This window comes from Artemia franciscana, chromosome 16 (genome assembly GCF_032884065.1).
Source record: "Artemia franciscana chromosome 16, ASM3288406v1, whole genome shotgun sequence".
Classification (NCBI taxonomy): Eukaryota; Metazoa; Arthropoda; class Branchiopoda; order Anostraca; family Artemiidae; genus Artemia; species Artemia franciscana.
This window is the reverse complement of record NC_088878.1, coordinates 32182324-32470681: the sequence shown is the minus strand read 5'-3', so window position 1 is coordinate 32470681 and position 288358 is coordinate 32182324. Positions and strand designations below refer to the sequence as shown.

At 34.4% G+C, this 288358-nt stretch overlaps 2 protein-coding genes and 1 long non-coding RNA gene across 4 annotated transcripts in view; 2 read left to right on the top strand and 1 right to left on the bottom strand.

The window, feature by feature from the left end:
• LOC136037349 (protein cab-1-like) overlaps positions 1–94355 on the top strand; it is a 159030-nt gene extending 64675 nt beyond the window's left edge. For both annotated transcript variants that reach the window (XM_065720026.1, XM_065720025.1), the window contains exons 6-9: positions 10552–10618; positions 67099–67320; positions 87317–87416; positions 93260–94355. In XM_065720026.1, the coding sequence (XP_065576098.1) occupies positions 10552–10618; positions 67099–67320; positions 87317–87416; positions 93260–93352 (482 nt within the window). In that variant the 3' untranslated portion in view covers positions 93353–94355. The remainder of the gene's footprint in view (positions 1–10551; positions 10619–67098; positions 67321–87316; positions 87417–93259) is intronic.
• On the bottom strand, positions 1851–57667 carry LOC136037350 (uncharacterized). The gene is made up of 3 exons (XR_010619919.1): positions 57588–57667; positions 45250–45321; positions 1851–2162 (listed from the first exon to the last, which is right to left on the bottom strand). It is a non-coding gene; the product is annotated as an uncharacterized LOC136037350 (long non-coding RNA).
• Positions 94356–158569: 64214 nt separating the features above from the next.
• Positions 158570–275418, top strand: LOC136037348 (tyrosine-protein kinase Drl-like). The gene is made up of 12 exons (XM_065720024.1): positions 158570–158708; positions 167384–167511; positions 176397–176512; positions 190457–190587; positions 198956–199139; positions 217140–217428; positions 225235–225400; positions 237746–237899; positions 242245–242439; positions 253318–253477; positions 270062–270198; positions 275078–275418. Exons 1-12 carry the CDS (start codon positions 158615–158617, stop codon positions 275193–275195), a joined length of 1872 nt encoding a protein of 623 aa, XP_065576096.1. The 5' UTR covers positions 158570–158614; the 3' UTR covers positions 275196–275418.
• Positions 275419–288358: the final 12940 nt, after the last annotated feature.

The following is a 288358-nucleotide window of genomic DNA, read 5'->3' as shown; positions in this document are numbered from 1 at the left end:
GGGGGGAAAGTGTTTTTTCCCTGGTAGATCGTAAAATCGTTTACCAGGCGTGAGGATCTAGCCACCACGAAATTCTTCAGCTCATGGGCATTAGACTTGTTAGGAATATGCTGTTTCAGATCACACTTTCCCGCAAACGGGATCACCTGATCATCAATCCTCAGGAACTGATCCATATTTGAAACTCCAGTTTCAAAACTGTGGGTGAACTGCTCCTAGTAGAATCCTGACTTTCCACAAGTGATCTGTTGTCTTTCTCTCCTGTTCGACATCGTCATAACCAAGAAAGTTTAAATTCCGTCGTATTTGAAAACATCTTCCTCGAGACATGTTTTGGCAGACAAGAGGTACTCTGAACTTCTGGCTCCAGTACATACGTATTCTTAGGAACTTCAGGCTGCTTATAATAATTTAAGGATAAAAAACAACACCTTCACTTCAGAAGACGATGCCAAAAGGGACTTACCCGGATTTTCTTTCAGAAAGTTGTAGTTCTTGGCAAATGTCATTTTGTGAAACAGACTATCCGGAAATTACCTCTGGACATATACAGTTTCAGTTTAGTCCTTGGAGAAAAGCATCAGTAGTCGTTGATAGATACTGAAAGGTGTCGTTAAGTGAGGACGATTCTGTCTATTTTCTAAGTGGACGACTTACTTTGCCAGACCTATTCTCTCCTGCACCACAACTCGGATTACCTGGTTCGTCTTGCATGCTGGAAGCTGAAGGATCTTCCTCTTCATCATCAAAAAGGATATCGAAGCTCCTGATACTCGAAGTTTCGAGAACTGACTCTTCTTCAGTATCTGATAGCTTCTCAGCCTCCGTAACAGTGAACGTTATACTCCAGGTAGGATCAGATCCATCGTCTTCACTGTCTTCTAGGTCACTAAGGTCACTGTCATTAAGTAATGGCAGCATTATCTTTAATCGAAATAGCAAAAACGGTGAATTTAGGCAATAGAAAACTGGATTCAGATTACTTATCAGGTAGAAAAGAAAGAACAATACGTGGATCAGGTAAGTTAAGTACTTCCACTCTGTCAACATACAAAAGCCACGAAGAATAGACCCCTCAAGGTGTTTTTTTTTTATTCAAACTACTTTTGCGCATGCGCCCATCCATGCTTTAAGTAAATGACCTGGAATTTGTGCTGTCTTCTAAGTCACTGAAGTCACTGTCATCAAGTAATGACAGTGCTCTTTAACCGAAACTGCAAAAAAGGTGAATTTAGATGACAGAAAACTGCATTCAGATTACTTATCAGCAAGAACAAGAAGAACAAGAAGCCTGGTTCAGCTAAGTTAAATACATCAACCCTGTCAACATAAAAAAGCCACCAAAAATAGATTTCCAAAGGTAGCGTTTTGATAGGAACTGATTTAATAAATGCGCCCACCTTGTCAACATACAGAAGTCACCAAAAATAGATCTCTAAAGGTGACAATTTAATTAGCACGCTTTTGCAAATGCACCCACCCATGCTTTGAGTAAAAACGTCATGCGGTTCTGTTGACTCTGATTGGCTGCTGTTAATAATTTACGTGAATGTTTTGGACGTTATCATGGTTGTCAGTAGGCTAAAAAGGAGTATTGAAATACTACGGCGATGCTTATGGGTTAAGGACCTTGCCTTGGTCTTCCAGCCCTTCAATTTGATCAGCAGGAACCTCAAACGTCTTCGAAACCGGTTGGACTACTGTGTTGAGACTAAACGTTCAGCCAATTGGAAAAGCAAAAACATCGATCGGTACATGGGAATGCATTAAACATTATCAATACACTTGGCTTAGAGCAGTAGCATAGTCTCAGTTTTATTTGCCAGATTTTTTGCAGCCCCTAAAAGCATACCAAAATTATTGTTCTAAATTTTATTACCTGAATCCAAACTAAAAAAGGAAGAAGAAAATTTCTTTCCGAACTAAAAAAAAACAAAATCACAGACGGCTCATGAAGTGTCTTCTTGTGAGCTGAGCTATCGCTGAGAAAAGACTTCACTTAGCTTGGAAGAAAAAAGTTATGAACCGAACGTCAAGCGGGTTGGACGACCAGTTCCAGAAGGTCATTGGCAGTGGTCTATCCTTGATCATAGTTGTCTACCATAAACTGTTGCTTCCGGAATCCATAGGAAAATAATAAGACCAAGAACTCAAGCCAGTGCCTAGAATTAAAACCAACAGTTACTTTTCAGTTTGGCTATTGAAGCTGCAACTAGATTGATTTAGCTTGACTAAACTTCTTGAATTTTCTTTAATTACCAACACTTTGTCATTTGTGATGCTATCAGGAATCCGACTCGTCTTTTTTTTATTATTTACAAGAAGTAATAGCGCTTAGAAATGTGCTTGTTGTCAGAAATGTCAACTCACGAAAATGTAAGGGGAGAAGACAAGGATTTTTTCTAATTTCATTTAAAGATACAAAGGAAAGTATTTTTTTTTAATCTAGGAGGGGTGCAGTTTTTCCTCATTTTTTAAATGTAAATACCAAAAAGGCAATGGTAAATTCTAGGAGGAGAGAATGCTATCCGTGACTCCTTAATTTGAATCCCTGCTTATTATATTTTATATTGTTTTTAATCCTGTCCCTTTGTGTTTCTGATAATCAGAGAACTAAAATCAAAATATACTAAGCATTTTTTTTTACCCAATTGGTTATATAAAGAAAGAAAGTTTATTTGAGCCCTACGGCCATACACAACATGATTTAATAATACAACACTGCACAGAACACACACTCAATATAAAACAATACTTGTTTTCATTCACTCGGGCTCGACTGAACCTCTCCCGCCTTTTCCACATATCTTGCCATTTTGCATATGGTTCCAGGCATCGAAGACCTCAGGATATCAGAAACAGCACCAACCGATGGTCCCCCGAAATTTCATCCCTAAGACTTTCAAGGTCCTGGCACTCCATGAGGAAATGGGCTAAATTATTATCCTCTTTTCCGCAATACCCACTCTTACCATTTGAACCCTTATTTTTTTTTTTTTAATTCTGTCCCCTATGTACTGGAAGGCAATTTCCCCTCAACTGGATCCATGATTTTAAATATCTAAAAGGTAGATTTACCTTAAAATAATATTCTTCCCCAAAAATTTCTTTTACTTTACTATATTCCTTCAGTGTTTCCGACGAACGTACTAAACAACCCCACTCTTGTATCTCTTGGTCTTTCAATCTCTGCATAATTTCTGGAAGGCATTGTGTGTTTCCAGGTCCGTTTCCTTCCATCCACAAATAAGAGAAGCCTAGTTTATCAAGGGATTTCTTGATTTGTTGAGTCCAAGTAGTTTTCCTATTAATTCGAAGCAAATCATTATAAGCTTGTTTAGCCAATCGGTCCTCAGGAAGTTGGGTTAATATCAGCCAAAACTTAAATACTTGATAAAGCCGGTGCAATTTCAGTGAGAAGATGCCGAAGTCTCCTTTGATTAGCTGGTTATGTGTTGTCTGGTGCAGCCCGAAGAGTCTTTTGTAGTATCTAAACTGGACTGATTCTAGCTTCTCCAGGCCCCATAGCTCAGCTCCGTAATGGATTGCCGGTTTAATTTTTGAATCAAATATTTGCTTAAACATTTTTAATGACTTCGACTTTTTCACTAGGTCATTACGTAATATTGCACCCACTGCTGCTTTCCCTCGCTTTGACATCTCACTCACATGTTCCTTCCAACTGCAGTTAGGTGTCAGGGTCAATCCCAGATATTTTGCCTTTTCCACTACCTTAATCTCTTGTCCTTTGAACCGAAATTTCTCATTCTCAACTAAATTCCTTCTTCCTTCTTTATTGAAGATCATTATCTCCATCTTCCCGAGGTTTAGACGTAGTTTCTTCGATTCAAGGTATTCTGCCATCAGGTCAATTAAAATTTGTAGTTCGCGAGCTGTTTTCGCTACTAATGCCATGTCGTCGGCGAATAGCAGAGCCGAAATCGTTCTGTTGCCGAGCTTAACGGTTGGGGCCCATCTTTTCTCCAAGAATTCTACAATATCGTTTACGAATATTCCGAATAGCCGAGGTGACAGGGCACTTCCTTGTTTAACACCTCTTGTCTGTTCAAATATCATTGAATCTCCTTTTCCAAACACTCTAACGACTGCTTTTGTACTTCCATACATATTAGCTACCAGCTGTGCAAAATGACCTGGTAGTCCAATTTTAATTAATTCCATTATCAGTAATTCCCTATCCACGCTATCGAAAGCTTTTTGGAGGTCTAAAAAAGCCACGTAAAATTTGTTTTTTCCTCTCCCATATTTTTCAGAAAGGGCATGCAGTACAAACATTCTGTCCGCTGTATTGTATCCGGCCCGGAAGCCTCTTTGCTCTTCTTTAATTTTTTTTTGTACACTTCAAGCCATTTTGATAGTCTCACATCAATAATTTTCTCAAATATTTTACTCATCGTTGGAATTAGGGATATGGGTCTATAGTTGGAGTGTTCCTCCGCATTTCCCTTTTTGAAAAGCGGCAAAATTACTGACGTCTTCCATGCTTCGGGCCATTTACATGTGCTAAGAATTGCATTGAAGATGAGGACCATTATGGGAACAAATGACAGTGCGAACTTCTTATAAACCATAATATGGATTCCATCCAGCCCCGGCGCTATGCCCCCTTTCTGATTCTTCAAAATGTTTTTTGTTTCCTCCTCCTTTGTTTCCTCCAGCAAACTGTAGTCATGCTCTTGGAGCGGGAAACAAGTTCCCTCCGTCGGGAGAGAATTTAGCACTCCAAGAGGTGCTGTATCGTTTCCTATTTCAAAATATGGTGGCCATGTTCTGGTTCTGGGCATTTTTGTTGGGTAGATTTTCTTTTCTCAGGGTTTTGAATTTTCCTCCAAAATACTTTCATATCATTCATTTTAAAACTATCCGATAATTGTTTTATATCCCTTATTTCTGCTTCTCTTTTTTTCTGTTTCAATAACTCTTTATAATCAGTTATAAACATTATAACTAATTATAAAAACCAATATTATATATTGGGCTTTAATCTACACTTTCAGAAGCAACGCTATAGCGTTGCCTATATAGTAAAGGCCATATGGCTCCAATGTTTTATTGTTTATTTATTTATCATTTTTTTCAAAGAGGCACTTCATATGGAAGGGGTCGTCGTATAAACTTCAGACAGGGGCTCATTCGATTGAAAATGGAAAATTCTAGTGCCCTTTCTAAGAGTCAAAAGAGATCAGAAGGCAACTAGCAACCCCCTCGCACTTTTTCCCCAAATACATCCGATAAAATTTTGCGATAGTCATTTTTTTAAAATAGTTCAAAGATCATATAACAAAACTCTGGGGTCGACAAAATCCCCCAGGACCCGGGGGAAAGCGTTATAAGTTATGCCCTGGTTCTTATATGGTTCATATATGGTTCTTATAGAAGAAATACTCGTATAAACTTCGGAGAGGACTCATTTGATTGGAAACTGAAATTTTTAGTTCGCTTTTTAAGAGTCAAAAGAGATCAGGGGACAACTAGCCTTCCTCCATGCCCCTTTTTCCCCAAGCCAATCTAATAAAATTTTGAGATAGCCATTTTGATAAAGATAGGTCAAACATCAAGTAACACCAGGGGTCCACAAAACCCACGAGGGCCCGGGGGCAGATGTTGTTTCTATACCCTGGGGAAATATATGGTTCTTATAGAAGGGATGCTCGTATAAACTTCAGAGAGGGCTCATTTGATTGAAAATTGAAAGCTCTAGTTCACTTTTTGAGAGTCAAAAGAAATAAGAGGGAAACTAGCCCTCCCTTGAGCCCTTTTCTCCCCGAACAAATCTGATACAAACTTTAATATAGACATTTTGTTGAAAATAATCCAAACATCAGATAATAAGAACTCTGGGGTCAACATAACCCCCAGGGTCCCGGGGCAGGAGTTATAAGCTATGCCCTGGGGGTATACGCTTCTTATAGAAGGGATGCCTGCATAAACATTAGAGTGGGGTCATCTGATTCGAAATTAAAAGTTCCAGTTCACTTTTAAAGAGACAAAAAGACCGAAGGGCAACTAGACCCCCCCACGCCCGTTTTTCCTGAAACCCATCCAATAAAAATTTTAAGATTGCCATTTTGTTAAAAATAGTTCAAAGTTCATATAATAAGAACTCCGGAGTCGACACAAACCCCCAGAGCCCAGGGCACCCCTCCACACACACACCATTTTTCTGCAAATGCATGTGATCAAATTTTTGAGATTGCCAGTTTATTTGAAATAGTTCAACGATCAGATAACAAAACTTCGGGGTCAACATAAACTCCCCACTTGAGCTCGAGGGAAGGGTTGTAACTTATTCCCTGGGGGCATATAAGGCTTTAATGGAAAAAGTAGTATAAACCTTGCAGGGGAATCAAATGATTAGACATTGAAAGTTCTAATTCCTTATCGTATTGCAAATTGCCGCCCCCCCGCCAACCCTTTTTCCCCAAATGCGTTTGATTGAATTCTGTATATAGCCATTTCTACAACATAGACTGAAAATCGTTTTTTATTTTCCAGGGTCATTTGATTATCCAGGGATGACATAGCCCACCAAAACCTGGGAGAAGTGTTGTAAGTTATGCCCCGGGACCATAATAGGTTTTTATGGAAGGGATGGTAGTATAAACATCAGAGGGGACTCAATTGATTGTAAATCAGAATTTCTAGTTCTTTTTTTAAGTGACAAAAGTGATCAATGGGCAACTAGACCAAACTCCACCATCCCAAAGTTAATCCGATCAAAATTTTGAGATAGCAATTTTTTTCAATATATTTCAAAGGAAAAATAAATATGTTTCCAGGTTTGAACTCCCCCCAGACCCTGTGAAAATTCCCTGAGCTATGGAACTTACTCATTGTTACTTTGATACTTTGCTTACCTTGATACTTTGTTTATTTAGATTCTGTCTTGTACTTGATAATTTGTTACTTGTACTTTTATAATTTGGTACTTAGATACTAGTTTCGATATTTTGATGAAAGTTTGATGTTGAAAAAAAAATTGGAATAAGGCGTTTTCCAAGAACTTGAAACCTTTTGCAATCACAACGAATAAAAATAAATTAATTTTTTTTTTTGGAAAAGAAGTTTTTCAAAGAAAAGTAAAGGCCATATTAAACTTAAGATCAGCAGATACAAATACCTGTTAAAATTCAAACTAAAAACGAGGAGAAATTATTATTAAAGAATAAATGCAACCCAAAACGAATAGAAAATGGATAAACAATCATAGCAAAAAACATACAACAAGTGTTAATATAAAAGAATAAATTACAAGAAATTACTATTAAAAAATAGATGAAACACAAGACGAACAGAAATCAAATAAACGATCATTGTAAACAAACATACGATAGGTACTAATATAAATAAATAAATAAATCTGAAAACGAGAGAAACTTAAATGAAACAAATCAAAATCACTTCAAACAAGAGTTTGGGTTATGCCTCCTTCTCTCACTGTAAAAGTCTAAAAGCTACTACGTCATTGGCGCTTTACTGAAAACTATATGTATCTTGAACAGTCTTGGGAAGTACAAATAAAATCAAAATGAATATTTGATTTATAATGATATCAATTGTTGAAATAATCAGTTCAAGATTTGATTTTGGTATAATTTTGTTTTCATTTTCAATGCTGTAATAACTGGAAACGAAAATATTTTATAATATAATTCGTTTTTAGTGAAGCGCAAATGACAATTTACACTTTTACAGCTATGGAACCGGGCAGTATCCATACTCTTGTTTATAGTGAAACTATATTATTTTGAACAGTCATGGAAAAAACTAATAAAATTAAACTGAATATTTGATATATGATAATATTAATTGCTGAAAGCTCATTACTTCAAAATTTAATTTTACTCTAATTTTTATGTTTATTTTCAATATTGTAATAAGCACAAAATAAAATATTTGTAATATAAATTGTTTTCAATAAAGCTCCAATGACGCAGTAGGTTTTAGACTTTTACAGTGAGAAAAGGAGGCAAACCCCAAACTCTTATTTGTAGTGATTTTTGTTCGTTTCAAGCTTGATTTGCATATTCAATTTAAGTTTCACTCGTTTTAAAATTTATGTATTCACTTATATTAGTACCTAATGTATGTTTCTTTGCTAAGATTGTTTATTTAATTTCTGTTTGTTTTGGGTTTCATCTATTCTTTAATAGTAATTTCTTGTAATTTATTCATTATATTAGTACTTATTATATATTTTTTTTACAATGATTGTTTATTTAATTTCTGTTCCTTTTGGGTTACATTTGTTCTTTCATAATAAGTTCTTGTCGTTTCCAGTTTGAGTTTTAACAGGTATTTGTATCTGCTGATCTTAAGCCTTTACTTTACTGATCTTACTTTACCGATCTTAAGATCTTAAGCCTTAATATGGCCTTTACTTTTCTTTGAAAAACTTCTTTTTTGGAAAGTTCTTTTTTAAAATAATCTTAAGAAATACCTAATACGAGCCTTAAATCAATCCATGTTTTAACAAATTTAAACAGTACATACTGTGATTAAAAATAGTTTAAAGAAATAATTTCAAACCTTATACCGAGGGAAAACTAAAAAATAACCCTCATGTGCCTCAAAATCCAAACATAGTAGATACTCTAGGTATCAAAAAATTGATACCTAGGTAAAAATTATAATTCTATACCCCAGTATTCTTCAAATACTGGATTTTAATCAAACCTCTAAGCAGGTTTTAAAACTATATTTGGCTACTCTCAATCTTTTGCGTATCATATAACTTTGAAGAATTAAAGGCATTTTTTTTTACTTTATCTGGATTTTGAATTTAGTTTAACGCAATGTCGTATTGCCAAATTCTTGCCATATAGGTTGTATTTTGTGATCCAAACGTCAGCAAACCGATAAACGGCCGAAATGAAATTTCGGGCGAAATCTTGGTCCACTATCGGCGATCGTCTTTATATTGACCACCCAATTCGTATTTTAAACTATAAAAATTGTTTATTTTTCATAGGGGTAATTCTTGTAAAGAATTGACAATTCCTTAAAAATTCTTTTTTTATCATTAATGAAAGGTTCGAGTAGCTAGTAATTTGGTGATTAAATTTAGTACTTTTTTCTTTATACTGAGATAGGCCATTTTGAGTATCCAAATAACGCCAATTAATACAATTGTCATGGCAAATCCAGTTATTACCTAATTATTATAGCCTCTGGGTTTTGTCATTGACGCATATTTTTCTTAAATAAATAAACAATGTACATTCCTAAAAAAAGGAGCATAAGAATTCTATTATCCGAATATTAATTTCACAATTAACATTTGTATGAAAAATATTTAATATTTCACCATGACTAGCAACAATAGAAAACTTTTTAATTAAAGTTCAACGGTATAGAGAAGCTCGAGTTGATAAATACTCAAGGTCTAACCATGATTTCTATGCCCCAGTATAGAATTCTGTACCCCAGTATTCTATACCCACTACCTCTGAAGCTGGTTATGATCTGATGGAAAGAATGAGCGAAATCACTTAATAACTTTGCCTATGAGCTTACTATGTATGTGGCACCTGCATTTTTTAAGGCTAGCCATTGGTATTTTAGAAAAATCTTTTTAAATAATTCGATTCCTAATCATCCGTTTGATAATGGTGTCAATAACAAGCTAGAATTCTGACGAATTATTTTCATGCTTATTTTTGTTTCTACCAATATTTCGAAATTTTACAGTAAGGCTCTAAGTTGATTTTCAGCATCGCATGTTGCATGTTTGAACTTGAAACAAGCTCGTGTCCAGGAAACTGTTCCAGCGAGGGTAAATTCTTCAAAGCACTGGAAACTGGATAAAACATTAAAATTAAAGAGGGCAGGTCTGGAAACCCCTTCCACTTACTAAATATGTCTCATTTTAAGCATCTAAAAAACAACTCATAATAACAATGTTGAACATTTCACAAAACGATCAATACTTGCTTGTTTAAAAGATCCATGCTCAAAAAGCGTGGACGGACTATAAGATATTGCAGTAAAAACAGTACCAGCACAACTATTTCATTTTTAGGGGAAAACCCCCAGCTTCTACACATGTGAGGTCTGCCACGAAAATATTAGCAGATAGAATTGATAGACCATGGCATTGCAAGAAGATAAGAAAAGCAAAACAGGGAATGTTTCAGCCAATTAAAAAACTGTAACTATGCAACAACCGACAGAATGCAAAGACTACTGTGCCTAAGCTACCTTGACATAATCTATAGGGTTACAACTGTAACTATTCAATTTACGAACATGTAAGGAAGGGGAGGGTGCGAAGTGTATTTTTAAAATTTAACGGAAGGTAATTTCATTATTTTTTTCAATCTTTTAAATGAAAATACGAAAAACACACATTTTTCAATGGAAATACCCACCAGGAAAAGTTAATTTTAAAGATAAGGCGAGGATCTAGGGGGCAAGTGTCCCAAAGAACTCCCCTCCAATTTCTTACCTTGGGCATAATGTTAGTTGTTTTACATGTAATGTAAGTAAGAAAGATCTTCGATGGATTTCTTATGTTGTTTATATTTTCAGTTCTGGTAGCTGGGTGTACTGCCGCGTTAGTTGCAGCACTGATTGCAGCAGGAATGTGTTGGGTTAGGTAAGTTCATAGCAATTGCATTTAGTTTTTATTGTAAATAATGGTCGAAATAGATAATTTGTACAGAACAAGTCGATTAGTTACTTGAGCAATAAATTCGTTGTTATCCGTGAAAACTGCTTGACTTACAGCTGCTACAAGGCGGTAGATGTCATACAGGCTGGTAAATTCGCTTCTTAAGATGGAAGGATTTTCTGCCAAGAAAGCTGCCTCGTATGTCTGTCAGGTAAGTTCATAGCAATTGCGTTTAGTTTTTATTGTAAATAATGGTCGAAATAGATAATTTGTACGGAACAAGTCGATTAGTTACTTGAACAATAAATTCGTTGTTATCCGTGAAAACTGCTTGACTTACAGCTGCTACAAGGCGGTAGATGTCATACAGGCTGGTAAATTCGCTTCTTAAGATGGAAGGATTTTCTGCCAAGAAAGCTGCCTCGTATATTGGTCAGGTAAGTTCATAGCAATTGCATTTAGTTTTTATTGTAAATAATGGTTGAAATAGATAATTTGTACGGAACAAGTCGATTAGTTACTTGAACAATAAATTCGTTGTTACCCGTGAAAACTGCTTGACTTACAGCTGCTATAAGGCGGTAGAGGTCATACAGGCTGGTAAATTCGCTTCTTAAGATGGAAGGTTTTTCTGCTAAGAAAGCTGCCTCGTATCTTCCAAAGTTAGCCAAGCTGAAAATATCTTTGAGGTTTTTTTTCCACCCAGCTTTACGTGCACTGATCGGGTGGGACCAACCTAGGTCAGGCGGATCGAAACCATATACAATTTCGGGTGCATGTGCTTGGTGATGTCTCGTAACTAGCAGAGGAGATTCCTACCTATCATGTGCTTTGTTCAGCGGTTTTGGCTGTAAATCACAATTTGAGTGGAAGTCAGAAAGAAATTTTTAGGGCAGTTAATTGTAAAAAGAAAGCTATAAAAGATTGACATCATCAAGAAATGGATATGACTATGACGCATGTCAAGTCATCTTTCTGAATTTGATTTAACTAAAAAAAACAACTTTTTCTCAAACGAAATTAAAGAGTAGCATTAAAACTTCAATCGAACAGAAATTGTCCCGTATATGATGGAAACTATTTGCTAAAGCTTAGCAATAAGCTTTTTGATTCTATATGCATGTAAAATAAAAATTAATTCTTTATTGTAATACTAGCTGTTGGGGTGGCGCTTCGCGCCACCCCAACACCTAGTTGGTGGGGCGCTTCGCGCCCCCCCAAGCCCTCCGCGCGCGTAAGTCGTTACGCGCCATATTAGTTACGCGCCATTGTAGTTGTGTCCCTGTGTCCCACCTGTGAATATAAATAGATTTATATATGTGTTTCGAACTACGTAAAACTTGCGAATATACAACATTCTTGGCTTTCCCATTGTCTATGCATATACAAAGCCTTATGTACTAATAATGACGTCATATGCAAACGCTCTTTTTACAAACAAACAAACATACATACACACAAACAAATTAACTGCGTAAAACTTGCGAATATACAACGTTCTTCGCTGTCCAATTGTCGCTGCATATAAATAGATTGTCAGGTTTACCGACCCTCGAACATGCAACGTACAATTGTCCATGGGAAAAACAATCAGTATTAAGATCTATACCACATTTTTCTAATGATTGACCTTGAGCTTTGTTAATGGTGATTGCAAGTGCTAATCGAATTGGGAATTGCAATCTTTTAAATTGAAAAGGCAGATCCGTTGGAATCATGGGAATGCGAGGAATAAGAACAGCCTCACCCTCAAAAGGCCCTGTCAAGATTGTGGTCTCTATTAGGTTTTCCATTGTTTTTTTTTTACGGCAAGTCGCGTGCCATTGCAAAGCTTTGGTGGGTTGATATTTCTTAAAAGTATTATTGGTACGCCTATTTTTAGTTGTAGCACGTGTGGTGGAAACCCTGAAAGATCCACGGAATTTAAAAATTCAGATGGATAATTAACCGTTTCATTTGGTTCAAAAACTGTGTCAACTGACTTGTAAAGGACTGCCTGGTCTCGAATCTTGGTCAAAACAATATTGTTGATTTCGTGGACGTCTATATTTTTGGGTGCAAGAATCGTTCTTTCACTTAGCCATTTATTATTTTTATAATTGTTTAGAATATTCGGAAATACTTTTTCAATCAATTCATTTTTGGACGTCACTAAATTGCAGAAATCAGCAGGTAGTTGTATACGTCCTGAAATTGAGTCTACTGGGAGCTTTTCGTTTCTAATTGCCAGCAATTGATCTGAAAATGTTTGACCAGAGTCATCGTTTTGCAGTCGGACACGCATATTTGTAGTTAATTTTAATGTTTTTACGTATGCCCATAAATTAGAATTTTTCAGGCAAGCATTCATTTCGTCTGCAGGAGTTGATCTAGGTATTATAGGTAATGTTTGCCTGAAATCTCCCGCAAGCAATATTAATGTGCTGCCGAAGGGTTTCGACTTCCCTCGCAAATCTTTCAAGCATTGATCCATAGCCTCGAGCGATTTTTTGTGTGCCATTGTGCACTCATCCCAAATAATAAGTTTGCATTGCTGCAATACTTTACCCATTCCAGATGATTTGGAAATATTGCACGTGGGAGTTTCTGTAGAATGCAAATTCAGAGGCAATTTCAAAGCGGAATGAGCAGTTCTTCCACCAGGCAGCAATGTTGCGGTTATTCCGGACGACGCAATTGCCAACGCTATATCATTTTTGATCGAATTGATGACAGAATCAGTTTTATCACAAACGTTTTACCAGTACCTCCTGGCGCATCCAAAAAGAAAATTTCTCCAACGTTGTTATCGACACAATGCATTATCGTATCATAAATGTCTTTTTGTTCCGACGTTAACTTGGAAATGTTATTTTGTACATAAGACAATAGATCACTCGTACTGTAACTTTGTTCACGATCCAATTCTACACATGTCGAAACAGCAGCGATACGGTTAGGTGAAGGCATTCCCAAATCCTGAAGAGGTTTGTTTGCCATACGTACGCACAAATCTTCTATAATAACTAAAGTGTAGTTATAAATTTCTGATGTAAAATCAAAAGTCATATCTGACGTCTCTAACTGTTTTCGATGGAGTATATCTTCGGACATTTTTGACTTATATTTTTCCCATAATTCTGTAGGAGCTGATGGAGAGCAAGTTGTTAAAATGATGCCAAACAATGCACGAATTTGACTTGGAGTTGACGTTTCGCACGCGTCATTGATGCAGTTATCCCAGTGTTGGTCATTCTCCAATAAATTCAGAGCTTGGCATGCACTACGGTAAGTGTCATGTATAGTACCGTTTACAGTTCTCAAATACTCAAAGGATGTCGGACCAGGTACATTCACCAAAAGCAGGCGTAGAAAGAAGCATTCATGTTGATTGGGGTGAACGGTGTAGAGTCTTCCTATCGTGGTATCTTTGAAGATGGTAGGTTGGCCGTCGACTGACTTACCCTGTTTTCGACGTTCAAATACTTTATTTTTAGTATTCCACGTGTAATACGAAGGCACTTCAGTATACAACAGTTTTTTTGCAAAAGAATCATTTTTGCAAAGCGAAAAGAAACCGGTTAACTTTGTATCCGGTGGATTCAGGGCTCTTTGTTGCACGTTGGTTTCCGAAAAATAAACACGTTGACCATTCTGTAAATGTACCGCTAAATGAACAACAGCTGGACTACGTTCATGTATCGGAAATGAAAGAATTCGCCAAACAGCTTCATTACTGCTTATGTATCTTCCAGCCTGATATTGTACGATTTCGTTGATATCTTTGATTTCTGGCTGCAAGCCAAAAGCTGCCATGTCACTGCCTTTGTTGACGTATTTACATATGTATTTGATTGCCTTTACGGAGTTACAGTATTCAACGTTTATGTGTGCATTAAATGTTTTTGATAATAATGGGGAATATGGAACAACCCACTGGTTATCTACTTCGATGGTGGTACCGTTACGCTTCTTTATTATTGCTGTTTTACCGCCATCTTCAGTAGATCTTCTTTTATATTGTGGGTAACCATCATTGCCAGTAATTGTGTTGGATACTAAAAGTCGAGGATATTGCTTTGTGCACCTTCCTTTGGCCATGCATGGTGAATCTTCGTTCAGTGAACCGCAAGGTCCATGTATCATATTTTTTACAATAATATCATGTAACCCCTTAACGACATTTTCATCAGGTATTTCAGCGGAAATCACATCATCAATTTCGTTCGAAGTAATTTCTTTATGTAGCCAGATTAGTATATGTGCGTGTGGCAAACCTCGGTTTTGCCATTCCACTGAGTACATCCAGAATCGCACTGACCCAAACACTTCAAGATTTACTATGTAGTTTATCAGTGATTTCAACTTTTGCCGGAAGACACGGGCCGTAATGTCATGTCTATGAACCGCCGATTGTCCTTGAAGTAAAAGCTGCAGTATCTCGTCCCAAGATTGATTACATGTAAATGTAATAAATAAATCTGGACGACCATAGAGACGAACATGCGCAATAGCATCTTGAGCATATTCATGCATATGACGGGGACTGCCAGCATATGACGAAGGTAAAATTGTTAATCTCACAACGTTTGTGGTATTACCGTCATTTATAACTGCATCTCGCAAATGAATGTATTGTTCAGAGCGGAGCTTGGTCTGATTCAGGCGGATATATAGCAAACGTTCTGATTCAATTTTAGCATAAATATCAACGACGAATTGGTGAAACAATTGACGGCATTTTAAAATATAATTTTCTTCATCCGAATCATTAGTCTATAGGAATAATAATGCATTGCACTGCATTTCTTATTCATTTCCTTGTTAGTGGCTGGATTCATCAATTTAATATTAAAGTGATAGCCGTCGGCTCCATCCCAAAAAATGATAGGATATTGTAGGGCATCGTAGCATCGATGAGTTTCAGCAATTCTTAACAACTGAGCGTTTCGCTTATGAAGAATGATATCTCGAGGTGGTAACTGATCACCGACCATAACGATTGCCACTTCGTCGATAGTTGGAGTATTGTTTCTACGCACATGTTGGCCAGGAGGCGTTTTGTCAGCGGAAATAACAATTTTATGCGTATCAGTAGGCATCAAATCGATGGCTGTTTTGAACAGACGCACTAAATTATTATTTTCGTGGAAAAGATGTTGCAATTGGGAAACGATTGTCCTTTCAACGTTGGGAGAAATTTCGAAACGTGCATTCAATTCAGAATTTCTATCACTGATGAAGTACAATTGTAAAAATTTATGATTCTCGCCTGAGAATGGTAGAAGGGACCCTGCTCTATGATAAATTTGCCCTTTTACTTTGAAAGTAGACATAAATTGATCTGGATTTTCGATTTGGGCTCCAAACAACGTCATTTGGAAACATGAGTTATATTTTCTGATTTGTGACAAAAAACGCTTAAATTCTGACATAGTTCCAGTAAGGAAAGTCTTCAATGGCTCCGGTGGTGCAGCCAATAGAGGAAGTTTAACTTTTCCTGAGGCGCAACACATTCCCATTGTTTCACCATTGAATTTCAAGGCCTTGCAATAGGGACAAATTTTAGACATAATCCCGATTTGAACACATCTACTCAAGCTATAATCATCGACTGGGCTGTACCTGAATGCCAGGCGATAACTTTCAGGTTGCTCTGATTCCTCGGCACGCTTTCTTTTCTTACTTTCTCTATCAGCAGCAAGCCTGATTTCTTGCTGTTCTTGTGATTCCTCGGCAAGCCTTCTTTTTTCACTTTCTCTTTTAGCAGCAAGTCTGGTTTCACGTTGCTCTGGTAGTTCCTCGGCATGCCTTCTTTTTTCACTTTCTCTTTTAGCAGCAAGTCTGGTTTCATGTTGCTCTGGTAGTTCCTCGGCACGCCTTCTTTTTTCACTTTCTCTTTTAGCAGCAAGTCTGGTTTCGCGTTGCTCTGGTAGTTCCTCGGCACGCTTTCTGTTCTTTCTTTCTCTATCAGCCTCAAGCCTGTTTCCTTGCTGTTCTTTTGATTCCTCGGCACGCTTTTTTTTCTTACTTTCTCTACCAGGCTCAAGCCTGTTTCCTTGCTGTTCTTTTGATTCCTCGGCACGCTTTCTTTTCTTACTTTCTCTATCAGCAGCAGGTTTTTTGGCATAGACTCTTTGAGCATCTTCCTCGGCTGTTGCCATTGTAAGTTCATCAGTCATTTTACAGTTAAACATTAATAGATTTCTACGTGAACGCTTGTCTTAAATATCTTTAATGACGTCACCGTCATAACAAAAATGACGACAACTAACTTCATGACGTCAGTCAACACACAAACATGACGTCACCCGACAGACAGACCCACACATCCACAGACAACTTATTTTTATATATATAGATTTTATTGTAAAGAATGTAAAACCTTCTGCTAAAGTTTGGCAATAAACCCTTTGGTTCTAGACTCATGTAAAACAAAAATTAAATCTTTATGGTGAAACTTTATGGCAAAGCATATAAAACTCTATGCTAAAGTTTAGCAATAAACCCTTTGGTTCTAGACGTATGTAAAACAAAAAATGAAAACTGTATGGTAAAACTTTATTGTGAAGTATGTAGAAATTTATGCTAAAGTTTAGCAATAAACCCTTTGGTTTTAGACTTATGTAAAACAAAAAATGAAAACAATATATTATATATATATATATATATTATATATATTAATATATATTAATCCTACTTTTATATAAAATGAATAGATTTTAAAAATACTGAATAGATAAAATGAATAGACATTTTTAGAACAAAAATATTTTTTGTTTTAAAGTACTTTAAAAAAAGTACTTTCATAAGTACTTTCTTATGTACTTCTTATGTACTTATGTACTTTCTTATGTACTTTCATAAGAAAGTACACATCAATTACTTTCTTATCTTTGACTCAACATTTTAGGAGACCTGATCATCAGAATTAATAATTGAAAAGTTGAAATCACCATCATCGAAACCCTATACAGAATAATTACATTCTCCTACTAGAAACCCCTCTTTTTTTATGGGAGGTACTAATGCGTCTCCCTTTTTCACTTTTTTTCCTTGTCACTAATGAGATGTTAAAAATCAAATATACAATTAAATAAAAATCTTAATGGCAAAGATTCGAGGCTGGTTTACCACGACTGAAACGCAATATCCGGACAACCAGACCATTTCGTCCCTCTCCTTACGTGCTTGAAATTTAAAAAAAAAGAAAAATAAAATTCGGAGTTCTATCGCAACTCAGTGCGCTCTTTTTAAATAAAAATTTGCAAAAATTATGTTGACATGATCAAGAACTTTGAATTGTAGCCTGCTAGCTCTATGAGTCAGCAGATAATTGATAAAACTTAATAAGGGGTCTTGGAGGGGGATTATAAGGGGGGGGGCGGCTGTTGTAATCATGAAAATTATGATGTTACCCTTTTCATGGTTTGCAGGCTTTCCACTGCAGCAATGGCACCTGGAGTGTACTTTCTGGATGCCAAGTGGCACTGTATGATTGTTTTAACAATAGGAGTTAATAAAAACTATGCAGATACAAAAATTAACTTTCCAACGAGCGCTTAAAAAGCTCTATAATTTTTCAGTTATTAGCGAAGGAGATCGGCGATTGGCAATTCAGTTATTACAGTCGCACTATTGGCGAGGAAAAGTCACTAGAATAAAAAAAGATGCATCAGTGTTCCCTATGCAAAAAAACAATACAGTTTTCCTTATTTTACTAAGTGGTGTGGGGGTGGAGGCTATAATTTTCCAGTGAAGATTTTTCACCATGGTAATTTCAATGGTGCACTTTACAACTTAATCTCATTTTGAGGGATTTTAGACCCTTTTTCGAAATCCCTATAAAATTGGTTTCGCAGAAAATTACCATTTCTGAATTAGTTGAAAATACGATTTTTTCAATAGGATTTTTTTTTTAAACCAATTTCAAACTTTTGATTACAAGGTGCTGACAATGGACAACTCTAGCTGCAACTATTATTGGAGTAGAAGATGGACATGAGCAGCTGTGCTGGTTTCAGTAGACTTGGTGCTACAGCAGGGTTGCCGCCTCTTGTGATTTAACACTCTTTCTAGTAATTTTGTACATTGATAACAAAAAATTCACTAGAATAATGAAAAAAATCACTAAATCAACGAGACAATTACAAAAATCTAGTGATTTTTTCACCGGATGGTGAACCTGTGCTGCAGTGAGTTTCTAGAAGTAGTGCTAGCATTTTTCTATGGAATATTTATTATCTATGGTATGGGAATGTTACAAATTTTGATCATGAAGTACAACCATGATTATGGACACTAATTCGTGGGCTATTATGGACACAATTTTTATTATGGACACATTATTATGGACACACAATTATGGACACAATTATGGACACAATTTGTATTATGGACACATTATTATGGACACACAATTATGGACACAATTTTTATTATGGACACACAATTAGTGACACAATTTTTATTATTGACACATTATTATGGACACACAATTATGGACACATTATTATGGACACAATTTTTACTGCTAAAAATTAATGAAAACACATTTCTTATTATTAAGATCGTAGTTGGACCCTATAATTAAACATTAAGCGTGTTCATCGGACATATAAATCTAATCAGTATGCTTTTCAAAAATATGGCATTTTTTCGTTAAAACTTCCTCATTTGTTTGATTTTTTGTAATTAAAATTTATGGTGCTGCTTTTTCTGATGTGCTAAAGGTACTAAAAGGTGCTATATTTGCTGAGCCTTTCAAACAGTTCGTGGTAACGAACTGTAAGTAAGGAATGACCCGGCTCACTACTAACCAAAACTATTAAAACCGGAATTTGGATACCAATAGATAATTCAAAAGAATCGGCTTATTATGGGGATTTCAAATATGTAAGTTTCATTAAGTTTAGTCTTACCAATTAAAGGGAAAGAACCTGAGAATATTTGCCTGATTTTAAAAAGGGGGAACAGCCCCTAAAAGTAATAGAATCTTAATGAAAATCATACCATCAGATTTGGTGTATCAGAGAACCCAACCACAGAGGTTTCAAGTACCCATCTGCGAAAACGTGGAATTTTGTATTTTTGCCAGAAGAGAGATCACGGATCTGTGATTTTTATTCCCCCCCCCCCCAGGGTGATCGTATCGACTCAGTGGTCCTAGAATATCGTGAGATGGCTCATTCAAATGGCAATTAAAAATTATAGTTCCCCTTTTTAAGTCAACAAAAAGATTAGAGGCAACCAGGCCCCTCCCGCGAACCTTTTTTTCCCAAAATCGTCCGATCAAAATCTTGAGACAGCCATTTTGTTCATCATAACTAAAAGACTCAAAAACTATGCCTTTGGATGTAACATGACCCCCCCCCCACAGCCCTAGGGGAAAGGTCTCTAACTCCTAAATTTTCCCATTGTTTACGCTTAGTATTTGTTATTGGGAAGTATTTAGGCTATATACTTCATATTAGGAGGACAGCTTTTCTGAATGAGGTTTTTCCACGGAGGAATACTCCATGGGGAGAGAAGTTTCCAGGGATGAACTTACCAGGGGAAACTAAGCACTGGAGGAATTTGCTAGAATTCCTAAACAAATTCTTTTTATACGTCTTACTCTCTCTTTCCGTCTCAATTTTACACGTGGAGTTGTTAAGGGGTAGTTCTCAGGGATAAATATTCACCGGGATTGAATTGTCTAAAGGATATTTTCGTGGCGAGGGGGATTTCTTCGTGAAGGTTGGTCTAGATTTCTGGGTACTATTGAAAAAATGATCAGAAATTTAATAAAAAAATAAATTTTTTCATCTGAAAGTAAGGAGCAACATTAAAACCTACAACAAACAGAAATTATTGCGTATATGAAGGGAATTGCCCCCTCCTCAACACCTCACTCTTTACATTAAAGTTTTAATTATGTCCTGATTCTTCAAGAACGACTCCTAAAACACAAGGATCGTTTGACTACAACAATAAGAAGTTTTTTAAAGTACTAAAAATCCAAGGTTTTGAGGAGGGAGCAATCCCCTTCATATACGTAATAATTTCTGTTCATTTTAAGTTTTAATGCAGCACCTTACTTTCAGTTGAAAAACTTGTTTTTATTTATTTAATGTTACAAAGAAAAGACTTGATACCTTGTAATATCCATAATTACTTCACCTAAGTCAATGTGACTATCTTGGCAAAGGCCAACTATTACCATGCAGAAGCAGACCAACAAGGTAATTTTAAAGGACTGCCAACATGAGAGTTAGTACAACAGCTGATATATCGGTTATCAACCCCTCCATGGGTATCAATCCAAGGAATAGGGAGGAGGCCCTCCCCTATATTTTATTTCGTCCTCTCCCTAGATTTTTCGAAAATATCTATTTTGGTATTTTACTGAATCATCATTTCTCTGGAATTTCACTGGGAAAAATGACCTACCACTATATTAAAAATACACTTCGCCCCTCACCCTACCGTTTCTAAATGGACACGCTATATCTCTCTCTGACTGAGCATACAGAAACTGTTCTTGTCTCCTCTTGTATTGAAATTTCACCCATATTGTGAATGCATCTTGTTAGAATTGAAGTTTAATTGACTAAGGTTGACTGTAGTTTAAACTAAAGAGTTTTTATTTTTCCGAAAAATATTTTACTATATTATTTCTACAAATATTCGTCAGCTCTTTAAAGTATCAAGATGCATGAGGCAAACACATCTGGGTACGCTTCTCTTCCACACCAATCCGTCGAAAGCTTCACTTCTTACTCCTTCTTATGAAGCTCCTATTTTTTAAAATCCTTTCTTATAATCTCCTCCTATACCGTTTGGGAAAAACCTCTTTTTTGTTCAGCCCCATATTGAGGGCCAAAAAGTGCAATTCTTCACAATATAATATCCTTCATCTGTAAAAAAGGGTCAAGCCATCTTAATTCTAAATTCGTTATAGCCCTAGGTAGTTGGATTGAACCTTACCTTAGACCTTAGATCCGCCTGTTCTGCCAGAAGCACCCAGGACATCCACGAGACTTCGCCGATTTTTTCTGAATTGGACAACTGCGTATTTGTCTTTCCAATCGGGTTGAAGAGAAGCCTGGATACTACGCAGATCAGACTGGAATGCTCGACGTAAAGTGTTCCGAGGTCTTCCCCGTCTTCAAATTTTGTTTGGGTGCCAATATTAAGTGGCTTTTGGGATCTGAGTGTCCTGCATTTGGAGAACATGGCCAAAGTATCTCCAACTCTGAGCTCAAACGACATCTGTCAGCAGAGGCTAGTTTGCAAGTTTCCAGACTTTTTCATTTGTGATTCTGTCTGACCCAAAAATATTTAAAACTATTCGAAGACAATTGTTCTCGAATGCAAGGACTCTCTTCTCCTATTTGGTTCAAATTTCAGGTTTTGGCTGCATAAAGTTGAACCCGGGATGACGTTGCTGCTGAACAGGCGTAACCTGAGGCGGGTCGAGTAATTTTTCGACTTCCATATGCGCTTGAGCCTATTGAAGGTGGCGTTCGACTGACCTATTCAGGTCGTTATTTCCTTAATGTTGATCCCGTATTCTCCATTATGCTTCCAAGGTACCTGAATTTCATGACCTGTTTACTCCCTCATTTTCTAGGCCAAGCTGGCTTGGATTTTCACTGACCCTGTTTAGAAGCTCTTGCAGACGTTGCTTGCACGGATGTAGCATTGTAATTTCATCAGCAAAGTCTAGGTCAACAACAGTCACTTTGGCAGAAAGTTTGATACCATCGGTCATGGAGCTGCCGAGAATAAAGTCGATGATTATCACGAAAAGTAACGGTGACAGTACACAGCCTTGTTTGACACCGGATAGAATTTGAAAGTATTGAGTTTGGCCTTCGGGTGTCTTGATGCAGCACTCACTGTCCTCGTAAAAAGCTATGATAATTGCGATTATTTTACTTGGGATCTCGTAATAAAGAAGAGTCGTAGAGTCGGGGGCCTTTTCAAAGTCTATAAAAATCATGTAAACCTTTGAGCGCCATTATCGACTTTCCTCAGTGAGGACTCGCAAAGTAAATATAAGATCGGCGCAAGAACGGTTCGGGCGGAAACTGCATTGTTCGTCCCTTAGGTGCTTCTCGAGCTCATTTTGGATCCCCTTCAGAATGAAATGACACAGTAGTTTACTGGGGACCGAAAGCAAGCTTATTCCTAGCCAGTTTCCTGGGACATTGAAATCACTCTTTTTGAATAAGTGTATTAGTATGTTGCACTTTCAATCAACTGGTAACTTTTCCTTTTCCCATATTGTAGCGAAGAAGGCGGTCCAGAATATTATTAGTGCTGCAACTGAGACCTTTTATCATATCGGCTGATATACGGTCTTCTCCTGAGGATTTACCATTCTTCAAAGAAGAATGGTAAAGCTCTTGGCAGTTGCTTGAATCTTTACAGCACTTGGGGGCTCCACTCTATTGTTTAGGGAGAAGGATGGCTTCGCTGGAATGTTGGGTGGCTCATCGGGTGGTGGCCTATTGAGGAGTCCTTCGAACTTGGATGCCCATAACTCATTCAGTGCTGCTGGTTAGGTTGACTGGGCTGTTGACGGTACACTTCTTTCCAACGATGTCACTTGTGAGTGTCTGATATAGGGCTGTAGAATCTTTTCTCTTGGCTGCTTCTTCAGCAAATCCAACCATATTGTATTTTTACAATTTTATTTCATCATATTTCAATATTTGATATGCGGCCATTCCTTCAAAAGAGTACCTAAGATTATCCTTCGGCGAGTCCTCTGGAAAACATTTAGCGCATTTTCCTCAACCTTTCAATGAGCTTGCGTCTCAGAGCCACAAAAGAGCATTGCAAAATAATCCAAAATACTAGTACTTTAGGAAGTTGAGTTACACATTTGATACAAAATAATAGTATACCATTGAATTTTAATCTTGATCTTCATACTGTCATCACTTTCAAATATATTTTTTTTTTATTCATCAAAAGTTGTTCTTCTCTGTTCATTGATTTAATATACATATTTAACGAATAAAAAAAGTAAAACAGATATAACACTAAAAAATGATAAGATCTTACCGCCACCATTAATTATGTTCCCCTTCTCCAATTTTGAAATGTTGCGCCAATACACAATACCTTCTTCCATGAGGAGCAGTTTGTGACTGAAATACTGTACCCTAAGATATCTAATTTGTTCTCCTTCCCAAAATATTTGTTTCAAAAATATTTTTTATTCCCACATGTAACAAGCATAATAGAGCCAGTGAGCCATTATTTATCATTCACCATAATCTCCTTGGCAAAAGAAGCATTTTTGTAATGATTTTCTTTTTCAAGCATTTCTTATCTATCAAGAAAGTTGATTAAGTTTAGTCTAAGGCAGTCGGGATAAACATACTAAAAGCTCAGCTGTGCCCTTAATTACTGTCCGAAAACTACAATAATGAAAAGTATGGGACCGTTTCTTTGGCATTCAGCCAAGTCATCTTCTCTAATTTACTTTTGGGAAGAAAAAGTTGGCTCTTAATTCTGTCTGATTTTGCTGTTCATCTATTTAGAGATACATCTAGAAGCTCTTCATTTGGTACTCACTTTATTGGGACCTTCTTCACCCCTTTCGTAGCATATTTGACGTGATTCAAATATGAACCCGCCCTTACAAGAAGCGTTTACTCGACCTCGCTTGCCTTTACATAATACCTTCTTCCATGAGGAGCAGTTTGTGACTGAAATACTGTACCCTAAGATATCTAATTTTGTTCTCCTGCCCAAGAGGCCCAGTTTTTGAAACACGTTGAACAACTCAAATTTAAATAGTATTTTTTTTCAACCCCTGTATGGTATTTACTTATTTACTTTAGTGCTTTAATCCTTTTGGGACGTGAAGGGGTCACTAATTTTGAAATATGTTCTACCAATACTCAGGACTTTTGCCCATGAGAGCCAGTTTATGACTGAAGTAGTGTACCTTAGTGCGGAGGGCCCTCCATACATTATTTCCTTGGTCGAGTTCCAAATATGATTTTTTTTTTTTTGCTGCTAAACAGATATTCCGAACTCATTCTTCATAGATGTCTGAACTGTTGATAACCGCTGAGCTTTAAATGTCCTAACCAACATCTCAACGTGGTAAGATGTCTTCTAGTTTTTTACATAATTAAATTAAAAAATGTTTTCTTGAACCGAAAATAAGGAGCAACATTAGAACTTCTAACGAACATAAAGTATTAAATATATGAGGGGGTTCAACCCCTTGTTATTATCTCACTCTTTAGGCTAAACTTCGAATTTTGTTCCAATTCTTTAAGAGTGAACCCTGAATCACAAATTCCGTTTAGTTAGAATAAATAGTTCTTTTGGAAGTACTGAAAATATTTTAGCGTAAAGAACGATGTATTGACTTGGGGTAAACCTCCTCATATGCGTTATAATTTATGTTCGTCAACAGCTATCGTCAATTTTCCCTCGTTAATACCTCGCTCTTTACGCTAAAGTTCGAATTTTGTTCCAATTCTTTAAGAATGACCCCTGACTCACAAAGGCCTTTTAATGAGAATAAATAGCTCTTTCGAAAGTACTAAAAATACTTTAGTGTAAAATCCACCCCCCCCTTAATAGAAAATTCTTTTCCCCCATGAAACATTCCTTCATGGAAAGATCCTCCCACGTAACACCCTTCCCCTGATCCCCCACACCAGAGAAAAATCCCTGTGAAAACGTCAGTATACTTCCCAATAACCATTACTATATGTAAACAATGGGTAAACTTCATAACTTGAAACCCTTCCCCAGGGGGCTGTGGAAGATTAAGTCGTCCTCAAAGACATAGTCGTTAGGTTTGTTGACTAAGATGAACAAAATGGTTTTCAAAAAAATTTGACCCACTGACTTTGGGAAAAATGAGCACGGGAGGGGGCCAAGCTGCCCTCCTTTTTTGGTCACTTAAATAGCCCTCTAGAACCTTTAGTTTACGTTTCAATTAGCCCTCTCATGATATTCTAAAACTGCTATGTTTACCCCTGGAAAAAAAAAAACATGCATCCGTGATCTTTCTTCTGGCAAAAAAATATAAAATTCCACATTTTTGCAGATATGAGTTTGAACTTCTAAAGTAGGGTTCTCTGATATGCTGAATCAGATGGTATGATTTTCATTAAGATTATATGACTTTTCGGGGGTGTTTCCCCTTTCTTTGAAAATAAGGCAAATTTTTTAAGGCACGTAGTTTTTGATGGCTAAGACTAAACTCGATAAATATTATATATTTAAAATTAGCGTAAAAATTTGATTCTTTTTATGTATATATTGGTATCAAAATTTAGTTTTTTTTTGATTTCGGTTACTGTTAAGCCGGGTTACTCCTTACTTACAGATCGTTACCACGAACTGTTTGATGATGTCAGGACATTTTAGATTTCAATGATGATGAACTTTCATTTTTAGCATTTGCAGACAATTCACTTCGACCTCCAAAAGAGTACGCCTGTTTTGACATTGAATTAAATAAAAAAAACTAGTTTTTTTAACTGAAAGTAAGGAGCGACATTAACCCTTAAAACGAACATAAATTACTCGATGTATGAAAGGGACTGTTCCCTTCTCAACGCCCCGCTCTTTACGCTAAAGTTTGACTCTTTCTCTCCATTATTCTTTATTAAATAGTAAAAAACTTTAGCATAAAGAGCGGGGCGTTGAGAAGGGCCTTTCATACACGGAGTAATATATGTTTGTTTTAAGTTTTAATATCGCTCCTTACTTTCAGTAAAAAAACTAGTTTTTTTTTATATAATTTTTGAATATTTTTGAATTAATGCATGTTTGATTTTGGCTCTCCACACATAAATTATTAAAATGAAGCTTGCTTATTAATTCTTTTTTTGGATAACTGGCTTTCTCTTAGTTTCGATCAGACGATTTTGAGAAAAAAGTGTTGGGTTACATTTTTTGGTTACTTGAAAAGGCAACTAGAACTTTTGATTTGTAACGAACGTTTTTTTTAGTAAAAAATATACGTAACTTAAGTTCATAAATTACGTAATGAACTTTTATATTCTTATATTTTTGTTATGTATATGATGGGATTTGTCCCCTTGTTAATACCTCACTCTTTACACTAAAGCTTAAATTTTGTCCCAACTCTTTAAGAATTACCCCGGAATTAGAAAGGCCGAAATTACTATTTGAAATTACTAAAAATATTTTAGCGTAAAGAGCGAAGTATTTAGGAGGAGATGAATCCCTCATATGTGTAATAATCTCTGTTCGCTTTAATTCGCTTTTAATTCGCTTTAAAAAAAGTTTCGAAAAAACTTTTTCATATTCATTTTTTCATTATTTTGTTATAATAATGCTAGAAAATCCTGCGCCCCCTTCATTGAATTTCTCTTCTCCCATGAATATTCCTCCAAGCAAAGATCCTTCCACATAGCCCCCTCCCCTCAACCCCTTCTCCCAAAACCAAAATAACCCCCCTGAAAAACGTCGGTACACTTCCCAATAACTATTGCTGTATGTAAACACTGGTCAAAGTTTGTAACTTGCAGCCCCTCGCCCGGGGACTGTGGGGGAGTAAGTCATTCCAAAGACATAGTTATTATGGTTGTCGACTATGGTGAACAAAATGGCTATCTCAAAATTTTGATCCGTTGACTTTGGGAAAAATGAGCGTGGGAGGGGGCCTAGGTGCCTTCTATTTTTTGGTCACTTAAAGGGCACCACAACTTCCGTTAGAATGAGCCCTCTTGCAACATTCTAGGACCACTCGGTCAATGCGATGACCCCTGGAAAAAAAAAAAAAAAAAAAAAAAAAAAAAAAAAAAAAAAAAAAAAAAAAAAAAAAAACATGCACCCGTGGTTTGTCTTCTGGCAAAAAATACAAAATTCCACATTTTTGTAGATAGGAGTTTGAAACCTACAGTAGGGTTCTCTGATACGCTGAATCTCATGGTGTCATTTTCGTTAAGATTCTACGACTTTTAGGGGGTGTTTCCCCCTATTTTCTTAAATAATGCAAATTTTCTTAGGCTCGTAACTTTTGATGGGTAAGACTAAACTTGATGAAACTTATATATTTAAAATCAGAAGAAAAATGCAATTCTTTTGATGTAGCTATTGATATCAAAATTCCATTTTTTAGAGTTTTGGTTACTATTGAGCCGGGTCGCTCCTTACTACAGTTCGTTACCAAGAACTGTTTGATTGATGCTGGCTTTTTGACCTTTTCCGTGTCCGTGTTTTTTCATTGGTGCCGTCTTTTCTGCAAACTCTTCCATGTAAAATCTTCTATGGATGGAACGATTCCAAAAAGTAACTTATTTGATTATTTTTGTTGTGCTATAAGTCAAATGAAGTCTGTTAAGTCTGTCTGTAAAAATCTTCCAGTTACACCCTATCAAATATATCAGACATATTCCGTGACTCTCTTTTTTAACATTGGTGTCGTCTTTTTGGTCAATTCTGTGTTACTCTTTTGATCACTGCCACCGTTTTAGGCCAATTCCGTGTCTCTCTTTTTGTCATTGGTGCCATCTTTTTGGCAAACTCTTCCATGTGCAATCTTCTATGGATGGAATAATTCCAAAATATATTTTATTGGAATTTTTTGGGTTGTGTCATGAAAGTCAAATGAAGCCTGTTTTCTCCGTCTACAAAAAACTTTTAGTTATACCCTATCAAACATATCAAACCAATTTCTTGACTCTCTTTTTGTCATTGATGCCGAATTTTTCGCAAACTCTTCCATGTGCAATCTTCTATGGATGATGCCGAATTTTTCGCAAACTCTTCCATGTGCAATCTTCTATGGATGATATCATTCGAAAAAGTACTTATTTTTATGCCATAAAAGCATTGAATAAAAAAAAGAAATAAGTTTTTTTTCAACTGCAAGAAAGGAGCGACATTATAGCTTAGAACGAACAGAAATTATTCCGTATATGAAAGGTGTTGTCCCCTCTCCAACACCCCGCTCTTTACGCTAAAGTTTGACTCTTTTCCACAGTTTTACTTTTTTAAACAATAAAAACTTCAGCGTAGAGCGAGGTGTTCGGGAGGGGACGACACCTTTCATATACGGAATATTTTCTGTTCGCTTTAAGTTTTAATGCCGCTCCTTGTAGTTAAAAAAGCTTGTTTTTCTTATTTAATTTCTGGACATTTTTGAATTAATACATGATTTGAATTTGGCTCACCGCACATGAATAGTTAAAATGAAATATGCATATTAATATTTTTGCTAAATGTCTTTCTTCTAGTTTTGATCGGATGATTTTCATTAAAAATCACCTTTTGTTTTTGTTTTTATTAATAATTAGTATACGTAACTTACAAATTAACTTACGTAACGAACTTCTATATTTGTATATTTTTATTGCGTATATGAGGGAGTTCACCCCCTCGTCAATACCTCACTCTTTACACTAAAGCTTGGATTTTGTCCCACATCTTTAAGAATGCCTCCTGAGTCACAAAGGCCGTAGAACAAATAATTGAAACTAATAAAAATACTTTAGCGGGAAGAGCGAGGCATTGTGGAGGAGACGAACCCCCTTATATACGTAATAATTTCTGTTCTTTTTAGGTTTTAATGCGACTCCTTACTTCCAGCTGAATTTTGTTTTCAAATTATGCTAGAAAATCCTGCGGCATCTTCATGGAAATTCTCTTCCCTAATGATAAATTCCTCCATGGAAAGATTATTCGGCTTTTTGACTATATTGAACAAAATGACTATCTAAAATTTGTATCCGGTGACTTTAGAAAAAAAATGAGCGTTGGAGGGGTTCTAGGCGCCATCCAATTTTTAGGTAAATTAAAAAGAGCACTAGAATTTTTAATTTTCATTAGAATAATCCCTCTCGCGACATTCTAGGACCACCGGGTCGACACGATCAACCCTGGGAAAAAAAAACAAAAAGAAACAAACACGCATCCTTGATCTGTCTCCTGGCAAAAAATTCAAAATTCCAGATTTTTGTAGAAAAAAAACTTGAAACTTCTATAGTGGGATTCTCCGATACGCTAAATCTGATGGTGTTATTTTCGTTACGATTCTCTTACTCTTAGGGCGTGTAACTCGCTATTTACTAAAATGAGGCAAATTTTCTCAGACTCGTAACTTTTGATGGATAAGACTAAACTTGATGGAACTTAAATATTTAAAATCAGCATGAAAATGCAATTCTTTTGATGTAACTATTGATATCAAAAATTCCATTTTTTAGAGTTTCGGTTACTATTGAGCCGGGTCGCTCCTTATTACAGTTCGTTACCACGAATTGTTTGAAAAAGAAGTCTGTGGAATTTGTCTTTAAAAAAAATCTTTCAGTTTTACCTTATCAACCAGATCCGAAAGTTTTTTAATAATCTTCAGCTTTTATGTATGCCTTCGTCCTTGGAGCTAAAAATTTATTGATATTTCTTTAGATATTTTTTACTGCGCAGGGTCGGCACTTACGCATAAATAAAGACTACATTATAGCTAGCTGTTCAGCCAGGAACACTACTTTTCTAAGAGAATTTGTGATGTTTAGGCGAGTTTTTTTTGCTTTAAACAAGCAGCTAAGACTTATCACACTATAGATATATGATCACACTATATGATCACAGCTACAGATAGCTTGTGTCGGCTAGAGAAGGTAATTCCAAAAAAAGATCCATAGATATTAAATAGTACACTGCATTTGGGTAATTTGTAAATACAGCTCTACTAACAAATGAAGACTTTTTTTCATCAAGACTGTCAATTTTTCTGCGAAAATACCGGCCACATCATCAACAGTTGCACTCATCTGACAAAAAATTATCAAACAAATAACTATAAAAATAACTTACAGTACAAAGTTATCTGATAAAAAAAAATAAATATGCAAAAAGTGCTTGAACATCGTCTCTCCAAAATCGTTTATTGAAGAGATAAAATTATCTTGTTCTCATAATTTCTGTAGTCACTACAAGTTACTGGTGATCATTACACTCAAAATTATACTCATAGATTTTTTAAAATGCATTGCAACCCTGCACTGTGAATATTATTTTTTATTCCTGCCACTCACCATTAGTTTGGATTGTCCTGATTACAAAGATGTAAATATTTTAAAATATAAATATCTTTAAATACATAGGCCAAAATGCCCCCTTCCTCGCACAGATGCATGGGTAAGATAGTACAAACTTTCATATGATAGTGATAAAAGCTTTGGCAAGTTTTTAATCTTTTCTAAGCTGTTGCCCAAATGTTTGCACTTTCTCCTGTTGTTAACTCGCTTAGAAACTTCTTTGTTTTCTATTTTGTTCTTGTTGCTATATCCCATTTATCCCATCTTTCACTTAATCAGGTTCTGCCCGTATCTTACTCTAAGATCCTTTTGAAGTGTTACTTTGCCATTAAATCGATTTGCCAAAAGAGTTTATTGCAAATTAACTGGAAAATGTACTTTTTGACAAACACTTTCCTACAAGGAAAATCGTTAAGAACAATGACAGTGAAAAATTTCTCAAATGCGTGTTCCTATTCTCATCGGCATCTGTTCTGTTTACACTGAATATCAATGTCAAGAAGAAGTTTGACAATAACAGTTGAAATTTAAGGTTTAAGTAATTTCGGTTGCTATTGAAGCATACGAACATCTTTTTGATATAAGAATCAGGTATTTTTGTAGACCCAACCGCCTTTCCATAACAATAAATAACAGTTCAAATAGAGATAAATTCTTATATTTGACGGTGAAAAGCAATTAAAGATTACTGGATATCCTGATGATGTATACATATTGATCCTCATCAGCAGATATACAGTGTATAGTGGCAGATATATACAGAGCATATCTGCTGATGACGGTCATTGTATAGTGATCGAAATATTCGGTCATTTTAATTTTTTTCGGTGTCTAATAAAAGGATTTATCCCTATTTGAACTGTTACTTTTTTTGTATAAGAAGTTTGGAAATTTAGACACGCATTTCCAAAAGAGGCTTCTGGCAAAAAATACGAAATTCCATTTTTGTATATAGGAGCTTGAAACTTCTACAAGAAGGTTTTCTGATACGCTGAATCTGATGGTGTGATTTTCGTTAAGATTGTACGACTTTTAGGGGGTGATTCCCCCTATTTTCTAAAATGAGGCAAATTTTCTCAGGCTCGTAACTTTTGATGGGTATAACTGATCTTGATGAAACTTGCATATTTAAAATCAGCATTAAAATGTAATTCTTTTGAAGTAACTATTGGTATCAAAATTCCAGTTTTTAGAGTTTCGTTTACTATTGAGCCGGGTAGCTCCTTACTACAGTTCATTACCACGAACTGTTTGAAAATATCAGGAAGCCCACTGGAGTTTACAAAAGAAAAACATATCATAATTTCAAAATCAATTGGGCATCTTTGGTCCAAATGAGGAAATAACATAAATGACAGCAAAGAAAGTCTATTAAAATGTCTTCTAATAAGGAATAAAGCAAATCAAGATAAAACAAAAATTACCAAAAATTTAGAAATAAACTGTAAATAATACACTGTTACGCATTCCCAAGAGGAAATTTAAGGAAGCCCACTGGAGTTTACAAAAGAAAAACATATCATAATTTCAAAATCAATAGGGCATCTTTGGTCCAAACGAGGAAAGTAACTTAAACGACCGCAAAGAAAGTCTATTACAATGTTTTGCATACATTCGCACACTGTTTCTCATACATAAGAAAAAATTTAGGAAGGCTACTGGAATTTAGAGAAGAAAATCATATAATAATTTTACAATCAACAAGCCATCTCCAGCACAAACGAGGGAAAAAAACAAACTTAAATAAGAGCTAAGAAAGCCTAATACAATCCCAACTTCTAGGGAATAAAGTAATCCAACATAAATAAAAAATTACTGAAAATTTAAAAATGAAAAGTAAGATTTAAATCGAGGTTTGAAAACTTCAACCAAGACGCAATAAAGTTTCTTTTACAATTGATAAATTACTTGAAGTAAAATGAAAGCCAGCGTACAATAAGCTTCATTTCTATCTGGTCTAGAAATTAAACCAAAAAAGTAAAACAAAACGACATTTGTATTTTTTCATGCTGGTTGGTTTTGCTTTAGATTTTTGTTTTTTGGCTACTGAAAAAGTGTAATTTCGGGCTTTATTTGTCCAAATATTTGTATATTTGAAGTGTTTTCATGCCCAAGTATTCTCATGAAGAGAATTTTGATGTTTATTATGAGTTAGGAGTTTTTTTGTCGTTAATATCAAATATGAACATACTTGACGAATCTCTTTATTCCTACATTTATTTTGAAAAATGGGAAAGTTCATTTATGCATATTTTTCAATATGTTATGCTCAATATGTTTTTCACAAGGAGGTTAATCATTAAATGGGGATTATTAAATTAAAATGGGTGTAATCCTAACCAAGCCACAAGAATGAGCTGAAACTCTTCAAATCTAAACATCACCATGAGCGGAGAATCGAACAGGAAGGACAGATGGTTGTTGCCTGTCCCCTGAAGACCAAAACACAATAGTGTAGAACAATTTTCAAGCTTTTCTTGAAAAACAAATACCCCCCCCCCTCTCCCCATTGAAAAATTTCGAAGGTCCCCCACTTCTGACTTCACCTTCTATAAATATACTACTACCACTACTAATAACTCACTGCAGCACCAAGCCGCCTGAGGCCAACACAGCTACGCAAGCTCCTCCTCCAACCTAATCTATTTAAAGCTTCCCTCTTTACACCCTTCCCAGGAAGTTCCCATTTCCTTTAAATTCTTATTTATGACATCCTCCCAACCCAGACAAGGAAGACCTGCTTTCCGTGTAGCCCCAGACGGTTGGCCAAAAAGGACAATCTTCGGTAATCTGTCATCCCTCATCCGTAGAACATGGCCTAGCCATCTCAACCTTTATTTCATTATAGCCCCAGAAACCGGGATTGAACCACACTTTTCGTACAACCTACTGTTTGAAATACGGTCAGTCAGCCGGGTACCCAGAACAATCCGTAGGCAATTTCTCTGGAAAACATCTAGTAAATTTTCATCTGCTTTTCGGAGTGTCCATGCTTCAGAGCCATATTTGACCACTATCATCACTGTAGCTTCCAATATTCTAATCTTGGTTTGTAGGCTTATCTTTCTATTCTTCCAAACTTTTTTAACTTTGAAAAAACACACTGAGCTTTAGCTATTCTACTTTTAACATCTTCACTGCTCCCACCATCTTTACTAATAATACTACCAAGGTAACTGAAGCTCCCAACCTGATCAATCTTTTCGTTACCTAAGGTCACCTGTTCATCTTCACTTATTCCTAGCCTTAGTGACTTAGTCTTCTTAACATTAATTTTCAAGCCTATTTTAGCACCCTGAACTCATAAAACCTCTAAAAATTCATTCATTTTGCTCACACTTTCATCTAATATGCTTAAATCATCAGCATAATCTAAGTCCAGGAGCGTTCTTCCTCCCCATTTGATTCCATGGTCTCCAATTGCCTTTCAAATGCTCCTTAAGACGAGGTCAATCAAAATGATCCATATCAAGGGGGATAGAACACAACCCTTCTTAACTCCTGATTTAATACAAAACCAGTTGCTAACCTCATTTCCTACCTTAACCGCAGCAGTATTATTCTCGTACATAGCGCAAATCACTTTAATGTATTTTTCTGGTATACCATATAACGATAAGACCTTTGTTAACGCTGTTCTATCAACAGAATCGAAAGCTTGCTCATAATCGATAAAACTAAGGACCAAAGGTGTTTGACAACGAAGGGACTTCTCAATTATTAACCTAAGAGTGAAAACATGGTCGACACATCCTCTACCTTTTCTAAAACCGCATTGTTCTTCCCTTAAAACTTTGTCTACAGCATGTCTCAGTCTAAAAAGTATCATATTACTCAGTAATTTGCTACCTACAGAGACCAGACTAATGCCTCGATAATTACGACATTCACTCTTGTCACCTTTCTTATACAGTGATTTAATTAAGGTTTTCCTAAAATCATTGGGTACTTCCCCTTTTTCAAAAATCATGTTCATAATCTTCAGTAGCTTATTCCTAACCTCAGAGCCACCATATTTAAGGAACGCATTAATCATACTATCAGCACCTGGGGCCTTTATATTTTTTAATCCTTCTAGTACTGTCGCTAATTCTTCCTCACTAAACAAATCTTCCTTCACATCCAAGGTATCATAAACTTTTTCATTTTCATCTATATCTTTTCCTGCAACTGTATCTCGGTTTAGCACATTCTCAGAATGTTCCACCCATCTTTCTTTAACTTTTTCCTTATCACTAATTGTGGCCCCATTTCTATCTTTAACTGGGACTAGTCTGGATCGGCTACTCCCTTTCAATTTATTAACATGCCAGTATAATATTTTACTATTATGCGGTCTAGCCGCATCTTCCAGATCATCAGCAATTTTATCCATCGCCTCCATTTCACATCTCCTTAGTTCATATTTTAATGCTTTCTCCACTTTCTTTACATTCCTTTTGTTTTCATACGACCTATCGCTCAGATAATTCTTATACAAGCCCCTTCTACTCTCTATTAAACCTAAAGCTTTTTCAGTAATATTCCTAGTTGCTGTCTTAGCACTCTTCCCTAGGACACCATCAGCAATTTCACAAATTGTTTTTCTGAAATTATTCCATCCATCTTCCACATTGTCAAATTTTAAACCCTCAAGTTTAGTACTCAACTGTTCCTGGAGTTTTTTTTTCACAAATTTTCATCCTGAAGTCTACCAACATCATAACTTTCCGGGAGGGAGTTACTCTTCCGAAATTTCAGCTTTAACTTTTAATCATCTTTTAACATCAATAACGGCACTCCTATATACCCTAGTATCTTGTATTGATCCTGCTAGTCTTCTGTTTACAATAACATAATCAATAAGGTTTGCTGTCTTACCATCACGTGAATACCATGTCAACTTATGGGCCATTTTTTGACCAAACACCGTATTGGTTATAACTAGATTGTTATACCTACAAAATTGCAAAAGTCTGTAGCCATTACTGTTTTCTTTTCCTGCACCAAATTTACCTAGGCTAGGATACCATCTATCCCTATTTCTACCAACCTGGACGTTAAAATCTCCTAATAAAAACACCATATTTCTACCTGGTACCCTGTCTATTTGCTCCTGTAACTGTAAGTAAAATTCATCTGAGTCACTAGTATCTCCATCAGTTGGTTCAATGGGGGCATATACTACTATAACTGATACCCTAAACTTTTTAGTCATAAAATGAGCAATTAGTATTCTATTATTAATACCTTCCCAGCCTAAACAAGACTTAGCAGCTTCCTTATTCATCATGAGCCCTACTCCCTGTCTATGTACCCCATCCTTCCTTCCTGAGTAAACAAATTCTATGTCACCTAATTTCATGCTTCCTACCCCTGGGATATGAGTTTCTGAAACTCCTAATAAATCCAATTCAAACCGTCTGAATTCGTCAGTCAAAATGTCGATGCGATAGTCATTTTTTAACGTCGTAACATTCCAAGTTCCAATTTTCATGTTCTTTAAATCTTTGAAATTATTTTGGCCTCAAGAAAAGCAGTGATCCCGGATACCAGTGCAGGATGGGGACCAACATATCTTCTCAAGTCTACACCGAAGCGGAGGCTTTGTGCAATCCTGGGCCCATCTTGGTCACAACATGGTTTTCAGCACTTGGCGATGCTCTTCTATCAACAAGAGTCAAAATCCTGCACAGACAGTCCCAAGCCTATTACCTCCGACTCATTATATATTCATGCCTACAAATATTATGCTACTACGGGGAGGCAGCCCATAGTAGATAAATTAGCTAGGAAGAGGTTTTTCAGCCCGAAAACGCCCATCAAAACAAACCAAGCCCAGAAAATTATCCAATAATCAGAATCCCGTACGAGTGCTGTGTTGTTTATAATGTGTTGTCTATAAATATAGTGATAGTTTTCTCTCTTATTTTGTGTAATGAAATACTGGCATGGATTTCCCTGAACTCTCTAAATAGTCATTTAGCTTAGAAAAGGGGGATTAAACACCTAGTACTCTTATGACGTATTTCTGGCTTTTATGACGTATTTATAATACTGTCTTTTATGATGGATTTGATGCTCCTCCACTAGTCTGACCTGAATATTGAAAACTTTTTATATCTTCAAATCGGAACCTAGAGGGATTTACCTTTTTTTGCATATTCCACAAGATACTGATATTAATCTTCCGAAGTCAATTTCCCTGTTTTCTTGACGGTTCTGTAACTATTCTTCTCTAGAGAACTGATTTTGTATACAGGGCTAATAAAGAGGATCCTTTGTCAAGTCATCGAAGGATATTAATTTTGCCCCGTTGTTGTTTTGTCATATTAACATATAAACTGGAAAGAAGAGGAATTTTCCTCTGTTCAAAATCAATCAAAGACAAAAAATCAAAGACTTCATTACGGAAGAGGAGCGAGAATTCTCCTAGCAAAGATGATAAAGAAAGGGCTAAAGTAGGTTCCCAGGAAGGAGGGGAAAGTCCAATTGAAAAGATTAACAAACAGCATTTATTTCTTGGAAAATGTTCTCTGATGAAATTTATTTCATGACGTTGCTATATCTCTGAGGGGTTCATCATCACTTATTCTTCTAAAATTTGTAATCTGGCTAAATGGGCTCTCGCGGACCTTGTTGTCCTTGTCACATTATACTTTATTTCAGCGGAGACAGAATAAGCCTGCCTTTTTACAAGTTAATTGGTTTTAATGCCCGCTATGTGAAATTTTAAGCCAAATAAAAGAGCTAAAATCTAAACTTCGTTTGACTGGTTATTCATTGGGAATTTTAACCTAGTAAGGACAAAAACCTTGGGAGACAAAGTCTCTTGCAAGTATTCAATGTTTATCTTTGTGGTTTTACTAACCTAACTGCTTTTACCGAATTTCTAAGATAATTGGTAGCCTAGACCGGAAGACTGCTAGACCTTACTAAACTTTTAATTGGGCTCTAGGTCCATTCCTGAAGGTTCTATTCATCTAGCTCAACAGACTTCCGACATCGTGAAAAGCCCCCTAAACTGAAGATGCACTAGAAATCAAAATGCAAGGTCTTATAGAAAAGGCTTTAATACCAAGCAGAGAAAGAATAAAAAACCCGTCATTGAATTTTGATCACATATACCTCTGTCAGTGCGATCAGCTATTATGGGGTGATTTGACTAATTACTTGGTTTGATGTTTGTTTTTATTTATAATCTTGAGAGTACGAATACTTGAATGCCAAATATGGAAATTATGTGTAATAATACAACAAAGTATCTTACAAGACCTGATTATTAGGCCCCAATTAATAAGTACTGATTCAGAGGAAAACGGGCGAAGTTCAGACTCAGTAGAACAGCAATCCAAGTCCTGAAACTACACATATAAGCTGTATTTAATATACAACATAGTAATATGTATTATTAATTAAGCTGTATTTAATATATAGCTGTAGTTTAATACACATTTCTAAAAAAATTGGTAGCCTAGACTGGAAGACTGCTTGACAGTGGATCTAAAAAATACCCTACTAAGCTTTTAATTGTGCTCTAGGTCCATGTCTGAAGGCTCTATTCATCTAGCTCAACAGACCTCTGACATCGCAAAAAGCCCCCTAAACTGAAGATGTACTAGAAATTGAAATGCAAGGTCTTATACAAAAGGCCTTAATGCCAAGCAGAGAAAGAATAAAAATCTATAATTTAGTTTTGATAGCATATACCTCCTACCTCCGTCACTGTGATCAGCTATTATGGGGTGATTTCACTAATTAATAGGTTCGATGTATTTATTTACAATCTTAAGAGTACGATTATTTGAATGCCAAAGATGAAAACTATGTGCAATAATACAACAAAATGTCTTACAAGACCTGATTATTAGACCCCAATTAATAAGTACTAAATCAGAGGAAAACAAGCCAAGTTCTGACTAAGTACGACAACAATCCAAGTCCTATACAGGGTGGGCCAAAAGTCGCTGAATCTTTTTATTTTTCAATATTTTTTTTTATTTCTTAATATCTTTTATTTTCTTAATATTTTAATTTTTTCAGATCCTGAAAATTAATTATGGAGAAATTCAGTACCGTACAACGCACGGTATAAAATGTGATACGGTATACGTACAGTATACTTACAACGTACATGTAACGTACGGTATACGTACGTGATTGGAGATCAATTTCCATCGCCTTGACTTTATGATACTAAAATTGCATGCATATAACTGTTAAAATAAAAAAGTTATTTAAAACTGAAGTGGATCAGTGACTTTTTGCCCACCATGTATAATCTGCATTTAAATTTTCCGGGGAGAGTGGGAGATGGCTTGGTTTTTCAGAAAAACTCAAATTTAGTTCAAATGCTTTACATTTTTTATATTTGTGTATCCTCTGGTTTATAAGAGCGGGGGGAGGGAATTTGTGTAACCCTCCATATGGACACTTTTAGGTTGGGAGGATGATTTTCTTATCCAAAGACCTTAAGCATATCCTCCAGTCAATGAGTCTGTCCGCCTTTCGATTGAAAGAAGTCTTAACAGAAGCATCAAATACCTGACATTTTGATGATGTTTGCATAAATGCTGTTTTAGGACTGAAAGGAAAGGGAGAGAGCTCTTTCCCATCCTTGGATCATTATCCAAAATCTTAAAAAAAAAGTTGATAAGAAAGTGACATAACCAAATTTGAGATTGATTGAAGACAAATGAACAGGGTTGCCACGCCTAGTGATTTATCAAGATTTTTAGTGATATTTTACATCGCCTGAAAAATCAGTACAAAAATCAGTATAAAATCACTTTACTAAATCAGCACAAAAATCACTAGATTATTGAATATAACCACTACATAAAAGGAAAATCATTAAAATCTAGTGTTATTTTTTACCGGGTGGTAGCTCTGCTAATGTGAATAAAAGGGTGCATTGAGACATAATTTTGCCAATTAGACCAAACAAGAGAGTGTCAAGCTTAATTGAGTCTCAAATTGACAACCAGCCGTTTTAAAATATTAAGATAAGCGTCTGTTTAATCGGATAAAAACACTTCCACGTGGCGGAACTCAACTTGAGGAGTTAATTAGAGCTATGAGTTCATAAGACTTTTACTCCTAGATGTAAAACTAACTCTTTTATTAAATTTATAAAATTACGGGCACTCTTATATATTCTATATATTTTATATATATATTCTTATATATATATATATTCTTATATATTATATATATGGTGTCTTTTAATTCGTGAGTTCACTGTTCTGTTTCTATCGCGGAGATATTACTGTGAATGTCCGAAATAAGGTTAATGTCGACATTCACCAGTGAATGTCCAAAGTCCTTTTTCTCTGCTTGGATTCAATTAGCTTTACGAATCAGCTCTCCAGTTTTATGAAAGCTTTGATAGTGAAAGTAGGTTATGTTAAATTAGGTTATAAATCTCAGAAATGGCTTAAAAACTTAACCTAACCCAACTTAAACCTGATCTAACATTTCACCATCAAAGCTTGCAACAAACCGAAAAAGTTGACTGGCAACGCTGTCTAAATACAAGGAGGAAAAAAGGTACTTCGGACATTCAACGTCGAATGTCGACATTCATCAATTTCGGACACTCACGGTAACAGAGAAACTCCTACACAACTGTGATATAGAGCACAGTGCCTTTCGAGTGAAATTTCCTTCTTGTTTTCCATCTTATTATTTACTCATTATAATTATTTTCTGATAAATATAAATTATAATTATCTCAAAATGACAATTGTTCCAGGATCTTGCTTTAGAGTTGGTAATTCGTGACTAGAAATAGGAATTCATTCCCTTTGTACCAAAGAATGCCGTTAGCGTTGGGTCAAATAAGTTCCTTTAGGAATTTCCATTTCTTTCAATCCCTGTCTGCTTTATATAGCTTTTTCTCTTGAGGAAAAACCTCGTTGATAGCTGAATCCAATTCAGTTGCTTTCATGTAAAGCTTCGGATAGGGTGTTCTATTTCTTCAGTGAAGTGATGACGGTTGACTTATTTAGTCGTGTTGAGAAGGACGTTGAAAGCAGTTGAATGTAACTTAATGTTTTATCTGAATAAGCGAGATACTTTCAAGTCTTTTGATCCTTTCAAATTAGTTTATGTATGTAAATCACGTTCACGATTAACTAGCAAAAATCGACAAGGGAGTTTACGTACAAAACCTAAGCGACACATAATGTTGCGCGTGAATGGAGCTTTTTGAGCAATTTTTTTTTTAGATGAAATTTAAGAAAACGATTCAAAATATTTTAAAAGCTTATTTATTTATTTCCAGTTTTATGACAATGGCACTTTCTATTTTAATATAATCAATAGAATTGTAGTCGATGTAGTCCGTCTTTTAAGCTTAAGATTAATTAATGAATTTTGAATGAAACAAATGTGACTAGTTGGAAACCGCATGAATTTTCCTTATCGATTGTCTTAAGCTCAAAATTTTATGATTTCAAGCAAATCCTTATCCATTGCAACGCTTCTATTATTTTAAAGAGCCTTACTTTAATAAACATTCAAAATTTTCTCTTTTTACACGTATTTAATGTATTTTAGAACCTTAGAAGTCTATGACCCAGGTAGCATTATTAATAAAACCCTAATTCCTTATCACTAAGGTTCACTTGCCTACTATTAGCCTACAAACATTTAATCATAAATGCAGCCAAGGGTGGGGAATTGGTAGGGTATATAACCTCAAAATTGGGCCAATCGACCCATTTTAAGAAAAGAAAATCCTAAAAGGTTATCAGTGTCTATATTCTGTATTCTCTAAATGAAAAAAGGAAAATTCTTGTTACAAGAAAAATTTCAAAAAATAAACGACCAATACTTAGAAGAATAGGAAAGTTCCTCAAATTCCGAATCTTTATGTCTTACAGACATAATTATATTCCCCAATCTTGGTAGATTAGATAATACGGTAAATGTACTATTCTCTAACTAACAGCGGAATCTGTGGACAAAGGGCATAAAAAAAAAGAATAGCTCTTACAGTCTTGTGAGAATCAGAGAAATTCTTTGTTTAATAAAAAACAATCATTAAAAAAATGTTTCGTTAGAAACATACTTTTGATAAAAAAAACACTAGACCTGAACACTAGAGCGTTCGTTCTTGAACTACTGGTTAAGAAGCCAAACTTGAATGTAAAGAGTAGTGGGTTAGGGAGGAGGCATCCCCCGCTATGAATAATATTGGGGTTCTTTTTAAGTTTTAATATCGCCTTTTAATTTCATTTGAGAAATCCTATGATTTTTTAGGGGCCATTCTTAAAGAATTGGGACACAATTTAAGCTTTAATGTAAAGAGAGAGGTATTAACGAGGGGACAAACCACCTCATATACATAATGAAAATATACAAATAGTAGCTGTTGGGGTGGCGCTTCGCGGGAAAAACAATCCGTATTCAGATCTATACCTCATTATTCTAATGATTGCCCTTGAGCTTTGTTGATGGTGATTGCTAATCAAACATTCCCTGTGTCCCCATCGTCATTTATTTATCCCCCCTGTGCCCCCCGGCGTCCCCGTTGTAGTTGTGTCCCTGTGTCCCATTCGTCATTTATATTCCCTGTGTCCCGGTCGTTATTTGTGTCCCGGTGTCCCAGTCTGTAATATCTCTTTGAGTGTCCCGGTCGTCATTTATATTCCCTGTGTCCCGGTCGTCATTTGTGTCCCAGTCTGTAATTTCGTAAGTCATATTCCCGGTGTCCCGGTCGTCATTTGTATCCCGGTGTCCCGGTCTGTATATACATTCGTTTTTGAATTGGTATATGATGAAATAATTTTTTTGTTTTTTTTTCCTCTTTTTCTGTTTAGTTTTTTTTGGTTTTTAGCTTTTTTTAGCTTTTTTAGTTTTTTTCTTCTTTTTAGTTTTTTTTTTGTATCAGTTTTTCTTTCTTCTTTTATATTAATGCTAAAGCCAAGGTTCGAACCTGGAACCTCTCGGACCTAGAACCTGGAACATAACGCTTTACCAACTCAGCTACTTCGGCTTGAATACATTCGTTTTTGAATTGGTATATGATGAAATAATTCAGACGTCATATGCGGACTGACAGACAGACACACAAACAAACAACTTATTTTTATATATATAGACAAATATAGAAGTTCGTTACGTAAGTTAATTCTTAAGTCGTGTATATTATTTACTAATAAAAACGTTGATTAAAAATTAAAAGTTCTAGTTGCCTTTTTAAGTAGCGTAAAAATTGGAGGGCAACAAGGCTTCCTCCCCCACTCCTGTTTTCTCAAAATCGTCTGATCAAAACTAAGAGAAAGCCATTTAGCCAACAAAAAGAATTAATATGCAAATTTCATTGTAATAATTTATGTCCAGAGAGCCAAAATCAAACATGCATTAATTCAAAAATGTTCAGAAATTAAATAAAAGAAACTATTTTTTTTAACTGAAAGTAAGGAGTGACATCAAAACTAAAAACGAACAGAAATTACTCCGTGTATGAAAGGGGCTGTTCCCTTCTCAACGCCTCGCTCTTTACGCTAAAGTTTTTTACTGTTTAATAAAGTAGAATTGAGAGAAAGAGTCCAACTTTAGCGTAAAGAGCGGGACGTTGAGAAGGGGGTGTATGGAAAACGTATGATCCCTGCATCTACGACAGATTTTTCTCTAGTATCCATAATTTTCAAGATTCTACCCTTTCCATACCACTTAGGGTGTTTGAGATGGCGCAAAAAAAGTACTTCGAGGAATTTTGACAAATATTAATTTTGGGCTTAAGTGTTAGGTACTTGGGAATAAATTCTATTGTTAGATGGTTCTATAATACATATTTTTTATCTTTCTCCGAGCTTACGGTAGACAGAGGAGAACTTATAAAAAATATTGAGATCGTATCACATATTCGTTCCACTTAGTGGCCCGTCCAGACACAAAATTTCGATTAAATTTGACAAACATTAGTTTCGGGATTGTGACTGGTAGTCTGGGCTTCTAAAATAAGATATTGTTGTTCAATATTTCCTCTCTGCTTGAATGTATCTGGCCATTAATATTTTTGTCTTAGTACACCTAATGACCTAAACGTTCTATCGGATTAAAGATACAAGCAATAAGACGAACTAGACGTATCAATCTGTGCCTTGACTATGCAACGATCAGTAAGTGTAAATTCGTTTGATTCAGGATTTGAAGAGCCACTTATTGTTCGTCATTTCTTTTCAAGGCCACAAGAGTATTACGGTGGTCTTAATAGAAGGCTTAATGGCTTTGAGTAAGTATATGTTCAATTATTTACTTTAATTGTATTGTATAGGATTAACGACACTTCTTGACTACTAAGGTCCCTGCGTCGGCCCTGCAGTGCATTGCTGCAGCATGATTCGATCTCTGGGTCCCGTATTACCAAGCTAAGGTCAAACCCACAGCGCCACTACAGGACTATTTACTTTAATATCCTTCTTCATTAGTAATTTTAATTTATCGTGCCTGGAGCATTACCTGCAGCTTAGTAAAGTGCAAGTCACAGTCTATAGTAAGAGTTAAAAATGCGCTTTGGAAAAAAGACTGTCCAGTGAGAAAATTTTTTATTCAAGGTCACCCAGGAATCATAACTGTTATATAGGTTTAGTCTAACAGTAAAAATTAATTGTCAGAACTAATTTTCAAGAAATTTGAGAAAGAGCGTGAAAATCCTCCAAAATGGCGGCAGATAGAAAAGGAAAAATGTATCATTGGTATTGGAATTGCCGTGGTCAACAACCCTAAACTGGGGGACTTCTGCCGCCCCCATCTTGAAAAACAAAGATAATTGCCTTTTTTTGGATGGGTAGGAGTGATGTATCTTTTCTGTTCGCGAGGGCTAGCAGGCGACCATACTTTATTGATATATTTTTTTTTTTTTTTGAAGGCCGTAGACAGAAATAACGACGAAGGCAATTATACCCTAAAAATAATAAAAGTAAAAAGTTGAGAGGTGTCTAGTGGCTCACTTAAAAGTGGTTGCTCATATCCAAGTACCTTTATAACTTATTCTACAAGATATTTTTTATTAATGCACACTATCCAAATCCAGTAAAATTACTAAAAGCTTTTCAAAATGTTTTCCTTTTGTAGCTTACGGTATTTTGGTATAAATTATGTAAGGTTTTCAGCGTACTGGGATCTGGTCCTAAGCCCAGGCTCTAACAGGAGCTGAATTTAGCTTCGGAAGCTGAATTCTAAAACACTGCACTTGTATGATATAGGCCTTACCCAATATTCTTCATCTAAGTAGAACCTAAGTAAAACCGTTTTTTGTTTGTTTTTTTATCTGTATTTTTTGTCTGTTGTTTTGTCTCATTTAGTTTCTTTCAGCTTAGCGCGAGACTAGACAAAAAGAAGGACAAAATAGATGGAAAATTTATAATTTCGTCTATAGATTTCGTCTATAGATTTCGTCTATAGAATTTCGTCTATAGAATTTCGTCTATAGGGGGGGGGGGGTAAAGTATTTGGACAGTGTGAAGCTAGTAAAGAAATATTACTACATAACATGCAAAATAGTTGCACCTATCACATTAGGCATGCAGACCCACCATAAATTACGACCCCTCCCCCACTAATATATAGGCTAAATTTGTTTTTCAAGAATTATAGTTTTATCATACTTACGCATATTTCATTAGGATTGAGCGTCAGAGAAACAGGTTCGGTACTTGTTTTTATAGCCACCACACACAAGTTCTGTCGAGAAATGAAGTTTGGTAAATGCTAATGAAATAAAGCAAAATATGATGAAAACATAACACTTTAACAGCAAAATTATGAAAACTACAACAAAGAATTATGGAAGGAAGAATTACGTATTAAATAAGTAACCTAAACTAACCCAACCCAACGTAACTAAAATACCAACTAAATATTAAATTAAAATATAGCTACAACGTAGTTTCCCACTGAACCAAAGCTAATATTGTCAGGTGTAAAGCTTATGAAAACTGGTTATTGTCTCATGTTCGCAATATAAGATTGAGATGGTCGCAATATAAGATACAAGATGGAGTGTGGTGGCTATAAGACAAAAGCAACACAGTTTCTGCTTATATGGAGAGTATTAGTTAGGGCGTATATCATACAAGTACCCAAGTCTTTTTCTGATCAATGATAAATTAATCATTTTTCTTGCCACAAAAATTACTCGTAAAAGTAGATAAAAATACGTAGTTGGTAGTTCTTTTAAGATAGGTAATTAAAGGAATCCCTTTTTCTAAAGAATTTCCCTTGGACATATTAGAGAATTTCCCTTGAATTAGAGAATTTCCCTTGCGATCAGACACACTAATCAAATTCACGAAAAGGCTAAGCTTTGTAACTTTTGCTTGATAAAATTTATCATCTTTTGTCAGAAATAGATAGATAAATGTACTTTTTCGAATCTTGGTTGCCCCATTAGGGGAAACCCTAGTGGGGGCAACCAACCTATTTTTCGAACCTATGCTTAGGGTCCCCATTAGGGGAAATAAAGAGCGAACCCTAAGCATAGTAACCAAGAATTTTTGAAAAATAAACTGTCAAGTGAAGAAGAATCACAAATTGAGTAAATTTTCGTTGCGAAATCAAAGTTGTGAGAACTTTCAAAAACACCATTTAACCCCCAAAAAATGATGTCAAGCCGAAAGAAACCGCACCATCCGTGTCACCATAGCCAAAACCACACTTAGGAGAATTAAAGAAAACACTTTCTTGCGTGGAGTGAACATAAAGAGCAACATTAGAAAATAAAAGAAACAATATTTAACTTGAATATGAGAGGTAATGTATCCCTCAGCCCTCACCTCTTTGCACATCAGTTGTATGGTGCTTTACTGAATACATGAGCTGATATACGAGCTGATTTCGTATTGTCGTTTTGCTTTGTCATTTTTACTTTACAAATTCCACCATTTTCTGTTCACACTTTCCTTCACTAACTTTGACTTTTTATTAACTTGCCTTTGACTAAAGTTTTGGCTTCACATGCATCATAGCGTATATCACATGCCATTTTTATGTGCACCAGAAACCTTAATTTAAGAATGATTAGTAGCACTGCTATGCCCAAAACGGGCACCGCAATGCTTATATGGCCTAATAGTCTAATTCTTATGTCTAATTCTTAGTACCCAAATTTAATGCGGTCAGGGTGGACCCTGTAAAAATACCCTCATCGTCGACTGCAAAGATTCTTACTGGGTAATCTTTCTGAGTTGCGCTTGTCTAGGTACTTATACCTTGATAAACCGCACTAAATTGCTCAGAATACTGAGCAAATTATGGTTTTTCTGGGTTGTGTTTGTTTTAGTGGACTTTTCAACACTGTTTTACCTCATGTTTAATTTTTTATAAGGATATATTTTATTATTACAAGAGATATTATAAAAGATAGTAACGATATTATAATTTATTGTAAGAAATCTAGGGGTAAATGGAGTTTAATTCCCCAATTTAATTATTAGACTCAAAATACCGTAAAAATTACTTTGATAGAATTGAGATAGTATAAGTCACTCGATGAAAGAATTTTTAGCTTTGTTTTATTGTTTTACTTTTGTTAAGCTCAAACAGGGCATAATGGGTATTCTACCCACAACGAAAAGGCATACAGAGATGGCTAAATGTAGCACTTTTTTTTCAAGGTGTTCTAAAATCTTTGGTTTAGTTCTATAGGAAAAAAATTACAGGCTGCCGAAAATGGTGACATTTGCAATCTAAGTGGGGTCAAATGAAAAACAGGGGAGTCTCTAACTTGGTGGGAAGATAGGATACGAAATTACCTAAGGAAATGGGAGCTTCGCTAGACAGAGTAAAAGTTGGAGCTTTAGGCTGAGAGGCCTGAGACAAGTAGCGAAGCAGAGCTTACGCAACTGTGTTTCCTCATGTATCTCAGTGCTGTCATGACATGTTAGCTGTTAATAAGTGTGATAGCATCGTCTATCATTTTCCTCTGTTTTCATTGATATCTGAAAGCAGTGTATAAGCGTCATCTATCTATCCAAATGGGTATATCACATTCTAAGTTTGGAGCTTCACTAGTTGGAGTAAAGGACGAGTCTTTGAAAGAGCTAAAGTAAAGGGCCGAATAGGATAATGTGCAGGTATGTTGCCCTTACTTAGCCTAGTGTGGTGATGTTTTGTTAGTAGTTACTAGATGGTGCAGCATCGCTTACCGTTTTTCTGTTTTGATTGATATGTGGAAATGTCATATCATCTTCATTTATCTGTTCCGGTGGATGTATGCTATTATAAGTCAGGGATGTTACTATACGAAGCAAAGGGCAAAGCTCTGGGTTGAAAAGGTCGAAGAGGGGGAAAAAGAGGAGCTTTTGCGTTTTGCTGTTCTTAAAAAACGGAAATAGCAGTAAAGAAGAGAGAAACTAAAATAATACAAGTCAGTGAAAAACGTACATTACAATGCTCATATTTCGATCAAGACCTCCGCTTGACGGTTCTCAGTACATAATTAAATAAAAAAAAACTAGTTTTCTCAACTGAAAGTAAGGAGCAACGTTAAAACTAAAACAAACAGAAATTATTTTGTATATGAGGGGATTTGCCACTTCGTCAATACCTCACTTTTTACGCTACAGTTCGAATTTTATTCCAATTCCTTAAGAATGACCCTTGAATCACAAAGGCCGTTTGATTAGAATAAATATCTTTTTTGAAAGTACTAAGAAAACATCACCGTAAAGAGCGTGGTATGAACGAGGGGGTTGAACTCCCTCATATACGTAATAATTTCTGTTCGTTTTAAGCTTTAATGCTGCTACATACTTTCATTCGAAAAAACTAATCGTTTTTGTTGATTTCTAATCGTTTTTTAAATAATGCTGGGAAATCTGGTGGAAAATTCTTTTTCCCCATAAAAAAGTTCCTCCATGGAAAGATCATCCTAAGTAGCCCTCTTTCCCCAACCCCCCATCACCAGAAGAAATCCCCCCCTTAACACATCTGTATACTTCCCAATACCAATACTATATGTAAGCAATGGGCAAAGTTAATAGCTTGCAGCCCTTCCCTGGGGACTTTAGGAGGTCAGATCGTCCTCAAAGACATAGCTATTAGATTATTTAACTATGCTGAACAAAATGGCAATATCAACATTTTGATCTGGCTTCGGGGAAAACATGAGCGTTGGAGGGGGCCTAGTTGCCCTCCAATTTTGTTGTTAGTTATAAAGGGCACTAAAACTTTAAATTTTATTTCGAATGAGCCCTCTCACAACATTCTAGGACCACTGGGTCGATACGATCACCCCTGAGGAAAAAAAGAACAACAAATAATCACGCATCCGTGATCTATATTCTGGCAAAAATACAAAACTCCACATTTCAAACAGTTCGTGGTAACGAACTGTAGTAAGGAGCGACCCGGCTCAATAGTAACCAAAACTCTAAAAAATTGAATTTTGATATCAATAGCTACATCAAAAGAATCGAATTTTAATGCTGATTTTAAATATATAAGTTTCATCAAGTTTAGTCTTACCCATCAAAAGTTACGAGCCTGAGAAAATTTGTCTTATTTAAGAAAATAGGGGGAAACACCCCCTAAAAGTTGTAGGATCTTAACGAAAATGACACCATCAGATTCAGCGTATCAGAGAACCCTACTTTAGAAGTTTTAAGCTCCTATCTACAAAAATGTGGAATTTTGTATTTTTTGCCAGAAGACAAATCACGGGTGCGTGTTTATTTGTTTTTTTTTTCCCAGGGGTCATCGTATCGACCAAGTGGTCCTAGAATGTCGCAAGAGGGCTCATTCTAACGGAAATAAAAAGTTCTAGTGCGCTTTTTAAGTGACCCCCCCCACGCTCATTTTTTTCCCAAAGTCAACGGATCAAAATTTTGAGATAGCCATTTTGTTCAACATAGTCGAAAACCATAATAACTATGTCTTTGGGGATGACTTACTCCCCCAAAATCCCTGGGGGAGGGGCTGCAAGTTACAAACTTTGACCAGTGTTTACATATAGTAATGGTTATTGGGAAGTGTACAGACGTTTTCAGGGGGATTTATTTTGTTTGGGGTTGGGGCTGAGGAGAGGGGGCTATGTTGGAGGATCTTTCCTTGGAGGAATCTGTCATGGGGAAGAAAAATTCAATGAAAAGGGCGCAGGATTCTCTAGCATTACTATAAGAAAACAATGAAAAATAAACATGAAAACGTTTTTTCAAATGAAAGGAAGAAGTAGCATTGAAACTTAAAACGAACAGAGATTATTACGCGTATGAGGGGTTCTAAAAATACTTCAGCATAAAGAGCGAGGTATTTAGGAGGAGATAAATACCTTGCTCTTTATGCTAAAGTATTTTTAGTAATTTCAACTATTTATTCTACGGCCTTTCTGATTCAGGGGTCATTCTTAAAGAATTGGGACACAACTTACGATTTAGTGTAAAGAGCGAGGTATTAACGAGGGTACAAACCCCCTCGTATACATAATAAAAATATAAGGTTATGAAAGTCAATTTTTTCGGTCACTTAAAAAGGGCACTAGAACTTTTCATTTCCGTTAGAATGAGCCCTTTTGCAACATTCTAGGACGACTGGGTCGATACGATCACCCCTGGGAAAAAAAAAAACAACAAAAAAACAAATAAACACGCATCCGTGATCTGCCTTCTGGCAAAAAATACAATATTCCACATTTTTGTAGATAGGAGCTTGAAACTTCTACACTAGGGTTCTCTGATACGCTGAATCTGATGGTGTGATTTTCGTTAAGATTCTATGACTTTTAGGGGTTCTGGTGTTTCCCCCTATTTTCTAAAATAACGCAAATTTTCTCAGGTTCGTAACTTTTGATGGGTAAGACTAAGCTTGATGAAACTTATATATTTAAAATCAGCATTAAAATGCGATTCTTTTGATGTAGGTATTGGTATCAAAATTCCATTTTTTAGAGTTTTGGTTACTATTGAGCCGGGTCGCTCCTTACTACAGTTCGTTACCACGAACTGTTTGAAAATATACGTAACTAAAGAATTAACGGACACCTAGGCCCCCTCCCACGCTACTTATTTTACCAAAGTCAACGGATCAAAATTCTGAGATAGCCAGTTTATTCAGCGTAGTCGAAAAACCTTATAACTATGTCTTTGGGGATGACTTACTCCCCCACAGTCCCCATGGGTGGGGCAACAAGTTACAAACTGTGACCAATGCTTACATATAGTAATGGTTATTGGGAAGTGTACAGGCGTTTTCAGGAGGATTTCTTTGGTTGGGGGAGGGGTTGAGAAGAGGGGGATATGCTGGGGGAAATTTCTATCGATAATTTGTCATGGGGGAAGAAAATCTCCATGAAGGGAGCGCAGGATTTACTAGCATTATTTAAAAAAAAACAATGAAAAAATAAATATGAAAAAGATCTATCAGCTGGAAGTAAGGAACAGCATTAAAACTTAAAACAAACAGAAATTATTACCCATTTGAGGGGCTCACCTCCTCCTAATACCTCGCTCTTTACGCTAAAGTATTTTTAGTAATTTCAACTATTTATTCTACGACTTTTGTGATTCTGGGGTCATTCTTAATGAATTGGGACAAAATTTAAGCTTTAGTTAAAGAGCGAGGATCTGACAAGGGGGCGAACCCCCTCATATATGTAATTAAAATATGAGAATACAAAAGTTCTTTACATAAGCTAATTTATAAGTTACGTAAATCTTTTACTAATAAAAATATTCGTAAAAAATTAAAAGTTCTAGTTGCCTTTTTAATTAACCAAAAAATCGGAGGGCAACTAGGCTTCCTCCCCCGCTCTTTTTTTCTCAAAATCATTCGATCAAAATTATGAGAAAGCCATTTAGCCAAAAAAAAAATGCAAATTTCGTTTTAATTATTCCTCTGCGGAGAGCCAAAATCAAAACATGCATTGATTCAAAAACGTTCAGAAATTAAATAAAAAAAAAACAAGTTTTTTTAACTGAAAGTAAGGAGCGACATTAAAACTTAGCTTTGCTTCCACTGATATCTTAGAACACTATATCAGTGCTAAATGATAATTTAACTAAATAATTAAATTTTAATTTAATTAAATTAATTAATAAATAAATTAATTAATTAATTAATTAAATTTTAATTAAATTAAATTTTAATTTAAAATAATTAAATGACAATTTAAATCTGGAACTCCATTAGTGGGAGTAGATAGTGAAGCTATGTGTCGAAAGGGATGAAGTAAAGGAAAAAGAGGAGCTTGTGCAGGTGTGTTGTCCTTTAATGGCTGAATGATGTGATGTGTTGTTAGTACCTAGTAGGTGTTTTAAAATCATTTATCTTTTTTCTATTTTCATTAATATCTGAAAACATAATACCCGATTTATTAATCTATTTAAATGGACCTAGCTCAATCCAAATCTGGAACTTTGCCAGAAGCAGCAAATGATGAAGCTTTGAGTTTAAAGGACTGAACTAAAAGGCAAAATAGGACTTTCTGGTGCAGTGTTGTCCGTACTTAGACTAGTACTGTGATGAGTTGTTAGTAGTAAGTAGGTGTTGCAACATCGTCTATATTTATTATGTTTTCATTACTCTCAGAAAACATAGCAATATAGCTAGTTATCTGTTCAATTCTATGCTATATATCTTGTTCTAAGTCTGGTTTCCAACCACACACAAAATCAACTATATTCTTATGTTATATAAAAACATTTACTTTACGGAGGATCCCATACTTAAGCGTTTTCTTTCTTAAATGATATCTGAAACAATATTATGTTGCTGTAGATCAGATTTTCAGTATTCTACAAATTGATGTAATGATTAAATATTTACAGATTCCGTCCCCTTTTTATCTTCAAATTTTCTTACTGTTCCCTTTTTCTCTCTACAAATGAGTGCAATCAGGCATATCTCAAATTTTACTACATATATATCTCATCCAAATTGTCACGATCCAACACCCTTCCCATGTTATATAACTAGTTTCTACTGTAGTTTCTCGCTTTGACAAATATTGAAAACGTTTTTTCTGTTTTATCCAAAATTAAAGAGACATGCTCTTTTTTGTCACTGAGACACTCCTATCTGTCAGGATACTGGACTTTTATTAAGATTCTCTAAATTATGAGATTAAGAGGGAAGCTATGAAGGGATTTGACCTTGTTTGCACTTTATAAAAAGTGATTTATATCTATTTTTAGTAACTCTGGGAGTTCCTTTGTCTTAATATTGATTCTTGTGATGCTACTCTAGAAAAAGGGTTCTCTAAAAGGTTTCTGGTGCTTTTTGGATCTCAAACAAAACGCTTCAAGGAATTTTGGCCTTGAATATTAAGTTTTTCTTGTTTTGTTTTAGATATACCTTTGATTAATTTTTAAGTGCGCTAACTGAATCAATTTCGATTCGTTTATTTCTTTATAATTAGGTTAAAAGGATTGAAAAATATTATTTGAAAGACGGAAAAGGAAAGAAAGGAATAAAAAAATAGTATCCTAGAAAAGGGTTTCACATAAGATTTACTGAAGGGACTTCCTTCTTGAAACTACTTGTCCAAAACGCATTTTCTACCCATACACCCAATTAGCATGTTGCACCGTCCACCCCTGAAAAATTCATCAGATACACCCTCCTAAGCCATTGGGCTTAAGCGCTTAAAAGAAGAAGCATTGAGCACCACACTAATCCTTAACTCAAAGCTCCTTCTTGCAAAATTAGGCTATTCAACAAAAACATTTCACAATCGAGTGTCAAAGCTTTTCAATGTTCTGGATTTTAGGGCAGACAATTATCAAACACCTTTGGTTCTGCTGCAAAGCGATATAATGATTATTAAGTGACTAACCCAGCAACCCAACTTTAGTCAAAGCTATTACCCATATGCTATGATATTTTTTTTTCAATAATTGTACATCAATTCCATTCAGTGATGCCTGTTTTATTTAAATACGAAATTTAACACTCATAATATTACCATTGTAGCGTTGTTTACATATTTCTTTAGATACTCATTAGCCAACAAAGATTGAACAAAGTTTCTTTCAAATATTACACCAACCAATAAAATTAAAAGAATTGAGATTAAAAGATTTGGTTGTTCCCCAGATACAACATCTTTTGAATTGCTTAAAGTGTCCTCAGTGAGGATGAAGCTACTCCTGTCCTAAATTAAAATGGGTCTCAAAACAAAGAATATCAGAAACATTTTATTCTACCACCAAAGGAAACAAATATTATGCCTTTGTCCTACTTACAATAAAAGTAACACATAAAGCTTACCCAATGATTTAACAAAAAGACAAATTTCCAAAAATAAATCCCGTAAACATGGCCAAAAATTTTCAAATATAATTCATAAAATAAAAAATAAAATTTATTCATTTCATAAAACACAAGCTCATTAGTTAATTTAATCGTTTTTTAAACTAATTTATTTAATTTACAATTCGTTAATTTGTATATTTTATTTATTTAATTTATTTATTATCAATTACAATAACAAAATCTATTAATTACCATTAATTACAAAAATAAGAATTATTAATTACTGATTAGCTCTTCTTCCCATGTACGCTAAAATTGAGTTACAAAAATAATATTAATTACTATACTTAAGTATGCTTTTCTACGGTCAAAAGTTTTAGTGATGAATAAGAAACAGTGAAAGTTACATATTTTCCACATATTGGTCTAGGAAAAGAATTAGAAAAACAGCAACTAAAATAAAGTAAAAAGACTAATAAAGGTGTTCAACTATTCCAAATTGGCTAACAAAACTACTTTTTATAAAAGGGGCGTATTAAGAAAAGGGGGAAATGCTTGGGGAGAATAGCAACATTAAAGTATCGATATTAAGGTAGAAAAAACAATAAAGAACAATACCTCTTCTTTTTTTATTTTAAATTTAATTTTCTACTCAAGATGGAAAATTTTCTATGAAAAAAAAAAAATTCTCATCATATGGATGAATTTTAACAAAGATTTAGAGCTTTTAAGGATAAAAATGTTTTTGGGCCCCAAAATCTACATTTAAGCTAAATTGGCCAGAAATTGTCATTGAAAAAGTGTGCATATCTGGATTCTTAAATAGTACTGTCTTCTCATTTCGAAACAGACGATAAAAATGGCACCGTTTTAGAGGACAATAAAGAGGGCAAAATAAATAGAATCTGAATAAACATCCTTGCTACCAACGACCTCACCTGCCATCATTATCTTGCTCTACCACCAAATTTTGCAAATACTACATTTACAATATTATACCGTTTTAGAGGGCAAAACAAATGGGCGTTGAATCAATATCAGCTACTTCTATCCTCATTACCATTGCCCTCACCTGCCAACATTATCTCGTTCCACCGCCAAATTTTGTTTAACATTAAATTTACAATATGGCACCGTTTTAGAGGGCACTAAAGAGGGCTAAACAAATGGGATCTGAATTAACATCGGCTACTTCGATCCTCACTACTATCGCCCTCACCTGCCATCATTGTCTTGTTCTACCGCCAAATTTTGCAAATATTACAGTTACAATATGACACTGTTTTAGAGGGCAGTAAATAGGGCAAAACAAATAGGTTCTGAATCAACATCGGCTACTTTGATCCTCACTACCATCGCCCTCACCTGCCATCATTACCTCTTTCTACCGCCAAATTTTGCAAATATTACATTTTCAAATTAAAGATTGTTCTATCTGAAAATGGTGATAAAAAAAATATTTTCTTAAATCAAAAAAATGCAAAGACCTGAAAAAGGACTAAGAGGATCAATTGGCTAAAAATTTTATGGATTGAGCCTTCTTAGGGTATTATTCATGCCCAGCTCAAAATTCAGTACTAATCGTAGACAGGGGCTGTCCAAAACTGTAGGAGGATGTTCTATTTGAATTATACGCGTTTTTTCTCTCTCAAACTCTGTAGGAGGGAGCAAGTATCTTTAATTTTTAAATAAAAAAAATATATATTATATTTTTTCAACCCTAGGAGGGCGGTACCCTGCTTCTCTTTTTCTGCCACCCCAATTTTAATAGTGCAGACCCTAGGTAAAATCTTATCGGTTTTTTTTTACTAAATGTTTTAATAGTTCTACAACTAGACTTGCCCTGAACAGACTAATGCAATGTTTTGAATTGGAGAATAAATTTAAGTCGTATTCTTACGAATGAAAATAAGAACATAACCAAACTTGTACCTCTGAACAGCAATGTAATGTTATCAAATATTCTCCAAAGCTATTTTCTTGAGAAGCCAGCTTACCATCGAAGAAGTTGGAATTATGGAAAAGCTCAGAATCTTATTATCTCGAATAAAATTTGCCTGGTCTGTAATAGCATTCTGGAAAATGTTTAGCTAGGAATTAAGAAGCCTAATCTGAATACTGAGTTTTATTTTAAAAATATGGTAAAAGAAGTGAGAATAATTGAGAGTGAATAGAAAACTAAGATGGCGACTACAATCAGAAACAATTTTGAATGTAATGCAATCTGATAGTAACACTTTATTGAGAAACAAAAAGTGCTTACGATCAAATGATTCATAGTGATTTTAGTTGATGGTCTGTATTCACGGCCACACTTAAGGGGCTTTGAGGTTTTTACACACTACCGCCTCCCCAATTAAAAGTAAAAAATAAATACAAGTATTTACTTACTGTCTAACACATTTGATTGTTAAGACAGCCTGAAAAAACTGAATCTTGACTCCCTCGCCCCAAAAAATTGTTTGAAAGTTAATTTTTCAACATACTTTTGATTTTGTTTCTTATATCTATTATTTTTATTTTAGAATTAGTTTCACTCTCATTGAATATTTCATGTATTAGTTAGAGCTCGTTGGAAGAGGAAAATTACTTGAGGATTTTTTTTTCAAGATATGTGTTTTTTTCGTTTTTTCTCCGTTTAATTTATACAGTGAGAAAATGATCCAAATAAGTAAGAATTTTGTTCAAAACATTAATGAATTAAGGAATGTAAAAAATATTTCAAAGAATAGTAAATAGCCTTTCTTTAAAAAATAGAAGAAAAAATAATTATAAACACTAAATATTTAGTATAAGTCAAATAAAATTAAAAGCCAACATTAGCTGGGAAGGCATTAAGGTTTTTTTTTTATTTACCTAAGTTTTTCTAAGGAGAAGATGACGTGACTAGAAATTTCAATATAAAATGTCCAGTGGCCGGACATTCAAAACTCCAGTCAAAAGGAATAAAGTAAACATATTTAGTTTCTACTAAAAACAGAAAAGAACATGAAAATAGAGCCTGAGAGCCATAAAATATTGAAGGAAACTTTAAATTTATTCTATCTTGTGAATTTCTAAATTAAGTACCGTTAAACAAATCAGGTCATTCAGTTCGCATGGCTTTGGAGGTGAGTTTTGGCAAACTGTTATAATTAGCATATTTTTTTAAGTGGATTGGTTGGTACAGTTACATTTTCTCTTGCTCCAAAAGTAGAGCTGGAATTTGCATTTCTAAATATAAATAGCGACGAAGACCCCACTGCCTTTCCATCACAAACACCAAAAACAAGAAGAGAAATAGGGAATTTCTCAAGACAGTGGGAAACAAATTAGAATGAATATTTCGGCCCTATGTCCAAGGGCCGTCCTCAGCAATACAAAAATATATAAGAAGAAACAACTTACAACAGAATAAAATCAATAAAACTAAAATGAAAAATTTTTCAAAACAGTCCCAGCATCCTTATCTCAGCGAATCAAACCACTCCCCCACAATCGTAATATCTCTCGTCGATCGTACCCTAAACATTTGTTCTGATTCCTACCTCACAGCTGAACTAGACTTTATCAGGGACATACTTTTTGGAAATGGGATCCTCTTTTGTTTATTAATAATACAAATAACCGTAGACTGAAAAGACACTTTCTAAAATCAACGATAATTTACCATGTGAGAATCCTGATAAGCCCTAAAACATAATTTACCTCCCATATATCCCAAAAATCACTAGAAATCTTAAAAAAGTTTGCACACAAAATAATCCGTATGTTGTATTTACCAATAGTTTGAAAATCATAAATCTCCTAAATTCTGGTAAAGATAAAACTCCAGTTACTCGCCAAAGAGGTGTCTATCAAGTACCATGCGACTGTGGCAAATTCTATGTAGGGAGAAGTCACCAGAATTTTCAGAAACGCCTACAACAGCATAAGGATGATATCACCAAAGCTCTGAATTCTAATATTACTTCTGTTTCTTTTGATTCTGCTCTAAGTAGCCATGTTTTTGAAAATCCTAGCCACAAAATACTTTTTGAAGAATCCGCCATTATTAGCAATGACCTAGGCATAAAGCAAGTAGTTTGAGAAGCAATTGAAATCAGACTTAAGATTAATAATAATTTTTCCTTAAATAGGGACTTGGGAGAATATTCACTAAATGCTCTATACACAAATTTAATTAAAAATGACCTTACGAAATATTATAAAAAACCAATAGATATTAACACAGAACCTGTCACAAGTAGACCTATGAGATCAGCAGCCATAAAAGCAAGGCTGGCACTAAAAACGTGTTTTTAAATCATTCTCTTTCATTTCAATGAATTGCCTCGTTTCATCACAATTTATTTATCAGTCCTGGTTGAACTACGCTGAGGTAAGGATGCTGGGACTGTTTTGGAAAATGTTTCATTTTAGTTTTATTGATTTTATCATTTAGTAAGTTGTTTCTTCTTATATATCTTGGTATTGCTGAGGACGGCCCTTGGACATTGGGCCGAAATATTCATTCTAATTTGTTTCCCACTGTCTTGAGAAATTCCCCATTGTTCTTCTTGTTTTTGGTGTTTGAATTTCCAAATTTCCGTCCCAATAATAAGTATATCTCTTTCAAAATTAAATATATTCTAAAAACTTTTCTAGATATCTTTTCTACACATCTCAATTAGATATCTGCATTAAGGCTGATTTTGACCAGCAGTTAAAACTGGTTGTCGGTTCCTGCTTTAGAGGATGTTAGAGAGTTAACGTAATTGGGAAGGTCCAATGACTTGGAACAATGCCCAGAAACAGAAATCATAAAATACGTCGCTTGTGCTGGTAATGCTTTTGATAAACTTAAAAGGGAATTGAATTGTACACTAAAATCACGAGTCCCTAGTCGTCAAATCTCAAATAGAAGTGTAATGCGTGTAAATACAGCAGAATAGAAAGTTTAAAAGAAGAAACTTAGACTTTGAGATTCACTGGTACAGTTGTATTTAGAAAAAACACTGTTTGATAAAATTGCGAGAACTACCAGGTGCAACCAAACAAAGTCATAACATATCTTAGCCAACGCAACAGCTTCAATTTCGTAAAGAGCCAGCTTCAATTTCGTAAAGAGCATTGCGTCTTCCATGCATTGCTTTTTCTTCACAGACTTCATCATACACGACGGGGGATTGTATAAGCTCAAGAATGGCTCGTTTAAATGTTTAATAAAGGCCCGAGTAGTACTTATATGGCCAAAACCAATTGTAGAGCTGCAACTACCCTTTATTTTCCAAGATGCCCTGTAGCTACTAGACATTAGGGAATAATTTCATGATTTCCGTGTTAATTAAAATAGTCAAATATATACAAAAATGTGTCTGTAGAAACAAAGTGATTTTGCAGCCTTAGAAGCAAGGATCCTAAATAATAAAAAGGGTCCAATTTAAATAAACACTGCATACACACATTTAAAACGTCGCATACACAACGGTGTGATGAAAACATACCGTTGAAAACATAACGTTATGAAAACATAACGTTATGAAAACATAACGGTGTGACGGTGCAAAACATGAAGGTTTTGCACCGTCCTGAAATCAGATTTATTCAAGAGCTTACATTTTTTTTTTAAATAGAGAGATCCCAGGTTGGACACTTGGGCCTATGGCAACTCCGATCCAAAATAATTATTTGTTTTTGATAATTATTAATGATTTGTTTCACATCACTTTACATGGTTCTTTGGTTTTCACTAAGTCATTATTTTAATAGTTCAGGTCACTAGTTACGTGTGTATCAGGCTGTTCTACAAGTATACCAAGTCCATCAAATTCCGTACAGAACATATTTTAAGCGCTGCAGTCGTGCGTATTTGGGTTTTTTATTAGAAATTGAATATTATGTGGATCGGGCAGTAAAGGCGTATCTTTTCTTTTACTTTATCAGTTGATGTAAGTTGTACCTTTTTACTTGTTCTGGTGGCTTTAGTCTCCATTTTTGCTTTTTAAGTCTCAAAGGCAAATCAGGCACATATGAAATTGCTTTTCAAATAAGAGTCATACTGTGTGAACAAAAGCCGTTTTAATTTGACCGACTTCACCTGAAAAAGACATAGTAAAGATTGTAAAGATTGTAAAATAGTAAAGATTAAATAAAAATAGTAAATAAAATAGTAAATTGTGGAATAGTAAAATAGTAAAATAGTAAATAGTAAATAGTAAATAAAATAGTAAATAAAATTAAATAAAATAGTAAAGATTGTAAAGATAGTAAAGATTGGGTGTAAGTAAGTCTTCAGCAGGGTTGAACAAAATTAAGATTTAGTCATTAATAAAACCTTGCGTAAGATAGTCATCATCTGAATAAAGTATCATTGTAATAAACGGAGACAATCTTACAAAGGATATGAAAGTCAGGGGAAAATATAAACGTGTCCTTATTATACAGTAAAGAGGAGACACTTCTCATTTCAATAACTCAAAACTCCCACGTTGATCGGGGCAGTAAATTGGGGTGAGGGAATACTTTCCCAACCCTAGAGTTTTATCCCTCTTTTCTTGTCAGAACTTTGAGTATTCCAAGCACTCCCTACATAAAAACTGTCATAATTACCTATCTCGCACTACAAAATTCTAAAGGAGCAAAATAAAAGAAAAGAAAAAAAAGAAAGATCAAATGAGGGAAAAAATCGCAAAGAAATAATATATTCACTCTAAAAGCCCATTCCATACGAAGCGGTTTGGAAACAAAGAAATATATAATGCATAGGAGATGCTTCCCATTTTAATAAATCAAAGTTATTTTGTATACGAAGGCCATTAATTGGAAGGAGGGGGCACTTCTTCTCCCTGGATTGTTTCTTCCACTAGATTGAAAAAATAGCTATTTTAGGTATTTTAATCATGAATTGCCCTTTTTGGGTATTCTCATTGAAAAATTGAAGAAAAACACAAATTAGCCCCCCCCCCTAGATTTTAGAAAATGAATTTTGTTCCCCCTCCCTATATTTTTGTGAATACCACTGTCGTTGATATCGATATAAACCTAATGTGACCACACTTCTTTTAGTTGTTTATTCATCAAGATCCATTCAGATTGAGCATAGTTTATTAAGATATTCCTTAATTACTGTAAAGTAATTTGTTACCCTAGATATTCGTCGCAACAACGGTTTAAATCGAATCATTGTTCTATCCAGCTACCTAATTATTAAGGAATATCCCATATGTCTTCATATAGGTTTTGGATGTCAAGAAAACTGGGCGATTACTGAAGCAGAAAGAAAGTCATTAGCGAGTTTGGAAAGGAACCTGGCTGAATAGTTGAATACTTAATAGCTTCGAGTTATTCAAGTGGGAAACGTCTTCTATGTATTAATATTTTTTTTTCCAACCACTTCGTATGGAATGCGCTTTTATTTAGTGAGCATATTATTTCTTAAAGATACGCCCAAAGGCGTCAAGATATGCCTTTACTGCCCGATCTACATAATAGTCAATTTCTAATAAAAACACAAATACGCACGACTGCAGCGCTTAAAATATGTTTTGTGCGTAACTTGATGAGCTTCGTGTACTTTTCGAATTTTCATATTGTATTACAGCCTAATACACACGTAACTAGTGACCTAAACTATCAAAATAATGACCTGGTGAAAATCAAACACCCGCGTAAAGTGATGAGAAACAAAGAATATCAAAATCTTCAGATAATCAAAAAACTTATTGTGTTTAATTGTTTCGGTATTGGAGTTGCCATGGGCCTAAGGGTCCAACCTGAGATCCCTCTCATAAAAACACCATAAATCAAGATCATAAATCACAAATCAAAAATATCATAAAAATGTCTTATCATAAAAAATATAGGTTCTTGAATAAATCAGATTTGAAGACGGTGTAAAATCTCCATGTTTCTACGCCATTGTGTATGCGACATTTTTACATGTGTGTATGCAGTTTTTACTTAAAATAGATCCTTTGTAATATTTGAGATCCTTGCATCTAGGGCTGCAAAATCATTTTGTTTCTACAGGCACATTTTTTTTGTATATATTTAACTATTTTAATTAATACGGATATAAAAAAAATCTTATCTAATGTCTAGTGGCTACTGGGCATTTCGGAAAATAAAGGGTAGTTTGCTGCTGTACAAGTGGTTTTGGCCCTTGAATTACCACTTGGGCCTTTAATAAACGTTTAAACGAGCCCTTCTTGAACTTGTAGGATCCCAAGCTGCGTATGATGAAGTTTGAGAAGAAAAAGCAATGTATGGAAGACGCAACACTTTACGAAGTTAAAGCTATTGCGTTGGCTAAGTTATACAGTGACTTTGCTTCGTTGCACCTAGCAGTTTTCGCAATTTTATCAGACAGTGGCTTTTCTAAATACGACTGCACCAGTGAATCTCAAAGTCTATGTGTCTTCTTTCAAACTTTCTATTCTGCTGCATTTTGCGCGCATTGCAATTTCATTTGAGAATCGATGATTGGGGATTGTTGATTTTACTGTACCATTCAATTTCCTTTTAAGTTTATCAAAAGCATTACCAGCACAAGGGACGCATTTTATTATTTCTATTTCTGGGCATTGTTCCAGTTCATTGGTGCTCTCCAATTACGTTAACTCTCTAACATCCTCTAGATCAGGAATCGGCAACCTTTTTTGACTGTGGGTGAAAATAAGCCATAATACAGATATCAGAGGGATGTTTGGGTGAGATAACGGTCTTTTAGTGAATGTCCTTTTATTAACTGCAACTATAATTATGTCACTAGGTAACAGATCATATCTGACCTGTTGGCCAGTATCTTTGGCCATATCTTCAACGCAGTGAACTATTCTAGCTGACAAAGCTGGCACAAGCAATGTTTTCATTGCTGATTTCACAATTCTTTTAGAATTAGTTTTTTCCTAAATTTCTTAAAAGCTCAGCATTGCAATCAGATTCATCATCATCTATCATATCACATCTTAAATTTATAAAGACAAGTGTCGCGCTCATTATTTTAAGCATTCGAGGTAATTATATATGTATATAAACTACATATCAATTTGTCACCTGCTTCCATATATCCAGACTTTTCTCTCAAACATTAATGCCTTATAATGTATTTTTTTATGAATGAATGAATGAATGAATGACTGTATTTAAAGCCATTTTTCAGGCCGTATACATACATATATAACAACAAACAAACTAAATTATGTAACAATCGACTTTCGAATAACATGACCCTTCCGGACAAAATTTGCCACTGCTACTATATTTATTTTCGACGTCGACTTCAAAGTTCCAAGAAGGGGCTCACGACCATCCACCCAAAGAAAGCTCCCTCTTAGCTCATTTAGCCCTCTGACACCTGAAAAGAAAATGGTCTAGCCCATCAAGATCACCGCAAATTGGGCAAGTATACCGCATTTCCGGGTGACACCTATTTTTCCAAAAACTGTGAAGAGGGAGACAGTTTGCTCGCACCTGCATCCAAGACCTCAGGGATTCTTTTGAAATCCCTAATTTAAAATATAACTCTTCACCATAATTTTCTTTCACCTTATAGTAAGAACTTAAATTATGTTATACTTACTTTCGAGGCTAAAGTGGGCTGGTTGAATCTAAATGGGCTACTCAGTGACCCATATGGGTCATGGGTTGTCCACCCCCACTCTAGGTCGTCAGAATTGACTTTCATTTTGCGTATTGGCGTTGCACTAAAATTGTCGTAGGCCTACATGACTTGATTTGTAATCCTTAGTGACAGTCTAATTCCCGCATATTTGACTGCATTTCAGGGCTCCGTTATTTGTGCTAAAATTCTTGATTTAGATTGGCAGTGAGCCCAATACCACCGAAAAAATCATTAAAAAGTCTCACTCTTATTCAACTGATGACTTCCTTTGAAATCATGCATCCAATAAGCATAGGCCATTAAAATTGCAAAAATGAAGAGGGAAAGGGAGTAACTCTGTTGAATTACAGAAAAGACCTGGGACTGTTCCTTCAGGGGTCTATAATCGATTCACATAATTTAAAGGCGTTTTTTTCAACGGATGACCTAAACAAACAGAATTGGAGATAACTCGTTTTCTTTTTCTTTTGCTTCTAAATCTTGTTGCTTGTGAACTGACGAGAGTAACGTTTGTTAAACATCAGTTTCATCTCGAGAAAGAAAAGGATATTTTATTTCATTCCAAGGAAGGTGGAATTTCAAGAAGGGCCTCTTGGAAGCATGCAACAGAGGAACCAATGTAAAAAATTATTTTCATGATAGATGCCAGCATAGATCGTCTAGACCCCTAAGATGACCTACTAAGCTTGCAGCTTAGCAGGTCATGAACTTATAAAAATTGGTCCTTAAGTGTCAAAAAATTCTGCTGCTACTGAGAGCTCCTTATAGCAGCAGGATCCCTAATGAATTGTCTTAATTAACAGTAATTAAGATCCTTCATTTTTAGCAGTAACGTAAATTAGACTAAAAACGCCAAAACAAAACACCGTTCTATTTTTCTTGTTCGTCTTAGTGTTGTTAGTCGGTTACGAAGTCAGAATCACTATTTGTTCAGAAGGTGTGACCTCTTCTAATCTTCCATACTAATAAAGAGTATAATAAATTCAATCTAGTCAGGCTTTCTTCAAATGGTCTTATATAATCAAATGACAAGACAAGGCTCAATTTGTTCTCAACGAGCTTTATAGCCTTATGACTTATTACAGCAGTTAAGACGGTATCTGAAGCCAACACTGCTGCACATGCTCAGTAAGTGTTCAGGAAAACATGAAAAACTAATAATTTTATGTTTAAACCTGTTATAATTCAGTATGGACTTTTAAAAAAATCTCAAAATGAAATTATAAAATATAACTTGTATATCATGGAATCTACTGGATGCGTATGACTTCTCCGTCTGTTTGATAATTTCCAAGTATTGTCACTTTTCATCCGGAAATTCTGCACATTGAACAAGAAAGAGACTTCCAAAGATAAACAGTCTTTGGTAAATGGTGCGAAAGACCTGAGAAGGAACATTAAAGAGAATAGATTTCCCCGAATTTCAATGGCTCGATAAATATGAAAAGGTAATTATCGATTGAAAATCCTCGAAGCAAAAGTTGAGTCAATAGGAATCCTGCCTTTACAAAGTTCAGATAATATCGGACGAATGACTATAAAAATTTATGGTAAACTCTGTGTCTAATTAAATTTTGTTATTAAATTTTGTGAAATATTTAATATAGAAATTTAATATGTAATATATTGAATTGGTGTCCACCGATTAAGTTAACGTAGGCTAACGAAAACGTTCCGAAGAAGCTAACACTTTTTGCATGCTAAAGTAAGTCCGAATCTGTTTTTAGTAGGAATAAATACATTAGTTTTTAGCATATTTATGATTGCATAGGACTGCCAAATACAATTGAAGACTTTACGCGTATTTAAAGTTTCATTTTAAGTTATCTGTTTACCATAAGTATCTCATGTTCATATATTTCTCTCTCTACTTTCCGAATTTTCTCTACCACTGGACTTCCAAATAGACTATATTATATACAAGGATTGTGGAGGGAAAGGGGTAGTTACCGAGTAAAATAAAAATTAAGGAATCATCATAATTCCTTCCTCAAAATACCCGACGCACAAACATACTTCAGTGTGCATAATTTTCTTACGTATCAAATTAATCAACTTAGTTAAATGATGCTTTAAATAAACGTCTGTATTAACAGTCTATTTTATCAGAACTACTTGAATCTTTAAGAACGAATGCGCCACCGCGTGGCATCACTGCCACTGAAACTGGAAAAATTCAAAATGCGATTTTTTGAAACCTTCGATTGGTCATTTTATAATTATGTAATCTATACAGTTAGGTCCTTGATCCAAAATAGGCCAAAAATGCCACTTCCCTATGCCAGAATCTGTTTGGCTATTTAAAAACAGGACTAAAAGTTTTTAGTTTCGATTTGAATAATCACCTCCCATCTTTTAGGACAATTGGTTTGATATGATCACCCCTGAAAAAAAAAAAAAACCAACAACAAGCGGATCTTCCTTCTCGAGAAAATACGGAAATTTCACGTTTTGGTGGACACGAGTTCAAAACGTACGCAATAGTGTTTTCTGATGCACTGAATCTGATGGACTGAATCTGAAGCTGATTTCTCCGGTTCCTTACTTTTGATGGTTAACTCTAAACTTTATAAATTTTATATATTTATAATTATCATAAAGAACGATGCTTTTAATCTATATATTGCTATCAAAACCCCATTTTCTAGCGTTCGGTTTCTATTAGCCGAGGTCTTCCTCACTTGTAGTTCGTTAACATAAACTGATTTGATTTAAATGGAAATGTTGCTCGTTTTTCTATTTGTACAGATTTTTATGTCCTCTTGTTTCCAAGAGTTGAATTTAAGGGATGGTAGTTCTTCTCGTATCTATGATAAGCCTGCGAGTATTATCAAAAATAAACCTATACCAAATTCTAGAAAAGTAATCGAGTCAAAGCAAAGAGGGGAATTGTACATTTAAACAAACCAAAACTATCCCTAGCATATGATGGTTATCACGTCCTCATCCCCTTGCTCTTTACGCTAAAGTTTATATTTGCTAAGAATATGCTTAAACAATCACTTAAACAAAGCGCAATTGGAATGGGAGGCGTAATTTTTAAATAATAAAGTTTTCAATTCAAATATTTTAAAAGGCAATGGCATTTTACATTCAGCAGTTTATCTTAATTTAGCTATATTTACAGACTCAATATGGGCATCAAAAGCAACTAAATTTTAGGCTACAAAATAGTGCAAAGAAATGGAGAAAGAACTGCCTGAAACGCGAAACACTTAAACCGGGTGGGACTTAAACAGGACTTAAACAGTTAAACGGACACTTATAGGGACGTCCTGTCCCTATGATTAAACAATTAAAAAGCCTGATTGTTGAAATCCTGTGTCCTTATTGTTATTGGTCTACCTTTGTTGCACTATCTAGCATGTTATTTTTACGATTTGCCAAAGACAAAGCTTATATAGGGAACAAATTTAGAGGAATGAAGAGAAAACTGCTTAAAATCCATGAAATCAACTCTTCATGTGCCAGACCCTTAAAAAGTCTAATTTTCAACTCCTTGTATTCATCTTGTAATTGATCCACTGAGAGTTACACTATCTAGTATGATGTTTTAGAAATCTTAGGATTCAGCAATAGCTCTTCCCCTAAAAAGTTCACATGACAAAGAAGACATAATGAAATTGGTACTTGACTCTGAACACGAATAGAAAGAGCTGTAAACTTACATTTCTATAAATTGTTTTTAGGCTGCAGCGCGGTGTGAAAGCTGCAGCAGATGTTGACTATCCAGCTGCATACAGAGGGAGCAGTACTAACTCTTCGGTCACTACTCCTGGAAGCCACGATAGATCCTTTGCAGAGTCTAGAGCTTCCACTAATTCTTCAAAATCAGGAGACAGAAAACTGGCACAAAGCGCTCATATGTTCCACTACCAGCATCAGAAACAGCAAGTACTTGCAATGGAAAGGTATCTTCTTTTATTTATTGTAGAATTTTTCAAAATCTGAATTTGACTGGTAATAATGTCAATTTTCTCAAAATTTCAATTTAATAACATTATCATACAAATACAGACAATAGCTATTAAAACTGGTGCCATAACTTTACACATTAGCCTACTACTATTACTGCTACCACTAATAAATCACTGCAGTAATGACCAACCTCAGGTCTACACAGCTCCGCGCGTTCCTCCTCCATCCCAAACTACCTTGAAGTTTCCCTCTTTACTTTCTCTCAAGAAGTTCCAATTTTCTTTAAACCCTTTCTTACGATCTATTCCTCCCCTTCATTCAGGGCTATTTATATGCACTAGACGGATGACCGAAAATGACGATCTTTGGCAATCTGTGATCCTTCATCCACAAAATATGTCTTAGCCACCTCAACCTTACTCTCATTATAGCCCAAGAAAGCTAGGCGTAACCCATTTTACTTTACAACTTATTGCCTGAAATTTGGTTACCCAAATCAGACGGGTACCCAAAACAATCCGTAGACAATTCATCTAGAAAACATCTAACAAGTCACCCCCCCCCCCCGTCTTCCGAAACACCCGCGTTTATGGACCACACTTCGTCACTGCAGCTGCCAATATTTTAATATTGGTTTACAAACTTGTCTTTCTATTCTTCCGAACAACATTCATCTGTGATTTAACACTCTGGTCATTAGATATTCTTCTTTTAACTTTTATGTATTTTGTATATTGAAGCATTTTAACTACCACAAAATTGAACCATCTAGCAGCGTTGACAAATATTATTATACTGTAACTTTTCATAAATTATATAAATTTTTGTAGTGTTTTGTAGCTTGCGATGCTGAAAATTTATTCAGGGGATTGAAACACTGTGTTAAAAAAAAATCAGTTAAATGAATAAGTGAGTTATTTCTGCATGTGTTTTTCATTTAGTGATTGCTTGCAACGTTGTAACAGTCAAAATCGCTGAAAGTTGCAGTAATAGTAAAAGAAAAAGCAAAACTGACAATCCGAGATGTTGTAGGCTACTGAAGCAAGACAAAAAGCAAAATAACAAATACATACAAATAAGCTTGACAAAAAAAGCAAAAATAAAAATAATTGACTGTTTTTATTTTTTTTTTTTTAATCTAGTTTTTTTCTAATTATTTTTGTTATTCTTGTGATTCCGTTGATAAAGGCTTTCAGATGTGAAATGAAATAACGAAAATACAAGATGCTTCAGGCTGCTGAAACAAGACAAAAAAATGCATACAAATATGGCAAAAAACACAAACGCTAGACAAAAACTGTGACAATAAAAACAATTTAGTTTTCAAACGTTTTTACTTATAGTTGTTTTACTTTTTTTTAATTTAGTTTTCAACAATTGATTGATAAAATCAATTGACAATAAAATTGATAAAATCAGTGACAATAAAAACAATTGATTGTTTTATTTTTGTTTAATCTAGTTTTCTTCTATTCGTTTTCTCCTTCTTGTGATTCTGTTGATAAAGGCTTTCAGCTGCGAAATGAAATAATGACAATACAAGATGCTTTAGGCTACTGAAACAAGACAAAAAAATGGATACAAATATGGCAAAAAAAACAAACACTAGACAAAAAAAGGTGACAATAAAAACAATTGATTGTTTTATTTTGTTTAATCTAGTTTTCTTCTAGTTTTTTATCCTTCTTGTGGTTCCGTTGGTAAAGGCTTTTAGGAGTGAAATGAAATAATGACAATACAAGATGCTTTAGGCTACTGAAACAAGACAAAAAAAAAATGCATACAAATATGGCAAAAAACACAAACACTAGACAAAAAAGCGACGATAAAAACAGTTGATTGTTTTTTGTTTTGTTTAATCGGGTTGTCTTATATTTTTGTTTCTCCTTCTTGTGATTCCGTTGATAAACGCTTCCAGATGCGAAACTGACATAATGAAGCACAACAAAAAGCAAAATAACAAATGCATACAAATGTGGTATTAAGCACAAACACTAGACAAAAAAGGCAACAATATAAACAATAGATTGTTTTTATATTTGTTTAGTCTAGTTTTCTAGTTTAGTCTAGTTTTTGTTTTTTTTTTCTTTTTCCCAGGGGTGATTGTATCGACCCAGTGGTCCTGTAATGTTGCAAGAGGGCTCATTCTAACGGTAATTAGAAGTTATATATAACTTCATAGTCGAAAAACCTAATAACTATGTCTTTGGGGAGGACTTACTCCCCCACAGTCCCCGTGGGAGGAGCTGCAAGTTACAAACTTTGACCAGTGTTTACATATAGTAATGGATATTGGGAAGTGTGCAGACGTTTTCAGGGGGATTTTTTTGGTTTGGGGGGGAGAGAAGTTGAAGGGGGGTTACGTTGGAGGCTCTTTCCATGGAGGAATTTGTCATGGCGCAAGAGAATTTCAATGAAGGGGGCGCAGGATTTTCTAGCTTTATTTAAAAAAACAATGAAAAATTAAATACGAAAAGTTTTTTCAACTGAAAGTAAGGAGCAGCATTAAAACTTAAAACGAACAGAAATTATTACGCATATGGGAGGTTCACCTCCTCGTAATACCTCGCTCTTTACGCTAAAGTATTTTTAGTAATTTCAACCATCTATTCTACGGCCTTTGTGATCCAGGGGTCATTCTTAATGAATTGGGACAAAATTTAAGCTTTATTGTAAAGAGCGAAGTATTGACGAAGAGGTGAACCCCATCATATGCGTAATAAAACATACGAATATAGAAGTTCGTTACGTAAGTTAATTCGTAAGTTACGTATATATTTTTTACTAATGAAATCGTTCGTAAAAAATTAAAAGCTCTAGTTGCCTTTTTAAGTAATCAAAAAATTGGACGGCAACTAGGCCCCCTCCCCCGCTCCTTTTTTCTCAAAATCTTCCGATTAAAACTATGTGAAAGCCATTTAGCCAAAAAGAATAATTTATATGCAAATTTTGTTTTAGTTATTTATGTGCGGAGAGCCAAAATCAAAACATGCATTAATTCAAAAACGTTCAGAAATTAAATAAAAAAACAAGTTTTTTTTTAACTGAAAGTAAAGAGCGAGATTAAAACTTAACACAAACAGAAATTACTCCGTATATGAAAGGGGCTTTTCCTCCTCAACGCCCTGCTCTTTACGCTAAAGTTTTTTACTGTTAGGTTTTTACTGTAAAGTTTTTGTGTGTAAAAAGTAGAGTTAAGAGAAAGAGTCAAACTTTAGCGTAAAGAGTGGGGCGTTCAGGTGAAAAGCCCCTTTCATATACGGAGTAATTTCTGTTCGTTTTAAGTTTCAATGTCGTTCCTTACTTTCAGTTAAAAAAATTGTTTTTTTTTTATTTAATAAGAATATGGAAAAATAGGGCTACTACCCTGGAAATCCGTAGATTTGCTCACAAAAAAGCTCAAGATTCCTAAAAAATCCAAGATCTTTAACACTAATAATTCAAATAGTCCAGACTTAGTCCAAATATATTTATCCTAATGAACAGGATCAGAGGGCAAATCCCAATTGAATATTTCCTGGCGTTTTGCAAAAAAAACCATATTTATATATGCTTATGGTTCAAAAGAACTTGAAGAGATCTATCTATTAGTTTGTTCAAAATGGGCTATATTTAGTTCTAACGGAGTTACAAATTATTAAGTCTCTTATTTTCTAAGTAACAAACAATTTTGACTATTTGAATTTTTGACTGAAAATTTAACTAAGAATCTGTCTTTGAAGTTTCAAATTTCTTAAGTTCTGATTTGTGAGACAGACTTTTTGATTGTGCGATTTCATCGTGGGATACAAATAAATTATTGCTATTATTGTTATTTTCCTAGTTTTCCCCTTTAAAATTAGAAGAATTTGACTTGGGCCCTTTTTGCAAAACGCCACGGTATTGATCTGAAAGATGAAGGACCGTATTGATCTGAAGGATATATATGTGATGTGATATGTATGGATATGTATGTTATGTGATAGGTATGGATATGTATGTATGTATGTATGTGGATATGTATGTAATGTGAAAAATGTGCATTGTTCCTAAGATCCCAGGCTCAGGACTAAAATCCTAAGGAAATCCTTCAGATTTTATCCTTTTATCCTTCAGAATGTACATTGATTGGATATTCTTTGGAACTTGGAATCTAATATATTTTATCTTAGCCATAGAAATTCTGAGAGTATTATCGATGAAAGAAAATGATTTCTCGAATAGCCTTTGAAGAATACTGAAAGAAAAGAGATAGCATTTAAGGAGGGGATTTTGTGTCCTGATTGAGGCCTTTGACTATTCCTTTAGTGAAACACGTGAAGCGTTATATCAGACTCTCAAGTTGGATGTTGTTAAGCAAAAAATTGTCAGCCCTTAAAATTAAAAATTATGGATAGAATAAAATCCTGGGTTAGAGAATGTTTTTTGGTTGTATTGGAAGTATTCATAGTCTTATGCCCTGACACGGAAAATTAACATTCGAAGAGGGATAAATCATCTTATTAGACAGTGATAATAACATTCACAAAATATTTTAGATATTACGATTACATATACAGTGACCGAGTATTGCTGTTAATGTGATACACGTGATCGAAATATCCAGTATATTTGTGAATATTATTATCACTGTGTCAAACAGTTCGTGGTAACGAACTGTAGTAAGGAGCGATCCGGCTCAATAGTAACCAAAACTCTAAAAAATTGAATTTTGATATAAAAAGGTACATCAAAAGAATCGCATTTTAATGCTGATTTTAAATATATAAGTTTCATCAAGTTTAGTCTTAGCCATCAAAAGTTACGAGCCTGAGAAAATTTGCCTTATTTAGGAAAATAGGGGGAAACACCCCCTAAAAGTAGTAGGATCTTAACGAAAATGACACCATCAGATTCAGCGTATCAGAGAACCCTACTGTAGAAGTTTCAAGCTCCTATCTACAAAAATGTGGAATTTTGCATTTTTTGCCAGAAGACAAATCACGGGTGCGTGTTTATTTGTTTGTTTTTTTGTTTGTTTTTTTTTTTCCCAGGGGTCATCGTATCGACCAAGTGGTCCTAGAATGTCGCAAGAGGGCTCATTCTAACGGAAATGAAAAGTTCTAGTGCCCTTTTTAAGTGACCAAAAAAACTGGAGGGCATCTAGGCCCCCTCCCACGCTCATTTTTTTTCCCAAAGTCAACGGATCAAAATGTTGAGATAGCCATTTTGTTTGGCATAGTCGAAAATCTGAATAACTATGTTTTTGGGGATGACTTACTCCCCCACAGTCCCTGGGGGAGGGGTTGCAAGTTACAAACTTCAACCAGTGTTTACATATAATAATGGTTATTGGGAAGTGTACAGACGTTTTCAGGGGGATTTTTTTGGTTTTGGGGGTAGGGTTGAGGGAGGGGGCTATGTGGGAGGATCTTTCCTTGGAGAAATATGCCATGGGGGAAAAAAATTCAATGAAAAGGGCGCAGGATTTTCTAGCATTACTATAAAAAAAAACAATGAAAAAATAAACATGAAAACGTTTTTTCAAATGAAAGTAAGGAATAGCATTGAAATTTAAAACAAACAGAGATTATTACACATATGAGGGGTTCTAAAAATACTTTAGCATAAAGAGCGAGGTATTTAGGAGGAGATACATACCTCGCTCTTTATGCTAAAATATTTTTAGTGATTTCAACAATTTATTCTACGGCCTATTTGATTCAAGGGTCATTTTTAAAGAATTGGAACAAAACTTACGATTTAGTGTAAAGAGCGAGGTATTAACGAGGGTACAAACCCCCTCGTACACATAATAAAAATATAAGAATATAAAAGTTTGTTACGTAAGTTAATTCTTAAGTTACGTATATTTTTTACTAATAAAAACGTTCGTTGAATATTAAAAGTTCTAGTAGCCTTTTTAAGTAACCGAAAAATTGGAGGGCAGCCAGGCCTCCTTCCCCACCCCTTATTTCTCAAAATCGTCTGATCAAAACTAAGAGAAAGCCATTTAGCCAAAAAAAAATTAATATACTAATTTCATTTCAATAATTTATGTGCGGAGAGCCAAAATCAAACATGCATTAATTCAAAAACGTTCAGAAATTAAATAAAAAAAACTAGTTTTTTTAACTGAAAGTAAGGAGCGACATTAAAACTTAAAACGAACAGAAATTACTCCGTATATGAAATGGGTTGTCCCCTCCGCAGTCCCACGCTCTTTACGCTAAAGTTTTTAGTTGTTTTAAAAAGTAGAATTGTGGCAAAGAGTCAAACTTTAGCGTAAAGAGCGTGGGACTGCGGAGGGGACAACCCATTTCATATACGGAGTAATTTCTGTTCGTTTTAAGTTTTAATGTCGCTCCTTACTTTCAGTTAGAAAAACTAGTTTTTTTTATTTAATAATAAAAGGATTTATCCCTATTCAAATAATATGAAAAAAACTTCGTTTTCTTAAAGAGTTAAAGAGGCTGCGTCCCAAAGTCAAACCTTAAAACGTACAGGAATTAGAAGAGGCAGTTGGGGGGCTGCCGCCCCCAAACCCCCAGCTTTTAAAGACTCTTTTGTACAGGTTTTTTGTTTTTTTGCCAACCCCCCGCTCTTGGCTTCGGAAAGGCCCTCTTTTAATTAACAAAAAATTGAAATGAATAAATAATGCAATAACTTCGAAAAATGTTAAACACAAGAGGACAGGAGAACCATTGCGCCGAAACTAGTAAATAGTAACAATGAAGTCCCCCCACAAAAAAAAACCTGTACAAAAGAGTCTTTAAAAGCTGGAGGTTTGGGGGCGGCAGCCCCCCAACTGCCTCTTCTAATTCCTGTACGTTTTAAGGTTTGACTTTGGGACGCAGCCTCTTTAACTCTTTAAGAAAACGAAGTTTTTTTCATATTATTTCTGTACGTTTTTCTACAATCCATGGTGGATGTAATTTAATAATTCCTGTACTCCTCGTACAGGAATTAGGAGAGGAACTTGGGTGGCTGCCGCCCCCCCCGCTTTTAAATCATTGTATAAAATAGAAAAAAATTAGGACTATGAGAAGACTATTAGGAGAGGCAAACCCCCCGCTTTTAAAGACTCTTTTGTACAGGTTTAATTTTTTTTCATATTAATTCTGTACGTTTTTCTACAATCCATGGTGGATGTAATTTAATAATTCCTCTACTCCTCGTACAGGAGTACTCCTCGTACAGGAATTAGGAGAGGAACCCCCCCCCCCCCCTCCCCCCCTGCTTTTAAATCATTGTATAAAATAGAAAAAAAAATAGATAGAATGACCGAAATGTTTCTTTTGCTCATAAGAAGCTAATATTCTGTTATCTCTCAAATGATAAGCTGTCCAGGTGTTATCAAAATTTTTTTGATGTTGTGAAAAAAAACCGCCCGTAAGGGACTTGAACCCTTGACCCGAGGATTAAAAGTCTCACGCTCTACTAACTGAGCTAATAACTTGCATGTTTGTAAATATAACTTCTCAATAACTTTTAAAAATTTCAAATTAACATGGGCTCTTATGGAGAGAAATCCGTTAATTAAATAGCTAATGCGTGGTTTCTGGAAAACAGGGAAGGAGTTATCGGATCGAGCTGAAATTTCGCGGATAAGCTCCTGGGCCGTAGGGGACCTTAACTTGTGAATTTCAGCCCGATCGGACAACGTTAAAAGAGGGGGGGGGGGGTTGGAGGGTCGAAACTTTCGGGGGGTTAAGATTTTCCTACGAAACTTTCCAGGAAAATTACTCGGAGAATTCCGCATCGAATGAGTCTTCGTACACCCAGATCCGATGTCGGATGTGACCTGTAGGCGTCTAGGAAAAAAAAGTAAATGAATTTTAAGTGGCTATGCGTGGTTTCTGGAAAACAGGGAAGGAGTTATCGGATCAAGCTGAAATTTCGCGGATAAGCTCCTGGGCCCTAGGGGACCTTAACTTGTGAATTTCAGCCCGATCGGACAACGTTAAAGGGGGGCTGGGGTTGACGGGTCGAAACTTTCGGCCAGATTTTCCCCATGAAGGAAAAGTTGGAGGGGGATGAAATTTTGCAGGTTTCTTAGTTGGAGCTCGGGCTACGAAATGCATCCCTCCCCATCCCTCTGCGACCACTGGAACCGAAGATCGCTTAACATTGTCGTGTGTCGCCTCTTTATAGAGGCACGAGTGTGTCTCCTTGACTTTTATTTAACGTCATGGAAAGACAGTGTTGTCTTCAAAATTACCTTCTCAATACGGAAATCGGTTATGGGTTGGGTCCTATATCATGAAGGGAAAGAAACCTACAAGAAGGTGAATTATTAGAGGTCTTTTGGGTATTAGGATGTCTGTTGTATACGTTTCTGAAATTGTATGCAAATATACATAATATGAATTCGAAGAACTTAATAGTTAAAGTTTGGTTTTTGATTTGCTATTTTTGACCTATTTTTGATTATAAGCCTTTTTTGTAAAACTAATCACTTTTACCCGAAAACACATCAGTACAAATATACTGATACAAAAAAATTCAAGTATGAAAGCATTCTGTACGAAATATAGGTCCAAAAGCTTGTGGGGGGGCTCATATGCACCTACCTGAACTCATAAACATTTGTATTAAGCTTACTCCTACAAGCCGAATTGACACTGCTTCACTTTTACGTTTTAGAGTGCTGAACTAAACCTTAATTTTAATCTTAAATTTTAAGTTTGTGCAAGGGGTCAGCTCCCGTGATTTTTGGAATAAAATACCATTAATACTTTTTTAGGGGTAATCGGGCCATAGAGGGCGGGTCAGGGGGCTGCTGTCATGATTTTTGGAACAAACGATCGTTAATAAGTTGTTTTTTTTTCGGAGGGAAGGGGTCGAGCCATGGAGGGAGTATCAGGGGTTAGGTCCCATGATTTATCATTTATAGGTTTTAAGAAGGGGGAGGAAGATCGGGCAATGGAAGTCCAAGGGTTAGCTCCCATAGGTTTTGGAATAACATATCGTTAATAATTTGTTTTTTTCGGGGGGTACCAGGCCATGGAGGGCCAGGGGTGAGTTCCCGTAATTTTTGGAATTAAATATCGTCAGTAATTTTTTATTTTTGGGGAGGGGTGGCTGGATTCGAGCCATGCAGGGAGGGCCAAGAGTAGGCTCCCTTTCGGAACAGAATATCGTTTATTAGTTGTTGTTGGAGGGGGTGGGTAAGACTTTGGAAGGTGACCAGGAGTTGGCTCCCCTGAATCTTGGAATAATGAATCATTAATAATTTTTTTTTGGGGGGGGGGAGATTGATAATCAATCTCCCAATCAAATCTCCCAAAAAAATAATCAATCTTCAATCGTTGATAATCAATTATTGATGTAGACAATTATCGTTGATAATTCCTTATGGGTAGAGGAGGATCAGGATATGGAGGGACAGGGGTCAGCTTCTATAAATTTTGGGATAAAATATCATTAATAAGATTTTTTGAGTAGGGGTGATGGTCCAGCTCATCTGATCTTAGGGATATTTTAAAAACGTACAAAAACCTTATATACCTCCAGGACATAACTTACAACACTTCTTCTGGGCTCTTGGGGGTGGTTTCAATCCCAGAGTTTTTGTTATTTGATTTCTCATCTTATTTTGACAAAATCGCTATCTAAAAAATTTGATGAGATGGATTTGGGGAAAAAAGGGTGGGGGAGGGCTAGTTGCCCTCCAGTGCTATTTGACTCTCAAAAAGGACAATAAAACTTTCACTTTGCAATCAACAGAGCCCCCTAGAAGTTTATTCGACCACCCCTTCCATAAAAACCTCATTTGCCGTCGTGGTATAATTTGAAACACTTGCGTCCGGGTTCTGGGGGATTGCGTAAACCCCTGAGTTTTAATTACATGGTCTGTTTGTTTTTTAACAAAATGACTATCTTAAAATTCTTATCAGATGCATTTTGAGAAAAAGGGCATAAGGAGGGACAGTGGAGCTAGTTGCCATCCAATTATTTTTGGCTGTTAAAAAGGGAACTAGAACTTTCAATTTTTAATCATTTGGATCCCCTCCGAAGCTTATACGACCACCTCTGCCATAAGAACCTTATATGCCTCCGATGCATAAGTACAACCCTTCCCCCAGGCTTTGGGGGTTGTGTTAACCCTGGAGTTTCTGCTATCTGATGTTTGAACTGTTTATAACAAATAACTATCTCAAATTTTTTATCAGACGTTTTGGGGGGAAAGGGCGTAGGGTAAGACTAGGTACTCTCCGATTTCTTTTGACTCTTTAATAGTGAACTAGAGCTTTCATTTTCCAGTCAAATGATTATCTTCTGATGTTGATATGAGGACCCCTTCCATATGAACCATATATGCCCCAAGGAATGACTTACACCACCCGCCTCTGGAGGGTTGTGTTGACCTCATAGTTTTTGGTGATCTTTGAACTAATTTTATCAAATTGGCTATCTCAAAAGTTTGATTACATGCATTTGGGAAAAAATGGGGCGGGGAGGGAGCTAGTTGCCTCTCGATAGCTTTTGACTCTTAACAAAGCACTAGAACTTTCAATTTTCAATAGAATGACCCGTCCGAAGTTTATACGGCCACCCCTCACATATGAAGTGCCTCTGGGAAAAAATAAAACATTGGAGCTTTATGGCCTTTACTTTAGGCAACACTATAGCGTTGCCTCTGACTAAGCGCGTTGATCAGAGTAGATGTTTGACAACTCTACAGATTTGAAAAGAAGTATTTAGAACAATTCTTTAGGATTTGGAATCTAATATGGTCTTTGAATTTCTACAACGATTACCAATGAAAGAAAAAAATATTTCCTATCCTGGTAGCAGCTGTTGACTGTTAATTTAGCAAAAGAAGCAAAGCGAAGGATTGATGTGCCGAGTTGGATGTTTTTAAGCAGTAAGATATGGACCTAGAAATATGGAAAGAATCAACACTTCATATAATCCAGGGCACAAAACCGTTTTTAGTTAGTTTTTCCAAGTGCATCACTACCAACAATCATCATCAATAAATAAATGAAACCTAAAAGAAACAGAAATTACAGTAAATAACCGAGTCAAGCTTAAAACATGCAGAAACTAAAATGAGTAGGGTTGACGTCTCCTGAAGGCCAGAATTAACTTTACACATTACTGCTGACGCGGTTTTTTTTACAGGCATCATACACACAGTATGGGTCAATTTAGATCACAATACTCCATCAACATGTCTCAAAGCGTGTCCTTAATATCCTTAGCCTTACTAGTATTGTTATTAGCAGTAGTTGCTTTAGAAGTAGTAGTACGCATTTATTACCTTTGGGTTACTTCAACATCCCCCTCAAAATGTACTGAAAGTTCCAAATTAATACTTTAAGCTGTTCCTCAGATATAGCTGTTACACCTTTTTAATAGCCTGCATCCACATGGCGCGTTTCAGTTCAGTTCACTATCCTCTTCAATATTCCTGAAACTTTCACTATAATACAATCAGTATCAGTAGTATAAGTAGTAGCCGTAGTAGTTATAGTTGTAGCAGTAGCAGTCATAGTAGTGGTAGCAGTTTTAGTAGTAGTTGTAATGGCAGTAGTAGCAAGGCAATTCCTAGAGTTGGTGGCACACGGAGTAAAACTAATTACGGTGCCCCTTCCTGACTCGAATATACATAAATAAGGCCCAGAAGACCAAGTGGCAACTCCCCCTAGCCAAGGTCCGCCCAAACTACTATCCCTCGGTCACCTTCTCCTTTGAACAGTCCTGAATAGTAGTAGTAGCGCGAGTAGCTGTAGTAGTACGCACATTTTTCATTTTACCCTTGATGTGTCCTGGAAATTTCAACTTGAAACCCAAGACCATTCCTTGGATAGTGCTGGGATTGGTCAATTGATAGTCCCTTTTATCCTTCCCTCGAAGTGCCAGCTTTATAACCTCAGTCATTCCTGAGTTTTTCAATTTTGACAACTTGTATGCACATAAGATGTTTTTATTTAGATCAGTATTCCCATCAATAAGAAGTGTGGGAGAAGGCCTAGTTACCATCCGATTTTTTGTTCACTTAAAATGGGTACTAGAGCTTTTAGTTTCCATTCAAATGGACCCTTTCCCGATATCCCGGAACCACTGGATCGGTACGATTAACCCTGAAAAAAAAAAATGAACACGCACACGTGATCCCTTTTCTGGTAAAAATAAAAATTCGACATTTTTGCAGATAGGAGCTCGATGGTCGAGGATTTACTAATATACTGAATCTTATTGTGTGGTTTTCATTATAATTTTGCAACTTTTAAGGGGTGTTTTCCCTTTTTTCAAAAATCAGGCAAATTTTTTAGGGCGCATAACCTTTGATAGGTAAAATAAAAGTTAATGAAATTTATATATTTGAAAACAACATAAAAATTTAATTCTTTGATATATCTATTGGTATAAAAATTTGCTTCTTACTTACAGTTTGCTACCAAGAACTGTTTGATTACTTTAAGCCAATATCGGGTGGCCAGCAGAACAGTTACTTAAGGGGAAATATATCTAGGTCTCCTTTGAGTATTACCGTTGGTGTTGTCACTTGGAGACCAAGTACTCTCTTAAAGTATTGAAGGTAGAGTATATCTAGTTGCTTGGCTTCCTCGAAACCCCATAGCTCAACTCGTGACGCATGATTGGTAAGATTTTAGTATTAAATAGGTGTTTGTTTATCTTAAGGCTCACCAGTGTTTAATTCCCATCAGTGTTTAGTTTTGGTAAAGGGAAACAATGCCCCTCGTCTTCTGGATGTTGCAGCCGAGATAGACCTTTTCAAGCTTCTGTTCGATTGCAAGTGAAAGCCCAAGTATTTTGCATTTCCTACCACCGGTAGCATTCCTCCTTTAGAGTAAAATTTCTTCCCCTCTTGACAGGGCTTTTGATGACGTCGGAATATTAACTATTCTGTTCTCTTTGCATTGACTTTTAATATTTTCGTCTCAAAATATTCTTCCACCAAATTTAACAATATATGTAAATCATATCATCATTTTGCGGCCAGTATAGCATCATCAGCAAACAATACAAGTGAAACTGATAGCGATCCAAGTTTCACTGATGGGGCCCACTTATTTTTTATAAATATCAGTAGATCCTTTATGACGATTACGAACAAATTAAGGGATAGGGTACTTCCCTGTTTTACACCTATTAAACAATGGATGTAAAGAATATGAAACAATGGACAAATTACATAACTTACAGCCCTTACTCCAAGAGCCGTTGGGGATTGACAATTCAAGAGTTATACTTACTGCACCTTTCAACTATATTGAACAAATTGACTGTCTCAAAATTTTTATTATTGGATGTTTTTGGGGAATTGATGAGCGTAGGAGAGGGCTATATATATTATATATATATATATACTAGCTGTTGGGGTGGCGCTTCGCGCCACCCCAACCCCTAGTTGGTGGGGGCGCTTCGCGCCCAACCCCCCAAGCCCCCCCGCGCGCGTAAGTCGTTACGCGCCATATTAGTTACGCGCCATTGTAGTTGTGTCCCTATGTCCCACCTGTGAATATAGATATATATATATATATATATATATATATATATATATATTATATATATATATATATATATATTATATATATATATATATATATATATATATATGTTTTTAACTACGTAAAACTTGCGAATATACAACATTCTTTGCTGTCCCATTGTCTGTGCATATAAATAGATTTTCAGGTTTACCGACTCTTGAACATGCAACATATAATGGTCCATGGGAAAACAATCCGTATTCAGATCTATACCTCATGATTCTAATGATTGCCCTTGAGCTTTGTTGATGGTGATTGCTAATCGACCATTCCCTGAGTCGCAATCGTCATTTATATATCCCCCTGTGCACCCCGGCGTCCCCTTTGTAGTTATGTCCCTGTGTCCCGGTCGTCATTTATATTCCCTGTGTCCCGGTCGTCATTTGCGTCCCGGTGTTCCAGTCTGTGATTTCTCTTTGAGTGTCCCGGGCATCATTTATATTCCTTGTGTCCCGGTGTCCCGGTCGTCATTTATATCCCCCTGTGCCCCCCGGCGTCCCCATTGTAGTTGTGTCCCTGTGTCCCGGTCGTCATTTATATTTTCTGTGTCCCGGTCGTCATTTGTATCCCGGTGTCCCGGTCTGTATATACATTCGTTTTTTAGTTTTGTTTTTCTCCTTTATTTTTTTCCTTTTTTCTTTTTTTTCTTTTTTAGTTTATTTAGATTTTTAGATTTTTTAGTTTTTTTATTAGTTTTTAGTTTTTTTGTAGTTTTTACCATTTTTTTAGTTTTTTTTAGTTTTTTTTTTTTACTTATGTCCTGGTCGTCATTTATACTCCCTGTGTCCCGGTCGTCATTTGTGTCTCGGTGCTTTGTTGATTGCTAATTTATATTATATTTATATTTATATTTTTTATATTTATTAATATTTTTTTAGTTTTCTTTTTCTCTTATTTTTCAGTTTTTTCCTTTTTTTTAGTTTTTTCTTTTTTAGTTTTTAGTTTTTTTTTGTTTTTACCTTTTTTTAGTTTTTTTAGTTTTTTTAGTTTTTTAGCTTTTTTAGTTTTTTTATTAGTTTTTAGTTTTTTTTTTTAGTTTTTGCCTTTTTTTAGTTTTTTCAGTTTTTTTTAGTTTTTAGTTTTTTACCTTTTTTTAGTTTTTTTTAGTTTTTTAGCTTTTTTAGTTTTTTTTCTTTTTAGTTTTTTTTGTAGTTTTTACCTTTTTTAGTTTTTTTTCTTCTTTTGTATTAGTGTGAAATAATTCAGACGTCATATGCGGACAAACACGACGTCACTCGACAGACAGACAGACAGACATAACCCACAAACAACTTATTTTTATATATATTTATTCATATTTTTTTAGTTTTCTTTTTCTCTTTTATTTTTCAGTTTTTTCCTTTTTTTTAGTTTTTTTCTTTTTTAGTTTTTAGTTTTTTTTAGTTTTTTACCTTTTTTTAGTTTTTTTTAGTTTTTTTAGTTTTTTAGCTTTTTTAGTTTTTTTATTAGTTTTTATTTTTTTTGTAGTTTTTGCCTTTTTTTATTTTTTTCAGTTTTTTTTAGTTATTAGATTTTTACCTTTTTTTAGTTTTTTTTAGTTTTTTAGCTTTTTTAGTTTTTTTTTTCTTTTTAGTTTTTTTGTAGTTTTTACCTTTTTTAGTTTTTTTCTTCTTTTGTATTAGTGTGAAATAATTCAGACGTCATATGCGGACAAACATGACGTCACCTGATCCACAGATCCACACACAGACAACTTATTTTTATATATATAGATATATATATATATATATATATATATATATATATATATATATATATATATATATATATAATATATATATATATATATATATATATATATATATATATATATATATATATATATATATATATATATATATATATATATATATATATATATATATATATATATATATATATATCATGAAAAGAGAAATCACCGATGCAACAGCACAAACACATAAAAAAAAAGAGATAGAAGGAGAAAAGGAAGACTGTTTTCCTAAATTAGTGATTAATATAGACCAGCACTTGAATGAGGCCTTAACCCTACTCATCCATACAATCACATAGGTCAAACAGCATAGCCAAACACAATCAACCATAAAGAATAATCCATGGACAGGCAGTCATGTCGTCAATAAGTATAAGTCGTCATTTACCAAACAATAGAAAAAATAATAAAGACAAATAATTCAGAGGCAACAGCCCAACACAAGGGCTCATCAGGAGAATACACTGGCCTATAGGGTTTCGCCACATATATATATATATATATATATATATATATATATATATATATATATATATATATATATATATATATATATATATATATATACATATATATATATATATATATATATATATATATATATATATATACATATATATATATATATATATATATATATATATATATATATATATATATATAAATATATTCTTGTAAATCAACAATCTTGCGTCATTTAGCGTAAATCGACAGACAGTCACGTAGGAGCTACGCTTGTTTCCTAGCAAACGGACTAAATTGGAAAAAAAATAGAATCTTAAATTCTTACCGCTGGAAAGTGTAAGGGAAAGGCAAATCTAAGGCAAAACTAGGTTTCAGACGGCAAAATAAGAGTGTAGAAGAGGCAGCTATCCTTGCCCCATTTAAGTTTACAGCCAAGCTTGCATTTAGTATGTTATTTACTATTTGTTCCCTATGTGTACTACCATTTAATTACTACTTTGAATTACATGTTATAAACAACAAAAGACAGATGAGTAAATTCAAAGTTCTAAAAATGCTGAAGCATCAAGATAAAAGCATCCATCCTTAGAGATAAACACATGAAAGTCATTCTACTGTCAGCACGTTTTCAATTTACTATTAATATTAGCATTTTTACGTATATAAACCGATGTTTTTTTGAAAAGTATGCATTTTTGTCTTAAATATGTACCTGACATGACAATTCTCTGAACTTGGATTGTGCCCAGAATAAATTAGATATAGTTAATTTTTGTTTATGCTGTCTTTTACGATGAGATTTATTAAACATTTCAAGTTTTTTTTCTTTTAGAAACTCTAGGATTCACCGGTTTATCTTAGGCAAAACAATAGTGCTGCCTAAGTAAAGGGTGAAGTGAGAACAATGGGTTTTTCATATATTTATTTTTTGACCAAGGCACTTAGTATAACTACTTAACATAGTCCATATGTCGGCATCGTCTTGGTGGTGTGTAGCCACCACATGCTACCCTCTTCTTTTATTGAAAGATGGAAATATTACTGCTTGTTAAAATCCCTTATACAACGTGATTTGTTTGAAGGCCTCAAATTGAAGCACGTGGACCTTCGCTCCCTCAGGTGTATTCCTCCATTCCTCCAAAAATTTATTTTCAACAATTTGTCACCTTTCTGTTCAACTAAATAGTCTCCGCACAGTAAAATGCTTTCGCTGTCCATAGAGCCTTACGGGGGAGTCTACGTTGAAGCGTTTTTGCTGTAAATTTATTTGTTGAATAAATTGATTAATTGATTGATCTAACATTAAAGGCCGAGACAGGTTAGCTATTTACATGAGTTTTAAGAGGAATTTGAATTACTTCTCAGCTATGTGTGATCAAGCAAATGTGATTCATTTCAAAGGTATGATCTCTTCCAGGGAGCAGCTTAAGAACACTAGCTTTGCATAAGCTTTCTAGAAAATTACTTTAAGCTTTCTGGTTTGGTGAAAACATGATCAAATTGGTTTCATTGCTATGATCACATATTTGGTGCGATTAGCCAAAAAGTGATCATAACACTGCTGACAGAACAATTCATTTTTTGGAGCACTGTATAAAAGTATAGTATCAACATAATAGCTTTCTGTATCAGGAAAACTTTTATTAATTTCTGTGGGAAATTAAACTTTTAATTATAATTCTCTTGGACGTGCTAAACTCAGTGAAAGAAATTTATTAAGCCAATCATTTATCTTCATCAATTCTATAACCTTTTAAATCTTGTTAAACTGCTTAATTAGGTTCCATGTTCATTAGATTTACAGCTTGAATTCAATGAGTGAAATGAGATATCTTAATCTACTTCCATAATGTGTATCCTTCTTCCTCTGGGTAGGTAAAGACCTTATACCTAGAAAACTTTTATTCCTACAGAGTAGTATTGTGGTTTAACAATGAGGTTTATCCTCAAGATGGACAAAACCGTATGTTTATATTGGGGCTGCAACAAAGTGCTTCAATACTGAAACCCTTGCTAAAGGTGCCTATGCTTAAAGTTGTGTTTCTATTATACTCGAGCATAGTAAAAGTAAGTAAGTAAGTAAGACGGCACTAGACCCTTAAGGTCAAAACCGGCGGTGCTGATCTTCGTTTCATGGCCCTTCAGCCAGGAAGTGCAATCTGGAAGTGCAGTCTGGGGCCAAGCATCCTATGTTTTCACACACCCTTCCTGTTTACCTTCCCCAGATTTCTCCAGGTACCCATTTAGAGCTGGGTTGACTCTGGCTGAGCTTACAGAGTCACACCACTGACTCCCGTCCTAAACTAAATAACTGGTCATAACTGGGATTAAACCCGTGCCCCTTGGACACAGAATTCCCACGCCAGAGCGCCAACCTTTCTTTCATATGAATAAAAACTGTACCCATTAAACAATATTCCCAAGTGGCCCAAAAGAATGTAAGATAACGGTTGGGAGTCCAGCCGACTCTAATACCCCATCATAAAAAATCCCCTACAAACTTTCTGCTATTATTTTTCATCGTGGATATCTCCGTTAACACGGGTATAAACACGGTATAAACACCCTAAGCACGGGAAACATCTTACGCTACAACCAAAACAAGAGAATAAAATATTTTGTTAGGAAGGAACAAATATTATTCAAAAATAAGCTATTTTTCTTGCAATTTGATATAAAAAACTTATTTTGGTTATCGTTATTATCCTCCATGGTTTAAGTTTAAACGCCTATATATGGATTTTCGTGCTAGCTAGTTTCTTTTACGGAAATTAATATCATAAAAAATAAGACCTAAACTTGGGGAAATGTTACAAATTGCTGCAGGTGAAAAACATTCCCTCATATTTGTTAGAAGAGTAAATGTTTAATTTTGCTTATAAGAAAGGTCAAGTTAAAGCTAAAACCGATAGCTGGGCTACTTTGTGCTTTGTAAGAAAGTAAATTTTCCCGGCATACAAACAGGTCAAATTGGATTTGGCAACAAACTGGTAAAATAATTGGATTTTAGAGCATTTTGTGTCTTAGTTGCAGGATAAATAAGTGACATAAAACAAGAAAATATAATTGAAAAACTAAAACGAGGGCGATATTTTTCCTTTTGACGAGACAAAGGAAAAAGACAAAAGCAAACACTTCGACAGGGACCTTCGCCAAGCCGTCTCCAGTGCTCCGAAAGCACAAAACTAAACTATTATATTGAACTCTAACAAAGCAGAAGAAACACTTAAGCCGGAATAATGAAAGACTATTTAGAAATTAAACTGGACAAAGATCTCTCCTTAGCAATAAACTCAGCCTAATGACCTGATTATTATTACACATCCTCCAGAAAGATGAGGACTGTATGCCTGATAAAGTGTTAACTGTGTAGTGAATCATAGTGCAGAGGTGGCATTATTAAGATAAATCAAAATCTGAATATTCATTAGTTGATGTGAAAATTCAAAATTTCCATTTCTGTAGATAGTTGCTTTGGGGTTCTCATGCATGTTGAAATTCTTTTAATAATGTCCATCAAGATCTCTCCCCTGTAGGAATTTAATTTGTGTTTCTAAGACTACGCATTAGCTGTTACGTATTAAAAATCAGTGTAAATAGTAGATTTGGTCGTGCCACATATTATAATAAAAACTACGTTCTTTAGTGTTTCATTCTGTATTGATAGAGTCATTCTTTACTGAGAGTTTATTACCATGAACTGTCTGCTCCATGGCTCTCCTAAATGTGAGGAAGGCTACTACTGCTACCATCTTGAGCTTCCTCCTCGAGCCTCCTTCCAGACCATGTATGTATGCAGGTACTACTTGTATAAAAGAAGCATACTATTTAATATTGAGGTCTATTCTTCAAATAAACAAAGATTAAATGCCTATAATTTCGCTCCTCGTTTGGTGAAGGATAGTACTTCAGCAGTGATGTCCCACCTTAAAAAAAATCCCTAGATTATGGATCCTGACAATTTAGCAAAATAGTCTAGGATAGGGGTCCCAGATTAAGTTGGAATGACAACAGTGGTACTAATTTGTGAAAAAAAGAGGGAGTAAAGATTTTTCAGTAAAAAAAAAATACAAAAAAGTGTATTTTCAAAAATATTCTGGGGCAGTATTTCCCGATTTTTGAATAGAAACACCAAAGGGTAGATATTTTTCATAATCCAAAATTACAATGGCCTCCTCTCCTAGACCCCCCCCGTCACGATTCATCTCCTGGGTGAGAACTATTCAGCTTTGTCTATATAGTAATTCTTGTTTTAGCTGAAAGCTAATGAAGCAAAAATTTAATATTTTAATTTAATTCTTGAAGGAATGGAGATTCTCGTCATGGCTCTGCTTCAGGTGTTGAAAGTGATGATGATAATGAAGAAGGTGATTACACCGTTTATGAATGCCCTGGCTTGGCACCAGTAAGTAAAACTTTTCTAATGCACTTTAATTTCTGTAGGACTATTTATATCCCAGGGCTTAAAACTGACTATCCTTGACCAAATAATTAGCCATTCGTCATGATGCTGTCGGAAAACTTGTACGAAAATATAAAAACCCGATTGACTGTACTATTATCTATCAAGACATAACACTTCTGATGAGACTCATTTATTTCGCAGTGAACTGAAGGGTCATAGTTTCTCTACATAAGAACTTTATTCCCTGCTGGGCGAATTTTCTCTCGAGTGATTGTAAAATCTTTTTTTTTAATTTTGTTAGGAGGGGGACGAGGATATAGAATGGATGAATGATTTTTTATTTTGTGTTCTTGAAATCCAGTTAGGTTGTAAATATTTATTAAAATTTCTTTTTTTATTTCATTTTTTGGACGGGGGGATAAGGATGGCTGGTAGTGATTGTGTATGAAAGTTTTTGTAAAGGTTGATGTCTACTCATACAAGTTTATAAACTTAGGGCTTGTTTATAGTGTGTTAGTTATTATAATAAAACCCTTTTTCCTCTTCTGACAATTTCTCATAAAGTTGTTTCTCACCTTTTTAAAAATAACAAAGACAGTTCTGATTTTTTTTTATAACTGATTAGATTACTTTATTTTCTAGCTTACTCCAACTAGCTAAACATTTAAATGGCAAATAATACAGGAAATTTAATAGCTACCTATTTATTGTGACACAGTTTTTAAATAATCATTGCTTTATAGTTATATTTTTTAAACAATATTTTGGATTGGCAAAATCTTTCAACTAGAGCAGTTTTCCATTGACATTTTTTTTTAGAACATTTCTGAGCGAAAAAGATGTGTTCTATTATAGCCTTTTTTTTAACTGAAGCTGATAAATCTAGATTCCATTTAGATTTTACATTATTATAAAATGCTTAATTTCTAATCCAGATCATAAATAAATGTTAAAAAAGAAAGTAATAAATCACTTAAAAACCTTCAATTAGAGCAGTATCCATTTACAACATTTCTGAGAAAATTTCTGAACAAAAACAGAAAAAAAAGGTTTTATTATTTCTTTCTGAGGTTTTGGTTAATAAATGTGTTCCATTTAAAATTTCAGATATTCGAATTTCTTTTATAACGTGAGGCATATTATCAATAAACCATATAATAGAGATTAATTAGATGGGCGAAAATCCTAGACAAAATCCATTTTTCTGAGCAAAATTTTGGCGGAAAGTCAAATTCAGGCTCTATTGTTGCTTTTATGATCTATTATTGCATATATTTCCTTAGTAATTTTTTTAATATATCGCCATGTAACAAGGTGTTCAAGCACAAATTATAAAGCTATTATAAGAACATCACTTGCTAAAGTGTGCAAAGTTGGGACGAATAAGCAACTTTTCAATAGTTTTGTCCCTTAGGTGGTCACAAAATCTGTCCAAATCAGCTCTTCTTTTTAGTTTTGAAATTATGTTTAGCTGTTTATTTTTTAAAAGTTTTAGCTTTACTGATGTTGGTTGATGTTGTATTGATGCTTTATTCATGTTTTTTTTAACTATAAATAAAATTTACCTCAGAATATTTACCAAAAGTATTTACCAAAAATAATTTACCAAAAATATATTCTACTTTTGCTCGTTTTGAGGATTTGATTGAGAAATTTGTTGCTAGTTCAAAACCTATAAACAAGCAGCTCAAAAATTTCATTGGAACTTAAAACAAAAGAAACCTTGTACTCGGCTCAGATAAAAAATAGAAAATTTTAAATTTCTGGAATATAAACAAGTTTTCTGACCAACATATTGATAAAATCAAATTTACACTTTTATCTCCGTTTATCGTTTTTTTTTTTTAGAAAACCATATTTAAAATTTACCTCAATATATTTATCGAAATTATTTACCAAAAATAATTCACCAAAAATAAATTTCACTATTGCTCTTTCCGAGGATTTGACTGAGAAATTTGTTGCTAGCCAAAAAAACTCAGACATTTCATTGAAAGTTCAAACAAAATAAAACCTTTTACTCAGTTCAGAAAAAAATAGGAAATTTGAAATTTCTTGAATTTAAACAAGTTTTCTGACCAACATATTGATTATACCAAACTTATACTTTTAGCTTTGTTTATTGATGTTTTTTAGAAAACCATATATAAAATTTAGTTCCAAAATACTGAATATCAGTCTTCTTCGACATAAGAATTATTCCCTCCATGATTTATTAAATTTTCTTGTTATGAGAAGCTAAGAAATTCTACTCAATGAGAAGCCCAAAGCGAAGTTTCTTTCACAAAATTTATGTATCATTTTAAAGTTTTTTATTCAGGAATAAATCCGTTTTTCGATTTGATTTATTTATTAGATAAGTTCAATAAATAATTTTTTGCATTTAAAGTACTTATGATTGGACCCTCCATAATTTGTTAAACTTTGTTGTTACGGTTAAAAATATTTTCTGTCACTGCCAGAAATAAACTAAGAAAAAAACATTTTCCCTCTTGTCAAAGTTCTCCCCTTAGCTTTTAAATAATTCTAAGTTGCTCTAGTTCCAATTTTTCCATAATTTTGAAAAAATTTAAAATTTTTTGAATTTAAACAAGATTTCTGACCAACAAATTGATAATATCAAATGCATACTTTTAGCTCTGTTTATTGGTGTTTTTTTTTTTTTAGAAAACCACACATAAAATTTACCTCCGAAATACTAAATATCGGTCATCTTTGTAATAATTACATAAAAAAAAACTAGTTTTTTTAACTGAAAGTAAGGAGCGACATTAAAACTTAAAACGAACAGAAATTACTCCGTATATGAAATGGGTTGTCCCCTCCGCAATCCCTCGCTCTTTACGCTAAAGCTTTTAATTGTATTAAAAAGCAGAATTGTGGCAAAGAGTCAAACTTTAGCGTAAAGAGCGAGGGATTGCGGAGGGGACAACCCATTTCATATACGGAGTAATTTCTGTTCGTTTTAAGTTTTAATGTCGCTCCTTACTTTCAGTTAAAAAAACTAGTTTTTTTTAATGTAATTTCTGAACGTTTTTGAATTAATGCATGTTTGATTTTGGCTCTCCACACATAAATTATTAAAATGAAATTTGCATATTAATTCCTTTTTTGGCTAAATGGCTTTCTCTTAGTTTTGATCAGACGATTTTGAGAAATAAGGGATGGGAAAGAAGGCCTAGTTGCCATGCAATTTTTCGGTTACATAAAAAGGCAACTATAAATTTTTATTTTTAACGAATTTTTCTATTAGTAAAAAATATACGTAACTTAAGAATTATCTTACGTAACAAACTTTTATATTCTTTAATTTTTATTATGTATATGAGAGGGTTTGTACCCTCGTTAATACCTCGTTCTTTACACTAAATCGCAAGTTTTGTCCCAATTCTTTAAGAATGACCCCTGAATCAGAAAGGCCGTAGAATGAATAGTTGAAATTACTAAAAATACTATAGCATAAAGAGCGAAGTATTTATCTCCTCCTAAATACCTCGCTCTTTATGCTAAAGTATTTTTAGAACCCCTCACATGCGTAATAATCTCTGTTCGTTTTAAGTTTCAATGCTACACTTTACTTTCAATTGAAAAAAAATTTTCCATGTTTATTTTTTCATTGTTTTTTATAGTAATTTTAGAAAATCCTGCGCCCTTTTCATTGAATTTCTGTTCCCCCATGACACATTTCTCCATGGAAAGATCCTCCCACATAGCCCCCTCCCCTCAACCCCACCCCCAAAACCAAAAAAAAATCCCCTGAAACCGACTGTACACTTCCCAATAACCATTATTATATGTAAACACTGGTCGAAGTTTGTAAGTTGCAGCCCCACCCCCAGGGACTTTGGGGGAGTAAGTCATTCCCAAAGACATAGTTATTATGGTTTTTGACTATGCGGAACAAAATGGCTATCTCAAAATTTTTATCTGTTGACTTTGGAGAAAAATGAGCGTGGGAGGGGGCCTAGGTGCCCTCCAATTTTTTTGGTCACTTAAAAAGGGCACTAGAACTTTTCATTTCCGTTAGAATGAGCCCTCTTGCGACATTCTAGGACCACTTGGTCGATACGATGACCCCTGGGGAAAAAAAAAAAAAAAAAAAAAACAAATAAACACGCACCCGTGATTTGTCTTCAGGCAAAAAATTCAAAATTCCACATTTTTGTAGATAGGAGCTTGAAACTTCTACAGTAGGGTTTTCTGATACGCTGAATCTGATGGTGTCATTTTCGTTAAGACCCTACGACTTTTAGGGGGTGTTTCCCCCTATTTTCCTAAATAAGGCAAATTTTCTCAGGCTCGTAACTTTTGATGGGTAAGACTAAACTTGATGAAACTTATATATTTAAAATCAGCATTAAATGCAATTCTTTTGATGTAGCTATTGATATCAAAATTCAATTTTTTAGAGTTTTGGTTACTATTGAGCCGGATCGCGCCTTACTACAGTTCGTTACCACGAACTGTTTGATAATTATATTTATGATATTACTTCAATGATTTATCAAATTTTGTTGCTAATGCAAAATATGTTACTATTACTGCGAGAAATAATGGAAGGGAAAAAACACTTTCTCAGCTTTTTGAATATCTCTAAGTTGCCTTAGTTCCTTTTATTCGGTAGTATTCGTATGTTATAGTTTGGAGTGTATAATATGGTGAAAAGCAATTTAGTTTTTGTATTATAATATGTAAGTAAATCTTGTCTCAAAATGTATAGGATATAGATAAAAGGAGTACCCCCCCCCCCCGAAAAAAATACTCCTGGGCTTGGATAAAGTTTATTTTTAGAGAGTTTTCATTCAAATTTACAAATATCTGCGTTGTAAAGAAGGGCTAGCCTACAAACCTAATGACAGAGGAAATGCATATGATAAAGAGGTAGCGTTGGTGGAACTAATAAATTTTCTATAACCAACTTTTATTTCTCATCTTTATTATGCTACTTTTTAGAAAAATTCTTATAACCAGTTTTCCTTTTTACTTTTAATTTGTATGTTTCATTCGTTTACCATTTGACACCAAACTACAACCTAAGTATTCTTTCCCTATTTGTCTAAATTTATCCCCTGAACTTCTCCACTGTCTCTAAATCCGCTTACCTTAGAAGCTTCCGGGATGAATCCCATATACGGCGATCTTTTTTGTTTTGAGGGGGGGTATTTGAGGAAGGGTTAATGTAGTTTTTGGATATAGCAGGACGAATGAGCATATGTAATGTGTATAAACATAACCTTGGAGACTTACATAGAGTGTTTTACTTTGAAAGTCATATTCCTGAGAGTTACTTAAAACTGTGGTTTAATTTTACACATATATTATATTTTCTTTTTGTTTATATAAATTATCACACTTATACATTATTAAAATTTTATTTTAATTTTATTCAACTATTAGTTGTTCGTTTGTATCCGTCGATGGCAGTTCATATTTGTTTGGATTTTGTGTAAATCGCGAATATTGGCGAATAGCTCACTATATTGTTTGTTAGGTATTTGATTTTAATTCTTTTAATTTTTGGTCTTTTATTGAATTTCATTTATTTTTTGGCAGTTTTATTCATTGTTTTTGTTTTTTTTGTATTTTCCGCGCTTGTTTTTTGGTTTTGTTTTTTCTTTGATCATATTATTTTTTTCGCGCTGAGGAAGAGAGGCGGTTGTTCTTTCGGAATATTCGCTTTCTCTGTTGTCTTCAGTATTTTCATTTGGTCTTTAAAAACCCCATTTTTGATCGTTTTCTTTATTAATGTAAATTTTAACTATATTTTGTATTTTATATTAAATGTATTTTATTTCATTTTATTTTAAATATGTATTTTATTTTAACTATATTTTGTTTTGCAGACTGGAGAGATGGAAGTGAAGAACCCAATGTTTTTGGATGACTCTGTACCCCCCACGCCGACATCCAAAGAAGTGTTTTTAAACACAAATTAAAAAATATCATAAAAATATCAATCATAAAAATGTGTAAGGTCGGGACACATAAACGACTTTTCAAAAGGTTTTGTCCCTTATACGGTCACAAAATTAGTACGAAATCGCCTTCTTTTTTGGCTTTGAGATAATGATTGCTGTTTTTTTAAGCTTCGGTTCTTATTCTAATTCTGTTAAATTTAAAATTTTTAATTTTTATGTGAATCAGAAACTTAAAGCGAAGTTTCCTTTATAAAATTGTTTGTAGTGTTTTAACATATTTTATATAATTCCCTATTTTTTCACTAACATAGACTAAAAAATACTAAATATTTGTTGAAAAGCTTTTCACTCATATGTCGAATTTGTTATTATAATAATTGATCACAGAAGTTCCTAAATTGATAATAACAAACAAAATAACTGAATAAGCAAATATTTTGATTTTGTTATAACTGAATATTCCTAACGTTGTTGCTGAACAAAAGATTTATTTAAAGCTAAGCTAAGCTTCTCCCATAACATGTTTGTAGTATTTTGCAATTTTATAGTTACTTCCCAGCTTCGGCTAAACATTCACTAAGATAGCAACAAACAGAGGCTGGTAACTCCAGTCAATTTGCTCCGCAATCAGTTTGCTCCATGGTGACTCCACAGTCAGTTAGACAACTATACTCAGTTGTGAGAAACTGTACGGATCACACTGTGCTCCGTAAGTATCTAATATTATCATAATGAGCCAAATAAAGAGATATTTTGTTTTCATATTATTGGTTCATAGTCTGTGTTTAAAAATTTTTTTTTTGCAGTTAAAATTTTAGGGGGTTTGGGGGTAAATGTTTGATCTGGTACTTTCTTTGTGACATTTTTAGCCATTTTTCGTTCGTTATATCGTATTTACCAAAGAGTTTGAGGGTATATTAATCAGGAGTTAGTGTAATTCACTAGAATATAATTAAAGAATAGATGTTGCAATTATTGTAGAGTTTATTTGTCTTTATGAATAAAAACCCGATGTACAGGATAGTAGTTTTGATAAGTTTATAAAAAAAATTAGGGTGTTAATATATTTTATACAATTGTCTATTTTGCCAAAAAAGTATAAGAGATTAAATAAAAGAGACGATGAAAAATCACTAAAGTACAACGAAAATAATGGATAATACATAAAATTATACAATACATAATAATAACACAATAATAAATAATACATAATACATAATAAAATACATGATACTTAGGCATAATACATAAAATTGAACACGAAAGAAGAACCTCTATGTTGATTAAAACCCCGGTATAAAGGGAGCATCGCTACAATAAATAGCGAAGATGTATAGGAAATGACAGTAGTTTTACGCAGTTGTTAAAGTTGGACTTCTTAAGGCGTTCGTAAAGAAAGAGATAGACTGATATATTTCTCTATTTATTAAAAAAAAAGGTATAAAAAAAGATAAAGAGAGAACAATAACGAAAAAAGGAGAAAAAGAAAAACATAAAGAGAGAACTAAAAAGATAAAGAGAGAATAAAGCATTTGAATACAACTAAAAGTACAAACAAAGTACTCGAGCATAACGAAAATAAGGACAAAAAGTTAATTTAGGAGAAAGCGGAAACATTTGTATTCAGTTAATACCTCGATACATATACAGAATAGCAGTATCGATAAGTTTGTTAAGTTTTGTTTTAGACATTAATATAGAAAGAGATGTGGAATTATCAAATAGCCACAAATGATGAGACAAATAAAAACACAATAAAAATAATGGCAAATATAAAATTGAGGATAAAACAAACACATGTGTTCATTTAAGAAGTCGATATACTGGAGCCTCAACATTCTAAAACCCCAATAATAATTCTGATAACTCTGAAAAACCTTCTTACGTTGTTAATTCATGAAGAGCCTAAAAGGATAAGATGAATAAAAAGATACAAATAGAGAAAACGAAAAAAGTGTTCAAGCTTTGCGAAAATATGTGGCAAATATAAAATTGAGAACAAAAGCGAAATATCTATACAAAGTAAAAACTTTCAACGAAAAGGGATGATACAACAATACATGGAAGTTATTTCTTACGATTTTTTTGGGGTGTTAATATATAGAAGTTTTTTTTTAGGGAGTTTTTTTTTGGAGAATAGGACTGGTATATTTATCCATTTAGCCTAACGGGATGAGGAAAACAAAGAGAAACAAAGAGATAATCCAAGAAAAAAGTTCATGCTTAAGGAAAATGCAGAAAAACTTGAAATCGAGGAAAAAAGAGAAACATCTTTATTGAGTAAAAACCTCCGTGTACAGGCACCTCGATACAATAAAACCTCGATATAGGGGATATTAGCTTTGATAAATCCTTTTTTAAGGACGTGTATCGGTTTATCTTTAGAAATAGAATTGCACATCTATCTATTTATCCAAAATGGATAAGATGAATAAAAAAGACACACAGAGAAAATACAAAAGAAGTATTTAAGGAAAATAAAAATGAGAAGCAACACTAAAATTAATGACAAAAGAGGAACATCTACGTTGATGAAAAATCACAATATACAGGAACCTTTATACAACATCACTTCAATATACAGGTTTCTAATTTTGATAAGTTTTCTTCTTTTTTCTTTTTTTAAGGCATTAATATACATAGAGAGAGAGAATGATGCTTGATGGGCCAAAAAGACTAAGAAAAACACAACAATATGCAAAGAGAGAACAAAAAAGCATCCAAGCATAATAAAATGCACACGAACAATAAAATTGAAAACAAAAGGGAAGATCTGAGTTGATGAGAAACCACAATATACGGAAACCTTAATACAATAAAAACTCAATATAAGGTTTTAAACCTGACAAGTTTTTTAATTTTTTAAGGTATTAATATAAATAGAGAGAGACTGGTGCTTAATGGCCCAAATAGAATAAGAAAACTACAAAAAAATGCAAAGAGAAGAACAAAAAGTATTCAAGAATAACAAAATTACGCTGCAACAATAAACTTGAAAAGAAAAAGGAGGAAAATCTATTTTGAATTTCTTAAGGCATTAATATAAATAGAGAGAGACTGGGGCTTAATGGCCCAAACAGAATAAGAAAAATACAAAAAAAAATGCAAAGAGAAGAACAAAAAGTATTCAAGCATAACATAATTACGCTGCAACAATAAACTTTAAAACAAAAAGGAGAAAAATATACTTTGATAAGAGACCACAATATACAGGAACCTTAATACAATAAAAATTCGGTATAGAAGTTCCTGACTAGTTTTGAGTTTTCTTAAGGCATTAATATACACAGAGAAAGATTGATGCTTAATGGGCCAAAAAGAATAAGAAAATACAAATAAAATGTAAAGAGAGAACAAAAAGTATTCAAGCATAACAAAAACACGCAACAAGAATAAAATTCAAAACAAAATAGGAACATCTGCACTGATAAGAAACCACAAAGTACGGTAACCTTAATAAAATAATACACAGCATCCGTCTTAATACACAGAGAGAGACGGATGCTTAATGGGCCAAAAAGAATAAGAAAAATACAAAAAATGCAAAAAGAGAACAAAAAACTATTCAAACATGACAAAAATACACAGCAACAATAAATTTGATAACAAAATAGGAACATCTGCGTTGATAAGAAACCACAATATACATAACCTTAATACAATAAAGTCCTATATACATGTTTCTAAATCTGATAAGTTTTTGAATTTTTTTAAGGCATCAATATATACAGAGAGAGTCTGATGCTTAATGGGCCAAAAAGAATTGGAAAAATACAAAAAAAAGGCAAAAAAATAAGAGGAACATCTGCGTTGATGAGAAACCAGGATATACAGGAACCTTAATTCACTAAAAATTCAATATACAGGTTTCTAAATCTGATAAGATTCTGAATTTTTTTCAGGCATTAACATACATAAAGAGAGAGTGACACTTAATTCGATTCGATTTAGTTGTAACCTGTCAAAATAAAAAGGGGCACAGATCCCCTAAATGATAGAGTACAAGATAAGGGGTAAAAAGTAACCGAAACTCTAAAGAACGGAATTTTGATACCAATGTATACATCAAAAGAATCAGAATTTTATGTTAATGTTTAATATATAAGTTTCAGCAATTTTGTCTTACCTATCAAAAGGTACGAACTGCGAAAATAGGCCTTATTTTCAAAAAAAGGGAAAAGCCCATTAAACGTAATAAAATCTTAAGGAAAATTATATAATCAAATTCAGGGTATAAGAGAACTCTACTGTAGAGGTTTCAAGCTGTTATCTGTAAAAATGTGGAATTTTGTATTTTTTGCCACAAGAAAGATCACGGATGCGTGTTTATTTTTTTATTATTTTTTTTCCCCAGGGATGATCGTATCGACCCAGTGGTCCTAAAATATCGCAAGAGGGCTCATTTTACCGCAAATTAAAAGTTCTAGTACTCTTTTTAAGTGGCCAAAACATTGGAGGGCAACTAGACCCCCTCCCAAGCTCATTCTTTTCCCAAAGTCACAGGATGAAAATTTTGAGATAGCTATTTTGTACAGTATAGTCGATTAATATAATAATATGTCTTTCAGGGCGACTTAATCCTCCACAGTTCCCGGGTGTAGGGCTGCAAGTTATGAACTTAGCCCATTGTTTACATATAGTATTGGTTATTGGGAAGCATACTAACGTTTTCAGGGGGAATTTTTCTAGATGGGGGATAGTTGGGGGGAGAGGGTTACGTGAGAGGATCTTTCCATAGAGGAATTTATCATGGGGAAAGAAAATTTCCATGAAGGGGCTGCTGGATTTTCCAATGTTAATTAAATAAAGAGAAATTAAATAAAAAGCAAATTTTTTAACTGAAAGTAAGGAGCAACATTAAAACTTAAAACGTAAAGAAATTATTACGTATATGAGGGGGTTCACCCTGCCCTTAATACCTCGCTCCTCACGCTAAAGTATTTTTAGTAATTTAAAAGAGCTATTTATTCTAATTAAACGGCCTTTGTGATTCAGGGGTCATTCTTAAAGAGTTGAAACAAAATTCAAACTATAGTGTCAAGAGTGAAGTATTGACAAGGGGGCGAGTCCCCTGATATAAATACTTAATAAAAATATACGAATATAGAAGTTCGTTGCGTAAGTTAATTTGTAAGTTACGTATATTTATTACCAAAGAACGTTTGTAATTAAAATTAAAAGTCATAGTGGCCTTTTTAAGTAACTATGAAATTGGAGGGCCACTAGGCCCCCTCTCCCTCTCCTTTTTCTCAAAATCTCAAAAGCCATTGACCAAAAAATTAAAATTAATATGTAAATTTCGTTTTAATTATTCATGTACGGTGAGCCAAAGTCAAAACCTGCATTAATTCAAAAACGTTCAGAAATTAAATAAAAAATTAAGTTTTTTTCAACTGAAAGTAAGGGGCAACATTAAAAGATGAAGCGAACAGAAATAATTACGTATATGAGGGGTTCATCTCCTCCTCTATACGTCAATCTTTACTCTAAAGGATTTTTAGTAATCTCAAAAGAGCTATTTATTTTAATTAAACGCCCTTTGTGATTCAGCGGTAATTTTTAAGAATTGGAACAAAATTCGAACTTTGGTGTAAAGAGCGAGGTATTGATGAAGAATGAAACCCCTTATATACGTAATAAAAATATATGAATATGGCAGTTCGTAACGTAAGTTAATTTGTAAGTTACGTATAATTATTATTGATAAAAGCGTTCGTAAATAAAATTAAAAGTTCTAGTGGCCTTTGCAAGTAACCAAAAAACTTGGAGGGCAACTAAGCCCCCTCCCTTTTTTCTCAAAATCGTCCACCAAAACTTTGAGAAAGCCATTTAGACAAAAAAGTATGATTAATATGCAAATTTCATATGAATTATTCATGTATGATGAGCCAAAATCAAAACCTGCATTAATTCAAAAACGTTCAGAAATTAATTAAAAACAAGTTTTTTTTAACTGCAAATAATGAGCCTCTTTTCTCCTTCTTGTTAGTATTAAATAAAAAAAAACAAGTTTTTCAACTGAAAGTAAGAAGCGACATTAAAACTTAAAACGAACAGAAACTATTCCGTATATGAAAGGGGCTGTCCCCTCCTCAACGCCCCGCTCTTTACGCTAAAGTTTGACTCTTTCTCACAACTTTACTTTCTAAAACAACTTAAAAATGATTTAAGGCGAAAATATATAAGTCAAAGCACCATCTTTCATGTGAATGAAAATCAATGCATAATTAAAGCTGAAAAATTTCATTGTGATTCACATTATAAGATTAACAGTTTAAAACACAATCAGTTTAAATTCTTATATTCAAATCAAGCTCAGTATTTGGCACTGTCTTGAATTCTTAGCTTAATATCAATGCAGCTGGATCCTTAGAAGCATTCTTACCATTGCTATCTATTAACCATGCGGCACGGCTAATAGATGGCGATGGTATTCTATTACAGGCATGGTCCATGCCTGTAAATAAATAACTAGCTGGGAAGTTAATTCTTGTAGGCACTTGAAGCCCGTAAGAATCAAGTTCTCTTCAAAATTGTAGCATGGATTTGGAATTTGAAATTTTAGCATGGTTTGTCTCATGGATTTTCACACATTAAATAATATGTTTGTCGCCTAATTTTTTATATTTTCACCCGTCTGTGTTTTTACTAAGGAAGTTTTGGCTAAATCATCATATTTTTAATTTTGCAGCTTATTTTGAAATAAAATCAACGTGTTAAAGAAACACCTGCAGCTTCAAACGTATCGAATGCCTAACGAATTCCATTAACGTAACGTAACGTAATCCCGCAACGTAACAAATGCTATCCCAGTAGAAGCCAAAAGATCCCTCAAGACTAGTATTAACAAAACGAAAACGAAGATGAAATGTAATTATTTTGTAAAATCAAAGCCCGCTGATCGCTCTTATAGCTAGGACATTGTGCTGTTAGTTCCATAGAAAAATCTTCTATTTGATAATGAAGGTATGAAGGTATTTGGATTGATACAACCCTTATCACTGTGAAGGTATATTCTTGATTCTGAAGGTGTTGTCCTGACTAAGCACGGCTGATGAAATTCATACAACCTTAGAAATAATAAAACATGATGTAGAAGACCTGAGAGAACAATTTCGGTTCTTAATTATTATTTCAATTGTCTTTCTCTTCTGTTAGAGTTGAAACTTATATGCCCTTACACAGGCATCAATTTTATTTTAAAATGCTTTTTCTTGTTAAAATTACTTTTAAACTAATTGTGCGGTAAGTACGAGAAAATTTAGGTCAATTCATTTCCTAGCCTACATATTACGTAGACAAATTGCGAAGTAATATACAAGAATAATAAAAATTTGGATAAAATGGTTCATAGCATGTATATTCACATCTCTTTTAACAGGAATGTCAATCGATAAAAATGAGGGGGGGTGTAAATATTTTTTTTCAATTTCCTTAAGAAATTTCAATGCTGATATGTCTAATAATTCTATAATGTCTATAATGTATAAAGTAGTAAGTTAATCTCTTTCAGAAGAAAGAAATTCTTTTGATTTAATTAATTTAAGCGAACTTTCCGAAAGGGAAGTTTTTCGGGGAGAATTGGAAGCCAATTCTAGGACTGGGGCTTGGTATGTTTTGACGGGTGCTTTCAGGCTAAAGAACCTCTTCCTAGCTAATTGGTCTACTGTGGGCTGTATCCCCATAGTGGCATAGTATTTGTAGGCATGAATATATAATGAGTCAGAGGTATTAGGCTTGAGACTGTCTGTTCAGATTTTTGACTCTTGTTGATATAAGAGAATCGCCAAGTGCTGAAAACCATGCTATGACCAAGATTGGCTCAGCATTGCACAGGGCCTCTATTTATACTGAAGGTCCCAGGAACTTCTAGTAGTCCATTTCTAAGCCAGCTTAAGTATTTTCGGTGAGGACTTGAGAAGATATGTTGATCCTCGTCCTGCACTGTCATCCAAGATCATTGCTTTTCCTCAGGCCAAAGTAATTTCAATCATTTAAAAAATATAAAATTGGAACTTGGAATGTTACGACGTTAAAAAATGACTATAGTATCGAAATTTTGACTGACGAATTCAGACGATTCGGACTGGAATTACTAGGAGTTTTAGAAACTTATATCCCTTGGGTAGGAAGATTGAAATTAGGTGACTTAGAATTTTTCGCTCAAGCAGGAAGGATGGGGTACATAAGCAGGGAGTAGGGTTCATGATGATTAAGGAAGCTGCCAATTCTTGCTTAGACTTTGAAACCATTAATAACATGATATTAATTGCTTTTTTTATGAGTAAAAAGTTCAGGGTATCCGCTATAGTAGTATATATTCGTGTAAACCCAACTCACGGAGATACTAGGGACCCAGATGAATTTCACCTACAGTTACAAGAACGAATAGATAGGGTACCAGGTAGAAATATCGTATTTTAACTAGGAGATTTTAACGCCCAGTTAGGTAGAAACAGGGTTAGATGGTATCCTAGTTTAGGTAAATTTGGTGAAGGTAAAGAAAACAGTAATGGCTACAGACTTTTGAAATTTTGTTGGTATAATAATCTAATAATAACTGATCGTTTGGTCATAAAATGGCCCATAGGTTAAGTTGGCATTCACGTGATGGTAAGACAGCAAACATTATTTATTATGTTTTACTAAACCAAAGGCGGTTGGATCAAAATAAGATAATAGGGTATGGAGGAGTGCTGATATTGATTTTAAAAGTAAAGTCCCCATCTAGTAGTGTCTAGGGTTAACCTAATGCTGAAATTTCTGAAGGGTAACTACCTCCCGGGAACTTATGATGTTGATAGACTCCAAGATGAGAATTTTAGAGAATATTTTCAGGAACAGTTGGATGCTACTAAACTTGAAAGTTTAAAATTTGACTATATGGAGGATTGTTGGAATAATTTTAGGAAAACAATTTTTGAAGTTGCTGATGGTGTCTTAGGGAAGAAAGTTGTGACTGGAGCTAGGAATATTAGTGAAAAAGCTTTATGTTTAACAGAGAGGAGAAGGGGCTTGCACAAGAATTATCTAAGTGATAGATCATATGAAAGCAAAAGAAATGTAAAGAAAGAGGAGAAAGCATGAAAACATGATCTGAGGAGGTGAGAAATGGAAGCCATGGATAAAATAGCCGAGGATCTGGAGGATGCAGTTAGACGGCAAAATAGAAAAATATTGAATTCACATGTTAATAAATTGAGAGGGAGTAATCAAACTGGACTTGTCCCAGTTAATTATAGGAACAGGGCCAAATTAATGATAAGGAAAGAGTTAGAGAGAGATAGGCAGAACATTTTGAAAATGTGCTAAATTGTAATAGAGTCGCAGAAAAAGATATAGAGGAAAATGAAAAAGTTTGTGATACCTTGGATTTGAGGGAATATTTGTTTTGTGAGGAAGAATTAGCGACAGTACTAAGGATTTAAAATAGTAAGGCTCTAGGTTCTGATAGTTTAGTAAATGAGTTTCTGAAAATTATGAATTAGATTTTTGAAAAAGAAGAAGTACCTAACGATTTTAGGAAAATCTTAATCAAACCACTGTATGACAAAGGTTATAAAAGTGAGTGTGGTAGTTATCGAGGCGTTAGTCTGATCTCTGTAGGTACAAAATTACTTGGTAATATGATTATTTTTAGACTGAGAGATGCTGTAGACAAAGTTTCGAGAGAAGAACAGTGCGGTTTTAAAAAGAATAGAGGATGTTTCGACCAAATTTTCACTCTTAGGTTAATAATTGAGGAGTACCTGAGTTGTCGAATACCTTTGTTCCTGAGTCTTATAGATTATAGACAATCGTTAGCTTCTGTTAATAGAAGAGCTTTAGCAAAGGTCTTATCCTTGTGTGGTATACCAGACAAATATATTAAAGTGATTAGTGCTACGTAAGAGAATGATAATGCTGCGATTAATGTAGGAAATGAGGTTAACATCTGGTTTTGTCTTAAATCAGGAGTTAGGTTAGGTTGTATTCTATCCCCCTTTATATGGATCATTTTGATGGACTTTGCATGAAGGAGCACAAGAAAGGCAATGGGAGACCACAGAATAAAATGGGGAGGAAAACTCCTCCGGACTTAAATTATGCTGATGATTCAAGCATCTTAGATGAAAGCGTGAGCAAAATGAATAAACTTTTAGAGGTTTTGCAAGTTTATGGTGCTAGAATAGGGATGGAAATTAATGTTGAGAATACTAATCAAACAGTTTGTGGTAACGACCTGTAGTAAGGAGCGACCCGGCTCAATAGTAAACGAAACTCTAAAAGACGGATTTTTGATACTAAAAGATACATCAAAAGAATTATATTTTTATGCTGATTTTAAATATATAAGTTTCATCAAATTTAGTCTTTGTCATCAAAAGTTACGAGCCTGAGAAAATTTGCCTTATTTTGGAAAATAGGGGAAACACTCCCTAAAAGTCATAGAATCTTAATCTTCCCTTCTCAACGCCCCGCTCTTTACGCTAAAGTTTTTAACTGTTTTCCAAAGTAGAATTGAGAGAAAGAGTCAAACTTTAGCGTAAAGAGCGGGGCGTTGAGAAGGGAACAGTCCCTTTCATACACGGAGTTATTTCTGTTCGTTTTAAGTTTTAATGTCGCTCCTTACTTTCAGTTAAAAAAATTATTTTTTTTTTATTTAATTCACCAAGGCTAAGATTGGGGGAAGATGAAAAGGTGACATTGGGTAACGAAAAGATTAATCAGGGGGGTTGTTTTACTTACTTTGGTTGCATTATTAGTAGAGACGTTGGGAGCAGTGTGGATGTTAAAAATAGAAATGCCATGATTCAGGTTTTTTTTCAGGGCTAAAAAACAATTGGAAGAATAGGAATATAAGAATGCAAACCAAGATTAGAATATTGGAAGCTACAATGATGAAAGTGGTCAAATATGCCTCTGAAGGATGGGCGCTCCGAAAATCAAATGCAGATTTGATAGGTGTTTTCCAGAGAAATTGCCTACGGATTGTTCTGGGTACTCGGCTGACTGACCGTATTGAAAATAGTAGGCTGTACGAAAAATATGGTTCAATCCCACTTTCGAGGGCTATAATGAAAGAAAGTTTGAGATGGCTAGGGCACATTTTGTGGATGAAGGATGACAGATTGGCGAAGAATGTCTTTCTCGGCCAACCGTCTAGGGCTAAGTGAAAAGCGGGTTGTCCTCGTCTAAGGTGGGAGGATGTCATAAAGAAAGATTTGAAGGAAATGGGAACTTCCTGGGGGGTGTAAAGAATGAGGGTTTGAATAGATTGGGATGGAGGAGGAGCGTGCGTAGCTGTGTTGGCCTCACGTGGCTTGATGCTACGGTGAATTGTTAGTAATACTATTAATACTAGTATAAAATGGTGGACTCTAAAAAGTTCAGAAGCCAAAGGACATCTGTAGGAACTAGCTCTTAACTTGAGCCAAAGCAGATTCAAGGGTTAAACTCTGTACCTAATTAAACACATCGACCAAGTTCAGGGATAAATAGGGCACATTTATTAGTGAGTTCGATACTCCTATAGCTATCATGGGACCAAAATAAAATACTTAAAAAAAATTATTTTTTTTTCTGACCTTTTGAAACTTTTTCTGACACAGAGACCTTTTGAAACAATTATTATCTCAGTATTCCCTTTCCGTTTTCAGTCCCATCAAATGAGCAAGGGATGAGTTAAGCCTTGGAACCTTAGAGCTGTTAGTTTAATCAAATATTCTGGGGCTCTTTTTACGGAGAAGGCTGCTTAAAGGGAAACCTTAAAAACAAGCAACAACTTATTCATCCTAAGGTGCCATTCAAACTCTTCATGATACTGGCTCAAAATTTTAGGACTGATTTTTAATCAAAACTAATGGTAATTCCTAGTGTTTTTGCTGGGTGAAACCCATTAAAAATTCAGGGTTGAGGCTCAAGCCTCAAAGGTTCATTGCCCGTGCATCCCTAAGAAAACACACCAAAAATGTCTAATAATTGGAAGGGAAAACTGAAAAAAAATTGGATTTCCCTACCCTTGTCATATACTTTTCCAGCTGTCAGACTTCTTCTTCCTCCACATGTTTTCCAGCTTGACAGTCGAAAGACAGAAAAACTCCAGCCGGTGTGAGCTCCTCGCTTGACAATCATCAACAAGACGTCTCTTTGTTTCGGCTTGCATCTTGAACTGTTGACTTAAATGGGAATCAGTCCTCCCAATTCGAGAAAGGTACTATCCAAAATTTACAGTTTTTGTTCTGGCTCCAGTTGCAGTTCTTGTTTCCGGCCTTTTTAGTTAAAGTATATATTAAGTCGGCATTGAATAAAACTTCAGGGGAGTTTCCTTTATCTTATTTTATCGCACCTTCTAAAGCTACTTTTATTCTATTGCTCCATCTCTTCGCTACTGCTTCCCAGCAACTCTGAGAAAAAAGGACAAAAGGTTCAGGTCAATATCTCCTCATCAATGTCCTAAGCTTGGCTGGTACATCTATCATCTCATCACTGCACATCCAAGAATGTCCTGAGACCCACTTCAGAGCACGTCGGTGGCCTGTGTTCTCTAGATCGTTCAGTGTTTCATAGCATTCTAATTTACTTCTTTGCCGATTCTTTGTATTCTGAAAAGCTTTAACTCGAGCTTGGTTGTCAAAATAGTAAAATATATACCTTCAGGACTGACAAGATAAGCGTGAAACCAGAGGTAAGGGGCCCCAAATTACGTAAAAAACTCATAGCCCTTACTGGTAGTTGTGTCAACACGCGAGGTCTTCACCACTTTATTGTACTACGATTTAGAAGAAGGTTGGGGGCCATATTGCTTGGTTAACAGTGTCTGGTGTGAGGATCTCTAGTTTACTCATGGTATCAAAAGCACCAAAACAACTTAAGGTCCGTCATGACAGCATTGATCCATCATTGTACTTGCCCTCTCTCCTAGTTCTTCCAATGGTTTAAGGGTTTAATTCAGAGTTCATTAGTCAGTAGTGCATACCTTGTTATAATCAAAGTTAATCAAGCGTTCTTTAATTGTGTGATTGAAGGACATTATAAGGTGTTAAAAGATTCTGAAAAGTACTTAACTTGGATACCCCTTTATTTTGGTCTTCTAGAAGTTGTCTCTAAGTCACTTAAAATTCCATGTGTTTTAGTTGTCATATCATATGTTTTTTCCTCCCTTGCAATGGGTAAAAAACACTAGCTAGAATCGAAGAAACTAAAAGACTTAAAGCCCAAATAATTGAAACATATGGTCTTTATTTCGCTCCTGGGCAATATTAAATACACAATAAAAAACTATTTATTAAGATCTTCGTAAATCAATTGCTATTATCTGAAGGGAGAGAGACAACAATTAGGTAAATGTTTGAAGAATATGCTTCCATCTTCAAAAGAAGACAGAGTTCTATATTACTTATATTAACTTTTAAATTACCTCCTCCCCAAGAAAAAGTCTGCCATTCTAATGTAGCATCCTTGTCCTACAATCCCACTATATATAGATTTTGGCTATGACTACCCATGATTATAAAATGTTTTAATATTTCACTATAATTCAAAAGTATTGCTGCAAATATTGGTGCTAAGCGCAAAGAGTACTCTTACCTCTTTTGAAGAGTCCAGACTGATTCTCTAGCCAATAAGAGCTTTTATAATTCTGAGTAGAAAGAAAAATCAATTTCCTGAGCCTAAGGCTCTAATTTCTTAAGCGTCAGAGTATTCCTAATCGTAAACTTTATATTTTGATACCTTTATTACACCCAAAAAGAAAATAGAGCTTAATTCACCACCGAAAATTGTTCTGACTGGATTCCTAAAAAGATGCGGAAGCATTTTTGCAAAATGCTATCTATGTTCTTATATATAATAGATGACGCTACATAAAAACCTCAAATTTCTCGAGTATTCTCCATAGATAATATCATCCAACTTTGCTTATCTCACACACTGGCGTAATTTCTTTAAAATCCTGAGGGAGGGGGAGGAAGGCATAGTTGGAGCTGATTTTGCCAAGTCTAGTGAAAAATGTGTATTATAGCACCATAAAAGCAATGGTATGCTAAAAAAACTGATCTATTTCTGGAGATGATTGAATTATTTAGGCCTATATCTGTTTTAACAAGATTTTGAAGACGCTTAATTTTAGAGGGGGGTAATTTTAGTCTGGGGATTCGGCTGCTCCCCTGCCCCATAGAAAATTACGCCCCTGTTTTCACACTGCCGCTCTAAGTAGCTATTTTTGTGATTTTAATTTTCTTTAATCTTTGTCTAATTTTATCTTAGTCAACATGCAGAAACATTTCTCTTTATGCTGATAGAGTTTTTTATACCATATTAAAATTAGGCTAATTCATGTCTACTGGGCTCTGGCATCATAACAAGGAAATATCGGTGGCATTAAGGTCTAAGAAGGAAGTGTGCCCAACCTCTTTCCAAGTCTTGCCTTCACAGACATCTTCATCTCTTTCCAGTTAGGATTCGAAAGAAAAATCATTCTGTGCTGGGGGTTAATCTAGAGAGGAATCCTTCATGGGGAGGCAAGTTTTCATGGGTTGAACTTGTCAGGGGAACTGTACACTGGGGGAATTTGCCTGAAATCCTGTACACAATTCTTTTTGTACGTCTTGCTTTCTCTTCTCCGTCTCAGCTTTACGCGTTGAGTTGTTCAGGGTAATTTTCAGGGGCAGTTTTTCACCGGAATTGAATTATCTAGAGGGTATTTCTATAATGGGGGGGGGGGGATTTCTCCTTGGAGGTGGGGCCAGATTTCCTAGCATTATTTTAATAAAACCATCCAAAGTTAAATAAAAAACAAGTTTTTTTCAACTGATAGTAAGGAGCAACATTAAAGCTTAAAACGAACAGAAATTATTACATAGATAAGGGAATTGACCCCTCCTCAACAACTCACTCTTTACACTAAAGCTTGAATTTTGTCTCAATTCTTTAAGAGCAACTCTTGTTACAAAAGGGTCGTTTATTTAGAACAATAACAAGCTTTTTTTAAAAGTACTAAAAAACTTTAGTGTAAAAAGCAAGGTGTTCAGGAGGGGGAAATCCCCTTCATATACTTAATAGTTTCTATTCGTTTAAACTTTAAATGTTGCTCCTTACTTTCAGTTGAAAAAACTTGTTTTTTTAAATTTAATATTGCTAATAAGATAATAGTAATTGTATACAATAAGATCAAATACAGAAAGATGATAAGCAGACAATACAGAATGGACAAATTTTTATCCCCCCTCCCCTAACAGAATGCATGATAATATCTTACCTCATAATGTCTTACGTTTGGTTTTTAAGTATGATCTACATAAATTGAAAGATTAAATTGCCATTCAATATTGTATTTTTATGCAGTTACCCTTTCACTGTTACTTTGAGAGGGTCTTCCCATTTTAGTTTTTGTGTTTGTTTTAAGGTTTGATTCTCATGTTATCTTTGGATTTTAATCGATTTTTTTATTATTCTGCACTGAGGACGGTCAAGCGGAAGTCTTGACATTTCGGTCAAGCAGAAATATTTGCATTGTAATCTGTTTTTTTTTTTTTACTGAATTTTTTCTATCCTTGTTTCTCTCTTTTTTACGGTCTTTACCCTTTTGTCATGATTAACCAGTGGATTAGCCACTGGTCCCAAGAAGTATTTAATCCTTCCCCTCAAAACAAAAATTGTTTATATTGTATATACAAAAATTTGGGAAATGGAATAAATATCTGATATGTAGAGGGGATGAAGCCATCTTTCCCGGCTGTGGGCCTTTCTTGTAGCTAGAGGGAAACTAAGTATTTATTCAATTGAACTTTATATATATATATATATATATATATATATATTATTTAGTATAAAGTAAATTAAATTGTTTTAAATACAAAGGCGGTGTAGTCATAGTTTAGGGATTCGAGAATTGGCACGGACTTATTAAATAGTAACTCGTCTCTGATTCATGGTGTTGCCCTTGTCTCAGCATATTGAATCGTAAATTATTTTTTAGGAAATACCTCGTGTTGCAAATTTTAAAGCATAATGCCTGCGTAAAAACTGATAGGGGATATTTTTCCTCCTTGGTAACTAGCTTATACATGGAAAAAGTGGCCGCAGAAGCTTCAGAGGAGGTTCGTCCAATCGATTAAAATAGATCGATCGATAAAATTAAAATTCAATCAAATTAATATTTCCAGTGCCTCTTTTAACAGTTGAAGGGCATCAGATGGCAACCGTCAGCCCTGCAATGGTCTTTTTTGCTACCCTGCCCTTTCTGTGATTTTGGTACCAAATTCTGAGATAATAAATTTATTCCAAATCGTGAAATATGGCTCCAAGGAAGACATGTTCTCATGGGGCAGAAAGCCGATGGGGCAGGGACTGCAGGTCATATATATTGTAAATTATTTTCACATAGGCTTTTTAAATATCCTTTTTATAGGGTGTCTAGAGTGGATCTAGGGTGTCTAGTGGCTTGACATTTGCACAAATTATTCACTGGATACAAACAATTGCATATCTTTTTTGGAGGGGGCTGGGCTAAGAATGTCTTGAGCAAGGAGGTATGGTCAGAAACAAATATACCAAAAAATTGTTTTGGAACACAGTCCACCCCACCCCTTTCCCCCAAAATAATATGGCGCAAAAAGTGTTGCAAAAATGTTTATTGGTCAGCTCAAAACTTGCATCTTTATGTCGTCTTGGTTACGGGAACCCCCGTACAGAGGAAAAAATTGAAAAATATTGATTTCTCCCAATACGGGACTGGTCATAAAGCCTGATTAGCGGCAAAATACATAGGTGTACAAGAGTAAATTAAAAAATTCTATCCGTGCCTGAGCTTTCAACTTATCTGCTAATATCAGGAATGGCTTTGGAAATCAAATTGAAGCCTTATGGCTCTTCTGGAAAAAGAAAGGTGGAGTTGGATAACAGGAAATTCGAATTTTTTGCTAGGGAAAGGGGAGGTGCAACAATTTTTTTGTCTTTGGTCCACAAAAATATTTTTGAAGTATAGGCTCCTTTGGTACTTATAATATATCCTCGGTCAAGTAGCAGGATAAATCAGAATACATTATGTGGTGCCATGTTATGAAAATATATATCAATTATGTATAAGAATCAGGATAAGGTATTAAGTTGAAAGCTTCAGGAAGTACTGAAAAAGGTAGCGGAATGTAATCGTTGAATTAACGCTTTGATGAGAGGGTTGGCCAAATCAGAAGATAGTGTTTGCCTCCACGTTATCAAAATATCAAACATGCAATATTTCTGGAATGGCTTGGAGGGTGGAATTAAAAGTTTCAGATATTGTCGACGAAGGAATGGTAAAGGCTGGTAAACTTCGAATTGTGGGGAATCACAACATGGGGGATAACTTAGAGCTAATCAAATCGAACAATGTAAATCCACATTTTCAATTTACCATGTAGGCAATACCTCTGCAACGGCCAGGAGTAAAAAATTGAAACTTTTAAACAGAGTTAACGAAGGAAAGGAACCGGGAGAAGGTCTTCAAATTTCATGCTTGAGAAGGGGCTATATGTGTTTGCCTCTGTTCTGTCCAAGCGTTCTTGCACTTTAAGTCAATACAAAACATAGATTCTGCTCATGGTTAATCAATAAAGTAAATCTAAGGACACGATGTGTTACTAGGTCATAGAGAACAGCTGAAACTTTAAAATATTGTTAAAAAGGAGAAGGAAGGAGTGTTGGGTAATGGAACTTCAAATTGTGTCTTGGAAGAAGGAAAGGGACAAGAATTTTTATCTCTTGTCAACCATAACATTTTTGCAACATTGACTCCTTTGCAACTTGTAATCTATTCACTGTTAAGCACCAAGATGGATCAAAGCACAGTAAGTTTTTCCAGGTTATCAAAATGACTCATGTGCAGTGTCTTATAAACGGCTCGGGTGTCAAGTTGAAACTTTCATGGAGTGTTGAAAGGGGGAAAGGTCTGGATGCTGAGTGAAGACGTTGGTTAGAGAGTAAAAATAAATCAGAAAATACTATTTGCATCCAGTTTAACAAAATACCATATATCCAACATCTCCGAAATGGCCTGGAGGATGGTGGTGAAGAAAAAGCGAGGAACACAGAGGTTTTGAATTTCGTTGTTGGACTAGAGGATAGATATATTTTTGTTTCCAGCAAGTCTAATTGCTCTTACACAGTAAGTTGCAATTTTAAAAGAAAATTTGTATTGCAAGGCTATTGAAACTGTAATATAATCTTGGGAGAGGGCTCGGGGAATAAGTTGGAGGTTTAAGGTTTTGTTTTTTGGAGGAGGGAGGGATACATGGAACTTTAGTTCTGACTGTAGGAGGAGGATAGAGAAGGGCGAAAAATATTTTGACCCTAATCTCCCGAAAATTGTCCGCACTTTAAGCCCCTGTGAGACTACAATCCATTTACGATAAAGTAGCTATAAAAATCGAAATTCATTATATATATATACCCGGGTTAGTAAAATCGAGCATCCAAAACACCTAAGGAGTGACTAGAGGCATCAAAGTAAAACATCTAGGGTGTGTTTGTGTGTGTGTGTTTTTTTTTTTTTTGGGGGGGGGGGTATACCACAAGTTTTAGCTATGAGAAAACCCAAGAAGCCAATCTGAATTATGGATATCTACGCTGTCAAAATAATATGTCAGCAAAACTCTGAAAATAGCCAAGGGGAAGCAGCTGGAAGTTTCAGGGGGTGTGTGGAGTAAGGGGAATTAAAGTTCTGTGAGGGTCAGAGGAAAGAAAGGCTAAGAATTTTAGGGCTCCGATCCATCTGAACCTTGTTGTATTATAAACCTCTGAGGGTTTAGCGTATATTCGCTTTTACGTTGTGAGGTAAGTTCAAACATACTATGTGGGTATCAGATTATCTAAATATTGATTTACATTATTTCGGAATGGCTTGGTGTATCAGGTTCAAACATTCAGAGAGTGAAGGGGGAGAAGTGAAATTCCTTACTTTTAATTACTTTTTGCGGGAGCCAGACGATACTTTATTCCACCCAGTATATACGGACGACTGGATTTCTAGCGTAGTCCAATCCGATCTATCAGCAGCAGACTCTTCCATAACTTCAGTCAATCCGTATCCCGATGACGACCGTTTAAGCGGAAGTCACTCCGAGGATCAAGATCGTTCTTGAATGTCTAATAGAGATTCTTTTTGACCGCCAGGTCTGCGTTTCAAGATTGTGAGAGGATCACAGGTGAGGACATACCGGGGCACAGCTCCTGGTGGCCATTGAAATGTGAGTCTCAGGAATTTCAGTTGTCTCTGTTTTGTGACTGTCGAAGAAGACAACACAGAACAACACAGACAACACAGAAGACAACAGAAAGAAGGTCTTTCTGACAAGGACGTCTTTAGACTACAACATTTAAAGGCTATATTCTCACTCTACATATCTCTTGCAGGGACGGTCAAATATTTTCAAAGATTGCACATCTTCAGATTTTTAGGATGAGGTTTCACAAGCTTACAGCATGATCGACCTAATAGTTGCTCTGTAGAGGTTCAGCTTGTTTTTAGGCTAATTTCATGTCTGCTCTAGGGCAAATACTTAATGCTTGTGAGTGCAGAGACCATGTTTTTCCTATTCAACCTCTTACGTGAGCATTTGCACCAGCACTCGGTGTTAGGATAGAATTGATGTCATGGAACTCTTCGACAGTTTTGATGGTTTAACTCTCTTGTTGGATATCTGAGTAGTTTAGCCTACTTGCTTTCGTGACTATCGTCTTTGAACTACTGGTCATGAATTCGTCTTTTTTTTTAGATGCAGGAGTCATCATTAGCCATCTCTTGAAGTTCCTCCAACGAGCTACTCATTAGACCTACATCATCTGTGAAGTCAAGGCCTATAAGGGCAATCAGATTTGCTTTTCTTTGACCGACAACAAAGTTTGATTAGGTGTAAAGCGAATTCAACAATATGAGCTTTAGATTGTAACTTAAGAAAAAGAGACAGAGGTGGGAGGGGGGTGTAGTGGAAAATTATTTTTCTCCATTCCATTTAAAAGTTTTTGAACTTCAGACCATGAAACTTACATTCTATTCACGGTTAAGTAACAAGGTAAATCAATTGAAACTAAGTTTAGGAATGTCATCAAAATAGCATCAATGCAGCGACCTAGGAGGAGCTATGGAGATCAAGTCGAAACTTTTAGGTAGTCTTTGAGGGGCGAATGAGTGTAGAATCTTGACTTTGGTTTGGTTTATTTCTAGCATTATATGCCCTTTTTAGTTTTGAATATATTCCCAGTGAGGCAGAGATGTAGAGTGAAAGATACCATTCAATTTCATATTATCAATGATAGCATGATATCATACAGCTGATATCAGGTGGTGCAGAACTTTCAGGTGGTGCAGGTAGGCAAGTGGATCTTCAACGTGGACTTGGATGGGGTACATAGGTAAAAAAAACAAAAGAACATTAATGACGTGTGGTGATTGTACTAAAAAATTTTGAATCTGGGGGCTTAAGAAGGCAAGGTTACTTGATTTTTTTTTAGAGGGAGTGGATGGGGGCAAAAAATACTTATCTCCTGTTCGACAAAGAATTTTCGCAGCATTAACCCCAGTTGAAGTTTGAATCTATTTACAGTGAAGTAGTGAGGTGAATGAAAAGACAGTATGTTCATCTCTTGCTATGAAAATAGCCTATCTGCAACGTCTCGGGAACGACTTGGGGGAGTGGGGGGTAAATTAAAACTTTTAGAGGAGTAGTTTGGGAGGATGAGAGGAAGTCCAATTCAAAAGTGCCAAAGTATTTTTGTGTCCTAAATACCCCCCTCCCCCTCACTATAAGCTTTTCTTAAAAGCTTAAAACTTGCGTTCTTAAATTATGTTGGTAAAGGGGACCCTTATACCCAGAAAGAAACTTGAAACAAATATGTTTTGTCTAAAGCTGGGTCCAAAACTATTTTTTTCCAATCAGCTAGGATTCCTGGTATTTTTGTTTGGCCTATTTTGATTTTTTTCGATCATATCAAACAGTTCGTGTTAACGAACTGTAGTAAGGAGCGACCCGGCTCAATAGTAACCAAAACTCTAAAAAATGGATTTTGATACCAAAAGCTACATCAAAAGAATCGCATTTTAATGCTGAGTTTAAATATACAGGAGTTTCATCAAGTTTAGTCTTACCCATCAAAAGTTACGAGCCTGATAAAATTTGTGCTATTTTAGGAAATGGGGGGAAAGACCCCTTAAAAGTCATAGAATCTTAACAAAAATCACACCATCAGATTCAGCGTATCAGAGAAGCCTACTGTAGAAGTTTCACGCTCCTATCTACAAAAATGTGGAATTTGTATTTTTTGCCAGAAGGCATATCATGGATGTGTGCTTATTTGTTTGTTTTTTTGTTTTTCTTTCCCCGGGGGGTGATTGTACAGACCCAGTTGTCCTAGAATGTTGCGAGAGGGCTGATTCTAACGGAAATGAAAAATTCTATTACCCATTTTAAGTGACCAAAATAATTGGAGGGCACCTAGGCATTCTCCCACGCTAATTATTTTCCCAAAGTCAACGGATCAAAATTCTGAAATAGCCATTTTATTCAGCGTAGTCGAAAAACCTTATAACTATATCTTTGGGGACGACTTATTCTCCCACAGCCCCCGTGGGAGGGACTACAAGTTACAAACTTTGACCAGTGCTTACATATAGTAAAGGTTATTGGGAAGTGTACAGGCGTTTTCAGGAGGATATTTGGAGGATAAGAGGGGGACTCTTCTCGATGGGAACTTTCCATCGTGAAAATTGTCATTGGGGAAGAAAAGTTCCATGAAGGGAGGGCAGGATTTACTAGCATTATTAAAAAAAAAAAAACAATGAAAAAATAAATATGAAAAAGTTTTTTTCAGCTAGAAGTAAGGAGCAGCATTAAAACTTAAAACGAACAGAAATTATTATCCATATGAGGGGCTCACCTTCTCCTAATTCCTCGCTCTTTAAGCTAAAGTATTTTTAGTAATTTCAACTATTTGTTCTACGGCTTTTGTTATTCAGGGGTCATTCTCAATAAATTGGGAAAAAATTTAAGCTTTAGTATAAAGAGCGATGTACTGACGAGGGGGCGAACCCCCTCATATATGTAATAAAAACATGAGAATACAAAAGTTCTTTACGTAAGCTAATTTATAAGTTACGTATATCTTTTACTAATAAAAAGATTCGTAAAAAATTAAAAGTTCTAGTTGTCTTTTTAATTAACCAAAACAATGGAGGGCAACTAGGCTTCCTGCTCCACTCTTTTTTTCTTAGAATCATTCAATCAAAATTATGAGAAAGCCATTAAGCCAAAAAAAATAAATGTGCAAATTTCGTTTTTAATTATTCCTCTGCGGAGAGCCAAAATCAAAACATGCATTGATTCAAAAACGTTTAGAAATTAAATAAGAAAACAAGTTTTTTCAACTAAAAGTAAGGAGCGACATTAAAAATTAAAACGAACAGAAATTACTCCGTATATGAAAGGGGCTTTTCCTCCTCAACGTCCCACTCTTTACGCTAAAGTTTGACTCTTTCTCTTAACTCTATTTTTAAAACAGTAAGAAACTCCTTACTTTCAGTTAAAAAACTTCTTGTTTTTATTTAATCAGACCAAAAGACTAAAAGATTCTTAATGCACGAAAACGGTGTCTTAAATTTGGTCTCAGATCGGCTTGAAAATAATACAGCATTTGCTGCACCGAATCCTTACACCCAAAATCGACCGATTTTTTCGACTTTGAAGGTTTATTGCTTCCATATTCTGCAGGCGGAAGGAGTTAGATCTCATTGTAAACAAAATATTTGTATATTGGTGTTATCGATGTGTGGCACCTGGAACTAGGCAACAGTTTTTTCTCAGACTGGTTTTGGCTGACTGGACAAGTAGACACAAAAATCTGTGATGCTTCCATTTTTTTTCCTTGGTAGAAATAATTTATCATCCTTTTTTTGTATTGTTTTTATATTTATCAGAGAGAGCTATTCATTTTTTGTTTATGAAAGGCAGATTTACTCAAATTGCGTTATATATGACATATGCATGTAACAGGGTGCTATTATGCTGTTCACATATAAGCCATGCCTTCCAGTATATCTATTTTTATTTAAGAATTACATTTACCAGACTTGTCAATAAGAATAATGGCCGAGAATGACAACTATTATACAGATGGTTCGAGGAATCCCGGAAAAAGTTCAAAGTTCTTATAGAAGATGTGAGAACTGGAAGAGATTAATTACTCCCTCTTTCCGTAGACTTAAATGCTTAATGATCCGCGAAAGGCGTGCCAAACAGAAAGTTGTCATCAGAGAATTTAATAATATGGCTTATAAACCTTCAGTGAAAAATCGATAGGGTAACTATGAGAAGAACTTTGATGCTCGGAGACTAGACTAGTGAATATATCAAAACTTTTAAGATTTTTAAATTGAAGTTTGGTCTAAATTCAATTTTAACTTTATTAAAGTTTAAAAGGTTAATAAGAAATATATTTAGTAATTTTTCAGTACTTTTTCTCTTTTTTAATCGAGGGTAAGGGACCAAGAGGTCTGGGATAACCAATTTATAGACAATAAAAATAAATTATTGTATAAATGCAATGCAAGAAGCCAACTGATGTCACATTGCAGCCGAATACGGGTAAGCCATTTTCAGCTGTGAATGTGTCCGATTTAGTATAATCGAAATTTGTCCACAGCCCCCAGACGTTTACTAATCTTTATCTCTAGAAATTATCGCACAATATCATACAGTGGTTCTTTGAAGCTTAAAGGCAAGTGAGCCTTTTTCATTACTAAGTATAAAAACAATATTTTGCAACTGAAAGTGAGGAGCTACATTAGAAATTAAAATTCTTTAAGTTATTTCATATTTGAGAGAGCTGTCCTCACCTCAATACCTCGTTTATTGCGCTAAAGTATTTTAGGATTAACAAAAAACACTTTCTTATTCCAACCAAGCGGCCCTTGTGTTTCAAGAGTCATTCTTAAGCAGTTAGGACAAAAATGTCAGCTTTTATAGTAATAAGCGAAGGACTAAATGGAGGGCCCCTCATATTCAAATAAATTTCTGTTAATTTTAAATTTTATTGGTACTTCTTACTTTCAGTTAAAAAAAACTTGCTTTAATAATTTAATTTCTTTTTTTTCAAATATTGCCAGGACATCCATGGAAAATCCCCTCTCCGCCCCCAGGAAAAAGGCATCAAGCAGAGGATTCCCCATGGAAAATTCTCCATGAGTATGATCCCCGTATAACTCCCCTCCTCTGGAAACCCCTCTTCGCTGAAACTTCCCCCGAAAATTTTTTTGTGGACAATTTTTCTTGGAAAATTCTCCTTAGCCCTACTTTCATTTTAAGAAAGAATTGCATTTCATTTAATATCTGATTGTTTTTCAAAGCATGCCGGATATCCCCATTACCGTGAAAAAATTCCCCCCGAAAATCTCCTCTTCCAATAGAAAGTTCCTTCAGTAAGAAATATCCCTTGAAAACTTACCCCGTGGAACATCCCACCTATCAAAAAATCACTCCGCATGATACACTTCCCGCTGAAAATTCCACAGGAATATTTTTCTTAATATGTAAAATTTGGTTGCCATAAAGAAAGTAAGACAAATAAAAAGAATTCATGTATGAATATTCGCAAATATACAGTACGAAATAAATAGCATATAAGCAAATGTCTTCTATTTCCTGAAAAAAGTTTATTGTATGAAAAAACTGTTCAGTATTCAAAAGAGTTAGACAGTGGATAAAAAATACTAGCTGCCACAAAAGGAATTGTTTTGATTAGAAAAGAATGACCTTATAACTAGTAAAAGACAAGATCACTACTGTTCTGTTTATGATCGGGTTTATCGGGTATCGGGTATCGGGTATCGGGTTTATCGGGTATAGTATCGAATTTATAATTTTGGTTACTATTGACCCGGGTTAACACCTTAAATTAGGTATCATTCTCTCAGACCACACTACCTTTCTATGGCGAACAAAATTAACGTTAAAATGGAGATAGATCCATTTATTTAGACAGTGAAACCAGGTACAAAAGTCTAGATATTTTGATCACATATTCAGCGACCGTCTGTATATGTGATCGAAATATTGAGGCTTTTCCACCTGTTTTTGTTGTAAAAAAAATGGATTTAGCCCCATTTAAATGTTTATTTATTCGTTAATTTATTTTAGAATAAAAAAAATATTTTGAAATAGGGAATTTTGAAAAACTTTAAACTTTGGCAAAGAAGAGATATTAATTAAAAAGAAATTTAATAAATAATACTAGCTAAATACTAGCTAGTAAAAATACTAGCTGCCACAAAAGGAATTGTTTTGATTAGAAAAGAATGATCTTATAACCAGTAAAAGACAAGATCACTACTAATCTGTTTATGATCTTCAGGAAGAATAGTTGCTTTTTCTTTCTGCATAATGATCTTGACTTTAACTGCTTTATTGCCTTTCATTTAGAAAGCAGTAATGGTTTCATCAGTGCTTCAAAAGCTTAAAGTCATGAAAATACAGACAGCTGCGTGTTCATGGTGGTAGAATTGCAAAGAAAATACATAATTTTTTATAGTAGCTGTCTAAATGATGGAAGAACCATGAGAAAAATTTGCATCTAACAACAATTTAAAAAGAAAATTCCTAAACTGAAATACTTCCGCTATAATTTCAAGCTAAGCTCTAACTTTTATTCTTGAAAAGTTCATAAGAAGAATTTGAAAGTTTGCCAGAAACAAGGGTTCAAAAAGTTTACCCTGTTTAATTTACTACAGTCTAATGAATAAAAAAAAGTTGAGTGTCTCTGCATCAATAAAGTCACAACCTTTTTTTGGGGGAACGGTTTAGGAATCGTATATTTCCAGAATGGTGAGTTGAAAGGAGGCATTTCAAACCATAAAGAGATGTTCTCAGGCACTTCTTCATATAAGGAATAATATTTGTTCATTTTGAGCTTTAATGTTGCTCTCCTGGACTGCCTTCACTCCAAAGACAGTATGAAACACTTCTAAATCTCAGGACCGTGGCATTTTACCTGATCAATCTCCACCATCAAGAACGAGAAAGCAAGATGAGTTAGTTCGCGTGAAAGCAAGAACAAACCGATATGGTAATTATTTCGTCCCGGTTTACGTCGATATGTACTATAAGAGTTAATGTTTATAGTTTTATGAGAAAATGATGCATCGACGACTTTAAAACCATCTTGCTACTTACAGTTTTCTTAAAGATACCCCAGAAACCAGCCTATAATACATGCAGTTCAGTACCTAACAGATTTTATTAATAGTGCTCTTGAAATTGTTTATTGGTACTTTCAGTATTTTTAGAATTTATGAAGGCTCTTCGCACGGTTGTTTAAAAAAAATTATTACGTAGGCTAAGCCGGTTACGGATCCAAGGTGGTATTCTGAAATGGTTTGAATTATATCTTGACTAGCGTATTATTCGAGTCTGTATTCAAAGTACTATGTCAAAAACTTTTATCTTTAATTCTGGAGTGTCTCAGGGTTCAGTTCTTGGTCCACTTCTTTATCTAATCTACTTCGATACCATGCATTTTTGTATACCAGATGCACTGCTAAAGTCGTTTGCTGAACACACGTTGTCTACGATTATAGCTTCTTGTCTGAACCAGTTAATTGAGAAGACAAATAAGGCCCTCGCTGAATTGAATAGTTTTACAAGTTCTAGTTATTTAGCAGTGAATATTTCAAAAACGAATTTCATGACATTTTGTAGGAAAGAAGCTCCGTGTGTTTTAGATAATAAAACTTTTTTTAATGCTGAATTTGAAAGCAAGTAAATATTGTTAAATACTTAGGTTATAGTCTTGATTTTAATTTAAGTGAGAAATTGCATTGTGATCTTGTGGCAATCACGGGTTTGAGTGTGATAAGAAATCTGAAAAATCAACTAATGTCAAATATTTTAGTTTTACTGTATCTGTCTATTGTTAGCCATTGATTACCGTATGGTTGCATGCTATGGAATTATAGTTTTATTTCAAGTCTTAGAAAGGTCCAAATTTTGCAGAATAAAATAGGTCGTATTTTAGGTAATTAGAATAAGTTTGAAAATAGCACATTGAATTACTTTACGAGTTTGAAAATTTTAGATATTTATCAGTTACGGGATTAAAAGCTTAGCAATTTTTACATATCAATGTTTGACTAAGTGTTCACCAGAGGTATTTTGTGAAATTTTTAGAGCTAATTCATCTTACCACTCTTATGAGACTAGAAATGCATATGACCTTGCATCTGAGTTCTGGAGTACTCAACGTGCTGCGTTCTTGCCTCATTTGGAGGGACCGGGTTTTGGAAATCTCTCCAAGATAGTATTAGGCAGGCTGAAAATGTAAGCGAGCTCAAGAGGAGATTGAAGCGTTACCTTCGGGTGATATTTGAGAAAGATTAGAAAGTTTTATGTTACTTCTCTTTATTTTATTTTTTATTTATGTGGTTAGTTGTAAAGCTGCATAGTAATGGATTTCCAGCCATTGTACGCAAGCCTTCGGTTTTTGTAGATGGCTACTTTAAGTTTGTTCAAATACTGCATGTTAAATATATAAATTTGATCTGATCTAATCTTTTAGAACTCAATTCAAGGAAAATTCAAACCAGCAGTAATCAAATCAGTAAATTTGAAGCAAGAAAAGCTTGACACAAAAGCATAGAAAACTAGATGCACAAAGCTTGAAACAAAACTCAAATTAAACCAAACTCAACCCAGAAAAATTCACCCATGCAAAGCTCAACCATGTAAAATCAAATAAACATAAAAATAATGCAATTTTAACCAGCAAAACTGAAACAGAAACAATGTTACTAAGAAAATAAAAAAACAGACTTCATACCATTGAAATATCAGCAGAATACTTCAGCACATCAGAAAGCTGCACATCAGAAGTAAATAAAAGAGAACCAAAGAAAAGCTTGAACAATGTTACTAAGAAAATAAAAAAAAAACAGACTTGATACCATTGAAATATCTGCATAATACTTCAGCACATCAGAAAGCTGCACATCTGAAGTAAATAAAAGAGAACCAAAGAAAAGCTTGAACAATGTTACTAAGAAAATAAAAAAAAACAGACTTTATACCATTGAAATATCCGCATAATACTTCAGCACATCAGAAAGCTGCACATCAGAAGTAAATAAAAGAAAACCAAAGAAAAGCTTGAACAATGTTACTAAGAAAATAAAAAAAACAGACTTCATACCATTGAAATATCACCGTAATACTTCAGCACATCAGAAAGCTGCACAACAGAAGTAAATAAAAGAGAACCAAAGAAAAGCTTGAACAATGTTACTAAGAAAATAAAAAAAAAACAGACTTCATACCATTGAAATATCCGCATAATACTTCAGCACATCAGAAAGCTGCACAACAGAAGTAAATAAAAGAGAACCAAAGAAAAGCTTGAACAATGTTACTAAGAAAAAAAAACAGACTTCATACCGTTGAAATATCCACATAATACTTCAGCACATCAGAAAGCTGCACATCAGAAGTAAATAAAAGAGAACCAAAGAAAAGCTTGAACAATGTTACTAAGAAAAAAAAACAGACTTCATACCGTTGAAATATCCGCATAATACTTCAGCACATCAGAAAGCTGCACATCAGAAGTAAATAAAAGAGAACCAAAGAAAAGCTTGAACAGTGTTACTAAGAAAATAAAAAAAACAGACTTCATACCATTGAAATATTAGCATAATACTTCAGCACATCAGAAAGCTGCACATCAGAAGTAAATAAAAGAGAACCAAAGAAAAGCTTGAACAATGTTACTAAGAAAATAAAAAAAAACTGACTTCATACCATTGAAATATCCGCATAATACTTCAGCACATCAGAAAGCTGCACATCAGAAGTAACTAAAAGAGAACCAAAGAAAAGCTTGACCAATGTTACTAAGAAAATAAAAAAAAACAGACTTCATACCATTGAAATATCCGCATAATACTTCAGCACATCAGAAAGCTGCACATCAGAAGTAACTAAAAGAGAACCAAAGAAAAGCTTGAACAATGTTACTAAGAAAATAAAAAAAAAAGACTTCATACCATTGACCTATCCGCATAATACTTCAGCACATCAGAAAGCTGCACATCAGAAGTAACTAAAAGAGAACCAAAGAAAAGCTTGAACAATGTTACTAAGAAAATAAAAAAAAACTGACTTCATACCATTGAAATATCCGCATAATACTTCAGCACATCAGAAAGCTGCACATCAGTAGTAAATAAAAGAAAATCAAAGAAAAGCTTGAACAATGTTACTAAGAACATAAAAAAAAACTGACTTCATACCATTGAAATATCCGCATAATACTTCAGCACATCAGAAAGCTGCACATCAGAAGTAACTAAAAGAGAACCAAAGAAAAGCTTGACCAATGTTACTAAGAAAATAAAAAAACAGACTTCATACCATTGAAATATCCGCATAATACTTCAGCACATCAGAAAGCTGCACATCAGAAGTAACTAAAAGAGAACCAAAGAAAAGCTTGAACAATGTTACTAAGAAAATAAAAAAAACAGACTTCATACCATTGAAATATCCGCATAATACTTCAGCACATCAGAAAGCTGCACATCAGAAGTAAATAAAAGAAAATCAAAGAAAAGCTTGAACAATGTTACTAAGAAAATAAAAAAAAACAGACTTCATACCATTGAAATATCCGCATAATACTTCAGCACATCAGAAAGCTGCACATCAGAAGTAACTAAAAGAGAACCAAAGAAAAGCTTGAACAATGTTACTAAGAAAATAAAAAAAAACAGACTTCATACCATTGAAATATCCGCATAATACTTCAGCACATCAGAAAGCTGCACATCAGAAGTAACTAAAAGAGAACCAAAGAAAAGCTTGAACAATTTTACTAAGAAAATAAAAAAAACAGACTTCATACCATTGAAATATCCGCATAATACTTCAGCACATCAGAAAGCTGCACATCAGAAGTAAATAAAAGAGAACCAAAGAAAGCTTGAACCTTTCTTGCAAGACACACTCGTAATGCAAAATTCACTTGCGAAAATACACTCAAAGGTGTTGCTCCTTTTTGAAATTAATACATTAAGCGTTACGATAAATGTTTTGAAACACTTAATCTTTTTCTTAGGAACTGGCAAATAGAGAAACCCTAGCTGCTCAAACCTAGAAAAAATCCAACACATAGAAACTTCAATCCATACAAGACTCTTCCAACAAAATCCAAACCAATGTTCAATTAACCTTAATAGTAAAATAAGGGTGGAATGTTGGATAGAAATCCATCCCAGAAAAACACAACTATCCGGATAATTAGGTTCCCCTAATGCAATTGCATGTCAGTCATTAACGGTTTAGTTTGTTTTCTAAACAGGAGCATTACTTCGGGAGATAAGGGGGGCAGTTGCCCCCAAACAATTCAGAGAAAAAAAATATTATATATCCCATGCCCCTTGACTATCTAGATATGAACCCCTCTCACTTCCCTCCCCAATAAAAATGCTGGAGCTACGCCCCTCCTCTTAAACAAAGAAAAGAATAGAAGAAGCGTCGTATGACATTCCTTTTGGGTCAAATTTAAACTGCTCCTACTTTGACCTACCCCCTCGTTATGCTTCGGTGCATTTCACATTACTTACCGGTATAAAGTTCGCATAATTTGACTAATTTTTATCTCTCTTCCTCTAAAAAGGTATCCTAATATGCATGGCTGTTATTTATTATTAATGTGGATAATCTATCGCTCCATTTTGATCTTTCCCTCCAAGAAAAAAGAAGGATTTGTAAAATAGGATGTTAAAGTATCTTCCTTTTTCAGTCAAAAATTCTGTCTTGACTAACTGTAAGTAAGGAGCGATTCTTGCTGACAGTAATCGTAAATCTAAAAGCAGAAGTTTTGTTAACAATGCACGCATCAAAAAGAACCGGCTTTTTGTGGTCATTCTAAATATATTAAATACAAAAACTGTTTTTTGAACCGAAAGTAAGGAGCGACATTAAAGCTTAAAACGAACAGAAATTACTCCGTGTATGAAAGGGGATGTTCCCATCTTAACGCCCCGCTCTTTATGCTAAAGTTTGACTCTTTCTCTCAATTCTGCTTTATTAAACAGTAGAAAACTTTGGCGTAAAGAGCGGGGCATTGAGAGGGGAACTTCCCCTTTCATACATGGAGTAATTTCTCTTCTTTTTAAGTTTTAATGTCGCTCCTTACTTTCAGATAAAAAAACTAGTTTTTTATTTAATTTCTGAACGTTTTTGAATTAATTCATGTTTGATTTTGGCTCTCCGCACATACATTATTAAAATGAAATTTGCATATTAATTCTTTTTTGGCTAAATGGCTTTCTCTTAGTTTTGATCAGACGATTTTGAGAAATAAGGGGTGGGGAAGGAGGCCTAGTTGCCCTCAAATTTTTCGGTTGTTTAAAAAGGCAACTAGAACTTTTAATTTTTAACGAAAATTTTTATTAGTAAAAATATACGCAACTTAAGAATTAATTTACGTGAAAGCTTCTATATTCTTATATTTTTATTACTTATATGAGGGGGTTTGTCCCCTCGTTAATACCTCGCTCTTTACACTAGAGCTTAAGTTTTGTCCCAATTCTATAAGAATGACCCCTGAATCAGGAAGGCCGCAGAATAAATAGTTGAAATTACTAAAAATACTTTAGAATAAAGAGCGAGGTATTTAGGAAGAGAAGAACCCCTCATATGCGTAATAATATCTGTTTGTTTTAAGTTTTAATGCTACTCCTTACTTTCAATTGAAAAAAAAACTTTTTCATGTTTATTTTTTCATTGTTTTTTTTTATTGTAATGCTAGAAAATCCTGAGCCTTCTTCATTGAATTTCTCTTCCTTCATGATATATGCCTCCAAGGAAAGATCCTCCCACATGCACTCCTCCCCTCAACCCCCCCCCCAACCATAAAAATTCCCCCTGAAAATGTCTGTACACTTCCCAATAGTCATTACTGTATGTAAATTAAATAAAAAAACAAGTTTTTTCAACTGAAAGTAAGGAGCGACATTAAAACTTAAAACGAACAGAAATTGCTTCGTATATGAAAGGGGCTGCTTCCTCATCAACGCCGCGCTCTTTACGCTAAAGTTTTTTACTGTTTTAAAAAGAAGAGTTGAAAGAGTCAAACTTTAGCGTAAAGAGCGGGGCGCTGATGAGGAAGCAGCCCCTTTCATATATGAAGCAATTTCTGTTCGTTTTAAGTTTTAATGTCGCTCCTACTTTCAGTTGAAAAAACTTGTTTTTTTTATTTAATTTCTGAACGTTTTTGAATCAATGCATGTTTTGATTTTGGCTCTCTGCAGAGAAATAATTATAACGAAATTTGTATATTTTTTTTTGGGGGGGGGGGGGGGGCTAAATGGCTTTCTCATAATTTTGATCGAATGATTTTGAGAAAAAAGAGCGGGGGAGGAAGCCTAGTTGCCCTCCAATTTTTTGGTTAATAAACTATGCCATTAGATTCAGCACATCACAGAACCCTGTAGTAGAGGCTTCAAGCCCCTATATGCAAGAAATGTTGACTTTTGTAGTTTTTGCCGAAAAGCCAGGGACGCGTTTTAATTAATTTTTTTTCCCAGTTGTAATCGTATCAAACCAACTGTCCCCGAACAGCGGAAGAGGGCAAATTTGAACACAAATTGAAATTTTTTTTTGTCTCTTTTAGTCGAACAAAAAGATTGGACGGCTACTAGCCCCCCTCTCACGTCTCTTTCACCCCTTCCCCCAAATTGTCCAATCAAAAGTTTAAGATCCATTTTGTTTAGCATTGTTGAAAGGCTCCAAAACTATATCCTTAGGTTTAAATTACCCCTGTATCCCCTTAGGATAGATCCGGAGATGAAAGTATGCTAAGGATAGTTTGCTATGGATAACAAGGAGAATGTACGATCTATGAAAATCGGTTTCATAGCCACAAAGAAAATAACTGGTGATAAAATGTATTTGACTTGTATAATTTGGACTATATATTTGCACATTACGGGGGTTGGGGTTAGGTTAGGTTAGATTACCTAGAGCTCTAGCAGCTCTGTCTCCAAAATACTGGTTCAATCAAAAAAGGGTTTGGAAGCCTCCAGTGTTTTCTGATAAGCTTTGTTCAAGTCCCTAGGTCAAGAAGATGTTTATTCATAGAAAATAATCGAATTTTTTTCCCCGGACCAGAGTTAACAAAATTTCTGATTGTCCAGCACTTTGAATGTTTTGATCATCTTGTTCGAAAAGATCATCTTGTTCGTTTTTTACTGTTTTAAAAAGTAGAGTTGAGAGAAAGAGTCAAACTTTAGCGTAAATATCGGGGTGTTGATAAGGGAACATCCCCTTTCATATACGAAATAATTTCTGTTCGTTTTAAGCTTTAATGTCGCTCCTTACTTTCAGTTAAAAAAACCTTTTTTTTTATTTAATCTGTCCTAGTGGGTCGGGAATAAGAAGCTCTTTTAGCCATATCTGCTTTGAAATGGATTTTATCAGATTTTTCAAAAGATGGTAGATTTCTCAAGGAGGAATGGATTTTTAAATGGATTTTCGGACGAAGATTTCTCAAGGAGGAATGGAAGGAGGAAAAAGGAAGGTGCAAGTGGATTTTTCAAGGAGGCAAATAACATACTTCAGATTGCAAACTGACAATTTTTTGCATTCTAGAATGCTCTAGAATGGCTGGAAAGCCCTTATCAAACTTTAGCGTAAAGAATGGGAGAAGGATATCCCTTCTCCCATTCATTGCCTAAATGATTTGCCTCATTTGACTAAATGAGGCAAATTTTCTTAGGCTCGTAAATTTTGATGGGTAAGATTAAACTTGATGAAACTTATATATTTAAAATCAGCATTAAAATGCGATTCTTTTGATGTAGCTATTGAAATCAAAATTCAATTTTTTAGAGTTTTGGTTACTATTGAGCCGGGTCGCTCCTTATTACAGTTCGTTACCACGAACTGTTTGATATATTATAAAAATTATTTGTCCTAACAAAACTTCCGCAAAAAAAATTGCTGGTTTAAACTTGGCAAACTTGGTTTAGAAACCTAAAAAATATTTCAAATCCCGCTATTAAAGTCCTTTGTCATCTTATGTTAAGCCCTTCGATAGAAAAAGTTCGATAACCTTTTGAATGTTTGTCTATGGGAACTATTTATTTAACAACTTGAGCAGAAAAGAATTTACTGACAATTACTGAATTTACTGAACAGACGAACAGAAATTACTCCGTATATGAAATGAGTTGTCCCCTCCGCAATCCCTCGCTCTTTACGCTAAAGCTTTAAATTATTTTAAAAAGTAGAATTGTGGCAAAGAGTTAAACTTTAGCGTAAAGAGCGAGGGATTGCGGAGGGGACAACTCATTTCATATACGGAGTAATTTCTGTTCGTTTTAAGTTTTAATGTCGCTCCTTACTTTCAGCTAAAAAAATTAGTTTTTTTTATTTAATTTCTGAACGTTTTTGAATTAATGCATGTTTGGTGTTGGCTCTCCGCACATAAATTATTAAAATGAAATTTGTATATTAATTCTTTTTTGGCTAAATGGCTTTCTCTTAGTTTTGATCAGACGATTTTGAGAAATAAGGGGTGGAGAAGAAGGCCTAGTTGCCCTCCAATTTTTCGGTTACTTAAAAAGGCAACTAGAACTTTTAATTTTTAACGAACGTTTTTATTAGTAAAAAATATACGTAACTTAAGAATTAACTTACGTAACAAACTTTCATAACCTTATATTTTTAATATGTATACGAGGGGATTTGTACCCTCGTTAATACCTCGCTCTTTACACTAAATCGTAAGTTTTGTCCCAATTCTTTAAGAATGACCCCTTAAAGAATAAATAGTTGAAATTACTAAAAATACTTTAGCATAAAGAGCAAGGTATTTATCTCCTCCTAAATACCTCGTTCTTTATGCTAAAGTATTTTTAGAACCCCTCATATGCGTAATAATCTCTGTTCGTTTTAAGTTTCAATGCTACTTCTTCCTTTCATTTGAAAAAACGTTTTCATGTTTATTTTTCATTGTTTTCTTATAGTAATACTAGAGAATCCTGCGCCCTTGTCATTGAATTTTTCTTCCCCATGACAGATTCCTCCAAGGAAAGATCCTCCAACATAGCCCCCTCTCCTCAGCCCCACCCCCAAACAAAATAAAATCCCCCTGAAAACGTCTGTACACTTCCCAATAGCCATTACTATATGTAAACACTGGTCAAAGTTTGTAACTTGCAGCCCCTCCCCCAGGGATTGTGGGGGAGTAAGTCATCCCTGAAGACATAGTTATTATGGTTTTCGACTATGCTGAACAAAATGGCTATCTCAAAATTTTGATCCGTTGACTTTGGGAAAAAAATGAGCGTGGGAGGGGGCCTAGATGCCCTCCAATTTTTTTGGTCACTTAAAAAGGGCACTAGAACTTTTCATTTCCGTTAGAATGAGCCCTCTTGCGACATTCTAGGACCACTTGGTCGATACGATGACCCCTGGGGAAAAAAACAAAACAAAAAACAAACAAATAAACACGCACCCGTGATTTGTCTTCTGGCAAATAATACAAAATTCCACATTTTTGTAGATAGGAGCTTGAAACTTCTACAGTATGGTTCTCTGATACGCTGAATCTGATGGTGTCATTTCGTTCTGATCGTTAAGATCCTACGACTTTTAGGGGGTGTTTCCCCCTATTTTCCTAAATAAGGCAAATTTTCTCAGGCTCGTAACTTTTGATGGGTAAGACTAAACTTGATGAAACTTATATATTCAAAATCAGCATTAAAATGCGATTCTTTTGATGTAGCTATTGATATCAAAATTCAATTTTTTAGAGTTTTGGTTACTATTGAGCCGGGTCGCTCCTTACTACAGTTCGTTACCACGAACTGTTTGAATACTGGTCAAAGTTTGTAACTTGCAGCCCCTTCCCCGGGGACTATGGGGGAGTAAGTCATCCCCAAAGAAACAGTTATTATGATTTTCGACTATGCCGAACAAAAGAGCAATCTAAAAAATCTGATCCGTTGACTTGTGGAAAAAAATGAGCTTGGGAGGGGGCCCAGGTGACCTCCAATGTTTTTGGTCACTTAAAAAGAGCACTAGAACTTTTCATTTCTGTTTGAATGAGCCCTCTTGCAACTTTATAGGACCAGTTGGTCAATACGATCACCCCCCCCCCAAAAAAAAAAAAAAAACGCACCCGTGATCGGTCTTCTGGCCAAAAATACAAAGTTCACACATTTTTGTAGATAGGAGCTTGAAACTTTTGCAATAGGGTTCTCTGATATGCTGAATACGATGGTGTGATTTTTGGGGGTGTGATGACTTTTAGGGGGTGTTTTCCCTATTTTTCAAAATAAGGGTAATTTTTGGGGCTCGTAACTTTTGATGACAAAGACTAAATTTGATGAAACTTATATATTTAAAATCAGCATGAAAATCCAATTCTTTTGATGTATCTTTTAGTATCAAAATTCCATTTTTTAGAGTTTCATTTACTATAAAGCCAGGTCGCTCCTTACTACAGTTCGTTACCACAGTCCATTAATTTAGGGGTTACCCACCAAAAGTTACGAGCCCGAGGGAATTTCCCTGTTTGTTGAAAATGGGGAGAAGCACCACCAAGAGGGCGAGTGATTTGCTGAAAATTTCATATAAATAAAATGAACAAGAAACACAGTGAACATAAAATTAAGTTATAATTTTAACACTCAGTGAGTTTTCAAATCCCTTCATACAGCATCTTTTTCGTTTTAGGACGGAAAAAAATTATGATTGCTGGTAGCCAATCATCCTTTATGTGTAAAACAATCTGTAAATCTTAACCTTTCATTCACTTTAACCCTTTAAGGTGGAATCATACCATATTTTCGTACAGCTTATTATTTGATGCAAATTCTCCTGATGAGCCCTTGTGTTGGGTTGTCCCCTCTGAATTATTTGTCTTTTTTATTGTTTTAAATATTTGGTAAATGACGACGACTTATACTTACTTACGACACGACTGCCTGATTGGCTGGACACGATGATTGGCTGGTAGCCAATCATCCTTTATGTGCAAAACAATCTGTAAATCTTAACCTTTCATTCACTTTAACCCTTTAAGGTAGAATCATACCATATTTTCGTAGAGATTATTATTTGATGCAAATTCTCCTGATGAGCCCTTGTGTTGGGTTGTCGCCTCTGAATTATTTGTCTTTTTTATTGTTTTAAATATTTGGTAAATGACGACTTATACTTACTTACGACACGACTGCCTGTCCATGGATTATTCTTTATGGTTGATTGTGTATGGCTATGCTGTTTGGCCTATGTAATTGGATGGATGAGTAGGGTTAAGGCCTCATTCAAGTACTGATCTATATTAATTACTAAAGTAGGAAAACAGTCTTCCTTTCTCCTTCTGTCTTTCTTTTTGTTTATATGTTTTTTTCTTTTTTTTGGTGTATGTTCATTTCTGTGTTTGTGCTGTTGCATTGGTGATTCCTTTTTTCCTTATAAATTCAGTCGAAAGGGTTGTTAAACTGTTCTTAAGCCATTCCACTGGAGATAACTAGTTCAAACCTGAAACTGACCTTTTTCACCTGAATAATGTAGCAGCCAAAATAAAGTCAACATTTAAAAAACTTTAATGTGTCTACAACTTAAAATATAGCACGCAAAGGATGTCTTTTTGACAAGAATATGTACAGTTCCTATATTATGCAGGGATAATCTTGAAACGCCAGCATATTGTTTTTCAATCCTAATCAAATCTTGTCAAGACCTAATCAGATTCTTTTAAGGAACATAAATTAGTGTAATCAAAGGGAGCCAGAATGATAAGCCTTCCTCTGGTCTCCAGGTGTTTTTTAAATTACAAGGAAATAAATTACTTTCAAGATAAAAGTTATCAGGTGAAAACACGAGGCATAAAGTAATCAAAATTACTTTTGAAACTTTTGAGGCAGTAAACAGCAAGTAAAGTTAATTTTTTGCCTGATAGTGCCTTCAAGAATGAGTTTGAAGGAACTATCCTCAAAAAATATAAATATAGTGGGACAGAAATGCACTTAACTAGTACTTTAACCCCCCCCCCCCCAATCAGGAAACATTATGCATTGTTCTATGTTCCTAAGTGGCTTGGCGGAATGTAAATACCAGACAGTTATTTAAAGCATATTCCTATTTACCAAGGCTGTATCTAGGTGTGGAGAGAAGGGCTTGGTGTTTGAACCTCTCCTCAAATATTTTGTCTGACTCTTAAAATATAAAAAACGCATATATACACATTTTGTGCGTTTTTTAAATATAGTAGCGTTTTTTTAGTAGCTTGTTGGCATTTGGAAATCAAATAGTTACCATAATTGTATCGCTAGTTATTATGGTTATGGTTATTAAGGATGTCTCCATTTGTTATTTCATGTCTAAAAAGCAAGAAATTTTTCATTAATCCTTAAAAATTTCTCTCATATAGTCGAATTAACCATCAAAACTTATAAGTAGACATAACTATTGGTTCATCTTTGGCTTTTTAGTGGTATTAAATAAAAAAACAAGTTTTTTTTAACTGAAAGTAAGGAGCGATAGAATACTTAAAACGAACAGAAATTAATCCGTATATAAAAGGGGCTGTTCTCCCCTCAACGCCCCGCTCTTTACGCTAAAGTCTGACTCTTTCTCTCAACTCTACTTTTTAAAACAATAAAAAACTGAGCATATATGAGGGATAATTGGTGGCTCTTTCTGGATGCCCCGGGTGGCTCTGGTATCACAGGAAGAACAAAGGTCTAAGATAAGGTAATGAAGCTAACATTAATTTAGAAGGAATAACTGAATATATCAAACATCTAGTGAACGAGCAACTCATTCTCAAGCTGACTTGTTTGGAGGAGGTTTTTTCTAAATTAAATGAGGTTGTTTGGAAGAGTGAACGAGCAATTCATTCTCAAGCTGACTTGTTTGGAGGAGATTTTTTTCAAATTAAATGAGCTTGTTTGGAGGAGTGAACGAGCAATTCATTCTCAAGCTGACTTGTTTGGAGGAGGTTTTTTCCAAATTAAATGAGCTTGTTTGGAGGAGTGAACGAGCAATTCATTCTCAAGCTGACTTGTTTGGAGGAGGTTTTTTCCAAATTAAATGAGCTTGTTTGGAGGAGTGAACGAGCAATTCATTCTCAAGCTGACTTGTTTGGAGGAGGTTTTTTCCAAATTAAATGAGCTTGTTTGGAGGAGTGAACGAGCAATTCATTCTTAAGCTGACTTGTTTGGAGGAGGTTTTTTCCAAATTAAATGAGCTTGTTTGGAGGAGTGAACGAGCAATTCATTCTCAAGCTGACTTGTTTGGAGGAGGTTATTTCCAAATTAAATGAGCTTGTTTGGAGGAGTGAACGAGCAATTCATTCTCAAGCTGACTTGTTTGGAGGAGGTTTTATCCAAATTAAATGAGCTTGTTTGGAGGAGTGAACGAGCAATTTATTCTCAAGCTGACTTGTTTGGAGGAGGTTTTTTCCAAATTAAATGAGCTTGTTTGGAGGAGTGAACGAGCAATTCATTCTCAATCTGACTTGTTTGGAGGAGGTTTTTTTCCAAATTAAATGAGCTTGTTTGGAGGATTGAACGAGCAATTCATTCTCAAGCTGACTTGTTTGGAGGAGGTTTTTTCCAAATTAAATGAGCTCGTTTGGAGGAGTGAACGAGCAATTCATTCTCAATCTGACTTGTTTGGAGGAGGTTTTTTCCAAATTAAATGAGCTTGTTTGGAGGAGTGAACGAGCAATTCATTCTCAAGCTGACTTGTTTGGAGGAGGTATTTTCCAAATTAAATTAGCTTGTTTGGAGGAGTGAACGAGCAATTCATTCTCAAGCTGACTTGTTTGGTGGAGGTTTTTTCCAAATTAAATGAGCTTGTTTGGAGGAGTGAACGAGCAATTCATTCTCAAGCTGACTTGTTTGGAGGAAGTTTTTTCCAAATTAAATGAGCTTAATTTGCATCTGCAAGGATCAAACAGATTAGACATTTTTGTATTTCACGATAAAATTTGTGTCTTCATGAAAAAGTTTATGCCGTGGAAAATTTGCATTGATAATGGCAAGTGTGATTGTTTTTAAACACTTGAAACTTTTATTATTGAAAACTAAGTGTAGCCTAAGATGAACGTACTGCCTGAAATTTCCAGTCATTCATCACTGCTAAAAAACAATCTTGACGATTATTCTGAAGAAGAGATGAAAAAGTTTGATTCGTCGAATTAGATTTGTAACCCATGTCAAGACGACATACCAACTAGTGTGTCAACATAAGCAAGTGAAGAACGTTGCGAGTGAATAAGCAAGTTGATTTATCAGAAGATACGTCACTAAAAAATAATTTTAATCGTAAACAGTTATAGAAAATCTAGCTCTTACTTGCTGGTAACTATCCTTGCCTGTTTAATGAAGCTATGAAAGTCCCCCTCCTATTTACTACTTCATATCTACGTGAGGACGGATTTTCGACTATAGTTTACATTAAAACTAAGTACAGAAATAAATTATTTGTATCCAACTCACTGCAATTAAAAGTAACCAAAGTTGAAGTTGATGCTGAATCTGTAATCAAACAGTTCGTGGTAACGAACTGTAGTAAGGAGCGACCCGGCTCAATAGTAAACGAAACTCTAAAAAACGGAATTTCGATGCTAAAATATATCAAAAGAATCATATTTTTATGCTGATTTTAAATATATAAGTTTCATCAAATTTAGTCTTTGTCATCAAAAGTTACGAGCCTGAGAAAATTTGCGTTATTTTGGAAAATTTTTATTTTGGAATTTTAGGGGGTAACACCCTTAAATTCATAGGATCTTAACGAAAATCACACCATCGAATTCAACGTATTAAAGGACCCCTATAGAAAAAATTTCAAGGTCCAATCTACAAAAATGTAGAATTTTGTATTTTTTTGCCAGAAGACAAATCACGGGTGCGTGTTTATTTATTTATTTTTATTTTTTCCACAGGGGTCATCGTATCGACCAAGTGGTCCTAGAGTGTTGCAAGAGGGCTCATTCTAACGGAAATGAAAAGTTCTAGTGCCCTTTTTAAGTGACCAAAAAAATTGGAGGGCACCTAGGCCCCCTCCCACGCTCAATTATTTCCTAAAGTCAACGGATCAAAATTTTGAGATAGCCATTTTGTTCCGCATAGTCGAAAACCATAATAACTTTGTCTTTGGGGATGAATTACCCCCCACAGTCCCTGGGGGAGGGACTGCAAGTTACAAACTTTGACCAATGTTTACATACAGTAATGGGTACTGGGAAGTGTACCGACGTTATTAGGGGGATTTTTTTGGTTTGGGTGTAAGGTTCAGGGGAGGGGACTATATGGGATGATTTTTCCTTGGAGGAACATTTCATGGGGGAAGAGAAACTTAATGAAAAGGGCGCAGGATTTTCTAGCATTACTATTAAAAGAAACAATGAAAATATAAACATGAAAAAGTTTTTTCCAATTGAAAGTAAGGAGAAGCATTAAAACTTAAAACGAACAGAGATTTTTACGCATATGAGGGGTTCTAAAAATACTTTAGCATAAAGAGCTAGGTATTTAGGAGGAAATAAATACTTCGCTCTTTATGCTAAAACAATTTTAAGTAATTTCAACTATTTGTTCTACGGCCTTTCTGATTCAGGGGTTATTCTTAGAGAATTGGGACAAAACAAGATTTAGTGTGAAGAGCGAGGTATTAACGAGGGGACCAACCCCCTCATATATATAATCAAAAATATAAGAATATAAAAGTCTGTTCCGTAAGTTAATTCTTAAGTTACGTATATTTTTTACAAATAAAAACGTTAGTTAAAAATTAAAAGATCTAGTTGCCTTTTTAAGTAAATGAATAATTGGGGGGCAACTAGACCTCCTTCCCCACCCCTTATTTCTCAAAATCGTCTGATCAAAACTAAGAGAAAGCCATTTAGCCAAAAAGGAATTAATATGCAAATTTCATTTTAATAATTTATGTACGGAGAGCCAAAATCAGACATGCATTAATTCAAAAACTTTCAGAAATTAAATAAAAAAAACAAGTTTTTTGAAATGAAAGTAAGGAGCGATATTAAAACTTAGAACGAACAGAAATTACTCCGTATATGAAAGGGGCTTTTCCTCCTCGATACCCCGCTCCTTGCGCTAAAGTTTGATTCTTTCTCGCAACTCTACTTTTTAAAACAATAAAAAACTTTAGCATAAAGAGCGGGGTGTTGAGGAGGAAAAGCCCCTTTCATATACGGAGTAATTTCTGTTCGTTTCAATTTTTAATGTCGCTCCTTACTTTCATTTCAAAAACTTGTTTTTTTATTTAATGATGAACAAGAGCTAAGAGCTCATATGGCAATTGTGACGAGGCATGAAGAGCTAAGAGCCAAGAGATCATATGGTTTGAGCTGTAACGAAATTCTATTAATCAATAGATTGATTTAAAAGGAAAATAAGAGGCTTAATGCCGGTCAGGATTTAAAACAATAGCTCTGAGTCACGATGTCCTTCTAAATATCAAAATTCATTAAGATCCGATCACCCACCTGTATGTTATAAATACCTAAGTTTTTCTAATTTTTCCTCTCCCTTTACCCCCCAGGTGGCAGAATCAGGAAAAACGACTTTTATCAAGTCAACTTGTGCAGCTCCATGACACGCCTACCAATTTTCATCGTCTTAGCACGTCCAGAAGCACCAAATCACTGAACCCCTCCCCCCAACTCCCCCAAAGAGAGCGAATCCAGTACGGTTCATTCAATCACGTATCAAGGACATTTGCTTATTCTATCCACCAAGCTTCATTCCGATTCCTCTACTCAAAGTGTTTTCCAAGTTTTCCCCCTCCATATCTCCCAATGTAAAAAACATCTGGTCGGGATTTGAAATAAGAGCTCTCAGACATGAATTCCTTCTAAATATCAAATTTCATTAAGTAATTTTCACGTTTTCCAAGAATTCCGGTTTCCTCCTCCAATACCCCCAATGTAACAGGGTCTGGTTGGAAATAAAAATTAGAGCTTTAAAGTACTAGATCCTTCTAAATATCAAATTCCATTAAGATATGGTCACCCTTTCGTAAGTTACAAATACCTCAATTTTCAAAATTACCACCCCCCCAACTCCACCAAAGGAAGCAGATCCGGTCCAGTTATGTCAGTCACGTATCTTAGACAGGTTTTTGTTTTTCCCATCCAGTTTCATCCCGATCTCACCGCTTTAAGTATTTTCAAAAATTTCCGGTACTCCCAACTACCCCCCCCCCCAATTACGCTGGATCAGGTTGAGATTTAAAATAAGAGATCTGAGTTACGAGGTCCTTCTAAATATGAAATTTCATTAAGATCCCATTACTCCTTCGTAAGTTGAAAATACGTAATTTTTTCTAATTTTTCAGAATGCCCCCCCCCCCCCATAGAGCGAATCCGTTTAAATTATGTAAATCACGTATCTAAGACTCCTGCTTATTTTTCCCACCAAAGTTTAAGTGTTTTCCATCATTTTAGGCTCCCCCACCCTAAACTCCCACCAATGTCACCAGATCCGGTCGGAACTTAAAATAAGAGCTTTGACACACGATATCCTTCTAAATATCAAATTTTATTGAGATCCGATCACCCGTTCGTAAGTTAAAAATACCTCATTTTTTCAAATTTTTCAGAATTATACCCCCTCCCCCCACAACTACCCCAAAGAGAGCGGATCCGTTCCGGTCATGTCAATAATGTATCTAGGACTTGTGCTTATTTTTCCCACCAAGTTTCATCCCGATCCCTCCACTCTAAGTGTTTTCCAAGTTTTTGGTTTCCCCCTCCCAACTCCCCCCCAATGTCACCAAATCCGGTCGGGATTCAAAATAAGAGCTCTGAGATACGATATCCTTCTAAAGATCAAATTTCATTGAGATCCCATCACCTGTTCGTAAGTTAAAAGTACTTCATTTTTTTAATTTTTCAGAATTAACCCCCCCCCCCCCGAACTACCCCAAAGAGAGCGGATCCTTTCCGATTATGTCAGTCTTGTATCTAGGACTTGTGCTTATTTTTCCCACCAAGTTTCACCCCAATCCCTCCACTCTAAGTGTTTTCAAATTTTTGGTTTCCCCCTCCCAACTCCCCCCCCCCTGATGTCACCAGATCTTGCCGGGATTTAAAATGAGAGCTCTGAGAGACGATATCCTTCTAAATATCAAATTTAATGAAGATCCGATCACTCCTTCGTAAGTTAAAAATACGTCATTTTTTCTAATTTTTCAGAATTACCCCCCCCCCCCCTCCCCGAATAGAGCGGATTCGTTCCAATTAAGTAAATCACGTATCTAAGACTTCTGCTTATTTTCCCTACCAAGTTTCATCCCGATCCCTCCAATCTATGCATTTTCCATCATTTTAGGTTCCCCCACCCCAAACTCCCCCCAATGTCACTAGATCCGGTCGGGACTTAAAATAAGAGCTTTGAGACACGATATCTTTATAAATATCAAATTTCATTGAGATCCGATCACCTGTTCGTAAGTTAAAAATACCTGATTATTTTTAGTTTTTCACAATTAACCCCCCCCCCCAACTACCCCAAAGAGAGCATATCCGGTCCGGTTATATCAGTAACGTATCTTAGACAGGTTTTTATTCTTCTACATCCAGTTTCATCCTGATCTCACCGCTTTAAGTATTTTCTAAGATTTCCGGTTCCCGCCAACTGCCCCCCCCCCAATTATGCTGGATCCGGTTGAGATTTAAAATAAGAGATCTGAGTTACAAGTTCATTCTAAATATGAAGTTTCATGAAGATCCGATCACTCCTTCATAAGTTAAAAATGCGTCATTTTTTCTAATTTTTCAGAACTAACCCCCCCCCCCCCAATAGAGCAGATCCGTTCCAACTATGTAAATCACGTATCTATGACTTTTGCTTATTTTTCCCACCAAGTTTCATCCCGATCCCTCCAATCTAATTATTTTCCATCATTTTAGGTTCCCCCACCCCAAACTCCCCCGAATGTCACTAGATCCGGTTGGGACATAAAATAAGAGCTTTGAGACACAATATCCTTCTAAATATCAAATTTCATTGAGATCTGATCACCCGTTCGTAAGTTAAAAATACCTCATTTTTTCGATTTTTCAGAATTAACCCCCCCCCACTACCCCAAAGAGAGGGGATCCGTTCCGGTTATGTCAATCATGTATTTAGGACTTGTGCTTATTTTTCCCACCAAGTTTCATCCCGATCCCTCCACTTTAAGTGTTTTCCAAGTTTTAGGTTTCCCCCTCCCGACCCCCTCCCCCCTAATGTCACCAAATCTGGTCAAGATTGAAAATAAGAGCTATGAGACACGATATCCTTCTAAATATCAAATTTCATTGAGATCCGATCACCCGTTCGTAGGTTAAAAATACCTCATTTTTTTATTTTTCAGAATTACCCCCTCCCCCAACTACCCCGAAGAGAGCGGATTCGCTCCGGTTACGTCAATCATGTATCTAGGACTTATGTTTATTTTTCCCACCAAGTTTCATCCCGATCCCTCCACTCTAAGTGTTTTCCAAGTTTTAGGTTTCCCCTCCCAAGTCCCCCCCCCATGTCACCAGATCTGGTCGGAATTTGAAATAAGAGCTCTGAGACGCGATATCCTTCACCATATCAAATTTCATTTAGATCCGAGCACCCGTTCGTAAGTTAAAAATACCTCATTTTTTAATTTTTCGGAATACCCCCCCCCCCCCTCCAACTACCCCAAAGAGAGCGGATCCGTTCCGGTTGTGTCACTCATGTATCTAGGACTTGTGCTTATTTTTCCCACCAAGTTTCATCCCGATCCCTCCACTCTAAGAGTGTTTTCCAAGATTTAGGTTTTCCCCTCCCAACTTCCCCCAATCTCACCAAATCCGGTCGGGATTCAAAATAACAGCTCTGAGACACGATATCCTTCCAAACATCAAATTTCATTAAGATCCTGTCAACCGTTGGTAAGTTCAAAATACTTTAATTTTTCTATTTGGTTCGAATTAACGGGCCCCCCACTCCTTCTCAGATGGTCAAATCGGGAAAAGACTATTTCCAATTTAATCTGGTCCGGTCCCTGATACGCCTGCCAAATTTCATCGTCCTAGCTTACCTGGAAGTGCCTAAAGTAGCAAAACCGGGACCGACAGACCGAAAGAATTAGCGATTGCTATATGTCACTTGGTTAATACCAAGTGCCATAACCAGAAACAAATACATCTTTCCCATTGAAATAACTTTATAAAAAAAAAAAAAAACATGCAGGCGTAGTTATGGAAGTAATAACTACTTATGTTCAGTTCTCGTTCAGTAGTCAATGAGTGAACTTATTTGACTGCATTTAACCTAACGCAGCGAATGCTATGTAATGTTTTTGACTCTGTGAATACTTGTGATAGCTTAAAATAACTTTTTTAAGACGCTGGGAACTAGCGTGGGTAAATACAGCTCATATAAAGGTAGGCGAATAGTCTTATTTTCATACCATTACTATGGGGAAAAAGGCAGCGGTAAACGTAACCGAATCGAAGCGGACTTATCGGACCCTGTGATGAATTAAATAAAAAATACTAGTATTTTTAACTAAAAGTAAGGAGCGACATTAAAACTTCGAACGAACAGAAATTACTCCGTATATGAAATGGGTTGTCCCCTCTGCAATCCCTCGCTCTTTACGCTAAAGTTTTTAATTGTTTTAAAAAGTAGAACTGTGGCAAAGAGTCAAACTTTAGCGTAAAGAGCGAGGGATTGCGGAGGGGAAAACCTATTTCAAATACGGAGTAATTCCTGTTCGTTTTAAGTTTTAATGTCGCTCCATGCTTATAGTTATAAAAACTAGTTTTTTTATTTAATTTCTGAACTTTCTTGAATTAATGCATGTTTGATTTTGGCTCTCCGCACATAAATTATTAAAATGAAATTTGCATATTAATTCTTTTTTTGGCTAAATGGCTTTCTCTTAGTTTTGATCAGACAATTTTGAGAAATAAGGGGTGGGGAAGGAGCCCTGTTGCCCTCCAATTTTTCGGTTACTTAAAAGGCAACTAGAACTTTTAATTTTTAACGAACGTTTTTATTAATAAAAAATATACGTAACTTAAGAATTAACTTACGTAACAAACTTATATATTCTTATATTTTTATTATTTATATGAGGGGATTTGTCCCCTCGTTAATACCTCGCTCTTTACACTAAATCTTAAGTTTTGTCCCAATTCTTTAAGAATAACCCTGAATCAGAAAGGCCGCAGAATATGTAGTTTAAATTAGTATTAGCATAAAAAGCGAGGTATTTATCTTCTCCTAAATCCCTTGCTCTTTATGCGAAAGTATTTTTAGAACCCCTCATATGCGTAATAATCTCTGTTCGTTTTAAGTTTTAATGCTGCTCCTTACTCTCAATTGAAAAAAAAACTTTTCCCTGTTTATTTTTTAATTGTTTTTTTTTTATCGCAATGCTAGAAAATCCCGCGCCCTTTTCATTGAATTTCTTTTCCCCCATGACATATTCCTCCAAGGAAAGATCCTCCCACATAGCCCCATCCCCTCAACCCCACCCCCAAAACCAAAATAATCCCCCTGAAAACGTCTGTACGCTTCCCTATAACCATTACTGTATGTAAACACTGGTCAAAGTTTAAAATTTGCAGCCCCTCCCCCAGGGACCGTGGGGGAGTAAGTCTTCCCCAAAGACATAGTTATTATGATTTTCGACTATGTGGAACAAAATGGCTATCTCAAAATTTTGATCCGTTGACTTTGGGAAAAAATGAGCGTGAGAGGGGGCCTGGGTGCCCTCCAATTTTTTCGGTCACTTAAAAAGAGCACTAGAACTTTTCATTTCCGTTACAGTGAGCCCTCTTGCGACATTCTAGGACCACTTGGTCGATACGATGACCTCTGAAAAAAAAAGAAAACAAAAAAACAAATAAACACGCACCCGTGATCTGTCTTCTGGCAAAAAATACGAAATTCCACATTTTTGTTGATAGAAGCTTGAAATTTTCGCTATAGGGTTCTCTGATACGCTGAATGCGATGGTGTGATTTTCGTTAAGATTATATGACTTTTAGGGGGTGTTTTACCCTATTTTCCAAAATAAGGCAAATTTTCTCAGGCTCGTAACTTTTGATGACAAAGACCAAATTTGATTAAACTTATATATTTAAAATCAGCATGAAAAATCCGATTCTTTTTATGCATCTTTTAGCATCAAAATTCCGTTTTTTAGAGTTTCGTTTACTATTGAGCCGGGTCGCTCCTTACTACAGTTCGTTACCACGAACTGTTTGATTCGACAAATAATTCTGACGGTAGCATTCTCACTGATTGTCAGAGAACAAATGCTGAGAAAATTATTAAAATTCTGGAAATGATGCAGTCCATAAATACAAACATTGAGGCACTCCAATATAATGTCTTGGAGATAAAATATGATATAAGTGCAGTGACCAATCGTTTTACATCGATAGAAAATAAAAATAATGTGCTTGAGAATGAACTTATTAAACTTATGAACAGTTAAATTCTGAACTTTTGGTTTTGAAAAATATTGTGGAGGGCCAATCAGAGAAAAATAATAAATGTAATGAGGAAATGAATTCAGTAGTCAGCCAATCTTTTATTGAAGAAAATCACAACAAAATGTGCAACTTATTATTTTGGGGCTTAAATGAAGTACCTATCGAGGATGCCGAGTCTCTGATTTCGGATGTGTTGGTGCAACCTATTTGATTTTTCTCTTTTCATTTATCATTTCCTTTCTTTGTTTTCATATATGTTGATGCGTGGATTGTCATCGGATAGTGGAAAGTTGCCGTCTTTTAGTGTTGTTCAGTGTTCTAAAAAGTTTGTTAAAATTAAAGCGGACAATACATGGGCTCGATTTTCTCTTTGGAAAAACATAAATAAACTTTAAGGGAATGTCTAATGGATAGAGGAGTGGAATGCTGGGTACCCCCTACCTTACCCCTTTTATTTGTTAAAAAAATACACTGTAACAAAAGTGCTTTGGTACAATGCATAGGGTCTGTTGATACCGTAATTTGTGCACTTTGGTTGACTGAGTCTTATTGAAGTTTTTTTTTTAAGTTCGTTTTTAAGTAATCTTATGATGTTGGGGTTTGTGAGGCAATATTTTCATCGCCTGTTCTTTTTCTTATTAGTGTTTTGAAGTGGATTATTTTTGTTTTTCAACTTGTTTTTCTTTTTTGTGTCTTTTTTTATTTTTATTTTTATTGAAACCACGTACAGAGTTTTTTTTATGAATTTAATGACAATGGATACTTGTGATTGTGATTCCCGGAGCATTAGCTGTCTTAATACTCTGGAAGCTTCCAATGTAGATTTTGGGGGTGTACTTACGGAGCAGCTGAATCGGAGGTATGACATTGGGGTAGCAGGACACTATAAACCTATTAGTTCCAAATATTTGTTTAAAGATGGAATTTAATCCGAGTACGGTGATGCAAGAGGCCTCAATGTTTTCCATCTTAATTGCCAAGGGCTAAATTCTTCAATTTTTTTAAATGATATATGTGATCTTTCGGTTTGTTTCAGGTTATAGGTCTTACTGAAACCTGGCTGAATGACCACAACTCCGCTCTTTTAAATATTCCAGGATATAAATTTTACAATAGGAATCGACAGTTTAGACAACATGGAGGAAACAGTGCATATATTCGAAGCGATATTGAGGCTTTGGTAAGAAATGACTAAGTATAATATCAGGAAATGGTTTTTGAACCATGTATTCTTCAGCTTAGGCAGAAACCTAAAGATCATTTAGAGTTTTTGGTAATTTCTCTTTGAGACGCAAGCCTGTTTTCATGTTGTTCTTGTGATTCCTCGGCACGCTTTCTTTTCTTACTTTCTCTATTAGCCACAAGCCTTTTGGCATTAACTCTTTGAGCAGCTTCCTCGGCTGTTTCTTCTGCCATTGTAGGATTTATACTAAAATTTCTCTTTAATTAACTCTTTGAAAAGCTTCTTCGGCTGTTTCTTCTGCCATTGTAGGATTTATACGGAAATTCTCTTTGAATCGCCCCCTATATACTTATAATGACGTCATATACAAAGCCTTATATACTTATAATGACGTCATATGCGTACAAACAAACAAACATACAACTTATTTTTATATATATAGATATATATAGTTGCCCTTAGTTGATACTGTTCTTAGCAACTAACAGAAAGGCTTTGAAAATCACGGTTTTAAGGTATGAATTAATTTACAATAGGTGAATAGCCCGTTCATATGCATGTGGACTTATCGCTACCATGGCAAAACCAGTCGGTTTTGGGCTATCTTTTTGTGGGCAATATTTTTAGGGCTAGAATTTTTCTAGTTTTTCTATGGTTAACATTCGGTTTTTTCTTGTGTCATTGAGCAAAAATGAACAAACATTTTTGAAAGTGGAAGGTATAACAAATATTAAGGATGTGAAAGTTCGAGATTGGGGTCTTTATCCACAATCATCAGTTTTTATCCAACACGAGTAATTCTTTGTATAAACTAACAAGAACGAGGAAGATATTTGGCAAAAAATACACTTGACTTAGGGACTTGGCTTGTACAAGCGTATCTTATCTGTTCTTTTTAGGAAAATATTTCACCTATTGTTTTCTCTTGCACCTGAAAGGACCTTATGAGGCCAAGAAATTTTTTTTATGTCCTTTGCACTTTAAGAAGAAAAGAATAAATCCTGTAAATTCATATTTTTTGTGTTTTAGATTACTTACAGTTACTGTCTACTTCATTCTTTGTTTATAACGCTCTTTGCTGTTTATATTGCTACTTCAAGTCTTAAAAAAACTTAAAAGCGTCTTAAAATATGCAGACAACCTATGAAAATGTCATTACATCAAAAACTACAAGCAAAATTCATACTGTCTTAGTGCATACTCAAACATCTTTTTATGATGTTGCATATCATGCTTTTCTCTGTCTCATAGCTCTCTATCAAAATTTAATGACATATGTGTCAGATTCCTTTATTTCTTTTCAGAAGTGTGATCAGATTCACTGAAAGCCTGGTATGTCTGCAATCTAAAAAAAGAGATCACTCTTTTAAGGTCTGTCAGGTAGAAATCTGGAAGGAAGGGGAAATTTACAAGGAGAATCATAAATATGATGAAAGTATTTTTCTTTGAAAAAGAATATAGTAAATATTTCGTTCATGGGGAACTGAGCAGATAGACTTAGGTAATCAAAACGAAAACGTTATATTCTTTGCCAAATTTGTTTCTTTTGAGGAACTTATTTGCAATATTAAGGTGTGAAAAATTTACCGTGGCATTCCTGTTATTTTGTTAAGCATTACAAAATTGGTTTGAAAATACTGTAAGATTAGAGCAGTTGTACTCATCAGTATGAGCACCATAAACTATAAATTTAGTGGTAATTTGCCAGTTTACTTCTGCACGTCCATACATAATTTATTCGGATAAAAAGTAATTTTTAACCCTCCCCCCATCCTCTTCATAAATTACATCAATTGCAGAATCTAATAGGAAAACATTCTGAGCCTAACTCCTGTGACTTTTGATTGTAATCTACAGGCCCGTATCCCCACAAATGTCTCATATGGGTCCAGCCCCCCCCCCCCAGGGGCAAAACTGGGATGATATCGGTTACTTCTTACGTATATTGGCTGTGGTCAAACAATTTCATCTGGAAAACGTATGAGGGCCACCTTGGTTCCCTCTCGTTAGAGAGGTAAGATTAGTCACTATTGAAATGAATAGAGAGATTTTCGCTGTCCTCTGGCGATACCTGTAAATTCATAGTTCTTCAGCTAGCGAGCTAAGAAAACTTTCAAATACATCAACTGATATGAAAATATATTCAGCATGTTGCATGCTCAAAGTCGTCGCTAAAATCAAGAAAAATATACAAATTATGCAAGAAAGTTAGAAAACACAGATTAATGGTTAGTATTTTATTTTTATCTTTTTAATGTGGTTTTTGAGTTTATTTGTTTTTTTATTAGGTAGTAAGACCACGAGATTCCAATTTGCTTTGGTAAAAAGTTATGTTTTATGCCACAAGTGACAGAAAACGTCACTATCCTGCGCTAAGATCCTTTTTGCTACTCAAAGAGGTTATCATCTCCAAAGGATCTTTCAAAAATCTTCGTAATCACTTGAGGTTCATTTCATTGTCAGGTTACAATTTATGAATAAACATGGAGCTCATTGAGGCATACCAGTCATACTTTAGAGCCATTTTTCAAAATGAAAGGGGGGCTCAGAACATTTTTCTTGTAAGGGGTTCTAGACCATGAAAAACAGATCCGGTCTATTAAAATCTCTGTTCTTCAGCAATTTAACCCCCTTTTGGCCAAAATTGTTGTTTTTGACATTAATAGTAGAAAATAACACTTTGCTGTGGTGTAAAGATATGGGAGGGGGAGGGGCACTGATGATTTTCTTAGAATATCCCTTCTACAGCATTTTGATCCCATTTGGTCGACACTAATGTTTTGTGCCACAAATAGCATGAAATAGAACTTTTCTGCCGCACTATCTCCCGTTTTATCAAAATGGGCAATCGATGTAGAAATTCAATTTCAAATATGCTCACTGCCAACATTTGAAGACCGTCAATATGGTACGACCAGCCCTGGCTGATTTTACCTGTTTTGGTCATTTACAAAAATGACGTATTACTATAATCCTAGCAAAGAACAGTACCTTCAAAAACATTCACTCTTTACTAGACTCTAGAAAAAAGAAAGCCTAAGATCCTTTTCCTGTGTACAGAGTCCCAGGTAGAAATAATGTATTTTTATTAAGAGGTTTTAACGCCCAGGTTGGTAAAAACAGAGATAAAAGGTATCCTAGCCTATATAAATTTAGTTTAGGAAAACAGTAACGGTTACAGACTGCTGCAATTTCGGTTATACCCAATGCAGGGGATGGTTATACCCAACCGGTTATACCCAATGCACAATCTGTTTTCGGTTATAATTTCGGTTATACCCAATGCACAATCTGGTTATACCCAATGCAGTATTTGAAAATAAAAATGGGCAGATTATACTTTAGCATCTTTTGGCTATTTTTGAAAGGGGTTAGGTTGAGAAAATGAAACTTTCAGGGATGGGTCTACAGGCTAAAGTATGTCCCGGGAAGGTGTTTTGAAATACCCACCTCTACTTTTTCTCCCTCTGGAGGATCCTGACCTTTAGTGACCTTTGAAAACCTGTGTACTATAAAAGTAAACCTTGCAAAATAGATCATTTGTTTAAGTGAAGTACAAGAAATTGTTTCAGTTTTACAACTTTGCTCCATCCCAATTTATAATGTTTTAATAATATGCAAATATATTTCCTAAATTTTGAAAAAAAATATTGATATGGCTCAAAATTCTTTTCAAATATCTGGAGTTGCGTTTCCAGAACTGAAGCCAGAGAAAAATAAACAGAAAACTGAAAAATAAGATAAAATGTTGCTTTGTCAAAATTTCAATTGGTAATAGATCTGTCATGTAGGCAAATTCCAGGACCTTCTAGAGGGAGAAGGAGTGGAGATAGGAATTTCAAAATACCTTCCCGGGACATACTTCAGCCTCTAGACTCAAACCCTTTCCCTAAAGTTTCATTTACCTAACTTAACCCCTTTCCAAGATAGTCAAAAGTAGCTAAAGTAGGATTTTACCTAAGAATGGTTCATAAATTATCATGATATTCACATGATCGTAAGTTGGCCAATCTTATTGCTTGTATTATTGTAAATCGAAGATTGCTTGTATCAGTGCGGGGCACTAGTATCTGTTGGAGTGACGTCGTTGATATTAAAAGTAAAGATCACCATCTAGTAATATTTGTAATTCATTGATCAAATTTAGGGCCGAGAAAAGTATTAATAAAAATAATAGATCACATTTAGTAACATCAACAGAAAATGACTTAATAATTTTCTTTGTGTTTCGCCAGATTTCCTTTTGAATCTAAAAGAAAAAAATGGCTACTATGGTTTCTACACTTTCTATAAAGGTCAAATTTAATCCTGAAAATCCCTGTCGCTAGAAAACATCGGGATATTCCTAAATGAGACTTTTTGCAATATCTATTAGATATTTAATAAATATTGTTGAGATACTTTAAATGACAGGTTACCTTTGGCAAACTTTCTTTAAAAATCTATCCAAAGGCATGACTATTCAAAAAAAAATCAAATAATAATAATAATGCAGGACATGCACCTCTCTGTACAAAGTCGACGCTATTGCCTAAACTTAATTACTTGAAATGTTCAAAAATACCAAATGATGATTAAAGAAGAATTAAAGACTTAATTTAAACTATTAATCGGTTAGCTATAAATTAAAATCTTCAATGAATAATTACAAATGAATTAAAAGAACAATTAATTCCTGATGAATTAATAGCATTTCAACAAAACACTTAACAAGAAACAAAAATATTAACCCTTAGCTAATAAATGCCGCTCTAATTTATTTAAAAAAAAAACAATTAAATACTCAGCCATCCGAATGCTTTGTACAGGGAATTATCTCTGGATTAGAACTTGAAACATTAAAAGAACAAATTAATTCCTGATGAATTAATAGCATTTTAGTTTATAACTCAGACAATGAATTTTGCCTTTCTTCCATTTTCAGCATCTGTTTTTCGAAAGTTCTACTACTTGGCATATAAAAAGCGGTAGGTGTATTTTAAATGACATGGAATTGGACGAGCTAGCAAAAAAAGCTGAAACTGTCAGAACTATTTGACTCAGGATTTAACCTCTTGTCAGATACAATGATGGGAAAGGCCAACTGTTGGTTTTTGAAAGTCCTTTGTTTTTCCAAATGGCAATTTTAGGTTCAAGAATTTTGAAACTTAGAACATATTTTTGTGTTTGTGATTTAAGCGCGTGTTGAATTACTCAATATGATTTTTTAAATTCAATTTAATTTATTGCAAAAAAATATCAGCAACGAATATCCAAATCCCCCCCCCCCAACATTTACAAAACACTTAAAAAGAAACAAAAATATTAACCCTTACCTAATAAATGCCACTCTAATTTATTAAAAAAAAACAACTAAATACTCAGCCATCCGAATGCTTTGTACAGGGAATGCTCTCTGGATTAGAACTTGAAACACCTGACCCTGAAAAGATGGTAGGGTGGCCAGGCCTGTTTGCACTTTTATTCAGGGCAACAAAATTACCGGCAAGACGAGTTAAATGATTATGAAACAAAGAACTATCATTAAGATTCTGAGTCACAGGACTTATACAATTCTAATATTATTAAGCGAGCTTACTGGTAATTGTGGAAGTCCCTTATACTCACCACTTCTAACGTGTCGAAGCAAGTAGAAGTGTCACAAACATCTTCTATGTATCATACCATAATATGCATGACTTTGCTCTGTAGAATCTATGGGTTTAAATTTGTTTAGAAATGAGTTTCTATAAAATTTACTATAGATTATTAGTTCTCTGTTACCATTACTATGCTCTCCGAATGTTTGCTAGAGATAGATGTACAAAAGAACAAAAGAAAAAGAAAAGAAAAGATGTACAAAAGAGATAGATGTTTGCTAGAGATAGATGTACAAGAAAGGAGGAGGAAGGAGGAAGAATCAGTCGTGCGTTGAATGAAAACTAGACGCTCAAATAGAAAAGCAACAATGTACCATAGCCTTACAGTGGCCAAGTAGTTGTTTAATCGAAGGCTCTATCAATGAGCCTCCCAGTGCTTTTTTCACAACCGAATGGTACCGGGAAAACTAGTTTTAAAAATGGCTTCTAAATTCTATCATTGTTCATACCAAGGGTATAAATCTTCCTCCATTGTTTTGAGCTTCTCGATTACAAATCTGAGGATAATGTAGAAGAAAATTAAAAAAAATACACGGTAATTACATACTTAATATTTTCAAGAAGTTTTTCAATAAATTTTATGTTTTGTCTCATTTTATTGACATAAATAAAAAACGCGTTTTTTTTTAACTGAAAGTAAGGAGCGACATTAAAACTTAAAACGAACAGAAATTTCTTCGTATATGAAAGGGGCTGCTTCCTCATCAACACCCCGCTCTTTACGCTAAAGTTTGACTCTTTCTCTCAACTCTTCTTTTTAAAATAGTAAAAAACTTCGTAAGTAGTAAGTATCAAACAGTTCGTGGTAACGAACTGTAGTAAGGAGCGACCCGGCTCAATAGTAACCAAAACTCTAAAAAATTGAATTTTGATATCAATAGTTACATCAAAAGAATCGCATTTTAATGCTGATTTTAAATATATAAGTTTCATCAAGTTTAGTCCTACCCCTCAAAAGTTACGAGCCTGAGAAAATTTGCCTTATTTAGGAAAATAGGGGGAAACACCCCCTAAAAGTCGTAGGATCTTAACGAAAATGACACCATCAGATTCAGCGTATCAGAGAACCCTACTGTAGAAGTTTCAAGCTCCTATCTACAAAAATGTGGAATTTTGTATTTTTTGCCAGAAGACAAATCACGGGTGCGTGTTTATTTGTTTGTTGTTTTTTTTTTTTTGTTTTTTTTTCTTTTCCCCAGGGGTCATCGTATCGACCAAGTGATCCTAGAATGTTGCAAGAGGGCTCATTCTAACGGAAATGAAAAGTTCTAGTGCCCTTTTTAAGTGACCAAAAAAATTGGAGGGCATCTAGGCCCCCTCCCACGCTCATTTTTTTCCCAAAGTCAACGGATCAAAATTTTGAGATAGCCATTTTGTTCAGCATAGTCGAAAACCATAATAATTATGTCTTTGGGGATGACTTACTCCCCCACAATCCCTGGGAGAGGGGCTGCAAGTTACAAACTTTGACCAGTGTTTACATATAGTAATGGTTATTGGGAAGTGTGATCTTTCCTTGGAGGAATCTGTCATGGGGGAAGAAAAATTCAATGACAAGGGCGCAGGATTCTCTAGCATTACTATAAGAAAACAATGAAAAATAAACATGAAAACGTTTTTTTCAAATGAAAGGAAGAAGTAGCATTGAAACTTAAAACGAACAGAGATTATTACGCATATGAGGGGTTCTAAAAATACTTTAGCATAAAGAGCGAGGTATTTAGGAGGAGATAAATACCTTGCTCTTTATGCTAAAGTATTTTTAGTAATTTCAACTATTTATTCTACGGCCTTTCTGATTCAGGGGTCATTCTTAAAGAATTGGGACAAAACTTACGATTTAGTGTAAAGAGTGAGGTATTAACTAGGGTACAAACCCCCTCGTATACATAATAAAAATATAAGGTTATGAAAGTTTGTTACGTAAGTTAATTCTTAAGTTACGTATATTTTTTACTAATAAAAACGTTCGTTAAAAATTAAAAGTTCTAGTTGCCTTTTTAAGTAACCGAAAAATTGGGGGGCAACTAGGCCTCCTTCTCCACCCCTTATTTCTCAAAATCGTCTAATCAAAACTAACAGAAAGCCATTTAGCCAAAAAAAGAATTAATATACAAATTTCATTCTAATAATTTATGTGCGGAGAGCCAAAACCAAACATACATTAATTCAAAAACGTTCAGAAATTAAAAAAAAACTAATTTTTTTAGCTGAAAGTAAGGAGCGACATTAAAACTTAAAACGAACAGAAATTACTCCGTATATGAAATGAGTTGTCCCCTCCGCAATCCCTCGCTCTTTGCGCTAAAGTCTGACTTTTTGCCACAATTCTACTTTTTAAAACAATTAAAAGCTTTAGCGTAAAGAGCGAGGGATTGCGGAGGGGACAACTCATTTCATATACGGAGTAATTTCTGTTCGTTTTAAGTTTTAATGTCGCTCCTTACTTTCAGCTAAAAAAATTATTTTTTTTTTTATTTAATTTGAAAACAAAGACACGGTAATTACATTCACGGTAATTTCATTCACGGTAAGACACGGTAACATGTTTGGAGAAAATCAAAAATAAATTGAAGCTATCGACTTTAATTGGGAGGTCAACTTACCTCTTCCCCAGCGATGGTCCGTGTTTACTATAATTTTATTCAAGAATTTAAAGAATTTTCAAGAAAAATTTCAATAAAGGAGTCGAGAATTATAGTATATTAAACGTAGGCAAACTCCAAAATAGGGCTTTATATCCAAAAAACCATAAAAGAAGAGCTGGAATAGCAAAAAAACATGAAAATTCGTATGCAGTGAAAAAACAAATAAGCACATACTGAAAACAAAAAGTGTAATAAGCCGTTTTCAATTCAAAATAAAAAAAATGACTGAAACTGAAGGGGAAGGGCTGCAGGCTATGAGCTTTGCCCTTTGTTTACACATAGTATTGGTTGTTGGCAAGTATAAAGACATTTTTCAGGGGGGCTCTTATGATGGAGGGGGGTTACGTAGTAGGATATTTCCTTGGATTACTCCTTGTCTCGATGATGTTTCCTCCCCTTATAAAAAATTCTGTAAATATCGTCACACTCGAACTTCTTATGGGTACTCTTATTCTCAATGATTTTTACGTATTTAAACCATCATAAAAACAATTTTTTTCCTGATTTAGTCTGCTCAACTATTTCCTATTAATTTTTTTATGGTTTCTACCAGTTCACATGTTTTTGGTTTCCTCTATAGTTTTTTATTTCACAATTTAGAAAAATCCTTCCTATTTTAACGAATATTTATTAGAAATCTTGTCCAGAGTATTTTTACTTTTCCTGTCTTTTACTTTTCCTTCCTATATTGGTGAATATTTATTAGAAATCATGACCCTAGTATTTTACTTTTCCTGTCTTGTTCAGTGGTTGAGAAGAGTCTTTGTTTTTCCTTGTATTTTTTATTTTCTAATTGGTAAAGTGAAATTCCATATTAGGCAATAGATCTTTTCTTGAAAAGGGGGCAGACTTTGCAAAAAATTAATACTCCTAGGGAGAGCATAGACATGAGGATGTTTTACATGTGAATTGTATCCAGTGCTTTAAAATTTTTCACTCTCCTGTGGGTTTGTGTTATCAAGCTTTCAGATGCAAACTGGAATCTAGGATGCAAAAATAGGGCTCTAGAATACATGGTTCAATTGTTCAAGAAGTGAAGAGACAAGTAATGAGAAAGAGCAAAACATAAGATAAATAGTGATGGCAGTGCAGCATAAATTTAGAGCTTTTCCACTGTCATACTTGATGGATTGTGCCTACTTTAGTAAGCGAGAGTATTTAAATCTAAGAGGTTGGCTATTGTAAATTGCAATTCTTTTCTCCATCGAAGTTTAACAAGCTTCCCAGATTGTCTGGTCTTCTTTGTAATATATTGCATAACACGCCATTTGAATGAATCACTCATTGAATGCCAACATGAATCACTGAGCTGAAATAAAACACCAAGATTACCTTGCTTTCAAATACTTTAGGGATAAATTAAAATTACTGGAGAAACAGAAGCCTGAATCACTGAATCACTGAACCTGAATCACTGAGCTGAAATAAAACGCCAAGATTACCTTGCTTTCAAATACTTTAGGGATAAATTATAATTACTGGAGAAACAGAAGCCTAAAATAAAATGGCCCCCAAAAAATAATCAGAATTAAGAATGCCAAGAGTGAAGGGCCGGGATAAAAACTTTTTCCCTGGAAAAGAGTAAAGAATAAAATGTCTTATTTCAAGACATATGTCCATTCGTGTTCTGCCACTTCGATGTACTGAAATCCAAGTTAGTTTCATCTTCATTAAAATATTATTCCCTATTTACACAATAAATTGCTTTAATTTGTTACCATCACGCCTATTGATTGTAAATCTCGAGGTAACTCCCCCCCCCCACAAAATTTAAACCCCCTCACAAAACTTTTTTGCTGTGTATTTCATCTCAATCTTTATTTTCTTAACGCTGCTTCACTTTGACATAATCTATTTTGACAAAAAAATAAGAAAAATTAAACTGCTTCGGCCTAATTGTAGTAAATCCTTTCGTTAAATTTGTAAATTTTCAGATTAATTTTATTCTTCCCAAGCAAAACTGTTTTTTTTTTAAATATTGTATTAAACATTGGATTACAGTCACTTCAATTTATTCCTAGCTTGTAAGTAATATGTTTTTCTAACTGGGAATTATACTCTGTTGTACTCCCTGGAGATTCGGTGTATTTTTTTTTTTCTAAATTCGTGGTTTCAGGTACTTTTAAGTATTTGATTGGCCGCATATCACTGACATCACTCCATCATGAGCTTTTAAGTGACTTTGGAAGCTTTTTTTGGCCGACTCAGCACAGAAACCTTTAAGGAAAACGTCCCCAAGGAGATCGTTGCACAAAATCGAAGTGCGATTTCGAACAAAGGTGTTCACTTTGACATAATCTATTTTGGCAAAAAAAAGAAAAAGAAAAATATAATCTGTTCTGTACAATTGAACCGGTTGTGGGTCATCGTGTCTGTCTTGTCGATAGGATAATGGGGGACACAATTTTAATCATTGCTGAACTTCATTATTTATTTCATAGTGTTTGGTTTCTTCAAGAACTTCTAACATTTGTACTCATATATTTTTCTAGAGATTTAAAAGTCATAAGTATTGAAAGAATCAACTTGGGCCAGTTTTGATCTTGGCTGAACGACCATAAAATTCGGCCAAGTTAAGCAGGCCTATGCTAAAGCAGGCCTATGCTACTACTAATACTACTAGTAACAACTCATCGTAGTACCTAGCCACCTGAGGTCAACTCAGCTAAGCACACTCCATCTCCATCCCAATCTATTCGAAGCCACCCTCTTTACATCCTCCCAGGAAGTTCCCATTTCCTTCAAATCTTTCCTTCTGATATCCTCCCACCCCAGACGAGGACGATCTGCTTTCCCTTTAGTCCTTGACGATTGGCCTTAAAGGACAATCTTCGGCAATCTGTTATCCGTCATCTGCAGAGCGTGCCCTAGCCATCTCAGCCTTTCTTTCCTTATAGTAGGCCTATATTTATCGTTAAATCACTTAGGATGTTGTTCTGTCGTGAATGTCTGCGTATTCCGGTATTTCTGCCCAGGTGTGGGTATGAATTCCAAGAGGGAAAGACCAGCCTAACGAAAAGCTGATTAATTTAACTCAAAAGGTACCAAATAGAAGTCAATGGTCAATTTCAACAAGTCTGACAATTAGTATATGACAATCAGTGATTATCAAGGTCCAATTCCTCCTGAAACATAAAAACATGTTGATTTTAGGAAGAACTAATCTTCGAATACTGGAAGCCACAATAATGGCAGGGGCAAGTGTGGTTCTGAAATGGGTGCATTTCGAAAGCCCGGGGAAGATTTGTTAATGTTTTTTTCCAAAGGAATCGTCAAAGGATAGTTTAATGTTCTTTTTTGACAGACGGTTCATCAGTCAGTAATCTGTACAAGAAAAATATGGTTCAATCCCACTTTCAACGACTATAATGAAACAGAATTTAAAATAACTTGACCAAGTTTCACGGATGGTAGATAACAGATTTCCAAAGTGCTTTTTTTTTATCTATCTGAGGCCGAACCAACAGAGTGTAGCTGGAAGAGGTAAAAAAAAGAGTTTAGATGAAGTTAGTAGATAGGATCAGTAGCATAATATTGTCGAAACCCTAAGGGGGGGGGGATAAGGTTGGAGCCAAATTTCCTAAGTAAAGTGAAAGTTACAATAAAAAGAGAAAAATAAGTCATATAGTAAAAATAAAATGTAAAGATGTACTAAACAAAACTGACCTGTTTCTGTAAATGCTTGAATCATGCGGGCTTACTTTAGTTTTGACAAGAATTTTGTGAGAATATAAATTTCAGCTGGGAGGAAACTGGAGTATGGGGGACAGACTGAGATCTGGAAGGGGTAGTTGCCCCCTGTACCCCATATAATTGCGTCCCTGCATGGGATGTGTAAAGGTTGAATTTAGAAAATAGATTCTGCTCGAACAAGAGTTCAGGCAGCTCTGCATGCCTCAGGTAGCTATGGAGAGTTATTAGTGGTAGCAGTTGTTTTATCAGAGTTTAATTAATTTTAATTAGATTTTCTATAGGAGTTTCTCTCTAAATTCATATTTGTGTCACCACCCCAGTTCTCGTCTTAAACCTGTTCAGCGCATACGACGGAACTATAAAAATAAAGTAGTGCAAGCAATCATTTACGATTTAGGATAGTAGATGGGGCTGTAGCTATTTTGATTTTTGGTGAGGTAGATGTGGTCCTTGAAGTATTCTCTGAAAAATGATTGCCGATTGAAGGAGCCGGTTGAATTCCACAGAGTTGAAGGGTCAGTTGAAGTTTACCGACTGAGTGGCCCAGACGATCAACTCAATGGCCAATTCAATGACTAAATACTATTGAAAAATAATCAACTGAATAATCAAATAAACTCAAAAGTAATCAAATAAATGATCAACTGAATACCTGCTTGCATATGTTGTAGGAATAGATTGTAGTTGTAAAAATCTGTGCAAAAATGTCACATGAAACCTTATAGATTATTATAGTTGACTTCTTTTTTTGTATCATAAATCTACTGATAAATAACCCCAATACCCCCAAATGTAAAGCACTATCCATCCCTATTGTGTAAGAACAAAAAGTTTAACTGCTTGCCATTTAGTATACTAAAATAACATGGTATCTGAACCGGGTATTAAGCTTTTATGGGGTTGACGTTAAGCTTTAAATATGCTTTTCTTGGTTGAATATATTTTAGAAGAATAGAAAGATAAACTCATTCTAAACTTATTACCATGAATATGCGTTTTTATAAAAACAAATGTAAAGACCAAGCAAGAAAAAATGGTTAATATATACATAATTAAAATAAAAAAATGTAAAAATAACAAGAGAGAGACAACAGGTTCGTCCTTGATATTAAAATATTTCGAAGCCCTCTAGCACTACCCAGTAAAAATTATAGATTTATTATTGTAAAAACCTGAAAAAAAATTTTGTGCTTATTTTAGTTTACTTTTTCTATTTTTGAGTGGAAGATATTTTAACTCCTTTTTGTCAAAACAGAAGAGTTGTGTAGGTACATTTATGAATGCACGTTTTATCTTACTATCCTATATTTTGCGTACTAACCCATCCCTACCTATTGTAAAGTTTAGACAACTTTTGAAAACAAAATTATTTATCTTTATTAAGAGAATTCCATGAAAATCAAAAAGATAATTCAATCTTCATTAAACTTAAACTTTTACTAGATTTAGATTAAGCCCTTTTGAAATTTCTGCTATTTCTGCTTTTGCTATGATATTTCTGATATTTATATTTGATATTTGATATTTATTTCTGCTTATGATATTTGATATTTCTGCTTATCTGCTTATGATATTTGATATTTCTGCTTATCTGCTTATGATATTTGATATTTCTGCTTATCTGCTTATGATATTTGATATTTCTGCTTATCTGCATATGATATTTGATATTTCTGCTTATCTGCTTATGATATTTGATATTTCTGCTTATCTGCTTATGATATTTGATATTTCTGCTTATCTGCTTATGATATTTGATATTTCTGCTTATCTGCTTATGATATTTGATATTTCTGCTTATCTGCTTATGATATTTGATATTTCTGCTTATGATATTTGATATTTCTGCTTATCTGCTTATGATATTTGATATTTCTGCTTATCTGCTTATGATATTTGATATTTCTGCTTATCTGCTTATGATATTTGATATTTCTGCTTATCTGCTTATGATATTTGATATTTCTGCTTATCTGCTTATGATATTTGATATTTCTGCTTATCTGCTTATGATATTTGATATTTCTGCTTATCTGCTTATGATATTTGATATTTCTGCTTATCTGCTTATGATATTTGATATTTCTGCTATGCACCACTGCACTGTTAATGGCAATAGTTCTTTTTCATCAATTTTAAATCTCTCTTAAAACGCTTAATATACCTATTTTAATAATTAAAATTTATAATTTACTTTTAGGTGAACCTTAAATCTTTGGTTGACTAAATTGTTCTAAACTAAAAATTAATCTTTTCCATTTTGCACAGTTCCCCTGTGTAACAGCACACAGTCAGTGACCCTGGTAATTTTGAATTCTTACTGCAAATGCGCTGTTAAAACGCTCGGTATCCATTACTATAAGAATTCCATACTCTCAATTACGAGCTGCTATACTTCCTTGAAAAAGAAAAGAACCGCTTACGTCCTACAGAACTCATATAAGAAAGGTAAAGGATACGGCAATAGACTTTACAGTTCCTACCAGCGGTGCTGATCTCCGTTTCTTGACCCTTCAGCCAGGAAGTGCAATGGGGGGTTGGGGGCCAACCATCCTGTGCTTTCGCACATCCTTCCTGTTTACCTTCCCCAGATTTCTCCAGGTACCCATTTAAAGCTGGGTCGACTCTGGCTAAGCTTACAGAGTCACGCCACTGACTCCCGTCCCAAACTGAACAATTGGGTACACTGGGATTCGAACCCGCGTCCTTTCAGACAAAGGATCCTAAATCCAGCGACTCGGCTCAGAACTCATATAGTACCAAGAAATTTAAAAACTTTGGACTGGAGCCTTCTTATGTCTATTCGGGCATGAAAACGGTGATTTACAAGATATTTCTGTGTTTTTTTTTCAAAATTGAGATTTTTTAGGCTATACCGCACTTTTGTCAGTGTTGCCAAGCTGGACCGTGAAAGAAATTAGCAAAATTAATTAATTAAACCTAACAACGATTTTCTTCCGTAAAAATTTCTAAAATTAACAATCAATTGATTCCCAAAGACATCTACACCTTCAAAGGAAATCTTAGTAATGATTTTTTTTATGATTTAAATTAATGATTTAAACTAATTTTTCAATTTAAATAACTGAAAAATTAATGATTTTTCACTCACATTTCTGTTTTTGAAGCGGCTTTTGCTACTTCCCAAAAATTCATAACTCCTTATCAAGGTCTTCTTCTTTTTAGACCGAGTTTCCAATTTTTATTTTGCTTTTGCAAGTTTGCTCTTATTAACTTCCAGCGATTGGGCTTCATTTTCACTGTTCTTGGTACTTCAACCATTGATGGTGACTAATACTTGTTTACACTCATTAGAGCTCACTTTCTGCCATTGAGGCCGTCATTTCCATCCCTGAGCACAGGTAATCATCCATAGTAAACACACCCTTGGGTATATTAGAGATTGCAAACAAGTTCATCATGGTCATCAATAACATCTACAATCATCAGCTGTCAAAATTAAGATTAGCGAGATCATCTTCGGGATACCTTTCAACTTGAGGGCGGAGTTCTAATTGTCTCTTTGGAGATAAAAGATTTCTATTTAGTTTTCCAGTGTTCCAGTGGTCTCTGCTGGAGTATCTTTAGACTGGAGAAGGGAGTGATGAAGAATATTGTGGGGTTTTTGGTTTGCTTTGGATCTGCTTTTGGAAATTTTAATTTTTATTTGGATCAGCAGGAAACAAAAAGAACGCTCGGTAGGTTATTAGAACACTTTATAAATTCTTACAAAATAAATATTCTGGTGCTATCCGGCGCACAGAGACATCTGAAAATACTGAAAATTTATCGTTACGTTTCTTATTTTCATTAATAACTTAAAAGTGTGACTTACTTTACTTGACTATTATCTTAAATCTTTACATTTTTTTTATTTTTGTTGCGTCTTTTTTTAACGTTTTGGATTAGGCTAGAGAAAATACATAAAATACAAAACAACTGACTTTTCTCATTTAAAGTGCCGCCCATTATGTACAGCAAAATCATGGATCAAACAGTTTGTGGTAACGAACTGTAGTAAGGAGCGACCTGGCTCAATAGTAACCGAAATTCTAAGAAATGGAACTTTGATACAATTAGTTACATAAAAACAATCACGTTTTAATGCTGATTTTAAATATATAACTTTCATCAAGATTAGTCTTACCTATCAAAAGTTACCAGCGTGAGAAAATTTGCCTCATTTTAGAAAATAGGGGAAAACACCCCCTAAAAGTCATACAATCTTAACGAAAATCACACCATCAGATCCAATCAGAGAACCTTATTGTAGAAGTTTCAAGCTCCTATCTAGAAAAATGTGGAATTTCGCATTTTTTACAAGAAGACAAATCACGGATGCGTGTTTATTTGTTTTTTCCCAGGGGTGATCGTATCGACCCAGTGGTCCTAGAATGTCGTGAGAGGGCTCATTCTAACGGAAATTAAAAGTTCTTGTGCCCTTTTTAAGTGACCAAAAATATTGAAGGGCACCTAGGCCCCCTCCCACGCTCATTTTTCCCCATGGTCACCAGATCAAAATTCTGAGATAGCCATTTTATTCACCATAGTCGAAAACCCTAATATTTGACCTGTGTTTGCATATAGTAATGGTTACTGGGAAGTGTATGGACGTTTTCAGTTTTTTTTTTGGTTTGGGAGGGAGAGTTGAGGTGGGGGGGTTACGTGGGAAGATCTTTCCATGGAAAAACTTCTCAATTGGGAAGAGACTTTCAACGAAGGGGGCGCAGGATTTTTTAGCATTATTTAAAAAAACAATGAAAAAATAAATACGAAAAGTTTTTTTCTACTGAAAGTGAGGAGCAGCATTAAAACTAAAAACAAGCAGAAATTATCACGCATATGAGGGGTTTACCTCCTCGTATTACCTCGCTCTTTACGCTAAAGTATTTTTAGTAATTTCAACCATTTATTCTACGACCTTTGTGATTCAAGGGTCATTCTTAAGGAATTGGTACAGAATTTAAGCTTTAGTGTTTTTTTTTTATTTGAATATTTAATATGTAGAGAGAGCCCCATGAAAAACAAACCTAATCGGACCCCGCAACTATTCGATCCAGGCCTGCAAAGGTCTCCAATACCTATGATACCTGTATAGCTTATAAGACGAATGTTCGAAACAAAGGAAGGGAAGATTGAGTCCAAGGACCTCTTAAAGATATCAGTAATAAAATTATTTTGCTTTTCTGTGCATATTGATTAGAGTATTTTACTCGTCAATAGTAAGACGTTTCAATGTGTCAACCGTGTCATGATATATCGATCCAGATGTCAATTTTGGGCTCATGTTTTTCTTCCTAAGAGTAGCGATTTTCTGGAGGGACCCTATAGTTGAAAGTGCTACTGTTACAGGACAAACCCAGACGTGATTCAAAGCCAGATAAATGAATAGAGGCTGCTTTATGATACTCTGGGCGCGCTTACAGGCATAGCCATCTAGAAGGTGTTGGAATGAGAAAGGGTAGCATCATTTTCGCCAATGGAGAGAACAATTCAAGCACATAAAACGAGAGATGAATAGGATGTATTAATTTTTTGTTCCGAGTATTGCTCTGTTTATTTTTCAGTTGTTTTTTTTTTTGCTTTTTTTTTAAACTGAATTATCTGTTCCTAAGCTATGAAGGATACACTCCCCACATTGATCATTCGAGAAAAGCGAAAAATTATTATAAATGGCAGAAGATCTCCAAAATAGTTGTTTTTTATCGATTGGGATAATTTCACTATCAGATCAGAAATTTCTAGACCCAAAATTGATAGTACTAGGCTCGAGAGAGACAATTTTGTTTCAAATTGGAATAAAGGATTATAACACCCAAATTATAAAAATCTACACGGCAGTCTGCACGGGAACTCTCCTATCTAAGAGATTCATTATTTTAGTCACAATACTGTTCATTTTGTTCCTAAATAATAACAAAATGTGAAAACGAATGTTATGGCAGTTGAAAAATAAAAGTAGTTTTTTTTCTACTTTATTCTACTGCTCTTTCTAAATAGTGGAAGGATCACACCTCAGTCGACTATCAGTTTCCATAATTTGTACGCAAAGAGTAACAATTTTGTTTTAAATCTGGCCCAAATATTAAGATGCAAAATTTCCAAAAAAAGGCATTCCGTTTTAGGTACTGAAACATCTTATTATAGTCTGTCAGTCTCCAAAGAGGATATTCCTATTTGGGTAGTGACTTTCATTCTTATGCGTGACCCTGTTCATTTTATAATCAATCTATATATATAAAAATAAGTTGTTTGTGTGTTGTGTGTTGACTGACGTCATGAATGTTTGTCGACTGACGTCATTATTTGGATTGAGCATTATACCATCATGAAGTTGTTTGTCGACTCATGTCATGTTTGTCGACTGACGAAATTACAGACCGGGACACCTTGACACAAATGACGACCGGGACACAGGGAATATAAATGACGACCGGGACACTCAAAGAGAAACTACAGACTGGCACACCGGAACACAAATAACGGTCGGGACACAGGGAATATAAATGATGACCGGGAAACAGGGACACAACTACAACGGGGACGCCGGGGGGCACAGGGGGGATATATAAATGACGACTGGGACACAGGGAATGTTCGATTAGCAATCACCATCAACAAAGCTCAAGGGCAATCATTAGAATAATTAGGTATAAATCTGAATACGGATTGTTTTTTCCATGGACAACCGGGACACAGGGAAAAAACAAAGCTCAAGGGCAATCATTAGAATAATGAGGTATAGATCTGAATACGGATTGCTTTTCCCATGGACAATTATATGTTTCATGTTCAAGAGTCGGTAAGCCTGATAATCTGTTTATATGCACAGACAATGGGACAGCGAAGAATGTTGTATATTCGCAAGTTTTACGTAGTTAAAAACATATATATATATATATATATATATATATATATATATATATATATATATATATATATATATATATATATATATATATATATATATATATATATATATATATATATATATATATATATATATATATATATATATATATATATATATATATATATATATATATATATGTATATATATATATATATATATATATATATATATATATATATATATATATATATATATATATATATATATATATATATATATATATATATATATATATATATATATATATATATATATATATATATATATATATATATATATATATATATATATATATATATATATATATATACCCGGGGGCACAGGGGGGGGATATATAAATGACGACCGGGACACACGGAATGTTCGATTAGCAATCACCATCAACAAAGCTCAAGAGAAATCATTAGAATAATGAGGTATAGATCTGAATACGGATTGTTTTTTCCATGGAAAACCGGGACACAAATGACGACCGGGACACAGGGAATATAATTGACGACCGGGACACTCAAAGAGAAATTACAGACCGGGACACCGGGACACAAATGACGACCGGGACACCGGGACAAAGGGAATATAAATGACGACCGGGACACTCAAAGAGAAATTACAGACTGGGACACCGGGACACAAATGACGACCGGGACACAGGGAATATAAATGATGACCGGGACACAGGGACACAACTACAACGGGGACGCCGGGGGGGGGCACAGGGGGGATATATAAATGACGACGGGGACACAGGGAATGTTCGATTAGCAATCACCATCAACAAAGCTCAAGGGCAATCATTAGAATAATGAGGTATAGATCTGAATACGGATTGTTTTTCCCATGGACAATTATATGTTGCATGTTCAAGAGTCGGTAAACCTGACAATTTATTTATATGCACAGACAATGGGACAGCGAAGAATGTTGTATATTCGCAAGTTTTACGTAGTCAAAAACATATATATATATATATATATATATATATATATATATATATATATATGTATATATATATATATATATATATATATATATATATATATATATATATATATATATATATATATATATACCCGCCAAGCCCCCCCGTGCGCGTAAGTCGTTACGCGCCATATTAGTTACGCGCCATTGTAGTTGTGTCCTGTGAATATATATATATATATATATATATATATATATATATATATATATATATATATATATATATATATATATATATATATATATATATATATATATATATAGATGTTTTTAACTACGTAAAACTTGCGAATATACAACATACTTTGCTGTCCCATTGTCTGTGCATATAAATAGATTGTCAGATTTATCGACTCTTGAACATGCAACATATAATGGTCCATGGGAAAACAATCCGTATTCAGATCTATACCTCATGATTCTAATGATTGCCCTTGAGCTTTGTTGATGGTGATTGCTAATCGACGATTCCCTGTGTCACCGTCGTCATTTATATATCCCCTCTGCCCCCGGCGTCCCCGTTGTAGTTGTGTCCCTGTGTCCCGGTCGTCATTTATATTCCATGTGTCCCGGTCGTCATTTGTGCCCCGGTGTCCCAGTCTGTGATTTCTCTTTGAGGGTCCCGGGCGTCATTTATATTCCTTGTGTCCCGGTGTCCCGGTCGTCATTTGTGTCCCGGTGTCCCGGTCTGTATATACATTCGTTTTTGAATTGGTCTTTTTCTTAGGTTTTAGTTTTTTACCTTTTTTTTAGTTTTTTTAGTTATACCTCATGATTCTAATGATTGCCCTTGAGCTTTGTTGATGGTGATTGCTATTCGAACATTTCCTGTGTCCCCGTCGTCATTTATATATCCCCCTGTGCCCCCCGGCATCCCCGTTGTAGTTGTGTCCCTGTGTCCCGGTCGTCATTTATATTCCCTGTGTCCCGATCGTCATTTGTATCCCGGTTTTCCGGTTTTCTTTTTAATTTTTTTTTTTTTAGTTTTTTAGTTTTGTTTTTCTCCTTTATTTTTCATTTTTTTTTTCCTTTTTTTCTTTTTTTTTCTTTTTTAGTTTTTTTAGTTTTTTTTATTAGTTTTTAGTTTTTTTTTCTTTTTAGTTTTTTTGTAGTTTTTACCTTTTTTTTAGTTTTTTTAGTTTTTTTTTACTTTATGTCCTGGTCGTCATTTATATCCCTGTGTCCCGGTCGTCATTTGTGTCCCGGTGCTTTGTTGATGGTGATTGCTAATCGAACATTCCTTGTGTCCCGGTCGCTTTCTCTTTGAGTGTCCCGGTCGTCATTTATATTCCCTATGTGCCGGTGTCCCGGTCGTCATTTGTGTCCCGATGTCCCGATCTGTAATTTCGTCAGTCGAAAACATGACGTCAGTCGACACACAAACATGACGTCACCCGACAGACCCACACACACACAGACAACTTATATATATATATATATATATATATATATATATATATATATATATATATATATATATATATATATATATATATATATATATATATATATATATATATATATATATATATATATATATATATATATATATATATATATATATATATATATATATATATATATATATATATATATATATATCTATATATATATATATTCACAGGTGGGACAGAGGGACACAACTACAATGGCATTTAACTAATATGGCGCGTAACGACTTACGCGCGCGGGGGGGGGCTTGGGGGGCGCGAAGCGCCCCCACCAACTAGGTGTCGGGGTGGGGCGAAGCGCCACCCCAACATCTAGTTTACTATAAATAACTTTTAGAACACGTTTTAAGGTATTTGAAAATGGGGAATGGGCTTGTCCATTTTTCTCTTTTTAATTCTAGTGCCCTCCTTAAGAAGTCGAAAAATCGCACATCAGCAAAATTTCGCCTTCCACGATATCTAGTGCCCTTTCCAAAGAGAGAAAATTCTACTCGATTTGGGATAGAATGATATGAGGCTAAAATTTTTGAAAATACCATTCAGTTTAAGGCACTGAGACATCTTGTTAAATCTACCAGTTTTCAAGGGAATGGTTCCATTCGGTAATGTCTGTCCTTCGTAATGGCAAAATTGTTGAGTTTATAATTAATTGATTACAGATAAGTTGAAAACTGAGAGAAATTAAAAACAAGCTTTTTAAGAACTGAAGCTCAGCGCAAAAATTCAAAGTAAAAAAAGTACTTAAGGATGAGAGGGCTACAATTTTCTTGTCAACCTCTTGCTCTTTGGCCTGAAGCTCAGCTTGGGCTTTTAAACTGAAACTGCACAATTAACCGTGAAATGCAAATACAACTAAAAAAGCTCGTTTATACTTGTAATTTTTAATGTAAAAAGGTAATTTAGTACAAAGATAGTGGAGCTATTAGGGCGATCCTCGCCTTGATATTAGGTGATTCCCATTTGTAGTAAGTTATGCTGTTGATCTACATTTTCCCTTATTCTGCTTTTACATTTAGAGTGGCTAGGCACTGTTTTTGGTATTTGTGTCAGGGCTCCCAGCAAATAATTTCCGGAAGGAGAAAGGGTCATCCAGAGAAATATTTTTCTAGAGGGCAGTAGTGGTTTTAGACCTCATAATCTGAAGAGGGGGGCAAGGTAAACCATAGGAGCTTAAAAATATAGAATAAAAGGAACCGAAGGTCAGATGTCAGGAAAAATGCATGTCAGTTGTCGTATATGTCATGCAATATATGTCTTATAGAGAGAACAGCAAACACAATTTTTCGTGATTTTAGAAAAAGAAGAAAAATACCCAAAAAACTTCAAGGAATCTGAATAGAAATCTCACCATCAGATTCTGCGTATCAGAGAATCTTTCTGTAGAGGTTTCAAGCTCCCATACGCAAAAATATGGAATTTTACTTTTTGTGTTTTTTTTAAATTTTACTTTTTGGTCTGTCAATATTTAACTGAGTTCAGTTAATAGAGTTTATTGGTTGTTGATACTCTTTTGTGTTTTTAGGTTTGCAAACCGAGCTTTACTACGTTCGAGAAGGAGTTTTAAATGACTATGCCTTAAATTTATATATAATATTATAATATCTATATATATAAAAATAAGTTGTCTGTGTGTGTGTGTGTGTCGACTGACGTCATGTTTGTGTGTCGACTGACGTCATGTTTGTCGACTGACGTCATTATAAGGATTGAGCTGTATGCGTCATGAAGTTGTTTGTCGACTGACGTCATGTTTGTCAACTGATGAAATTACATACGGGGACACCGGGACACAAATGACGACCGGGACACAGGGAATATAAATGACGACCGGGAACCTCAAAGAGAAAATACAGACTGGGACACCCGGACACAAATCACGACCGGGACACAGGGAATATAAATGACGACCGGGACATAGGGACACAACTCCAACGGGGACGCCGGGGCACAGGCGGGATATATAAATGACGACTGGGACACAGGGATTGTTCGAATAGAAATTACAGACCGGGACACAAATGACGACCGGGACACCGGAACACAGGGAATATAAATGACGACTGGGACACTCAAAGAGAAATTACAAACTGGGATACTGGGACACGAATGAGACCGGGACACAGGGAATATAAATGACGACCGGGACACCGGGACACAGGGAATATGACGACCGGGACACTCAAAGAGAAATTACAAACTGGGATACCGGGACACATATGACGACCGGGACACAGGGAATATAAATGACGACCGGGACACAGGGACACATCATTAGAATAATGAGGTATAGATCTGAATACGGATTGTTTTTCCCATGGACAATTATATGTTGCATGTTCAAGAGTCAGTAAACCTGACAATCTATTTATATGCACAGACAATGGGACAGCGAAGAATGTTGTATATTCGCATGTTTTACGTAGTTAAAAACATATATATATATATATATATATCTATATCTATCTCTATTCACAGGTGGGACACAACTACAATGGCACGTAACGACTTACGCGCGCGGGGGCTTGGGGGGCGCGAAGCGCCCCACCAACTAGGTGTTGGGGTGGCGCGAAGCGCCACCCCAACAGCTACTATATTATAATATAATGTAATTATGCTATAATTTATTTATATTAATATATATAATATATTATAATATATTCGGATTTTATTATAAAATAATTCGGCTTTTTTGTCTGGTAGAGAGAAGAACAAACACAATGTTTCGTGGTTTTAGAAAAAGAAGGGAAAAAACGTCAATGAATCTCACCATCAGATTCAGCGTATCAGAGAACCTTTCGGTAGAGGTTTCAAGCTCCCATATGCAAAAATGTGGAATTTTACTTTTTTGTGTTATTTTCTAATTTTCTTTTTGGTCTGTCAATATTTCTTAGAGTTCTGTTAATGTAGTTTATTGGTTGCTGAAGTTGTTTTGTGTTTTTAGGTTTGCAGTTTATTGGTTTTTGATTATTGGTTGCTTATTGGTATTTATTGGTACAGTTTATTGGTTGCTGATGCTCTTTTGTGTTTTTAGGTTTGCAGACCGAGCTGTATTACGTTCGAGAAGGAGTTTTAAATGACTATGCCTTAAATTTTGTAGTTCCTGTCCCGTTTCATATATCAGAGTTGTTTTTTAGATGGGAGGCTCTTAATTCAAAGCAAGTAAGCATGTTTTTTTTCTACACTTTGATTCAACTTCATGTGTTTAGAGGATCAGAAATCAATTATCAGAAATTCAAAAATCCGTTTAAGGTATGCTACTTGTCATATAGAAATAATGGCAAGGGTTGTTTGAAGGGCCTGTAGGTTTTGTCTTGGCATGAAACTTTCAAGTGAAATTTGTTAATATAAACAAAAAATCATTTGGATATTCTATGAAAAGACCGATTCTCTCCCCAAAAAGGTGGCCTAATACTAAAAAGATTAAAATTAAAATACTAAAATATTTTTTTTTATATCTCGAAATGCACTAAAACGTGAACAATAATTTGTTTTTCTGCTAAGTGAGAAACTGAAAACTAAAAGTGAAAGTATGGGGCAGTCGTGCAATATTTTGAACTATCAAGGAACGACGTTCTGTTTCATGACCAATCCATGGTTTCCTTGTTATTGTAGCTTCCCCACAATTGTCGCAATTGTCAATGTTTCCCCTTACCTGTAATTTAACTTTTTCTGAGATATTTCGACACTTTCCACCGAAAAGTTGCGTCTATCATTTTGAGACTTCGGAGTAAATTTAACAATTTTTTTTTCAAGCTATTCTGGAAAGAAGGATCAGGATTCCAATATGGATAAGCAGGATTAAAAATGTGTTTGAATATTCATTATCCTGCAGTCTCTTTTTTTGAAAACTGCCCAGCAAAGATTTTAACCTATTATCATAGAAGTGCGAAAGTCTCAAATATGACCTCTAGGCATGACAGCATGGACTTGAATATAAAACCGTATTTTTTATGATAGTTTTTGAATATTTTACTTAAGATGCTTAGCAGCTTGAAATACATTGTCTCTTTTCTAAGAGATTAGGGTTAGCTCTATATTAACATTAATATTATCTAGGTAAAGGCCTTGTCCAGATTGATTTTGACAGAAGCCAAATTCTACCTACAACAGCCAGATTTCACGTGGCCTAGTGAAAAACCCTTGGCAGATATTCTTTCTGCTTCTGCTTCAGTACCGAATGGAAAATTTAGTATTTCCAGTAATTACTGAATATAAATAAGAGGTCCTGTATAAAGCTCTGGTAAAAATGTATATTCTTTTATGATGGGTATATGACGGGTATGATGGGCATTCTTTTATGATGGGTAGTAAAAGAGATAAGTTTTCTAAGAGTTTTCTTAGGAAACTATGAAGAATTTTATTTTCGTTATGATATCTGAAATTCTTATACGTACTTCTCTTGATCGATTTTGCTAAACAAAATCTACCACCTGCAGTCAGTATTTAGCCCAGCAGCTAGTTTAAGATTACAAGAACTTCCTCGATAGCACAGGACCAAAATGTAATTACCTCAATTAGAGCGCAAAAGATTTCGAAAACCAAGCCCCAGTTTTCTAGCATGTTGAAAAGGTGTAATTATAACGAATAAATAACAATTTTCGAAAACATATTCAAATTTGGCCTTTATCTGTGCACAGAGATTTTTCATTGAAAAGTTGTAGAGATTTGACTCCCTTTTTGAAACCAAATCCTACTTTATTCTGTTATTCAATAATTTTTTTTTTCAAATGATGGTATAGAACAACATTGAAACTCAAAACGAGCAGAAGCAATTACAAGTATTAGGGTGGCTAATACCCGACCTCCTCACCTCCAAACTGTTTAAAATTTTTACAGTCCCAGTCTGAAAACATTTATGAGTGTAACAAATGTAATTAATGGGCAACTGTAAGTGTTAAATTACCATATTGCCATTTAAAACAGTTATACTGAAAATTTTATTGCTTATAGCAGATGTACATAAATATGCTCTCCCATTCTTGCGGTGTGGTGAACTAAAAGTTTTTTAAGCTTTCTAAAGGTTTTCAAAATAAAGCATAATTTTCTAAAAGAGGCTATCGGCTTTGTTACCAATAAAAAAAACTATACTTTTTTATGTAATCAATATAATAAATGGTTCATCGAAATTTCTTTTTATAGTTTGAAATGCCATTGATATGAATAGCTCCTTACCCTTGGACAGAACGGTAGAAAAATTACTGATGTCAAAAATAAAAAGAACATAAATTTAATTTTATACAAAATACTACTTAGACAAAATACTAGTTGAACATAGCGAGAATTACTCGACTTACGAACATATTTACGAACATAGCGAGAAATTCAAGAATTACATAGCGAGAGTTACATTACTTTAATAACAATGGACAAATTTTGAAGAGTACTTCTTTATTATACATAATATTTAAAAAGATTAAATAATAGTTGAACATAGTGAGTTGAACATGGCGAACATACCGAGAATTATTTTTCAATTTATTCAAGCATATTCATGCCATTCAGTTTGGTTGTACTGTTTAAATCCGAATTTTTTTTTTGCAAATCATTTCTTCCTTGAAATGTACAGAAAACTGATAGCTAAGTACTAGCTAAAGCAAAGTATTTAGTTTTCCGTAATATTTAAGGCAATTGACAGCTAAGTTTTATTTGAAGCAAAATTTCTAGTTATCAGCAATACAGTCTAACTTCAAGGAGGAAACTTATTTAACTTATTATTAAAACTATTAACTTATTTATTTATTTTATAATATTTATTTTATTTATAAAATAAAATAATTAGAATTTATTATATATTATTATATTTAATATTATATGTTATTTAATATAATATAATATTATAATATAATATTTAATATATTTAATATAATATTTATTATTTATTATTTATAAAATAAATTTATTTTATTTGTTTATATACTTATTAACTTATTAAACTTATTTAATTATTATTAAAGACTTATTTACATATTTGTTGGAAGCACCTCATATAGAGGGCATGAAAACGTGGACCTAAAACAATTTTCTGAGGCTTAAGTGCCCTCCTCTCAATCATTCAATTCACTGACTAAGATCTCAATAGATAACTGTGCATCTAATAGATAATCTATAGTCGTTATTTTTATTAGTCACTTGGTATATAATATCGAAAATTTTTGTTGACCGCGTTTATTTTTAGGAACTAATGCTATGCTGGATGTCACTGCGGTCCCTGAAACTGGGAAGCTATATAAATTCCCTTTTAGTAGTTCTTGGTATTGTTGCATAATTTTTTCCCCCTGTTCAGGCCCGAATTGCTGTTCTACGAGCCAAAATGCTGGAATACTGCAATTTCTTGTTGCGTGATCTCTGTATTTACTTAAAAAGAAGACTAAACCTTTAAGTGTTTATGCAAATGAACCGTTTTTAATAGCTTACGACAACTAACTATAGATGGTCACATGTGTGGCTATCTTTCTCTGAAAGATAAATAGGAATATTCATGCTCTGTCGACACTGTGCCATAGGATTCTCGGGCATGCTGAATTTAGTTGCATTATTCCATTAGAACAGCTCCCCTTTCTGCGAGAATTCAATATTATTTTAGAAAAAAAAATTGCGAATTTTCACTTGCTAATAGAATTTGAGGAGGAACTTTATAATAAGAATTTTGCGGATTTAAAATAAGTTTGAAATCATATTTAAAAATTAGGTTTAATATCAGATTTAAAATAAAATTTAAAATCAGATTCTTTATGCTGCATATAGTTGCACCTGCAACTATGGATGCAGCAAAGCATTTTTTTTAGAGTAACGGTTTATATCGGCAAAGGCTGCTAATCATTTACAGTGGGCTGTAACAAACTGTTTGATCTAACATTTTCTTTGATGTGAGGGGTGCTAATGTTCCCATCTTTATCCCCCGTTTTATATTCTAGTCTAATATTCATGTAACACTGCTCCAAGACAATCATCTCTGAAATAGTACACCTCTCAAAATATTTGCTAGGAAAAAGTCTTAAATATCAAAATGAATCTTAGGATCCTATTTTCCACGGCTTTAAAGGATAGTTTTTTCTAAAGAATATTTTTGTATGGTGAAACACCCCATAAGCACCACCAGGGGGCATGGGGGACAGTTCTTCTAGAAAACAAGAAGCTATTGAAGAATGCTTTAAAAAAATCTAAATGATAAATGTATCCATTTGAATTCCGAAAGAAAACATTTGTTCTAGTAGCACCTGGTGGCGTTCTCATCACGGTGCCCATGATGTCTTCTCCACGGCTCTTCACCTTCTGTGTCAGTGTGCGCATAAGTACAATTTCTTAGATTACTCGCAAAGTCTTAATCAATAAGAGTCGATCTATCACCTTGAACCACCCATGGTTAGTCCAAAAATATTCCAGTGAAATTTCGAAGAATGTTACGAGTTAAGTTGAGCTAAGTCAGGGGGGACTATTTGCATCCAGTTTGTCAGCGATGTGTGTTTGCAATATATTAGGAATGAGCAATCTATTAGGATAATAGCTTAAAATTTTCAAAGCAATTTCATGTGTTGTCTCAAGAAATTTTCAAGAGATTTTATGTTTTGTCTCATTTTATTGATATACTAGTGTTGAAATTGTCTGTTTTGTAATATTTTTTTTCTCAGGTTCCCTTTCTATGGGTATTTTTTTGTCAAATCAGTTTAGTCATTTTTAACAACCCATTCTTTCAAATGTAATTTTGCCACCACATAATGCAAAGGAGTTCATACCCATGAATTAGCTTTTTCCATATAAGTTTTTTCCAAAGATATTTTAAGATTTAAGAAAAAAAGCTTTAAGAGTCTACTGCTCTATAGTCATCTCCCAGGCCATTCAGCATGTCCCCAGGTGGCGATAGAGGAACGTCCTACAGACATGCAGGGTACTTCCATAGGAGGCACGGACCAAAGGGGGACCATGTCCTTGGCGATCCATAAGACAAATAGGGCACCCTCTGCCAGGGCAATAAACACAGGTGGAGGAGAAGAAGGCCCCTCAAATGTACACTCAACAGCGCCCACCGGCGTGTCCACACGTCCCATGAGTTACAAACCTTATCCCAGTCATGGGATAAATTGCGTTGTGACATACAACACCATCGTGAGAGAATCTTCTATAGCAGGACAACTGCGGTAGGGTGTAACAGCCAGATCTATGGACAATGGCCTGTGCAAAGGGCTGCCTCGAACCTTTCGAGGTACTTACAAAACTGGGGACCTTATGGTCAACTCTATTCCCACTTGAGGAGTGGCGCCCCTCGAGGAAATTATAGCCTAGTAAACGACATAGCATTCGCACGAGATTCTGATTAATGGATAATTCTTCTGGGCTTAGTATGCTTTGACGGGCGTTTTTGGGCTGAAAAACCTCTTCCTAGCTAATTTATCTACTAAGGGTTGCCTCCTCATGTAGCATAACGTTTGAAGGCATGAATATTTAATGAGTCTAGGTAATAGGCTTGGGATTGTCTGTGCAGGATTTTGACTCTTTTTGACAGAAGAGCATTGCCAAGTGCTGAAAACCAAGTTGTGACGAAGGTGAGCCCAGGATTGCACAAAGCCTCCATTCAGACTGGAGGTCTCAGGGGCTTCTCACTGTCCGGCTCTAGGCCAGCTTAAGCGCTTCGGTGTAGACTTGAGAAGAGATGTTGATCCCAGTCCTGCACTGGTATCCGGGATCACTGCTTTTTCTGAGGCCAAAATAATTTCAATGATTTAAAGACCCTGTAAATTGGAACTTGGAATGTTACGACGTTAAAAATGACTATATGACTGACGAATTTTGACTGACGGTTTCCGCCGAACTCGAACTGGACTTATTACGAGTTTCAAAAACTCATATCCAGAAAGGGTAGAAAATATGAAATAAGGTGATATAGAGTTTGTTTACTCAGACAGAAAGGATGAGGTACATAGACAGGAAGTAGGGCTCATGATAAATAATGAAGCTGCCAAATCTTTTTTAGGCTGGGAAGGTATTAATAATAGGCTATTTGACAATATAAAGGACTATTATGGCGTTGAAAAATGACTAAACTATCGAAAATTTGACTGACAAATTCTGACGTTTGGAAATGGATTTATTGGGATCTTCGGAAACTCATATCCCGGGGGTTAAGAAGCATGAAATTGGGTGATATAGAATTTGTTTACTTAGACGGGAAGGATGGGGTACATAGAAAGTTAGTAGGACTCACGATAAATAAGGAAGCTGCCAAATCTTGTTTAGGCTGGGAAGGTATTAATAATAGAATACTAATTGCTCGTTTTATGACTTAAAAGTTCAGGGTATCAGTTATAGTAATATATGCCCATGTTGAACTGACTGACGGAGATACTAGTGACTCAGATACATTTTACTTACAGTTACAGGAGCAAAAAAAAGGTCCCAGGTAAAAATATGATGTTTTTACAAGGAGATTTTATTGCCCAGGCTGGTAGAAATGAAGATAGATGGTATCCTAGCCTAAGTAAATTGGTGTAGGAAAAGAAAACAGTAATAGCTACAGACTTATGCAATTTTGTAGGTATACCAATCTAGTTATAACCAGAACGGTGTTTGGTCACAAAATGGCCTGCATGTTGACATGGTATTTACGTGATGGTAAGACAGCAAAACATATTGATTATGTCATAGTAAACTGAAGACTGGCAGGACCAATACAAGATACCTAGATATATAGCAGAGCTGTTATTGATGTTAGACGTAAAGATCACCGTCTAGTAGTGTCTAGGGTTATTTTAAAGCTGAAATTTTGGAAGGGTAACTAACTCGCAGGAACTTATGATGTTAGTAGACTCCAAGATGAGAATTTGAGAGAAACTTTCCAGGAACAGTTGAATACTAAACTTGAGAGTTTAAAATTTGGTAATGTGGATGATGTTGGGAATAATTTTGGAAAAACAATATGTGAAGTTGCTGATGGTGTTGTAGGGAAGAATTTTAAGAATGCAGCTAGGAATATTGGTGAAAAAGCTTTATGTTTAATACAGAGGAGAAGGGTTTTTACAAGAATTATCTGAGTGATAGATCATATGGAAACAAAAGAAATGTAAAGAAAGTGGAGAAAGCGTTAAAATATGACCTCAGGAGATGTAAAGTGGAGGCCATGGATAAAGTTGCCGCGGGTGTGGAAGATGCAGCTAGATGGCATAATAGTAAAATGTCGTACTGCCATAATAATAAATTGAGAGGAAGTAGTCAATCCGGACTTGTCCCAGTTAATGATAGGAACGGGGCCACAATTAGTGATAAGGAAAGAGGTAAAGAGAGATGGGGGTAACATTCTGAGAATGTACTAAACCGAGATAAAGTTGCAGGAAAAGATATAAAGGAAAATGAAAAAGTTTGTGATACCTTAGATGTGAAGGAAGATTTTTTATGTGAGGAACGATTAGCAACAGCACTAAAAGGTTTTTAGAGTGAAACACTTTTTAGAGTGAGATATTCTGTAGACGAAGTTTTAAGAAAACAACAGTGTGACTTTAAAAAAGGTAGGGAATGTGTCGACCAAATTTTCATTTTAGATTAATAATGAAGAAGTGCCTTAGCAGTCAAACAACTTTGGTCCTCCGTTTTATAGATTATAAGTATACGTTTGATTCTGTTGATAGAAGAGCTGTAGCAAGGTCTTATCCTTGTATGGTATACCAGACAAACACATTAAAATGATTATTGCCTTATACAAGAATAAAACTGCTGCGGTTGAGGTTGGAAATGAGGTTAGCAGCTGGTTTTGTAGTAAATCAGAAATTAAGCAGGATTGTGTTCTATCTCCTTTTATATGGATCATTTTGATGGACTTTGTCTTAAGAAGCACATGAAAGGCAATAGGAGACTACGGAATAAAATAGGAGGGAAAAATCTCCTGGACTTAGATTATGCTGATGATTTAAGCATCCTATATGAATGCATGAGGAAAATGGATAAACTTTTAGAGGTTTTGCGAGTTAGGATGCTAGAATAGGTTTGAAAATTAATGTTAAGAAGTCTAAGTCACTAAGGCTAGGAATAAGAGGAAATGAAAATGCGACGTTGGGTAACAAACAGATTGATCAGATGGGCAGCTTCACTTACCTTAGTAGTATTGTTAGTAAACACGGTGGGAGCCGCGAAGATGTTACAAGTATAGTAGTCAAGGCTCAGGAGTTTTTTTACAGTTATAAAATTTGGAAGAATAGGACTAGAAGAACAAAGATGAGTCTGCAAACCAAGATTAGAATATTGGAAGGTACAGTGATGACAGTGGTCAAACATGGCTCTGAATCATGGGTGCTCCGAAAAGCGGACAAAGATTTACTAGATGTTTTCCAGAGAAATTGCCTACGAATTGTTCTGGATACTGAACCCGGCAGACTGACTGTATTTAAAACCGTATGCTTTACGAAAAATGTGGTTCAATCCCGCTTTCTAGGGCTAAGATGAAAGAAAGGTTGAGATGGCTAGGGCACGTTCTGCGGATGAAGGATCACAGATTGCCGAAGATTGTCCTTTTTTGCCAACCTTCTAGGGCTAAACGGAAAGCAGATGGTCCTCTTCTGGGATATGAGGATGTCATAAAGCATGATTTAAACTAAAACTTCAGTTTCAATTCCAAAAAAAAATAGTTGAGGCTCAAAATATTAATTCCTTCGTTATCTGTCGCCATACATGGATATAACAGCTTTTACTCTTTTTTATTCATAGATTTATTATATATTTCGTTATATATATCTTTTATATTTAAGTAATAATATTAAGTATTCTATTATCTTTATACAAAATTTATCGCTACACAAAATCATTATGCAAAATCATTATCTTTATACAAAATTGTAAAGAAAAACGGATCACCAGAAAAAAGAAAGAAAGGAAAGAAGCGACAGTGTAAAGCAAACACAAAAAAGCATATTATAGGAAAACCACAAAATGCTGATAATGGAAAGATGCTAACGAATAAAGAAAATAAAACAGCAAAACAATGGCTTTACTTTTAGGTTTGAAATTATTGTAAAATATAATATTTTAATTAATTATATTATATAATAGTATTTTTTTTTCAGATTCCATATTCCATGGTGATTATTTATGATTGGGAAGAACAGGGTGAAGCAATTTATACACCGACCTGTAACATCCCTTCCAATGGATTTGTTCCAAAAAATTCTGACACTTTTGAGTAAGTAGATTCTTTTCCAAAATCCATTTAATCCAGATTCGTTTCCAGAATCAATTCCATAGAAAATTTACAAAGAAGATTCTTTTTTTGAAATATCTGAAGTTTTGCTAACGGTTGTGCCAGAGAGCAAACATGCAAGGGAGGAGACTTTTTCGACTGTTCAATAAAAATACGACGAAAAAATATTCTTCAAAGCCTATGAGAAGGAGGAGGGGGGATTTAAATTTCTTTTTGTATTGATAAAAAATTCAAAAAAGATGCAATAATAATACGCATAGGAGACACATCGCTGATTTTTTATTTCTTTGTTGTATGCCTTTAATGTTATTTCGTTGTCTATAATTCGACTCTACTATTCAAGAATGAAGTCACAGAAACTTTAGTTACTCCCTTCAATTTGCTGTAATTCCAAAAAGTTAGAATTATCATTTATTTCTAAGGCATATTTTATAGACATAATTTTTTAAAATCAATCCTTATTCAATTAAATAAAAAAAAACAATTTTTTTTAAATGAAAGTAAGGAGCGACATTAAAACTTAAAACGAACAGAAATTACTCCGTATATGAAAGGGGCTTTTCCTTCTCAACCCTCCGCTCTTTACGCTAAAGTTTGACTCTTTCTCCTAACTCTACATTTTAAAACAGTAAAAAACTTTAGCGTTTTTTGCTAAAACCTTTATAAGGTTTTTCGACTATGCTGAATAAAATGGCTATCTCAGAATTTTGATCCGTTGACTTTGGGAAAATAATTAGCGTGGGAGGGGGCCTAGGTGCCCTCCAATTTTTTTGGTCACTTAAAAAGGGCACTAGAACTTTTCATTTCCGTTAGAATGAGCCCTCTCGCAACATTCTAGGACAACTGGGTCGATACGATCACCCCTGGGAAAAAAACACCAAAAAAAAACAAATAAACACGCATCCGTGATCTGCCTTCTGGCAAAAAATGTAAAATTCCACATTTTGTAGATAGGAGCTTGAAACTTCTACAGTGGGATTTTCTGATACGCTGAATCTGATGGTGTGATTTTCGTTAAGATTCTATGACTTTTAGGGGGTGTCTCCCCCTATTTTCTAAAATAACTCAAATTTTCTCAGGCTCGTAACTTTTGATGGGTAAGACTAAACTTGATGAACGTTATATATTTAAAATCAGCATTAACATGTGATTCTGTTGATGTAGCTATTGGTACTAAAATTCCTTTTTTTAGAGTTTTGGTTACTATTGAGCCGGGTCGCTCCTTACTACAGTTCGTTACCACGAACTGTTTGATAATGTTAGTTGTAATTTGTGCATAAAATTTGATTCTGGTCGCTCGGTTGTTTCAAACATATAGAATTTTGGAAGCACAATGCAGGAATATTTCTACAATTGTTAAGATTAGAACAAGAATAAAAAGAGTAGATAATGAGTAGATAAAAAGTAGATAAAAGCTAGATAATGATAGATAGGTAGGGGGGATCTAAAGGGTTTGCCAAATGGTAAATTGTTTCTAATTTATGCGATTTTTAAATTTTATAACCCCTTCCTCCTATCATGAAAAAAATCATGTCTGAGGAGAATCTCATGAGCTCCTCCCTTCTAGGCTCGAGCACGTGTACACCAAGGCCTAATTATGTGTTTTTTCCCTAATTTATCTCTTTGTTGCATTATTATTTGTGTTTAGCTAAATCCTTTATAATTTACATCCTGAATCCCGTCTTCTAGGGCTATTAAATAAAAAAAACAAGTTTTTTTAACTGAAAGTAAGGAGCGACATTAAAACTTAAAACGACCAGAAATTACTTCGTATATGAAAGAGGCTGCTTCCTCATCAACGCCTCGCTCTTTACGCTAAAGTTTGACTCTTTCTCTCAATTCTTCTTTTTAAAACAGTAAAAAACTTTAGCGTAAAGAGCGGGGCGTTGATGAGGAAGCAACCTCTTTCATATACGAAGTAATTTCTGGTCTTTTTAAGTTTTAATGTCGCTCCTTACTTTCAGTTAAAAAAACTTGTTTTTTTTTATTTAATTTCTGGACGTTTTTGAATCAATGCATGTTTTGATTTTGGCTCTCCGTAGAGGAATAATTAAAACAAAATTTGCATTTTTTTTTTTGGCTAAATGGCTTTCTCCTAATTTTGATCGAATGATTTTGAGAAAAAAAGAGCGGGGGAGGAAGCCTAGTTGCCCTCCGATTTTTTGGTTAATTAAAAAGGCAACTAGAATTTTTAATTTTTTACGAATATTTTTATTAGTAAAAGATTTACGTAACTTATAAATTAGCTTACGTAAAGAACTTTTGTATTCTCATATTTTTATTACATATATGAGGGGGTTCCCCCCTTGTCAGATCCTCGCTCTTTACACTAAAGCTTAAATTTTGTCCCAATTCATTAAGAATGACCCCAGAATCACAAAAGCCGTAGAATAAATAGTTGAAATTACTAAAAATACTTTAGCGTAAAGAGCGAGGTATTAGGAGGAGGTGAGCCCCTCAAATGGGTAATAATTTCTGTTTGTTTTAAGTGTTAATTGTGCTCCTTACTTCCAGTTGAAAGAACTTTTTCATATTTATTTTTTCATTTTTTTTTTAAATAATGCTAGTAAATCCTGCGCTCCCTTCATGGAGATTTCTTCCCCCATGACAAACTATCGATGGAAAGTTCCCCCAGCATATCTCCCTCTTCTCAACCCCTCCCCCAACCAAAAAAATCCTCCTGAAAACGCCTGTACACTTCCCAATAACCATTACTATATGTAAGCACTGGTCAAAGTTTGTAACTTGTTGCCCCTCCCACGGGGACTGTGGGGGAGTAAGTCGTCCCCAAAGACATAGTTATAAGGTTTTTCGACTACGTTGAATAAAATGGCTATCTCAGAATTTTGATCTGTTGACTTTGGTAAAATAATTAGCGTGGGAGGGGGCCTAGGTGCCCTCCAATTTTTTTGGTCACTTAAAAAGGGCACTAGAACTTTTCATTTCCGTTAGAATGAGCCCTCTTGCAACATTCTAGGACAACTGGGTCGATACGATCACCCCTGGGAAAAAAAAAAAAAAAACAAATAAACACGCATCCGTGATCTGCCTTCTGGCAAAAAATACAAAATTCCACATTTTTGTAGATAGGAGCTTGAAACTTCTACAGTAGGGTTCTCTGATACGCTGAATCTGATGGTGTGATTTTCGTCAAGATTCTATGACTTCTAGGGGGCGTTTCCCCTATTTTCTAAAATAACGCAAATTTTCTCAGGCTCGTAACTTTTGATGGGTAAGACTAAACTTGATGAAACTTATATATTTAAAATCAGCATTAAAATGCGATTCTTTTGATGTATGTATTGGTATCAAAATTCTATTTTTTAGAGTTTTGGTTACTATTGAGCCGGGTCGCTCCTTACTACAGTTCGTTACCACGAACTGTTTGATAATAAGAGAAAGGTTGAGATAGCTAGGGCGTGTTCTACGGATGAAGGATGACATATTGCCAAAGATTGTCTTTTTCTGCCAACCATCTAGGGCTAAATAGAAAGCTGGTCGTCTGCAGTTGGGGCGGGAGGGTGCCAAAAAGAAAACTTCAAAGGAAATGGGAACTTTCTGGGAGGGTGAAGAGAGGGATGCATTGAATATATTGGGCCGCAGCTTGGTTCTGCGGTGAGTTTTTTGTAATAGTAGTAGTAGTAGTAATAGTAGTGTGTCCTGAGCTTAGCAATTTTCATGAGGAGCTAAGAAGTCTTGTCTATGAGCCAGACACCAAATAAAATAAGTAAATAGCAAAAACGGCATGTTAATGACCAGCAGAAAGAAAAAAAGGAGACAATCAATCAAACGACTATTTGATTGATTATCCCTGTATTGCTGTTTCCCTGTATGCTGTTTATCCCTGTATTGAAGATTCTGCAATATAAAATGGAACCATTGGCCTTTGCCTATTTCAATATAATGTACGAACATCCAAACGATATACCCTTCAATACAATTTGTTCAAGTGCCTCAAACACCATAAACTACCATCCTGAGTTGAAAGCCTTTTTGATCGCACTCTCACGAAGAGTATTGAGCTAAAAATACATTCTAGGATGGTTCAGTGCTTTGAATCCAAGTAACTATTAAAAAAACATAAACTACAATATGCTGTCACAGACCAATACTTCGGAATAAGACTAAGAAAAATACAACAGCTAACCAATCTTCATTGAAAAGCCTTTGAAGGTAAACAGAAGAAGATTTTGCCTGTATACAGCAAGGCATTTTTAGAGTTAAAAAAAAAAATAAAAAATACTTGCACCAAGGCAATTTAGATCAAACCAAACCAAAATCAGTGAAGCCAAAAGAGATATCAAACGAATGTGTACAATACCTACTCAGTGCAGAAACCACAGAAGCAGAATGCACAATCATTGAGGTACTTCTCTGTGCAACACAGAAGTAACTAACAATAAGATAATAGAAACAATTTAACCAGATGCCTTTGTAGGAAAAAAATAAAAAGAAAAAAAAATCTAAAAAATTTTAACAGGGTTCAGAACCACATAGAGAGCTTTGTACACATAGTTTGATATGGGAAAAAGACTGGAGAAGTTTGCCGAAGCCCAAAAAAAACAGACCGGCCAAAGTGGTCCTTAGAAGTCATGCTAAGATCTTTCAGGATTGGGCAGGATAGTTCATCGTCTGGCTTCCACTGATATTAAAGTATGTAAGTAAGCAAACTCGCAGTGGTCCAAAGTTTACTGCGGCAAACATCATTTACTTTCTTACCCCATCAATCCACATAACTGGGTAAATTGTTTAACGGATCTATTTCTCAATTGGTCTGCAATATGAGAGTCCTTTAAAATGAAGATAAGATATATTCACAAACAGAGTACAAAGATCAAACAACAGATTCAAGGCGTAGATTCCCACAAAGACTTCATTGTCTTAAGAAGAAAGGGAAGATATACACATAATTTAAGACTAGCTCATACACAAAAAAAGAAAAATAAAATTAAAAAAGGGAGACGGATGGAAATATTTCAGCAACCTAGAAGAACTTATTCTGATCCCTTAACAAAGACCATACTGGATAAAAGCTATAATAATAGAACCAAAACGAAAAATTATAAATCTTTTGAAGGCACCAAACAAGTGGCATTGCATTCTCTAGCCGTTTCAGGTAAGGTATTAAATATAACAGAATAAGCAACTAAAGAATGAAAATCAGATTTTACAGTTGGAATAAGCAGAATTTGAGTATTATGAGTTAAAAAAGTGGTAATTGGACACCAAAGATGAAGAAAGAGACTTGGGAAGATCAACGTTGTTCTGGAGGAAAGTGAAAGATACACTAAAGATCATAGATTTCTAAAGATCAAATAGCTACTTATTTTTTCAGAATGATTTGCTTCTTAGCTTCATTCGAAGTGTTAAAAACGGTGAAAGAAAAAAGGAAAATATGAAACATACGACTAATTTTTTTAGGGGAAGGATGCTTCTCAGAATTGGCCTGGGTAAAAATTCTCTTTAATCTTTCTTAAAATAGAAAGTTTCGAAAAATTTAATAGAAGTTTTCTTCTTTTATCAACGCGTTAAAATGTGTAAAAAATAAAATTTCATCAAGAAAGATGCCTTGGAAAGGGATATGGTAATCCTTAGCTCTAGTAATAGAGCATTCAGATGAATGAATTTCAGATGGTTCAGGACTTGGCTGAGATATACACAGTAAAATTAGAATTCTAAATTTTAAATATTTAGGGCAACCAAGGTAGTATGAAACCAAAGTAAAACTCACTCAAATAGGTCCATTAAATATGCACAAACCTCAGTCTTGGTTCTCCAAGAATTAAAAAAGGTGTTATCCTCAGCAGTAGTAAAAAGAAAGTCTAAATAAAACAAACTACAGTTATTTGCATGAGAACATGTAGGACATAGCGATAACAGTACGGGGATTTCTCACCTAAAACCGCAGAGACTAGGTAATATATATCAGCTACAAATAGTACTTGCCATAAAATTGAGCCTTGAGGGACCCCACGCTCGGCTTTTGAGGGTGAACGGTTAAATGGATCAGTACAAAATTATTTTACCAGACGTGTAAGTTATAAAAAGTGATCTATTTTTTTGTTAGAGTTTTTTTCTCTCTATTTTTTATACGTCTTTATAAAGTTAAAAAATACACAATTTCATTTGAATCTTTTTCATCCCTTTAAGTTAAACTATATCAGAATTTAGAGAAAAAATTCTCATTTAACATCTACTACCCCTACTAAAAATTTACTTCAGCTCCGTTGAGATCCGTTCAAGGGTTTATATTTTATTCACCTCTCGTGAATAACTAATCTCCTTTAAATCTTGTTTTACAACATTCTTAACCCTCAGTCAGGGACTACCTGCTTTTCCCTTGGTCCCAGATGGATTGCCAAAAAACGATTTTCGTTAACTTATCGTCTTTCCTTAAAACTTGGCCTATTTAGCGTTTTTATTAATTTATTATAGACCTAGGCAATAAATCACTAATTACCAATTTTCTTTGCCTTTTCCACAATCAGGTATGATCGCTACTGTCCTTCATACTTTCGTTTTATTTTCTCAAACAATTGGTTTTTATGCTCTGCTTTCCTACCTTCTGAACTATATTCCTTACGCACTTAGTTAGATTACTGAAGAGTTTCATTAAGTAATAGAATTTTAATTCAGTCAGCTTTGCAATGTAGGTGCATAAAAATGCAATAATATGAACATGAAGAATTTTTACGTGTAGATTTTGTTTCTTTTTCCTTACTTCACTGATAACATTCTTTACTATTATTTTGCTTACCTATTAATCCTAGCTCTCTTCTTGTATTTTAGTCTCTTAGTTTCCTTCTAGTTTATTCCTAAGGTTATTTGCCATTTTTCTTCTTTCTAGTTTTCTCCTTTTTCTGTTTTGTTTTCATTTCTAATATGCATTCCTTAGATCATTTGCTGTTCTTTTTAATTTAAGTTTTAGTTTTCTCATTCTCTCGTATATAGTTCCATTTTTACTGCAAGTGTTTTCGCCATATTTCTTGATTTCACTTCCATTTTTTTATTTTATTTTTTACTACTCCTTATCGTGTTAATAAAGACATTCAGATACAATAAAATTAATTAGAGTATTTTTTTTTTCCTGAATGTTAGGATTCATTTATGCCAAAACACATAAAATGTTTTTTATATAAACTAGCTTCACATTTGCCGAATAACGGATACCGATGCTGATTACCAATAAAAATTTACCTATAAACTAATATACATTATAATAATAATAATAGACAACGACCCCATTTTTTACATAAAGGATTGGGTTTCGAAAACAGTCTCATTATTTAACTTTTCGTGTTACAGTTTCGTAGCCATTCCCTTGTCTCTCTACTGTCAACATTAATTTAGTCTTTGGACCTCAACAGCAATTACAGAATTTTTAATCCTTTGCTTAAGAGATTCGTACATTGAAAGTTTTCTTATAATTTAGCTTCTCATATTATAGTTTTGCACTCTACCTGGTGTCTCTCTACCAACATTAACTAATGTCTCTTTACTGTCAGCATGTCTCTCTAACACAACATTAACAAACTAACGCATATTATACATGATAAAGAGTTTAAATCTTCACATAAAGAATTTGTGCATTGGAAGCATTCTCGTAATCTAGCTTCTCCTGTTGTATTTTTTTTAGACTTTCCCTTATCTCTCTTCTGTCAACATTAACATTACGCTGGACAGTCGTCGGCCATCAACTGCTATTACAGCATTTTTCTTCGAGACAGAGAAAAATGTGCCCAGGGATAAAACCGCTATTACAAGGACCAAATTTTGTCCCAATTTGCTACAGACGGGTCTTGTCTTTATGTTTGCTCAATTTCTCGGTACCAAATACGGAACAACTTTTCTAAAGAATTCTTAAGTTCACCAAGATGGCCTAGATTGAAACTCCTTTAAATTATAATTGTGCTGTTGCGTACCAGCTATTCGCGATAAAACTGTTATCTGAATAGATATCGGATAATATACGAAAAGCTTTACAACGCTCTACTTTGTACATGCAAGAATAGAATATAGGTAATCAATTGGTGATAGGCATATCTAAATAATCTTTTGCGTGTTTCAGACATCTTGGAAACTTTTTTTTTGTGGTACATGGAAGAAAATTTTAAAGAATTCACAATGAACTTTATAGAACTCAGAATGAATTTCAAAGAACTCACACTGTTTTTAGTCTGATTAAATAAAAAAGAAAACAAGTTTTTTTTAACTGAATGCAAGGAGCAACATTAAAACTCAAAAACAAACAAAAATCATTCCGAATATAAAGGGTTGCCCCCTATTAAATGCCTGGCTCTTTACGCTAAAGCTGTTAGCACTTTAAAAAAAAGCTTCCTATTGTAATTAAACGACCCCTGTGTTTTAGTAGCCATTCCTAAAATAATTGGGACAAAAAGTCAAACTTTAGCCTAAAAAGAAAGGTATTGAGGATGGGGCAACACTTCATTTACGGAATAATTTTGCTTCGTTTTGAGTTTTAAAGTTGCCTCGTATTTTCAGTTAAAAACACTAGTTTGTAGTTATTTAATTTCTGGTCGTTTTTCAAATAATGCAGGTAAATCTGGCTCACCCTCCATGAAAATATACACCCACCCTCACACTAAACTCCTCCGTGAAAGTGTCGTCAAACGTAAAATACACTCTCCCACCATCGATTTCCCTCTAGGCAGTTCCATCATCCCTGAAAATCCCCTTCCTCGTAAGATTTCTTGCGGACGATTCAGCCTGAATATTATCCTTAGCATACTTTCATTTCAAAAGACTTTAATCATCTAATCGATTCCTCGATCACTCCAAAAATTCCCCCTTCCGCAATAAATTTTTTTCCGGATATCAAAATACGTGGAAAATAGCCCTCGGGTATTTTCTCCTGAACGTCTCCAAATGCAAAATTGAGTTGTCGAAGAGAATGTAAGACAATTAAAAAAAAATTCGAATAGGAATTCTGTCAAATTCCCCCAGTTTCCCGGGAAAATTCAACCTCCCTTGAAATATCCCCCCAGGGAAGATTCTCCCGATAGAAATCCACCCGAAGCACTAAATCGCACCAAAAATGTCAGTATACTTCCCAATAATAAATACTATACGTAAACAATGGAAGAATTTCTTATTGCTTACAGGACTCTCCCCATGGATTCTGAGGGGGTTATTTACCCTAAAGACGCAGTTATCCTATAATTTAATTATAATGAACAAAAGATATTTTTCAAAATTTTGGTCAGATAAATTTGGGAAATAAATGGGCATGGGAGGGGGTGCCCTCCAATATTTTTGTCACTTAAAAAGGGCACTAGAACCTTTAATTTCCTTTCGAATATAACCTCTCCTGATATTCTAGAATCATTATTTCAATACGATCACCCCTGGAAAAAAAGAATCTGCCTTCTTGCAAAAATAGCAAAATTCTACATTTTTATGCAAGAGCTTGAAACTTCCATAGTAGGGTTCTCTCGTAGGCTGAATCTGATGGTGTGATTTTCATCAAGATTTCTTGAATTTTAAGGGGTGTTTTTCTATTTCCAAAATCAGGCAAATTTTCTCAGGCTCGTAATTTTGGATGGGTACCACTGAAGTTGATTAATTTTATATATTTGGATTCACCATAATACCTTGATTTTTTGATGTGTCTATTAATATTTAAGTTCTGGTTTTTAGAGTTTCGGTTACTATTGAGCGTATTCACTCCTTTCTTATAGTTCGTTACCACGAACTGTTTGATATAAATTAACTAGCAGCGAGGGCTAACGTAAAAAAACACAAAATCCGCAACGTATACCGTTTTGTGAGGGTCAAAGAAATTAATTTGTCCCCCCTTAAACATAAAATTTAATGTTGCCTTGTTCTACCCCACAACAAAATTATTCCTGAAAACTTGAACTCAACCCCCAATCGTAAGACAACACAGAAAACACGACAACAAAAATTTAATTTTAAGTTTCTCTTGAAAAGGAAGCGAGAGTCTCGCAGTTATCCCTCGATCAGCTACGAAAATTGGCCTGTGATCTTCCTACGTGGAAGCCAACCGTTTCTTTCTTTTACACTTCCGGGCGTCGGAGGGACTAAATCTAAGAAGTATTCCCAACTAAGTAATTGGAAATTTATAAAACCTATTGGGAATTGAAATTTTATTTACAAAGTACTCATTTACGAAGAGGAAATATCTCCCCCACTTTAGTTGAGTTTAAATCTATTAGCACGTTAGAATATTCAAATATCAATTTTTCCCAGCAAATTGTATTTTACCCAAAAAGCACTAAATTTGGGTATTTTACCCAAATTGTATTTTGTAATACAAAAAAGTAATTTTTCAAATTACTTTTTACTGACGAAAAGAATGTCTACTGTCTAGTTCAAACCCTTGACTCCGATTTTATTATCTGAGATATCCGGGCTTGTCATTCGGTTACCTATGATTAAAGTAGAAGTCTAGGCAGTTCCATTTATTAGAAAATGATTGCAGGAAAAAACTCCCTACCACATTAATTTTGCGTTAGAGCCTTCGTTTTTATAGTATTCGGGGGAGGATGGGGAGTCCAACTGAAGCTTCAAAGGTGAGAACCTGGAATAAGAGTGGCCTTCTCCTCGTTGACAAGATAATTTTCATTCGTTTGAAGTTTTAATATCACTCTTTTGCATATATTTCGCTCTTGTAAGTATTTTCAATCTGTCCCCCAAAAGTAATGTTATAATAGCAAATTAACTCCCTATGCTAGGCACGTCCTTGTACGATTAACCATGATAAATGAAAAGCAGCCATCAATGTTGGTGCGCATGTTAAAAAAATACTTTCTTTTTAAAAACAATTCAGAAATTACGAATAAACAAAAAACTAAAAAAAAGTCCAGTTCAGAAAAGTGTTTAAATGTCTTTAGTCTATGCGTAAAATTTGGGACTCAATAAAATATATAAGAAATGAAACGGAACATGATAGAAAGCTTGATAATCTGAGGGCGCTAAAGTCTCAAGCCCCTTCCCTGCTCTGTCCCAAACCAGCATTAGTCAGGTGATGGCCATCCTTGCAACCGAAGGCCCAAGCTAGCAGAGGAAAGCTAAACAAAGCATTCATTATGGGATTAGAAGTATAAAAGAAATTACGTTTACTGGTGGCACTTTTAGATTGAGAAGAACTGATGAATTCTTTGAGGAAGTAAATTTTTTCATGTCCAAAACAACAAACTTGAAAAGACAGTCTTTCTTTACACGACATTACTCTGGCGTAATGTCGATATTGATATAAGAGTGAACATACACACACATCTTCAAGACAATTTGACATGGATTTCCAACTCGAAGCAAATCGAAATTCAAGTTGACATTCTCTTTTAATTTAAAAGCCTTTACGCCCGATCCCAGAGATCTAAAATTATTAGGAGACGATAGGTTTATTTGAAGAGTCGATGGTTTTCAACGGTTTACAGTTCTCTTTGTCTTATGCTTTGTATGTAAGTGAAACCATGTTTCAATATTGAAGACAGTTTCATGTGTTTTGTTCAGCCCCTTACTTAAATTGTGTGTCTGGCGAAAAGATGCTTTTAACAAACCAAATATTTCTGGCACATAAAACGTAATTTATTAAAGATTTATTAGCGCTTGTATATTATTATTCTAATTAATTTCATCTCATTGTAAAAAAATATGATTGTAGTTGTTTTGAAAAGCTATGGGTCGTACACATTTCGTGTTTATTGTTTTTGGAGATAAATATTGGTGAAAGTAACATGATTACAGCAATGTGAGGGGTTAACCATTCTAAGAAAACCTCGAAACGATGACGAGTCCCTTTTAACTCTGTCTTTTATGCTGTATTTTTAACTACAATTTTTTGTATGATTCCTTTTAGTCTGTGTAAGTAGATTCTTCAAAAATAACATATACTTTTATTATAAAAAAAGATATATATAATATTATATTTGTGTTTTACATTTGTGTAAAATTTTCTTATATAATTTTATAATATAATAATAAGTGATTATACTTTTTATGACTTTTTTAGTGCTTTTTTCGGTTCTTTAGCTGAACTATTTGAATATATTATTATATATAGTATAACTCGGCTAAACATTGTAATTTATTACACCCAGACCGTTAAATATATTATAGTTTTTCTATGATTTTTGTTTAGAACTTTTTCATTTGGTACCTTTTTTTAGTAGCTTGTTCCTTTTTGGTTTTTTTCCTCTGTGAAGTTGAATTATCAGGACATATTACTTGTCCTTTTGTCTGTCACTGGTTTGTCTTTCACTAAGTTGGGGTGATTCTTGAATGATCAAAATTAGTTGAACTGCCACAGAAATGGTCAAATTTGCCTGTCATCGTTCCGTTAGGATGAAAACATCAGTTTTCAGAGCTATTTTGTTCTCATATCATATTGACTAATCTGTTTTGACTCTAGAGTAATCCAACTTAATGAAAAGTCGTTAAATTAAGTAGGCTAGTCGCTATAGTCGTTGGTAGTCGATAAAGTCGACATAACCATATTTGACACTTCCTTCTGACTCCAAAGTCATCCAGCCTATGTGATTAGTGGCTAAATCACCACAAATGCACTTTATTTACTTTTTTTATTTATGATTTTTCGCATCTTTTAACAACTAAAAATATATTTAAGATGTATTTTTTCCACTATATAGTGGAGTAAAAATTAATTTTGAAAGCAGTGTTAACGGTACTGCTTTTTTGTGGTTTCTCAATTTCAAACCAATTGGCCTTTGCAAGCGTCACTAATCTAATGCAAATAATTAGACTTGTGAATTAACTACAATAAAAAAAAAAATATCGTATGAAAGTAAAGAACGGTGTTGATAATAAGAAACAAAACAGAAAATAAAATAGATATAGTTGAGGATGTTGTCGCCTGCACCCTATTGGTCTTTACGCTAAAGTTTATTTTCGTGTATAATTATAAATATATAAGTTTAATGCATATTTCAATTTGAAAGATTTAAGACTGTTTGATGCATTTTTAATATTTGATCAGTTTACTAGTGAAAGATTTTAGCCATAATCTGATTAAACTCCTTCGCGGGGTGTGCCCATGGGGTGGTTTTGATACATGTACACTCCCCCAGATAGGCAAAAGTTGTATAAATCATAGGGGTAGAGAGGTTGAAAATACCATTGAGGAGCCCAATTCACTAAGGTCCACTGCCCCCATAAATTCTGTATCCACTTCCATCCATTTTGTTCATCTACAGTGTACAAAAACAAAACAAAATATTAATTTGCGGTACTTCCGTATTATATGATACACACTCGAGAACTTCTATCGCAAACATGAGACTTTACCCGCTCTTCACGGTGTTAAGACCAGACAACTAGCTTCGGCTCATTAGGAGAAAAAATTATAGCTATATTTTAATTAATTATTTAGTTGGTATTTTGGTTAGGTTAGTTTAGGTTACGTATTTAATATAATGCACTTTGGGCGCATTATTAATTCCATGATTCTTTGTTGTAGTTTTCATAACTTTGTTATTAAAGTATTGCATGTCCATCGTATTTTGTTTTATTTCACTAGCATTCACCAAGCTTGACTTCTTGGGTCTGTATTATGTATTACGGAAGCACCTAATTTACTCTCAAGCTTTCTTTTTTCCTCATTTACATAATTTGTCTTTATTTCACTTAAATTATCTTTCTTTCACATATTTTCTCACTATCAATATATCTTGTCCTTCTAAAAGAATAAAAAAGAGAACTAATCTTCATGCCATGAATCTGCTGCAGCATGATTAAAACGTAAGTCCTATTGGTATTTGTTTTGGTCAGCGTTGTCAAGCAGAAAATATGTCCATTTCTTATAAATCTCTTTGTCTTTCTCTCAGGAGATTATCGCAGTTTTCATTAACTAAAAAGGGGAGATAGCCGCTGCGACAACTTGAACTCTTTTCAGCTGTTTTATATTAGTTTTTTCTTTTTTTTCAGAATCAGCATACCATGCACTGGAAAAGTAAGTGTTGAGGTTGATGTTACAATTCAAGTCAATGTAAGCAGTGTTGCCAAGAAAGGAGATGGACTTTCGCTGAACTTGAAAAGAAAGAAAATATGTTTGAAGGGTAAGTGGTATATGAAATATACCAAAGTAAGATAAACATATAATATTTTAGAAAGAAATTGGGGTTATATATTTGCCTATTGGGGTGTGTGGGAGTGGAGTGGTGGAGTATAGTGGTTCTGTTTGTCTGACACTAAATTCTAATGATTTGTCAAGAAGTATGATGAAAATGTAAAACTTTATTAACCAAATTATGGAAACTTTAAAGGTACTTTTCCCCCATCTCCCTAATTTGCAAATATATAGCTCAAATTTGTTTGTAAAAAAAAAATCGACAAAAGAAACGGTTATGCTTAGGTTCTACTTAGAAGAATATTATTAGGTAGGGGTATTTTGTATAAGTACCGGGTAAGAATATTTCCCTTTTAAATGTATGCAGACTAAGATTGATTCTAACTACATTTCTATATAAATGCAACATTTTCTAAGCATTATTTTTCATTATGAATTATAAAAGCTCATTTAAAAACAATATATGAAATAGCTTTTATATTCAGTGTTTCTAAATTAAATATGCTTCTTTTACTAATTTTAATTTTTCGGATCCAGTTTGTATTCTTATAATTAGAGCACCAACATTTATAATTCAAATAATGCTTAACGAATATTAATGCATAACGATGACTGACACATTCGAATAGAGAAGATTAATCACATGATTATGGATAGTATTTAAATGAATAAAACCGTATTTTAAATCAATAAAACCATATGATTCAGCTGAAAGTAAGGAGCAGCATTAAAAGATAAAACTATCATTTTAATAGTAACAAAAAGCATTTTTTTGGATTTATTTATTTTTTCTTAATTTGGATTAAAACTGCATGCTCCAATTACAATGTAGCGTCAGGCGACTTCATTAAAAAATTGAAAATTTCACAGAAAATTGGATGTTTGATTTGATAATCTACATTGCAATAGGATTAAAGCAGACAATATAAGTCTTATATTGTCTATATAAGTGATATATAAGTCTATATAAAGTCTATACAAGTCTATATAAGTCTATAAATGTATATATAAGTGATAAGTAATCAGCATTTCTGCTAGTAGACCTATATTAGCATGGGAAAATCTAGGCAGGCTAAGTAGGTTAGTTAACTTTAAGCAGGTAGGCCTACTGGGAACAAAATTCTACTTTCTTTAACTTCCCCTGCATTTTGGAGTACTTGAAAAAATAAGAATGCAGTCGTTGTTCCTCAAACTAAGTCACCAAATACTAGATAGCGTTGTGATTTATTTTTCACGCTAGTTTTAGTTTCCACTCTTATAAGTTTTAAATATTTTATTTTATAAATTATTATTTTATTGGTTAAAAGATTTTGTTTTATTATTAAATATTTAATAGTTCTAGATATTTAACTATTATAGCAAAGTTGCTGAGTCTACCTATGTTCTTTCAGAAGTAGAACTCATGTTTCTGATGATTTGGCCTTTGGTTTCTATGAGATAAATTGTTTCCGCTTTGAGAGGCAGATTGACAGATATTCAAAATCATCATGTCGATAAAGACAAGTGCCATTGGAAATAATCTCAGATCTTTGACGAGTGTCTAACCTGATATCTATTTCATTTGTTGCTGACTTGTGAATCCTGACATTTTCTTTTTGAGCATAGGCTATTAAAGACATGACACAAGAAAAAAAAATGTCTCTATTCTAATGTAATTAATATACTTTCTTTTTAGCAAAATATCAACAGAGTTAAGCAGGTTTCACACTACCTTCGTAATTTTTATGACAAATGGTTAAGATACGTTACGTTAAGTCTAACGTTTAATGGTTAAACAAGTCAGTATGCAAACTAGGCCAACGTAAATACCATTTAAAAGTAACCACAATTATCGTTATTAATCATCACAAGCAAATTATTCAAAAAGTAAAAATGTGGAGTAGAGAAGGAGATTCAAGCTCTCATGAAGCATGAAATGTTTTTTAAGAAAGGTGTATGAATTATTTTGAAAAAACAGTAAAACTCATAACGAAATTCTATTTTGTTGCTGCCGTGTTGACTTTTCCATAGCGTAGCATAAATTTGCGTAATGTAAAAGTCTAAGTAGAGCTCTGGTCTACTCCGTATGATCCCGTAACGTATCGTAAATACTTAACTTATACTGGTGTGAAAGGCTCTACAATGTAGAGTGAGAGACCGATTATACTTACTGGCCTTAAAAATAATGAATGGCCCTTTGTAGCTTGGTATAATTAATACAAAACTTGGTGTGCAGATATTTGGACCAAAATCCCACAGTATATACGAAGTAGCCCGCTTCCGTTAATTCAATTTTAGTCATAAGTAACATATTACTGAATATTTACCTCAATATTACTGTCTTTTTCTTTATCTTTTACTTCAATATATTACCTCAAATTCACGAGCTAGAATGTGATGAAATTCAGCCTCACATGAAGTTTTAAGCCCCCGCATAGAAATAATAACTTTAAAGACAAGATCTATCCGTGATACCACTACTGCTACAACGACTACCGCTACTAGTCCAACTGAAACTCTCCAATTCAGTAAGCATTATTACTGCTGCTACCGCAGCTTCTCCAACCATGTTTACTTCGATTACTATAACCCCAGAGTAGATACCCAAGTCTATTTTACCCAACAACTCCTACTGAAACTATTCTAACCACTATTGCTTCCAAAATGACTAATTTTACTAATATCTACCACGACTTTTTTCACCACAACTACCAGTAACCAAAACAATGGACGAAATCTTGAGAAAACAACAGGTCTTTGGCAAGAAGAAAAATTAAGAAATAAAATCACCACACAAATAATTTGCCAGCATTAAACTAAGCATCTTCAGTGCTGAGAAGTGATCTAATAATTGAACGCTTAAAAAAAGGGAAAGTCTAAAATTAAAGATGAAAAACAAAAATAAATAAATGATCAGTCTATAGACCCACTGTTTTCAATATTGCTTTCTTTATTTAGTCTTGGTAGGTCAGTTCGATTTTATATCTTAAATAGCACTAACCAGCTACTGCTATTACTTTTCAGTCAAGAAAATTATATTTTAATATATTGACTTATGGAAAAATAAAAAATTAATATTTTCAATGCATGCGTAAACTATCGAAGGTTTTCTATAGTAAAGAGTCTTATGCCTTTCATGTGTTATTTTTTTTTCTCTACCCGGCTGCTTTGTATTAAAGGGGTGGTTGTAGGAACTTAGAAGAAGGGTAATTTGATTGGAAAACAAAAATTCTAGTGTGCCTTTTAAGACTCAAAATACATTGGAGGAAAACCTGCCTCCTCTAGCACCTTTTTTGCCACTCAGCCCGATTGCACCCCCATGATAACGAATTAAAATTCCGAAATAGATATTTTGCTTAGAGTAATCTAAAAGTCCAATTAAAACAGGTTTTTAGATCACATGAACCCCAAAGCTCCAGGTGTAAGGGCCGTAAAATACATAAAGTACTAATTGTTGGCCGATAGGTTTCATAGTGGTAAAAGGGGAATATGTTTAATCTCGAGTGTCTGATTGGCTAAAAAAACACTTAAGTATCATTTCTTGGGCCAAGAAAAACAAACATTTCGTTCACATAGGGTACATTTCATGGGAAACAGAAATAGGCCAAGTTTCCAAAAGGCTTGAAACTTACATGTTTGCGTTCCTTGTAAGGGGAACTCTCTTGTAAAAAAAATCTCCTCAACACCTCGCTCTTCCCACTAAAGTTTTTCAGTACTTAAAAAAAGCTTCTTATTGCTCTAATTTAACAACTCTTGCGTTTCAGTAGCCGTTATTGGGGAATAGGGACGAAATTTACAATTTTGTAAAGACTGAGGCGTCGAGGAAGGGGTAATATCCGTCACACACGTATTTATTTCTGTTCGTTTTAAGTTTAATGGGGCTCCTTACCTTCAGTTGTAAAAACTTTTTAAATTTCATTATTCATGTTTTTAAGTAACGCAGGGAAATCCACGTCCACAACCACGGAAAAATCCTCCCTCCACACAGAAAGGTACTGTAGACAATTCAATCCCAGTGAAAATTTACCCCGGACAGTTACCTTAACATCTCCACACGTAAAGTTGATTCAGCAAATAGAAATTACAGCACATAAAAAAACTTTGTATAGGGATTCTAGCAAATTCCCCCAGCGTAAAATTTCCCCTGAAAAGTTCACCCCCGGAAACTTCACTCGCCTTGGAAAATTTTCTCCTTGGAAAAATCCCTCAGCAGAAAATTCGCCCCCCACCCGAAAAATGTATGGGCATTTTCGTAAACAATAGGTAAATTTTGTAACTTAAAGAACTTTCCCCAGGATATTTGGGGGTCATGTTATCTCCAAAGGCTTAGTTACTTGAACTTTCAGCTATGCTGAACAAAATGAATATTTCAAAAGTTTGATAGGATGATTTTTGGGGCTGGGACTGGGGCTGGGGAGGGGAGCTAGTTGCCCTGCGATCTCTTTGGTTATTTAAAAAGGGCACTAGAACTTTTAATTTCACTTCACATGAGCCTTCTCTCGATATTCTAGGATCATTGGTTTTATACGATTCCCCTGGAAAAAAACAAATAAATACGCAACCGGAATGTTTCTTCTGGTAAGAAAAATTCCACATTTTTTTTCAGATAGAAGCTTGAAACGTCTCCAGTAGAGTTCTCTAATACGCTAGATCTAATGGTATGATTGTCATTATTATTCTTTGATTTTTAGGGGGTGTCTTACCCACTTTTTTGAAAATTATGCAAGTTTTTTCAGACTTGTAGCCTTTGATGGGTAGCGCTAAACTTAATGAATCTTATATATTTGGAAGCAGCAAAATAAGCCAATTTTGTATTTATTATTGTTATCAAAACCCTGTTTTGTAGAGTTTTGGTTACTATTGAGCCACATCACTCATTATTTACAGTTTGTTACCACGAACTGTTTGATAAACGCTTTAAAATTCTTCACGGGTGAAAAATAATAGATGTTCAAGCTGCAGCAATAAACATTTACTAACGGTGGACAACTGAACTTATTGCTGACTCCTGGTCCTAGGTCCTAACTACTCAAATAATCAATACAGTAAGCAATAGATACAGAATTTTGTTAAAAAAAATGCACTATATGAAAAATCAATCATGCTAAGATGCTCAAGAGGCAAGGACCCAAAATAAAGCGGATGGCTATGGTTCTCAAATTGCCAGATACTAGTGGGCAAGCTTATAAAGAAAAAGTTAAAAACTAGAGTCGCAAGATTTAATAACAAGTACTAAGAAATAGAAATCCTCTGAATAAAATTATTGTTTATTAATAAAACCTTAATAGTTTCTCCGATGAATCAAAACATTTCCCACTGTAAGCTCTGATGGGACTTTGGAATTATCTAGTTTTAGTTAACAAAGTAAATCAGAAGACACTATGTATTACTTGGTAAACAAAATAGAATATCTGCAATTTTTCAGGACTGTGCTGGAGAATTAAGTTGAAACTTCCAGGGAATGGTAGAAGGACCAAACGAGCCTAAAACTTCCGTTAGGGGAGGGAATCCCTCTTCCTTTTATGCTAATGTGTTTGTAATAAAATATATTGTAATAAAATAAAATGATGTTATAAAAATAACATCATTGGACTCAGCATATAAGAGAACTATACTAAAGAAATTGTAATAAAATATATTGTAATAAAATAAATGTTACCCATTAAAACCAGTGAATATTTAATGTTGCCCATCAAAAGTAGTGAACCAGAGAAATTTGCCTGATTTTCAAAATAGGAGGAAACACCCACAAACAGCCAAGTGATCTTGATGAAAATGACATCATTGGACTCAGCACATAAGAACTAACCTGAGGAACTATCTAAGGAACTAACTCCTATCTAAGGAACTAACCTGTTGTAATACAGTGGATTGATGCTCTGCTTTACAATACGGAGCACCAGGGTTCGAACCTCGCTGCAGCAAGGTTGGGCCACAAGCTTGCCACTTGTCCCTGTAAAAAATGCACAGTAACTGAAACGTCAAATCGACACCCTATGCGCCAGCAATGGCTCAGGAGGATCTTTATCCTTTTTATTCTTAAACTAAGAAACTGCAATTTTGCATTTTTATTTCCAGAAGACAGATTACAGTTGCGTGTTTATATATTTATCCCCCCCCCCTCATAAGGGTAATCTTACCTGGCCAATGGTCCTACGATATCGTAGAAGTTTCCATTTGAACGAAAGTTAAAAGTTCTATGTCATTTTAAAGTTACCAAGAAGATTGTGCCACGGAAAAGTGTTTTCTGCCACTTCGTGGCATCAAACAACGATTTTAAACCAAAGAGGACTATTTACTATTTACGATTTTAAACCGAAGTTACGCTTTCCTGAAAATTTTGAGATAGTCAATTGATTTGGAAGTATCAAAAGCTATAGATTGAGCCTCTCAATTGCAGAGGAAGTAATGCCGTATGGAGGCGCAGTCAATCCTGAAAAACCACGCGGTATACACAAGATAAATAGCTATTATGAATAATTCTTAATGCTTATTTCTTCTATTTAAAATAAAAAATAAAAATCCGATTTAATTCTTAAATCGTGGATAAATAAATAAATCCCAAATTGAACCGATATTGTTGTAAATGGTTAAATTAAACATAAAACAAAGAGAAATTACAACAAATAATCATAAGACATTTAAAATGTCAGATATTGCCACGGATGAAATTTTAAATCTTACACGAAATAGGACTTTATTTAATAAATAATTTAAACTTAAAACTAAGAAAATATGCACAAATCATAGTAGGTATGCGTTCTCTTAAACCTTCTAAAGCCAGAATTATGCTTTATTACAAACAAAAGAAAAAAAAAAACAGAAATTCAAACAGATTATCATTTATCATTAAAAGGTTCAATAAACGAAAATTTGTAACATTTCTGGGAAAAGCTATAGCAATATAGGAATATATAGGGCATAATAGGAATATGGGAATAAATATATATAGTATATATACAGGAAAAAACTGAATGAATATCAATCACATCATTACTATCCATAAACGTTGCGATAGATCTAATTTTGTATTGCATTTGGTCTCCTATTTCTATCAAATCCGTATCTAATGATTGCTTAATTAATTAGCTGCCTTGCAGGCCAAATCAACCTTGCAGGCTGCCTGAGGAGGTCAAATGAACTTTAAGAAAGATGAAATAATTTTTTTTTTCAACTGAAAGTAAGGATGAACAATAAAACTCAAAACGAACATAGATTATTCCGCATATGAAGGGGTTGGCCCCCTCGGTATTTTTTACCACTTTCAAAAAAGCTTCTTATTCTAATTATATACTCATTATGTTTCAGGAGTCGCTCGTAAGAAATTGGGACAAACAGTCAAGCTTCAACGAGTAGAAAAAGCTTTTTTTTATTTAATTTCTGATCGTTTTTCTAATAATGAGGGTAAATCGGGCTCTCCCTTAATGAAAAATTGCCTTCCTTACGCGAAACTTTTCCGTGGAAGATTCCTCGCCCGCAAACTACCGCCCTCCTGTAAAATTCTCTCCGGAGAGTTCCATCTTCGATGAAAAATATTATGCGTGAGGAATGGGAAAATCTTGTTACTTACCACCCTTTCCATAGAGTCAGTGGCGGGTCGTATTATCCCAAAAGGCATAGTCGTTGAACCTTTCAACTATGCTAAACAAATGGCTATCTCAAAATTTTCATCGGACGAATTTGGAGAAAAATGTTTTCTGGAAGAGGGGCTAGATGCTCTCCAATCTTTTTGGTCATTTTAAAGGCGGGGATAATCGAAATAAAAGCGGAGCAAATGTTTAGGCAAACTTTGTAACAGAGTCTTTGTGGAAATTGATTACCTGGTTTTCTAGGGCTATTAGTTTGCATAAACTAGCTGATAACATTGAATATTGCAGGTACGGAACTTCCATTACCTCCAAACACAGATACCAGATTGCCTTCATCAGTATTATCTGAATCAATCACGTATGAGTGATTCATGAGTGAATCACTCATGAATCACTAAACTAGTTAATCACTAGTTTACTCAGCGTAAACTAGCTGATAAAATTGAATATTGCAGGTACGGAACTTCCATTACCTCCAAACACAGATACCAGATTGCCTTCATCAGTATTATCTGAATCAATCACGTATGAGTGATTCATGAGTGAATCACTCATGAATCACTAAACTAGTTAATCACTAGTTTACTCAGCGTAAACTAGCTGATAACATTGAATATTGCAGGTACGGAACTTCCATTACCTCCAAACACAGATACCAGATTGCCTTCATCAGTATTATCTGAATCAATCACGTATGAGTGATTCATGAGTGAATCACTCATGAATCACTAAACTAGTTGATCACTAGTTTACTCAGCGTAAACTAGCTGATAAAATTGAATATTGCAGGTACGGAACTTCCATTACCTCCAAACACAGATACCAGATTGCCTTCATCAGTATTATCTGAATCACTCATTAACGTATCCAACAGTATGATTGCGGCCGTTGCTACAGCCTGTGTCTTCATTATTTTTGTACTTTTTAGTACTGCTGTTTTCTATGTGAGGAAGAAAAAAAATGACCAAGACCAGTAAGTTTTAATTTTTTATGCAGTTATTCCTTCTTAGACTTTGAGTTGTTTTGAGTCACCATTGCACTAAAATTTCATAGATTTTGCTGGCTTTTGCAAAAAAAAAATCTAACTATAGAATGTTTTTTTGTAATATATGTCTTACTGGCTTTGTTTCTTTTAATTTTTTTTTTATTTAGAGAGGTCACCTTTGACACTCGAATTATTTGGAAATAAAATTATTTTAAATTTCTTTTATATAAAGTTACAATTTTTTCCTTTTTTACAATTTTTTGTGTAAGGCACACTTTACTGATTCTAGTATCTTTTTAGCTATAATTACATAAATAATTCAAATGTTTTGCTCTTTGCAAATGTGAAAGCGTTTCATTCAAACAAAAAGTAAACCAAAACTGATTTTGATATTTTGCCTGTTAGACGAATCACATTAAAATTCTTCCAATAAAAGGAGTAAAGTTTATTTCCCACAGGTTTAAGTTTCTAACATGTAATAAGTTCGAAAAACAAGGTTAAACCTTACTAAAAATATTTGATTGATTTTCAAGGAACCAGAATCACTGATAAATTATTATTTTCCAAGACAACGTTATTATTCTGACTATTCATTGTATAAATTACTAAAACTTTAAAACGGACAATTGTACCGAATATTCAGTGATGAGCTGTGTTGAACTTTGCAATAGTACTCGAAACTCTAAAAATCGAAAATTTGGAAAAAAATATGCTTAAAAATGGTTTCTTTTATGTTGTTCCTTTTTGTGCTGGATTTTATTTTTATGCTGATATCAAATAAATAAAATTATTTAAATTTTGTGGCTTTTTATAACTTTAATTTTATAACTATTATATTATTTTATAACTTTTATTTATATACTATTATAATTTTATACTTTTATAATTTTATAACTTTAAGTACACTTGCATAACTTTAGAAAAGGGGAGAAAAAGCAACAATGAAGGTAATTCGTCATGTTTTTTAGTCTGATTTTTTATTTTTCACATTCTTTCATTACATGCCGAGCGATTACTCTGACACGACAGCATGTGAAAAAAAAAATTGTTTTTTCATAGGCCTGCAAAATATAACGGCTTGTTTACAATAAATGTAAATAAACATTTGCATTTGCTGTTAAAAACCAATTAGGGTTTAAACATGTTAATGAAAAATCATTAAATAAATCATTTGTAGTCGACAACTGATTATGTTTCTAGACAAGAAAATCCCTTCAATTCAGCAAAAGTCAATTTCTAATGTACGGAGCTTGCGGTAGAATGGTAGGATGCGTCATTCCTAGGGCAGTAGAATGCGTCATTCCTAGGGCAGTCCATGCGTCATTCCTAGGGCAGTAGAACCGAGGTATAGTCATAGAGCTAAGATAGTGATAGAACCTATAGTTTTCCAAGTGTGTGGTTAATTTGGCACGGGTAAACGGTGGGAGTAAGTGTGCCTCTCTTATTGGACCAATATTTGTTTGTTATCTTTTAGCAAGTCACGCATGCCTAGATTTTGCCTGCGTTGAAATCAACCTATAGGTTCAATCACTATTTTACCTCTATGACTATGTACCTTGGTTCTACTGTCCTAGGAGTGACACATGGACGGATAATAGATGGACGTATCTATTAACAAATGAACTAACATCATTTTCATGCAATCCTAGTAAGGGGGGTATTAAGGCCAGGTTTGCTTCTCACTCAATTGGATTATCTTTCTTGGCTTTTTCTACAATTAGCCATGACTTGGAATAGCCCACAACTCTTCCATTTTAATTCGAAAATCAGCGGATTCGGTCGAATTTCTATTCATTACAAGTTTAGATTCATTCGACGTTGCAGTTCAATCTGGAATGTTCTTCCTGGGAAAGTTATCACTAGAAGTTGATATGTTGAATCTTTCAAAATAAGATTCAACGGTATCTAAATCTCGAAAAAACTAGCGGCAAATCAGATATTTGATTATTCCTGGAGCCGCAAATTAGGAAATAATAATACAAAATTATAATGTTACTCTTTACTTTCTTTTCAATTTTTCTTTAATCAATAAAAACTAAGAAGCAAATATAAAATATTTACTGGTTTGAAAGTGAATATTTATTTATTAATAAAACCTGTCAAATCAAACAAATAACAAGACGGAGCACTTAAAAAAAAGAAAAAAGCATGAATTTTCTAGTGACTTGCGTATAGTTGAAGTAAATACTTAGCAAAACGAAAACATGTTGATCTAATTTCGATCTGGTCAGTTACAGTGAGAACCCTCCAAAAGGGAGTAGAATACAGTATGCTAGGAAGAGTGACAGCGTTGTATAGGTTTGCTAAAAGTGGCCGATTGAATCGGACCTAGCAAGAATCGATGCAAGCGTGAGATGCAGAAACATGTCGTTTAAGCTGGTCGAGGACAAGTTTTCGGATATGGTGGATTGATGAACCTATTGGTGGACCAAGACAACCAGATGGAAAGAAAACATAGAAATCGGTTTTCCAATTAAATGCGACGATATCCGATTCTTATGAGTTGAATTGAAGTCCAACTTTCTCATACTCAGCTTCTAAGATTTCAACATTTCAGTTATTCACTGTAAAGCTCGGCTAAGATTCAGAGTACCGTCCACAAAAAAAACAAAACAGATTAACAGAGGACTGAATCAGTGAAGATAGACACAGGTTTTGAGCATCAAGGATCCAATTTTTGAAAAAAGACGAGGGAGGTGATTAGCGGGCTTCTTGCTTAAATGGAACAAATAAAGTTAGTAAGATAAGGAGCTAATTTTTGTAAGGATGTAGTTTCAGTCGGATTTATAATCTGGAATACAGACTCCGGAGAGAGCGAATAAAAGTTAGATTCAATCCACGTTTATCAGTCTTCATAAATATCGCTGCATGGATTAGAGAATCGAATGCACGTCTAATGTTAAGTCTGGCCAAGGCAAGGCTCTCCCTACAAAGGTTCGACATCAATCAAGACATTAGCAACAACGGTAAAAGTATCGTCAAATCTAGCCCCATGCTTGAAGTGGAACTGGTGTGAAGCAGTGTCAAATTTTTGATTCAAAAAGAGGAAAATACAGTCCACTGAGTAAAGATCGTCTGCACAAGTAGAGAGGGTTCAGCGTAATAGACTTCCATGAGAAGTTTACATGTGTTCCAGATGGATCGCATTGACTTTATCAACACCAGATGAACCTTCCCATTAACATTTATTGATGACACATTCGACAGAACGGGTACGAACGGTAAAATCTTCATCGGAATGAGAAGACAGAAACTGATCCGAGGCAGCCTCGTAAAACTGCTCGATGAAGGGTCAGGGGCGAGAACCGGAGCTGACAACTTCCAATCTTTTGTGTTTTTCCCTCTTTTTACCTCACTGCACTCTTTCACTCGAAAGACGTTGAAAATCACTCTTTTTGTCAGTTTTTTTTAGCTAAAGTCACTCTCTTACAAAATAATTGAAGAAAAGATCTAGCAAATTCAAAAAAATCGTCAAATCAAATTATTTGATTGCAAAAGATGTCAGTATGATTCCTGTAATCTATGCCTCACCTCAGCCCTCGCGTCGTCTTTCCAGCTTTTCTAACCTTTCAAGAAGAAGTAAATTAAGTAAATCAGAGTCAAATTAACTAGTGGAAATTCTAAATCAGTTTTAATAAACGATATGAAAAGCTGTTTGGTGCAACAGCTCTTCTTCGAAATGGAAAAGTGAGTATACAGAAAAGTAATGGAGAGCAACAACCAAAAGCAACCTCTTTGATGTGCACTCTCAATCTGATGAACTTCTCCAAACATTTTATGCACCATTTTAAAGTACAAATTCAGCCCCTCTAGGCTTGTGGTAGCCATTTTTAGAAACTATAATTTATCTGGTTAAATGGATGTTTAGGGGCTTTTTGCTACCTTGGAAAGTAGCCGAGCTAGGCAAATGAAACTCTTAGGAATAATTCTATGGCCAAAACTATAGCCTATACCATAGCCTGGGAACTATAGCCTGGGAAAGTATTGTTAACCCACTATGTGGGTTAACAATACCCACATAGCTATATACCCACATATACCCACATATGCTATATACCCACATATGCTTCTAGGGCTTAGAAGATTGCACACATGACATGTGTTGCTGAAGGATGAAAGCTGAGAGTATTTTCTCTACAGGTCTGCAACTGAATCTGCAGAATCTGCAACTTATTATTATGTGTAAATGAAGTAAGTGTGATCAGAAAATTAAACACGCCCTGGGCGTAGCATCAACCACAGGTGCACAAGTATTTTGAATTGTACTCTTTTTGAGCAAAAATAACTCTTTTTGGGACTCGATTCACCCACTCGTTACAGAAGTCTGCGGTTGGCAATATTACCTTTAACTTCTATACACAATAAGCATACCATCTATCCATCTTATGGGATGTCAGCTGGGGAAGGAGAGGAATGTGTAGTTGTCGAACGAGATGCAAGCCTAAAGACTACATTTTGCCCATGTTTAGCCCGGACGCAGTAGCAATTGATTAGATTTTTCCAATGCTGAGCAAGGATCTTGGAGAAATTGTGCTTCGTGGAAGTCCATATGCTAGTTGCAAGACCGGTGTTCGGACGTCCACACTCTTTCCATATTGAGAAAGAGAGTTTAGCTTGGCTATATGAAGCGACGAGATCTGGGCTTCACGACCACCAAGAAATGAGTTCTTTACGGACTCGCTGCAAAGAAAAAGCTGAATTTGCAGCAAAATGAAGAGTGGCAAGCTTATGCATAGTACATATCATGACAGATCAGAATCTGTTTTTGAGGCAACTGGAGTAACTTATGAAGGTGATTGAAAACAGGGGCGTAATTTCTTATGGTGTAGGCCGTCAACTGCCCCTCCAGACCTCGTTCTGGCCTTCAGACCACAATCTTCCCTAGCTGGAATTTAGTTTCTTCAAGAATCTAGTAAAAACAAAGATAAGCCTTGATAATTCAAGCATTCACTGAAGGGGGTCAGTTTTGTTTAGTATATCTTTACTTTATCGCACTATATGACACATTTTTCAGTCTTCTCGGTCATTTTTACTTGATTTGCGAAACTTGGATCCAGCTTTATACCCACTCCCTGAAATTTTGACGAAATTACTCCACCAAAAGGGACGCTGATTTTATTCAAAATTTGATCTACCAACCCGAAAATAGGGCTTGATCGATTCAATCAAGATACTTTTTGGAATTGGATTAGAGAGACCTGATTTGACTTGAATTATAATTTACCTAATCTGACAATTTTACTGTAAATGAAAGTATATGAACTACATGAGTTTTCTACTTTCTATTTCATTTAGCAATTCTGCAATATTTACAGTAGCGCTGTTATTTATTTTCTAGTATCTCCCTCCTTTTTAGTTTTAATCAAATTTCCCCATGGGCTTTCATATTCTTCTCCGTTTAGGCCATTTCCATCAGGAGTAATAAGCTTTCTTCTTATCTACACAGCATCCGGTCGATTACTCTTGCTATTGACATGTCTAATAGCTACTCTGCCGTAACTCGGTCATTTAAAACTACATTTGTTTGTCTAATGATATTCCAGGTCATTTAACAATATCAGAAAGAAGTCAAACATCAGAAAAAAATATAGTGGAATGAGTTTCTGCTGCTACCCTTTCATTTTTAGAAGTTCAATCAAACAGTTCGTGTTAACGGACTGTAGTAAGGAGCGAACCGGCTCAATAGTAACCGAAACTCTAAAAAACGGAATTTTGATACCAATATATACATCAAAAGAATTGTATTTTTATTTTATTTATTATTACGAATAGCGGTAAGCATTAATGCTTGTCGCAAAACACAAAAACACAAAATAATAATACTAATCTAAAGTAAATTGGCAACGACAAATTAAACAGCAAAAACTTCTAAATAAAACGACACTACACAACAAAAGCGTCTAAATAGAAAGGCGTATTTACTAATGCACTCTCAAAATTTCGAACACTCTCTGCCTCGACAACCTCCAAAGGCAAACCATTCCATGGTCCGGCAACTCTACTAACAAAAGATATCTGACCAACTTTTTTCAGTGGTTTTGGGGGTATAATTTATAATCATGCTGACGAGTAGAGTGATAATGGCTAAATTTGAAAAATAAATTTGGATCGACATCATCCACTCCTTTAATTATACGAAACACATTTACAAGGTCATTGCGACGTCTACGAAACTTCAACGACGGGCGTTGAAGCCTAGAAAGTCTCTGCGGATAAAAAAGGCGCTGAAGGTATGGGACCAATCTAGTGGCCCTTCTCTGAACCTTTTCTATCCTATGCTCATCCGTTAGACTTAATGGAAACCAAACAGAAATATTATACTCAAGAAGAGGGCGAACCATTGATTTGTATAGTAGTAAGAAATTACAAAGGTTGAACCTACTAAAGCTTCTCCTTATAGACGGTAAACGATAATTTGCATTCTTTACAATTTCCGAAACATGCTTATCAAATTTCAATTGGGTATCAAAGTAAACACCAAGGTCACGTACTATTTCGTTAGAAGGGATTTGTATGCCAGACAGCTGGTAAGTATGCACAGGTGGGAGTTTACGAGCATAGTGTAGAACAACACACTTAGAAGGGTTTATGAACATGGAATTAGATTCGCACCAATAAGTTAGAGAGTCAAGATCCTCCTGTAAAAGTTGCACATCGTTTTGGTCTCGTACTGGTAGATAAGGTTTTACATCATCCGCGAACATCTTGACAGTAGAATGCTGAACAGAGGAAGGCAGATCATTAATAAATAAACAAAATAAAATTGGACCCAGGCAGCTACCCTGGGGGACTCCGCTTAACACATCAATTGAGGATGACATAGCTTCACCAACAACAACCTGCTGAGTTCGTCCATTTAGATAATCAGCAATAAATGCAGTTGTTTTTTTACCCAATTTATAAGCTGCACATTTTTTAAGAAGGGTGGGTATTGAGACTTTGTCGAATGCCTTCGAGAATTCGATGTAAATGCAGTCAAAGGGTATAGCTAAATCGGCAAAACGTTGAAAATCCAAAGTAACCTCAAGAAGCTGAGTATTACAAGACCTATTTTTTCGGAAACCATGCTGAGCAGGATTCCAAAGATGATTTCCATCAAAATACTTTTGAACGCGTGAAACAATCAACTTTTCCATCACTCGGCGAAAAATAGACGTGATTGAAATCGGCCGATAGTTTTTAAAATCTGACCTGGAGCCACTTTTGTGAAGCGGCTTTACCAAGGCCTTCTTCCACCCTGACGGACACAGTCCATGCGCCAAAGATAAGTTAAATATATAGGTAAGCGGTTCTGCAATTTCATGAGCAATTTGTCTTATCATTACGTTCGGGAAACCGTCTATATCCGGCGCTTTAGACGTATCCAATTTTATAAGAATAGTATAAACTTCAGTCAATGAGAAACCTGAATCATCAAATGGTACAAGAATGTCCGGCGACGCAATCGACTCTACTTGAGATGCAAAATTAGCTTCATTTGAATGAATTGGCTGTGTTTTAACAAAAATTGAAGAAAAAATTTGGTTAAAAATAAGAGCCTTCTCAGAATCACTATCAATCTTTTGGTGTGTATCCTGATGTGTGAACGTAGATGAAGATGGTGCAAGGTTAGGCTTATTCCTATTTACATATTTCCAAAATATTTTAGGTGATGCGGTGCTTGAGTGAATAATACGTGACTCAAGCTCTTCACGATTAGCCCTAAGAAGCCGAGTGACCTTGTTTCTCACTAGTGAATACGCATGCCATTCACCTGAATCCTCTTGCAACTGAGTATCCAAATGCCCTTGTCTGACTACTTTACTATGTCGTGATTCAATATAAGACCGCCAAAGACTATTTTTTTCACGTATTGCTTGGAGTATGTGTCTCGGAAGTTTAGGATTATTTCTGCGACCGGAAAAATTCCTCACCAAAGGAACAAATTTATCCCTACATTCCCTCAACACCTTTTTTACAAAATCAAACGCGGTGTCTGGAGAAACATGATTATTTTTTAGTTCATACATGATATTAATAGACGAAATAAATTGTCGCATTAATTCATAATCGGCTTTAGCATAATCATGCCGATAAAACTCAAAACCTCTCTGTTGAGCATCAATATTCATGTAAATATCTAACACAACATGATCACTTTTACCCAAAGGCGGACGGAAATCTACACTCAAAATATCATCGATTGACTTGGTAATAACCAAATCTAAAATCGATGGAATAGCATCATTCCTGGCTCGAGTTGGCCTAACAATATGTTGGTATAAGTACAGATCATCCAATCTATCTAAAAATTGCTGCTCATACGATGAAGTGGACAAACTCGTACTATGCGCACTCCAATCTATCAAAGGTAAATTGAAGTCACCTAGAATAAGGAACTTTGAACTACGACCAACAAGACGAGAAATACAAGGTAGAATATTGGCATTATTAACTGGACTCGATAAATTCACAGTATGACTACGTTAAAAAGCTACAATACACATGTAAGTACTATGATAAGGCAATTTAACATCAACCAAAAAGACACTCCGACACTGAGTCTACTAACGAATCAACAACCACAGAAAACTTAATAGAACAATGAATATAAACACAAATCCCTCTTTTAGCTAAATTATTAGATACTAAATTATATTGTGGTAGCGGCTGAAAATAAATAGACGGGTCACTGAAATGTTTTGGTAAAACTTCGGTAACAACAACTAAATGCGGTTTACGTTGCTTTATTAGCTCACTAAACTCTTCCCATTTAGATGACAGGCAGTCTGCATTTGTATATGTCACCAAAAATTTATCACTCAGACACTTCAACTTTTTTAGGGAGTCACTCTTCGATGCTCGCGTAGCTATTTGGGGTTTCACGAAAAGAGTTATTATTCACGAGGGTTACTCCGTTTTTGCTACGTTTTATTTTCCAGTTAGTTTCGCCAGCGTCCAATTTTGATTTCAGCTCCTGTTTCAGGGCATCGTACTTATTTTTTTCCAACAGTTCAATCGTAGTACGATCATGAGAGACTTTGAACAAGGGGTATGTAGCTTTGATACTAGCAGTCTCGGACATCAGAAAGAAACAAGCTGTATCACGTTCTACCGGTGTCTTAAGCATCAACTTAATAGGCCTGATCTTACCAGGCGTATGTTTACCAAGTCTAACTGAGTAGCTACATTTCGCAGGGCAAAGTACAAGTAGCTTGTCGTTGAAAAATTTGTAATCGGTCTCGTTTTGTTGTCTACGAGATGACAAAGTAGCGTCTTCAGCTAAACCAAACACGATCAGGTTTTTTTTGTTTTTCCACAATATCTGACAATAAAATGAACTTAAGTTCGAGCTACTGACACTGATTTCCTCGTCCTTTTTCACAAATTTTTCAGTTAGGCATTTTTCCAAGCTCTGACACTTCACTCCTATTAGGTTCTCAGTAACATACTGGACGTCGGAAAGTGTGCACTTATTTTTCAGGTCATTCTCGATTTCAACTACTTTCCGTTGGATAGGCTCTAATAAAGTGCAAAACTTATCCTCCATCGCCTTAAATGACGTTTGAATTTCACCCCTCAAAATATATTTAATTTCTGCATATGTCAGCCCTTGGTTGATCGTGTTTTTCTTTTGTTTACATACGGGGCAGAACCAAAGTGACCCGAGCCTCCGAGTCATTTTTGTGAATAAGTTGTATTCCGGCTCTGTCATTTCCAAGCATACTATGCATACCAGGATTCGCATGGGTCGCAAAGCAATGCAAAATCGTCTTCTTGCAATTTGGAGTCACAACCTTTGTACTCATCAACACCTTTTTTGGGCGAATGTCTTGGTCTTTTTTGGGCAACTGTGATAGATGATCCTTTGTTTTTCTCCATAACTCTATCGTTCTAATAGTGACAACAGTGCGCGCACGCTAATTTTGAAACCAAGCGTACACGTGGGCTAATTAAAACAAGGCCAAACAAAATAGTCCTTGTATAACAAGATTGACCTTATAAATGCTAGTTAATACACCACTCTATAGGGTCACTTATTAGCAAAGAAGGTAAGCAGATAGATACTTATTTCCTCTGATTTTTGAAGATTTTTGGATTACATTTAGATAAGACAAGAAAACAGCGTTGCCAAAAATACATATTCATATAAAATACAGTTTAAATATATAAGTTTTATCAAGTTTAGTTTTGCCCATTAAAAGTTACGATCCTGAGAAAATTTGCCTTATTTTCGAAAAAAGGGGGGAACACCCTCTAAAAGTCATAGAATCTTAATAAAATCGCACCATCCAACTCAATTTATCAGATAAACTTACTGTAGAGGTTTCAAGCTCCTATCGGCAAAAATGTTTAATTTTGTATTTTTTGCCAGAAGTGTAATGACGGATGCGTGTTTATTTGTTTTTTTGTTGTTTTTTCTCCTAGGGGTAGTCTTAATGACCAAGTGGTCCTAGGATGTCATGAGAGGACTCATTCTAACGGAAATTAAAAGTTCTAGTGCCCTTAATCAGTGACGAAAAAATTGTAGGGTAATTAGGCCTCCTTCCACGGTCATTTTTTCCCAAAGTCTCCGGATCAAAATTTTGAGATATTCATTTTGTTCAGCATAGTCAAAAAATCTAATAATTATGTCTTTGAGGACGACTTAATACCCCAAAGTCCCCGGGGGAAGGGCTGCAAGCTATGGACTTTGCCCATTGTTTACATATAGTATTGGGTTATTGGGAAGTATACAGATATTATCAGGGGGGATTTTTTCTGGTGGTGAAGTGTCAGGGGGAGGATCTTTTGATGGAGAAATTTATCATGGGGAAAGAGAACTTCCATGAAGGGGGGCTGTATTTTCCAACATTATTTAAAAAACAACATTAAAAAAACATTATTTAAAAAACATTATTTAACAACATTATTAAATAAAGAAAACAACTTTTTTCAATTGAAAGTAAGGAACAACATTAAAATTTAATACGAACAGATATTATTATGTTTATCAGGGGGTTCGTCCCCTTCCATACCTCTCTGTTTACGTTAAAGTATTTTGAGCAATTTCAAAAGAGCTATTTATTCTAATTAAACGGCCTTTGTGATTCAGGGGTCATGATTAAAAAATTGGAACAAAAAAAGGTATTGACGAGGGGGCGAACCCCCTCATATATGTAATAAAAATGTAAAAATATAGAAGTTCTTTATGTAAGTTAATTGTCGTAAATAAAACTGAAACTTTTAGTGGCCTTTATAAGTCACCAAAAATATTGGAGGGCAACTAGGCCTCCTTCCCGTCCCCTTTTCTCAAAATTATCCGATCAGAACTTTGAGAAAGCCATTTAGCCAAAAAATGTAAAATTTTTATGCAAATCTTGTTTTAATTATTCATATACCTGAGCCAAAATCAAAACTTGCATTAATTCAAACACGTTCAGAAATTAAATAAAAAACAAGTTTTTTAAACGTAAAGTAAGGAGCGACATTAAAACTTAAAACAAACAGAAACTATTCCGTATACGAAAGGGGCGGTCCCCTCCTGAACACCCCGCTCTTTACGCTAAAGTTTGACTCTTTCTCACAACTCTAATTTTTACAACAATACAAAACTTTACCGCAAAAAGTGGGGCATTGAGGAGGAGACAGACCCTTTCATATACGGAATAATTTCTGTTCGTTTTAAGTTTTAATATCGCTCCATACTCTCATTTAAAAAAAAAAACTTTTTTTTATTTAATCTCATAAAACACAACTATACAGAATATAAGTGCTAGATATTGCATGACATAAAAAAAGTGAACAATTATTTGGAAGAACAGGTATCGAAAAACAAATAGCTTCAATTCCTCAAGCAACTAAATCCCTTGTTGTATCCAAAATATATTACAATAAACACCAAAACGAAGATATTGTGCGCAATTTAAGAGAATCAATGGCTTCAATCACAATTAAAACTTTCAGCAAAATCAACCGACGTCCCCTACTATAGACCATAAAAGGAGTTTAACTCTCATTACCAATAAAAGACTAAGACTAGTAAATGGGTAAAGCTGACCTTATATCTTATACCTGACCTTACACTAATAACCTTTTCTGTTCAAGATTCAACACAACAAGTAGAAAAGTTAAAAGTAGTAGAATACGCAAACAAAGTAAGGTATGTACCAGGCAGGTAAAATCTCATCGTATCACCGTAAGTAAGTAAGGACTTTGAATAGAATCCTACGGAACACCATAATTAACAAAACACTTACTAGAAATAACATTAGTTTACATAGTTCTAACAGGTCTTCCAGTATAAAACTTTCAAACCATTTTAGATATATGCCCTTGACGTACAAATATTCAAATCTACGCGTTTAAATCATAAAATACTTTATCAAATGACTTACTAAAATCACAAATACGATAATAGCAAGTTCGTACTATTTAAGACAATTTTTCACAAGACACAGGAGGTACTGCAAAGCATAGGTTCAGAAAGATGCTTAAGAAAGAATTATGCTTCAGAAAGATGTCCATATCTTTTCAAAATCGTACAGACAATGGTGTACAAATTCTCTTATCTTGGAGAATAATGGGAGGATTGAAACAGGTCTCTATATCTTCACGATTGCCTTCACACCTCTTTTTTGTAGTGGAATTGTTTTTATTTTATTTAAGGGAAGTTACAATCTTTAGTGAGATGTTAATAACTATTTTCTAAAATATGTTATTATTTATGCAGATTTCCCATTATTAATCTCATTTAAGATAATTATCTTCATGTATTTGTGGTCTGTGGGGATCGTATTTCTTTCTGATTTACTGTTCTGATTGGGTATGCTTTATCAAAAATCGACTCGAAAATAGAACTCCTTACACCCGAAGCCTGAGATGTATCACGTTCAATCTTAAAAAATGATTGCCAATCAAGATAGCTCACCTTCTTGGCAAACTTATCCCAACTTTCTTTTCTCATTTGTCGTGCTTTATTTTATCTGTACTATGCACGATTTTGCTTTCTTGCAAACAATTTTAAGATGGAATAGAATAAAATGAGATAAACTTTTTTTTTTAATACTAATTGAAATAGTGCGACAACAAATAGACGGCCCAGATCAGGGCAAAGGTAGTTACTTTAAAATATATGAAACATTATAACTTCGATTCAGTTGCTTGAGAGTTACAAAAACTTTATCAATTAGTTTTACAATATGGCTAAAAATCTTCGTGGCCAAGCTCATTAAAAGTTAATTATTATAAGGAATTGTAAAACTAAACTAAATCATATTATCAGCTCTAAATTCAGTAAACTTAAGATTGAACTCTCTAATGAGCATCTTAGAAGACCACACTGTCTTTCCATGAGTTAAAGTTATAATTCAAATAGGAATAAATCCTTTTATTAGACAGTGATAGCAATGACAAAATCTTTAATAATTTCGATAACATACAAGGTGATTGTCATCAGCAGTAATTATGTGACCGAAATATCCATAGATTTTTTCATTGTTTTCACTGTGTAATAAAAGGATTTATCCCTATTTTAACTGTTACTTGAACGTCAACTCTCACAGAAAATTAAAACCGTATATCTGATAGCTGGCACCTTTCTCATCAGTTAATCAAAATCTTCAACAAACTCCTCCAAGTGAGCAATAGGTGGCCTACGTCGTGCAGTAGCTAACAACTTCTTAGTATTCATTACTAACTCAAATACCATCATAAACTACCAAATATTCCGTTATCGTGAAACTCAAACTAATCTTTACTAAAAAACCTAAGGCTATGGATTGGCTTTGCTATTCTTTTGATTTCTAAAATAATTTTCAGTTAAGTGTAACTTCCATTGCAGTGTAAAGAGCAGGTACTTCCACTGTAGTGTATATACACTATATAGTGTATATAGACTCCCCCTTATATTTCACGTAATCTCCTACGTTCTGAGTTATATTGTTGTGCTAACTTTTGTTAAAAAAGAGATTAAAGATAAATAACGCTGAAATACTAAATTTCATAGAGAAAAATGCGTTCACTTTGTGTTTAGGTACAGGAATACACCTTTAAAAATTCATACCATATGAGTACCATATCTATGCCAGTCAATAAGAGCCAAACTTACCATTAATTTGATGCACATAGTAGAAATAAAATTTCATGAAAAAAGTTACTTTTTCATCCCAAATAATTCTAGTAATCACTATTTTGGGGTAGAAAAACCTTTCGTGCAGTCATTGGGCTAACCGATCAATCTTTCCATTCAGTGTTCCATCGTGGTACCGTTCCTACCATAAACAACCAAATTTGTTATAGTCGTGCTGATCTTTAAAATTTTGAATCATGAAACACTTAAGGCCGTGATTAAGTGAACTGATGGAACTCGAAAATCCCATGTTAAATTGAAAATTTGTATTTAAAAAGTACATAAGTATTCATTGGCGGAGGATACCGCTTTTAATATCAGGCCATAGCTTCTTGAAGATGCTACAAAATGCTTGAAAGGATTTTGCTCTATTTCCTCTAATTGCTTAGAAATCTTAGAAAATGTCTAGGTCTTTTTCACAAGTTTACTCTATGAAGGATATTGCTTTTGGAACAAAATCGGTGCTATCATGAGCAGAAAACAATAACCTGTAAGATGATTGGGACCATTTTTCGATGTATTTTCCTGTTTTCTAACAGTCCCCTAGAATATTTTCAGCTACCTGAAATTTTTAGAAGTCGGTTGCCATAAAGAATCGTTTCAGATTGCCGATAGTACCCCCTAGAGACCAAAATGACAAGCTGGTATAATCAGCTGCTTGTTAATAGAGTGTGAAATTTTCATAAATTATTTCAATGCAATGAAGAAACCTAGAAATGGGAAATAGTCAGGAGCCTTCCGTAAAGTTGAGCACACAAAGCTGAAATCATGGGGAAAATTAAATCAAAGCGAGGTATGCAACTGCGAAACTGCGAACAATTTGGGGATAGGCGAGTGGATAAAGAATCGAAAAGAGGCTAAGGCGGACTGTTGCATGGAAGTTGGAAAGAACGGACTAGTCAACCTCAAACGAGGCCACGACTACTTTTACCAAGTACAATGTCAGCTTGAATGTGCTCAGCTAGATACTTGCTTTTTCATGATTTTTACCCAGAAAGACTTCTACATTGAAAAGATAGACCGCGAAGCAGGCTTTTGGACCGATAAGATTTTTCCAAAGCTAAAAGGATTCTTCATGGATGCTTTGATCCCAGAGTTCCACGGGGGCTTCCAATACGAGAGCCGTACTTATAAGATTAATCGTTTCGTACCGGTAACAGGAAAATTCATTTTCCTTACATTCTATCCTTCTTTGTATTTACATACTTAATTGTATTGTCATTTGAAATAAAATACCTTTGTTTATATTGCTTGTCCTCCAACTTTATCAAGTTGAATGGATAACTGCTTTGAAGGGTAAAAAGAGATTTTTGGGTGTTTTCATTGGGAAATACTTTTTTGTATTTTCACTGAAAAAAAAATGAAAAGAAACAGAAACAACAAAAGTGCCGCAATAAATTTAGGAAAATAAATCCCCCCCCAATGAGTTTTTGTGAACTAGTGACACTGCGTAAACCGCAAATTTTCTAAGAAGAAATCAAATGATGGTTAAAAATAACAGGTTGCTTATCTTTTATACAGAGATGTAAATTGCTCTTGATCAAGGGCAATTTGCTACTGATTCTAAATTTTGTAGGCTGATTTTCCTATGTTGCAGGATAGGGTTGGGGCGGTATGCACCTTGGGGTTAGTCATGGCGGTAATATCATTTTCGGAGATTCTATGGGTCTGATTGTTAGAGGGAAAAGGACTTATCAATTATGTCAAATTCAAATACCACTAGTATTCAAATAACCTTACATATACGAAGGAAGAAATGTAGTTCAGAAGAACTGCTTTCTGAAAGATTTGAACTCGTGTCCCCCCAGTACTGCTTGTTTGATCAGACATAGCTTAACCGACACAGGCTGACATTTCTTTGAGGCAGGGGGAGGTTGCCCTCTCTATACCTCATTCCCCCTTCCGGATTTTATTTGATCCCTTGATTTTGGTTTGCTCTCTCCAACAGTTACAAGCATAGACAATATTTACGATTATATTGACGATTATGAGTACATCCTTTCTATTTTCTGAAACTATAAACAATAGAAAATTTCAACAACTTTGCTAGATATTTGGTATAACGCAGTGCTTCAGGTTGTTTATGAAATGACGAGCTCAACCCTCCTACATTTTTTAATTTACGACATTAGAAGCTCTAAAGAAACAATTTAAGACATTTCTAACCTGTCAATTAAATGGAACAGAAGACTTATGTTTGATAGTTTGTTCTGTCAATCTGACTTCGACGGCTAGTTCTTCTACGTACTTGGGCATCGTTGTCTTTCTGTTACTCATAGCTCATTATTTGATGTCATTTCAAACAACAGTTCCAACTGCTCCCAATCCATTTCTAAGATGAGACATGAAAAAACGGCAGAAAAAACATAAGAACCATATCATCTTTCACTTGAGATGAGTAGGGAAAATATCAAGAGAGTCTGAACAATAAAGACATTATATTTTCTCATTTAGGTGACGAAAATGTCTCAGATAAAGCGTTGGTAAGCAGATTGTAACAAAAGAGCTGCTTGTCACTGAATAGAAATTCAGATGGCCGTTATTTTGCAAATAACTTGAGGTTAATGACATTGTTGGCGGGGAAAGCACAGGATATCAAAATTAACAATGCGAAAAAATGCACTTTGGAAAGTAAATATTATCCTTTATTGTTTGCGAACCATGGTGAAAGGGCTATTAAAGTGATTATAATGAAGGTTTTTATTTCATAGGCACGTCTTAAACTCAGTAAAAATCTATTTACTTTGTATTTCATTCCTCTGGTGACTGAGAAATGTCAGTGTGAGGGGCTATTCACTCTCCATTACAAGTTTATATCTCAGAGTACTAAATGTTCCACCACGGATGCCATACTTCCACCGCATTCTGCTTCTTTGCACCATGTACGATATATTTCATGCCTCTAGAGGCGCACCTCCACCAATCGTCACAAGCAGTACATAGTCTATACAATTCTTAAGAGTGGGTGACCCTTCACGTCTACTAAAGGATTTAACTATTCATTTAATGGATTGTAAAGTTTTATTAGGCTTAGTTGCCCTAAACCATTTAACTCAACAAATATTTGCATCGCTGGCAATTTGTTATGTACAAAAGAATTTATGATAGAAGCTGCATTTTTTGGGGAAGGGAGCTGAGTTAGTTATAAAATAGCCAGAAAACGGATAGTTAGGGATTACCTACCGGGAATTAAGAAATGATCATCGCAACTTCCATATTTTAGATATGACCTTGCTCCCCAATGGGGAGCCTTGATATGGCCTTGGCCTTGCTGTCGAGATATGGCCTTGCTGTTCTCAAGGCCTTGCTCCCCCATGCTCCATCTGCCTACCCAATCATGTTGCAAATATATTAAATTTGCTTCATGCTTACTTAACCTCATCCATTAGAAAAAAGTATTTACCCAGTTTTGTAGGTGATGAATTGTCGAAAGTCTATTAATAACCTTAAAGTTACTCAGTATTTGAGGTCTATTTGACTACCTAGAAACTAATCAGACGAATAAACGTAACCAGAAAATATTATATATGCTGATATACTTTTACTCAAATTACGACGGACCAGCCTTCTTACGGAACCAAGGGGATGAGTTTTTCCAGGCAGAAGGCACCTTCCACTGTTTCTATTGAGGCAGGGGGGGGGGACGTTTCGGAAAAGATTTCTTTTAGCCAGAAAAAACTTCCAGACTTTTTGTGATGGTAAAAAAATGTTTTATTTGTTATAATTCTTTGTATATTTTGAATTGAAGAGTCTTTAAATTCAAATAATTCATATAATTCATGCTTATAAATTTATATAAATACATATAATACTACACCATGTTTCAGAGGAATCTTAATGGGAAATTTAATCTCAGGATATAGTGGATACATGTAAAATTTGACAATTTTTTATTTTAGCTATGGTGCATCTGGAATATGGACATCTTCGGAGATTTTTGAAAGAGAAAAAAGGAGTTCTAGTATTTGTAGCTATGCCACTATTGACTCTGTAAAAAAGCCCCTCCCATCTTTGAGCTTACCAGCTCCCTATGGAAGTTTGCCCATAAGTACCTATGTTGGCCGCTCAGTCAATGGCTCATTTTCAGTTTTATTTGACAAACAAGCACGTTTCGTCAACAGTAGTAGCGTTTACAATTCTCCAGCTCCAAGTTCTAAAGGAGCTCAAAGTTTACTGTCCTTTAAAAAGGTAAGGAAGCATCAAATAAAAATAGATTTTATATTTCTTGTTATGTTTGAGCAAGTGCCACAAAGGAGAAGGAAAGAGAAATGGCGAGGAAGATAGATAAAATGTCAGTATTAAGTTAGAGTACCAAGAACCGTGAAAAACAAATCTGATTGTGGAATTTGCTGCGTAGAAACTTACACGTACATCTTTAGGAAGAATCAAAAGCTCAGTTTTAATAAGACTTCAACATGCAGTTTTTGGTGGCAACAAAATGAAAAAAGAAAGAAGGGTGAAAAATTTGCACAAAAATAATGTGAAAACATAAGGCACCAAACGGCGGAGTAAGGCGTAGTTTTCCCGCTAAAGATAAAGTCGTCTTTAGAATTCAACGTGTTTCGAATATTCAGCGACGAAAATGAGTTTTCAAATTAAACTATTTTGCTTGTTTATTTTCACGGTTCAACATGGCAACACTGGCGAAAAACGATAATGTCTTGAAAACTTGATGATTTTGTAGTAACCAAAAGATGAAACATGGTTTCAAGATGAAACGTGAAATTGAAGGAAGTTTCTCAGAATGGTAATTTTTTTAGAACAATTAGAACAATTATGGTTTTGGCAGTTCTAGCTGCCTAGAAAATTCTTTCCCTTTCAAAATTTCATTTAAAAAATGAATGGTTTTTGGGGTCATGTGCAGTAAAACTACTGAGGTCGAGATTGACCCAGCACCCAAGTGCACCAAAGTGATGATCTGATTTATTCAGCATTACACCCTGTTTATAAGTTATCTTTCTCACTTATCCTTCTTATCGGATGCATATCCAAGTTTTCGACCTAGGTTAGTAATTGTTTTGGAATAGGACGTAATTCCAAAATTAAGTGACGTCTAGTTTAGAATACTGGGTATATTTCCAAAAATCCATTGCTATCACCCTAAAGTCATGAATTTAGAATTATTTGCGAATCCAAAGTTCGACCCTTGTCCAATCAGTTTTATTTTTGTCCTGTTAAACGGGGCCTCGACGGATCTTAAAAAAGACATACGTTTCAGCGTAAAACAAAATGGAGTGTGGTTAGTAATAAAAGTGTGATAATTCTGCTTTTTTTTTAAACAATTCCCGTTGGCTTACTTTAATCCCTCTCAAAATTGGTCATAAGATGTTACAATGATGTTATTTACTAAAAAATTGTGCTTTGAAACTTCGAATATGGTTAGGGAGTTCGATAGTTAAGTGAAAGATTAACATATGGTCCCTTTGTTTCCCTTCAAATTTGGCCAGAAGCCGACAAAGCTACATTTAAGTCATTTTTCATGCTTAATTTTGATATGCTTTGACTAGTTGTTGAAAGGAGAGCTACTTTAGTTTCTTTATGATTTCATCATAATTTATATTTCTTTCCAGTCAGCTGGTAGTTTGGTGGACGTCAATCTCTGTGTTTGACATGTTCCCTAAAATTTGAGTGACGAAATTATGTGCTCTATTGCTCTCCATTGACATGGAGTAGAATTTTAGACATGTACCAACTTGATTTTATGCTTAATACTAACCTAGGTTTCTAATGAGGCATTAAAACTAGTTTCTGACCTGAGTCGATTTTCGCTTCCACATCCGGATTTCAAGTGGCCCAACACTTGACTTCAACAAAACTTCGGGCCCGGCCCCTCCCCGGAAATTTAGTGAAATGTTTAATTTCCCCATGGTTTCTTGAGATTTTTGGCAAAAGTAGGACATTTATTAGGAATCTAGATACATGTGTGAAGCCTATTTTTGGGATTTTAGAGCATGCAATTATCCGGTCATGTCACTGCCCAATTATTGACCCATTTTCGGTCTAACTTTTCACACTCTTTGAAGCAATTAGTGATTGTACTCTTTGTTCTGTTTTTTTTCGTAAAGAGAGTTTGTTTTCCACAACGAAATACAATTATCCTTGATATTAGGGCGTTTATCTCCCCTTTTCAGGATAAGTACATTGATCCTTTTAATGGATCAATTTTGGAAACTATCATTTTTCATAAAAATCGATGTTTTCGCAATAGAAGAAATACCCCCCAAGAGCCCCTCATATTGCACTGTTAACCCTGAGATTTCTCTTTCAGTGGGATATAATAGATTCATCACTGGTTCTAAATTGTTATGTACATAACCTGAGCCTAAAACGTACTTTTGAGGCTTCAGTCTTCTTCCTCCCATCCGCTACAATACTACAGGTTAAAGTTAATCTGTATTTTCCGATATACGTCCTTTTTGCATTTATTTGGTTACTAAATAAAAAAGTGCTACTTTATATCTGTTGTTTCGAAGGTTTTGCCCCCCCCCCCCGAAAAAAACTTCCTGCGTACGTGCCTGCGCCCTTCGATTCCTCTTAATAATTTTCGTTCTGACTGAAATTGGAGGCTCCTCAACACAAATAAGTGGCAGTCTCATCCTTTCATATTATTTAAGTTTTCTGGATATGCAATTAGTGTGCTAGTTAATTATGAGTTCTGTCATCCAAAACAACTTTTTTTTAACAAAGTTCCTGAATTTCGTATTTAGTCTAATAGTGTTCAGATTTAGAAATACTATTGTTTGTACTATCGTTGGGGAATTTTCCGGGGGGATTTTCCGCAAAAAGAATTATGCGTAGGAAATTTCATAACAAAATACATTTGATACGGATATATTTTTCCGATCTTTTGCATATGCAGTCAAAATCAAGTAACTAGGTAATTTATAAATATTTGAGGCGAAGGACAATTTTATTCAGTCTGGGATTAAAAATTCTACGGAAAGCATGACGTTTGAAAAAATTCGATATTCGCGTTTATCGAAAAAGTGAATCATCGCGTTTTTCGATTTCTTAGATCAATAACCCATTTAAAGCAATTTTTGCTGGGAATTTTCAGTAGAAGGATTATTCGTGGGGCGGGGTGGAGTCCGCAGGGGGGAATTCTGGGGGGATTATCTGCCGGAAGAATTTTCCAAATACGCTTAAACTTAAAACACGGCCATTATTAATATGCAGGGGGGTTTTGGTAGGGAATATGTTTCATGAAGCAATTTTGCAAGCGAAGTAATTTTTCTTGAATCTACTTTTTTTAGATTGCAGTAACCCGTGGTGGTAACTAGTAATCTATAATTCTTCCCAGTCAACTCTTAATTTGTTGCACGTTGATCTCTGTGTCTGACATACTCAGTGACATATTTTTTTTTGTTTTCCTTTTCTTATACATTTGAATTTCATTTAATTCATTTTTTTTTCTGTTAATAAAGCCTCGCGGACGTGGTCAAAATTTTTTTTTCTTTATTATTTAAAGATTGTTGCTTTATGTTTTGTCCAATTATTTTTCTTAAAATTTTATACCTGTTTTTTTTGGTATTTCTTAAATTCTGTTAATTGAAAGGCACTCTGGTATAAGAAATTATTAACTGATAATATTAGGTTATTACGGTAGAGACTTATTTGTTTTTATTATCTATATTTGATACAATCTAATTACTCTTCTCTCTAGGTCTGTTGTTTTTTTCTTTTTCTGTATTTTTTTTATGTTTTTTAGAGTGTCTTTGTAAATTTATTTATCGTCAAAACTTTTCGTTTTTGAAGGAAATTAATAAATCCAAATATGAGTCTTCAACGCATTTAGTTTTTAGAACAGATCAAACAACTTTTCTGTTCCCGTCTTTGCTAATGTCAATATCCTCGAAAGACTCGACTCAGCTATTTTTTACTTTAATATAAAAGCAAAGAGGGGTCTAATCTTATCTTTACTCTTTTCTCCATTTATTATGTTTTTTATTATATGAATTTATAGGTACTTTCATTTTTTTTGCAATTAATCTTCTTTTTTACTTCTATTATGGTTTCATGTTTATTTTTGTCTGGGAAATGATAGCAAACGCAGTTTCCTTGACAAAGAAGAAAAATGAATGATTTAAATAAAATATTTTATTACCCACCAAAACAGAACGTGAAGACGATGGAGCACAAAAAGAAAGAAAAACAAGAAATATAGATAAATACTATACACAAAAACGCAAAATGGGCTGTAAACAACTCAAAAAAGAATACCCCTCCAAGGATAGCCCATCTCCTTACTACACAGGCTAGAGGCCAGGTCATCAAAACTAAGAATAGGGTCAGAAATCAAATACATTTTCATAAAGAAACGATTTCGAAATCAAATGGGGAGTTGAAAAAGGTACATAGTACTAGGAATAGTACATGAGGCAAAGCCACAGCATTATACTGCTTAACCAAGAGCACTTTTGTAATATTTACTTGAGAAAAAAACCAGCATCGAGTGTGCGCCGCGTGATTTCTTCTCTGTACGGGCAATAGTCAGCTTATGGGTTGCAGCTACAGAAGGACCAATTGGAAGGCCTAGGTAAATCAGTTCCCTTATAGGATTTATAGCAGTACTATCAACATTCACCGCACCAGGGGTAGGATCGTGTGGACTATTAAAAATAAAAATAGCAACTTCATAGCTTTCAAAGACAAACCGTATGCTTATAATTATCATCTACAACAAGAAAACTATTTTCAAGGCTAGCAATCCACCAAGAGAGGTATCTAAAGATTTAATTACAGCTGGTTCGTTTACCCCAAGACCTCCTTTTCACACAAAATTCATTTTGAATTGGACAGGGTATCGGTATGGGCATTTCCCCTAGCAGGAAGTTGCCAAATACATTATTTTAGTTTTTCTATAAATATGTCATTATTTTCCGACCGTTCTACAGGGGGTAAACACATATCTTTCCCATGACTTCTTTACCAAGGGTTCAGGATTGGCAGGCAATCATTTCCGCATCAAATTGGTCTCCAGAGACAAAAGTTCCGTTTAATTTCTATCTGGAAAACAATCCCATCTGATAAAGTGCCTAATCAAAGAGGATGATATTTTATTCAGGTCAGGATACCCGATTCAGGTGGGAACTTATTGTAGCTTAGTTATAATCAGTAGAACATTCTGAATTGATGTAAGAAATATAGAGACTACATTTCTCAAGATTATACAAAAGGGTTTATTTTGCGATAATACAGTCTTGCTTCCAATTGTTTCTAATTTAAATAACCAAATGGTCTGTCGGACTATTAATATGAAGAAAATAAGAACAAACCCGCAGCGTATAATTTTATCAGGGAACAGGAATTTTTATATGCCCTTTCCAAACACAAAGTTATAATTAATTTCACCCACCCCTCCCCAAAAAAAGAAATCTCGAAAGTTTCAATTCAATTTCCCAGCCGCGGGAGAAAACAGGATAAAGTTACCAAAACATATAATTTGTGAATTTTTGATGAAACATGGTTACAGGCAACCTGTTTCTTGAAAATACTCACTTGCCTCCAGGCATAAAAAGGAAAAATAACATGTTTCATCTCTGTTGACTATTGGAAAAATTCTGACGCTTCAGGCTAGGCTGTTCTACCTCGAAAGGCACCTCAGCTAACCGTTGTATATTGATTGATTGAGATTTGTGGAAATTATTAATTATGGCAAAACATTCGATGGTTATAAGCGTAAATCCAAAAATTGTAATAGTATAAAGACGCAGTAAGGTGATCCAAAGCGTTCAAGTGTTTGATAGTACTTACTGGAAACAAAATATTTCCAGATATTTGTTAAAATATTTTTAAGTTCTTACACGAACTTTTATTAAGTTTCTATTCAAGCGGAAACAGCCACTAGAACTGTAAAGGGGAGAGTTTAAGAAGAGAACACCCTCCCTATCTATTTTGGGTAATTGTTACTCGTTATAAGTTTCAATGTACATTCGGAGAAAAATAATGCTTTTTCTGTTCGTGTTTTAATTTAGTTCTTATTAGCTTTTATGACGCGAACCCATCTCTCTCAACGGTAAGTTTAAATTTTGGCCCTACTGGAAACAGAAAAGCGTCTCAATGGGTTGTTTTCTTAATGTTTTAATAATAGGAAGGACAATAGGAAATATTGCACAATTAAAATATACACATAAAGAATCCTCCAGTTTGTAGCTCATACATCTATGGTCGATATTTAGTTTAATGTGTCATTTAGACTTTAAAAAATTAATTATTCAGAGTAATATTGCAACGTAGAAAAACACAAATTACCGAAACAGAATAGCACACGGTAAGATGTGGAGCTGAATTCTAGTAAACTGGAGCAGATTGAAAGCCAGAATATGATAGAATCTCCGTTTGTGTTTAAAAACTGGTTTGAATGAGCATGTGTAATGTTGCTACAAATATTTTAGGATAGTAAAAAGATGTAGATTTTTAATATTTTTCGGCGTTTGGTGCTGCCAGATGGTGCTGTGTAGCAGACCTGAAAGCTAGAATCAGGTAACGGTGTGACATAAATTGGATTTAATTCAAAGAGTTTAAAGGTAATTCCTGAGTAGTAAAAGAATTCTTGTGAAGGGATGGCTGTGCACAGCTAATTAAAAGAGTCAATGGGCTGAAAACCAGCTTATCTGGGTATTGTTCTCACATCTAATAATTTTCTTGACAGGATCAATCTTTAACCAACATGATTAATCCTACTTAAGCAGTCCCAGCATTTCCTAAGTCACTACCCTTTTAGAAACGAATATTAGTATATATTTAAAATGTCAATCCAATTCATGTTTTTTCAGCAATCTTGCGTGTGATGGTCTTTTTTTATATCACGAGAAATAAAAACACATAGATGTAAATAAGTATTGTTTTCAGAAAATTGCAAATTATGTTCTGATCCTTGTAAGGCACAGTAGGTATCAGCCCTACTCTCCGTAGTTACTGCTCGTCTAAGTTTGACTTGATTATATATTGTAATTTCTGTTTGTTTTGGGTTTCATTTATTTATTGATGAAGATTTATGGTAATTTTACACTTAAAAAATTATTTGACTTTATTTCTGCGCATCTTTGCTTTACTGTAACTTTTCACTTTTCCATTACATTTCTTTTTCCAATTTACATTACAAGGAATTGCCTTTTTACGGCATATACCCACTTTCTTATTTTTTAACTATCCTCTAGGGAGTTTTTCAGAAGATAATAAATAGATAGGATTGCCTGCCTTATTCGCCAAATGTCTTTCGCCAGAAATAAGCTACTAAATTTAAAAATTTTACATAGTTTTTGGACAAACGCTGTTAGAAATCTTTGGATATAGAAGTTGTTTATCAAAGGACACACCTTACCTAGCAAGGGAGAGCCATTTCTACTCCTTATTTTCCATAATTTACCTCTACCTTCTTCCCCACCTTTCACTTTTTCATCCCTTCTCTCTCTCTCTTTGTATCTGTCTCTCTGTATTTTACTACACCAGTGTTAGCCTCAAGTTTATACATAAATGTATTTTTCCCTGATGAATTAGATTTCATTTGTTCTAGGCTTAATAAAGAAAATACGACTTCTAATAAGAGTAATAGCAGTTTCTTCGAATGTCTTTATTTATATTAATCGTCAAATGTCTTTCGCAAGAAAAAAGCTACTAAATTTAAAAATTTAACATAGTTTTTGGACTAATGTGGTTAGAAATCTTTGGCTGTGGAAGTTGCTTATCAAATGATCTACCTTACCTAGCAAGGAAGCACATAATTCTACTCTTAATTTTCCATAATATGCCTGTACCTCCCTACTCCTCTCTCTCTCTTTCTTCCCTTCTCTCTCCCCCTTTGTATCCGTCTCTGTGTATTTTACTGCACCGATGTTAGCCACAAATCTCTACAGAAACAAGTTCTTTCCCTGGTAAACTCTGCACGGATTTCCTTTGCTCTAGGTCTGATAAAGAATGTAGGACTTCTAATACAAGTAATAGCAGTGTAAAGTATCTAATAAAGTAATAGTAAACAAATTACTTTTTTTGCAGCCATTTGTGTCAGAGAACGATCGCTTAAGACAAATCGCAGTGCTTCCATTTAGGATCACGCCAATTGCTGTTATTGAAGAAGGAAGATTTGGGATCATCACGAAAGGTCTTTTCCTTCATCCAGAAACAAAAGTAGAAGGACAAGTACTTATCAAAACCTTGAAAGGTATGAATGTTCTTAATTTACTCTTATAAGGTTTGAAGCAGCATTACCAGATGGAACATATTTTTACCGTTTGGGCCCTCCTTAGGCTTTGTGCACGTTCGGCGTTTGACGCACTTTTGTTCATGAAAATGGTGCTTTTATATCGTTTGCTTCTAGCTTCACTGTGTTACACTATTTATCTGAAAGCGATAGTTGTAAGTGCAATGGCTGATGTTTTGAATACAAAGATTCAAGGTTTGTAAAATCCTTAATTTACTCTTAGAAAGTTTGATCAATGATTGCAAAATGAAACATATTTGTACCATTTACCCCCATTTTATGAGTTTGAATCTTCGGTATTCGGCATATTTTTGCTCGTAAAAATGGCAATTTCAGCACGTTTCATTGCAATAGCTTCACGATGTTTTGCCAAGCATAAGGTGGCTATAGTTCGACGTGCATTTCGGATCGCTCTGATTCCTGTAATTGAAAAAGAAAGTTTTGAGACAATCACAAAAGGTCCTTTCCTTCATTCAAAAACAAAGAATCGGGGGCAAGTACTTATCATATCAACACGTTAAAAGGTATAAGAAATCTTCAATTTCAGCGTTGCCAAATGAGACACATTTATACCATTTTCAAGGTGCCTGCATATTCGGCATTCAGTACATTTTTGCTCGTAAAGATGATCCTTTCGTAACATTTCCTATGAAAAGCTCTATTATATTGTAACAGATATCTGGTAATGATAGTTTGAAATGTGAAAGCTGATGTTTTGAATGTACAAAATTCAACAGAAACAGTTTGGTTTAAATTATAAATTTTCTAAAAAAAATCCCAAGTTTGCTGGTTGGTTTTATTTAACTTTATCAAGAAATTTAAAAACGTGAACTGTGTACATGCTGGATTGGTTTAACAATGCAAAAATAGCAAAAAGAAGAGAAAATTGTCACGGAATTTCTTGCCCTCTACACACTTATTAGGCTTAATTCTTTTACACTTTTAAAAGTGTAGGCCTAACACTTTTATTAGGCTTAACATACAGAGATTTTTGCTCATCTAGTCACCTTTGATGGTATTCCTAATACTCAGTACTGGATTAATACCTTATTAGGCGCAAACTTAATGAGACTTCAACTCCCTACCACCCCCCTAGAAATAAGTTTTATTTGGAATACCAATTTAAGCATACTAAAGACCATAAACATAATACCCTTATCCAAGTTGGAGACATAAACCATTTAAACTTTACTGGAACTTCTAATCTTGGATTATTTTAAAATTTTAACAGACAAATTTAGTAAGAAAAGTCATTTAGATATTTTGCTAATTAAAAATAATGATTAGCATTAAGGAAAAAATATGAGCAAGTTTGCTAAGCTTGGAGACCCCTAGGCTTCCAAATAAATTAATTTCTTTATATATATTCCCTCGTTACTTCTTTGTTATATTTTTTACTTTGAAAAACAATCATGCGTGAGAAATTAGAAAGATTTCTTAATAATAATTTTCTATGGCTTGTTGCTTAGTGAGCTAATTAAAATAAAAATTGGTCCAAGAAGCCTTTATAAGTAGCTAATTGCTCAATCAAAATATAATAAAGATAATTGCCATTAACTTCTGAATGAGATAATCGGTCACACCAGTCTGGATTATGAAATTCTTGAAGAATATGTCTGTCTTTAGTTTGCAGTAATGCATCTTGACGTTTAATTAGCTTTTGACATTTAAATAAAACCTTTTCCACTAAACAAGTTTTCAAAGAAAAGTTAAGAGCTTTATCAAACCAAAAATGAGCAGAAAATAAAGCCAAATAATCTTCCAAGCATAAAACTACACAAATCGCCATCAATAAACAAAAGAAACCTAAAACAAACTGAATAATAAATAGCAGAGTCAAACTCAAAACGAGCAAAAATTAACATGAGTAGTGCTGAAAATCCCCACGCCTGAAGACAAGAACTTAATTTGCTCTTAACTGAAAAAAATACATTTTCAATCTTTTTACTTTTTTGACTTTAATAAACCAAAACTCTTGAAACCCTAAGGAATAATTATCGGTATATGTATATTGAACTGAAAATCCGCGGTGATTTTATTGTTCGGTAAAGTGCAAATTATGTTTGCGAAATTTTCAATTTAAAACCCCCCAAGTAGTAGGGCAATAACGAATTTGATCAGCATTGCAACCAGTTCTGAATCCCTTGCGACCACCAGGTGTTATTGATTTTTTTCAAGATGCTTTGTTTCCGCCGACCCTTATAATCCAGCAAAAACAGGTTTTGAAGGTCAACGACATTTTTCTAGAGTCTACCTTCCACATACATCAGTGTTGAAAAAGAGTTCAGGGGTGTCAACATTGTTGATATTGTTCTTGCCATATTTTTAATCACAAGTGATTTTACTCTATTGGAACTTGAAGGCACTAGCAGTGGCAAAATTAAACTTAAAGTACCTAATGTGGCAGTAAAAATTAAAAGCGGTTCTCGGCTAACCCTTGAATGGGACAGGATGTTTGTAAGATATGTGATATCACTGAGCAAATTTAAGGTGGAAGAAAAATTATGTTTTGCAGAAAAAGTGAATATAATGCAATTACAAGGACTACAAGATGGATTAAATGTGTTAGTGAAATATACTGAAGATAGTGATCTGAATCAGTATATGAGAAAAAAATGAGTCTCTTACTTCTCCATTTTTCTTGTTGGATATTTTACTGGTGATGAGAGGGTGGAACATTCATTCTTCTTCGTTGCTAGTTTATAATTGGTAGTGAGAATGTCAAGACTAAAAATGGTTGGATTTGAGAATAAAAATAATGCGGAATCTTGTGACTTTGGAAGAATATTTTATTCTAAATTACCATTTTCAACATTGGAAAATATTCTCTTAAAGAAAAATTATTCTACATCTCTGGACTATTTTATGAGATTTTTACGTGGTGGCCCAGACACATTTACTCAATTTATCGACAAACTAATTCAAACAAAACAAAATGATATTGTGGATTTCCTTTTGAACACTTCCTAGACCCTATTCAAATAAATATAATAATCCTGACCAAACAGGTTTTGTGACGTGTCTCCATTACTCCTCCTAGAAGTCAAAGGAACATTCATTTTATCAATCACAAGTCAGTTTCTATATGGAATTGAGACATTTAATAGTGACAAAATGTTCTACACATGTCCACTAAGTCTGTTTACACTAGATAGCTAATCATTCTGTGAGAATTGTACAATTATTGATGACTATGATGAAAAGTGTAAATTATACAATCCGTGTAAATCGCATAGAGGATTTGCAGTACACATAGAAGACAGTAATTCCTGTCTTGAAGATATTTTTGACTCCCAAACTAAAGGTTTTCTGTTCTCCGACTGTCACCATAATAAATTTGATCAACGGGAAAATACTTACTCTGGAATGATCGGAAGAAACCCGAAACATGATTTTAATTTATTTTTAAGAGACTGGTATTGTCGTAAGTTAATTTGTTTCGGGAGGAAGAACCAGGTCTACGCTTCAATTGTTGGAATACTAAGAGAGTCTGGTTTTTACGGCATTGCTGTGAAGATACTGGCTGCTATGACTATAAACCTACTGATTGTTCTTTGTTAGTTGCAGAAAACTATTCTTCATATCAGACTATTGTGTGTGGAATTGTTTTAATTAATCAAATTGAAACACGTGAATTTTATAAAATTAATTAGAATAGTGTTATTGACTCTACAAAGAATTGTACTGTAGAAAATGAGACCCAGACTTTGCATGTCAAGGTGAATAGAAACTGAATCCTGACAAGCTGCCACAAATAAAACTGGACGGAATAAGTTGTAACATTATATCAATCTTTACATTGGGAGGCATTCATTGAGGTATATTAAATATTTCATTATTTATTTTCCCAGTCAAATGAAAATCACTAGTTGTCACTTCTCTAAGTATATTTGTAGTTTCACTGTAGGTTTGATATTCATATCCAAGGGCTAAAACCCTCAATTTCTTATAGAACTCTATAGTCATCAACATGAATTGTATGTATTTTGCATAGTTTGAAAGATTGTTGCTTATACTCACCAATGTTCCATTTATGTAGGCATTTATTTGTTGAAACAAACTATGTAGTGCACAATTTTCATAAGATAACCTCTCGGCGTCACTGGTTTTTCATTCTTAAATTTTTTAACAATGACATTTGAATCTATAAATACGGAAGTTAAATCTTTAAAAAAGTCTTAACTAGAATGAATTTGAAAATATATGTTTTAGAGAGTGTTTGCTGCGGATAAAATTGTTCATAGTAACCATATTTTATACTCAGATCAAAATTTTTTCTATTGAAATGATTCAATGATGAGGTGACTGAGGGATGAGACTCTCTGTGTAGTAAAAACGCCATTTCTAGAAAAAAAAATCCTTTTTCGATCTAAAAATCTTTTCTCTTGGTTTCTTTTTCTTCTTTGGCAAGAGTGATGTATTTTGTTTCTGACCTGAGTAGAGACTGATCAGTAAAGAGGTGTATCTCGCCCTTTATAAGCCTTTTCCGCATTGTTTTGACTTCAATCGCTCCCCAAGGGATTGTGCACTAAACGTAAGATTTTGTGAAACACTTTTTTTAAAATTCTTCTCATAGCCTCAATCTTGTAGTGTAGAGGACGCAAAATCCACGACAACTGGAACAATATATTTTTTAATAAGCAGTAAAGCAGAGTGAAACAACTTAGCAAACCAATTGCCAAGACCCTTACCCGACATTGACGAACGACCCTTGTAATATTCCATTCCACGACCAAAATCTCTTAGTCTAAAAGTAGCAACTTAGCAGTCAATATCAGGACAAAGAAAAGTACTTTTTCTATTAGCAACCTCACTGAATGAATCAAAATGAAAACTAATCACAGCCAAACCTTTGTCAAACAGTTCGTGGTAATGAACTGTAGTAAGGAGCGACACGACTCAATAGTAACCAAAACTCTAAAAAATGGAATTTTGATACCAGTTGCTACATCAAAAGAATTGCATTTTAATGCTGATTTTAAATATATAAGTTTCATCAAGTTTAATCTTACCCATCAAAAGTTACGAGCCTGAGAAAATTTGCCTTATTTTAGAAAATAGGGAGGAACACCCTCTAAAAGTAATAGAATCTTAACGAAAATCACACCATCAGATTCAGCGTATCAGAGGACCCTATTGCAGAAGTTTCAAGCTCCTATCTACAAAAATGTGGAATTTTGCATTTTTTGCCAGAAGGCAGATCACGGAAGCACGTTTATTTGTTTGTTTGTTTGTTTTTTTTTCTCCAGGGGTGATCGTATCGACCCAGTAGTCCGAGACTCTTGCGAGAGGGCTCATTCTAACGGAAATTAAAAGTTCTAGTGCCCTTTTTAAGTGTCCAAAAAATTGGAGGGCACCTAGGCCCCCTCCCACGCTAATTATTTTCTCAAAGTCACCGGATCGAAATTGTCAGATAGCCATTTTGTTCAGCGTAGTCAAAAAACCTTATAACTATGTCTTTGGGGACGACTTACTCCCCACATTCCCCGTGGGAGGGGCCACAAGTTACAAACTTTGAGCAGTACCTCCATATAGTAATGTTTATTTGGAAGTTTACAGACGGAAGTGCTCATCATCAACGCCCCTCTCTTTACGCTAAAGTTTTTTTTACCGTTTTAAAATGTAGAGTTAAGAGTAAGAGTCAAACTTTAGCGTAAAGAGCGGAGCGTTGATGAGGAAGCAGCCCCTTTCATATACGAAGTAATTTCTGTTCGTTTTAAGTTTTAATGTCGCTCCTTACTTTCCATTAAAAAAACTTGTTTTTTTTATTTAATTATTGCTAAGAGATCGCCCAATTCAGTTCTTAATGTTAACAGGCAGAGTTCCAAATATGAAACGTTTACAGAAATATATTGAAGATGACTTATCATCTAGTCGTGTGTTTGTGACTAGCTTTCCGGTCAAGAATACGTAGGAAGAGGGGACATTAGTATTGCAGACTCTCAATGTGTCAGCAAAGGATGCATAGGGAAATGTAAAACTGACCGAGGAGCAGCCGGGTGAACAGTAACACGTTCATAAACAGTAACACGAACAGTAACATGAAAATAACACGTTCTATGCCACTGGTGCTCCCATCACTTCTATCATTGACTATATTTTGCTTCAAACCAAGGACATGTCTCAAATTATCGTTACGAATAGCTTTATCATTCTCTATGGGACAACTAAAGAAAATCTTTCCCTGTTCCATTGAATAGTTAAATTGAAAGGCACCATTTTTACGAAAGAAGATTCTTCTGTAGATTGTACGACAAAATTCATTCATAATAGCAAATTCTTTGTATGGTAGTGTGATGAAGGGATATTCTCCCGAGTTAAGTGATTCTATCCATTCCTCATTAAGGATTGGCCAATCATGTGGTGTAACTTCTATATCATAAGTACGGTCTTTTCTCGGGATATCATATCATGAAAAGAGAAATCACCAATGCAAAAGCACAAACACACACACAAAAAAAAAAAAGAGACAGAAGGAGAAAAGGAAGACTGTTTTCCTAAATTAGTGATTAATATAGACCAGCACTTGAATTAGGCCTTAACCCTACTCATCCATACAATCACATAGGTCAAACAGCATAGCCATACACAATCAACCATAAAGAATAATCCATGGAAGGGCAGTCATGTCGTCAATAAGTATAAGTTGTCATTTACCAAACAATAGAAAAAATAATAAAGACAAATAATTCAGAGGCAACAACCCAACACAAGGGCTCATCAGGAGAATACACTGGCCTATATAGGGTTTCGCCACATTAAATTCTCTACCCAGCCAAGTGTTGTGGCTACCACAGAATATCCATGGCATCCCCGTGTCAGGTATCACCCCCAAAATACATGCCTATGAAAAAAAAACAGCAAATGTAAAACAACCAAGTAACACCAAAACAAGCTTATCCTGTTAATATATCCCTCTTTTTAGCAACAATAGGTAAACTAAATATAATAAATTTTACCAAATCACAAATATTAAGACATAGCAAAAAACCTGAATGAACTAAACAATTATAGAATTCATCTTTACCATGTGGCTAATTTTTAAAAAAATCCGCTCAATTAGAAACACAATTCAAAATAAATGGCGCTGCAACAACATTTCTCGAACCTCCGAAATTAGTTGAAAATTTCTTTGAGTATTTCTAGATAATTCTTTTGATATTTATTTAACAGTTCGTTATAATGAAAACTAAATTTTTTAAATTGCCAAGTTAATTTATTTGCAGAAAAACCTCTTGATATCAATTTTTGGCTTAGGACTTTACATCTATTTTTAAAATCAATATAATTACTACAAATCCTTGCATAACGAAGTAACTGTGAGAAAAACGCTGAATATGTGATATTTGAGTGTATATTAATTTCAGGGAATGGGAAACTAATCACTTCAAAATCAAAATCACCCTTTTTATTATACATTTTAAAACTTAATTTATTATTATCGCAAATATTAATATTTAAATCTAAGAAATGATCTTCATGACCAGCGCCATGACTAGGTTCAAGAATAAGCTCTGATGGATATATATTTTTAGAAATATCAATGAAATCCTTACAATTTAAGACCAAAATATCATCTAAATTAATTGGATTATTCTTATCCATCATATATTTATATTCTAGTTGACTTAAAAACAAGTCAGCTATAAATGGGCTGGCATTCCCCCCCATGGGAATTCCCACAATTTGCTTGTACAAATCACCACCAAATCTTATATAAGTATTGTATAAAACAAATTCTAATAACTCAAAAATCATATCCAAGCTGTAACATCTCAAGTTAACTGTAGTATTAAAGCAATTTGTCTATATAGCTTTTTCTATGTATTCTTAAAAACATGATCGACAAGAGCAACTTCTTAATTTCAATAAAATTTGATGGGAAGGGAGACACTTGTCCGAAAATTGCTTGTTTTGTTCAAACCATCATTGGCGGGGTTAGAGGTATTCGACATTAAGGTCACATATAAATCATAGGGCATTTTGAACATCTTCAGCGCCAACTTAAGAATCAAAATCAGAGTTGCATCCTAGCCGACGAACAAGTAACTGTCTCTTACCCTTGCGAGTTCAACTCTGTTTCTTTTTTAGATTGAACTAAGGCCCAGGTCAACTAAATAATTCTTGCATTCAAAATTTATGCTGTTGCATTGAGAAAGCAAAAAATATGTTTCATCCAATTCGTCACTAAACACATAAAGAATGTATATATTGGCTTAAGGATACTTCATGACTCCTTGTTTCGCCAGCGCTTTGTGTTGCTACAGCTGAGTTTGATCTGTGAATGCCGTGTTACCAAGTCGAAATCGAACCCATTGTGCCACCATATGACATCCATAGAATAAGACTGGTTTAAAATTCGTTTATATAAATTTTATGTGTTTTTCTCCCTTTTACATCGATATCTTTGTACTACAATTAAGCACAAGAATATTTAAAAGTTAAGGTAAAATTAATGATAGTGTTAATCTTAAAACGAGTGAAAATACCAGCTCAATGCTGTAACTACCACCAAAATATTTCGGGCTTCTATGAGTTAAAATTGGATTGATAAATTGTAATCGAAAATTAGCATTCGCTACAATGACCAGCAACAAAAATAAGAAAATATTCATATCATTAATTTTCTTTAAGGCACATTTTTGAGTTTGGCGAAGCTAATTTTTCTTTTGGGGATATTCAGGAAGTTTTCAGAGAAATCAGGTCATAGTGGACGCACCCTACCTCCTATAAAGATTAAAGCAATTTGGGCTTTCACTTAAAATTCTAAGGTTTTTAAGGATATGCTCGAACTTGGCACTACATTTGCAATTATTATTATTATGTTTTTTTTATGAAAACCTAATAATTCATTAAAAGTTAATTCACATTAGTTTTAATTTGATATATTTCTTAAGGAAGTACACAAATTACAACAACGACCAGAGGCTATACCCTTTAAGGGAACAAACAAATTGCAACTTAAGTGATTTACAGTATCATCATAGCCAAAGAGGGCAGGATTCCTCGAATAAATAGAATTACCTGTTTAAGTCCTTCTAGAGTAGACACAATAGCCACTAAATTATTAAAATCTTAAAATTCTGCTATATTATATTAATAAGAAACATTTTGTATTTATCCTTTTTTTCTATTATATTCATCTATTATAATAATAATAATTTTATTTTTCTCCGCTCATACAAAAAAAGAGAATAGCGGAGTAACACAAAAGAGGAAAAGGAAAAGACAAGAAAACTCAGCATCAAAGAACAAGATTGAATAATAACTTCATTCACACAAAAGTTTCTTCATTCAAAAGTTTCTTACTGTTTTAAAAAGTAGAGCTAAGAGAAAGTGTCAAACTTTAGCGTAAAGAGCGGGGCGTTGAGGAGCAAAAGCCCCTTTCATATACAGAGTAATTTCTGTTCGTTTTAAGTTTTAATGTTGCTCCTTACTTCCATTTAAAAAACTTGTTTTTTTTTATTTAATGAGATCTTAGAACAAATGTGTTTCTCCCTTAGAGCGGGCATCGAAGCAAAAACTTAAGGTATTTGCAGTATAAAGATCGGAGTTTAGTCTGTCAGTTTCTATGAACCAGTTCCATAGTGGAGATACATAAAGCAGGCGAGGGAGAGACACCGCTGAGTAAAGCTTGGCAAGAATCTTCCTGTTTAAGCTAACTTCAGAGAGACAAGCTTCCCGTAACTTGAACGAATATTCTTGGTAATTTTCTCGATTATTAGTAAACGGAAACTTCCCACATCATGACCGTACATTATTCCCAAGTATTTCATGGTATTTCCAGGGGAAATTTTCATTTGTTCAAGCGTCACATATATGGGGCCACTGCTTTGCTGCATGCTTGCTGAGGGACAAAATTCAACAAACTCCACCTTTAGTACGTTGACCCTTTGACCAATACTTTTGTAACCAGTGATCAGGCGGTCAATATTTTCTTGTAGAGAAGTTAAGTTGCAGCTTAACATCAGCAGGTCGTCAGTACACGAAAGCAGGCTAAGATCGCATAGATTGATCCTGAATCCTCCAGCAACGTTTTTTGTTATTCAGGATGTCAAGGTATTAAACAGGATGGGACTTAATACATATCCTTGACGAAGACCTTGAACAATTCTAATCGGCCTTCTTAGGTGATCCCCTGTTAGATTTCTATTAGTTTTCCGATATCCATTAATTTGCTATTTTCCCTTGTCATTGATTCATGCTCTAAAGCAACTGCCAAATCTTCTCATTTGTTCACTCTTCATTCTTTCACTCTTCTAAATTATTACAAAGTATACGATATGGTGTATATTGCAATATACGTAAAATATACTTATATTACAAAATATACTACAGTTACTTTTGTTTTATGTCCATCGCTTCAGCAAGTATTTCCAAAAGACCGGTTTTTATTCCAGGACGACTGGAAACCAAGCTTGCGAGAACCAGATCACCGACTCGAAAATTATTTTTTTATGACCCCTGTGGAGATGAAACTAGTCATGGGTGTAACCGGAAACGTATCGGGTATTGAATTTGGAGTAGAGGGAGGGATTAAATCCCCTCTCTCCTCAGTTGGGCCATAGGCGACATTATTCATTCATCTTCCAGAGAGCTATTAATAGAAACTACTAATATTACATTTTGAATGATTATCTATAATAATATCTATAAAATTATATTTCTAGATAAAATATATTTCTAAAATTTTGAGAAGCTTTTCTTTATCCTTATTTACACCAATTAGATACAATAAACTGTCAAAGCAGTATGCATACTTTTTAAAGATTAGTTTTTTTTTATCTCTTGAGCTGCTGGATTAAAAAGAATGTAGATTTGAGGCACAGTCAAAATATGTGTACTCCAACACTGGTATGTCTTCTATTAAATGTCGCAGATTGGTGGGTTTCCTCCGTTGTTCTAATGTTTGGTTCAAACTTGCTTTGTTTTGAACATTGACACAAATTTCTGAAAGCAGTACCAAAGTATTTTCATCATAACTGTATATGGAAGGGAATAATTGTATAAGGAACGATTTGCTCGAGCAAGACCTCAAAGTAAAAAAAAAAAAAAATATGGCCTTTTAGGAGATGAAACTGAAGCATGACACTCAAGTAATCAACAGGACCGTAGACAAACAGAAAGTTACTTGTAAGAAATGTTTTGACTCAAACACTTTGTTGTATTTTTTTTCGAAAAATTTCGTAAAAAAACAAAAAACAATTAGGTTTTGTGTACTTTTACTGGCCCAAAATTTGACGCAGCAACAACAGCGAAACACAGCATCGAAAAAAACGGCAGGATTATTGGACAACTCTTCCTAGTTTAGGCTTAAGCAATAGCTTAACAGGTTACAAGTATAAGACGATTGGCGTCACAAGAATTAACCAATGGGACTAGAGCACACTTTTTGTCAAAGATCTTAGCACAGTAATTTCCTTTTTCTATAAGTTATGGCTATTTTTAGAACAAAGACATTAAAAATGATGCGAAAAGGAATTCTACCGTAACAGGAGATGGAGATTTTATGTTCCGAGGGAAATAGTTTGATGGCAAATTTTATCTCACCCCAGCTGAACTTTGGAACCTCAATATTTCTGAGGCGAACATTTTCGGGTTATATTCGGTTTCCGCTGCCATTTGACTTTGTGCATGTTTCTTTGTCGTTAAAAAAAAGAGGTTGGAGGCATTATTTATCAGCATTTTTTGGGAGATCTCTTTTGACTTTTCTTTTAACAGTCTTACAAGCAGGAATCGTCATGTCTCTCTGATTAACTTTATCATAGTTACTTCAGAACTTTCCAAGAAAAATATTAGTTAACTTTGTAAAGACGTTGGTACGAGAACACTAAAGATGGAAAGTGTTAAGGAAGACACTAAACGCAGACACTGAAAACAGAAAAAACAAGCTTTTATGAATTTGCAAATGAGTTTGTTAAGGATGTGTTAAACTCATAAGGTTTCAAAAGACAAACCTAAAAATATTTCTCAATATTTTTAACAATTTGCTTTCTGAGATTAAAGCTAACTTATATGAGTGCGAAAGTTTTGATTTTTAGATCAATCCTTAGCGAAAACCTTAGTGAAAAATAAACTTCTTACAAGAGCTTTCAATATTTTATGGTCTTAATTTCCGAAACTTGCTTATGCTTGTTTATATCCCAATAATTTATATTTTTACATTCTTTTGTCTTTTTTTTTGTAATTCACTAGGAGGGGATTTCCCCTCCTTCCTTTCTGCGGGTGCCATTATGGCTATGTGTGCTTTTTAAAATTGCTACTTTCAGACTTAAGCAAGCTTATAAATAAAATTTGTTCTTTTAGATCAGTCTACCTCCCGCGAAAAAATAGATTTCTTGCTAAGAGCATCATTGTTTGTTGGTCTTCAGTTTCGGAACTTGCTTATTCCTGTTGCTGCTTGTATAGACATAGATCAGCCAATGATTGTCTACAATTCCTGGAAACACAATCTCAAAAGGTCAGTTCATATCAGCTATAATCTTTGCTAGTAATTCATATATATATATATATATATATATATATATATATATATATATATATATATATATATATATATATATATATATATATATATATATATATATATATATATATATATATATATATATATATATATATATATATATTTTATGTATCAAAAGAATATACTTATTATGTTGACTAAATAAAAAAAAACAAGTTTTTTAACTGAAAGTAAGGAGCGACATAAAAACTTAAAACAAACAGAAATCACTCCGTATGTGAAAGGGGCTCTTCCCTCCTCAACGTCCCGCTCTTTATGCTAAAGTTTGACTCTTTCTCTGAACTCTACTTTTTAGAAAAGTAAAGTACTTTAACGTAAAGAGCGGGATGTTGAGGAGGGAACAGCCATTTCATATACAGAGTAATTTCTGGTCGTTTTAAGTTTTAATGTCGTTCCTTACTTTCAGTTAAAAAAGCTTGGTTTTTTATTTGATTTCTGAGCGTTTTTGAATTAATACATGTTTTGATTTTGGCTCTCCGCACATGAATGATTAAAACGGAATTTGCATATTATTATTATCTTTTTTGCTAAATGGCTTTTTCATAGTTTTGATCAGACAATTCTGAGAAAAAAGGAGTGGAGGAGGAGGCCTCCTTACCCTCCTATTTTTGGTTACTTAAAAAGGCAACTAGAACTTTTAATTCCTTACGATCGTTTTTCTAAGTAAAAATATACGTAACTTACAAATTAACTTACGTAACGAAATTCTATATTCATATGTTTTTACTACTTATATGAGAGGGTTCGCCCCCTCGTCAATACCTCGCTCTTTACACAAAAGCTTAAATTTTGTCCTAATTCCTTAAGAATTACCCCTGAATAGCAAAGGCCGTAGAATAAATAGTTGAAATTACTAAGAATAGTCTAGCGTAAAGAGCGAGGTATTAGGAGGAGGTTAACCCCTCACATGCGTAATAATTTCTGTTCGTTCTAAGTTTTGATGCTGCTCCTTACTTTCAGTTGAAAAAACTTTTTCATATTTATTTTTTCATTTTTTTAAATGCTAGAAAATCCTGCACCTCGTCATAGAAATTCTCTTCCCCTATGTCAAATTCCTCCATGGGAAGTTCCCCCAACATAGCCACATCCCCTCAACCTCTTCCCCCAACCAAAAAAATCCCTGAAGACGTCTATATATTTCCCAATAACCATTACTACACTTAAACGCTGGTCAAAGTTTGTAACTTGCAGCCCCTCCCACAGGGTCTTTAGGGGAATAAGTCGTCCCAAAGACATAGTTATTAAGGTTTTTCGACTATGTTGAACAAAATGGCTATTTCAGAATTTTGATCTAGTGACTTTGGGAAAAATGAGCGTGGGAGGGGGCCTAGGTGACCCCCAAATATTTTGGTCACTTAAACAGAGCACTAGAACTTTTAATTTCTGTCAGAATGAGCCCTCTCGGGACACTCTAGGACTACTTGGTCGATACGATCACTCCATGGAAAAAAACAACAAAAAAACAAATAAACACGCATCCGTGATCTGTTGTGGCAAAAAATCAAAATTCCACATTTTCGTAGTTAGGAGCTAGAAACTTCTACTATAGTGTTCTCTGATACGCTGAATACGCTGACCCTGGTGGGGTGATTTCCGTTAAGATTCTATCACTTTTAAGGGGTGTTTCTCCCTATTTCCTAAAATAAGGCAAATTTTCTCAGGCTCGTAAATTTTGATGGGTAAGACTAAACTTGTTGAAACTTATATATTTAAATAAGCATTAAAATGCAATTCTTTTGATGTAACTATTGGTATCAAAATTATGTTTTTTAGAGTTTTGGTTACTATTTAGCCGGGTCGCTCCTTACTACAGTTTATTACCACGAACTGTTTCATTCCAAATATATAATGTTCATTAAGTTTAGTGTTATGCTTTAAAAGCTATGAGCCTGAGAAAATTTGCCTTATTTGTGAAAAGGGGGGGCACACCCCCTTAAAAGTGAAGGAATCTCAATGAAAATCAAACCATCAGATTCAGTGTATGAATCCATTTGCAAAAATGTGGAATTCCGTTTTTTTTGCCAGTAGAAAGATCATGGATGCGTGTTTTTTCTTTTTTTTGTTTTTTTTTTGTTTTTTTATCTCTCAGGGATGATTGTATTGCGCTGGTAATCCTAGAATATCGAGAAAAGACTCATTTGAATGGAAATTGAAAGTTCTAGAGCCATTTTTAAGTGACTAGAAAGATTGGAGGAGAACCAGCCATCTTCCCACCCACCTTTCTTCCAAAACACCATCCGATCAAAATTCTGAGATACCATACTTGAAAAGATCATTAGCTATGTGTTTGAGCATGAGGATAACTTAACCCCCCCCACAGCCCCTTGGAATAGATTTCTAAGTCAAAAATTTACTCATTATTTACAAAAAAAATTTCTTATTGGGAAATATACAGACATTTTCCTGGGAGGGGGAAGAAGTTTCTGTTGGGCGATTTTCTACGGGGATTATTTTTTTTGGGAAGGGAAGTTCTTGGGGGGTAAAATTTTCAAGGGAAATTTTGCACTGGTGTAATTTGCCAATATTCCAATATAAAATTAGTTATTGAACGACTCAATTTTACATGTGGAGATATTAAGGAGAATAATCCGGGGCGAATATTTACTGGGTTGGAATTGTCTAGAGTATTTTTTCGTAGGTAGGGGATTTTTCACGGGAGAAATTCTCCATGGGGGAGTTCTCCAAAGGATAAATTTTCTAAAGGGAATTTTCTGCGGGAGTACCTTCCAACTAGGGGGCAGGTGGTATTTGTGAGAAGAATTTTAAATGTGGGAGGATTCTGGCACGATTTTAAGAACAATCAGAACTTAAAGTCTTTTTCAAATTTAAGTGAGTCAAGAAAAAATTTTCAGCTGGAATCATCCGCAAGAAGTTTTCCAGGGATAATTTTCGGCTAGGATGGACTTGTCTCTGGGTATTTTCCTGTTTGGGGGTATTTTATGTGGGAAAAACTTTACATTGAGGGATTTTATGTGAGGGGAAGGAATTTTTCATGGAGGGAAGAGCCAGATTGTCTGGCATTGTATGAGGACACAGCCCCCTCATACACATAATAAATAATTTTTGTATCATACGGTAAGATTTTCACATTTTGAGGGTAGTTTCTGGAAATGAACTTTCCTGGGGAAATTTTACACGGGGGTAAAATTTGCCAAATTAATATTCAAGCTCCATTTTAATTGCTAATGTATGGGGAGCTAAATTTGAACCTGCATTAGTGGAAAGACGTTGAGAAATTAGATAAAAAAAACAAGGTTTTTAACTGAAAGTAAGAAGTGACATTAAAACTTAAAACGAAAAAAAAAATATCCGCAACGCCCCCTTTACGCTAAAGTTTTTTTTTGTTACTTTAAAAGCTAGAGTTGTGAGAAAGAGGTAATCTTTAGCGTAAACAACGGGGCGTTGAGGAGGGGTTACCCCTCTTATATATGGGATAATTTCTGTTCGTTTTAAGTTTTAATGCTGGTCCTTACTTTCAGTTTAAAAAATAACTTTTTTTCTTATTTAATCTGCCTAATGTCGACATTCACTGGTGATAGTTCGAAATTCCCTTTTCTCTGCTTTGATTAAATTAGCTTTGCGAGTCAGCTTTTTTCAGTCTTATGAAAGTTATGATGGTAAAAGTTAAAGTAGGTTAGATCATGTTAGTTTAAGTTAGATTCGATTAGGTTAAATTTAGTTATAAATGTCAGAAATGCAAGAAAAAACCTTGCATTAAATTGAAAAATGGACTGGCAACATATATATATATATATATATATATATATATATATATATATATATATATATATATATATATATATATATATATATATATATATATATATATATATATATATATATATATATATATATATATATATATATATATATAGCTCTGATTTTGAGACGAGGCGCTGCCAACTTTCCGAACCGTATACATACCATGCGTGGCAAAAATGCTATGCAGGGCACAAGAAATCGCAGCTCGGCAGTAGGGTCTCTCTAAATTACGTGAAGCATGCCACTTATGGCAGAACAAGTGCCACTTTAAGATGCACATTAGGTCACACAGAGTGGTTCACCTCAAGGTTTGAGCTTTTTAACTTGCTATTGGTGTTAACAGCCTAAATTCTGTGAAATGTGATTACCAGTACAAAAAAAAAGGAAAAAAAAAAAGAATCAGACCCGTACAATCTCCCAGGGAAGCTTTTTAATTGGAAATGGTAAAAGTATAACCCCTAGTAGGTAAGAGTTGTAACTTTTTAATTTGCTTTTTTATTTACATGTTTTTTTTTAGGTTTCTCGTCCAAAGTAAGTCAAATACTATTGAGGATTTCTTCAATATGGAAACAGTCAGACAAAAAGATGGGACAGAAATGCAACAACTTTCCTTATTTGATTTAATTGATATTGCGTGCCAAGTTGGCAGAGGGCTTCTTTACCTTCATCAAAAAGGAATTGTGCACAAGGATGTTGCGGCTAGAAATTGTGTGTAAGTTAATAATTAAAATTACTTAATAATTAATTTAGTAACTTAACAATTCAAAATCGCATCTTTGTTGCGCAAGGAGCTTGGGTTCTCTGAAATATCGTAAAATTAACTATGTTTCGTGACATTTCCATTGGTTTTGGGGCAAAGAGCTAATTTCCCGTCCAAACACACCTTAGCCTACTAGCCAATAAGAATGTGCTATATTACAATTTATAGAATCACCGTAAGGATTCACGCATTTCTTTAAACTTGCAATAATTTGGTATTTATTTATTTATGTATTTTTCTCGAAAATGGCTCCATATCTTTTTGTGAATTAAATAGAAAAAAATTAAAATTTAACTGAAAGTAAGGAGCGACATTAAAACTTAAAACGAACAGAAATTACTTCATATATGAAAGGGGCTGCTTCCTCATCAATGCCCCGCTCTTTACGCTAAAGTTTTTTACTCTTTTAAACAGAAAAGTTGAGAGAAAGAGTCAATCTTTAGCTTGAAGAGCGGGGAGTTGATGAGGAAGCAGCCCCTTTCATATATGAAGTAATTTCTGTTCGTTTTAAGTTTTAATGTCGCTTCTTACTTTCAGTTAAAAAAACTTGTTTTTTGTATTTAATTTCTGAACGTTTTTGAATCAATGCATGCATGCATTGATTTTGGCTCTCCGCAGAGGAGGAAGCCTAGTTGCCCTCCGATTTTTTGTTTAATTAAAAAGGCAACTAGAACTTTTAATTTTTTACTGATCTTTTTAATAGTAAAAGATATACGTAACTTATAAATTAGCTTACGTAAAGAACTTTTGTATTCTCATGTTTTTATTACATATATGAGGGAGTTCACCCCCTCGTCATTACCTCGCTCTACACACTAAAGCTTAAGTTTTGTCCCAATTCATTAAGAATGACCCCTGAATCACAAAAGAATAAATAGTTGAAATTACTAAAAATACTTTAGCGTAAAGAGCGAGGTATTAGGAGGAGGTGAGCCCCTAATATGGGTAATAATTTCTGTTTGTTTTAAGTTTTAATGCTGCTCCTTACTTCCAGCTGAAAAAAAACTTTTTCATATTTATTTTTTCATTTTTTTTAAATAATACTAGCAAATTCTGCGCTCCCTTTATGGAAATTTTCTTCCCCTATGACAAATTCCTCGATGGAAAGTTCCCCCAGCATATCCCCCTTTTCTCAACCCCCTCCCCCCAACCAATCTCAACCCCCAATCCTCCTGAAAACGCCCGTACACTTCCCAATAACCATTACTATATGTAAGCACTGGTCAAAGTTTGTAACTTGTAGCCCCTCCCACGGGGAATGTGGGGGAGTAAGTCGTCCCCAAAGACATAGTTATGAGGTTTTTCGACTACACTGAATAAAATGGCTATCTAAGAATTTTGATCCTTTGACTTTGGGAAAATAAATAGCGTGGGAGGGGTTCTAGGTGCCCTCCAATTTTTTGGTCACTTAAAAAGGGCACTAGAACTTTTTATGTCCGTTAGAATGAGCCCTCGCGCAACATTCTAGGACAACTGGGTCGATAGGATCACACCTGAGAAAAAAAAAACAAACAAAAAAACGAACAAACAAATAAACACGCATCCGTGATCTGCCTTCTGGCAAAAAATACAAAATTCCATATTTTTGTAGATAAGAGCTTGAAAATTCTACAGTAGGGTTCTCTGATACGCTGAATCTGATGGTTTGATTTTCGATAAGATCTTATGACTTTTAGGGGCTATTTTTCTAAAATGACGCAAATTTTCTCAGGCTCTTAACTTTTGATGGGTAAGACTGAACTTGATGAAACTTATATATTTAAAATCAGCATAAAAATTCGATTCTTTTGATGTAGCTATTGGTATCAAAATTCCATTTTTTAGAGTTTTGGTTACTATTGAGCCGGGTCGCTCCTTACTACAGTTCGTTACCACGAACTGTTTGAAACTGGCATCCTGAGATTTTCTGGCCAACAAAAACCATATATACAGGTTACGAGTTCGAGGAAATTTGTTATGAGTCTTAATTTTGAAAGGAAAAATCCTGTATGTGACCTCATAGTTTTGAGAACATTTCAAGATTATAATTATACATACGTCATATTTGCCGCAATAGTAGCTGTATCGTTTTCAGTGTCAAGTTATGCTGGCAAAATTGCACAAGAAACATATGATTGACAAGAAAAATCATTTGGCCCCCCTTCCACATCCAGGAGACACATATTCATGACGTATACAACATTACAAAAGAAACAAAGCATAAAGAACCAAGTGTAATTAGTCTATTTACTAGAGGGTTTTAAGTAGTTTCATAATGCCTAGTGGACAAAGGAACAACATAGACCATCAAATGTGACACAACCTTAGGTGACACAAGCTTAGGTAAAAGGTATTGGGAAAATTTCTGAAGTAATAATAAAAAAATTAAGAACAAAGAAATATATAGTTAGAATACTTGCGTCTGTGAAAATTACAACGAGTCAAGAACAAAAAGTGAATAAAAAATAAACATCTGGTTTGAAGATAAACGGCAGGAAGAATTAAAACGAGTAAAAATCAAACAAAAGAACAAAGAAATATTCAGTTTCAAGACCTTCAACAACGAGGACTAGGAAGAACTCAAAATGAAAGTGAAGAGCAAATAAACGTGCGGTCAAAAGATATACCACAGGGAGAACAAAGAAATTTGCTTTTAGAAGATAAGTGACAGCGAGAGTTACAACCAATAGCGAGAAAGTGAGTATCAGAACCTGTCAAAAATAAAGTTAAGAACTAAGAATTGTTCTGTTTGAAGATTAGTGACAGTGAGAATCAGGACGAGTAAAAAATGTAAGTGACACAGATCGAAATATTACGTTAAAAGAACAGCGCCATCACAATATTCGACACCACAAAAAATGTGGCTTAAACCTAGTACAAACCTACAAAGATGTTATGGGCTACGCAGTTGTTGCTTGCAAGTCATTGAGGCACTTCAATATTTTACGTATTCCCTGGGGAACCCTCCCTTTCCATGAGAAAAGAGTAGCAAAAAAGGTGATTTATTTCAAGGTTGCTACTTATTACGAAAATCAATATATGCAAGCTAGCCAGATGCCCGTTACCGAGGTCCGGCCTCAACATCAACTACACAGTTTTTCAGTTTTTCATAAAAGAGGCTTTTTGACCTTTCAGCCACGAAAAGATCTAAAAAGGTCAAAAATTTAAAGAAAAATTTGTATTACTTCTGGGGTGGTTGTATCAAACCTATAGTGACGGCAAGACATCAAGAAGAGGCTCACATTGTCTGTGATTAGAAGAAAAGCGAAAGTGAGAATCAATATGTACAAGCCTGTCGCGTAGCCGTGCCGGAGTCCGGCCTCAAAATCGGCTACACATTTTTTTTTTTTTCATAAAACTGTTACAATGACATTTCTGGTCAGAAAAATGATCTAAACAGGTCGCAACTTTAAGGAAGATTTCGTATTTTTCCCAGGCTGGTTGTATAAACCTATGGTGACGTCATTAATTGAGGAAGAAGGCTCACATCGTCCACAGATAGAGGACAAGCACCAATGAAAATCCATTTAAATAAGCCTTCCGCGTAGCCGTGCCGGGGCCTGGTGGCGAAGACTTCGTGCTCCCGGTACTATATATATATATATATATATATATATATATATATATATATATATATATATATATATATATATATATATATATATATATATATATACACATATATATTTGGGGTGGTACTTCGCGCCACCCAAAGCCCCCCCGCGCGCGTAAGTCGTTACGCGCCATATTAGTTACGCGCCATTGTATGTGTGTCCCTGTGTCCCACCTGTGAATAGATATATATATATATATATATATATATATATATATATATATATATATATATATATATATATATATATATATATATATATATATATATATATATATATATATATAGACTGTCAGGTTTACTGACTCTTGAACATGCAACATATAATTGTCCATGGGAAAAACAATCCGTATTCAGATCTATACCTCATTATTCTAATGATGTGTCCCTGTTTCCCGGTCGTCATTTATATTCCCTGTGTCCCGGTCGTCATTTGTGTCCCGGTGTCCCAGTTTGTAATTTCTCTTTGAGTGTCCCGGTCGTCATTTATATTCCCTGTGTTCCAGTATCCCGGTCTGTAATTTCTATTCGAACAATCCCTGTGTCCCGGTCGTCATTTATATATCCCGCCTGTGCCCCCGGCGTCCCCGTTGTAGTTGTGTCCCTATGTCCCGGTCGTCATTTATATTCCCTGTGTCCCGGTCGTGATTTGTGTCCCAGTCTGTAATTTCTCTTTGAGGTTCCCGGTCGTCATTTATATTCCATGTGTCCCGGTCGCCATTTGTGTCCCGGTGTCCCGGTATATAATTTCATCAGTTGACAAACATGACGTCAGTCGACAAACAACTTCATGACGCATACAGCTCAATCCTTATAATGACGTCAGTCGACAAACATGACGTCAGTTGACACACATACATGAAGTCACTCGACACACACACACACACACACACACACACACACACACACACACACACACACACACACACACACAGACAACTTATTTTTATATATATATATATATATATATATATATATATATATATATATATATATATATATATATATATATATATATATATATATATATATATATATATATATATATATATATATATATATATATATATATATATATATATATATATATATATATATATATATATATATATATATATATATATATATATATATATTATATTGATTATACACAAAGTTTAAGAAATTAAATTCAAAAGAGAAGAACCCGAAGATATGCCGATTTGATGGCAGAATCTACCCAAAAGTTCTTAACAAAACACAATTATTCGTTTTAACTTTGCTTATAATGCTTCCCTTCTCATTATTTTGATGATACTTTTTAACGAATCTTTTTAACAGTGATAGAAGAGTCTCATATTCTACATTATTTTGTAATCCCCTTTCCTGGAAGATAGAAGATTGAACCTTCTTTGAATGTTTCAAATTTCAACATTAAATTATAAAGTTGTCTATAAGGGAGACAAACGAACCTTTCTTTTTGAAATGGGAAAACCTCCGAACTTTGAAAGTAAGAAAATAAGTTCCGTGTCAATTATTGAAAAAACATTTTCTCATTGAAAATTATATATTATAAAGAGCATGATGATCTTGGGAAATGAAAGGAAATAAACTTTAACCTACTGCGTTAGGATCTTAATCAATGGATCCTAATCAGTGTGTATCTTAATGAGCTGTGTTGAACACCAAGTTTAAAAGTGGATAGCTCATCAAACTAAAGCTATATCAGAAAAATGAGAGAGAAATTGAAACAAAATAAGATGGCTTGCATGATTAGTGGTTTCGTGTCCAACCTTTAAATTACAGAATCCACATGAAACAGCCCTAATCTCATGTTTAAAGCAAACTATTACTGAGCTAAAGTCTTAGAATTAAATTGGAATGCATGTGTCTCTCTTAAAGGGGGTATCCAGGATTTTGTTTGGGGTGAGGGGAAATTATTTTTTGGGGGTATAAAAATATAAAATGTATCAAAAACTGGTATTTATACATTTTTGTAACGTTTTTGTGAGTCGGAAAAAATATCAGGAGGGGAGAGAGGGTCAAAATCAGTAAACCTTCTAGATACGGTCTTGTCTCTCTCCTCCTGTAAGTTCCTTTCAAATTGATTAAAATGTCGTCTAATTAACCATTTGTCTAATTAATTACGGCCTTGTCCCATTAATAGAACTGATGTTAAAATAATAATTTATTTTAAAGAAAAACTTCTGTATGAAATTGAAGAATGATCCTGAAACGTAAAATGAACAAAATTTCTTCGATTTTCCCTGTCCCATTAATAGAACTGATAATTTTCTAATTTCTGATAATTTCTGATAATTTCTTGGTAATTAATAGAACAAAATTTTCTTCAATTTGAAGTGAAGTGCCATCTTCTCCTCATTCCGCCATTTATGTTGAAAAACATTTTGCACTTTAAAGAAATAAAAATTTTCAAAATTAGAGTTAAGATTTATTGTGACACAATTTGACAACAACACACTATCAATTGTCAATATACTATATTTTTTATATTCTAATAAGCTTTCAGTAAAGTCGGAATGAAACTTTATCGAAAGTGTCTGGTCGAGGGGGGCAGCAGTCCTCTTCAGTTTTATTGTAATTCCTGCCTATTTAAGTTTTAAACTTGTTCTTTAATTCCATGTAAAAGCCTTATTGTTTGAACTGTTTGTTTCTGTTTATTAAAAGTTCTCTTATATTAAATAAACCGTAAACTGTGAAAACGGTGCTTAATCAAACAGTTCGTGGTAACGAACTGTAGTAAGGAGCGACCCGGCTCAATAGTAACCAAAACTCTAAAAAATGGAATTTTGATACCAATAGCTACATCAAAAGAATTGCATTTTAATGCTGGTTTTAAATATATAAGTTTCATCAAGTTTAGTCTTACCCATCAAAAGTTACGAGCCTGAGAAAATTTGCGTTATTTTAGTTTTTTACTGTTTTAAAAAGAAGAATTGAGAGACAGAGTCAAACTTTAGCGTAAAGAGCGGGGCGTTGATGAGGAAGCAGCCTCTTTCATATACGAAGTAATTTCTGTTCGTTTTAAGTTTTAATGTCGCTCCTTACTTTCAGTTAAAAAAACTTGTTTTTTTTTATTTAATAGTAAAAAGCATGAACATATTGTGTCTATGGAAACAGGCACATTAGCTTGCGGCCTTTCGCTGTCTTAAACAGAATGGCTACCCTTAAACAGAAGATTGTATTTGGTGAATTTCAGGACAAAAGTGCTCTGTGGTAAAACTGTTTGTTTCAATTTCGATGTCTTAAACACAATGGCAAATCTTACACAGAATATGGCATTTGGTCAACTTTAGGGCAAAAGTATGTTCTGTGTTAAAGAATGGTATTTTAGAAATATGTGATATTTTTCTTCCCTTTTAAGAATGTCATTAGCCTAAACTTTTTTTCAATGAACCCTGTCTCTATTTTTCTACAGCAACAATTCGACACTGTCACTCTGACAACGGCTGGGGCCCTAATTCTTTCTAATTCTTTTCGCTGTCACTCTGAAAACGGCTGAGGCCCTAATTCTTTCTTGTTAGTCATGCTTTTTTTTCTAAAGAATCAAGATTTCTCGGACAAATATTGTCAAGGAGGGATCTCTGCCCTTACAAATCATATTGGTATAATCTTCAATTCTACATTTGAAATCTTTTCGCTATTTTTTAGAAAACTTCTGCAACGACCTCAAAACTGACCCTGTACATATAGTTCTAATATTTTCTAGCAAATAATGGAGACATAGGGAGAAAATAACCCTCGCGCTTTGTACAGATTGGAAAGACTTCTCACGGAAAGCTTAAAAAGTTTGAGCCTTAAAGTTTTTTGTTAGTGCTTTGTCTCAAAAGAGCTGTCATTGCTTTCAGCAGTTTGCTCCGTAGTCTTCAATTTTATATTCAAAAATTCTCCGCAATTTAAGGAAAAGTAAGATGCCCTCAAATTTGATACTGTAAGCATATTTCAAATATTTTTAGTATAGAAAGAGAGGCTAGGGGAGGAATTTCCTCCTGTTCTGTACTGATTGGAATGACCTCTCACATAAGCTGTAAAACGTTCAAGGCTTAAACTTTTTTTGAGAATTTTGTCTCAAAAGGGCTGTCACCGCTTCAGCCTTTTGTTCTTGAAGCTAAAGTTTAACTTTTCTTTCAAACAGTTCGTGGTAACGAACTGTAGTAAGGAGCGACCCGGCTCAATAGTAACCAAAACTCTAAAAAATTGAATTTTGATATCAATAGCTACATCAAAAGAATCGCATTTTAATGCTGATCTTAAATATATAAGTTTCATCAAGTTTAATCTTACCCATCAAAAGTGAAGAGCCTGGGAAAATTTGCCTTATTTAAGAAAATAGGGGAAAACACCACCTAAAAGTCGTAGAATCTTAACGAAAATGACACCATCAGATTCAGCGTATCAGAGAACCCTACTGTAGAAGTTTCAAGCTCCTATCTACAAAAATGTGGAATTTTTTATTTTTTGCCAGAAGACAAATCACGGGTGCGTGTTTATTTGTTTGTTTGTTGTTTTTTTTCTTTTCTTTTTCCCAGGGGTCATCGTATCGACCAAGTGGTCCTAGAATGTCGCTAGAGGGCTCATTCTAACGGAAATGAAGTTCTAGTGCCCTTTTTAAGTGACCAAAAAAACTGGAGGGCATCTAGGCCCCCTCCCAGGCTCATTTTTTTCCCCAAAGTCAACGGATCAAAATTTCGAGGAAGCCATTATGTTCAGCATAGTCGAAAACCATAATAACTATGTCTTTGGGGATGACTTACTCCCCCACAATCCCTGGGAGAGGGGCTGCAAGTTACAAACTTTGACCAGTGTTTACATATAGTAATGGTTATTGGGAAGTGTACATACGTTTTCAGGGGAATTTCATTTTGTCTGGGGGTGGGGCTGAGGGGAGGGGGCTATGCTGGAGGATCTTTCCTTGGAGGAATCTGTCATGGGGGAAGAAAAATTCAATGAAAAGGGCGCAGGATTTTGTAGCATTACTATAAGAAAACAATGAAAAATAAACATGAAAACGTTTTTTCAAATGAAAGAAGGAGTAGCATTGAAACTTAAAACGAACAGAGATTGTTACGCATATGAGGGGTTCTAAAAATACTTTAGCATAAAGGGCGAAGTATTTAGGAGGAAATATATACCTCGCTCTTTATGCTAAAGTATTTTTAGTAATTCCAACTATTTATTCTACGGCCTTTCTGATTCAGGGGTCATTCTTAAAGAATTGGGACAAAACTTACGATTTAGTGTAAAGAGCAAGGTATTAACGAGGTTATAAACCCCCTTGTATACATAATAAAAATATAAGATTATGAAAGTTTGTTACGTAAGTTAATTCTTAAGTTACGTATATTTTTTACTAATAAAAACGTTCGTTAAAAATTAAAAGTTCTTGTTGCCTTTTTAAGTAACCGAAAAATTGGAGGGCAACTAGGCCCTACACCCCTTATTTCTCAAAATCGTCTGATCAAAACTAAGAGAAAGCCATTTAGCCAAAAAAAGAATTAATATACAAGTTTCATTTTAATAATTTATGTGCGGAGAGCCAAAACCAAACATGCATTAATTCAAAAACGTTCAGAAATTAAATAAAAAAACTAATTTTTTTAGCTGAAAGTAAGGAGCGACATTAAAATTTAAAACGAATAGAAATTACTCCGTATATGAAATGGGGTTTCCCCTCCGCAATCCCTCGCTCTTTACGCTAAAGTTTGACTCTTTGCCACAATTCTACTTTTTAAAACAATTAAAAGCTTTAGCGTAAAGAGCGAGGGATTGCGGAGGGGACAACCCATTTCATATACGGAGTAATTTCTGTTCGTTTTAAGTTTTAATGTCGCTCCTTACTTTCAGCTAAAAAAAAAATAGTTTTTTTTTATTTAATTGTATCTTAGAGCTTCGGAAAATAATAAGGTTATTGGGCAACGAAGTTAAACCGTTTTGACGCTGATTTGGTTGTTTGCTTTAAACAGTGAAATTTCGGTCAAACGTTTTGAAAAGTAATTGAGGAAGAAAAACACTAAAGATTACCAACGGGCTCATATTTTTTTATTCTAAAATACTCTCAGTGAAGATTTAGTCAATCTCGAGACACGATAGGAGATAAAATAAAACTTTAATCAAAAAACTAGTTTAGTAGGGCGTAAGCGTCGTATTTGGACTAATAAAAATATTCATCTTTAAAACTATAATTTTTGGTAATAGAATAAAAATAAATACTAGACAAAAACAACAACACAAAATATTATCTTTCGTCGCTAAAACTAAAATTCGTTCGTAATTAAGCAATTTACTAGACATAGTTTCACTGGTATTAAAATTCAGGGATTTTAGACCTGATGACAAGAAAACTCAAAGGCTAAAGGGCCTCATAGGTTAAAGCTGTTTAGTAGAAGCTAACAAAAGAATACGATTTAAAAACAAATTCACTAATAACTGTATGGGCCTATGCGGATCATTTTTGATTAAAATGTTTTTTTATGTGAGTTAGAAAATTTCAAAAGGAAATTCTAATTTCAAAAAGTAGAATTTCATATTGGCCTCACAGTGGCGCGTCTATCATATTTCTTTATTATATCCCTATGATATGTGAAGCTTGTGAAATACATTCATATTAATGGGGTCATAACAAAAACGTACGAAGTGAGATTAGATCTAACCTTGCTAGAATCCAAACGGTTTTTTTTTACCTATAGTTTGATGTTTATTTTCACGCTTAATTTTTTCACCTTTAAAACATTATTCATATTTGTTCTCACAAGCAAGTTTTTTTTAACAAGTTTTTAAATTGTTGGTTACTATGTTCCAATGTTCCTCCGCTAGTTTTAAAGAAATGTGCTGCAGACATAATCGAATTTGCAATTAATAATTACCCTCTGCAATTAACTTTCCCGCGCTTGAATTTTTTCAGAAAACTAAATTAAAAGTATTCATTATTGTTTAAAGCTTAAATTTGTAGTTAATCTCACTTTAATTGTGAACTTTCTCATTATTCTCTTTTAATCTCCAAAGCATTTTTCAAACTCAAGTTTCAGAATCACAGGAATGGGGGCAGGGGCAATAAACTACCAAAATGTTTTTCACAATTATATTAACGTTCCAATTATTTATTAAATTGTGAAAGTTGTATTTAATATATTGACTACTATGGGATAAGGGTCATTCGAATAATTATTTTCACAAAGATTTCTTTATATCATAAGAAACACCACAAGTTAATCTTTTTTCCAATTATTTCTCCTTTGTAGGCTTAACGAGAGAATGGTGATAAAACTTAGCGACGGGGCTTTGTCAAAAGACTTCTTTTCCCATGATTATGAAGTTTTGGAAAATGGGGAGATTTCCCCCCTTAAGTGGATGGCATTAGAAAGCATAGAGTTTCAAGAGTTTGACTCAGCATCTGACGTGGTAAGTTTTTTTTTTAATCTTGTTTGAATTTTATTTAAAAGTTTGGTTATAAATGATAAAATTCATAAATATTGTCATTATGGGTTCAAAAAAAAATAATTGGGACATTATAATTGGGAACAGTTGTTCAATGTTTAAAAAAAGCAAGAAAGTTGGTGGGCATAATAATTTTTCAAGAAAATTATTCAAGGAAAATATTTGTAGTGCAAATACAACATACCATAGACCCTAGAGTGCGTGGTCATCCAAATAGCCTATGGCTCGGCAAAATGGGCCTGAATAAATATCAGATAGGGCAAAAAAGGGATGAGAGAGAAAAAATCTCTACTGCTAGAGAGAGAAAGAAAAATACAAATTCATTTTTTTCTTCTTTTCAAAATAAAATTAATTACGCGTAGTTAACATGAAATGATTGTAGTGAATTCTTAGCAGTAATAGTAGTATAATAGTATAATTTACATAGTTATATTATTGATGATTTAAGTCAGACATAAGTATTTGCATCGTAATAGAAGGTCATCCTGTAAATTTCTGTAACTATCACTCTTTCATTTTTATAATTTCTTTTAACTAGGCTAAGCTAAGAAAAGATTGTTCTGGAACAGGTTCACTGAAATTTGAAGTGGGTCCTATCACTCATATCATGGGAGTGGAAAAAAGAGCTTTAGTGGGGAGGCTAAGCTTCAGAAGTCAAAACCGTCATTTAAATTATGAAAAAAAGCAGAAAAGTTGGTGGACGTTATAATATTTTGAATAACTGAGTAATCCTAAGAGCGAATAAAAAAAACTGACATTATTAGAACTTGTTGAAATTGTTGGAAAAATTCTACTATGGTGTTATGAGCGCAAAAAAAGCCTTTAAATAGATAAAAATGCTGATGATTACACAGATCGTATTCTTTATTCGAAGATCACAAGAATCTTTTTTAAAGGTTATATAACGTCGTGGTAAAAAATATATAAGTGAAATGATTTTTCTGACACATTGGGGTAGGTAAATTCAAACCGTGCGCCAACTATGCTGACAACCTTAGAAAGAGAGCAAAAAATAGTTTACAATTACGTCATCAAGAATGCGTCATCAATTGCGTCAACAATGCTGACAACCTTAGAAAGAGAGCAAAAAAATAGTTTACAATTACGTCATCAAGAAGTCGTGTGCCGCCATCTTAGTGTCTTAGCCAGCGGTTTGGTAGAAAAATCATCAATTTAGGTATACCAAACTGAAAAACTTCTTCACCCATGAAAATCTGATCCTGTCAGGCTTTCGACTAAAGGGGAATTTTGACCTAGTCTGAAGTCACATCTAATTCCTTTGCTCTTTCAAGGCATAGAAAATTTTTAGAGTTACCACTATCGACTTTAGCTCTGTTTACCTCGCAGAGGATTTTGGACGGCACATCCATAGTACAAAATTTATACTTTGGTAAAACCAAAACTAGTAGTGATTATCCAGTCAACTTGTTAATTCTGTATATTTGATGTCAACTTGTCGAATGTCATCTGCAACATGTGCAAAGAAGAGCAAGCCAGAAAAGAATATGTGGGTGAGGGATGAGAGACTCGGTTTTGTTCAAAATAAGGATACCCATGATGTCAAAATGGGAATATTATTTTTATTTTACATTTTATTTAAAAGGTCTGTCAACCTGAACATCGGAAGCTGTTTCCTATGATAATTGGACTTGTCTTGTGGTCTGACCGAATTATTGATATCAGAATTGGAAGTCGTGTACACATGAAGTGGTTAGGTTAGTACACGCGTTATACTATATGCGAAGGTAGGCAGTGAAGTTGGGTAAAAACACCTAATAGTTCAGTCAGTAGATATGGATGTTCAATTTTCGCTGGTATGAGTTTTTAACAACTTAGTGCAATTAAATTGTGGATGTCTTTTGGAGCTGTTGCAAACCATGATCTTATATCTATACACAAAATCACTGCAAAGCCCTGTGTTTCCACATTTAAATTACTGCCAATATTCAATACCTATCTTGGTTGCAACACTACTCCTCCATTTGCAAGTATTAGCAGTGCTACAGGTTGGAAACTGTTGTATGAGTGTCCAAAGATATCATCATCGATGATAAAAGCAACGTAAGCTGACACAGACATGTTTTCTAAGTTACAAAACGGAATAAGTTGTATAGACATAATCTCCACAACATTGACAGTTCAGAATAAGGAATCATATGAGACAAAGCCTGAAAAAGGGTTCCACATTGGAATCAATGGCAAGGGAGGTGACCAATTTAAGGAGGTGACCAATAATGAATCATATGAGACAAAGCCTGAGAAGTGGTTCCACATTAGGACCATTTGCCAAAGGAGGTGACTTATTTCTGAAGGGAGGTGACCAAGCGCAGTTGTAAAACAAATGTTTTGTATAAGACTATGAATGCTCAGAGACAAACCTACCATGCATTGTCAGATACAAATGTAACAGAAACAATCCCTTGTCAAATAAAAGTTATTACTTCGTCGAGCTCGTCGTTCAAAAGTTATTGCTTTCTTGCAAATTTAATTGGAGTGATTTTATATTCAACTAGCTGTTGGGGTGGCACTTCGCGCCACCCCAACATCTAGTTGGTGGGGCGCTACGCGCCCCCTCCCCCCCGTACGCGTAAGTCGTTACGCGCCATATTAGTTACGCGCCATTGTAAATGTGTCCCTGTGTCACACCTGTGAATAGATATATATATATATATATATATATATATATATATATATATATATATATATATATATATATATATATATATATATATATATATATATATATATATATATATATATATGTCTATCTATATATATATATATATATAAATAAGTTGTCTGTGTGTGTGTGTGTCTGTCGAGTGACGTCATGTTTGTGTGTCGACTGACGTCATGTTTTGGACTGGCGAAATTACAGACCGGGACATCGGGACACAAATGACGACCGGGACACCGGCACATAGGGAATATAAATGACGACCGGGACACTCAAAGAGAAAGCGACCGGGACACAAGGAATGTTCGATTAGCAATCACCATCAACAAAGCAGCGGGACACAAGTGACGACCGGGACACAGGGAGTATAAATGACGACCAGGACATAAGTAAAAAAAAAAACTAAAAAAACTAAAAAAAAAGGTAAAACTACAAAAAAACTAAAAAGAAAAAAAAAACTAAAAACTAATAAAAAAAACTAAAAAAGCTAAAAAACTAAAAAAAATAAAAAAAAAAAAAAAGGAAAAAAATGAAAAATAAAGAGAAAACAAAACTAAAAAAAAAATTAAAAAAATAAAAAGAAAAAAGAAAAAAAACTAAAAAAACTAAAAAAAAGTAAAAACCAAAAAAAAATTAAAAAGAAAAAAAGGGGGAAAATACAAAAATTTATTTCATCATATGCCATTTCAAAAACGAATGTATATACAGACCGGGACACCGGGATACAAATGACGACCGGGACACAGGGAATATAAATGACGACCGGGACACAGGGACACAACTACAACGGGGATGCCGGGGGGCACAGGGGGATATATAAATAACGACGGGGACGCAGGGAATGTTCGATTAGCAATCACCATCAACAAAGCTCAAGGGCAATCATTAGAATCATGAGGTATAACTAAAAAAAATAAAAAAAGGTAAAAAACTAAAAAAAAGACCAATTCAAAAACGGATGTATATACAGACCGGGACACCGGGACACCGGGACGCAAGGAATATAAATGACACCCGGGACACTCAAAGAGAAATCACAGACTGGGACACCGGGACAGAAATGACGACCGGAACACAGGGAATATAAATGACGACCGGGACACAGGGACACAACTACAACGGGGACGCCGGGGGCACAGGGGGATATATAAATGACGACGGCGACACAGGGAATGGTCTATTAGCAATCACCATCAACAAAGCTCAAGGGCAATCATTAGAATCATGAGGTATAGATCTGAATACGGATTGTTTTCCCATGGACCATTATATGTTGCATGTTCAAGAGTCGGTAAACCTGGCAATCTATTTATATGCACAGACAATGGGACAGCAAAGAATATTGTATATTCGCAAGTTTTACGTAGTTAAAAACATATATATATATATATATATATATATATATATATATATATATATATATATATATATATATATATATATTTATATATATATATATACCTATCTATATTCACAGGTGGGACATAAGGACACAACTACAATGGCGCGTCAATAATATGGCGCGTAACGACTTACGCGCGCGGGGGGGCTTGGGGGGGCGCGAAGTGCCCCCACCAACTAGGTGTTGGGGTGGCGCGAAGCGCCACCCCAACAGCTAGTATATATATATATATATATATATATATATATATATATATATATATATATATATATATATGTTTTTAACTACGTATATATGTTTTTAATTTACGTATTTTACGTTTATATATTACGTTTTTTTATTTACGTATATATATGTTTTTAGCTACGATAGATAGATTGTTTTGAAGCACCTGTTCTAGTGGATTACAATGAATATCACAATGGACCAAAGATTTCTTTTTGTAATGACCACGTTTGCAAATGAAAAGTCAACTGAAAACGTCGAAAATAAAAAATCAGTTTGATAGGTGAAAAAAATTGAGTCATTCTACGCATAGCTTTCTTGTACATTGAAAAAACAGATAAAAAAGCAAATTTAATAATGAATTGAACGCCTAAATCAAGCAGAGATTTGTTATTTCGTGCAAGGTTAACCTAAACTGATAATCCATGGTTTCAAATAAGAAAATAAATATAATATATTTACAGTCTAAAACTAGAGTTTCAACACTCGTCCTTTAGCTTAACAAACGAGTTTCCACCGCAAGCAATACGTTTAATGATTTCTTGCCCAAGGCTTTCATTGTATTTAATGATATATTCAAGGTATTACATCTTTTCGACATTATACGATACATGAGCACCAGCTTTTAGAGCTAGGGAGTCTAAAGTATGAAAGTTTCTACGTCTGATATTCGCTTTCTTCGTTCTGATTGAAAGTGCAAGTTCGTTCTGGTGAGGTTATGAATTCACTAATACTCCCTTGAAGATTTTCTCCTAGATACAATAGGAGGGTTAAATTATCAATAAAATCTCCGTCATAGAGAGTATGGCTCTGGTACAGCTTGATTCTAAATCTGAAGTCGTACATCCTGAGGATATAGTCAATGAGAATAACAAACACCATTGAAGGACAAAATTCATCCTTGGCGGACACCATAATTTATATTGCACGAGTTGATGAGGTTTCTATCGTTAGTCCACCATTCAACTTGCTGGTTTCCATACAATTTAACGACACGGCTCTCAATTAAACAGTTCGTGGTAACGAACTGTAGTAAGGAGCGACCCGGCTCAATAGTAACCAAAACTCTAAAAAATTGAATTTTGATATCAATAGCTACATCAAAAGAATCGCATTTTAATGCTGATTTTAAATATATAAGTTTAATCAAGTTTAGTCTTACCCATCAAAAGTTACAAGCCTGAAAAAATTTACCTTTTTTAAGAAAATAGGGGGAAACACCTCCTAAAAGTCGTAGAATCTTAACGAAAATGACACCATCAGATTCAGCGTATCAGAAAACCCTACTGTAGAAGTTTGAAGCTCCTTTCTACAAAAATCTGGAATTTCGTATTTTTTGCCAGAAGACAAATCACGGGTGCGTGTTTATTTGCTTGTTTTTTTTTTTTTCTTTCTTTTTCCCAGGGGTCATCGTATCGACCAAGTTGCCCTAGAATGTCGCAAGAGGGCTCATTCTAACGGAAATGAAAAGTTCTAGTGCCCTTTTTAAGTAACCAAAATAATTGGAGGGCATCTAGGCCCCCTCCCACGCTCATGTTTTTCCCAAAGTCAACAAATCAAAATTTTGATATAGCCATTCTGCTCAGCATAGTCGAAAACCATAATAAATATGTCTTTGGAGATGACTTACTCCCCACAATCCCTCGGGGAGGGGCTGCAAGTTACAAACTTTGACCAGTGTTTACATATAGTAATGTTAATTGGGAAGTGTACAGACGTCTTCAGGGGGATTTTATTTTGTTTGGGGGTGGGGATGAGGGGAGGGGGCTATGTTGGAGGATCTTTCCTTGGAGGAATCTGTCATGGGGGAAGAAAAATTCAATGAAAAGGGCGCAGGATTTTCTAGCATTACTATAAGAAAACAATGAAAAATAAATATGAAAACGTTTTTTCAAATGAAAGGAAGGGGTAGCATTGAAACTTAAAACGAACAGAGATTATTACGCAAATGAGGGGTTCTAAAAATACTTTAGCATAAAGGGCGAGGTATTTAGGAGGAGATAAATACCTCGCTCTTTATGCAAAAGTATTTTTAGTAATTTAAACTATTTATTCTACGGCCTTTCTGATTCAGGGGTCATTCTTAAAAATTGGGAGAAAAACTTACGATTTAGTGTAAAGAGCGAGGTATTAACGAGGGTACAAACCCCCTCGTATACACAATAAAAATATAAGATTATGAAAGTTTGTTACGTAAGTTAATTCTTAAGTTACGTATATTATTTACTAATAAAAACATTTGTTAAAAATTAAAAGTTATAGTTGCATTCTTAAGTAATCGAAAAATTGGAGGGCAACTAGACCTCCTTCTCCACCCTTTATTTCTCAAAATCGTCTGATCGAAACTAAGAGAAAGCCATTTAGCCAAAAAAAAGAATTAATATACAAATTTCATTTTAATAATTTATGTGAGGAGAGCCAAAACCAAACTTGCATTAATTCAAAAACGTTCAGAAATTAAATAAAAAAAACTAATTTTTTAGCTGAAAGTAAGGAGCGAAATTAAAACTTAAAACGAACAGAAATTACTCCGTATATTAAATGGGTTGTCCCCTCCGCAATCCCTCGCTCTTTACGCTAAAGTTTGACTCTTTGCCACAATTCTATTTTTTAAAACAATTAAAATCTTTAGCGTAAAGAGCGAGGGATTGCGGAGGGGACAACCCATTTCATATACGGAGTAATTTCTGTTCGTTTTAAGTTTTAATGTCGCTCCTTACTTTCAGCTAAAAAATTAATTGTTTTTTTATTTAATCTCATCAGAGAAGCGATAATACCGCATAATGATTCTCAAGAAGTATCTATGGATAGAATAAAACGCCTTAACGCCTTCAAAAAGTCAATGAAACTGAAGTTAATTTCAGTTTGCTTTTTTCAGTTCTTAAATTAAAATTCTTAGACTGAATATTAAATCAACAAAAGATGTATTCAGCGTAAAACCATGTTTTTCATCCCTTGTTTAATTTTGCAACTAATTTTAACTTAATGTGGTTGAGAAATACTTGGTAGAGGACGTTACTTCCTATAAATCGCAAAGTGACCACCCCACCAGTTTTACAATCAGCTGATTTACCTTTTTAAATAGCCCAACGATTACCCCAACGATTTTCGTTCCACAGGGCGAATCATAGCTACCCAATTTTGAGCGAGAACTTGATAGAGCAGTATTGCCAGATCTTGGATTCAATACTTAAGGATATCCAGCTGCAGCTTTGTAGCAGCTTTCCTGCATCAATTCATGAATTTTCGCCATTTTTAAGCATATGCAAATCTCTACGTCAAAAATAAGAAAAATTAGAGTAATGACAAAAAATTGAATGGAAAAGGAGTGCGAGATTAATTTTAAGGATCAAACACACATTCAAGGGGAAAAATTTTTTCAAGATCTACAGTTACTTTGTTGTTTTGGTAATAAACATAATATAGCGGTCAGTGCTCGTATCAAACTGAAAAAGTGATGAATAGCTTGAAGGACCTAGAGAATTTGTGGATCGGGGTAAGTTTGGAAACCTATATATATTTTTTTTAAGATTAGGTATTGCAACTGCTCTTGACCACCATGCCATTTAATCAAAAAAAGGGGTTCGAGTTCTTACATAGTCTTATTCATAGATTGGAAACACTTTCTTGACATGGTAGTTTATTGCAAACTTAAGTAACTTTATTTCCTTTGTTAAGTTATTGAATTGAAAAAACAAATTTAACTTTTTATTCGGAGCTAGTGATTTTTTTTTTCCAGTAATTTTATCTGCGCAACAGTAAAAGCCATTTAGATTGATCCTTTGATCTATTGGGGCTCGCTCAACTTCAAGTACCAAGGACGTGAAAATGGACAGTTGGAAATGGTCATTTGTAAGCTTAGACAACCATGGTAATCTTAAGAAATTGGTAAAAATAAGGAGTTCAGTTAAAATAAGAATAAATAACTGCAGTTATTCTATTTTCACAGCATCTGTGTTTGTGTGCCAAATAATAATAATAAAAAAAACTTGAGTGAAAAATGAGCAAAGGACGAGCTAAAAGCAAATGGCACCAAACAGCTAAAAAGATACAACTTTCTTTCGATGAAGTCATTGGGAATCAGCTGAAGATGTCATTGGGATTCGAGTCATTGGGAATCAGCATATCGTTGGTGTTTGAATTTTTATGGTTAAAAAGCAACCAATTATGGTTCTTTATTTCTTCACGGTTAAATATGGACTGACGTTATAACAATTTTGTTTGTATCTAGCAAGCCTTTTTATACAGTGAGATTGAACTCTAGTTGCAACTAAATAAATGAAGAAATAAATTCATGGTAAAAGAAACCGGAAAGGTCTCCTGGGATAGATCTACCTAAAATAGAAATTTTGTCAGTAAAAGGAGAAAAAACAATTATGACTCAAGAAGGAAAAGAGCTTCCCTTTCCTTTTGCAAGAACTCCTGAGCTCAGCTGAATGAAGAAGGTTTAATATCATTTTGTGTATGAATAATGACTTATTTTAATAAACAGTATTTATTGACATATTTTAATGATTTTACTAATTTGTTTCATGATCAATTCATTTGATGACTAATTGATTTAATAATTTATTTCGATATATAATTAACATGATTTATTTTAAGCACGGGCATCACAATAGTGCTGCCTAAGTAAAGGGAGATGTGGATAGAATATAGAGACCAGGGCACTTCGTATAGAAGGAGTTGTCGTACAAACTTCAAAAGAACTTATTCAATTGGAAATTGAGAGAAATAGTGCACCTTTTAATAGTCAAAAGTGATAGGAGGGCAACCAGCCCAAGCCCCCACATTCATCATTTACAAGAACACATCCAATAAAAATTTCGAGATAGCCATTTTGTTCAGTGTAGCTGAAAGGCCCAGCAGTTATGTCTTTGAGGATGACAACCCCCAAAGTCCTCAGGACAATGTTGTGAATTATGTCCTGGGGGCATATATGGTTTTTTGTAGAGAGGATGGTCGTCTAAACTCTGGAGGCTACTCATTGGGCCGGTAATTCTTTTAAGAGTCAAAGTGATCGGAGGGCAGCTACCCCCTCCCCCCTTTTTCTTGATTTTAGACCTTGGTACTTCATTTAGAAGGAGTTGTCGTAGAAACATCAAAAGAGGCTTATTCGATTAAAAATTGCATTTTAACATTCAAAAGTAATTGGAGATAGTTATGTGGTCAAAAACAGTCCAAAGATAATATAACAAGGCCGTTGGAGCTGACACAAGCCCCCAGAGTCTGATGGAAACGACTGCAAGTTGTTCCCCAGGTGCATATAAGTTTCTTGTGGAAGGGGTGGCTGTGTCACCTCGTGAGGAGGCCTATTTGATTGGAATATTAAAGTTCTAGTTCTCTTTAAAATTAGAAAAGTGATGGAGGACAACTATCCCTCCTACCGCTCTGTGATACCCTCTGTTCACAAAACGCATCTGATGAAAATTGTGAGACATCCATTTCATTCATAATAGCCCAAAAAACATAAAAAATGCCTTCAGGGTGGACGCAACTTTCCAGAGCCCGGGGGGAAGGGCTGTAAGCTATGCCCCGGCCATATAAAGTTTTTATGGAACGGATGGTCGTTTAAATTTCGAATCGGATGGGGCTCATTTCTTTGGAAGTGGGAAGGTCTAATGCCCTTTTTAAGAGTCAAAAGTGAATGGAGGGCAACTGGCTCCTCCCCTACAAACCTATCAATCCCCAAAATACATCAGATTAAAACTTTAAGAGAACTATTACTTCTTTTGCTGCTACATTTACTACCATCAGTACTACTTAAACTACTACTTCTATTTTAACTACTTCTAAAAGCAATACGTTAATACTGCTTCTGCTATTAGCTCTACCACTGTTGCTACTAATGAATAAATGAATGAATGTATCAAACAGTTCATGGTAACGAACTGTAGTAACGAGCGACCCGGCTCAATAGTAACTAATACTCTAAAAAATGGAATTTTGATACCAATAGCTACATCAAAAGAATCAAATTTTTATGCTGATTTTAAATATATAAGTTTCATCAAGTTAGTCTTACCCATCAAAAGTTACGAGCCTGCGAAAATTTTCCTTATTTTAGAAAATAGGGAGAAACACCCCCTAAAAGTCATAGAATCTTATCGAAAATCACACCATCAGATTCAGCGTATCAGAGAACCCTACTGTAGAAGTTTCAAGCTCCTATCTACAAAAATGTGGAATTTTGTATTTTTTGCCAGAAGGCAGATCACGGATTTCCAGGGGTGATCGTATCGACCCAGTTGTCCTAAAATGTTGCAAGAGGGCTCATTCTAACGGAAATGAAAAGTTCTATTGCCCTTTTTAAGTGACAAAAAAAAATTAGAGGGCACCTTGGCCCCCTCCCGCGCTAATTATTTTCCCAAAGTCAACGGATCAAAACTCTGAGATAGCCATTTTATTCAGCGTAGTCAAAAAACCTTATAACTATGTCTTTGGGGAAGACTTCCCCCACAGTCCCCGGGGGAAGGGCTACAAGTTACAAACTTTGACCAGTGCTTACATATAGTAATGGTTATTGGGAAGTGTACAGACGTTTTCAGGGGGATGTTTTGGTTGGGGGAGGGGCTGAGAAGAGGGGGTATGTTAGTGGAACTTTCCATCGAGGAGGGGGAAGAAAATTTCCATGAAGGGAGTGCAGGATTTTCTATCATTATTTAAAAAAAAAAAAAGAAAAAATAAATATGAAAAAGTTTTATCAACTGGAAGTAAGGAGCAGCATTAAAACTTAAAACGAACAGAAATTATTACGGTTATGATGGGCTCACCTCCTCCTAAAACCTCGGTCTTTACGCTAAAGTATTTTTAGTAATTTTAACTATTTATTCAACGGCTTTTGTGATTCAGGGGTCATTCTAAATGAATTGGGACAAAATTTAAGCTTTAATGTAAAGAGCGAGGTACTGACGAGCGGGTGAACCCCCTCATTTATGTAAAAAAAAAACATGAGAATACAAAAGTTCGTTACGTAAGCTAATTTATAAGTTACGAATATCTTTTACTAATAAAAACATTCGTAGAAAATTGAAAGTTCTAGTTGCCTTTTTAAGTAACCAAAAAATCGGAGGGCGACTAGGCTTCCTCCCCCGTCCTTTTTTCTCAAAATCATTCGATCAAAACTATGAGAAAGTCATTTAGCCAAAAAAAAATATATATGCAAATTTCGTTTTAATTATTCCTCTGCGCAGAGCCAAAATCAAAACATGCATTTGATTCAAAAACGTTCAGAAATTAAATAAAAAAAAGAAGTTTTTTTTAACTGAAAGTAAGGAGCGACATTAAAACTTAAAATGAATAGAAATTACTTCGTATATGAAATGGGCTGCTTCCTCATCAACGCCTCGCTCTTTAAACTAAAGTTTTTTACTGATTTAAACAGAAGATTTGAGAGAAAGAGTCAAACTTAAGCGTAAAGAGCGTGGCATTGATGAGAAAGCAGCCTCATTCATATACGAGGTAATTTCTGTTCGTTTTAAGTTTTAATGTCGCTCCTTACTTTCAGTTAAAAAACTTGTTTTTTTTCAATTTATAACAAGGCATGACGATACATTATAACAAAGGCATGACGATGGAGTATCAAAAAGAAGAAAAAAGAAAAGGAAAGACACATTCAAAAATAGGAACAAATAAATACGAAATAAAAACACGAACAAACTAGACTTTTCAAAAAGTTAAACCACTCCAAGGGTGGCAAACCTCTTTTGGCGACAAGTTTACATATAAATTATCCAGCCTTACGATCGGGTCGAGAACTCCTTAATATTGTTATATGGTGTTACGAAACCATATGAGAACACTCAGAAGAAACTTCGCATAACGAAAAAATAGCTTTCTAATCTGCTTTTTATCACTTTCATTCAGAATAACTGTGAACGAACTAAGTAAAAAATGGGGAAGAACAACAGCACCATACATTTTCACGAGGAGCTTTTCTGTCATATTTGTTTGCAATAGCACTAAAGAAGCATAAGCAGCTCGGATTTTGCTCGCAGTTCTAGCCACCAGTAACTGTTTTTTGAAGATATCGAATCTCCAATAGGTAGACTTAGGTCAATAAGCTCTTGAGACGGGGCAACGGATGCTCCACCAAGATTCACTGAAGTTGAAGCCAGCTCAGACGGGCAATTAAACAGAAGAACTTGGGATTTCCCAGCGTTAAGATTCAAACCAATCTTTCTAAATTCACTCAAAATCACATTAAAACTTTCCTGTAGACTAGACACTGACCGACTCAAGTTAAAAGAGTCATCTTCATAACATAATACTGACGCGTTAGTCGCTTTTACAACACGAAATCGGTACAGCCCTCACACAAAGACTGCTACTGCGATTTTTATTATTGCTACGCCTAAGGGTATGACGGTGAACTTTTCAAGTTTTATTTTTCGGGGGGAGGGGTGAACTTAATCACAACACACCGTCTGTGTGCAGGTTGTCAAATGGGCGTAACTGTAATATCTTATGAATACTTTGGTGTGTGAAGTTGAACCTAATAGGGCTTGTTGTGGGGGATGTAAAACTAATCACAAAAAAGTATTTACATCCTATTACTACTGCCTCTAATAATACTGCTACTTGTACTGCTACTATTACTTTCGTATCTACTACTACTACTGGCACTAAAGCTAAGGCCACTACTATTAATTTTTCTGCTACTACTAGTTATGTTGCTACCGAAACTAAAGGCATTCAGGCAAAAAAAAATAGAAACATTGAAACTCTATGGAACTAAATCAAATGACAGTATGACCACACAAGTTTTTTATGAGGATGTATAGTAAATACTTCAGGAACAGTTCTTAATATTAAGTTGAAACTTTCAGCGTGTATTGGAGGACATCTTAAAGAAACCATAGGTACTATTTAGCGTACTGCTACTAACGCTACTATAACTATTGCTACTATGCAAGCTAAGACTATTAAGGTGAAGCTTTCAAGGACTATTTAGGCAGATGTTTAACCAAATCAAAAAATTCTATATCTATTTTTAAGAGTCAATAGAGATTGGAGGGCAAGCAGCCCTCCTCCCAAGCCCATTGATTTTCCAAACGTATCCTTTCAAAATTTTTAGACAGTCATTTTGCTCTGCATAGTAACCGGTCCAGTAGCTATGTCTCTATAGATATTGGGTATGTCAGCCCACAAATTATGTAATCGGCCCACTATCTTTTAAAACTATATGCTGCTTTAAAACCAAATCAAAAGGAACTGTGTATATGGTTACCAACAAGATACCTCAGCAATATTTCGGGAACGACTAGGGGTACTACGTTGAAACTTTTGTTTTCAGCTTTTTGACTGAATAAATAAAAAAAATTCCCGAAACTTTAAGGAAAAATATCATTATATGTATATAAAACTGACAATCCTGGGTCTTTTTTTTCAATACAGTGCAAATTGTGTTCTGGTCTTGAAAAGGCAAGGGGATTTTCAACACTACATGGTAATTTTTGCTCCACTTTGACTTGGTCATTTATATTATTTCTCTTCCTTTTTGGTGTCATTTAATTATTGATGGTGATTTGTGGTAGTGTTACGCTAGCAAATTATTCAACGTTATTTTTGGTCATTTTTGGTTTGATGGAGCTCTTGACTTTTCTTTGTAAAGCTTGTTTTGTAGAATTTTTTTTGAATTAATAATATATATATATACAACGATTCATTATAACTCATATCATGATGAGCTACGACACTCGTGGTGTAACAGAGGATGAAAAAAAACTGAAACTGAAATAAGTTATATTAATTAAACAAAGAAATCGAATTACGACCTAGCGAAAATCGGGACAAGGCCGAAATTCATGGCATTCTATGCAGTCGGGTTAAAGCTGCTGTTACTTCTGGGAAATTAAATTTGCAATACCAAAACAAAATAGCTGTCTAATCCAAAACGAGCATTTTTCTTTGAATTTTGCAATAGATTTTTACAAAGAATTATGTTTTGGATAGTACTACTGGGTATAGAACAATTTTTGCATGGTATGCTAATTAGTAGGGTAAATTTATTTTTTCAAGTCTAAAATAGGTTCCAAAATCACGATTTTCAAGAAAAATCTTGGTGACTCCCACCTCAGTCACGGCGGAAGTGCTTTGGAGCAGTTTTAAGGAAAATTTGATCAGCTAGAAGGAGATATCTTTTCACTGACAATTTTAGTGAAGTGTATGATATGAATTGTCATTCATCTGTTCACAAAACGCTGATTCTGTTCATGAATCACCAGGCGTTTTATGGATTACAAAATTAATCTTGATAAGAAAGCATTAAAGACCAGAATGACCTTTGGGTAAGGGCCCATTCATGAAGATTTTATAAAACTTAAGAATGTTAAAAGATAAAAATGTTTTGAAAAAGTCCAAAACATTGACCTCTCTAGTTTTACTGTCTCTCAAAGAGTTATTAGCTCTTACCCTCTGTTCTCAGTTGAAGATGTTGCCTCCAATCTAGAGCCAGTAAAACTTTCTCGGTGGTCGATACTCCCGTTTTGAAGACTAAAGTTAGCCAACGTTTTATTGCCAACAAACGTTACTTTCCTTTTACGGCTGCACTTTCTCTTTTTACAATCGAAAATCCAAAGCTGTTAATCTACCCACTCTGACCTCCCATTCTTTCCTTTGCCCTTGTCCCAAGAGATTTATTAGACTTTGTTGTGATCTTTGGAGAAACCAGACAGTATAAATTAGAAAGACATAACAATTAGAGCTGTGGAAAATGCCAAGATGAGACGCTCTTCCCCCTTTGTCTCAGTTTTGGTGTCAAAAGATGTGGCTTGATGATTGTAATAAAATTTATTAAAACATCATTTTATAATACTTCTCTAACTTTCTTTAAGTAATTTTAAGTGATGATGGGAATAAAAATAATACCGTCGAAGTCGTTTGAACTTGGGAAAAAAGTAACTTGGATAGTTCTACGCCGAAGTCGTAGAACTTGAAATAAAATTTGGCATAGGTTGTTCATTTGAAATCTTTCAGAAAATAAACATCGTATACATTTTTTAAGTAAAGTATTTTTTTGTTATATGTTTATTTTTCAAATTCATTCTAAGTTTGCTGTTTAATGTTTACACTTTAACGGATAGAACTAAGAGCTTTGAGATTTTGCGGCATCTTCAGATTATCTCTGTTTGTGTTACCAAAACCGGAGGTTTTTGAACACAGGGTAAGACTCACTAAGAGGCAGAATTGCTGCTATTTTCTTATTGTTAATTTTGCTTTCTCTTATCTGTTTTCGCTTCCCTTGTTTTCGCCTTCTGTTCCATTTTTTTTTTTTTTTTTAGTTATAATCAGTTATACTCACAAAGTTGCGTTAGACACAGCTATAGGCAAAGTTACAGGCACAGGTAGTTATTTTCAGACCAACTAGCCCTTAAATTAGCTTTACTTAATTTATGCATCTTGTAGCAGGAGGCTCTAGAAACAAGGGAGCGTATGGTTTCTTCCCTCAGGCAGGCTAAAATTGAATGGTAAATTTTAACGTATTTCAATTTGGGAAAGATTTCAAGATTAGAAATATTGATGTTAGAAAAACTTCAATGGGTAAAAAAATTAGTTGCACATTCGGAAAGGCCATAGAATTCACAAAATGACCATAATCTTTGATCTATATATTTTGCTTTGCCTATAATAGAATTTTCCTGGTTTGGGGTTGGGTTTTGACGACCGTAAAGCCTCTCAAAACATGTGGCACTCTCGAATAAATTTATGGATATTCCTGCGTGAAATTTAATTGTCTATTTTTAAATATTTTAACGATCACAAACACTCACAAAATGTAATGTGTTACGAAGTAAATCCAAAATTCATATGCATAGTTTGATCTATTGTTGTTATTTTCTTCGAGGGGGGGGGTGACAATCTTAAATCCTCTCAAATTTGAGTAACCCAAAATAAATTCCTGATTATCCACTTAGGGCTTATTTCAGGTTGTTTAATGGGTAAAATGTAACTCATATTTTGATGACAGATGAAAATTAAACATTTTTCATAGAAAAAGCTTATTGAAACTTTTCACAACCATTTCATCCATTTTTTGTGTATCTAAACAATAACATGCAATCCTGCTCTCTTTTTTCTTTTTTTGGCCTTGTAAGCTATTTCCCATTTTTAGTGTTTTTTGGCTTCTAGGATAGGCAAATATTTATCCACTTTCCTTGTACCTATACCTTTAAAATATCTAAACCTCATATTTAATTCATACTTATGAATATCATAATTTTATCAACGGTTAATTCATTTTCAGTGGTCTTATGGTGTCTTTCTTTGGGAGCTTGCAACACTGGGAGACAGTCCTTATGGTACTATTGAAGGATTTGAAATGCTAGAATTCTTAAAAGATGGACTACGGCTCCTCCAGCCACAAAGTTGTCCAGATGAATTGTAAGTACCTTAATATATTAATTAATATATTAAATATATTAATATAAATGTTTGCTAGAACTCAAAGTTTTATCAGAAAGCATGTTATAGATCTTATTTATTGTTTACCCCTTTTATTTATTGCTTTCCTTATTTATTTTTTACCATGATTTAACTTGTGGTTATATAGTGATATTGATTTCTGCATCGTGATAGGGGACTCGGAGTTCAATTTCAGGTGGTGCAGGGCCTGGAATTTCATGAAAATTAGGCGTTAGCGTCTCCACAAAATTAACCAAGAAGAATAATTATGAAGTTGTTTTGTAAGTGGTATAGACCCAGCTGGTGCCATAATATCACATCAATACTTAGGTTAAATTCACCTAGAAGTTTTAATATTACAAGAATAAATCCTTGAGAATACAATTTTTGGGAGGGGCAACAGGCGTTAATTTTAAGTTAAGTGTTTGATAAAAAAAAAACACCTGCCTAATAAGGACATATTTACTAAAATTGGTATCAACGACGATTTTTGCCATTTCAACCTCTTTCCAAGGAATTGGCAAAGGCTTCCAACACAAGGAACTTGAAATGTAGAGTTTCAAACACTTTTATAATTTTGGCTTTTTCTATCTACCACCAGACAACAAGCTTAATTAGAATGCCTCATAAATTGACCGATAAATAAGTATGGAAATGCTTACTAAAACTTTCCCTAGGGCTAAAACTGGGACTAGCTTATGATTTATTCTCCATGTGGAAGTTTTAGATATTTTATTTTCTGCAGATCTAGGGTTCGAATATTTCAACAAAGGACTAAGATTTTCCTAATATTCAATATATTAAGTCAAGAATTATTCATTTATCTTAATAAATTTTTTTAATTTAGTTTGTATATATATATATATATATATATATATATATATATATATATATATATATATATATATATATATATATATATATATATATATATATATATATATATATATATATATATATATACATATTTAGAAGAGGTTTAGAAACATGTGTAAATAGGAAAGTTTAAGTAAGCTGAAACACTAAGTAATATCGTAAGTCACGTTTGGTGAACGAATAGATGTGAAAGTAGTAAATGTAACTATATAAGTATCTTGTCATCTCGGTGTAGTTCACATCTTTAGGCTTGTCAAAAATTTAAATACATTAAATAAGGTAGGTATAGAAGCCAAAATTGACAAAATATATGGTGTATGTTAAGCTAGATGTAAAAAAAAAATCCGAAACGTTGGATTGATACTCATACTAGTATCCGTATACATATAAGTATACGCATAAGTACACATATACGTATAAGTACGTATAAGTACACATATACGTATAAGTACGAATATAAGTATGAACATAAAATCATGTGCACATGGAAGAATCATTTGTAAGGGGTCATATTCTGATGGATTTGGTTTGTCCAAGTCTCTTAAGATTTTTTTTTCTGAAAAACAGGCGGTTTTTACTCATACCTACAGCAGTGAAGTACAACAAAAGGACAACAAAAATGGGAAGTTTTTCAATTTTTTAACAAATTTTATAAATGTTTTCTATTTTTATCTTTTTATCTTTGAGTTCATCAGCAATACTCTATTTATTCACAAAGAAAGAACTATAATAGCACTTGGAATTTGTTTTAGGGACTGATCCGAACTAGCGTAAGAAAATGGAAAGTTTTCAACTTTTTAACAAATTTTCTAAACGTTTTTTTATTTTATTTTCTATTTTAAAAATCAGTTTTTTTCAAATGCAAAGCAATTTTCGAAAATGTAATTTAGTAGACGGATTAAATTGGTGTAGGGTTTCAAGATACGATTACACAAAACAAAATTAAACATATCACTTCTCATGCAATAAATGTTCGGAAAAGTCAAATACTAGAGAATGATAAATAATTTAATTTGATGTTTAGTTTAATGTATACTTTATAAGCTAAGAAGGGCTAAATTGTTCCTTCAAACTTAAAATGCGCAGAAAATGGTCCCAGAACAATTTAAAACATGTTTTTCGCTATATTGGACAAAGGTGTGTAATAAAAGGCAACTTACTTTATCAAGCTCATATAATATTTACAGATCTTTAAAAAAGATCCTTAAGCTGATAAAAACTTAAGCTATATCATATATTTTCAAGATAATTTTCTATAGACCAAAATCCATAGAAATAATAAGTATTGTAACACAATCTAAGTTTCTGACAGTGTACTACCATACAATGAAAAAAAAAACACAAGATAATATTCAATTATTAGTTTTGACCAAAGTAAGTAGTGAAACATACTGTTGAATAAAAGAAATAAATATTTTTTTTCTAAAAATTAAGAATTAGCAGATAAAAGTTGGAAGGGGTTGATACCATGTACTGACTTCAACTCAATCAACCAAATACATACAGAACATTATATTTCAAGAATTGGAACAAAATAACAATATGTTTTTTTTTCAAGAACAAGGAAAACTAAATTCCATTATATTTATTTCATAGGTATGTTTACCTAGCAACTACATACCTAACTCGGGTTCAAATTGATCAAAATCATCAAATATAGTGATTCCACCGTCTCTCATGGAAGTGGAACCAGGGCCAGCCATTTTATTAGATTTCTAGGTCATAGGGTCTAGAACTCTATTCCGAAGAGCATTTGGGTGGCTGAACACCTGGGGTTGTTTAAAAATTAGTTGAAAAGTATTTGTTTGATCGATGCTCAGAGTTATTTTTTTACTATAAAGATATTTCTATATACTTTTCCTGTTGCAAGTACTTTTGGTACTTTTTTTGGGGCTGACACTGACAGTTTTATTGAATGTCTTTTCTAGTAGTAAATAGAAGTGAATTTATCTAAACTAGATTTTATTCTCGGACTAAGTTTGTATTATTTGCTCTAACCTTGGCAATGTTGATTTTTTCCTTTTGAGTGAATGTTTAACTTTGAAGACCATACAAAAAAATGATGTTTGAGAAATATCTTCCACTTTAATGCTTGATGCTTTATCTTTGGATCTTGAGAAATCCTATAATTTACTTAGAAAAGGATATAAAATTTGTTTAGTTTTTACACAAAATAAAAAAATCCAGAGATTTTTTAGATGACAAAATTTTAAAACATCCTATAAATGTGTAAACCTATTCCTGGTAAAAAATTTTAAATGAAAGTAAGGAGCGACATTAAAACTTAAAACGAAAAGAAATTACTCCGTATATGAAAGGGGCTTTTCTTCCTCAACGCCTCCCTCTGTACGCTAAAGTTTGACTCTTTCTCTTAGCTCTACTTTTTAAAAAAGAAAAAACTTTAGCGTAAAGAGCGGGGCGTTGAGGAAGAAAAGCCCCTTTCATATACGGAGTAATTTCTGTTCGTTTTAAGTTTTTATGTCGCTCCTTAGGCTACTTTCATTTAAAAAAACTTGTTTTTTTTTTATTTAATTTCTGGACGTTTTTTAATTCATGCATGTTTTGATCTTGGCTCTCCGCACATAAATAATTAAAAGGAAATTTGCATATTAATTTTCTTTTTGGCTAAATGGCTTTCTCATAGTTTTAATCGGAAGATTTTGAGAAAAAAGGAGAGAGGGAGGAAGCCTAGCTGCCCTCTAATTTTTTGATTACTTAAAAAGGCAACTAGAACTTTTAATTGTTTTAAGAATATTTTCATTAGTAAAAAATATACGTAATTTACGAATTAACTTACGTAACGAACTTCTATATTCGTATTTTTTTATTGCGTATATGAGGGAGTTCACCCCTCGTCGATACCTCGCTCTTTACACTAAAGCTTAAATTCTGTCCCAATTGCTTAAGAATGACCCTTGAATCACAAAGGCCGTAGAATAAATAGTTGAAATTACTAAAAATACTTTCGCGTAAAGAGCGAGGTATTACGAGGAGGTAAACCCCTCATATGCGCAATAATTTCTCCTCGTTTTAAGTTTTAATGCTGCTCCTCACTTTCAGTAGAAAAACTTCTCATATTTATTTTTTCCTCGTTTTTTTAAATAATGCAAAAAATCCTGCGCCCCCTTCATTGAAAGTCTCTTCCCCCATGAGAAGTTTTTCCATGGAAAGATCCTCCCGTGTACCCCCCCCCCCACCTGAAATCTTCCTACCAAACCAAAAAAATCCCATTGAAAACGTCCGTACACTTCCCTGTAACCATTACTATATGTAAACACAGGTCAAAGTTTGTAACTTGCAACCCCTCCCAGGGAGACTGCGGGGTAGTAAGTCGTCCTCAAAGACATAGTTATTAGGTTTTTTGACTATGGTGAATAAAATGGCTACCTCAGAATTTTGATCGGGTGACTTTTGGGAAAAAATTAGCGTGGGAGGGGGCCTAGGTGCCCTCCAATTTTTTTGGTCACTTAAAAAGGGCACTAGAACTTTTAATTTTCGTTAGAATAAGCCCTCCCGTGACATTCTAGGACGACTGGGTCGATACAATCACCCCTGGGAAAAAAAACAAAACAAAAAAAAAACAAATAAACACGCATCGTCTTCTGGCAAAAAATGAGAAATTCCACATTTTTGTAGATAGGAGCTTGAAACTTCTACAGTAGGGTTCTCTGATACGCTGAATCTGATGGTGTGATTCTATGACTTTTAGGAGGTGTTTTCCCCCATTTTCTAAAATGAGGCAAATTTTCTCAGGCTCGTAACTTTTGATAGGTCAGACTAATCTTGATGAAAGTTATACATTTGAAATCAGCATTAAAATGCAATTCTTTGATGTAGCTATTGGTATCAAAATTCCATTTTTTAGAGTTTTGGTTACTATTGAGCCGGGTCGCTCCTTACTACAGTTCGTTACCACGAACTGTTTGAAAATAAAAAAACAGCAATAACAAAAACAAAAAAGTTTATATCCTTTTTGTTTTAGATTTGCTATGATGGCCTGTTGCTGGCTTGAAGTGAAAGATCAACGACCAACCTTGCCTCAGATTCTTGCATATTTGGAAGATTTTCGTGAAGCAACTGCCAGATTCAAAAGCATATAAACGACCAAGTTTCAATACAGATTAAAAAGATTGTCGATAGACCCAGGAGAAGAATGGCATCAGAAGGAATTGACAAACCCTAAGCAGTCATCAGTCAAAATAAGAAATCAGTCAAAATAATATCTGAGCGTACAGCAAGATCAATCTATATATGTTTTTCGTTTTCATCTTAAGTTGTCCATATTTTATGTTTAAACTATCATAATAAAAAAATAAAAATAAACTTATTGCGTAATGGCCAGATGCAAAAAAGGGATATGCAAACCAACAAACGGGCGCATGGTGATAAAAATAAAATGAACAAAAAATCAGGTCTTGTAAGTTTCGATTTTTATTTTGTGTCACATCAAAAAATAACAGGCTTAGTCTAATTTACAATTTACAATGGTGGGCTTTATCAAATTGCTGCTGAAATCGCATCACTGTTGAATTGTGGAAACTTTTCTGAGAAGAATGTAAATAATATTTGTTTAAAGAGTGAGGTAATAAAGAGGCAGTGGCCCCTTGTATTCGACACAGCCCTGAAAAGAACATTAATATGTATAGAAATTACTTAATAAGTAAATATTTAATTTCATTAACCGAAGGTCCTGCTGAATGAAATTAAAAGGCGACGATAAAATTTCGAACGAAAATATCTTACTTAAAAATATGAGAAAGCTGCTACCCCGCCATCCCCTCCCCCACTCTTTGCGACAAAGTTTCAATTTCTTTATCAGTTCTTCTGAAATTAACGCTAAGTTGAATGGATTTAATGTCTAATCTGTTTTATCACAATACCTCGAGAATTTATCTTTATTTCCATTATTTTATTCTCGGACATGATTTTATTATATTTTTATTTGAGAATTTGTTTATTTTTATCCGGGAATCGATTTTAAGGACGCATTTATTTTGATTTGCTTACAAGAAGAATGTAATAAACAGAGCGCAAAATATTGTATAGTTGTACACCAACAACTAAGGCTCGGGAGGGGGATGATTCCAGTGGTATATCTGAATTTAGTGTAATTTAGGTACCAAATCTAGAAAATTTTTGTGACAGGTTCTTCATATCAAAAGGGTGGGGTTGATGGGGACAACAGCCACTCCAATATATAATATAATTCTCAAAATAACATAAAAAATTAATACTATAGGCTACATATAAATTAACATGAAGTTTTATTAAATGAAGCTTTTTGTTTTTAGTGAAAGTAGCAAGCAATTTGAAAACTTTCCTTTACGCCAGATTAAACTTATTAACTAGTTTGGGACACATTCATTCACCCAAGACATCAAGACGGGTAAAATTTTTTAAGCTTTATAGGTTTAAACTCTCAATGAAATTTCTTATAATTAGAGTAAATACTATACTGGTCCACTTTATTTTTTCATTTACCATGGACGAGTTTTCAATGTCAGAAAATAATATCACATTGTTACATGAACTATACCCACCTTACCCAGAATCTGGCATAAACATTTGACCTTGAATTTCACGGCTAATGAACTGAACTAACTTTGTGTTTGTTTGGCTCCCTAATAAAAAGATTTGAAAGGGATTTGATTCCTCTGAGGGTCACCCATACTAGTCCATTATAAACCTTTTTTAGTTAGTGTGGCCAAACAAAGTGTGGTCTAATATGTGGCCAATGTGTTGTTTAGAATCAAATGTGTGGTCTTGCCAAAGCTTGTAGAGCCTGGATAAGAGATCCTAATAAACGAAAGGAAACTAAAACCCCCATTCAACTTCTCCCATTTCATACTGGAGAAATTCAGTATTAATTAGATTTGCATCATCAGAAAGTATGAATTTTTTTTTATTAAATGGAGCAGATTTTCATTTAAAATTCAGGAAAAGATAAGGATAAAGGATAAAGGTTCTCCTGGGCCATTGCTGATGCATAGGACGTCGAGTTGACGTTTCAGTAGCTTAGTGTTTTTTACAGGGATAAGTAGCAAGCTTATTGCCCTTGTCAGGAAAGAATAAGACCCTAAAATTGCTCTAAATAGCTACCAGCAAAACGTTAAAAACCAGCTGAAAGCAAATATTATTTATCCATTTGAAAAGCTCGGGAGTTCCCTGTGGTGCTACCAACTTTGATTGAAGACTTTGCCAACACTGGGACGTGTCTTTTAAATCAATTTTCCCATCCAAGCGACAGATTCTTAATAGCTTCCGATGGTGGCTAATCTTTTGCAAGAATTTGCTAATAGAATATTTGTCTTTGAGACGGCTAGTCGATGCAGAGGCTTACAAAATAATTCTAAGGCATCAATTCGTCTTAATGACAAATAATATAAAAGTTTCTTCAAAACCGAGATAAAAATAAAACTAGTCTTCTTAGTACTTACATTAACCTCCTATGCTAATCTGCTTATAGAGTTTTGTAAAAAAAAAAAAAAAAAAAAAAAAAAAAAAAAAAAAAAAAAAAAAAAAACGCACTTTAGCCCAAATTTAACTTTGACCAAAACTCAGCACATTATTAATAGAAACCGGTGCATCTATACCCCCTCCCTCTCCCAAATATAAAGGGAAAAAGGATCCTAGCATAATAAACCGGACCAATGAAGAGCTAGACTATAAGACATATATAACATATAATATATAATATAATATAACATATTATAATACAACATATAACATATGTAATATAACATATAATATAATATAACATATAAGACATATAAGCCATATAAGACATTTAAGTCTTTAAAAAGACATCCGAGAAGCAACAGTGACTACTGTTTAATGGTAGTCACTACAAATTAAATTACTTTTGTTTTTTAATTTTTGTTTTACAATCATCGAATATTTTCAGAGTACAGAATTTTTAAAACTTTTTGACAATAATCATAAAGAACATATAACATAATTTAATGGCTTATATAAATGTTATAAAAGATATTTTTGTTGTTTTTCTTACTTTTGTTTTTATTTAGGCTCTGTTTTAATTTGTGCATACTGAAAATGGTGTTTTGCTCACCTTAGCTATAGCTATTTAGGTTATTTTGAATAATGGCTGACCTGAAACAGTATACAGCAGTGGCGTAATTTCGTCAAAATCCTGAGGGGGGAGTTGGAGCCAATTTTCCCGAATCAAATGGAAGTAAAACTGAAAAATGAGTCATATATTACCATAGAGGCAAAGATAAACTGAAGCGAACTGAGCTGTTTTTCTCGATATTTAAATTATACAAGCTTATCTTAACTTTGACAAGATTTTTTGCAGAAACTAAGTATCAGCTGGAGGGTGGGAGGGGCAAACTGAGGTCGGAGAGGGGGAAAAACTTGGTTTTGGAGGGGATAGTTATTCCCCTGTCCCATTACAAATTACGCCTCTGGTAAATAGTTGGTGTTATATAGGTCAAATGTATTCTACATCCCTATGAAGGTCATACAAAATTTTGCAGGGGTCGTATTTCATCTTTCCTTAATTCATGTATAAGACGATTAGAAGAGATCACGCCTTCCTCTTCTTCCGAACAAATAGCTGTTCTACACCTATGAAAAAATACTGCTTCAACAATAAAACATGAAAAGCAATGTTGTTTTACTCCAGTGTTTCTATTACTATTCGCCTAATTCACCTTATTATCCCAGAACAAAATATACTTATTGCTATTAATTGCCAATTAAGCTACTCCAATTGGGAATGGCCTTAACGGGATTGATGTCGATTAATCCAGCGGAATACAAGGCTCCTTTAGAAAGCTAATTATAATTCTAATTAGTTATTAAATAAAAATTTATAGTAGCACTGTATACCTTAAATTTACCGTATACCACCACGGTTTATCATTTACCGTTTTTCAAATCTTATTGTTATTTGGCACTATACTTATTAGCGTTAACGCAGCAAAAAGGAAATTTGAAAACCTCTAATCTTAATTGGAGCTGGGATTCCCTAAGTACTTGAGTTGTCAATAACTTGCCTAAATGAGGTGTCGATGGAACCCACGTGTTTCCTTGCTTGAATTGCGCGGTAATATTAGAGAAAGTGTGAAATGTCAATTTAATCTTGAGCTGAGTCCCATGTGTCTTCCAAACGTAAGTGATTCATTCTTCGCGCATGGCATAATGCATAGCGACTGTTGAAGAAATTTGAGAACTGAAGTATGTCAAGTGAATTTTAAGAATTCTCTTGATTGATTTAGTGACAGACGTTGAAATAATTTAAACATGATTTTGTAGCTTACGAACGCTGTCAATCAAATTGTGATTTAAACTGAATAGTTATAGGATTTTTCATTTCTAAGGTTTTATCGTTCAACCGGGTAATGCTAGGATTTTTCTTTGCCTTCTCTTTCTTGCCAAAATTATGATTTTAAAATATGTTTGTCCCTTGATTCTTGTTGGTTAAAATGTAACATACCCTAATCACTTTTCTGTCCATCTCTCTCTCTCTCTCTCTCTCTCTCTCTCTCTCTCTCGCTCTCTCTCTCTCTCTCTCCCTATATATATATATATATATATATATATATATATATATATATACTAGCTGTTGGGGTGGCGCTTCGCGCCACCCCAACACCTAGTTGGTGGGGGCGCTTCGCGCCCCCCCCCAAGCCCCCCCGCGCGCGTAAGTCGTTACGCGCCATATTAGTTACGCGCCATTGTAGTTGTGTCCCTATGTCCCACCTGTGAATATAGATAGATATATATATATATATATATATATATATATTATATATATATATATATATATATATATATATATATATATATATATATATATATATATATATATATATATATATATATATATATATATATATATATATATATATATATATATATATATATGTTTTTAACTACGTAAAACTTGCGAATATACAACATTCTTTGCTGTCCCATTGTCTGTGCATATAAATAGATTTTCAGGTTTACCGACTCTTGAACATGCAACATATAATGGTCCATGGGAAAACAATCCGTATTCAGATCTATACCTCATGATTCTAATGATTGCCCTTGAGCTTTGTTGATGGTGATTGCTAATCGACCATTCCTTGAGTCGCCATCGTCATTTATATATCCCCCTGTGCACCCCGGCGTCCCCTTTGTAGTTATGTCCCTGTGTCCCGGTCGTCATTTATATTCCCTGTGTCCCGGTCGTCATTTGTGTCCCGGTGTTCCAGTCTGTGATTTCTCTTTGAGTGTCCCGGGCGTCATTTATATTCCTTGTGTCCCGGTGTCCCGGTCGTCATTTATATCCCCCTGTGCCCCCCGGCGTCCCCATTGTAGTTGTGTCCCTGTGTCCCGGTCGTCATTTATATTCCCTGTGTCCCGGTCGTCATTTGTATCCCGGTGTCCCGGTCTGTATATACATTCGTTTTTTAGTTTTGTTTTTCTCCTTTATTTTTTTCCTTTTTTCTTTTTTTTCTTTTTTAGTTTATTTAGATTTTTAGATTTTTTAGTTTTTTTGTTAGTTTTTAGTTTTTTTGTAGTTTTTACCATTTTTTTTAGTTTTTTTAGTTTTTTTTTTTTTACTTATGTCCTGGTCGTCATTTATACTCCCTGTGTCCCGGTCGTCATTTGTGTCTCGGTGCTTTGTTGATTGCTAATTTATATTATATTTATAATTATATTTTTTATATTTATTAATATTTTTTTAGTTTTCTTTTTCTCTTATTTTTCAGTTTTTTCCTTTTTTTTAGTTTTTTCTTTTTTAGTTTTTAGTTTTTTTTTGTTTTTTACCTTTTTTTAGTTTTTTAGTTTTTTTAGTTTTTTAGCTTTTTTAGTTTTTTTATTAGTTTTTAGTTTTTTTTTTTTAGTTTTTGCCTTTTTTTAGTTTTTTCAGTTTTTTTTAGTTTTTAGTTTTTTACCTTTTTTTAGTTTTTTTTAGTTTTTTAGCTTTTCTAGTTTTTTTTCTTTTTAGTTTTTTTTTGTAGTTTTTACCTCTTTTAGTTTTTTTTCTTCTTTTGTATTAGTGTGAAATAATTCAGACGTCATATGCGGACAAACACGACGTCACTCGACAGACAGACAGACAGACATAACCCACAAACAACTTATTTTTATATATATTTATTCATATTTTTTTAGTTTTCTTTTTCTCTTTTATTTTTCAGTTTTTTCCTTTTTTTTAGTTTTTTTCTTTTTTAGTTTTTAGTTTTTTTTAGTTTTTTACCTTTTTTTATTTTTTTTAGTTTTTTTAGTTTTTTAGCTTTTTTAGTTTTTTTTATTAGTTTTTATTTTTTTTGTAGTTTTTGCCTTTTTTTATTTTTTTCAGTTTTTTTTTAGTTATTAGATTTTTACCTTTTTTTAGTTTTTTTTTAGTTTTTTAGCTTTTTTAGTTTTTTTTTCTTTTTAGTTTTTTTTGTAGTTTTTACCTTTTTTAGTTTTTTTCTTCTTTTGTATTAGTGTGAAATAATTCAGACGTCATATGCGGACAAACATGACGTCACCTGATCCATCCACAGATCCACTTTTTATATATATTTATTCATATTTTTTTAGTTTTCTTTTTCTCTTTTATTTTTCAGTTTTTTCCTTTTTTTTAGTTTTTTTCTTTTTTAGTTTTTAGTTTTTTTTAGTTTTTTACCTTTTTTTATTTTTTTTAGTTTTTTTAGTTTTTTAGCTTTTTTAGTTTTTTTATTAGTTTTTATTTTTTTTGTAGTTTTTGCCTTTTTTTATTTTTTTCAGTTTTTTTTTAGTTATTAGATTTTTACCTTTTTTTAGTTTTTTTTTAGTTTTTTAGCTTTTTTAGTTTTTTTTTCTTTTTAGTTTTTTTTGTAGTTTTTACCTTTTTTAGTTTTTTTCTTCTTTTGTATTAGTGTGAAATAATTCAGACGTCATATGCGGACAAACATGACGTCACCTGATCCATCCACAGATCCACACACAGACAACTTATTTTTATATATATAGATATATATATATATATATATATATATATATATATATATATATATATATATATATATATATATATATATATATATATATATATATATGCGTGTGTGTGTGAGTGTATGTGTGTGTGTTTGTGTGTGTTTGTGTTTGTGTGTTTGCGTTTGTGTGTGAGAGAGAGAGAGAGAGAAAGCGACAGAGAGAGGGAGAGGTTAGAAGACCATATTTTTGGTATTTTAAGGGGGATCCCCCTCCCACGTCTTTGCCATGTATAAATTATTGTTCTTCTCATTTAAAAGTTCATTACTGACAATTGTTTCTATCTATATTCTCACAAATTAAATTCTTTTAGATTCCCTTTCGTTCGATTCTTTGGTGACCTGTAAGAATTATTACAAATAACCAATTTAAAAAAAAACTTCACGCTTTTTATGTCACTTTACTTTACTATTCGAAACAGTAATTAAAATTAGCAATATTCGGCCTGAATTAGGAGATTCTTAGGATTAATTTAGCTCAATCCTTATAGTTATTATTATAGTTGGAACGATGAGAAGTACCCGGAAAAGTCGGGTCACAAATCACCAGGCTGGGGTTGGGGATAGCAACCTTTGTCCCCTTGAATATAACTTGATTTTCTTCCTAGCAGGTGGTAAGCTCAAATGAAAAAATCCTCTTTAAGGCTTTTACAATAATTATTGCCTAGGCACCACCTCGAAGAAGATCAAATGATCTGATAGAAGAAGACGTAGCCAGGGCGCTTATTCCTGGACTGGAACTAAGAAGGGAATTTCCCAGGAAACAGTGGGGCCTTTTTATGTCGGATAATGATATTCCTAAGAGCCAAATTGGAAATATGAGGATGTATTTGGCCTATTTTCAAGGTAATTAGAAATTAGACGCCAAAATTTAGTAAAGACGGAAATCATGTGTCTTTTCCTACTTTTGAACTATCCCTCCTTTTGATCCGACCATGGGCTTATAATATTATAGACCTTTATTCCTCTGATGGCCAGTATAAAAAAAGATTCTTTGCAAAAAAAGAAAAGAAAGGTTTTGTGTTAGATTCTTGTTATTCACCTTAGTTTTTGCATAATCTGACAATTGTCTTACTGACTAAGAAATAAACTTTTGGCGTTTAGACCTCGTTTGAATTGCAGTCAAAACTTGACTGACTTAACTATAGTCAGGTAAACTATAATCGACAATTGTTGTTTAGGTTCTGAGTACACTTATAATAAAGGTTATAAGTACACTTGTAACCTTAGTTATTTTTTTAAATCTGACAATTGTCTTACTAACTAAGAAATAAACTTTCGGCATTGGACCTTGTTTGAATGACAGTCAGAATTTTGACTTTGTTAACTATAGTCAGTTCAACCATAACCGACAACTGACGTTTAGGGTCTGAGTACACTTATAATCAAGTTTTGTCTTGTCCGATTAAAACCGATATGGATTAGATTAGCAGAAACTTTTAGAGGAATACAATTGAGGAATTCAGATCTAAAATTGAATTTCTCAAATATTTTAGGTTTTTGAAATTTAAACGTAAAATTTTCAAATTATTATGAAAATAAACTCTCAAAGAAGGAGTTTACACTTGTTATAACAGCTGTTTGCTTCATGTAAATTAAACAGAGACCACGTCAAGATGGACAATATAGAAGGGATAGGACCAAATTTTCATCAAGAAAGAAAAACAAATTCAGGCCAGGCGTAGCCTGTTTTCTATTTCATAAAGTGCCCCAGCTCATCCTCGGGTAGAGGTATTACTAATAAAAAGCGCAATAGGAAAAATATAAAAGCTGAATCACAAAATATTTTCAGCCCATGTAAACTTTTGAATGTAAGTCTTGGAACAGGAAACATAAAACATAATTTTAATGCAATATGGGTCAATTTTTATCTTTGAAATTTATACTGGATTCAAGCACGGGCTTGAAAAGAAAAGTATCCAATAATCAGAATCCCGTGCGAGTACTGTGTAGTTTACTAGGCTATAATTTTTCTCAAGGGGCACCACTCCTCAAGTGGGAAAAGTTGACCGCAAGTTTCCAAGTCTTGTGGGTACCCCAAAAGGGTCGAGGCAGTCTTTTACAAAGGATGTTGCCCATAGATCTGCATCTTACGCCCCGCCGCAGTGGTCCTCCTATAGAGGATCCTCCCACGATGGTGTTCTCCTTCACCATGCAATTTAACCCATTACCGGGAGAAGGATTGTAACTCATGGAGCTTGTGGACACGCCAGTAGGCCCTGTTAAGTGTACATTTAAGGGGCTATCTTCCTCCTCCACCTGTATTTATGGCCTCAGCAGAGGGTGCCCCAGTTTCTATTATGGACCCCCAGGGACAAGGTCTCCCTTTTTCTGTTCCTCCTATGAAGGTATTCTACATATTTGTGGGACATTCCTCATATCCGTTATCCTCTACCAAAACCTAACATGATTATCTAATTTAACTAACTAATGCAACTAATAAATAGTTGCAGTAAATTGCAACTTTTCTTTTAATTTAGACTGTATAGTAAAGGATAAAAATAACACATACGAGCTCTGTTGTCCTCTGCCAAAACCTATCATGCAAACTAATCATTAATTAACAAATTCAACTAATTAATATTTGTAATAAATGGCAACTTTCCTTTTAATTTATACCCTAAAATAAAGAATAAAAGAAAACACAAAAAGGTATATGATCCTCTATGATACATTATTTTCAATTTTTACTTTAAGTACTAAGTTGGATTTATAATCAACTTACTACTTGATTATCTCTGTTTTTTTATTTATATGATTAACAGGCATAAATTTCTCATGATCCAATTGAATAAAATATTAATAAATTAATTCCACCGAATTTATTGCCTAACAGATGAAGAAGAAGGCATACAATAAACATCAAACATGGAAAAATTGATTATCCAATTAGATCATGAAAAATCAATCCCTGCAGATTATACAAATCTAACAAAATAGATTTATAGTCAGATAGTAAGTTTTAAACCTTTATTTTAACCCCCTTTTAGAACCATAAATATATGAATAATGTATCACCCTTAAGGATACACAAAGGGCCCAACATTAAACTTCCAAGCAAAGCAACAATCACATCCGGAAAGAGCATAAAAAAGGGGATCAAGGGGTATGGGTAAATTTGGGGCAGTTTGAACTACTGAACCACAAACATACCACTTAATACCTCCCAGATGCTCCCCCGAACACAACGATGACTCTACTCAGAAATCCAACCCTAAACCCATTAAAGAAAATCAAAGATAATACCCTCTTCTCCTACCTCTGGCTATACAAAAGGATTAAAAACAACAGTTCTTACTTCATTATATACAGAATAATTGTAGTTAATGCATTTCAATTGAACCGTTTTACAATTTACTTCACGATCATCAATGCACCACTGCCTATAGGAAATGCTAAAAAAAATGGAATTTCCTATAAGATTGGAGCTTGAAACCTCTAAGAATGGTTCTCTGATATAATATGACTAATAAAGAGATTTCCAATTAGATCGCTTGCTTTTTTGGGAGTGTTTACCCTTTTTTCAAAAATCAGGCAGATTTTCTCAGTTTTTTATTTTGGCTGGGTAAAAATAAACCGATGGATTTCTTTTTATTTAGAATCACCATTTCTCTCAGTTTTTTCTTATAAGATTTTATAAAATATTTTTTAACAATTTTTAACTAACTATTTTTCTTAACTATTTTATAAGATTCACTTGTGACAAATTTTTTTTACAACCAGTTCATTTTATTTAGTTTAATAAAAGAATAAAAAGAATGAGGGTTAATTTGACAGCCATTTTTTTTAATGTCTGAATGTATAAGGGATTTTAGTTAAGAAAGATAATTGTCCTGTTATAAAAGAGATACATTTGGCAATTATAAAATCAAAACGTGTTATCTATGCAAACAGTATGATTTTTGAGTATCAATACTCCTTCTGTAATTTTTTTTAAGGCGTAAGAAATTACATAAGGACAAGTCTATATGTGCTATAATATAAGAAAGCAATAAATCTGTCTTTAATTTTGGTTTGAGTCTGGTTTTACTCTAAGATTATTGGCATAATAATTAAATAGAATACTGATTAAATAAATTGATCTCTTTACCAGGAATCCATGTTGTTTGAAATTTACTGTATTTTGTTTCATTTTGCAAGCAATATAATTGCTCTTTTCAAGAGTTTTCCTAAAAATAAACTTATTCCTACCGAAAAAATCCGGAAAACTATTCCCTATTAATGACCATCACTGCTATTTTGGTGTCTGGCCCCCTTTGGAGAATTTCCTGCCGGCGCCCTTGGCTAGAACAAGTTTTCCGGGTGAAGGATGACAGATTTCCAAATATTGTCCCTGTTGACCAACTGTCTATGGCTAAAGAAGCAGGATATCCCCAAATGGTGTAGGAGGATGTCGTAAAGAAAGATAAGGGAAATGGGAAGTTTTTAGGAGGTAGACTTTGAGGGAGGCTTATAGAGGTAGGAACTGAATAGATTGGAGAAAGAAGAAGCGTGCGTAGCTGCGGTTGCCTCAGGTGGCTTGGTGCTGCCTTGAGTTGTTAGTAGTAGTTGCAGTAATTTGACGATAAAATCTTCCTGTTGCTATTCATAATATTTAACATTGTTAAATACTTTCAGTAAAACATTATAATATATTTGTGATTTACTTTTCTGTAAGTATATATACTTATGCGATTAAACTGGGCCTCTTTTGTCTTGGCCACTATGTAGAAAGTATAATCCAAAACATTACAAAAATCTGAAGGTAAAAGAAAAATTTTGCAACCTCTTTAAAAGATTATTCAACCATCTATTACTAAAGATTCAACCATCTATTCAACGATCTATTACTAAATTGGAATTCAACCATCTATTACAAAATTTGTACTATAATCATGTGTATTAAATTTATTATGTTTTTTACGAATATCTTAGTAACAACAAATTGGTAGAAAAATTTTCCAAGAAACAGAAACAGCTTATATGCAATCTAAATTTTTAAATTGTTTCCTTAAAAGAACTTTCCGCAGTGATGGTGTTCTTGAAATTTGTCATTGCCATAGCAATATAAAGAAAAACGTTAAAATAAAAATTGTGCTATAGAAATGAAAATAAACTTCAAACAGGGTCGTAGCCAAGACTAAGCGAAATGTTAAAAAAAAAGAATGTTAAAGAAGATTAGCGGAATGTTATGAAAATTAGGTTCCCTGTCTTTTACTGACCGACTTCATCCGAGTTCATTGTATCTGCTTATTAAAGCAAATGGAGAGGGATAATCTAGCTCTGGTCAATGCTTTGGCAGATTTTTCAAAATCTAGGGAGGACTAATTTTGTTATTTTCTTCAATTTTGTAAAAAAATTAAAACAAATGCTTTTTCTTAAAATATCCCTCTAAAAAGGTATTCCTCACAATCCAGTTTCGCCTCCATTAAACCCTTGTCGGTTTAAAGATCGTGTAGAGTTTTTAATAGTAAGTCTTTATTCATCACAATCATCACTAGCAAAATATTCAAAACTAGCTGTTGGGGTGGCGCTTCGCGTCACCCCAACGGTGGGGGCACTTTGCACCCCCCAAGCCCCCCGCGCGCGTAAGTCGTTACGTGCCATATTAGTTACGCGCCATTGTAGTTGTGTCTCTATGTCCCACCTGTGAATATAGATATATATATATATATATATATATATATATATATATATATATATATATATATATATATATATATATATATATATATATATATATATATATATATATATATATATATATATATTATATATATATATATATATATATACATATATATATATATATATATATATATATATATATATATATATATATATATATATATATATATATATATATATATATATATATATATATATATATATATATATATGTTTTTAACTACGTAAAACTTGCGAATATACGACATTCTTTGCTGTCCCATTGTCTGTGCATATAAATAGATTGTCAGGTTTACTGACTCTTGAACATGCAACATATAATGGTCCATGGGAAAACAATCCGTATTCAGATCTATACCTCATGATTCTAATGATTGCCCTTGAGCTTTGTTGATGGTGATTGCTAATCAACGATTCCCTGTGTCGCCGTCGTCATTTATATATCCCCCTGTGCCCCCGGCGTCCCCGTTGTAGTTGTGTCCCTTTGTCCCGGTCGTCATTTATATTCCCTGTGTCCCGGTCGTCATTTGTGTCCCGGTGTCCCAGTCTGTGATTTCTCTTTGAGGGTCCCGGGCGTCATTTATATTCCTTGTGTCTCGGTGTCCCGGTCGTCATTTGCG

Excerpts from the sequence above, each read along its gene's own strand:
- LOC136037348 (XM_065720024.1), top strand. The coding sequence starts at position 158,615 with ATGAAGAATATTGTGGGGTTTTTGGTTTGCTTTGGATCTGCTTTTGGA. Across the intron at positions 253,478-270,061 it reads TTGACTCAGCATCTGACGTG|TGGTCTTATGGTGTCTTTCT; the intron begins GTAAGTTTTTTT and ends ATTCATTTTCAG. Across the intron at positions 270,199-275,077 it reads CAAAGTTGTCCAGATGAATT|ATTTGCTATGATGGCCTGTT; the intron begins GTAAGTACCTTA and ends TTTTTGTTTTAG.